Below are 232,237 nucleotides of genomic sequence, written 5' to 3' on the forward strand. Positions count from 1 at the left end.
ATAATATTCCACAGGGTTAGACAGCTGGGTGTGATGGAGGCAGCCCCACACTTTGAAAAGATGGCTTTACAATAACATTTAGATATATTAACATTTTGAACTGGTTTGGGTGTACGGGCTCTTATGAGAGAGGCAGCAGTGGATTAAAAGTGGAATGTGTTGTTCTGATTGGTCGGCCGGCTCCTGGCTAAACCCACTCTCTTTCATCCATAAAAGAAAGGACAGTGAGCCTATGGGAGCGCTCGGCTGTCTCCTCCTACGACATGCACGAAAGTTGGCCACTTAAACTACTTCCAACCAGCCAGCAGACATTACACTGAATCCAAACTACACCAAGGGAAAAAGAATAACACTGCATTTTATCTACTGCAGATACTTTGGGTGCAAATCATCCATTTTTGCAAACTTTCTTTTGTAGAGATTTTTTAAATTTTATTTGATGCTGTCTTTATTCTCTCTCTCTCTCTTTTTGGCATATCTATCGCAGCAGAGGAAAGCATCACTTTTATTTTTTCCCCCGGTGGAAGAAGGGCTAGTCCAGTTTCTCCGCCTGGGATTGGGATTTGACAGCAGCAGAGCATCTTGTTTTCAGCATTTTGATTACATTCCGGGTTTTTATTTTATTTTATTTTATTTTTTATTTTTTTGGCTTGGACTTTCTAAGAGTAGCAGTTTCGAGCAGACCCCGGTTTTGTGTTTGTCTGTGTAGCTACAGGATGGCTACTTTACCAGGAACAGTGCCTCGGATGGTGCGCCCTGCGCCAGGCCAGAACTACCCCCGAACCGGCTTCCCCCTGGAAGGTAAGAAAAATGACCAAACCTGTAAAACATCTGAACTCGAGCTGATAAAGATCGTCGGCTCTTCGCTCTGTCAGCTTTCACCGTGGTAGTGACACAGAGCACAGTTTGTTATCGGCGGCATGCTGGGAATAAAAAGATGGGAGGACAAATACGAGCCTCCAGTCAGTGCTGATGAAAGTTAACCCGAAGTCATGGTCAACGGTACTCCAGCCTCATGTTCCTGCGTCGAGTCACACTGAATTGTGTGTTTTGTATGACACTATATTTATTCTATATTGAATGTATTTTCAGACGTATTATATTTCTTGCTAATGTTGTTTATGGTGGATGTTATAATGACAAATGCATCCGTTTTTCTTTTGTTTTATTTTTTTCACTTACATTAAAATAAAAAATATTCTAAATTTACTATTAAATGTAGAGTTTCTTTTTAATTAAAGCTACTTTATGTTTTTTTTTTGGGGGGGGTAGCATTTATAGTGCTCTAACTTTTATGGCTGCACACACGTACACACACACACACACACACACAAAGCAATCTAATTGGTAATTTATTTATTTTTTTTAACTTCGATGCCCAGCACACTCAAGTCGTCTGAACATATGGCGGGGGAAAGGGAGGGAAGAAACAAAAAAGGAGATCATTTTGTATTTGCATGCATTTATGGAAACAGTTTTCCCCTTACAACCAGTTCGTGCTCAAGTGCTCTGGACTGAAATGTACAAAAACCACGTAGCTCGCAAGTTACTCGAGCTCCGGGATTTGTTCAAGTGTCTGGCTGCTGGAAATGGCAATAATACACACAGCAAAGAGATGGCTCAAAGGATCACATCAATATTTGTACAGCATGACTAGGAATAATCAAGGTGAGAAGTGTCACCCTCTTTAGTGTCTCTTGAATGTGAAATTGGATCCTGAAGTGGCCTTGCAAACATCCTGTCAGCCAGACTGAGGCTGGACGAATCTGGCACGATGCTCTCTTGAAAATATATAATATGATAATGTGTGTAAACTGCGTCCCATTAAAAGTCAGGAACATGACAAATATGCAGCTTTTTGACTATAGTAAAATTTTAGCCTGGTCTACTCTGAAGACAGCAAAAGCTCCACAGGAAACGTGATGTGTTGTTTGTGCTGTTTGTTGAGACTTTTATTGTTTATTGTTGTGGCGCAGTATCCACGCCTCTGGGCCAGGGTAGGGTGAACCAGCTTGGCGGAGTGTTCATCAACGGGAGGCCCCTGCCAAATCACATCCGACACAAGATAGTGGAGATGGCCCACCACGGCATCCGACCTTGCGTAATCTCGCGACAACTGCGAGTTTCTCACGGTTGTGTCTCCAAGATCCTCTGCCGGTACCAAGAGACCGGCTCGATCCGTCCCGGGGCCATAGGAGGCAGCAAGCCCAGGGTGAGTGGGGGTTCACGGTCCAGGAAATGGGTCACAGTAGCACGAGGATAGGAGAAGGGTGGGGAGGGGTGGGGAGGTAGAGTGGCAAAAGGCGCGTGACACCTGAGTGAACTCAAATCTGATGTTTGTGTTGTTATTGCAGATGAAGTGCAATATTATAATAATAATTTTCTTCAAGGTGGGTAACACACCTGTAACATGTTTCTGGGGTTCATGAAGATCTAAAATAAATACAAATATTAATTTTAAAAAGACACAAAATAAAAGCTAAAAAAAATTACTTTTTTATAATGATATAATTATATTATATTGATTAACCACAATATATTTGTGGTATATTTTATACCTTTTTCTTTTCTTATATTTGGTTATTAGCTTTATAAAATTGTGAATAGGGTGACGTAAAAATGTCTCACTGATTAGCCAGTTTTCTGTTTCTTAGCCTACATGAGCCTATATCCCGACTAAAAAAATAATAATACATTTTAAAACGCATAATTTAGAGTTTCGTTTGCCATATTTCGTTCGTATTATCTTTTCGTTGATCTTTCGGGGACTAAAACAAAACTACCATCACATCTCGGTTAAAACTGAAATTCCTTCTTTTTCCCTCTTTTGTCTTCCCCCTCTCCTTTTTACACCTTTTCAAACCTAAAGCAGGTGGCAACGCCTGACGTGGAGAAGCGGATCGAAGAGTACAAGAGAGAAAACCCGGGCATGTTCAGCTGGGAGATCCGGGATAAGCTGCTGAAGGACGGGGTGTGCGACAGAAGCACAGTTCCTTCAGGTGAGGCTTCATCTGGTAAGCTGCACTTTTTTTTCCCTACTACCAGCGAACACTGCAGCATCACTTCTGAATGAACATCACTTTGAATCCCACATGTTTTAAGCCTCAGTTACTGATAATAAAGGGCATACCTTCAGCTGTTTGACCCAGAAAAAAAACTCATCCCGCTGAAATGTGGCTTCAGTGCTCCATAGTGAATTCCCATCATTGTATTACAGTGTAATTTTACTTACCTTTAATACAGAAAAACACATTTAAAATATTTTCCTAGCGCTTCTGCTGCTTCATGTAAAACTTTTTTTTCTTTTTTTTTTTTGCTGTGCTATTTTTGTGTGGTATAGCCTTCTAAAAATGTATGATAGGATTACTATGGTTCTTTTATGGGTTTTAGGGCTAATCACCCGTTTACCTTTTTGTTGCCATTAGTGAGCTCCATCAGCCGCGTTTTGAGGGCCCGATTTGGCAAAAAAGATGACGAGGATGACTGTGATAAGAAGGATGAAGATGGAGAAAAGAAAACAAAGCATAGCATCGATGGCATCCTCGGTGATAAATGTAAGTTAACAGCAGAAAATATATGGCCCTTTTGTATATGTCTGAAATAAGAAATTATTATTATTATTATTATTATTTAGAGTAGATTTCAACCCTGTAATCAGGAAGCAAGTGTTTTAAATAGACTTCCTACTTCACGTCCTCTTGGGAAATTGTCCCACACCCGAGCTGCAGCTAAACGGAGTGAATTTATTCCTGCTTTTAACTCCGAGCCAGCAGTTGTTCATTCACTCAATTATTTATGAGAGCCTTGGCAGAAGGTATTTAACTGCAGAAAATTAATTTGTGTAGCAAATTCCTCCTCATTCATTCACTCATTTAACGACCTCTAAACGACAGCTGACAGTTGACCCATTTCACAATCGATGTCAGTTCACCGACATTTCACCACTTGTCAGTTAAAGTGGAAATCAGTGTTCATATTATTATTTGCTCTGATGCTGCTAGGAGGGGAAATAAAGCGATGCAGGTATTTGCTGTCAGCGTCTTCCGTATTTATGAGGCACTTTGAAGGGTTTTTGGTATATCCTGTTATATAGGATACGTTCGTTTTTGTAGCTTGCTTTATGTATATCATTTATGAAATTGTTAGACCATGGAATCATGGGGAAATTTATTTTAATTTCAGGTATTTTTTTAACACGATCTTCTGATTTTATCACCATATTTGATTTTTTTTTCTATTATTTCTTTGCGCTTGGCTATGATAGGGGGAGAAATGCGGTCTCCAAACCTTATTTAGATGATCAAACGTCTGAATGGGTTTAAATAGATTTTTTTTTTTTATCACAAAAGAAAAAGAAAAAAAGGCACGGCCAAGAAGAATTTTTCAAACTTGAAGATGAACTTTACGAGCAAAAAAACCCCTCCCCTCTATTGATGCGGTTTATAAAGTGAAGGGTCCGATGTACAAAAGCAAATCCTGGAAAGCAGGGCAGCGAAAAGGAGAGTATGGGTCCGTCCATTCTTATTCAAAAACCTGGTTTAAAAAAGGAGAGAGAGAGAGAAAACTTTGGACAAAGGGCAAGAAGAGACATAAAAGGAGATGAATTATTCAGTACGCCCCGCTGGTAGATAGTTTTGTAATTTTATATAATGGTCCGTTGGAGAAGAATCAAGTGATAGCGTGAAAACGGTCTCTTTTTCTTTCACACCACGCGCTAATGTTAGAAAAAAAACGACCGTTTTCTTGCAAAAATGTCCAATGTCCATATAGATGAGCCGCAAACCGTGCAGTCTCAAAATGACCATAATAATAATTTTTATTATCATTATAACGATAATAAAAATTTGCGCACAACTGATGCACACGTTTGCATTTTGAAGTTCTTACCTGCAGAATCCTCGCGTGATTATTGGCTGTTTTTTGTTGTTGTTGTTGTTTTGTTTTGTTTTATTTTTTTTTGATGGTGCAGAATATAGACATAATTCTCCTACTTCTATTTTTTTCTCCTTACCGCTGCTCGTGTTTTAAATTGGGGTTGATTTACGTTGCTATAAAAAGAGACGCACCCTCTGCGTAATGCAGTTTAGACTACCAGCAACCGGATGGCATTTAATAATGTTAATACTTATTAGAGTAAGCACTGGAAACGATGGTTGCTGAATAGGTGGCTGTGTTCGTGCCGGGTGTAATAGCTCGCAGGCATGGTAAGAAATGTATTTATCCCCAATCAGCCCCTCACTCTCCGAGTTTGAAGCACAGCCCTTATGTGGAGAGGGGTTTTAAAGCAGATTAAATAGAGCCTTTTATTTCTTTTCACTTTCATCTCAGAGCGGAGCTCACAGTGGCTCGCCCTGGGCACAAAATTCATGAGATTTTTTTTTATTCGTTTACTTATCCAGATTTTAAGACTTTATTTATTTATCTATTTGTTTATTAGGTCTGCGCATTTGATTTTCTCAGAGGTTACATCACGGATTTATCCCAGCTTTAATCTAGCTGTATTAAACGTGTATTTAAAGTCCTAACCATATTACAATAATGTAGATTTTATTTGCTGCATGAAGACAGCTGTTTGTTTGTTTTCACAAGGTTGTAGTGGAAAATAAACCAAACAAAACTCGGCGTATAACCACCGGAAAAGTCTCACTTTTAGGGCCTTTCTTCGTTGATAGCTGTTTGGAGTGGTGATCCTGCTCCATCCCACAATTTGTGCAGAAACAAGTTTCCAATCCAAGATGCGCACTTCAGTTGTCATGCACGGCTATTAAAATCAGTCCCATGGTTTTAATTGCGCGCAAGAAGGTGTTTAAAGACCGCTGTGTGCAAACGTGGGCATCGTTATGTTTTGCGCCACCCTGGTCAGAAGTAGAAGGCGAATCAGCTGCCTGGCGTCAATCTGCCACACTGATGCATCCAAACTGACCGTTAGATGCGCTGCAGACACGCGATGGACATTTCAGCAAATCGCAGGATTACCTGAGGTCCTCGGTGTAATTAAACAGATGTCAGGAGGGATTATTTCAAGGCAGTGGGGAGGGAAAGTGACAGAGCAGAGGAGAGGTGTGAGGAAGCCAGACCAGCCCAAACAGCCAGGTGGGACTGGGAAAGAGGAGGCTCTATATAACTGTTACTATAGATCCATATTCAGTGAAATACAATTTGGAATCCAGTGAATGTGAGCCGCATACTGCATTACTTCAAAAGTATCTGGATTTTATTGTCTCTTTTCCATTTCAGTTCCACTTCAGTTATCAGTCGGCATGTTTCATTAATTACGACGGAAACATGTTTTCTTCCGGTTTACCCCTCAGTGCCAGGTACCCTGCATGTGATCTGCTACAGAAACAAACAAACAACAAGGGGAAAAAAAGAATAGTTTCTGCCTGCATGGTGATGAAAATGTGAAAAGCTGCCCTCTCTGCGCTTTCCACATCACAAACGCACGTGTGTGCGCGCGGACACGGAAGCGCGCCCTCGTGCACGCACACCCAGTCTCTAAGTGTATGGTAATATAATGTAGCTATATTTCGGGTCTAAAGCCGTGCTGAATGAGAAGGACAGGGGAATGAAGCGAGAGACCACTTCAAACAAATCCATCTGGAACAGTGTGTGAGAGAGATTCAGTGAAAGTATGGGGAAGTTATTTAGCTATTAATAACGTTTTTTCCTCAGGCATTGAGAGTGACTCCATCTGCACTTTCTCGCAGCTATTTGGCTGGGTGGAAATTGAGGGAGACCCAAATGTTGGGCAGAGATAACATACCCATCATAGCCCAGACCCTGCGCTGTGCTTCACTGCATTAAACTCGGATTAACCTCCCCTGTCCCCGCAGCCACTCAAGCCACATTTCACTGGAATTTACATCGGTAGGCCTACATCTCTTATAAAGGGGGCAGGAGCTGAAAGACATGACATCGTCGATATTATTATTTTTATTATTATTATTATTATTATTATTATTATTATTATTATTATTGTTATTATTGTTATTGTTATTATTATTTCCAGTACAAAAATAAAAGCAATGATATATTAAAATGTCAATTTCATTTTTCCCTTTTTTTAGCTTGATAAAAGAAAAGGGAAGAAAACAAATATCATAAAGAGTAATTATTTTGATAATAAGTAACACACGCTGTATCAGTTTTATTGGGTAATATTAACATTTCTTTAGAAAATATACATTGTGAATTGTTTTTAAGATGTCCGGACACCCGAACATCTCTGATTTTTTGTTTTGTTTTGTTTTGGGGGGGTTTTTGCCAAAAAAGAAAATTCAAAAATACACATAAGTACCTTTTTAACCTTTCTTTCGAGACTGCAGTAGTCCAAATAGTGGTAGGTTAACAGGTCTCGTTGACTGTTTATAAACTATAATAATAATAATAATAATAACAATAATAATAATAATAATAATAACAATAATAATATCGACACCTTAGATAGATGAACGATGAGCACATTTAGCCCATAGCTTGGTCATGAGGTAAATCCATTATTGTTAACGATGTCTCGCCGTCATTTTGTCATTAGTGTGACAAATTTCCATTTCGGTATCAGCAATGTGCTAAAATTGTAGATTTAGAAATTAAAATTAACAGCGTACAAAAAAGAGAAACATTTCCGCATTTCCGCCACTATTTCAATGCACTCCCCACCCCTCCCTTCTTCTTTTTTTTAAATTCAGCCTTTTTTCATTCAAAGATTATGGTGTAATTTGTTATTTAATGACATATCGCGAGACTTGATGACAGGCGCTACAAACACTGTTACAAATTGGTCTATTGGTTCCAGCGAGGTAACGTGAGCAAACCGTGCAACATAATAACAGCAAACTGCGCTGCGTATGAGCGGATATTTGAGCGCTGCATCATTTTTTTTTTTTTTTTTTTTTTTTTTTTTAGGGGAGTTCAGTTTAAGCTTGTAGGCCTACCAAACCAGCGAGACATTTCGGTGTCAGGAGCTTTAAGTGTCCAAAGCATTAGGCTGCAAATAAGAAAAAAAAATCGAGTAGGCTTAAATTCATTCTCTGCTGACATTTGACTTTGATCACATGAGAAATATTCATGGAAGCACAAACACTAGCTCTGTCACCATTATCCAAGCTGACAGTGATACCTCTCAAGGCTGTCTATTAATTAAAGTGGCGCTTACCATGTGGGACGACTTCCTATCTGGGTACAAAAATGGTTTTTCCATCTCTTGTGGGGCTCTTGAAAAGGGGCAATCTTTCCTCTCCAGCTTCTTGTGGGAAATTTAAAAGTGTACAGAGGAAGACATGGGGATTTCTAGCTCATTTATAAAGACGAGTTTATAATCCTTTCCTGCTTAATAACTTAAAAGGATTCAATTTCTCCCCTCATTTATGGGGTTATGATCACACATTGTTAGGCGCAGATAGCAGCATTTCAAGGTTAACATTTCCTGCTCGAAAATATCAGAATATAAGCTGTAAGCCCATAGGTGCCCTTTGTTTAGCCCGCAATTTCCCCCGCAAATGCTGATAGGCCCATTTTAGATGTTGTTACTATTAATGTGATAACAACGAGGAAGCCGAGGAAGACCAATTCGATAAGATGCCTCTATGCCACAGAGCTTTTTTTTTTTTAAATGATATGATATTTAATTATAGCATATAATTTCACCATCGAGAATTAAATTCAGTAGGCTTACGCTGACTCTGAGGATTGAATGTCTGGTTGGGGGTCTCGAGCCATACGAGACAAATTAAAGAGGAAGCGTTGCCCTCCAGGTATCCTGTCACAACAGTAGGGTGCTTCAGCGTGTCTCTCATTTCTGTCTGTGTTTTATTCCGCCAATTTTCACTATGGGGCTCCGAGAACCTGCGCAGTGCCCGCGGGGCTGTGGTCCAAAATAAATAGAGTCTCAATTTTTCATCATCTCCTTTTGCTCAAGTTTGCCTCCTTTCTCTTCCTCTCTCTTGTCCTCATTTCCTTTCCTCTCCCCCCACCCCCCTTCTCTCTGTCGCTCTCACACACGTACACACGTGCATCACACGGTCACGTCAACAGGTGGAGGTGTTTAAAAACTCCGAGGAAGAATTTTCATTCATTCATTCCTTCATTCGTACAGCCTCGGGGTTTCTTTTTGATGCACTTGACTTCATCTTTTGATTGTGGTTTAATAATTTTTCTTAGCTCGAACTGATGTAGGTTTAGAGCAGATTTTAAACAACTGTCGTCGTTTTAAAATGTCAATTTGCCCGAAATTTATATAATAATAATGCAGGAGTGATGAATTTCATGACATTTGAGGCGCTTTAGGGTTATGTTGTGGTATTTTCACGGAAACAACTGCAAAAAAGCGCACTTTTTAGAATGTGACAAATTTCACCGACTAGTTATTATTATTATTATTATTATTATTATTATTATTATTATTATTATTATGACATTGAAAGTATCGTTGCTGTCAGCAGCAGCCCGCCTGACATCGCCTCAAAAACATTTACATTTCCACTTTAGGGGCTTGACGTATTCTCCAAATTGCCAGCGCTTTGTTAGCATTAATGTTTAATTGGCTGGAAGAAGATGAATGAGGCTGACAGGAATCAGCTGTCCGCAGAGTCCCCTGTGAGTCTGACTCGGAAATCATAACCTGACCAGCTTTTCCTTCTCTGAAACCAGCTCGTTGAACTTGTCACATCTAATTAGGGTGTTAAAACGCACCGAGATCATCGGTGGGAAACAGTAGGTGGTTGGTCCGGGGCAGCCAATAAGGCCTTTTTGGGTCAGATGGTGGGAGGGGGAGGAGGGTGGGCAGCGTGGTTGGATGGTGATGTTGCTGAATTGGACCGCTGCGGGCTTTTATTTCTAAGCAGCACCCCCTTTTTTCCGCTATTACTTCAATTATGGCCATCCAGCGGGCTAAACAGGCCAGCGTGCATGGACTCTAGCCTTGTTTTAATTAGGTATGAAATTAATTAGAGCAGACATCTATTAAAGACTTTTAAGTTTGGCTAATTTTTTTTCGACAGAGTTTAAAGGTATAACAGTGGATTAATGGCTTACACCCAAAATTACATTTTATTGCATCCCATAATTTCTGTGCTGGCTGTCTAACAGGTGTCAGGCAAATTTAGAGATACTGAAAGTTAATTAATATTTTTTTGATGGAGTTAAATGCGCTGTTTGTAGAAATACGGACGTGCATTTAAAGCTTAAATCGGAGTTTCTCATTTCTTAAAAACAAAAATGTAGCACAATGTTTGCCCTTTCAAGAGCGCACACACATATACTCTTTACATATAACATTTTATCTTATTGTGTTGTTGGAGCTGACTGGCCTCTAGCTCTGTGCAAATGTAAAAATGCAATTGTCTTCCATCTCCATTCTAAGAGACTGCATTTTCTTTCTTTTTAAAAAAAAAAAAATCTTTTTTTTCTTGTATTGGTTAAAAAAAGCTCTGTGATGTCTGACAGCCTACTCTCACCATTGTTAAATGAACAGCCACTAGAAAAGGAAGAGAGAAAGAAGAGGGAGGAGAAAAGGCCCTTCTGTTATTTTCTGTCTTGAGACTTGCTGCATAGGCTATTCAGCCAAGTTGATGAACTCCTCCAAAAAGTTTATTAAGGGGGTGAAAACAATAAGAACTAAAGCCTTTGGGTGCCTGGGCAGACAGTTTATAAACTAGCTGCTATTGTGCCTCAAAGGCAGATGCATGAATACTTTTGAATAGGGGCCTTCAAACTGACACGATCAGGCTGGACAGCAGCAGTTTTAAAGGGAGACAGGGTGCTTCTGCTGCAGCTCAGATCTCTGCCTTTTTTTGCATTAATGTACATCTGCAAAGGAAGGGGGGAGGAGGAGGAGCTGGGCACTGTCTGTCATAGCCAATGGTTTTCTCTGTGTCTTTGTATAATATGTGTGTGTGGGTTTTTTTTTTTAAGAACACACACACACACACATAGATATATATATATATATATATATATATATATATATATATATATATATATATATATATATATATATATATATATATATATGGAGATACCTATTAACATATTCTTAGATTCCCTGAATCCAATTGCAATAGGAACAAAAGTATATTACAAAGCATATCATGTGTATTTATGTTCAAAGAGTACATTTTTTCTTTTACTACTAATGCTGTATTTTTTATGCAGAAAATGCATGAACTGAGACAATTTCAGACAAAAAGCTTCTGACCAACAATGCACTGCAAAAAAAAGGGCACAAAAACGCAAGGCAGAAATCTGTTCAGTGCCTTAGCAGGCTGACGTGGATTCACCGTTGATATATATTTTTTTTGAATGGGGCACAGTGGTTACGCACACTCAAGAAGATACATTATTCCCTTCCTTTTCAGTAAACAATAGACTGTCACTCTTTATCCTTCTTCCCTCCTCTGTCCCTCCCTCCCCAGCTTTCTCTTTTAGCCCTCTTAGTCTCTGGCTCTGTGCCTCACAACATCAGAGGGAGTCCAGTGATTTGTGACCCCAGCAACCCACACTTAATCTCGCTAAAGAGGGGGAGCATCCAGTTTACAGCTTGGCGGGCCCCAAATAGACCAAGCCTGCTCTGGCAGGTGTCAACATTAGCAAACAATTGGTCCCCAGTCCCATGCCCCATACCCCAGTGCAACACTGAACCTAAACTATTTGGGGCTCTCTGAAAGGAGCCACATAATAGCGAATGTGGAGGGGAGGAGAGGAGGGGGAGGACAAGGGAGAGATTACACTCTCAGACAGCTATTAGCAGGGATGAGGCTTTTCTAAACAAACAAACAAAAAAAAGAAGACGATCAATACTGTGTTAGTTTACCAAGTGGAGTCATCTTTGTGGCTTTGGAGTATTTATTTTCTGCTCCATTGTTTTTCTCGACTTCTCAAACGTCTGTGGGCCATATTGGCAATCCAATTAAGTTTGGCAGGGGGTCCCTAGGAGGACTATTTCTTCTCGCGGGCAGTTGTGTGTTTGCAGTGGGCAGCTCATTCAGAGATTTGGTGTTGTAATGAATCCTGAATGGTGAGTATTGCCTTCCATAGTGGACAATGACTGGGCTGTCCGGAGGGAAAACAACACTCAGGGATGACAGAGCTGTGTTTAGCCCTGTGGGATTGCAGTCCCTCTACTTCATTAGACAGGAGTGTCTTTGCGAGGAGAGCAGAGGAAATGGGAAGGGAATGAGTTGACATGTGGACTGCTGCTAGTGTCGAGTGGGTATGTGTCCTGACAAGAGGGCCAATGTTTTTTTTATAAAGGCTATTTATTTATCTTTCAGTGCTGATTCGTAGCCATGCCACAAGGAGAGACAAGTGTTCTCAGCAGGGGAGATTAGTTTCAAAGGTTTTAATGGGAAAACCTATGGTATTTGTTATGGGAGAGAAATCTCATTTAATTGCTTTGAGATGTCCTGTTGGTGTCTTTCCACCTTGCTTCCAGAAAAAAAAAAAAGAAGGAAAAAGAATAAAAACACTGGTTGGTGCAGTTGTTTTTTCTACACATCGCTGGAGAAGCTGGTGTCATTTCAGTACCATAAACAAGGGTAGTGAACAGTAAAGTCACCGTGAGCGTTAATGGCATCTGGACATCACGCCACTTACAGGACAAAAAAAAGCTCCGAACGTCACAAACAAACACCGATGTGACTGTAAATTTCTCCTGCAGGTAAAAAAATGTGTTTTTGTTTTGTCTCGGCAGGGTGACTGCCAAAGGGGACAGATAGTTTATTGTCATTCCAGCTCTAGGCACTATATAATTAACCATGTAATTTCATAAATTGTAGTCAGTTTGCTTAATAAGTTATCTACCAGACAACATAAATGTTGTCACTGGCTCACAGATAATGTCGCAAAATGACAAAAGCCTTTGAAATGGTGGAAGTTTCACCGGTAATTGTGCATTACACTTACGCAGGAAATATCAGTCAGCAGATGGAATGCTTTGCTTAGAGTTTCCTCTTAGATTTGAGCCACTTTAAAAATGAAACTGTTGCCGTTTCTTTTGTGTTAGCTTTTCAAGCCTGAGAAAGCCGTTTTCTGTAGCGTTTTTACAGGTGTTAGACACACACTACAATTATAGTGACATTTTTACATAGCTTTACCTTCATTTTGCCCATTGTGTTTTAGAAAAATTAATTATAACAACTGAATATAATTTAGAAAGCTTAAAAAAATCGTGTTTCCGCAGTATTTGAATTTTATGTTAAGCCCACTTTTCTGTGAGGAACCCAAAACAAAAAACTCTGTTGTCCGCTTGAATTTTCTGCCTGTCTGAAGTAGAAATTTTAAGATGAACGGTGCAATAATAAGCAGGACCTTTGGCAGAAATAGATCTTTGTCCGGGTGATTAAGCCATTGTCATTGTGCTAAACAATGAAGGATCGCAAACATGAGTGTTCAGTACATCAGGACATCTCGGACTTTATTATATCCATGTAAAATTGTGCACTGGATGAGCAGGTCGGAGCCACATAATTTACTGAAAGAAATGTAGTTTCCTCCAATTCACCTTGCCAGCTAAGGTTGTCAAACTCTGACAGCTGGCACGGATCGGGGACAGTGTTTCGCATTATGGCCATCCACTGGTTACCATGGAGCTGCATTAGAAAAGACAAAAAGCATTTCTGGCTAATTTTATTACAATGCAGGAATAGCCCACATAATGTGCAACAGTAATTATGTTTAGCACAGTGCACCCGCGCTCTCCCTCAGTGATGAATGAGAAGCATTGACCATGGTCTGCTAGTTTAAAAATCGCCATTAGCCTATGCTACTTAGGGCCAGAACATTTCACATTTTATGCTCTTGATGTGCTTCGCCACTGAAATATTCATTTGTTTTAATTGTGCATGTTTTTTTTCTCATAACCACACAGACAATAAACATGTTCCCTAAGTGTTGCAAATCAGAAATGTGTTTTTTTCCCCTACTAAGTTAAACTGTGAAAGCAGTTGTCCAAACAGTGGGGTGGAGCTCCTGTCCTAGCCGTCAAAATAACAACTTCAAATGTTGTCCCCTATTTTCAACTAATGGGCTTATTTCTGCATCGTCAGTCATTCTCTCCTTGGGGAATATGTAGTCTCAGTATAAAAAGCTTTTCTACTGTGCACATTACAACCCCTCAATATGGCGGGCTCTCGGAAATTAATGCCAAGCACTGTAATGCTTTACTGTGGCCAGAGAATAAGCTCTCTACAGGAAATATTCATTTAGTTCTTGTATATAACGGAGCTCTTTGGTAATGGTTTGTTTATTTGCAGCCCGCTAAATGTTAGTGGACTATAAATACAGAACAGCACGACTGCCTTTTTAATAATATATTCTCCAAGGTTTTTGGATCAAACAGCTTTTTATTAGTTTTCACTCTAAAATAATATTTAAATTCTACATCAGCAGCCAGACAGGCATCATAAAGCGCAACACAGACATTTGAAATGTAGATGTTCCTGTGGCAATATAACAACTTTTATTTTCTTTTTGAAATATTCTTTGAGCTTTTGTTAAAGTTTCCATCCTCCTCTCTTTCACCAACTCTTCTTTCCTTCCTCATGTCCTCTGTGCCACACAAACTTTTCCGCAATATTTGCTGCCCATCCTTGTCCAGAAAATTAGGAAACTTCCCTTGGGCGCATAAAAATGTCCGCTGTGCATTCCTATACTGTGCCCAGTAATCTCTCTTTGGCTTTGTTGAGAAAATGATTTGTTCCTCCAGGAGACCTCGGCTCATAGCCCTGAGACGTAACTGTTTGATTTCGTGCGTAGGGTTTTTTTCGAGCTTTTTGCTGGGGGAACGGGGCTCTGGCTCTAGTGCCATTTGGCCGAGACCCCCATGGGCTCCTCTTTTTTTACTTTCTTGTGCTCTCGTTTAATTTCATTACTTTCGCTGTGACCTCAATTAGTAAAGACTTGAGATCAGGCGGTGACATTCTGCTCGACAGAAAAGAAAATCTGGTGCAAAGCTCAGTTTTAGTGGGCTAGGGAGAGGTGACAGGAGCCCGGGTTCACATTTTGTCTGCTTAAAGTCTTTAAGGGTCCACGTGGCTCTGTAATCTGACTTTGTTCCTTAAAAGTGACACAGGAGGAAAAATAATGAAAATTTTGAAAATAAGCAAATGCATTTGGATGTGTGAATAAGGAAAACTTACTGTTCGCAGTGTTTAAAGCACAATTTCCCCAAAAACTACACATTAAAAGGGTTACTAAAGAAGAATTTATCTGTTATAAGACATATAGTACTTTTCTGTTGTGGAAACAGAATGTCTTAAAGTCATAAGCAAACATTTATATTGTAGCTAATATCCAAGTTTTAGTCAGCAGTATATTAAAGAAAAAGAATCCCACCCTTCAAGCCCTTCACGCTTTCACACTCAGGCAGCGCAGAGGCATGGGGAGTCAATATGTCAGCGTTTATGGATGCCCTGCAGAGCTGCACAAGGCTGTCAGGCCCCTATTCATGCTCTAATGGCCCCCTGAGGAGCTCGTCTCTCCGGGCTGAAAAGGCCGGGAGGCCCAGTGGACGCCCTGTTGTTGAAGGTGAGCATGCGCTCTCATGGACGCGCTGCGCCTTCATCCATATGACAACAGCCATAAAAGAGCATCGCTCTCGCTGCTTCTCCCTCTCTGTCTCCTCTGCTTTCTCTTTTGCCCCCCCCCTCTCTCTGCCCACCTCTAAAAGAGAGAAGGGGGCTAATTGTTTGTTGTGGGAGCCAAAGATTATAGAGCCTCCATCTTTCTTCCTCCTTTGCCTTTTTCTCCTCTTCTTTTTTTCAAGCGCCTCCTAAAGAGCGTGATTCTGTCAGAGAGACAAGAGGAGAAAGTTTGGGAATTTTCCTGAGGAATGCTGACGTAAGAGAGCCTAAATCTCCTGACAGTGACAGGAGGAGATTTTGCGTTTGGCAGCAACAACGGGACAGTCTTCGGGTTCACTTGAAGTTTTTATAAAGTAATAGATAACTTTATGGAACGTTATAGATCTTAGAGCTCTGTTTCCGGTCTCACTTTGCTATCTTACCACTTGAAAATAGATTTTGGGGCAAGTGCCAATGGGCCTCAGCCACTTGCTAAAAATTAGTAATCGGTATGATATGCATGAGACAAAACAGAAACCGCTGATATCTGTCCATAAAGGTGATCTGAGAATGATTTTCTTTTAGATATCTGGTGGATTTTCATGTCCTTATGTATACTTACACATCTTATCCAGATTCAGTTTTACCTAAATGTCAAAATACTGCCCAGAGATGGTCCTTGCCAACAAGGAGGAAAGTGATAAAGCTTTCTGGCCTATTTCCAGACCAAGTGAGCAGTTAACTTAATTTTGCCACACATGCAGCCTTTTGATAAATTATTTGGTGTGTTGATCTGACTATTTTATTCCTTTACAAACGAGTAAACTCGAGCTGTTCCGAGGTTATGCGTTGCTTTCAGAGTTTTGAATTTGTTTTTCACATGCAAGGAGATAACTACAGGGGAAAAAAAAGATTATTCATAGAGCGTCTGTCTATAAACCATTCTGGTTATCGCTGTCGTCTATCTTGTATTCACACGAGGTTCCTATCTCAGATACATCCTGGGGTAAATGCCTTGAATCATATGCCTCCTTTAACTTGGCAACCCCTTTAGGATGAACAGGCAAGTGCATTAAGCAGAGATGCCGCACCATTCTCCAAAAAATGCAAATTGGGAAGTTGTTAGTTATTTGATGTTGCTGCACGATCCACCCCCCGCCCCCGAAACATCCCTCCACTCCAGTGTTGGTGGTTGAATCGCATGCAGTCCTGAGGACAGGCAGGGCTGTTTATATGCAGGCCTGGAGCAGCAAAGACAGCACAGAGACAGATGCATGTCAGAGATAGCAGATCCCATCTCAGGCAGATGCCTCTTATCACAGGCCTGTTTGCATAATTAGGCCTTTTGATATTCACCCCCTCTGACTGACAAAAAGTATAATTGCAGTATCAAGTACGACAAAAGGTAGGCACAAAATAAACAAGTCAACATAAATAGGGAGAAAAGATGCGGTGTTATTTTTGTCCTGTGGGAAAAAAGAGGGAGGAAAAAACACCATTTTTAACTAAATCTGCTGTCAGTCACAGTCAACTGGTGTGACTCGGTGCTCACAGGCTGGTCCTGTGAATGCCTGCAAAACAGAGAGCGTGAGGCCTGATTGTAATTATGCTGGAACTAATATGCTTTTCAAAATGAGCCATTATGAGCTAATGCTGCACTGCCAAAGCCCTGTCTGTTTTTGTCCCTCTGTCTTGGATAGTTTGCAAAGGTATGGCTGATATTGAGGCCATGGGTTATGATATCAGAGACAGCCTGACTAGGATGAGTGCCACTTTACTTGATGCTAATACTGCTGACAGGTGAGATAGGGGATAAAGCACCTGCACTGCTGCAAAACCATGATTTTTATTTTCCTTTTTTTATGATTCTGAAAGTAAAGTTTTAATCTTCTGGTAAAATGGTCTTTTGTGTTTGCATTGTAATTCCTTCCCCAAAGTATTATTTTATTTATATATTTTACTTCTAAATAAAAGCTCTAAAATAGTTTTATTTATTAGTATCGAGTTATCTTTTTCTTGTGCTTTTTAGCACCAACTAAATGTATCAGATGCACAAATTTGGCCAGGATTTTCAAATGCCGGGCGGGCGTGAAGTTTATTGGTAGGATGATGTATCGTAAACCTGTAACCCTGCAGATCATGTGGTTAATTGTGCGGATTGATTGGACAGCTGTCCGTTTAATCAGGATTACTTCAGTGTCTCGGGGGTAAAGGTGGAGGACCGGAGGAGTCCGAGGGTTTGGAGGGAAAATGCGAGGAGCCCTGGAGGAGTAGGTGGGGAGGGGGTCGACATGAGGACGAGTTTTGAGGAAACGGGGTGATGAGGATCCCATCTGCCTGTGTTCTGTCTGCAAGGTCAGCAGAGGAGCATCAAGCAAGAGAGCAGGCTTTAAACCTCACAGTAACCTTAAAACTATTAACTAGCAGCTCAAGTCCTTCAAGACCAAGAGGAATGTGCTATCTAAAAGGTCTGCTCAGAATTAAAGCATCGCTGACGCAAAGTCACGCTGAGGTGAAAGGATGTGGTTCTTCACATCTGTGAGGTTCACGTGTACTATAGACCCCACCCCCACCCGTCACCGACCTTATTTCACTATACCAACAATAGTTCATATAATAACAGCAAAACTCTACAAAGCAACAAACCCACATTAAAGAGAGAGAAATTAAAGAAAAATTGCTAAATACTAAATATAATAAATATATAATAAATAAGAAAAAAATACATGATAAAATATGTGTTTTTTGATGGATTTTCAAAATAATATCTTAAATAAAATCTGATTAATTTCCTCAGTTGGTAAAATACTAACTGCTAAACAGAATAGTAGGAATAGGTGTAAATAAAATGTATGCAGCAGATCTGCACAGTAGTACGGATGTGTATACTTGTATCATTAACTTTTGCCTTCTTAAACTGATCAGATCCGTCATATTTTGGGACCTTAACTTGTAATATTGTAGATCAGTGTTGTATTATCTTCAAGTCGGTCCTTAAACCCGTCTGTGCAATAAGCATCTCGTTTAACCAGTGCTAATTTGAATCTTTATCAGGTATTTACTTTGACAAAGCAGAGTGCAAACCTGATTAATTCCTGTTTATAATGGGGCACAATTTTAAATCAATATTGAGGCAAAACCTCAGAGGGCCCCTGGAGGAGAGTACACGACACTAATCGTGCCCACTGGATGCCACATAATTAGATTCTAATTGCACAATAAGCAATGAGACAAGGCATGAGTGGTTTATCAATATCCCACGAACATTTGAATGGAAATTACAGCAGTCGTATTATATAAAGGTCTAATCAGAATGTACCTTTTTTGTGCCGAACAGACCATTAAGGAATTGACCTTGACAGCCCTGCAGGGATTTTGTTCAGTCATATTTTGTCTTTGTCTGTTCACCTTGGCAAATAAGTGAGGAGAAAAAGGAGACATGAAATTTTGATTTTAAAGTGTTTTGTACCGAAAACAGCCGGAGACGTGGCTGTTTTCTCTGTATGTACTTGTGTGTGCGTGCATGCGTGCTTGTGTTTAACTGGCATATATTCAGACCACGTTTTAATTCCTCCGCTCTTTGGATAGACTTGTCCTTTATTGTAACTCCGCTGCAATCACTGTCGGGCTCTCTCTCACCCAAATATAGTCAGCATATAGATGAGTTTTACATCCAACCCCATTCCCAGTTGGCTCCATACAGCGTGTGCCGTGTTCCATTTTCCCTTACTCATTACAGGCAGGGCCGCTGACCTCGTGCTTCTGGTTCATGTACGAGAGCAGATGTATTGGCTCTGCGGGGCTTAATGACGAGCAGAAGTACAAGCTATTGTCTGCCGAGGTGCTTAGGAGTCATTTGCCTGCTAATGGGTGCTAAATGCAACAAAGATTGCCACATTGGTTTAGTGACAAAATAAAGTCAGTGAAAAAAAAAACCCCACTTTGAACAAAGGGGAGGACAAGAAAATCGGTTGAGGAGGAGAAGACTTTGGTGTCTTTTTCCGAACCCCTTGAGAATGTGTCGGCTCTGGCCCTGGCGTCTCCCTGTAGGACACAGAGGTGACTTTGGAAAGTGATCCGCAGACCGCTGGGCCGGTCTCAAGTGTCGTCATGGCAAGTTATTGCCCAAATGGATGTACGCATCCTCATGAAAACCAACAAAGGGATATGTGGTGTATGTACATATTCAACTTTGTATGTTCAAGGGTGTTCTGCAGCGGAGTGAGCTTGTGCTTCAAGAATCAATCTTTATTAAAAAGGATAAGACTGAAGAATTGATTTAATGAATGCGGCCTCATGTCCTGCGGACACATGTAATCCGCAGAGAATCATTGAGCATGAGCTCAGGGGGACAAAAAATGTTCGTAGAAGACTCATAGAGTGGCCTGTAATGATAGTCTCCATATAATCCCATAATTCCTTGTTTAATTAAACTCTGGAGCTGGCCTTGAGACTCCGCCAGCTCTGTTGCTCTTTTGTTCTCACAGTTGTTATTTGGAGGCCAGGTCTGAGTATTCTTTTGTCCACTTATGTTGAAAGATTTGACTAGAGTGAGCTACGAGCGGAGATTGGAGTTGTAAAACAACAAATCAGTCGCAGGCGAGACACTCAGGTGAGCAGCATAGTTTTTCATTCGAGCTGAATGGCAAAGGGCCTCTGTCAGAGGCGGAAATCTCTTCATGCACCCTCTTCTTCAATATCTCTCTTTATTTTCCCTCTCCCACACTTTCTGGACTGTGCGTGATGCAATCCAACTAGGCCTGGAGCAACACTGGCACATCACGCAGCCTTGTCAATGTCTCAATGAGGAAATTATGAAAATATGAATTTTATGACATGAAATGAAAAGGGCCATGTAGTTTGAATAGACATGCAGAGGAGGTGAAAATGATGCAATTTTCTAAATTCAGTTATAATGGTAATGTGCAATGGTAATGCATATTTGCTGTCAAAAATTTCCCTGTCGGCCTGGATTGTACAGCTTTGTGCTGTATCTATATTCCTCGAGCAAAAATTCAGCTTAGTTGAATGCCTAAAAAGTAATGTAAAATGTGTTCTAATTCATTTAATGACAGCAGATGGAAACACACGGGACTGAATGGTTTTGGTGTGATATTGTGTTCTATTTTATACATTTTGGCTGCGCTGTGTATGAGCAGTGTGCCCTGGGCCAATGACAGAGAAAAGCAGGGTGAGGAGCAGCAAGGTGGCCTGTGCAGATTAACCCCTCTACCCACCAACACCCCACTCCCCCTCAGCTCTCTGCATTCACAGCCTCTGGGGCCCCTCTCAGAGGCAGGATTGTATATCAGGGGCTCTTCTATATTAAATAAATATCCACAGATTAAGATAATATTCTCCCAGTTGTATACTGAGAGAAAAGTAGCTGTCATTTGAATCCACTGTGTTGCCAGTCCCCCACTCTTGAGACTACAAAAGAGGCTCTTTTAGAATCCATTTAATGCTGAGTTTATGATAAGTTTCAACCCATATTTGCGGCTATTTTCCCCCCTCACCACTCAGTTTATTCACATAAAAGGCTTCTTAGCTTGTTTTCATTTAGTGATGATACATCTGGTTCTCTGTCCTTTCCTTTTCCCCTCAGGTAACCGGACAGATGATGCTTCAGATGTCGATTCGGAGCCCGACTTGCCTCTTAAAAGGAAGCAGAGGCGCAGCCGCACCACCTTCACCGCCGAGCAGCTGGAAGAGCTGGAGAAGGCTTTTGAAAGGACGCATTATCCTGACATCTACACCAGAGAGGAGCTGGCTCAGAGGACGAAACTTACAGAGGCCAGAGTACAGGTTAGACAAGCAGTATTAGTACTCGGACTGATAAACATGTCCACTGTGATGTCTGATTTGTCTGAGACATCAATACAAAGCAAACATTGCTTTCCAGTTAACTCTGAGAACATGCAGCAAACCTTCTTACACTGTGTTTGGTAAAAAAAAAAAAAATGAAAGAGTTCCAGTGATTTTTGATACTGCAAACATCCACCTAAGATGAAATCTTAAAGGTTAATTTACATGAAAAATTAGCAGCAAAGTGTTCAGTAGTTTATTTGTAATTTAGGTGCATTACTCCTTTAGGAAGCACATGTGTAATTGAGGTTTAGCTATGCTTTGTGCAAAAAACCCATCAGTGTTGAAAATCACTGAGGCCTAGCCCAATACAGAAGACTTAAGGGATTCTGTGTTGCACAAATGCTAACATCTAACTAAAGCAACAACTAAAGATACTGCAAAGAGCAATATCTTTTCCCCAAAACCTAACATTTGCCTTCTTTTACCCATGGTACTGGTGTACACATCCATCAGGGCCATATTGCCCCTTTTTGTCATACTTCACTGTGCATGTAAGGAAGCTTGCTGTCTACCATTATCTTTCATGTTCAAGTAGTTTGACAGAGATACTCCCCTCCTTCGCACCTCAGATCCGGGAACCTGTCTTACAGCCTGAGTGCCCTGCAGTTGTGTGTAAGCTTGAAGAAAGATATGTACAGTAGAGTTATAGCAGCAGCTGTTCTACCAAAGATTGAGGGAGAGAGAAAAAAAGGGAGAGGAGAGAAAGGGAATGCATTCCTGATGGATTTCTCATTTCGGCCTTTGGCCAGGATCTCATCCCATCACTTTCAAGCTCGCCGCTGCTTGTAAAACCCTCCACATATCACACAGGGCTCTTCATCCTCTCTGGGGACCCTATGCTCCGACAACAACATTAATCAATCAACTGCTAGTAAAAAAAAAAGGGAGGAAAAAAAAAGTCTGGGGCACCCCTCTCCTCTTACCACAGTCATTCACACTACCCTAACCCCTCCAACTCCTCACTGCATGCTAACTGTGCATCACACTCCAAACATGCAATTGGGTAACTGATTCCACACATGTCTTTGTCCATCTTGAAACCCCCCAACAAGGATGTCCAATATGTCTGAGTGTGTAATGCCTCACTCAGGGAAGGAGAAATGTATCTCACCACTGTTACAAGGCAATATATTTGAGGGGGGTTTCTTTTAAAAGTGTAAGAAGTGAGTCCAGACAAGATAGTTATTTTATTGATTTAAAAATAGCATTCAATTTTGCATTTTGATCGGACAAATATAGCCACACAAACTAAGCAAACCTTTTGACAGAGGTGATATAAATATAAGCATCAAGCGGTCCCTCTTTGGGTTTAAAAGAAAAATTCAAGCGTGAATTAATGTCTATCTCATGTAAACATGAGAGCAGGAGAAAAAAAGAACATGGAGCGACTGCTGCCTCTCTGCTGTTAGATAATAGACTTAAATGATGTCATGTGAAAACCTGAGGAATTTGAGACATGGCTATAATTTGTTAATGCTGTTTTGCTCATAATCTAATTCTTTAAGGCTTTGAAAGTCTCAAAAGGTCAACTTAAACTTAATTTTCTGAGAAGGTTACAAAGAAAGGGACTCTGGTAGCCAAAATATATAAATGCTCAAAGTTTCCCTACAGTGTGACGAGCATGTTTCAAGGATTGTGGTTTTAAGAATTTTCTGATAGTTTTATCTCTGTGTTTCCCCAAATATATCTCGGGGTTTGTTCTTAATGACTACTGGAGATGCCACATAAACATTTCAGCATTTAAACAGTGAGAGAGAGAATAGAAGCTAAACATGAAAGGATGTTGTTTAAATGTAAATTTGCCAGCTTGTGCATGTGAGTGCTATTTGTATCACTTTGTTCGGGAAATTTCCACCAGCTGGGCTTCCATATAGGTGCCCAAATGGCCCATCACAGGGCAGAAGAGAGGAGACCCTTTGGCCTGAGAGAAAAGCCTCTCCAGCACAGCTGCAATGACGTATCTTCCAGATGTCGTTCAGAGACTTAACCGGTGTTTGGGGCTGAGAAACTGTCCGTAGGAAGGGGGGTGTTGGAGGAGGCTCATAGACTCATATTTTAACTCGTATGTGTGTCAGCTGTCACGGCTCGCTGTTATCCATTTGTCATTAAACACAGCGATAATGTGAAAAGCAGTTTTTAGGTTCGGTGCAGAGGTAAAAGCACTCGTGCGGCAAGCACCTCTGCAAACATGGCCGTGCTGGCGCTCGGCAGCCAGAGCTCAAAGCCGTGTTGTAAATTAAACCGCTTGATTCTCGTTGAAGTGATGAGTGTTTGGCTTAGCGCTGACTCACAACCCAAACTCGTAAACAGAGCTAACTCCCTTGTGTCTGCCATCGCCTGCCATTTTAAGACCCCTTCACCATCTATCTTTATCAACCTCGCTGCCCCTTTCAGCAGAGCTACCAGCACTCCTTTACCACCCCGAGCCCTGCAGTGGTTTTATCACCCCAACTGACAAATTGTGGGATATGATCCATATCTCTCAGCAATTAGTTCCAGGTTGTCTCAGTAGGAGGGGACACTGTCAAGTCTACCTTCACTATATCCTCCACTGATGCAGTGTGCTCTGCCACTTTCCATCTGATAACCCCTCAGTTTTAACAGGAGCAGGCAGCAAAGCCATTCTAGGAGAGCAGCGCTTGTGTTTGTTCCCTGTGTTGAGGAGTGGACCGGGATGGGGAGAGCTGCGCAGGCCTCCGTAAATCAGCTCTAGCAAATGAAGCAAATTACATTCCCCTCTATTTAGACTGAAGTTTGCAAAGAGACTGACTCCAGAGTGTCGGCTGAGGCTCATCATCTCAGCTTGCTGCTGCTGCTGGCTAGCTTTCCCGAATCTGTCACATAGGTCCCCTTTCATTACCAATAAACATTCTGCATGTAGCTATTATAGTTAGTGGAATCTAATAAGGTATAAGCATTGCTTTTACGAAGCGTGCAAATCAATTTGGTAAAAAGTTTCTCTCTTTATCTGTGGCTCGCGCTGACCTGTTGGTGCATGCAGCGAGCAACAGGGAAACAGGCCTCGGTGGAGTCTGTGTGCCGGGCCGGCCTCTGTATCTGTACATCACAGAGCAGTGTAGCTGAAGTCAGACTAATGCTGATTCAAGCGTTCCAAATAGCTGGTGAAAATATAATCTTAATGTCAAAAGGTGATACACAGTTCCCTGACTGTTAGGTAGTCATTGAGTTTCAGCAGAAAAGGCACGATGGATCTGGTTATTGTTGCCACAAAATCCAACGGGCAACTGCATTCCCGCCAGTACGGGTTTATTTTTCATAAAGGAATAAATAGGATTTGTGTAGATTGTAAAGGAGAAATTGTTGCAATGCATCAGTGTGAATGTTCTAACAGTTTCTTATTATTAGAATTTAAATGACTTTGGTACAGTGCTTCTGTACTCCTGATACTTATCAAGCTAATCCCACTCTCCTCACAAATTCACACTCCTAGCTACTTTAATTAGCATAGTGCCAGTCTGGAAGGCAGGCAGGGAGGGAATCAGAGAGAGGGGAGTGAGGACGGGGGGGGGGGGGGGGGGGGGTGAAGAAGAAGAAGAGGGGAAGGCGAGAGGAGGGGAGGTGTGAGGGAGGAGGTGAGGGGGGTATTGCGTGGTATGAGACAGAAGAGGATTTGTGTGTTGAAGCTGGTTGCATCACCCCTCTGTGTTTTCTGTGGATATGAAGTCAGCAGCACATTTTGTTTTGTCATTATCTCGGCTCTTGGTATTCATCTACCGAATGGTGCAAATTGGCTCCTGAAAGGCGTCACACATTCAGTACTTGTCTTTGACAAAATAATTCATGGAGGATTGTATAAACGGAGAATCCTGAAATATGAGTGATCCTATTTAAGAGAAACAACACTGACAGGTTTTTACTGCACTGCAGTGTCACGCCTTTACAGTGTTAGTGTGAGTGTGTGCGTGCGTGCGTGTCATCACTGATCGGCGATAAGAAAAAGCCAAATGCCGTTTGATCGCTGGGAGTCGATTCTGCTGGCTGAGGGTGAATGGAAGATTACATGCAGCGAAGAGATGCATGCAGCTAAACACAGACACGAGACTTAAACTGTGCTGCTCCCTGTCGTAGTTGCAGTTTTTTTTGTTTTTTGTTTGAGGTGTTTGAGGTTTGCATCTACAGCCTCTACTCTGGTTGCACTCTAAGACAATCTTCACTCCCAACTGTTCCTCTTTCTTTGTTTCCCAATGTTGAGTTTTAGATCTCCTCTTTTCGCCCTTCCTCCCAAAACTTCCTCCATAAAGATCCAGAGCTACTGTGCAGGCCTGTCCAAGTGCACTAGATGCAAAAAACAGTTTAGTACGTGAAAAACGAAGCACAAGTGAGCCATTGAAATTTAACTGCACACTTGTAGGTAGATAGGGAGTCATGGAGAAGCGCTGCAGCTCTCTGTACTGCAGAGAATTAAACCGGATTGGGGATAGCAGAGGAGAATCTGTGGTCCAAGGTGACTTTGTGATCAGGTTCCAGAGCGCAGCCTCAAATCCTCAGCTTCAGGCTGTGTGTTAGTCAGTGTGAGAGTGGATGTGTGCATGTATAAGACTGTGCAAGTAATGTATGCATGTGTGTGATAGTGTACAGGCTCTTGAATACATGTTTATCCCAGTCTGTGCTAAGAGCCCAGTGATTGCTGGAGAAAGCCATTCAGTCTGTGATACATGCTCATCTTCCGTCCAATATGTTAAACATTGCATCCACTGTTTGTGCATGTTGACAGAGCTGCAGCTTGTATGGTAGTCTGCAAAACTTTCACTGACGAAATTCTCAGAGTACTCCAGATTTCAATAAATCATGGTGATATTCCAGAGTTTTCTCTGTGTGAGACTTTCCAGCAGCTGGAACAAGATGAGAAATGATTGAGCTCAGACCCCTGTGCAGCAGAAATAGCTTTTCCATAGTAGTATGATAGATGAAGTATATATACTGAAGTATTTAACTGAACATTTGCACTAAACTAAATTTGCACAAACTTTGTATGTCAGGTGTTTTCAACAAATGTTAGGACAACAATTAGGACAAAATAGGTTTAATTAAAAAAAACAGTAATTTGAAGTAAAGTATATAAATATATAGGCAAAGTTAACAATAGGAGGCTGTGAGTATGAAGGAAAATGGTGAAAGCAAAAAGTGACTTCAGTGTTTTAAGTGTTTTTGTGGCTACCATGATGGAACAGCTCCTTCCTAAGCTCAGATGACAAAGGGAGAAGGAAGTTAAAGTGAACATAAAAGACGAGTGGGGTGAGTCGATGAGGTCGGAGGTGAAGTGGCACTGCGGGGTGGGGTGAACGGGAGTGTGTGGAAGGAAGGGGTGTACCCCCCCGTGTCCTCCTCCCCTGAGCCTAGGCAGCTGTTTGTCTGGCCCAGTTGGAGCTTAGTTCAGACTTTGGACCACGCTCCACTACATCCCAATAGCAGAAATTTCCCGAAAGCCACACACACCACATTTGTTTTGGAATAGCTGATTGAGGGATTCAGACGTAGTCTTCAGGAGCAATCGGGCTTGAGATAAAGATTTCCTGTTGGTTTTCCACCTGCATAATTGAGGTTTACCCTTTTCTCAAGTGCCGACACAGTCATCGCCTGTTGCATCTTATTTTCTTTCTCCTAAGCACTCGCTACTAAACTGAGTAATAGTCAAAATAAAAGAAAGGAAAAGAAAAGAAAAACACCAGAGGCAGTGAATGTGTTTGAAAAGAAGGACATTCAAATTAAGATCTCCGATGGGCTGAGATCCCTTGTAGCCTCTACGAGTTTATATGTATGTTTGTGTGTACAAAAAAGAGGCAGCCCCCAAAAAGCAGTGAGTATGTCGCTGTGTAAGTCCCCTTGAAAGTGTCCCTCTTTAAGACCTGTTTAAAAGGGACGCCCCCTCTTTGTGTCCACTGTTCTCTGTGGCGTATGGAGAGGCTTTTGTCCCCTTCTTTCATGTGCTCCCACAATAGCCCTGGCCGTTTGAAACACAACAGTAGATGAACTGCGCTGACAGTGTATTAAACTCTGATGAATTGCCTGTGCGAGGCATAGATCAATGTCCTTCAACCCTTAGCACACAGTGAAACCCGGGCCTTGTCTTGGTTAAATGGAACAGGTTGCAGGATCTTTTCAAAAGGGCTTGATTATATTCATGTTTTGTTGAAGCAGAAGCCTTTTTAAAGTGTGTAAATCTTTGCCGTTCCAGAGGGTCCAATTTTTCCCCCCCTTTCATTCAGGGAAGTGACATTGTGTGTCTGCGCTTCAGTAGCGCTGCTCATTTTGCGAGCATTTTTGCTGTTTGTAGCCTTAGAACTTCGCGTCTCGACTCTGAAGTTAAAACATGTTTTTTCCCCTTTAAAAACAACCACACAGTTAAACTGAGACAGAACAATAGCTATAAACAAGTTAACTGTGCTTCCAGAAATGGGAAAAATGGGCCTCCCTCAAAGCATGCAGCAGCTTCGCAAACATACTCGAGGTGTGTGATGCGGAGCCTAGTGACCTACCTCTGACCTTTAAACGACTCCTTCCTTCTGAAGTGGGCTTAGGGCAGCCTGTTTACATAGATCACAGCCTCAACCACTTAAGAAACACAGGGACCACACTACTGAGCTCCCACAGCACCAGCAACAACACTCACGCCAACCAGCAGATTAATTGCAGGTGGCAGGAGCCGGCGGACTCCACTGAGAGTCTGTCGTGGTTAAAAACAGACGACGCTGAAAACAACAGCTGAAAATGAATCAAATCAAATCCCGTGAGCCATTTGGATTCATGCCTTTTACAAGATCCGATTTATTCCCGCAGGTCTGGTTCAGCAACAGGCGGGCTCGGTGGCGCAAACAGGCCGGGGCCAATCAGCTAGCCGCCTTCAACCACCTTCTTCCTGGAGGATTCCCACCCACGGGGATGCCAACTTTACCCACATACCAGCTACCAGAGTCCAGCTACCCCAGCACCACACTATCGCAGGGTGAGGTTGACACAGCATCCAGCCAAAATATACTCTATGTTCTGTTCTCGGAGTTTAATCAAATTTAGCTAAAGATTGCATTAGTCCTGCTTATTTGTGGTATGCCATCCATATTTTTTGTGGTAATAGTGTCATAAATTATGTCTGAATCATGTGCAGCACATAAGAATGATACAGCGAGCAGTTATCTTTACAATCACATCTTTGTCACAGTGGGACAAAAATAAGAGTTGTATTATGAGCAAAGGTCATTTCTGTCCTTTACACTTTTCCTGTGTAAAGCTGCATTTCTACGTGCCAAAGAATACACAGGAAGGACACTTAATGTGTGACTTATGACTGACTGAGCTCAAACTGTGAGGCCTCTATGAGGATTCCCGGTGGGCCTCAGAGCAGATTTTAAGAAAATTTTAAGAAATTTCCCTGATTTGTTCTCACCTGTGCTCATGTGTTGTTGTTTTTTATGTCAGAGGGCAGCAGTACATTGCACAGGCCCCAACCCTTGCCTCCATCCTCCATGCATCAGGGAGGTCTGAGTGCTGACAGCAGCTCTGCTTACGGTCTGTCGTCCAATCGCCACAGCTTCTCCAGCTACTCTGACACATTCATGAGCCCCTCAGCATCCAGCAACCACATGAACCCCGTTGGCAACGGGCTCTCCCCGCAGGTCAGTCCAGCAAACTTTCATCACTTGTCTGCATATTCCCTCATAGGTGGCGTTCGCACTCTTTAGTCTACCAAAGTCTCTCCTCCCCCTCCTCTTCTCACACTTCAGAATGTGTAATTGTATTTGACTGAAAATTAAAATTCAGAAACAGCATGTTCAGCAAAATAACTGCCAGTGTGGGCTTTTATGTTCATGTTCCAAAGCCCTGGATTTATTTTAGCTACTCTAAATTGCTACATTTGTAAAACAATTGGATTAACATCAACAAATTAAAATTCATCTTGATAGCACCGCAAGTACTCAAGCTGCTCCAAACAGCGGTTTCGACTTTCCTGGGACATCTAAATCCTGCACAGCACAGAGAGAGAACACATGCAGATGAAATAATTAGCTAAAGCTTATAAATGTATACCCATAATCTTCTTCACGTAATTGTCTGCAGCTGGAGGACTCCAGTGCTATGTGTGATTTTGTTCATGTCTTTACGACGCAATTTACAAGCATCTCTGAGAAGGGTGGCTTTCCTGTAAGTTCACCTTGCTGCTCACTTTATCTCCTTTTTTAATATTACGGGGACCACCCTGGGTTTCCCTTTGAAATAAAAGAGGATCTGAAAATATCATCCCCACCCATTCGCCTTTTGCCATATTAAAGCATGCGGCTATATGTGCACATTTGTTTGCCTTCTTCTCTCTAAATTGCTGGATTTCAGATGTTTAACCTCTTTGGACTCCTCCATTAATGAGCGTTTAAATAGGACTCTATGGTAAGGGTTGAGCTTTAAGTAGCAGAGAATGAAAAATGATTTGTATTGATGCAAATCGTGTGTACGGAGTGAATTATACACAATTACCCATCAATACTGGCCAGTCTTGCCCACCCTCACCAACAAGATGTGGTTAACAGGCAGAAAATAAGATTGAAATGGTGTGTAAAGAGTTGAAAATGAATTTCAATGCTGCATTTGTCCACAATTACCCCGTCGTTCACACGTGTTTTATTGGGAGTTTTTTTTTTTTTCTTTTTTTTTTCTTCAAATATTTCTCAAAGCAGATTGGAAACATTCTTGGTATTACCCTCTTTCTTCAGAGAAGAAAGAATTAAGGATTTTGTGACAAAAAAGAGATTTTCTCTCCTTCTGGAGCGACGGAGGATAACATGGAGGCTCACAGCGTGTTTGATTGTTAATCGTGGCACAGGGGCTTTAACTGCTAATGCTCTCACTGCAAACCTGCAGAAAAACACCAGGAACATGGAGTCTTTTTTTTTCATTAATGGCTCTCTAATACTGGCGTGGGGTACACTGCCGCTTTCTCTCCTTCTCTTCGTAGACATTCAAGAATGTGTTGGGATATTAAACATTTCCTGTCATAGTGAGGATTAGGACAGGAGCCTTTGGGCAACTCTGCAGCTTGGATTTTCAGTATTCAATTACTCTATCGACAGGGTTTGACAAAAGTCTTTGTATAAAACAACCTAAAATAAACTTTATTTGTTTATTGTCCTTTTTTTTAGATTTATTTAATTATTTTTGAAGTTAAACTGTGGATTGTGCGTCATGTGGGGGGGAGTTTCCATATGTATTTGGTGTGGATGTTTTGGTTGCGCAGTAGTTTGCACCGCACTGAAGTGAACGCATGCAGAATGATGTGTGGCATTCCTATCAGTCTCTCAGCGTGGACATGAATGCTCCCACTGACAGCAGAATCAGAGTTCACTCCCTGGTGCAGCATCCCGCTGTGCTGGGCAGCTCCTATCTGTCCCCCCTCTCACTTCACAAGCTCGTCACAGAAAACTCGCGACACAGAAAATTCACAGAACAAACAATCACTTTAACATCTCAGAGTCGGAGAGGGCTTTGTCTTCTCCTTGCATTTAACTGAATTTCAATCAAATGACGGCTGGGTTTCATCTTTGGAAATTATCGGCACACGTTCCACACCTCGCTGTTTATTTTTCGTGTTATTTTTTTATTCCCCTGTTTTTTCCCCTCCTTTCCTGTAATTGAAAAAAAAAAGCAACACAAAGAGACTCTCTATCGAGATGGAAATGAGAATATGATATTGTAAGTTACACACGGCATCTGTTTGCTCGAGATATGCTTGTGCATTGGAATGTGCAAGCTATTTCTTCAAGTGCCTGGCATTGATGGCCTCGCGGTTGCTGTAAAGATTGACAAAAATTCTCTGATTCGCAGTAAATGGGCTGCGGTGGCGAGGTGCCAAGTCTGTAATGGAATCCTGCAGCGTTCAGCAGTCCCGACAGGAGCTCGCGTCCATCCCAATCCCATAACCTATCCCGACAGCACACATTTTCCCATTACAGGCAGTGGAAAAGCCATCCACACTCAAACTGGTTGCTGTCATTGTGGGATATACAGCGTGTTTGGCTGGTTGAGGGAGGCAGTATATTTAGGGGTCATGGGAGTGAAGCTGTGCATGGCTGGGCAATAGGTATGAAACCAGAAGTGTGTTTTGTTGTTGGTCTTGTTTCATTTAGCGGCACAGCAGGTGTTGGAAAAAGGTACAGGCAAGGGCATGGAGGTTAGGCATTCCAGCCATCCTTACCTGAAGATTTAAGCTTGACGCCTGCTTTTTCTCTCCGGTCTTTTTTCATTTTTTAATATTCCATTTGAAATAGACCCCTTGACCTTTCATCGCCACAATACTTTGTATATTAATTTTGCACATGTAAAAAGGAAACAAACAAGCAAATTGGCTTTCTTTCAGCTGAAGAGGTGCGCTTTAACAGGCAATCATCTCTCAAGCACGCAGCACATTTTCAACAAATCCCAGTAATATGAGGCTGCGAGATACTTTTCAAATGATTCTTTGAAGCAGCGTTCATGGCCATTGCATTTGCGTGAAACCGTTTGGGCTGAATTCCTCATTATTGCATGACAGGGACACCTGCTGGGAGAGGAAAGAAAACAACGGCACTTGCTGAAGCCCAGCGAAAGGAGCTCAGTGGCAGAATTTCTAGAAATATAGAGGAGGAGGGGAAAAAAGGGAACAGGAAGCATTTCTCTTGTTGAATCAAAGTGGGAAATGCATGCAGGGCCTGTTGTAGGGTGTCCTTATGATAAGGAGACGTGATAGGGAAAGTGGGAAGTCTGTGAGCTGGATAGGTATGGTGGATAGAGATTTTATTGCTGTTTTGATGAAGGAAGTTCACAAAGTTTTTTGAGGAACTTTTTTTTCTGTTTTGCAGTTTTATGAAAGTGTTGTGTGTTTTGGAATGACAAGGATGTGTGTCTGTGTGTATCTGAGGAGGGCCTTTGGGCTGTGTGAGTGGGCCGGGCCTCCACACACACGCACACACACACATATACACACACACACATACACGTACACGGGATCAGAGGCAGAGCGGCTCTCACCCCTGCCTCCCTTTGATCTGTGTCCCCAGGCCTGCCTGCCCGCGCGGCGCTGCACCGTACCACGCACGCTGACACCATGCTCACCAGCGACTCCCCACAACTGTCTGAGAGAGATAAGCCAGGGGAGACTCCAAACTGTGCTGCTGCTCTTCCATTAGCTAGCGCAGACGCTTCTTTTAAAAATGGGATGAATTATTTTTAAGAAGCAAGCTCTGCCGTTGCCAAAAAAAAAAAAAAATGGAGAGGGGAAAATGTACGGAACAATCTGGAGCTCTGGCTTCATTCCGCCTCCCTCCCTGACTTCTAACAAGACATTCTGCACCTGAATACCAATGAGAGGGGGAGATTCATGTAGTCCCCCACATTATTAAAACTTGGGCATTAAGCCTCTCACCGGGCACTGTGTCAGCTGGCAGGCTCCACTGACAACAAATCAAAGGGGATGAGCACATAGCCTGCATTCATAGCTCAGCCACTCGCAGAGCAAGTGGGGGAATACATACTGGTTAATTAGAACTCCCATTAAAACAAATACTGTTTCAATTTGGCAAGTATAAAAAAAGATGTAAGAGGCTTTCAGAAAAAAGAGACCTGCTGTCGGCAGTTGCCAAGAAAATCCAGGGACTGTAAATCATATCCACTGGCTATACTGTTTCTGCACAGATTATTAGTGTTTGCTGTTGTTTTGCAACACTTTTGAACTCTGAGGAAAGATTTTCTGTCTGCGACACCGGAGACGTACCTCTGCGTGCGCTGGCCTTCTGCTTTGTGATAATACATCTTGTTTTTGTTTTCGCTGCTTGCAGACGAGTGTGACGTGACTAATAATTTTCTTGCTCAGCTTAAACTTGATGCATTGTGACAAAAAAACTGCTGTATAAGGAGCCACCTTTGCAGCATCCACTGCAAACCTCATTTTTTCCCCCTTTGCAGCAGAGACAGTGCTTTAGCTCTCTAGCCCCTGTTTACCTGAGCCATTTGTTGCTCTCTCCATCTTTCAAAGTCTCTCGAGCAGCCATGTGCTGCCATTTTCTCTTACGTTCCAAAATATCTTTGGTTGGAGCTTGGTGTATTCATAATCTATTTTTCACCTACCAACCTTCCTTCCCTCCGCTTGGCTTTTTGTCATCCAGCGATGCCTTGCCAATAGTGCTTTGCTCTCTCTCTCTCCCTCTCCCTCTCTCTTTCTCTCTCCCCACCTTCCGCTCTTGCTCCAACTCTCTCCCCTGGAGAGGCAGCTCTTCTCCCTACGCCCAGATGAAAGGCTATGGCGGACAATAAAAATGCTATTTAAATGCAAGGGTGTTTGTGTGCGGGTGAGAGATATTTCCTGCTGAAAGTGAGCTGCTGCATCCTGATAAATAGTAAATATAAGGGAATGTGATTTACATTTATCTTGCAGAGGCAGCCAATATGAATTTCAGTAAATCCTAGAAGATGGGGATTTAAGGAGGAAAAATGACTGAGACTGATTCACATGCTGTGTGTCCCACGCAGTTGAAATGCCTATAAGGTGGAGAGCGGCACTGCCTTTATGAAAGTATAGGCACAAATATCGATCCTATCTAAAATACCTATTACACACGGGCGTACGCAGTGTCACATGCTCATCTGGCGGGGATTTCCTTCCTCATACACAGACAATTTGAAGGTTACTTGTATCATCATAATGATAATAATAGTTATAATGACATAATGTAATAATGTCTGCAGTAACAGCCTGCTTCACAGGTGAAGTGTCTGTGAGGCATATGCTGGGTGACCTGTCTCTTCAGGGTGAAGGGTCAGGGTTCAGGGGGTCATGGGATGGCTCGAGAAGAAGGAAGGCTACTTTGCTGTGAACCTGCCCCTCTAGCCAGAGGTTTGGGATGTTGTCTAGCTGCATGTGGTTCCTTTTAGTTCCAGATGCCACTCTGACAGGTGCATGGCTGTGATTAATACTAGCTGACTTTTTTTTTTCCTCTCACCCATTCTGTCCCTCCTTCTTTCTGTTTCTTTCTCCCTGTCCCTCATTGGTTTATTGGCTCTCCCTCTCTCTCACTCTCTCTCTCTGTCCTCTAACCTCCATCGTCGTGGGCTCATTGTCGTGACCCCTTTGCAGAGTTTATACCGTGCTTCCAGCTTTCACAAGGGGGGATCGCAAAGAAAAGGAAAAACTTACTAAAAATAAGCTTCATTGCATGCGCATCTCTGTCTCTCACTCCCTTCTACATCCAGACAATAAGATGAGAATATGGGAGGTTGTTGGGTCCTCAGCTGGTTGTCTCATGCAGCAGCTCGCCCCTTTCAGTCTCCAGCTGAGAGCTATTTCACTATTTATTTACATGTAATTATGGCTATGAGGTGCAGATATTAACACTGTCAAGAACAATTTGACCTGACATTTTTCACTAGACCTGGCCCCTGCTGTTTTCAGCAAACAACCCCCACTCCTCCCCCCTCCTCTTCTTCTTCCTCCCTCTTCGTTTTTCTCCTTACTCCCTCGATCAGCCTTGCTTCTTGCTTCTCTCTCGCTCGCTGTCTCTCACACACACACACACCAGGCCCTGCCTTGCTGAAACCACTCTCCTGGAATCAGAAAATCTGCCGTTTAATTTAGAAGAGGCGTTGGTGCAAGGTGCGGCGAGCTGAAGTCTGTGTGCATGTGTGTGCCCGCTTAGAAGGGGCCTCTCTTGTTCCCAGTGGCTGAATCCATCCCATAGTTACTCAAGCATATCACTAGCAGAGAATAGAGGATTGCTCCCCACACGTTCTCCAATTGCAGCCCAATAGACGGTATATTAACCTCTGGTTAGTGCGGGGCCAAGTTTATAGCTTATGCTGTGGGATGTTTAGGAGGGGAGTGGGGTGGAGTGGGGGTCCTTTTTCCAACTTGAGCAGCTGTGCTTTCTGGAACGCTAAGGCCGCCATGAGCATTTAGCTTAATGGAAATTTGCAGAAACACAGAGGGAGCGTGTCTAGCCTTTAAAATAAATATGAATTTTATTCCACTTCCGCTTATTTAAGCTTCCTTTGGTACGTGTGAACAGCTTCATGGAGCGCAGAGGGGAGAGGCACAGGCGCAGAATGGCTAACATGTTGTGAGGAGTGACAGCTTGTTCCAGTGCCCGCTAATCGTCCTCATCTGTGCCTGACATGTCAATGCCCACATTCTGTCAGTGCCAATCAGCCACTTAATTGAACACAATTAGCACCCCACCACAACCCCCCATTTGCATTACATTCTTCAAAGGCCCATTTCTCTCCCTCCAGCACCAACCCCCCCACCACCACCACCATTCTACCTCTCACTCTGCTTCTGTCTCTTCATCCTGTGGCACTAGTGGAAGACACTTTTCAGTTTTTATTAATGTGCCGCGGCCAATTAACGCAGTGGCATGCAGGCCTGAGCCCGTCATCTGCTGCCTGCCACCATCCTGGCTTTCTGCTGCGGCCCCACACCACCCCTCGCGCCACCTCCACCGTGACCAAAACGCTTTAATTCAATTTATGCAATCACTGTTATTTTTAAATAGTCATTTTGTCTGCTCAGATGAGGGGCCTTACTGCCCGCTGGGCCGGCCTTCTCATGTGAGGGATGGGGGGAAGGGCGGGACGCTGTGTGAGCAGGAGTCGACTGACTTGGAGGGGGGAGTCACTGATATTTTCATTTGTTATTTATTTCCTTCATTTTTTTTGTTTGGTTTCAGGTTATTAAGTGTTTGATTAGGATTTTAAAAGATTTAAATCAAGTTTAAATCTAATGACCTAACATAAGGAGTCTGTCTGTTCTTTGCATCTTTCTATGTATTAAATACACACATTTCTATATAGTTAAGGTTTTATTTCATATTTTGACTGTTTCCAAAGTCAGACACTTTCCAGACTTCTGGGCTACAGAATTAAACACTGTTCTCTTCCTGTAATCACACCCCGAGGACTGGCCTTCAAATATTGATCTGAAATTCAGTGTCATCACTGTGGATCTTTAATCGTTCTCTGCTGGAGCGAGTATCAGCCAGGCAGATCTGCTAAGGTGCACAATGCTATTCTGCACTACTCAGATAACTTACAGACATTTGGAGTGCTCATTTTTCCCTGTCTGCCCCAGTGACCTCTGCCTAACTTAAAGGTACATCTTGGGGGCATTTTGATTTGGGCAGAACGGGGAGGTATCGGTGACAGAGGAACTAATCCAGTATTGCGCAGATTAAGAGTATTTGTGGAGCGGGGTGTGTTGGCGCTGGCGCTGGGAATGGAACAGAAGGGGCTCCTATCAGCTCTCCAGGCAGGCTAGCCCTCAGGCCAGTGCAGTCCTACAGGAGTCTTTGTACTTCCCAAAGCCTCCACTCTCCTCTCACTCACGCTATATCACTCTCTCTGCTGCCCCCCTCGCCTTCTTTCTATAGGCTATCATATTCTCAGCACTCCATTTCCTCACTTTACACTTGTGAATCGGTGTTGTTTTAATCCAGTGCAAGGGTGCATTCTTATTATTATCAGGTGCAGCAGGGACGACTGCTCCTATAAGGAGACACGAATGTGCCGCATTTCACTGCCTTACACAACGTAAAAAAGTAAATAGTCGGAGTGGAATAATGTTGACTTTTATGATCTCGTAATGATTATAATGGCTGAAAGAAAACTCAGCTCTTCCGGCACATTCCCATTCTCTTTCTTTACTGTGTTTCTTTTCTCTCATTGTGTTTTTTTTCTTGTATCACTTGCAGTGTTTCAGCTCCGTCTCTGTCACGTTGTTTTATTCCAGAGTGAAATCCAACAAAGAACAACTCGTCAAACATTCGCACAAACAAAAAAATGTAATTTGGCTGTTGAAGAAATTAGGGGAGGGGAGGGGGGTTTGAAAGGGCCTCTTTTTGTCTCAAGTGTGCTATTTATTTATCTGAAAGGATGCACATTGTATCCATTTACACTTCCCGCACTCACTTTGCCACAGGCTGGAGGGCTCAGAAGTTGAGAGAATTAATTACTTTTTTATTATTATTTATAAAGTAATCTATCTGTAGAGAGAGAGTGGAAAAGGAGGGGGGCGGGTGCGAGGGGAGGGGTGTTGTGCGCAAGAGGCAGGGAACGCCCTGGAGCATTGTCCTTTAAACTGGGTCCTGGCTCACATTATCTCCCAAACCAGCACTCACACAACGTTAAACAACAAACGAACTCTGGGCTGCTGAGGACGCCTTATGCGAGGCGAAACAGGGAGGTGGGGGGGAGGCGGGTGCAGAGAAACAGGGAGAAACTCTGCTCTGCAAGAGCATGCCGTATGTATGGATGATAAATATAATGGCCTTTCCTCAACTCTAAAATTTGACAGGAATCCAAACTCCTTTTCAACTCTTTATTAATACACCCATGTGTTTAGTGACAGCCATCAGCTTCCTGCCTTTCTTTTGTTTGTTTTTTAATTCAAGAAAAAAAGCAGATCCCCCGCTTTCTTAGAGTTCATTCATTGGCTAGAACTTAATATCTGCAGAGGCTGTTTCACGAGCCACGCAGAAACAGAAATATATCAATGTATCCAGCCACAAATGGCATTTACGAGTTTATGTGACAAAGTATCGTTTAACACTTGAACACTTAGGGGGGAAAAAACTTTATGGGAACATCAAAGTAGCAAAACCCACCAATTAAAACTGAACCGTGTATCACATAAAATGCTGTAGGTGTGGGTGGAAGAATCCACTCTGAACATACCTTTCCCCACTAAGAACACTTAAATTATAACTGAAAACTGTGCTTGAGATCCTCACAGATGCCAACACTTGTCAGCCTCTAAAGTGGCTGACCCATCTAAAATATCCTGCTAAAATAGCAATGGCGCAACATGTCGACGATAAGAAGTCATTTCCTTTTGAAGACCTTTTATGAGCGTGAATAATAATCGAGCCAGTTGTTGGCTGTCCTATTTCATAAGGAAGCAATGTAATCAAGCTTCAATTAACCAATAACTAAAATGGGCTCATGCCCTCCAGCTGTCTCTCTCAGGACATTTTACTAGCTCCCCTTTTTTTTTTACTTTAAGAAACCCATCCAGACATAACCCTTCATCTTCCTCACATTGTGCAGTTCATCTCCATATGGGAGGGAGCATCACATGTGTCCAGCATGAAGAGGGCTATGAATCTCCTTCTTATGGATACATGTCACATGCTTTGTTCGCAGATGTGGAGGGGACGGTGGGGGTTTCCTTACTGATAGAATTAACATGTGGAAATGACTAACCAGCCTTTATGTTTCTAATGTGCTTCGAGTGTTTCGTATTTCTGGGGAGGCCCCTTTCTAAAGATATGATTAATTTGCAGAATATAGTTAATTTTCCCTCTGAGGGATAATCCTGGCGTGCAGCATCATTTGTGGACTGTTTTGGCTAGCTCCTGCGTTGGGTGTGTGGTTGTGTGTATGCATGCGTCCGTTTGTGCATGCATGCAAACATATGTCTGCCTGCGTATCACCCCTGTGTAACCACCTCTATGATGGGCTAATTGGTTTAGCAGCCAAGGGGCCAAAGGCCAGTGCAGCATAGCAAAACTCAACATGAACCTGATGTTGAAAGGAAGGCTTCGCTGCTATAGGAGGGAAGCATGTGTGGGACAATTGCCTTTTTTTTACCACACACACACACACACACACACACTCTACACTTAGGCTTTTTCACTTAACGAAACTCACAGCATGAGAAAACAAAATTTTTCACAGCATTCTGGGCCACTGTGCTTCAGACTAGAGGAGCACCAGAAGTAATCTCTTACATTTTAACATATTGTGAGGCCTTCTTCTGACGAATGTCACATGCTATTACATTAATCTAGAATACTGAATTGGAAGCCTTTATGCACTGTGAATAATATACACACTGTAATATTCAGGCAAGCCTCAACCTGCAGTATCAGCGGCCCGCTCAGTATGGTTTGTGGAGCCTACTTTGTGTGGGGATCTGAGGGGATCATTTACCAGTTCCAACTCCATTACTATTCATGAGATGGGTAGGCTAGGGGCGAGGGATTAGGGACTCCCTTGGTGCTTGTTGTGCTGTAGGCTCGGGCTCAGGCCTCAGGCTCTGGGACAGGGGCTGTCTGGCAAGGATGGTGGGTCTATTATCACCCTGGGACCCGTCTGTCCCACAGCAGAACACTTACTGGCAGCGCCAGCTAATGGAAACTGTGTCTCTTGTTCCCTTTCTCCTTTTTTTAACCTCATCGCCCTCCTGGTATCCTCCCTCCCCTCTGCTCTTTAAAAAAAGATGGGGAAGTTTCTCCCCTTTCCTATTTCAAAGTTGAAATGGTGTATTTCTATTGGCATCTTTACCGTGAAGTGCTGGGATGGCACTATACTTGCAAAAAAAAAGTACTTTCCCTCAACTCTGTCAATGCTTTGATCCTCAATTTTCCAAGTTTCTAACATCCTCTTTCCCCCCCTCCCCTCCAGGTGATGAGTATCCTGAGTAACCCCAGTGCTGTACCCTCCCAGCCCCAGCACGACTTTTCCATTTCCCCCCTGCACAGCAGCCTGGAGAGCTCCAACCCCATCTCAGCCAGCTGCAGCCAGCGCTCTGACACCATCAAGAGTGTGGACAGCCTGGCTTCCTCGCAGTCATACTGCCCCCCTACATACAGCGCCACCAGCTACAGCGTGGACCCCGTCACTGCAGGGTACCAGTACAGCCAGTATGGCCAGAGTAAGTAGACCCTGTATGTGTATACTGTTGTTGTTGCATAAGCAAATACTTTCATGTTTTTGTGACAAAAGCTGGTCGTTCTTCTTCGTACCCCTCTTAAGCTGACTAAATTTAAAAAGCCTATGAAGTGATGCCCAGTTCCCAGGCAGGAGAGCCTCCTGACCTTTGCACCCTGGTTGGTGGAGGCAGACACGTGCTCTTGATAAAGACCCCACCACCACCACCACACCACAACCATCCATTTACAGAGCTGCCTTAGTCACACCCCACTCCACTTGGATGGGAAAGAGAAGAGGGCCACTTCAAAGAACGGCACACCCTCAGGGGCCACAGTGTCCTCTTGCCCACCTCTCTTTCCCTCTTTCTCCTATTTTGATCACACACACACACATGCACACACCCTCAGGGCAGGAAAGAGTTTGCTTTATTAGATTAGCATAATTGACTGATGCTGTCACAGCCATTCATAAGAGGTAAAATGAAGCCCACTTCCTGAACAAACCAAGCCAGCATCAGCTAGCTGACATTTGTTTGTATTTATTTTCAGGTTCTGGTGGTGATCTGATGCTTTTGTGCATCTGGTGATTTTCTTTTCCGAAATGTGTTTGTGTTATGCGTGAGTGCGGGCGAGCGCGTGCCAATCTGTCACGTTTTTGTGTGTGCGCACCAGTGTTTTTGTCAGCAGCAAGAAACTGATGGCTGTGCGGATGTGAGCTGATGTGAGGTTAATTAAGATGGTGATTGAGCACAGTGGATGGGTAATGAATGGAAGAGAGAGGAGAGGAGCTGCTGTCTGAGGATGAAAATGATCGGCCATGTGGAGTGTGGAGGGCATGAAATCAGAGATGCCAAGTGTAATGAAGACTGGCACACAGAACACACACGGGGAACTGTCTGAGTGACAGCATGGAGACTTTACCAGGATGCACATGCTCTGTGCCAGCAGCATGCCAACCTCAGACAAGGGACAGGGGAGGGGTTTTTATCTTTCACTCTCTCTGTGTGAATTGTTTTTTATTTGACTCATTCTCTACTGCCACAACTTGTTTCAGCCTTAATCAGAGGAATGAAATGGGAGTGAATAGGACATATGTCCCAGGAATCTACCACCTGTCTAACGTTTGGTTGTTTTTCCTTTCTGTCTTTTTTTGTTTGTTTGTTTGTCTGTCTATAGCTGCTGTAGACTACCTGGCTAAAAATGTGAGCTTGTCCACCCAGAGGAGGATGAAGCTTGGAGACCACTCGGCAGTGCTGGGGCTGCTGCAGGTGGAGACGGGACAGGCTTACTGAAGCCACTCGGGACAAACCCTGCACCTCTCTCTATTTCGCCCTCTGCCACCCTCCTCCATGCTCCATCAAGTCTGGACTGCAACTCCAGCTCGTCTATCTGCAGCTCGGCCATGACATCAGTGAACAGACGCGCGCCTCACTCTGTACCAGAGAAAGTGACGCTTGTGAGAGAGTGAAAAGTCCCTTTTCGGGAATGGAGCTAAACTTTTCATACCACCAGGCGGCTCTGCACCCTTTCTCCCCACCCTTTTGGCGTAATTGCCCGCTCCTTGTACTCATGTCCCAGCCTCAGACCTGTTTATTTTGCTCAGTGGGCCAAAAAGGACCCCCAGATGACCAAAGGATGGTCAACTGCATTGACCCAGATTCCTCTTTGTCATGGCTGCAGTCCAGCACACATTTAGAGCCATCAACAACATGTACTTTTGACCTTGCTGTTCATAGTAGTTAACAAAGCCAATATCATTTGAACGACTCTTCTTCTTGTTCTTTTTTGATATTGTTAAGACTATTGTTGCTGTTATATGATTATGGTTAATGTGATTTCTGTTGTTCTTTGATTCCATTCGTATCTCTTTTCTCCGTTAGATGTCGGTGCGTAAAACACAGAGAATGACTGAGATGATCTGGGAGCGATTGTCTGTTGCATATGCATGTTTGCGTGTCGGCACACAGTCACACAAAAGAGGATGATTGTTTTCCAAGCTGCTGTTCCTCTGCCTGTTCCCTGAGCTCAAATGTTCGTGAGCGATTTGACCTTCCCACTTTCATATTCGTCTTGACATTCCTAAAGAACTTGGCCACACTGTGGGAAGTCTGGCTGGATGGATTCTGCAGGGAATTAAAGCAGCGTTTTGGCGGCCAATAGCTTTCCCCTTGTAACCTCCATCCCATCCTTAGTGGTGGTCCATAGGGAGGAGGGCATTGTTTGCAAAAACAGGATTGGGGAAATTAACGTATTTTGAAATATGGACCTTGCCAAGGAGGGCTAACTCAACCACCCCCTCATGCGAACACACACACACACACACACACACCTCCCCATTCCTCCCAAATCCCATCTGCCAGGGAATCCTGTGTGACTTAAACAGTGTGAAGCAGATTAAATCACACGAATATAATGTCAAAGCTAATTCACAGTGACCCTTCTCATCACTAGCCAGTATTTCATTTTTTTTATAGCATAATTAGCACATGTTGTAAATGCACACTGTGTTGGCTTTCCACTTTTCGACTAAATTCCTTCAGAACATTCCTCAGCCTCCATCTCCAATATACTATAGGCATTCCAGCATTCTCTGTTATGAGATTAAAAAGTAGACAAGCTGTGCCATTCACATGCACTCTGGAAAATCATATAATCCAGTCAGTTGTGAAAGGGCACAGGTAACTCCACTGATTGGCCCCCTTCTCTGGTTTGGACCGGAGCCACGTCTAATCCTCCGCTTTCACATACTCACCCAAATGTACAAAAAAGATGAAAAAAAAGTTTAAATAATAGTGGATATGAGACATTTGTGTAGCACGCATTGTTGACTTGATCCAGGACCAGCTGTTCCCTTGAGATGTATGTGATATTTTTCATTGACATCAGTGTGATTATGATGACGGTTAATGCTCAAGAAAGGATCTGGTCCTTCGTCGCCTTTAAAATCTGAAAAAATGTACAGTAGCTGGAGCAGATTGTGTATTGTTTCTTTATAAAGAGTATGTTTTATACTAAAACAACACTATGTTGAGTGGTAGGTAAGCAAGGGATCTGTGGAAGTAAGTGTTTTGATTTTCCTTTTGTTTTGTTTTTTAATGTATTTAATTGGTTTACTTGTTTCAACCAAAAGTTTTGAGTCTGTTTTTTTTTCTGACCCAGGTAAGAATGGATTTGTATAAATTAGTAAAATATAAATTCCACTGAAAATGTTCCAATTAAAATGACATTTAAGAGGGTAAAACTGAGCTTGAAGGAAAATGAAAGCTTGGTGTCACAGACAGACTCCCCCTGAACCACAGGACCGCTGTATATTTAGAAGGTGGCTGAATTAAACATCTTCAGGGTGTTTTTGACCGCCTGTTTTACAGACTGAGTATAAAAGCAGACCAGCTATCACTGGACCAAGGACCTAACACACCTGAGGCTTCGGTGTGTGACTCTGCCAATGGACCAGCGTGATGATAATGATGATGATAATAATGCCAGAGACAACAGGCTTTCTGCTCTGGGAATTTGTTGGATTTGTGGACCAATAAGACTTCAGGAGAAAACGTCAAAGTAATGCTGACTCCGCACTGAACCGCAGCAGTTGCTGCTCCAACTGCTTCACTTAGACGCCTCACTCATGTGTATATTTTAAAAAGGAAGAGTTTTAGAATTGTCTTTAGTGTATCAAACCCATTTCTAACACTCGCGTCAATAAACATTTGGGTATTTAAGGCATACAACTCCTTCCCTCCCAGCCCTCCCCCCCTCCCTCCTCCCGTCTGTTTGACCCTTAACCTGTTTAGTTGCTTTTTGACATCTGTGCTTTGCTTTACTCCTTTTTCTGTTCCGCATGTGTGTATATTATCATGGTATAATTTATTCTGCTGTATGAAGTATTAGAGTAGTGGGAAACTTGTATTGGTATTTACTACCTTCAGCCTGTTGGTGTGTTTACTGTAACACTGGCGTAACTGTTATCAATTAAAGATCCAAAACAGAGTCGAGCCTTTTGTCTCTTATTTATGTCGTGTGCAGGTTTTTTAACATTTATTATGAGACGAGTCAGTAATGAACATTTTTATTTATCCAGTGCTTCTGTCAGTTTTTACATGTACTACATACGTACATAGTATAGACAATAACCAGTTTATCCAGCCAATCAAATATCTGTTTTTTCCAGCCTTTCTCCCATTTATATAATTTTGGACTGACTGACTGACTGACTTTGATTAGGTAAGACAAGCCATTAAAATGTCACCTTGGGCTCTGGGAAATTGTGGCAAGCCTTTTTAGTATTTTCTAAGATTTAAAAAGGCTAATAAAATAAAAATAAATTGATGGAAAATATATTTCAGACAGATTAATTACAGGCCTGGTGTAAATCTGTGTGCATCTGCAAAATCTTAAATCAGCCACACTTGATCTATCTTTTCCCTAACCGCATGCTTGTAGTCTGAGCATGTAAGTTCAAGCACATTTGCGGGGGTCACCAGTGACTGTTCCAGCGCTGGCGATATGATTAGAGAGTGATGAGAGCTCAAATGTCCCAGACGAGGAGACGCAGACTGAAAGTGTGTCTAGCTGCAGCTGTAGGAAGTAATTCATTCTACCCGCTGACCAGCAGCGCTCGCCTCTCCCTCCGCTTGCCGGGGAATGCAGTCTGCAAATCTCTGCGGTATGGTGTGAATGTAGGGGAACTAACCGGTGTAGTGTGGAAGCATCCGCTGTGCTTTATATTACAGGTCAAAACAGTGGAGCTCATTCACTTGTAGCCATCAGGCACTGCTGGAGGTATGTCAAACCCGCCTTAGGTACGTTCATTCATTCATTTAACAAATCTCAAACATGCTGGATATGTGTGCAGTCGCCGCAGCAAGAAAATCTTCCTACATAGTCTTGTCTAAACTAGTAAATCATGCCAAGCTGCACTGTGAGAGATGTATATTTGCTTTCTGTATGCCACAAAATGACAACAAATACTTTGCTGTTTATTTGCAATTAAATGTGAACTAATTAAAGGCATCACTAATCAAAATTACTAACATCATCACCATCAAATTGTATTAGCAGATAAATCTGAGGCTAAATGAAGTCAGTACTGCTTGTGTTATCAAAGGGTACCTATCATTCCTATTTCATATTTTCATACTCAGTGAGTATAAACTGATACATAACGTTTAGGATTCCCTTCACAGATTCAAATCAGCACTGAAATGCAGCGTTATCGCCACGTTATATCATCAAGGCTCAGTTCAATTTGATGCAAATGTTAATTCTCTTGAATGTCTAATTACAAAACATATATTGTGTAAAAAAAAACAAAAACAGTGTTCTTGGGTGCTGGATTAGCATGCCAATGAGGCAGGTCAATTAGTTAATCAATTTCAAAGCAAGTTTTTGATATGAGTTCATTCTGAGGAGACTGGGGGGCTTTCAATGGATCCTCTGAACATATCAAATATGCATTGTGGCTCTTTGCCTGCTGCGTGTCATCCTTCATATATTCCTCTAAAAGTTTGTGTTCTGGTTGTCCAGATTAGACCTTGGCATGTGCTACGGTTGTCCCCTTTGCTCCAGCTTGTCTCCTGAGGTGCCAGCCTAGGAGTTTTGTCTCCCTCGGGTCTGCTGTCACTCAGACTGGACGAGGTGGCAGCTCAGGCAGTGGTGTGTGGGAGAGCTTTATGACACTTCCCTCATCTCCTGCTTTGATCCCCTAATTGATTGACTACAGGAGCAGAGGATAAACAGAGCCCACAAGAGCCGATTCCACTCGCCTCTCTGGAGTGGTTTAGATAAAGTGTAGAGGCCCGAGCGCTCCATTCCTCCTCTCCCCTCCTCTATATGGACATACGGCCATTGAAGGTGGCTCTATGCCATGGTAGCTTAGCTGTGGGCTGTGTCCTCAGGCCCAGTGCTTGCCTACTGCCCCTGTGCATAAATGGCTGCCGGTAATGGGGTTGTTTAGATCACAGGGATGGAAATGAAACTCCTGAGCCTTGCTGTAGAGACCAGGAGGCCCTATCACTCACGCAGCAGCGATAGAGAATTCACAGCGTCAGCCTGGTCATACTTTCAGAATGAGCCATGGAATAGAGGCTCTGATTCAGATCTTATTTAGGACCCAGCTCCTGAACCTGGCCATGCTGTGATAAATAACCTTCTGCTGAAGACTCAGGAAAGCCGTGAAGAGGAAGAAGAGGAAGAACGCAAACAGCCAGTTAAGAAAAAAACAACAACAAGCCAAAAAGTCTCAATTTTAAAGAAAATGTGTGTTTGAAAACATGACTTTAGAATGATTTAAACCAGATATGATAATTATATTCTAATTTTTCAAATTTGTCTTCAGAAAGAGTTCAGAACCGTGTGCAGGTATGCTAAGAAATGATTAAGAGATGCTCTGGGGTCTTGGTTTTATTCTTTGAGATTATGTGTCATAGGGAGTAAAAAAGCTCCCAGCTGTCGCCATGAAAGCACTTACAGTATAATAATCCCCCAAATCCTGTAATTATGCCAGCATACGCTGTGTACCTGAGCCTCAGCTTTGTGCTCGTCACCTCAAGGATCCCACTGACACAGACACAGACGCACAGCTTGCCATGCACATATCTCCTTCCCAACCATGTATTTTGCATAGGGAGAAAATCTTATTTTCAGAACATTTTAGGTATTTTGAATTTCATGGTTACCCCTCTCAGGTATTATAGATAGATAATCTGTCATGTATAAGTTAAAAAAAAAAAAAGCAGGAGCTCAAATAGGGGATTGTCTGATTTACCAGGAACCAAAATTATAGAATCTTTCACCAGCTATATTACATTTAATCAGCTAAGTAAGATCAATCTTCAATTCATTACATTTTATTTATATAGAACCAATTCAGATTGCAATACTTCAAATGCACATGTGCACATATATGCATATCCATGCACACCTCCCTTAATTCATTTTTTTTAAACAAAGACAAAAAAAAGTCCAAGTAAAATTGTAAATCTAAGAAATCGGAGCTAGATAAAAATCACTGTGAAGCCAAGCTTGATTTACATTTAAAATCTGAGCTGTGTTCTCAAACTAATTAATATTAATAACAAAAATGGAAATGAGTGCAGTGGCAGCCCATAAGTGAAGAACAAACTGGGTGCATTCAGTCAGGAGATTCATATACAAGCCCTTTCTCAGGAGAAGTGGGCTCTAAACAGGCGTGACGGCAGGGCATAGACCGCCATACACAGAGACAATTTTTCTAGATAATAGCCTATCACGCAGGATACAATTTAAATTAAAAAATGCAATTTTCACCTTGAAATGAACAAATGATTACAATTTCTATACAAATTAAGGCATCCAGGCTGTGCCTCAGTACTGTGCCAAGGCCATGAAACCTGACATAATTACCATGAAATACATTTTCAAATATTTGTATTTTGTCCATCGCTTTAAAACATGCCACTCTGCCTTCTGTGGGTTTGTGATCTCACCTTCTGGGGGAAATACATAAAAAAGAGAGAAAATCATCAGAGATGAAAAGCTCTTCAACAGGAGAGATAAAAATGTGGGGGAAAAAAAAAAAAAAAAACAACCTCCCATACACACAGTAAATCAGCGCAACTCGGCACAGCGGCCCCTGGAGCTATCTCTAAAAGCCAAATTACTGCTACTTATCTAAGGAATCATATCTACTAGTTATCTGCTCCTGAGATAGGCTCCTCTCTCTCTCTTGTGCCTTGTGCTCATCGCCAGAAAAGCTATTTATTTGTGATTACAGACACCCTTTGAATAAAAGATGTTTGTGTTTGAGATCCAAAGTTTTCGCAGATTCTGAACTCCTCAGATTCTTCAGAGAGGAGAGTATTGAAGGCAGAACACCTTATTTGGGCAGGGTTGCTGGGGGTGGTCTGCTGCAGAGAGAGGGATGAAAGTGTAGCCGATGGGAAATATGAGACAAGACCTCAAACTTCTCTTACTCTTCATATCACATATGCTTTCAGAGGGGATTCATACTGAGATGAGGTGTTGAATTGACTTTAAATGCAGAACCTTATGCTGGAAACACATGGAGACAGGAAGTTCTGGCAGGTATTTTGTAGAAAGCTGCCAAAAGCTGCTAAGTTTGGAGTTTTGGGGAGTTTCTCTTCTTGCAGATATTAATGCCCTTAACAAGGAAGAATCACAGGAAAGCAAATTTTTAATGCAGTGGTACGGAAATGCAGTTAAAAAGTGTCTAATACTAGCAGTGGTTTATGTGGGGTGTTTTCTCTTTTGTCCCCTACAATCTAAAATAGTCTAATGACAATCTTGTTGGAGGGCTTCTAAACATGTTCACCTCCCCTTAGAAAAATTTAACATGTGCAGTAGGGAGCAAACATTTTAAACTACTACACCAATATATAGGCTCATTCCCTAAGCAAAGCAATGTAAGTACAAGACTCAGAGCTATTATACAGTTTACTAATCTTAAGTGCCTCTTTTTTCCTTCCATTTCTTCCATTCCCTCTTTTACCCTCCATCTGTTGAAGTCCCTCAGCCAGAGAGGCGCACATCAGATTTCAATAGTTGACCTCTTAATGCTGAGGTCAGTGCTGCACCGGCAGCGATTTCACACTCAAGATGAAAGGGAAATGAACACTGAGGATGCTGGGGTGGGGTGGGGGGTGACATGGGGCCCTGACCACTTTGGCCATTGCCACTCTAACCGCTTCACTGCACCGGGCTGGAATCTGAGGTGAGTCCAAGAAGAGGTGCTGAGATTGAGGTTTGCCACCTGTATAACAATAGGCGAAGCCACCGACCTAGACTAGATATGCACCGATTGTTTTTCTTTTTTGTCAGCAGTGATAAAACTTAGTTGCACTGTTGATTTCTGGTGCAACAAAGGAACTAGAGCAGACGACAGAAGAAGACACACATGATGTAACTCCACTAGCATCTCCAGGACTGGACAGATGAGCTCCTATGCATCTGAAACTCCTACGAGAACTCTCTGCTGTCACAGTCGTACGAGCTGCTGAACCCTAACATATTGTTCTTTTCCACCAATGAGCCCGGGCCCCGATGCTTGCCCTGATGTTTCCCGTCAGACTCCCGGCCTGCCCGCCCAGTTACAAGCGCTCATTACCGGTAGATTTCTCAGAAGCCATTATTGAATGAACACTGAGACAAGGCTAGCAGTGAATGGACAGTTTGGTTACACCGCCATGAGGCTTGAGCTCCTCAGAGTAATGTACCGCTTAAGTACCTGTCAGCTTTATAAAGGAGGGAGTAGACTGTGTAAATGTGTGTGTAAATAGAGTGTCAGATCAGGACCCCAGGGAGTGGAGGTGGGGAGCGTGCATGTGTGTCTGTGCATGTGTATGCTCTTTTGTTCGTCGGTGCATGTGTGTGTTAGCGAGTGTGCATGTGAGTGTCACAATAATGATCATTTAACCCTCCTCAGCATTCCCCAGGGCTCCACGTTCCCCTTTCGACTTCATAGTGCTCCAGGCTCTCTCTCTCTCGCTCTCCCTCTCTCTCTCCCTTTGCCTCTTCTGTCTGCTTCTCACGGCTAGGCACAGTTGGGGAGCAGCTCCTTATTCATTCATGAGAGAAGCACCGGATAAATAAAAAGGTTCATTACTGTGCTAAAGTGTTACTAATGACATGTACCTGCCACTGAGCACCTCCGAAAATCTAATGTGACACACTAGAATGGAAAATCTATTCTGCTGCACCAAGGCCTCCAATGGCGCTAGCACATACTCTATGGAAATTTCTCTCCGCTTGCCCTCCAATTGTGTCTCTCTAAAACCAATATTTACAATCCCATAGCCATTATGTCCTACTACGCCCTCTGCGCCTGCTGTTGCGACCTTCATATTAGCTGAAAATTGGACTTTGCAAACTTAGCAGGGGAGAAGAGACTCTTCACATAGATGAGAGGGGGCAGCACCGGGAGACTCAGCATGAGGTGCGGGGTCCTTCTCGACTCCCCTGCTGCCCCAAACCCTAAACTGACAACGGCCAACCAAATGCCAAACAAAAATACAGTGAAATCTCTCCATGATGCATGCCATCATTAAGTCTCCTCCATATAAATGCTGTAATAATAAAAATGCTAATAAAAGACACCCCGAGTGTCTTTTATTCACCTTAAGGTTACACTGTGTTTCACTTGAGACGTGACTTCTCTTTTGACACTCATAATGTGTCACTGGATCACCAGCCCTAGGTTCATAGACTATGCAAATAAGCCTGATGGCAGCATTTAACCAGTAACTAGACAGAATGCTTTTGTATTCATCTGATTAATGTCGGCAAATGCAGACATAAAGCTTGACTGACAGGAGGAGGTCTGGATGAAGAAGCTAAAGCTCCCACAGTAACAAACTGTCTTTGATGACACCTCAGCTCTACTCCTGCAAAAGCAACACCCATTCATTTCCCTGAAATCTTGAGCTTGCCATATTATTTAAAAACAGAATTTTTTAAAAACCATTTTCACCTTTATTATGTTTAAAATATTATGACACTTGTGATAGTTTAAAGAATCAAAATCAAACAGCTGCTGTTTCTGTGATGTAGTACAGTTGGCTCTGCAGGATTCTGCATGCATTCATTAGGAAGACTGTTTTGCACATGTGGAGATAACATTGGGGAAAATAAATAGATTAATTGATGAACGGAGTTCTAAGAAGTTGCAAATACTAAATGCATATAAAAACAAATGTCAGAGTCAATGCTGCTGAGATGCTTGAAAATAAACTGACTCTTCAATTATGGCTCTCATATTTAGAGAGTTAAGAATTCTGTCGTTATTTTTATGATTAAGGACACGTAATCAAAAAAATTATCCTTTCTGCAGGACGAGACAACAGCTGCCCTGGTCCAAACAGATTACATCGTAGCTGGATAGATGTTAACTATGTTGTATGAAAATTTGATGTTACAGATAATTAAAGAGATAAGGTTTTCTTTGTACAGATTTAATGCAGCTCTTTGATGCAGTGCAAATGAGCTACGACTTAATCTTTAGAGATACAAAATGTGAACTGTAAAGGGGGGTTGGGGGGTGTCCACATGCTTTTAATGCACACAGACCAGGCTGACTGACTTTGATGTGTGTCTGACGTCTACTTCACCTGGATTTGCTATATGATAAACCGATCAGTACAAACAATTTCATTATTTCCCAAAGTATTTATTGTTGTATAGAATAACTTAGGACCAGAATACTAATCTCTAACCCATCTTGTTTAAATTTTCAAACTTTTATCATTTCTCATCAATCAAATGCTTTAACCAGCTCTTGGGAGCTTTGCAGAAACACCAGCATCAGTCAGCTGTGGCTCTGTCGTTTCTCCCAAGCTGAAATACTTGTTGCATCTTCAAGAGCTCAGGGTCTAATTGAATCATGACTTCCATCAGTGTCTCAGCAGAGTCTTAAATGACTGTTTGCTCAACATGTCTGCCCATTTCCACTGATTAATTCATACGAAGCCAAACAAAATGTTCTGCCTTGTTTATCATGTTAAATCCAAGCCCTGCAGTGTTCCTGCAGTCAGTCCCTTATCAGAATGAATGTATTTAGGGGGAGAGCAAAAGCAATGGAAAGTCATATACATATATATATATATATATATATATATATATAGATATATATATATATATAAGAGTGATACTTAGATTGCAAGACGTTATGCAGTTTTTCCCCACAAAAATTTTTAATTTTTGAATTATTTGTTCTATTATTAACAATTAAACAATCTAGTATAGTGTCAGGACAATGTATAACAAATATCCCTACATATCCCTACATAATATTTCATGAGGTTTACAGCAGTAGCATCTACATGCTCCACTGTTATATGTGAGGATGCATACCATCAAATTCATTATTTCACACACCCCCGGCTGTAAAATTGTACGGCAAATGAAAAGATGTCAAGAAATGATTTACTAAACAAGACTCGTTACTACTTGCGATGAAAAAGGAAAGAGTAGTGAAACATCAGTGGTGATATCACAAAGCATATTATACACACTTGGGCAGTAAGTAAAGCTATTCTTTTTTGTATTTACATGCAGGACAGGTGCGTCTTGGCTTCAGCCTAGTTTAGATACATAGATAACATACAGATAATGTGCATCAAACTATTAAACTATTAAATTTTAGCATAGATAATTTAAAGGGTCTAGTGGTCAAAGTGGTAAGACAATGTAGACTAACCACACGATTCACCTGCATTTCTGCTACAAGGGAGATGAATCAAGCTCCTAGTGTTAAGTTTGATCAGAGAAACTCAGTCGGAGGATGGATCGGGCATGAACATTTGTGCCGAATGTTCTCTGGATTGGACACAGCTATAACTGTGGCTTCCTGTGAAAACTGACTTATACAACGACAGGCCGGTACAACAGAAACTTCCACTTGAAAGCCGAAGAGATGAAGTGGCAATTTGGTTAATCGTGTTTCTCTTTAAGACTGGACAAACTGTGTCCTTGCACAGCTAAAATATGCCAAGTGCTCTGAGCTGTACTTGCGCTTGACAGAAACATGGCTTGTAATCTGAACATGGGCTCTAATCAGCCTGTAAAGCACGCTCCTAAAAACACCTATCACTGGCTACACGTGTGCCATTGTGGTGTGTGTTTGTGTTGCAAACACAATAGAAACACAGAGATCAATTAGCCTCATGGTAAATCATTGTACGGGTTAAACACTCAGTGGTGTTGTTATATCACAGACCCTGTGACAGCCACCACAATTATCTCCCCTCCCAATGCTTCCCAAGGGTCCTATAAACCACATTAGCCACTCTAGGCTGGCAGATCGCTCAACGAGGACCTCCTCCTCTGAACATCACTACAGCAATCCGCCAAAGTAGCTACATCCAGGATTTGACACAGCTGTAAATATTAAAATATGATGATTTCATTACGATGTGCCCTCGCTGCATGAAATCTGTGGATTACTGGAGTTGGTTGTTTGTCTTTATTTTAAATGTCAGCCACAATCACAAGGCAGAGCTGTCATTTATTTGCTCACGTTCTAGAAATCTAAAATCAGGCCTTAATTGAGCATACATCTGTTATAGTGTTACTTTGAATAGCCAGTTCAGTTCCTCATTCAGCGGGCCTGTTCTCTCAATGATTGACTTTTCCCTCAGCAACCCCGCAGCAGATAAAGGAAGAGAGCTTAAACCTGTTACTGTCAGCTTCTCACCTGGATCATAAGAACTCCTGCTCGGAGCATGCAAACCAATATCCTCCTATTCTTTGCACAGCCGCCCAGGATTCGCAGCAGTAGCTCTTCACAAAGACCAGGGCTGAGCGCCACTCCGTGTTATCTTATTGAGTTACCTGTAGCTAAGCTCTGAGCGAGCACACACAATGGCAGGCAGTTAATGACAGCACAAGGCCTAACCCCTTGTCCCCGGCCTTTCCCTGAGCCTCATTTCCGCGCGGCGGCTGCCATTTCACAGCTGTTAGCCACAGACTCTCTTTGTCATGATTAAGGACAAATTAATAGATGCCTCCTGGTAATCAGCTTTCATTAGGGCTGTCAAACCGTCAGTGGCATTCGCTCAGTGCACTGGACACGGGATGATCACCTCCCAGTTGGGAGACACTACAGCTGACTGTGTGCAGCTGTAGTGCTGCCTCTCAGCTGCTGTATTTGTGTGCTTGGTGTGGCTAAAGTGTGGGTAACCAGTGCATTAGCACGCTCCTTCGTGGCACAAGTGCTTGTAGTTGGTGCATTAACAGTGCTCCGTGTGGAGCTGCAAGATGGAGGTCATCGTGGGAATGACATAAAGAGTAGTCTTTCTGCTGGGTGTAATTGGCCCCAGCATGCTGAAAATGGACTGTGAAATGTAAGGGGGGGTCAAATAATTGATTTTCCCCCGAATGCAGAATCCAGGGCAGGGCTGTTTAGTGAGTAATTTACAAGAGCAGTTCAGCCCGGGCTGACTGGCATATCTGTTGAAAGTTCCCAGGGGCATGGGAATAGATAACACACACCTGAGACCCTGGAGCAGATGGACAGCAGTCACTGTGCTACTCAGAGGGCAGAGAGGATTCACATCAAACTTACTTCCACACATATATGTATGCAGAGGGGTATGAGAGCGCATGCACACACATACTCTGAGGATGATGGACACAGGCTATTGTATATAGAAATAGACTCTCTCCCCTCACTCTGTGCATTTCTCCTTCTCTCTCTCTCTCTCTCTCTGCAGCATTTCTGAAATTGATGAAATAAACTCATCAGACTTCCAGCAAGTTTGGCATTGTGAGAGGGAGCTGAAGTCATTTCAGTATGTAGATTTCAGACTTAAACCCATAACTGTGTTGCGTGGTGCATGACCACCCCCACCTGCTGGAGAGAGAAGGCTGGGGTGTGCATGATGGGATAGGGACGTCTGTAAGACAGGATATAGCCTGGCCCTCTATATGTTTAGTGATTTCTCAACACCACAGCCTAAGGGAATTAAGACAATAGCCTTATGTCAGATAGTATAATCTCATGACAAAATGGCATTTTATTTCCTGTGGGCTCGAATACATGTGTAAGCTAATTGAGGAGAAACAGCGACTTAGCCATCTGCATGGCTAAAATTGGTTTCATCTTCCATTTGGAGAATTTCTCGTTAACTGAAAAAGATGAGTGACGATTGTCAAGATCCATCATCTCAGTAATGTGAATTTATGGGAAAAAACACAATGATTAGCTATTGTTGCATTGTACCGGAGTCATTGCTGTCAAAAATGTAGATGAGCGACGCAGAGCTGGTATATTGAGCTCAACGCAAAATGACATTTGTATGGCACGCAGTCAGTGCTCTGCAATTTTCTTAAGCATCTCGGTAAATTGCACCAAACAATTTTGAAGATCAATTCCAGCGTCAAAAACAATGCACATAAATCCCATTTCTTCAACCCATATTGTGTTGGAGAGGGCCCCTGTGTTTGCATGAAGGTAATTACAGTGGGATTTGATGTTGTGGTGTGCCCAGAATTCTCCAGCTTTAGATCAGGCTCAGGGTGCTCCACCCCATTAATACTCCATATGGGGAACCCAGCTGTGATCAGAATTGGAAGAGCGGGAGGGGAAATCGATTTCATTTGCAGGATTATTGATGTAACCGAGATGCAGTTTGTATGAAACATAAAGTCTCATTTCAGAGGTTATGGATAAAACTGGATTGTGGGGCTGGCTGTTTGTTTTATTCAATGAAACATTACAAAAACAGAGAAGTCAGTATACACAAAGCTGTACAGGCTGCACCCGCATTGCACCACATTAATGCTATAGAACAAGTTTTCTTCTATTCTTCTCTTCTCACATTTACCTGCCTTAACTGAAACAAACTACTAAATATAGGGCACTGATAAAATGTCAGGAAATTATTTTCAAAAGATTGCATTTTAATGGGAGACTGTGGGAAAATTAAGCAGATAAATGTGATTTACTGCATTGCAGGAGGAAAAATAGGGTTCAGCGCAGCACATAATGTTGGCACAAGTGACCTAGCATTCTTTTTCACTCTTTGCCAACTTCCCGCTCCACCTGTTCCCTACATTTTTTAGGGAGGCTTTGTAAGTCAGACTGATGTGAGGTGATCACACATACATTAAAAACAATATCAGACTTTCCCAGGCTTCAGATGGCCCAGCAGCTGGATCTTTCAACTGAATCCATCCCTCTATCCAATTATTCCTCCTCCTTTCTTCATTCTCTGTGTCCAGTGGAGACCACTGTAAGTTCCCACTCGTATAACAGCAGCAGTTGGAGTGATGGCAAACCAGATGGGAAAGTTTTTTTTTTTCTTTCTGTGTTCACAGCACTCAAGCAATACCAGCAGCAGGGTCAAGATAAGGTAAAGTTCTCTATCATACTGTCATCAAATCACAAAGCTTTCCACACACTACTTAATAGATAGATATATGCAGATAGAGAAATAAATTCAAATATGGTTAATTGATGTAACAGGTTTCCACAAGAAAAAGTATAGTAGAAAAAAGTTCCAAAACAGTTGTGAAAGTGTGAGAAAGAGTTTCAGGTCTGGACCTCAGACAGGCCAGGTTTGCACTTACATATTACTGGGTCATGCTGTTTGAATACATGCAGACTGTTGTTTGGCAGTATCTTGGTGAAGTAAGCAAGAGCTTCTTTAAAAGGAATGTGTAAATCTATGTATATTTAGTAGAAATGGTACCCTCACAGATGTGAAAGAATGAGCCCAGGCCCCAAGACTTCTCCAGAGTCTCTGGATCTTGTTTATGTGTTTTGGGTTGTTTTTGTTTTTTTGTTTGTTTTTGTTTTTTATATCTGTACTGGTTGAGTTTGAAGTTTCATTTGTGGACGCAGCGAGAAACTGTTTCCTGAAGTACTCCTGAGCCCATTCATTGATTTAAACTATAGAATTGAGTCTGTTTTCAATGAAGTGCTGCCCGAAGGCCCAGAGAGCTCAGCCAAGCATTGGTTCAGTATGGCCTTTTCATTTGCCTACTGAGGTTTTTCTGAATTCTCTAAATCTTTCTACCAAAACATCCATAAAACCAAACACAATAAATCCTTTGGATTTTTACATTGAGGAACATTGTTTTTAAAGAATTTAACAATACATCTATACATTCACTATTGCCAATGAATTACGTTGCTAATCATTTATTTCACAAAGGACTATGTTTTGTTGCTCCCATCATTTTTTATGTTTTATCTAAATCAAATCAAAGTAAGCAAGTATTTTTCACAATAATCAGATTTTTTACAAACTTTTGCTATTTTCAGTTCAATACAGTATGTATGATTAAAATGTTTTTCAATGCATTGTTGTCTGTTTTTATTTACATTTTACAAAGTTTTGCAAAATTTCTTGGAAAAGTGGTGGTAAACTACCGTCCAATCACATCTGCAGCCTGTAACTTTAGCGTACAAAGTTGGACAAAGTTCTTCCATTGAGAGACTTCACCCCAAAACTTGTCCTTGTTCAGAGCAGATGTTCAGGGCGTTCTTGTGCCAGTGACGGGCAGTGTAAAAGCAGGCTTACACATGTTCATGTCACCATATTGTTACAACTGGAGGAGGAAGTTATGTCATTGAGCCAGCTGGCTCTAATATGCACTGCCGCATTGTGTGAAAAATATAGAGCAGAGGTGGAGCCAAACTCAAACTTGGCTGAGCAGCTTACAATATTTCTTACTTTGGGTTTAGGGTGCTGACAGACATCTACAATGCAGTTGTTGTTTTCTTTTACATAGTTTTTACAACTTTTCATAAATATGTTGCTAATTTAAAAACATATATACATACAGGGACATCGTCAATACTCGTTGTAGTTTTTTCTTTTTCAACAATAATTGTGGGTTTAATTACCAGGAAATGGGCTTGTTGCAGATGATAAAGGAAATTGCTGAATTCCATCACAGACCATTTGTATTTTGACAGGGAGAAAGCTGAGCCAAGTGAAAAAAGAGAACATGCCATATTTGTGGGGCATGTCTGTGAGGGGCCAGTGTTTTGATATGGGCTTGTTTGGAGTGAGAAGGGAAAGTGGGCCCCTGTCTGGGAGAAAGGGCTGGAGCTTTGTTATGGAGTTTAGGTCTCCATCTACCCTAATAAAAAACACTTAAGCCAAACAACCCCCTCTCGCTCTCCCTGTGTCTGATCCTGGGAGCTACCTGCAGGCCCTCCACATTTAATAATGCCCTCCCCCTTCTTCCATACGATGCAGGTTTAGAGTGGCAGCACAGAACTCTGGGAAGGCAGCGTTGTGTCCATATGGCACGAAGGGTGTGGCTGGACTCCCTGCAGCGCCTGTTTCTCAACAATCTATCAGCGCGAAAAGTGTTTTCAATAACGACATTTTCTGGGCATTTTCCAAACTTTCTAGAATTTAAACACACTTTAACTGACACATTTTATGTTTATTTCCCCCCCGCTTCGCTCTGTTTTGCCCAGGCTTTCTAAGGAGCTGCTCTTTGATGGTGTTTATGGAAGCAGTTTGAAGTGGGTTTTTTTCCCTTCGCCAGTGTAATCCCTGGTTTCTGTTGCACACAGACCCTGATTGAATGAACAGGAACATAATAAAAGACTTGTGCTTTTGATGGCGTTAAACCAGAATAAAAAGTGGCATTTTTTATTTGTTTTGCCTCGTGCTTGATTCTTGGTAATGCAGACAATCAACAGGGTAGAGGAGTTAAGTGCATTATAAATTACTGAGAGGGAGCCACCTCGCTCTTGGAGCTCATCCTGATGCTGCTGCTGCCACTTTGGGTTATGTGAGGAGTAAAGTACTTTAGCAAAGACCGTGGAGCTGCTCCACAGCACTCCTTTGCATATCAAATAAACAGCAGGGCATGATGGCACTGCCAACCCAGACAGCTATGTTATATGTGCACACTGCACATGTATATGACTATAAAGCTGCCATTGAAATCTATTGAATTCCTCCTATGATGCAGGTCATGGTGACACAGTGTCTGAGGATGAAGTGGTTTGTATGTGGAGTATATACAGTTCTCGTCAGATGTCTCGAAAAGTGATCTTTACCTACAGGATGTGACACTTTTCATTTAAATAATCACAGGTGAATATGGTAATTAAAACCAACCCGTTCACGGGGAATATAATCGGAAATTTTACACAAAGGCACAAAAGAGATTTCGTATTAACCAAAGTGTGCGCCCAATCTCTGCCTTCATGTTTTAAAATTTCATTGTGTTTATAAATAGATGCATTTGAATAGTGCATGCCTTCACTTACAGTAAAAAAAAAAACACTGGGGGGGAGGGTTCAAGATTTTCATGCTGAAATCCCATGTTTATAGTCCCCTTTTTTGTGTCCTCAATCCACAAGGTAAAGATCCATGACTTTTATTTTCATAACAAAGGTTTCCAGGGTCCAGCAAACAAACTGTTGTATGGATGTACTATTGATTTCACATTCACACGTCCAGACTTAAAGGGACTATGGGATTGCCCATGAATCCCAAATCTGTGTGCTACTCACAGTCTGTCAAGTTGACATCCACTCTCCTCTGTAAACTGGCAAGATTATTCACTCAACAGGATCTCTCTGCCTTTCATCCTGCAAACTACAGGCCAATCCAGCCGCTGACAGCCAAGTGATAGCATACAGATGGAAATGAAGGCGAGCGGGGGAATGGTGCTGTTTGTCAAACACTGGAGAAAGCTTCTGGGTTCAGGGAGTAGATGTCTGTGCCAGACTGGGACCTCAGACTCTGATTTCACTTAGTGTGAGGTTTTAGCGCACAAAGTCTTATACTTAACACAGTTATCACACATGTCGTATGTAGGCTGCATCTGTAATATGATATACGACCTGATTAGATCAAGATATACTGTATGATGCCGAGCCAAGTGCCATAACATATGTCGGTGTTTTTGCAAAGAGCATTTTGAACATTTTTATATTTAACACTTAACGTTACCATGGCAGAAATTTTTGGTCAAACAGTTTTCTGATGCACGAGAATCAGTCTCTCTCTCTCATGTCTCCAACTCCTGCTGTATCCTAAATAGCCTGCTGCAAGCAGAAGAAGGCCACAAGCCGGTGAAGAAAATAAATCACAGTCCGCTGAGGACATGTCATTCATGTCAGTTATTTGTGGAAGTAAATTATGTACAGCCACTGCGTTGATAACAATCATATAACAACTAAACTGGTCTCAAACCTGATACGAGCAATATGCGCTGTGAAATGTATTTCCCTCTCCTTGGGCAACAGATATTATGCATTCTTCCCTGTAGTCCACCAAGCACTACAAAGAATGTATTCTGCCCGTTCAATCATAACGTTGGCTTCTGCTTGGAGATGCTCATTGTGCTCTCTGGATCACAATTCACAGTCACTGGAATGAAACCAATCTGAGCTCCTTTCAAGATAATGCAAATAAATATCAGTCCTGATTTGCCTGTTTTTTTCATGACTTTCCTCTCTTCACTCTCTTATCAACACTCAGAGCATTTCTGCCTTTCTTAAGGGTCGAATGAAAGGTCTCTCTTTTCTTGAGAATCAAGGCGGAGGAGAAGCCTGGTCCAGGACTGATTCATGTCGCACACACTGGTGGGATGTTATGCATGGATAATTGATTGTCGAAGCAGCATGGCCACTGTTGGATCTTGATGGTGCTGCCGAAATGTCACCTTACTGATGTTACAGAGGCGCCGATATTAAAAAGCCTGGTCTCAAAGACTTCCATCTGAGCGCACTCCTCTCCCACTGTGTCTGGGAGAGACAGCACTGTTTGTCAGGCTTCTATTTCAGAGAAACAGATCTTGCATTCGCAACCTTATCTGCACAGGACAGTGCACCCACTTCCAGAAGTGCATTGAACATTTCCAATCATAGGGATATATCATTCTCCTTTTAAAGTGGAAATCAAAAGTGTGGGAATGGTGAGGAAAAAAAACAGACATAATTGAGATCTCATAGGATTTATAGTTTGTCTCCTCCAAAACCCAGAAAAATTACACTGCTTGCTGCAAATATCCCCTTCAATAACAATAAAGAATCCATCATTTTCGTGGGAATGTTTTTATACCAATTCGAAGAACTTTTATAGGAAAATTGTTTGGAAACGTCTCAGACATTAAGTCAAATAATGTGGTATGCATTTATATAAAAGTAGGGGATTAAGTGAGCGGAATCCGGTTAATTTCAGAGTTAGGGTGGTGTACCAAAAGCCGAGCAGGGACTGGTAAACTGTGTTAATCTATAAAGGCTTATGCAGGTAAAAATAGACTACACCTGCATGCTTTTTTAACAGAATAATACTTTGCAGAGGGAGACCATTGAGTATCCAGTTCCATTACCAAGTAATGGAAAAGGGATATTTTACCATCAGTTTTGGCGTCCACACAACATTCAAAGAATGAAGCTTACCGCGGCCATCAATTCAGGGGCCTGAAGAGGAAAAAACTGGACAGAATATGAATTTTTTGGTAAATTTGTTGCACTATGAATTATGCTCAGCTCTAAGTACACCACATATGTATATGAGTAATTCCACATTCGGATATGAGCACAGTAATTGAGCCGTGATAGCGTCCACTGAATTGTGAAAAGTTACAAAATATTCTGAAAATCATATATTTATTTTATAATCTGTTTTGTTCAATTTCTCCCTGTAAAATCAGTCCTGAGCATTTTTTTTATATACATATGTTCTTAAATATTAAACACGTTGTGTTATTTAGGGTTTAAAGGGACAGCCTTTTCCTTATTGTGCCTCTCTGACATACTGGAACAATTCTTAACTCGGGGCTTCCCCCATAATCAAGTGTGAATGAACATGTAAACTTAGCCAAGTATTAACAGAACATGGCCTTTCTTTCATACGCAGCAGTACATACTGCTGTGTGAATCCTGGCTGGCGTGACAGAGGTAAAAGGCAAACAGCTTGAGAAGTGAAGAGGACCCAAAACAGACAGGCGGGAACAGACCATAGTGCTGGGCAGAGGGCTGGAGGAGGAGCATTAATAGACACCATATGTCTGCATATTCGGGGGTCTCCAGCGTAAATTTCATTACCCAACGCACAAAATGGACCATCTAAAAGACGTGTGTAACGTGGCCTGAGACAGCTACCGTGTGAAAAGTGGGCCGTTATGTGTGAGAGCCATGGCCTGATCTGTCACGCTGGGGTTTTTAAGGGAAAAACGGGGGTAGCAGCTGTTTGGTTCACCTGTCCTGTCCTGTACACGGCTCTCCATCAAACCAGAGGCTACCGTCTTTGCCGGCCTGCACCCGCAGACATGCACCTTCACAGTAATGTCAGATGTAACACTCCTATCTAATGTGACAACATTTACAAGACCACAGCCCCTCTGTTTGTCAGACTTGTACAATTATATGGTGTTCCATTTGTATAAGCGCTGGTTATAGTGAAAGAGATATCCATAAACAGAAAGTAGGGCCTTAAGCCTGCATGATCTGTATTAAACCTGGTTTTTCACTGGATGGTGAGCAGTGGACATTTAGGATAAAGTACACGATCATGTGTTGGGTTTTTAACGCCTACTAGTGAGTTGGAACTTTCACTCAATATGGGAAAGAGTTTAGTTAAAAAGATGCTCGCCGTGAATATGTGATTGAATTATATTTAACTGTTTGCACATATGTTCCCTTGTATAAGGGGGAAAAGTTACTACAGCACTGCTTAAGCCGTGGATTATCTTGCTGCGTCCTCTGCTTCTTTAGCATCAACACGAATTCACCCACTCAGAGTCTATCACACATCCACAGAGCTCCCTGAGAGAGCGCGGACCTTAGGGAAGCACAAGCGGGGGGGGGACCTCGACAGCCCAGAGTGGATCTGAGCAGGGTTGTGGTTGCGCCCATGGGCATGGCCCTCTCACTCTCTGGCAACCACTTTGTTAGGCACACAACACTAATCCTCCTTGTGTCTTTATTGCCCTCTGTGCAGAGGAGCAGGCCGGGGCTGAGGCTGGGGGAAGCACCGCTGCAGGGCCAGTATCATCAGCATTCCTGTTTGAAGATAGGCCACACTGTACAGCATTAAGACATCTAATAGAGGCAAGCTGAGAGCAAAACAGACTGGTACTCTCTGAGACAGAGAGTGGAGAATAAAGGAAAAAGGAGAGTCCTCAAATACACCCCCCATCTTTCTCCTCCTCCTTGGATAGGGGCATAATTTGAGGATAGGCAGATTACTGCAACCAGAAATGACTGTGAGGCAATTCTGGTCCATGTTCTTACACACACCCAATAATCTAAACAACACATTAATGTGCTGCCTTAATTTATAATACTGCCTCTGTGGTTCAAAACAGTTTGTCATGCATTGGATTTGGAGGAATCTCATTTTGAATAATTCTAAAGCATTTAACACAAATTGTTTAATGAACGTTGCGACGTATATCCAAATGTATATTTGCTCAGTTTACAACTTTTAATAATTTGACTGCCTTTGTTGCATCCTTACAAACTGAACTTTTTTTTTTTTCATTATATGCTCAGATTGTCACTATTCACACACCAATGTCCGTGCTATTGCATGACCCCACACAAAGTTGAACTCACTCAACTGGCGCCATCTTGTGTCCGTGCTTGGCGGACGACTGCAGACACAGGTGCAAAAAATTCAATGTCACCTTTTCCCCTGGATCTACCCACTGTCCCCCAGCTGTCACCTGAGCGCTCGGGAGCGTAAGGTAATAGCATCAAGATGCAATCAAGATTATATGCTTGTCAATCACTCCGTGCACTCAGTGGCTAAAAATGTGCGAAAGAGATATAAGCCTGTTCACAGATGGGAAGATAAAGTGCGTCTAATATTCATGTGTTTACTGGCAGGGCAGCAATGCAAGCTCTAAGTTTTACCAGTAGATCAGTATGAAGAATAACCAGTTAGCAAAGGTTTGGACCAAAAGAAGCTGAAATGTAATAATTCAAAGAAAAAATAAAGAAAAAAAAACATCTGAAAATGTAAATCTCTTCCCTGTAGAAGCAAATTTTCTGTAACCACTTTGAATTTTGTGGCACTCTCCCTTACTGGTGATCTGAAACAGGGTCTGCTGCTGTATATCTCAACTCAACAGAGCCCCTGCTTGTAAGCTACATCCATATTAGCAGTTTATTTCCATGTTTACACCGTTTCATATTCTTTGCAATAGTAACAGGATTACTTTGCGACAAACGGTAATTTGTGGAATTCCCTCATTTCAGTTTGAGGATTTTCTTTTTTCTCTGTACCCGTCTTATGAAAAAAAAAAGTGTTTCTGTATTCTCGTCTCCCCGGAGGTTTGATTCCAGAAGCCCTTCAGGTTTTCGAGCAGACCTCTGTGAAGGGCCAGATAAAGCAGAGCAGAGCAGGGCCTGGTGATGCAGGCACAAGGGAGCACCAGAGACATAATAACATGCCAAAGAATCCATTGATGAGTCTTGCTTTTAGACCACGGGCCAATTTGATATTTCACAAAAGGCAGAACATAGAAATATACCATACACCGTGAATTATATGCCAAATGTGTGACTCTGTGCATATTTTTTTTATTAATTTCCAGCAAACTATATATGCTTTAACTTACCGCCTCAATTTTTCAGTAGCATCCAAGTATGCATGTTAGCTATGTTAGTTAGTCAAAAAAAAAGTCCAGTGAAAACACCAATTTATTCATTTAGTTTATCTAATAGTTCCCAACTTCCCATAGAAACCTATTAGAGATGATAAAATCAGCTAAAAAGCTGGCTGCTCTAACTTTATTAAAAGTTGGCCATGTTCCCCTTGTTTCTTGTATTGGTATTGGTAGGACAGTGTATAAGCATGTGAAAAAAATAAGCTTATACTATTGAACGTGTCAGCATCACAGTTCAGCTCGTTTTTTAGTTTCTGGTAGTTTTGGATAACAATGCAGGTCAAACAAGCATGACAATAATCTTTATCAGACTACCCAGGCGATCAATAGTTTTGGTATGAATTAATGATTTTAGTAGTTTAAAGTTTGACACCAAGGGAAAGTGGTCAACCTTGCACTATAATCTCATTTTACTCTTTCCTGTGCATTGTTTTCAGTCTTTGGCAGAGACTTAAACCTTGAGTTCCGAAGATTAAAAAAACCGTACAAACAGTTGTATAATTATATGCATCTGTTGTTAGTCAGACCCTTTGTTTTCAGCGTCATACTCACAACTGCGTCACAAGTCACTCTGAAACATTTCCTTGGTGTCATCATGCACTTTATGATTACATGCTGATGGGAATTAGTAAATGTACATAAGTGAATTAATGTATGGAAATTAGCTCGAGTGCCACCGTGGGCCTGGTTCAGTTGATCCCCAGCTGCATATGTTGGTAATCACCGCTGCTTCTTGAATTCACTCACAGGCACGCAATAAACAACCTGCTGCCAGCACCCCCTACGCTTTTGTCTAATCCGCCGTTTCACTGGGCTCTAGTTTGTCTCACAAAAATACGAAAGTGAATCTCAGCAGCAGAATGCACAGAGGCACATTAACTAGGATGTGTGCCTGCACACTAAAGCCCCAGACATTAGGTCTAGGATTTACACTGGAATATGAGTCCATAACTGTCTTAAGAGTTTTGTGCAGAAGTAAGTTCTCAGGCAGATCTTGAAGAACTTTGTGACTTTGGAGACCTAATGCCTGGAGATGTTTTTTAAAACTACATTCATTACTTTAGTTAATTGACCTGTTGAGCTGCTCATTTTAATCTGCAATGAGCCTGACATTAACTGAACTAATGAGACATTTTCTTTAAAAAAAATATATGTTTAGTGTTGCATTGATTCTTTCTCATGCGTTCTTCTAAATCCTTCTTGAATCTTTGGTTAATGCCTCCACCTACTGGAAGAAAGAGTGCATTGCCTGTTATTAAACACCATTAGATACAGCTGCAGTAGAAGACAATGCTGTTTTTGTTAAACAGCCTTGAGATATAAATACTTGTGTTTCAAATCTGGCTTAAATCAGCGTAGTAGAGACCATCAGACCCTGCCAGGGCATAGAAATAGTATAACAAGCAGCTGGAATGATGATTTGTTGGATAAGCTGTGTGATCTTGGCTTACTGTGATCGGATGTTATGAGCCACCGGAAGACATGCTGTAAGCACTGTGAAAGGAAGCATTACTGCACTAAGATAGTAGGGGCAAAGAACAAACACTCGCCAGTGATCTGTTCTCCTGGTCATCATGCTTTCCAAGAGCTCCATCCATCATTGATTTTCAGGTTTCACTGACTTGCCCTGCAAAAGGATGCAACAATAAATAGGGATGAGAAGTGAGATCTATCTTGCTACGGCTACATCTATCACTACAGATGTCTCCCCTCTGCTTGTCCACCACGACTATGTCCGATTGGTTAGCCATCACCAGTTTGTCCATCTGTATCTAGAATTCCCACAGGATCTTAACTTGCTCATTCTCAACCACTCGAGGGGGCGTACACCATTTCGACCTCAGGACTTGCAAGCCATACTGAGCACAGATGTTCCTGTACACTATGCCAGCCACTCTGTTATGTATGCCCTGTCTGTTAGCGTCTTGCACCCTGATGTTATGTGCTGGAGTGGTACAGTGACATGCTTTGCAGGTCCTGTCCTTCCTGTTCTTGCGCACAATATATTTGTTTGCAAAATCCTACTAACTATAAACAATAAAAGAATCTAACTACTTTACTTTTTTAATTCACATACTTGCAGGTGCGAGTAGAATAGGCACGGACCGCAGTCTAGAAAGGGGGATAGTGTCGCGCAGTCTGGCAACCCTCCTGTCAAACTCGCAGCGCGTGCAGGTTGCTTCTAGAAGTTGGAAACAGAAGTTAGCGTCTTTGCACCTAGCAGTACAGAGCTGCAAGCTAACATGGCAGGGAAGAGGGCGTTAGTAATCCTGTCTAAAGGCGCAGAGGAGATGGAAACTGTTATTCCCGTGGACATTATGCGCAGAGCTGGGGTTTGTAACATGCTATATGTTAGCATTTAGCAAATTAGCCTGTTAGCGTCTATAAAAATTAGACCCCGCTTCAGTCGACTCACATCAGTATTGGTGGCAGCATTGTTAAGATATCAGCCTGTCAAGACTGTTATAACAGCCTGATATCTTGATAAGTGTAACATACGCACTTACCTTGTGCTAATGTTAACGCTTGCTAACACTGTCGATCTAACTTAGCAATTTTCCCCTTTGCATATTTTAGGTTATTTTAGCGCATAAGCTAAGTTTTCAGTCAGCTATTTTGGGGTTGTGTCTGCTAATGGTTGACGGACTCATAACCTTACTAGTGAGTGCAGACAGAGGTCAAGTTAAATGTCAAAGTCCGTCGTCGTTGAACATCTCCGCCATTTGATATCTTTCAAAATAAAAGTCTACGTCAGCCATACAGAGTGCAGACAAAATGCCACTTTGAACCATCAGGATAATGATGCACTGTTGTTGTTTTTTTCTTTTACTGCCCAAACATGTAGATAGCAGTGACGGTAGCTGGTCTTACCGGCAAAGAGCCAGTCCAGTGTAGCAGAAACGTTGTAATTTGTCCTGATGCCAGTCTGGAGGAGGCGAGCAAACAGGTGAGGCTCAGCAACTACCTGCTAACATTACATGCAAGAAGAAAAAAAAGCGTTATTTACAATGCTTATATTATATGCTTGTATATTTTTGTTATTGGAAAAATGTTAATGTTGATGGTCCCCTCCCCCCCCCTCTCTAGGGCCCTTATGATGTGGTCCTTCTGCCAGGAGGAATGCCAGGAGCCCAGAATCTAGCAGAGGTGAGATGGGGAGGGGGCCAGTTTTTACAGTAACATTTTTTTTGGAAATGGCTTAAAAAGAAAAACAAGTTAAAATGCTTGAATTTGCCTAAACATTAGGACTAAATAACTGACAGTGAAACCAAAGTGTGAAAAAATTTCTAAAGTTTCTCAAGGTTCATCAGTCTTATGTTTGATTAATATGTCTGAACTGAATCTTCTGTATAGTCTATGGTGTAACCTACACAAATGAGTCTGCTTGTGTGTGGTGCATCATGTGTTTTATTATCTCGTGATTGTGTCCTGGTGTTTTATATGTGGTGCCAGTGACAAAAGAAACAAGTAAAATCTTGTTTTGTTTTGTTGTTGTTATTGTTTTTTTCATAGTCAAACATATTTTCCCATCGGGTTTTTCGAGTTCTTTGTACATTCTTTCAGGTCACTGCGTACTTATGGGATAGATTTAATGCAGAAGTATAAATCCACTGTTAAACGCATACACCCTTTCCGTCACACACTTGGGTCCTCAGTTAATACCACCTTGTCAGATTCAGTTTCAGATTGATATCACCACCTTCGGGGATTTAAGTTCTCTGCTGCTGTGCCAAAATTCCAGTATTGGGACCATTCTCAATTTGTAAATTGATAATTATATCCAAAGAAATGCAGTTGCTTCTTTTTAGCTATATGCGTGTGCAAGTAATGTTATCTTGTTTGCATAGTATCACAATAACATTTTTTACTAAAATTGCAAATATTTGGCAGCGGTAGGACGATTATTTCTGCTGGTTAAATGCCAATTGGGGAACAGGGGAACTAACACACACTGTGTTTAGAATGAGCATACAGCAACCCTAGTACTGACTCACAGTTTGAAGGATATTTAGGATATTATTTAAAAGGTCTACCTGATGTTCACAAGAGGTGGTAACAAAGATGTGTGCAAACAAAACAAGGAAGTGACTCACATGTAGAAAAGTGGCCAGGAATTGTCCTGCCAACTTCTTCTCTCATTCAACACAGAGTAGTGTTCTGTTATACTGCAAATTTTGGTATTGATCTGATACCAAGTAAATGCAGGGCCCGCCACTGCACCACAGTAAATGCAGTGCATCATGTTGTCAGCTTTACTGTATCTTAGCCAGGGAAACTGGTCAAGCTATTCTCTTCGAAATGTATACACTTTCCCCCTTTGACTTTCAGTGGGCTCTGGCTTAGAGTCGCTCATATGTGGCTCATTATCTGATGCCGTCTCCGGACCAGTGTTAGACACAACCTGGGAGGTTGATGGCTCTGTGTCAGAGCACTGGCTATAAATTTTGGACGGATCAGGCCTTAACGAAAAAGTAATCAATCATTCTTTTCATCTTTTCCCATTACTCACAGCTACATCTATTACTTCTGTCAGACCTAGGCTACTCACCTCTCTCTATACGCCTGCACTTTCAAACGTACGCAGGTAGGCCTACAGGAATATCTTTACCATGGCCAATCAGAGAGGTCCCGCCCTTGACTATCTCTGATTGGTTTAGACCACCATATGGGCATGATGTGTATCTGTTGTTGACCACATAGAGACTTTCAGAGTTGCAGAGACGTTTCTTTTTTACTTGAATGGCTGGTTGCACTATTGCGACCTAGGATTTTTTTAGTCGCAGCATTGAGAAATTGGTCGCACTCTAGAGCCCTGCTGTTCCATGCATCTCCATACCAGCATCGAAAATGTCTCCAGAACATGGTAGGGCTGTGCCATATCATATCATCTGCAATAACACTAGTGTAAATTTTATGTGAGTTATGTCAGTGTCAAAGCATGACATCAGTGCTATTAGCCATGCCATGCCTTTATGTTCCATAGCATACACGACAGAAAGGCTAGGCATTTTCTGAGAGCAGGAGCCCCATGTCAGCCGCTTATGAAGATTTAATTCCTAAAAAGGGAGCTTTTTCAAAAAAAAAAAAACCTCACTTCAAAAACTAACCTTCAAAAAAGCGCAATACTTAAATAAATATGCATTTTTGTTCCCACAAAGGTGGAAACAATAACCTTGTTTCACCGCTTAACCACTCCAACGTGGTAGATACCAGGTGATGTTGTGACTCAAAAGTAAATAAATGACTCAACCAAGCATCACTAACTGCGCCTCATATGACAGGAAGAGAAAACGTTGATTGGAATTTACTGATGTGGTTATGTGGTGGAAAAGCAGGGGTTTAAGCAGCTGGTGAAAAAGCCCAGGCAGAAGTATTCTTCAGTTTGATTATGTTACAGTATTGTAGAGCTCTTGAAGAGTTTCATGGCTAAGGTAGTTGTTGTTAAACTGAAGTGTGAAGCAGGCATATTACACTTTATTTAAAATTTCCAGAGAAAACAGTACCGAGGCTACGTTTGTGCTTATAATTGACTCATGGTGTGTTACTGCTGTTGCACTGTAATGTTGCTGCTGCTGGCACCTTGTTTCAGTAGAATCACACTTCAAATTAGGTCACCAGAAAAGGAGGATGGGAAATGCCCTTCAGTTACTTATACTTATAAATGCTGCTGCCTTTGAGCTGTAGGCATCAATAAAATGTTTTTTTTTCTATATCATCAGAAATGTCATTAGTGTCCTTTTTAGTATGTCACTAATGACAAGTAATGTAACTCACAGAGAGTTATATTACTTATGTTTCCTGAACTCTGTTAGAGATTGTTGTCATTCTGTGATGACATCTTATTGGTGATGAAATGGCAATTTTTTCCTTCTGAATACGCATCCGTGTAATACGCTGGCCTTTGTCGATCTTGTATAGTATGAACTGAACCATGTGTGTTTCAGATGTGTTCAGGTTTCATGTCATCCCATCCAGCTGGATGTGGAGAGCATCAGTTGGTGTTTGCATTTATATTGTTATATCAGAAGAATTTGGGTTTTTTGTATCAACTGCTTGTCCAATGTGCCAATGAAATAGATTAAAGAGATCCATATTTTTACTGTTCTTGTAAATACTCAGTGAAGCATATATTACAAGATTTTGTATTTGTATTGTATAAACAATATGGTAAATAACCACATTAGTTGACACTAAATCAAGGATTTTTAATGGACGAGTCTGCTGAATTTATGCTCTGCTTCAGATTTTAGATATCTGTCCAGTGTGTGGTGGGATCAGCTACAGCCTCTCTGTAATCATGAAAAGCAAAAATAGCTATATAGATTGGATAAATGGAAGATGAATAAGCCTTGAGTCAAGATAGGAATTTTTCGCGATCATGTTTTTCTTCTTTTAAGTGATGTTATATTTAAAAAAAAACACACAAACATTTTAGGCTTTAGAAGTGTCAAGTGGTTTTTAAATATTATCAGCTTATCTCAGTGATCATAATAAAGTCAGCATATACTCTGTGGAACCACATAGACGGCAAATGACTCACTGTGCATCTGGTTTTCTCTCTCTCTTGCAGTCTCCTGCTGTGAAGGAGGTGCTGAAAGATCAAGATGGCAGAAAAGGCCTGATTGCGGCCATCTGTGCAGGTACAGTTTGTGGAAACAACAAAGTCATAATTACATAATTACACAGGACCAACCTCGAGTTGAGGTGACTCTCTGTGGGTTAAAGCTTCAACAGGAAATAAGCAAATGTTTTACTTTAGATAATCAATAAAAATTAAAAATTAAAAATATTTTTCAGACTCATGTATTCTTAATACAGCTGTTTATATGGACCGTGTATTTTGGTTAAATTTGCAGCATTTATTTTTCAGCTTGAAAGATTTCTTCCAATTTTCGTGTGTGAATAAACTGATCTGATCAATCAGAACACTGCATTTGTAAACAAATTCAAACATAGCTCAAAATGTCCACTGGTATTGAATACACAATGATATGGAAATAGTGAAATAATACGATTTTACCTCAGACATGCAGCTAAACGCTGCTCTGGGTCAAACCATGAAATTCTCCCTGCTGCTGCCTTGTCTTGAGAAGTGGATGAAACCAGTATCAGTTTCTTCCTTTTAGAAACATCGGGACCAGCTTATCATCACTTGACGCTGACCTCAGTTTTTTCACAGTGTGTTTTTTGAGGATGAAGTATTTGCAAAAATGCAACGCTTTGGTGTGTATTTAAGTTACATGGCAAATTTGCTTCTGAAAAATGTTGAATTTTGTTGTTTTTTTGGCATTGCGCTCATTTTGTAATGGCCTTAACTTTGGCATTTCTACATGGCAAAAAGAAAGTGTTGTTGTCGGAGGAGCCAAAGAAGGTGCAAGAGTGATGGAAACGGATACATACAGACACATAGTGATCGCAGGGTTTGCATTCTTAAAGTAAGATGTTGTGGCCATAAATGTGATCATTGTGCTATGGTGTAGTTGAACAAAAAAATAATAATGCGCACACCTTTCCAAAATATATCAAAACAGTTGACGACAAAAATTAATAAAAATAATTCTCATCTACAAAGATACTCTGGTTTTAGGTTCATCAAGTTATTTTTGTACTGGCAAATGGGATTAGGAAATGATGGAGGTTCGGTAGAATGTTCATTTCTGAACATTTTAGTAAGTGGATTTAGCCTAAAAAGAGCATGCATCTCATCCAGATCTTGAAAAATATACACCAATTATAAATATCATGCTCCATTAATTTATGGAAATTTGCAAACTGCATTCACAAAGGGTGAGGGTTTGATTAAGAAGTGTCCCCCAAGTGCACCCAGAAGAGGTGACATTTTATTTGACAGATGAAAGGACGCAGGAAGGACAATTCGAACGGGAACAGGGGACCAATGCGGCAAAGTGGATTGAAGGGTGTCCTAGAAATGACTGAAATCCTCACAGGAATACACAGTTTAATGAAACTGCCAGTTATTATCCTGACATATGAAAAAAGTTAGTTAATTAATAAAAAATAATAATAAAAAAGACTTGATTGAAAATTGGAGTAATAATGAGCCCCAAACAAGAAAACAGGACAAATTTATCTTATATATACTTCTATTTTAAGCTAATAAGTGACACATGCAAGTAAGAGAGGTCCCCAAATATAAATACACAATTTATAAAACAGCCATCATAATCCTCACACTTTTCTCTGCCTTGCAGTTCCTGACTCTGGGAGAGAGAGACCTTCTGAGACACAGACTGCTGTCCTCTGGGTGGGGACTGTGTGTAACAGGAGTAGCTTGGCTCTAACTGGCAGACTGCTGTTGTGCCAGGGAAAAGTGTAATCTTTAGACTGCATGGGAAGGCAGCCAAGGAGCATAATCAATAACTTTCTATTTATTAACAGTTTTTGGATGAGCTCACTGCAGTGGTAGGGCATTACCAAAGTTAATGCAGCAGCAGTCAATGTCTTCAGCCTCTCCTTTCTTTCTCCCACCTCTCCTCTCAATGTGGCTCAAAGTCTTTGGCGAGAGGCTGAAACCATATACTATATGTAGATATACTTAGAAACAATGGTACAGTTAAGGATACCTTTAGGACACAGTGTTATAATCGGATACTTTGCAAGTCTGTCATTGATTTAGCAACTGAAATCCATAAGGTAAAATGCATCATGTTGTGTATTTGCATTTTCTTCTTGCTGTAAACATTTTCCATTGAGTTTGAAAGGAGCGGTTTGAGTATGCAGCCTTTTGCTTAGTTTACTCTTGACTCAGTCTGAATTCTTTGAACTGCATAAAGATGAAAACGAGGACCGACACAAGCAGCCGAACACGCTCTTTAGTGTCACTTTCTAACAGGAAGCTGTTAAATGAACCTTACACAGCTTTGCCCTTCTGCAGGTCCCACTGCTCTTCTGGCACATGGCATTGGCTTCGGCAGCACAGTGACTACACATCCTGCCATGAAGGAGAAGATGATGGCTGGAGGTAAAAAACAAAAAACCAAAACAACAAAAACAGAAGCCTGTGACTTCATGTACTGCTAGTGGCTTTTGATATTTAGTGCTGAAACTCAGAAGAGAACAGGAGGAGGTGTGTGTATTTGTAAAGGGCAGCAGATGGTGCTATACTAGCTCTTTCTTGCCTATAGAGAATCGTGTCACTCTGCAGTAGGAGAGCACACCACTCAGAGGTGAAAAGCAATGCAGGAATTTGACAGAACATACTAGAAATGGCTGAAATTGTGACCATGTCTACATTCTCATAGTTCACTGCAACATCATGACACGTGTGACTTTCGGTTTGTAGCTCAAAGCTGTCATATTGTCATAATCCTTATGGTGTTGCTCTTTCTTTTTTTAGACCACTATAAATATTCAGAGGCTCGAGTACAGAAGGATGGACATTACATCACCAGCCGTGGGCCAGGAACGAGTTTTGAGTTTGCCCTGACGATTGTAGAGGAACTTATGGGGGCTGAGGTTGCAGCTCAAGTCAAGGCTCCTCTTATTATGAAAGACTGACTGTAGCTATGTTTGCTTGCAACACTGCAAACAACACAGCCCCCCCTATAAAAGTCTGACAGTGCTGAGACTGCTAATCCATTATAGCTGGCATCAAGATTCAGGACTTGCTATTGAGAAAACATTCTGTTGCGAAAGGTTATCGTCTTCCTCTGCCTTTCATAATTTGCCAGTGACACTGAAACAATATGGATAATCATCACTGTTATATTGTAGCTAATTTCCACTAACTGCTTCCCTATTATTTTGACTGCTGTATGGCAATGCCTGTCATTAAAGGACAAGTGTGATGAATCTCTGCTCTTGTTATTCCATTGTTTATTAATACTGGAGGTCACTCTGTAGATTTCACATGCCTGCAGTGCATGTTGACACCTAAATATAGGCTGCGTAATGTAATGTATTGTGAGCACTGGTTAGAACGCGGGAAACGGAATCCGAATTGATTGACAGGCACTCTGGTCAATGAGAAGGCTGGACCTAAATGCAGTTGTGTTTTAAACGGCGAATGGTTTCTCGCCCGCAGCCGATAGGGCGGGGTTTTGATGTAGCGCGTGGTAGCTGTGTCAGAGAGACAAAATCCGGAGGGTCTTCACACAGTCAAAAAGGAAGAGGAGGATTTCGCCTAAGGTAGGAGCGTTTGGGTTTTCTTCCAAGTGTTTTACGGGTTATTGCGACTCCTGTTAACCATAACGTTCTCCGGGAATATGCTTTGTAACTGTAATATTTTATTTAAGAATATAAACGCAGTTTACACCACGTTAACTAGCCACCGCGGGTGTCGAAATTAAGATTTCTCCGGCACGTTAATTACACAGCAGCATACCGGACAAAGGTTACATCATTTAAAGAGTGGGTGTTTGCGACTAGGACTCACTTTGTTAGCCGTGATTAGCCTGCTGAGTGTGGTGAGTGGTGAGCCTCAAGTTCGCGGCGATCTATAAAGCCATAATGGATTGACATCACCGTCTCAAATTGGCCGGGCAGAGTAACGTTTGCCCAAGGTAACTCGTCCACTGCATGCTCACTGTGCAGGGATGCGTTATGAGTTGAATTGAAACCAGAAGAACGACGTATCTTTACACTGTGAGATCGTTCTGCAGATGTGACCTGACATGGAGACGTCAGCTCCAGAAGCCCTCCATCCTCAGCAGCAGCCGCAGTCAAGACTGCTGCATACGCTCACTGTAGCTAATGCAATGCGGCACAGGCCAGGTTGTGCATGACTTGTGATCCAACTAAATATGACTACAGGAAATTTAATGAGCTCTAAATCAAAGTTCCATCGATACTAATGTTGCCACTTATTGGAATGACTATGCAAAGTACAGCATTTTGCAGCATGAGTTGGCTTCACCAGAGATCCTTACTGACAGAGAGGCCCTGTCAGGATTACACATTCATGGTATTTCTTTAAAAAAGTGCGATCCAGAGGTGTCATCTTCATCTTATTCATTTTACATAACCAGGAAATACACAGCAAGTTATAGTCTCATAGACTGTATGCTCAGTTGTAGGGAAACTCCCTTTTACACCACTTTGAAGCAGCAGTAATTCTTAGCGAATCATGCATATCCGCAGCAGAGCAGTCAGAGGTCATCAACATTTAAAAGCAGATCCAATGGCCTTTTATTATACAACCAAACAAAAGTTAGGGTGGCACTGAGGCTTCCTTCTCGGTATTGTGCATCAAGAGAGACAACTGTTAAAATCAAATGAAATAAAATCAACATCATCAAAAAGAGGAGCGTTTGTGTGAGGCTCCCCATGAGAAATGATTTCACTCGCTGACTACTAATGGCATGTTTATCGTAATGATTACTTTAAAATGTTTTTCGGTGACATTAGTTTGAGGCAAAAGAGACAGTGTTAACATTTTTCTGCATTTTTCAGTTATTTTCTGTTAGTCAGCTGTGTTGCTAAGTGGTTAATGTTAGGTTTCTTACATATTTGAGGTCATAAGCTATGTTTGAGGTCTGCAGACCACAGGCTAAAGTTTGGTTTTAGAGCTTATATATCATCTTCTTGGAGCTATTTACCCTACCGAAATAAGCCCACAATTTGGATTTCCTGCCCGGCTGTTGAATAACAACAGGGGCCAACCATGTAAACAATGTCTGTCCATGATTGACTGACCATTGCAACTTCCTGTGGAGTTTGAGGATTTTTTTTCTTTCTTTCTTTTTTTCACTGACTAACATTTATTTAGAGATAATCTCTTGCTGGTTACGGTTTCTAAAAGTCTTTATCATTTTAGATGACTATTCTCATTGTGTTTAGACGTCATCATTCTATTGTCTGCCTGATCGAATTTGTTTTATTTCAGTGTTTCATAATAAACCAATTAATGTTAATTAATCCTTACCACTCCCTGAATGATGAAAGTTGCTGCTTAAATGGCATCTTCCTCATAAACTGTATAGCACATTCTCGTTAATTTTCTGTGTTTTTCAGTGGGGTATTTATGGAACGTTAACATTTTGCGCTCTTGCACAAAACATGTTAGAATTATTCTGCTTGAGCAGTGGTACAGTAAAGAGCTTCAGGCTTGACTCCCTATTTCTGGATGGGGCAGAGGAGGGCAGGATGGGGGTAGGGTGAGGCTGAAGTCTCTGTGACTGAGTCATTGGTTTAGCTAATGATGCAATTAGAGTGCTACACTTTGCATCTCCTGATTAGCTCCGCTGTTCGCACAGACTGAATTTGCTTGCCTGAGTTGTTTTTACAGATGTGTTTCAAAAGGTAATAGGCAATTTTCAAGCAATCATGGTTTCATCAGACAACCACAATTTTTAAGGTCATAAGCAATAAATCGATAGGTCTGGCTCTGACACTTAACCTAATGGGGAATCTAAACAATAGTTGTTTGTAATTGTACAATTTGGGACCAGAACAGGTCAAAGTTTTGAATAAAATGTGCATTTTATATTAAGTTACGGCTACCTAAATGTGCACAAGTCTGCATAAAATTCTATTGCAAAGAAATTTTAAAAAAAAAGCTATATAGTATTCTGCTATTTTGACTTTTTTTTTTCATTATAGTCAAAAGAATATAAGATTGTTTATAGCAACATTTTTGTCCCAGCTGTTTACTCAGCGGGGATTTGTTTGCAACTGTCATGATTTAGAAAATTTACTTAGTTGGTATCTATAAATGTGAAGTACAGGTATGATGTTTGAAGAGGTAATTTCGTTGATAATCCGGACTCTTGAGCTTTTTTTCTTTTTTTTTCTTAATAATCAAAGGTTAATAGAAGACTGAACTCAGAGGTTTAAAATTCAGCTTACGACTCTTATGTAATTAGTGTTTCTTTAAACAAAAGTTTCAGTTCTGAGTAGGGACCAGCATATAAGCTTTAAATCTTAATAAATGTACATGTAAGCTTTTCCAGAATGGCATCAATCCTTGGTGCCTTGTTTTTCTGTTTATCGTTATGTCAGATACAGTTAGCAGAAATAAATGGGCCTGACCCAATGTACAAAAGCGGATTTTGAACTATAACAGGAACATTATTAGTTCACACAGTGTGTTTGGTCAATTAAATATTCCTTTTGTGTGCTGTATCTATGGTGAGCAAACATACGGAAAAGGTCTGATGGTGCAGTCCCATGTTGTCCTGGTAGTTATGCATCAGTTGTGTGTTGTTGCACAGATCCCTCTGTTAACATCACATTATCCATTTGCTGAAAATGCATCCACTTAGGCCCAAACGGAACAGCTGATTTATGTATCTCTGCAGCCCTCACTACATCTTCTGTGCACATGAAGTGTTGCTGATGAGAGCGATAAACCAGGCAGTTTATTCCCCTTTACCAGCAAGAAGACAAGGTAACTGATCCCAGTTGCAGAGGACTGAATGTTTTTTAAACAGCAATCAAAATCCTGATTTAAATTAGGTTAATCTCTATTCAGGGTCATCTACTTATGTGCCTCTGCATCACTTTCAGCTGTGGTGCTATTTTTTAAAATTTCGTCTTGGAAGCCCCACTCAGAACCATTTGTACTTGAACGCCTGCATTTTCTCCACAAATATTAAAGTTGTGTAGCTGCAGTTCATTAAATTCTGTTTCAGACTCTACTTTTGGAGAGGTCCATTTTTTTGCTGCTTGGTGTCCAGCACCTTCAGGTTAGGGGCTCAGTGAGGAGCTTTTTTTATAAAAAGAAATATTTTTGTTTATTTGCTCTTTAATTGTCACAGGGGGTGACACCTTACTAGTAAAACAATAACCACTATCTTGAAATTGAAAAAAAAGTTTCACAGTAAAATAAAAATAACAAACTTATTTAGACGGCACTAGAACACCTCTGATTGGAGTATCCATCCTTCAGTGTCCAAGATGGTCGAAGAAGCAAAATGGTATTGAGCTCCACCACTACAAAAACTTTTCAGTCAGCCAGGCACAGCATGAAAGTTGCTACTATGATATCACCTACTGGTTTCTCAAGTCCCATTTTGAAGCTGAGCATTTCTGTTGTCACTACCTTGATCTTTTGAAAGATAATCTGATAAGAGTAGGGTGTAGTTTGAGTTTCTCTCTGTGAAACTTCACACTGATGGGTTAAAGACTTGTCAGTCATATGTTGTTGGTCAGTGACCGTAACCCACATAATCCTCTTTTCTGAAACTGTTGGCCAGTATTTACAAAATGGACGTAATGTTTTATAAACTGTGAACCAATTTCCCATTGACAGCTGTAGACCAGAAGCTGTATTTTGCAACCAATTTTTGACATCTGGTTGCTTTTAAAAAGAATGCAGGTTTAAGCTTTACATATTGGCCTTACTTACACACAGGAGCTACGGGTGTCTTTTATACTGTCTATGGAGCTAGCCAGTAGAAATAAAACATTAGTGAAGAAGGGCTAGTCCCCAGTAACGGAACTTTCAAAATAAAGACAACGTGGTTGTCAACTGCAGATGGATGTTTAAAAAAAAAAAGAAAGCAGTTGCCAGGTGTTTTTGGATAGATCCCTGAAGTAAACTCTATATATGGTAGTAGTTAATTGACACCCCACCAGACTTTAAAGTCATTTCAACATGTAAATACACTCGGCGTGGTTCAGCTAGAAATGCTAGCAAAAATAGAGGCAAATTATCATTATTTTAAGATAAGATTCATTATTAGCTTGTTTGTCTGACCCCATGCTAAATGTGTGAATAACAACAATTGAACTACAGGCTTCTCTTAAAACGGCTCTTGTCCCAGGTGTTAAATTTCCTAGTATCTGAAATGGACTGTGCTTTATTCACCTTACAGAGTTATTCATTAAAAGAATACCACAATGCCCTTTTAAATTTGCCAGTTAAATGGTTGTTTTTCCATACACCAAGAAACTGTGACACATTCCAGCAGAAAAACAAGATAGAGATTAATGATGCAGTTTATTTTTGTGAAATGAAAATTTGTTGTGCTGTTTTCATTTTTTTTTTTTTCTTCTGTTGTAGCTGAACTATGTGAGTTAACATTTCTTAAACTGCCCAGCTGGTAGTAAGGAGGGCACCTGGCATGATCACAAGAGCATCACCCTTTCCTTATGCAGCTGTCTGGCAAAGCTGCAGAGTTTCTCACAGAGACTTCATGCCGACAGCATTAGGCATATACCCAGCAAAAAGCCAGCCCCTGCAGCACTGAGTATGAACATGAATCTGTATGTACATAATTTTCTACGGTCATGATTAGAGGTGCCTTTGTTGTCTGTGAAACTGTGTAGAATGGTGGTTCAAGGTCATGTGTGTCTCCTCTGTGCTGCCTCCCTTTTTGCAAAATGTTTAATCTAACATGATTTTGATCAATTTCCCAAAGGGTAATTAATGCTTGAGGGATATTATTATTTGAGAGTTACTGAGAGCAGATGAAAATTTATTTAGCTGGCAGATATCCCACCATGCTTGGTGTCATGATTGGAGAGGAGCGAGCCATGAAGCCGTGGTCTGGCTGGAAGCAGAAGCTGGAGATGCCGTGACTAGGCCTGGGCTCAGCGAGAAAGGCCAGGAACAGTGGTGCGCAACAGTGAAGCTGTAGCTGTCCCCTCAGGCTCTGGAGAACACAAACACATACACAGGGCAGAAAATCTATTAACACATATCTAAGGAAGCTGGTCTGAACATCACACTGGTGCCAAACACAAACTAAAGAAGTAGAACACATATAAGAATATGGAATCATTTTAGCAATCACGTGTCCTTGGAATTCAGGTGACACAAACTAAGGTATAGAGTATAAATGTAATTGTAAGTCTTATTATGCACGACATTGTGCAGTTGTAATTTCTTTTTGAACTGTCCACTCTACTATACCTATATTTATTTCTTGTCTTTATTGTTTCTTGTCTAAGCACTAAATCATCTATGTGCTGATACCATACCACTGTATATTTCCCTGTCCTAGGAGTCACAAACACATGATGGGACTTGGGATGTGTTCAACTCAAATGCCGTCATCTCTTAGCCCAACTACCTGCTTAGCCACCTGTTCACTTAACCAGTGCCCAGTGCAAACCCTACAGAAAAAAACCTGAACAATCAGGACTCCACGTATCCTGATTACCCTAGACATTATAATAAATATACACTATTAGCAGCTTAGTCTGCTAACATCTTCCTTTAACCTCACTTCCTGACCCCCACCTACTGTGTCTGGCTCCAGAACTCACTCTTTCTCTCTCTCTTTTTTAGTCAGGTAGATGGCCTCATAATGTTGTTTAAACATCAATAACATTAAGTTAAACTTCCATCCCTGCTTTTTGAAAGCAGTGGTTTTATAGCATTGATTTTATAGCATTGATTTTTGCTAGCATTACTTGCAAATACTATCAGTAAGGTGGGGTCAGTTTCTCAGAAACTGCACTTGTGTACATTACCTTTTAAAATTCTCACTGTGATAAAGGAGCATAGAATAAGGAGCTTGATGCATGCTAAAGTGCACTGGATTTGATTAACAGCAGTATGTGTTATAACACATTGTTGATTCTTAAATGGAAGTGGTGCTCAGAAGTTACCAGTCTGCTCATAAGGGTTAGAGTGCACAGCTGTGAATAAATGGTTTCAAAGCATGCATATTGGGTGGGTGATTGATCCTTGGTTCCAAGGTATAGGCATCTTTACATTCTGTTACTGTAAGACATGATTTACAAGTGGTTTTCTCATAGAACTAGTCAGCTAGTCTTAGCAGTGTTTGTTGTGTGGTTAACTGGAGTTGAGCAGTTCTTACAATTGGAAACCATAGGTCCCTTAGTGCAAGACACTACTGTCTTGTCACCGAATTTAAAATGAACACAAATTTGATTTCTGCTTTCTCTGACCCGCCCATCTTGCATCATTTACAGCTCACTGTTTCACTGAATGCACGCTTAGTCAAATGCTGACAGTGCAAAGGGATTTAGAGTGTGTGTGTGTGTGTGTGTGTGTGTGTGTGTGTGTGTGTGTGTGTGTGTGTGTGTGTGTGGAGGGAGGGAGGGAGGGGCATTTCCTTTAATGCATCTGCTCTGCTCAGTGACTCCAAGCTCTCACATTTATTCTGTCACTTCTCTGTCTCTTTCTTTTTTCTTTAGTCTCTCTTCTCTGTCCCTGTTCTGTCTGTCCTTTGTCACTTTTTTCTGTCTCATGTTCTCATGTCAGACATACGTGCTCATATCACTCAGGCGCATAATCGTGGTCACACAGGATCTCACATTCACCAGTCTTCTATCATTCCTCCTCCCTCTCCTCTCTCAGCTTTTCTGCTCAGTCTCTTGGATTTTTTTGGCTGCTGCTCCTCCATCATTGCTACTGTGCTCTGCATTTACTCCCTGGTTCTGCTCACTGCGTCAGGAATCAGCAACAGACTGAGGTGGGTGTTTTAAGAGCATCGTCGCTAGGTCTGAGGCTATACATCTCTGGTATCTCTCTCTCCCTCTCTCTCTCTTCCTTTCCTCTCACTTTGTTCTGGCAGTGAGAGTCGGGATGATTGCGCTTGTCTGTTCCTACAGGGGAGCAAGTGCTATACTATCTGTATGCAGCAGCATTTAACACTGACACACAATATGCTAGCGAGGTAGCGTATCTACCTTTCCAGATCTTTGTCTGTTTCTGCTTTGTCAATATGGTTGATAATGCTGCTGCTGCATTGAAAACCGTCTTTGCATACCTTATTATACTGGCATGCATCCCCCCCCCCGGACTCTGTCTCGCGTCTGTTTCTACTCCATTACTTTCCTTTGTCTGAATGTCATGCTTTATGCATGCTCTATCCTTTTGAATTTCAGCCAAATACTTGGCCGTGTTCTAAGATTTATATAGAACTACCTTAAAATAGTCAGCGTGAAGGACATGGGTGCAGGCTTGCACTAAAACACACATACACACATGCGCATTCACAAAGGAGGTTCAATTCCTCTTCACCTTACCTGCCCTGCTGCTGCTGCTGTTCCATCTGTTGCCGTCGCCACAGCGAGCAACACCCTGAAGTGAGGCTTTAACTGTTCTTGCAGTGTTGTGATGTGCGTTGCTGAGAGGTTGTGACAGTCATCTGTGCCTGGCCGAATGTGTTACCATGTTATTTAAATGTGTGTTTGTGCGTGGGTGTTCATGCTGTGGCTGATTGTTGTGGGCCAGCATCTCTGCATGCCCGTGTGTGTGAGTTTGCGCTCACATACAGTATGTGTGCTTGCCTGGCTGTGGGCTCCGGTCCAACAAGAAAGCACAGGAGAGGCAGGCTGCAGGGTTTCAGTTTGGTGCAGTAAGCTGTTGAATGCTCTGTAACAAGCAGAAAACGGCAGATTCTTGTGGTGTGTACTTTCACTCGGCAGGTACAGCTGTATTGCAGGAAAACGTTTTTTGTTTTTTTTAACTGAAATATCTGCAGTGCATATGACTGCAATGTGTCTTTGAATTGGCTCTGACAGAGGCAACAAACAGTACCACTAACAATTCTTCAGACAACATCCTTTCAAATAAAACCTGTGTGACATCCAGTGATAAAAGAGTGGACTGATTAATCCGTGTTTTGCAGAATTTCTTTGATTAGATGTCATTCGTAATAGTTGTTAATGTTCGAATAAAAAGGTATCACTGCTTCTCTTATAGTGTTCTGCTGCACCTGCAACCTGCTGATTTCAAAGGCAGATGTTTGGAGTTGTTCTATAAAGAAACAAATTAAAACAGAACAGCATAGATCAATAAACTCCCTTGAGGTTTAAATGTTTTTTAGGCAAACACCTTTCCCTATTATCTACATTAAGTTGTAACTACGTGCCTGTGCAGATTATAGCATCAGAGGTGTTCAGAGAGATTCAGATGTGTAAGATCTTCAGTCACGGGCTTAAGGGCTGACAGTGGTCATTGGCAGAACTCTGACATTTCACTCAGCCTTATCACCAGTGTAGGTCCTGACTCTACAGTTTTCACATCTTGGTCTGCTGGACGCTCCAGTTGGAGTGTTTTGTAAACTGAGCTCAGTAATCATTGTGCAGTTAAGATTTAGCGGCCTGTCTAGCGTCATTAACCCTGTTTTGGAACTCCTGTGGGGTGTCACACTCATGCAGACACAGGAGCTTGGGAAATTTATCATATGTCTTTTTTTTCTTTTTTTTTCTTACCAGGTGTTTTCCTCCTGCCTAGCTCCCATATTTTTTTTAATCCAATTGTGTAGGAAAAGATGTCTCTATTATGTGAACCTTGCTGAGGACTGAACTAGGGATATAAATAATAAAACATTTTCTCAGCTAATAGAACAGCTTTGGGTGTTTCACGTGACTCTGCTGTTTTTGTCATAGTCCTGTTGATGGCGTGATGCGGTGGATTTTGTTTGAAACTGGGTGATATTGATGATATCACACACAAATACTGATTGAGCATTTTATCAAGTGTGTATGTCATTTTGTTTGTTTGTTTGTTTTTTGGTGTGCTTATCTTCAACAACCACTATGGGGCGAAAAAAAAAAAAAAAAAGATTTTGGTACACTCACAATCATATCTAAGAATTTAAAAAAAATAAAATAAAATAAAGTCAGTAATCCCTGCTTGGTGATGAACATTTAATGGAGGCAATTGGAGGCAAAATCTAGTTTTCAGAGACAATAATCAATATCTTCACTGTTTTCCCCTTAAAGATGGCATTTGATGAGCTCCCTGTACTCTTAATGATGAGTTTTGACACCTAAGTATATGTCAATAAAGTTGTGACTTGATGGCCATTAGAATAGTTTCTGTTTTTTTCTGAGGGTAGAGCTTAAAGGGTTATGCCTAACAGGCTTTCAAGGGGTTAATGTGGAAAAATTGTGTATGGAGACAACCCAGTCTCCAATCTCCTTTGCTGCAATAAATAAAACAGTACAAAAAAAATAAATATTAATACATATTAACACAACATAGTATATGTTGTTTTAAAATGGACAAAATATGGAAACCAGGCCAGCATACCAACATTATACTACGTAATGGTATTGATGATAAGGTAGCTTGGGCTCTGGTTAATTGAGGAATTTGTCCTAGATTGATCTGCAGAAGTTAACATAGACCATACAGCATCAGCTCTCCTTTCTGCATTCACTACATTCTTTAGCCACTCAGAGGTATTCTCATCATATGTAACTCCAAATGCTATCACGACTCAACACTGCGACATCATTTAGCAACTGTGCTTGAGTTCACATGAAGGCAGTCTACAAAACTGGCATATTTAAAAATCCCCTTAAAAAACCCACTGATGATAGAACCTTAATGACTGTTGTATATGTGCCTAGCTTAATATAGATTAATTTTTATGGTAGTTTAATTCTAACGGAGACTGATTTGCATGTCACTGAGTAAAATAAGTATTGGATCACCTACAGTTTTAAGATATGTTGGCTATGATTTGTTTAAATAAAGCATTTCTACCACAGCTAAACTGGGGAGGTCTTAAAACTCAAGTGCTAGGCCATTTACTGTTGACCACTTTGCCTACAGCATTAACTGCCTTGTCTATACAAGCCCTGCTCATGGCATCTCAGATAAGACTGATGTGGCTTAGTTCCAGTTGTAGCAGATCACACTAATGCAATTACTGAAGATGATGTAGTCATTGGCTTGTTGGTTTTCAGTTCTTGTAAATGTAACACTTCAGTCTTGCAGTGGAAGTACTTGCCTTTCAAGAAGCAATTTTCCTGGCATTGTGATACATGATCAAATTGCTGTTGATTTGGTTTAGTTTTTTCCCCTCCAGTTTGTCCCAAGATATTTTTAATGGATAGTGACATTAAATCTTGATCCATTAGTGGCCAGTCCTCTTTACTATAGTATGTCCTTGCTCTGTGGCATGCATTGTGTGTCCTTGAAACTTAATAAATCACTATAATGGGAGAAAATTACCCTAGAAACATTTTCCACACAGTGCTCAATAGTGTGTCGACTGGCTAATAAAGAGCTTAATTTAGAGCCACAAGTGTGATTAAAATGGGTATTTGTTGTGAAAGTGCTGCTGCTTAGTGTTGTCAGCATAAGGACAAAAATGGTTTCACAAAAGGAAGTTGGTCACCTGATGGGTTTCCAATTGATAACCTGAGTTTGACTGGGCACTAATTTAATCGTTATTCATCATTTATTTAGTCGCAGTCTGGTAATGGGGTTCACTCTTGTTATGTTTTACTTGTTTTTATTTTTTAAAACCTTTTTTCAAAGCTGTTATTGTTGCTGCTATACTTTGCTATTTTTCTGCATGATGGAAGTGAATTTGACAAAGAGCTGTGCAACTTTTGTTGATGATTGAGTGACAGTTATTTATTTCTATATTCAACATTTACACTCAGTGTAAGATGGTCATTGTTTAGTTTAACATTTTGAAGCATGTGGTTTCTATTCTTAGTCTCATAAACTAAATTTGTCTTCTGAGACCATCTTACTCCACTGCTCTTCACCCACAAGGAAAGTTAAGTAATTTGTGTGACGTTGACATTGTTTATGCTTTTATTGGACACATGTGGAATTGCTTTGTTTGACTACATCAGACCAAAACCTGCAGTGTATTGCAGTCGCTATCATTCATTTCATCAGTTGTGATCAATTTAGCCACTTGTTAACACTCTAAAAATAGTACAAGCCCACTGGATGAACTCAGTAAGTGAAGCTTATTTCCTGTGTAGCTTTTATTTCATAAAAAAGCATCTTCTGGTTTTGAATGAGGTCTACCTCTGCAACGAAGCAAGAAAATCTTTGAAGTGCAAGCTAGAAAGAGCGATCTACTGCCGGCATGTTGATTTCACAGCACAGACCAAAAGACATCTGCACACATTTGTACACGTACAATCTACTTGTGGGTCATGCGTTTCAGTTTCTCTTCTTGATGTTTCTCTGTTGATTCGTGATCTTAGGTCAAGTGCACGCACCGTGAATTATGCTGCCTTGTTTCTTTTTGCAGAAGTTTAGGTAATGTTCATTAGAGATGATTTGTGAGTGTAGATGCATTTGACAAAAACTTGACCGCATTATTCATGATGCTTTGCAACATTGTGTAGACAGTACATGTGAATTATAAAAACACCACTGCAGGTGTGAAGAATGACTTGGCACTGACTGTTGTGGTTGACGTGTGTGGTGACTTATGAGGCACTCTGCTGTTTGTGATAGTTGAGTTATTGAGGTCATGTCTATATTCGCTGCAAATGTGAAAGATTGATTTGAAAATCTCAAACTGAAGTCTGGTATATATTTATTTATTTTGTCCTGATTTTGCTGCATTCATAGACGTCTAGCTTTGTAACACGTGACAGTCTTTCAGACATTAGTGGAAGTGTTAAGTGAGCATTTGCCTTCAGTGGTGTCCTTTGTCTTTAATTTTTCAGTATGAATCCCCCTCACAGGCCTTCTGCTCTAGGGCCTTCCGGTACCTGTGAATTGGTTCAGCTGACTGAAAAAAAGACAGTGACCTATCTTCATCAGTAAGCATTAAAAAAATGTAAATGATTCAGAAAAATGAGCTTAGAGGAATATTAGGTGTGTTAATGATGCTCACACATGACAATGGGTTGGTATAGTAATAAAACAAATGATTCACATGAATAAATTAATTCTCAACCCTCAGTTGCAAGCTTGTTGGTTTTGGTGTTTCTGCACTTTACTAAAAGACAAACGGGGAGGGATGATAAATTGATGAAAATCCAGGCCTGATAAACTGCATTGTTGCTTATTTGTTACTACTTATTAAATGATCTATTGGACGGTAGCCTGCAGGACATCAAGTGGAGCTGATTATACTTTTGGAAAGTCCTTTCAACTTTGACACTTATTCAGTGACTCATGATATGAGTAGTCTGAAAGAGGGGCAGAGTTTATTTCCGAGTGACTAGTGAGCTGCTAGTTAAGGAAACTCTGTCTTTACATGCTAAGAATGCTGCCTGCCTTTCTAAATAACTGACTTTTGAACCCCTACCAGTGCTTTCAACAAACAAGCTTTAAATGGCTGGGTTTTCATAGGATTACTTTTTTATTATCACTGTTTTTAATTTGGTTTACTGGTTAACAAACCTACTTGGTCTTGCTTTAAAAGTTTAGGTGCTACTAAACACCTGGCTTTGGCACATCCCATCCTTATTTTCTTCTTTGCTTTAGAGATTTACTATGTGCTGGAGGGCCATTTTAGCTCAGTGAGGCTGCAGAGAACAATGGCTACTGTCAACAGCAGCAGGATGAGCGACTCAGCAGTGAACAGCTGATTTTATGGTTGAGTTTTGTTGTCACAATGTAAGTAAAGATGAGCTTTATTGTCTTTGTAAGCACAACCATACAACAAAATCGGAGCCATCTGAACTTGGTGTTTAAAGACAAACATTAACAGTCATGCCAATTAAATAAAAGAATAATAAATGTATTTTCTATAAATAACTAGGTAATAATCCTAATGATTGCAGCTTTAGCAAATTGCTGTGCAAATAAAATACTGGTAAAGGAGAAATTTGGGGCACACGCGCGTTACTCCCTGCCACAGAAACAACCTAGATCTGTGGTAAACACTGCCCATGCTATGGGGTTAGTCAGCAGTTGCCATTCCAACAACCCCACTGCAGGGTTAAATTTGCAAGCATAATTATCCCTTATACCTCTGATTTTACCATCTTGCTTTCGTCTGCAGTAAAATCATCGATATACCAGTAAGCTCCATTCACATTTAAACATACCCATTTGTTTTACTTTGCATTTGCAAAATGCAACTTGCTCTTCTGTTTTTGCTGCTTACTGAGGTTTGCATCATGTGGTGAATTCTCTGAGCTTGTGATCAAAAAAGCTTTTTGATGGATAGGCAGGAAACATCCTGAAGAGCATTCGTGACCGTGCTGTTCAGTCATAAACTCATTATAAATCCTACGTCTTATGAATTCTACTTAAAAATTTGGACAGCATAAAAAGAATTGTTTACTTTAAATATCTGAAGAAGCATTAGAATTATTAATATTATTTGCTGACAAGTACTGCAAACAGCATGGCAGGACAGATACCACTTTCACTGGGCTGTAGCTTCGTATCAGTCACTGGGTCAGCTGCAGAAGCCATAGCTACACCCTGGATTTTTAGGTCAGGGTGCTTTCAAACTGAAATTTTCCTGAATTTGGTAATATGGTGACATTTGTGCTAACACAGATCTGCTGAGCATTAGTTTCACAGTGACCACAAATGTTTTACTTCCTTTTTGTTATACTTGATGTTTATATAGTTACTGTAGTAATATTTTATTTGAAAATCAAGGGTAAATTCACTTTGGCCTCTTGTTTGACTGTAGCATGTTAGCATTGCTAAAGCTTTAATGTTGTCACATTGACATAGCAGTCAGCTTCATCCCAGATTTGCTACTTGGGACATGTGGGTACCTGACCTGTAAAATGTCATTTAGCAATTGGTATAAAAACAGCATATTGGAGAGGATGATTTCTTTTTAGAAGTAAAGATGGACATAAGTCCACTAATCTGCAGAAAACAAATTGAGAAATATAATTTTGAACTTGTTCCACAATGTAAAATTGAAAGAAAGATTATGAGATAATCTACAGTATATCATATAATCAAGTAATTTTGAAAATTTGGAGAAATCCCTGTATGCAAGAGTCAAGGCCAAAAATGAAAAGTGAATGCCCATGAGCTTCAGATGCTCAGACAGCACTTGTTTAAAAGCAGTTATTATTCTGTCATGGAAATCACTGCAGAGATCAGTGCCTGTAAACACAGTTTACACAAACAGAAGTTAAAGCTCTGTGATAGAAGGAAGAAGCCATATGTGAGCATGATCCAGAAATACAGCTAAAGTTCATTTAAAGCATGAAAATGTTCTGTAGTCAGCCACATCCTCCAGGTTAAAGAGGAGAAGGACCATCCGGCTTGTTATCACCACTCAGTTGAAAAGCCTGCATGTCCTAATGGTATGGGTGCATTAGTGCCTATGAAATCAGCAGCTTGCACATTTGGAAATGCACCATGAATGCTGAAAGGTATATACAAGTTTTAGAGCAGCATATGCTCCCATCAAGATATCTTTTTCAGGGAAGACCTTGGATATTTCAGCAAGAAAATGTTACTGCCTTCTTTGGAGAAGAGTCTGGTTGCTGTCCTTCTAGAAAGTTGTGCTGTTTTCAACAGCTGAAAATATTTGGCACATCATATTGAGCAGCTAGAATCCGATATCTGACAAGAATGGGAAGCATTTTTTCCTCGAGGTCCAGAAGCTGGTCTCCTTGGTTTCCAGATGTTTACAGACTGCTGTTAAAAGAAGAGATAATGCTACACAGCTATAAACATGGCCTTATCCCTTCTTTCAGATGTGTTGCCAACTAATTAAAATTTTTGGATGGTTTGAATTTCTTGTTTTAAACTTTTGATAGGTTTTCTATGTTATGTTGTGAATTTAAAAAGTGTTTATGTGATTCATTCTGTTAATGCATTCTGTTATTATTTATATTTTACAGTTAATGTTTTTGAGAATTTGATCTGTCTCAGTGGAATACAGCCAGTATCCATTTAATGCTGTCTTACATTTGCCACTTTTAGCAGCCAGAATAATGTGTTCATTGCCAAATTCTTTCTTTGTCATCAACAAGCCACAGCACCACCAGGAAACGGTTGGACAGGTGGAAATTTTTAACACTCCAACCTTGGGTGAAGATTTTGGCTGTCAACATACAGGAACAGGACCCACATGATATTCAGCTGTTGACCTCCAATCTAGTTGTGTTGTATGGTATCTGACATGGAGTGTGATGTGAAATTTCTTTCTTTATTGGCCACCTTGCCAAGAAGCTCTTAAGATTCTTGGTAAGATTTTGTGGATGCGAAATTTGTACAGACAGTTTTTATCTCTTCACTTAGAGTAGTTAGAAATTTAAATATTCACATCCAATTAAGAAAAGCACAACTGTGAATATTTCTTTGACCCCTATATTCCTGCTAGATTTTAGGAATGTTTTCACAAACTACTAGTGTTTGGGCATTTTGTCACACCTTTGATTTAGTACGTTCTCTAGACAGTGATGTCAGATGTTATATTTTAGGGGGGAAAAAGGATGTATTTATTTTCATTGAACTCTCAAGAAGTTAAGCATACTTCATCTATTCAGTCACGCATAAACTGCATAAAACAAGGTACATTTTACATAGGAAATGTTTCAGATGTACAAGAAAGGTATGTTTGCAATGAGTAGTGAGGACAACATTGTAGGAGGCAGAGAGACAGTTTGCTAGAGAGCAAGGGTGACAAAAGCATGAGACTGGATTTCTGTTCCTTGTCATCTCTTTCTGCATAACCTCATCTAAAAGCCATCAAACTACTACCAGGGAAAAACTTGTAGTGTCATGCCAATACAAACCATTATCAGAAATAATGGCTTAATGTCTAACACAAGCCATGTCTGCAAATTGCTTTTCAAATCTGTTAAATAGTGCAATAACTGAGTCAGTGATGGGAAACAAAGTAAAATGGAGGTTCAGTAAGTTTTCCCGTTGTTATTATTATTCACAGCAGGAAAAGGTGGCCATCAAATGCCTGTCAGGCCACATAGACTCGCGTGGAACAGATGTAATAAATAGCAGTGGGTGTACTGATATTAGTCAAATCCCTTAATGAAACCAGTCACACTTGGGATTCCTGCAAACATTTAACAACGGAGAATAATAACAGCTGACCCCAGGCAGACGCGCACAATCATTGTTACAGCAATGCTGTTTGCAGCTTTTCACATCTTCTTGGTAGCTGTTAGCCTCACGTTTTGCCAAGGTTAATGTAAAAGTACAGATGGCACGTTGAGTCACCGTAACACCTGGACACATTGCACTGACACACACGATCAAAACAAGCGCTGTTACAATAATACACACAGAAGCCCTCTCTTCTTAGAGCGAAGCTGCTGCTGCCTCGGGGACTCTGTTAGTAAACAAACATTTGAACTTCTACGATTATTGTCTCTGACACAGACTATGGGCAGGCCAACGGCATTTATATGGACCTGAATAAACAGCATGACGTTAACCCTTTATGCCTGAGGAAACCTGGCAAGTCTTATGGTTGACCGGGCAAACACTAAGGATTTGTGTAGGTAGTCTGATGTAATGTGAGTGTGTTTGTATTTATACAGAAAGAACAAGAAAAACATGGATAATTGGTAACCGCTGTTCTTCCATCTTCCTATAGAAATGTTTGTTTCAACGCAGTAAGATGAATCCATACACTACTATATAGTCATTATGTGGGTACTTGCTTGTAGCCATTAAGGTTGTCCTATTTTTTTTTTTTTTTTTTTTTTCCAGTGGAAGGCACCATGTATTTTATGTGCTTGCTGCACTGCTTCTCATTTGTTGGTACTTGAGTCGGTGTGAAAGCAATTTTCTGCTTTAATAAGAGAAAAACAAATCAGCAGCTAGCTGCTTTAGTTGCATGATTTTTGTGTTTGCAGCATGTCTATTCGGTTTTTCTGCATTTTGACTAACTTTGTTAAGCAATTAGTTTCAGTGCCCTATGGAGTACAAATGCTAGAGTCACAAAGTGAGTGATGCTTCCACTCTGAAGCCACTGTAAGGAGCAGTATGCTGTTATAAAATAGCAGCTGCCTAAGTGTCCTAAGGTGGTGTGTGTGCAGAAAGTGACCCTGCCAAGTCATCCATGATTGTGTCAGATCTGTACACGTGTATGTGATCACAGGGATGGAAGCCTGTGCACTTCATGCTTATATGCGGGAAGAGTGTATCGTTGCATCTGATTCTAGGGTTACAGTGATGGCTGAGGGAGGATGTAATGCTGCAAACTGTCACTGTCTCCCAGCTGATAACCTCTGAAACCTCCCTCAGCTGGCATTTAAAGTCTGTTTGAATCACACATATTATGTCAGACAGGCAGATTGTCTGTGTTGCACAGATCTTCTGGGCTTTACTGCTATGTCAAAGACACAAAATGGAACCCAGCTGGACTTTAATAGTGCTAATTGTCCAGATCTGCTAACTTTTTTTTTTCCATCTTTTTCCTGATATCATGCAAATCTCATTTTAGTTTAATCACTGTGCTACAATCACACTCATTAGGCTTTTCTGTTTTGTTTTTTTCTTTAAAGCAAAGTATCAAAAATCTTGGCTTTTGGGGGCATCTGAGCTCCCGCAAGATTTAATGTGCCTCAAATCAATTTTTAGTTTTGTGATGTAGGGAAAACATTCTTTCATGCCATGCTAAAAGATCACTTTTTAAAAGTGTGCATTTGGCACTCGTTCTTTTCAGTTGGTATATATACATTTAATAGTTTTATTATTTTAAAAATAAAATAGCCCAGTGTTTGAGATCACAGTAATTATTATAGTTATGTATTTTCTAATAAGGTTTTATTTTTATTTTGTCTTCAGTGTAGTATCCAGAGTGGGTTTGCTTATTTCCCGGTAGTGTTTATCCCTGTGGTGTCATCCCTGGCTGTTGTCTTCACCCAGCCAGGCAGGCATGGACACCCAAGTTTGTGAATGTGATAACTCAAGAATGAGGCAACATAGGAGTCAATAGATGCCACAGGTGTATCTACTAAAAATCTCAGATGAGATCGAATCTTAGTGACAACCTCAAGGTCAAGAACAAAGATCTCAAGTTTCTGCAATAACTCAAGAAGGAAGCCATCTAGGATTTTCTAATTGATACCAAAGGTCTCTGACAAGTTACAATCCCAGTCACCTTGATCTCAAGGTCACAGGTCAAGTTTTCTGAAAATAAGGTGATAGGATTTTGAAACTGATACAACAAGTGTGTATATCAGGAGGGTTTTAATTATTATACCATTGAGGGTAAAAAAACAACACAGCCACTGTCAGTCATCGTTCCTCCTCCTGCTGCTGTGGATTCACCACCCTCGGGTATGTTTTCACTAAACACAGACAGAGAGAGGGAGAGAGACCTGTAGCTACATTGAGAAGAATCTGACAAATTTAAAGATGGATATAAACAGCTCTAACAGTTCAAATTAGCCTAACCCATTTACCTGTTTATGTCAAACATGAACAAGATATGAACATTTTGCTCTGATGGACACACATTGTTTTATATACTCTTTTTTTTTTTTTTTTTTTTTTTAAATCTTGTGTCCTCCCATGCCAAAGTAGTAGTAAGGGAAACACTGTGCGCTCTCTTCCTTTGTTTAGAAATACATAAAACTAAACAGGAAATACTGACATTACAGTTTACTGCATGGAATGCGACAATTCGAATACGGGTGTAACGGTGCATTTCTGTCCTAATTTGTTCAGCAGTGTTCAATACAATATAACACTCTTGGGTCAGTATGCCCTCTGACCCCAAAAGTTGCTGACTGAATAATGTAAGCACGTGGAGTGGAAATTCTGTATCTTGTATGATATCTCACTGCCCATTTGGTCTTTTTTTTGGTTGATTTCAGGACAAAGATGAAAATAATCACAGAAATGTGTTTACACAGATATTATTAACACATTTACATGTACATATTAGCCGCCTAGCTTAATCAGTTCTGATGATTAAGGATCCTGGAATGTCCTAATACGTTTTTTTGCTCACTGCCGACTTTGTGGCTTTAAATATACTGTCTTCCCCTGCTGGTAATGCAGTTTCTGTATACAAAATGCAAAGTGTGAAATGGACATGCTGGGCCGGCATGTCTTTTATACGCCTTGTCGTGATACTGGGTTGGTACGAGGCAGTTGACTGACCACCATGCGCAGTTCACACTGAAGTGTTTCCACTGTAGTATCAAAAACATCAAACCACAATGACAAAACTGTTCTAACTTCTAAATTAAAGGTTGTTAATTTGTTTGAACACAGAGCTCATCAGTGTACAGGGAAGAGACAGGAAACCATGCTTGCGACAGTGCATGTACTTGGTCACATTACATGTACAGTAGGATCTGTGTGTGTGTGTCTGAGTGTACTGGTCATCCTTGTCAGTTTTACCACACTGAGTGGGCAAAGTAGCATGGTCTGTGTGAATGAGGAGTGTTGGTGAGTGGGCGGTCATACTGTACGTGTAACTTGCCAGTTTGTCTCAATGCCTCAGGACGATACTGTGATGCACAGTGGACAGAACAGGTGATTTTTGGAATGAAAATAAAACATATTACCAGTATATGATACATTAAAATGAAAGCCTTAAAGTAAAATATATCAGTATCTGCATATGTAAAAGCATCTGTTTTATTTTCAGCAACAAATCATCAGTCTTTTACTGGAAAAATATGCGCATAAATTTAAATCATTTAACCAAAATGGTGTGAAATACGGGAAAAGATGTGACTGCCGTGACCTTTGCAGGCACAGTGACAAACAGTGTTGTGTTACCAGCTCTTCATTCCAGCTTGTGTGTAATGTTGGACCTTTGTTCTGGGAAGTGAGTAACGCTTTTTCATGAGTGTGTGAGAAGTAATGTTAATAGCTCATAGCTGCAGCCACTGTCAAGTGCTTACCAATGGAGGCGATTGAGTTCTAAAATAAACAAGTATGTGCCTAGATGGATGCAAATTTTAAGAATAAGAGTTGTGATTTGGTGTGATGATGATGATGTCTTTCTGCCTCTACCTCCTCTCTGAGACAAGGTGGTGTGGACATGAGGAGGGCTAGAACACCTGTGACCCATGTTTCCATCCATGGGGTCTGTGTGGAGACAGTGAATGACTACATATACTTTGGTGCTCACGTTGATAAAAAATTGGACATACTAAAAACACAGAAGCCCTCTGCAAATAGGCCTATCATCCTTTCTATTTTCTGAAGCTGCTAAAGTCCTTCAAAATATGCCAATGTCTGTGCCATCCTCTATGCTTCAATGTCCTGGAACAGGAGTTTCGTGGTCGCCAATAGACTCGCAGACTGGCATGGAAAGCAAATATGCTACCGCTGCTGCATCACAAATCTAGCTTAAGTCGTCACACCTGGAAATGGGTTTCCCAGACGTTTCAACCCCCAGTGTATTTCAGAGGTTTCACACTGTGGCTCCAATGACAGTAATGACCCACATGTTTTATCACACCTTGGCTCACATGACGGAAAACATTTTCACGAACCTAATACGGACCAGTTAACTTCTTTTTAATCACTTCAGATGAGAGTTTATAGACTGAAGAATGAATATTTACCTAAATGTCATCTCTAAATGCAGAGACATGTCAAAAAACTTTATTTTAAGAGTATTATATTGTGTTTTTGAATGCACAAGATATTTTCATATACTCAGTGTATTTTTTTTAATGTTTGTCTGTTTCTTTTTACTGATTCTTGACAGTTTCCCAATCAGACTTTAAACATATTTGTTACACTCACAGTTTTATTGTATTAAACTCAAAAGCCAACAGAAAACCATATTATAAACTTATTTTGTTTCAAACTTTAAAACTTAACACATGCATGCTGTCAGTGCTCTGTACTTGACAATAGCGAACAGAAGCTAGGCTGTATCACAGTTAAGGGGGAGGCGTGTGGAGGCTCTGCTTCCTGTGCAATGCTCAACCATAACCAGCACAACCTAACACCATGACAGGACTTGACATGAAATGTGTGAAAAATGTATTTAGAGTCGTTTGAAATGTTAAAGTTAATGCAAGATAATATCACAGAACCGTGACCTTCCTCTTACACTTTTTCACTTCTTCTGTGACCATGCACTGCTTAGAGTGATGTAGGGAAGAAAAAGAAAGGCATCTTGTTCCACTAAAGTAGCAGTAACATACTGAACATTTATTGGACAATGGCAGGATGGTGTGCTACCAGTTCAAAATTCGCAGAAATTGGGAGATTAAACACAGCAATGACCCTAAGCATAGAAGAACTACTCCAGTATATCTCCCAACCATAAACTCTGAATAAAAAAATGAATGCAGCCTCCAGATATGAACAGTTAAAATAACTCAAAGTTCTTTTAATGACACATCTGGTTGTGGAAAGGAATAGAAGTCTATGAGAAAATCTTTTCTTTTTCTATAACCTCCATATAACAATTTCCTCATTAGTCTCATTTGCCAGTTTCCGGTCTTGTTTGTGACATGGTCACAATACTGGTCAGTTAAGTTGAGACTTCATAACCAGACTTCACAAATCGATACGTGAAGTCATGGTGGCTACATATATCTTTGTATACAGTCTATGCTACCAACAAAGAAGAGTCTCCATTTGGAGTAGCCCAGTCAGGACCTTAGGCTAGGGTTTCATTTCAGGTTCGTAGTGGCATTGAACATAGGTGCTTCACTTTTACTATATTCAGTTGAACTGGCTGTCTCAGTCTCGAGAGCAGCATGTGATCTATGAAATAAATCATAATAATAAATATTTGTTTTTGTTTTGCTTTGTTTTGTTTTTTTAAACCACGTTATGAAGGAATTGTGTGTTCTGGTAATATATTTTGGGGAAACCTTGGGTAACTGTGCTTGACAGTAGTCACGTTAGTGTAAATCATTACCACGGGAGTCAAATATCTGAGTGGGAAGAGTGATCCATAGCGTTGATGTTTTACAGCAAAGAGTCTCCTTGGAGCGGTCTTTTCTCCGTTGCTCCTCAGCTTTCCCTACAATCTCTACTCAACTGCAGTTTTCGCTTCCTCCTCTCTAATTCCTTATTGTCAGGCAGCGTTTTTCCCTATTCTCTCCTGTTCCCCAGAAGAGAGGTAGGGGGTGTGTGTGTGTGTGTGTGTGTGTGTGTGTGTGGCTTTCTAATCACTGCAGGCCTGCTTCTCCTGGGGCCATTCAGTCTGTTCATAGAGCCGGCAGCCACTTGCTGCATTTGCGCCAGATTTCATTTGGAACTCTGGACCACGCTCACTTTGTTTTCCCTGTCAGTTAGAAAAAGCATCCGTCAGAGTGGTGTGGAAGCTCCCAGAGGGAGACAATTTATTCCTCTGTGGCTGGAAAATACAAAACTAGAGGTATCAGGGGCTTTTATATGTGATGACTAGGGACGAACCTGTATATTGTGTTGGTGTAGATGCTGTTCGCTATGAGAACTTTTTTTTTCTCTCTATAGTTAAGCTAGAAGAAGATTGGTTGGACACTAGGGAAGACATTGAGAAAATGCATAAAAGATTGCCTGAATTATTTAGCAGTTTATTTCAGTTACCATCATAATTGTATAAATGGAAAATTAATAAGCCGAAGATTGATATTGACCAGCTACTCAGTTATCTGCGAAGGCACCAAGCAGATAACTTATATACAACCATTGTTACTATGTCTGCGTTTATACCATAGATGATGTTACCTTGTAACTTCTGAAGATTTCTGATTAGTCGTCTCTCTGGGTTTATATTTGAGGGAATACTGTTGGAGTAAGCCAGTGAATGTCTCTTTTTAGTTTCTAAGACAGAGCTGTGGCTTCAGGCTCTATCTATCATTTATCCATACACCCTAAGACCTGCTCTCTGTTTGGACAGAGCCGATGCAGTGTTTATTAATAGAAATGTTAAGGTGGCTTTCTTTGGCTCCATCAGCAAAAAGCAAGGCCGTTAGGAGTGCCATTGAGTGTGTGCACAGAATATTGTAGTAGTGTGCCTGTGCAGGTATATTCTGTTAAGTTGCATGTATTGTGAAGACTTAATCTTCTGGTGTCATTATGTTATACTTTTAACTGCTGCGTGGTCTTTCCAAATAGCTGCCCAGGTTTAGTATTGATCACCTCCTCCCATTCTGTCCCTCTACCCAGCTATGTTTTTGTGACGACTTAATGTTTTCTGCTCACCTATGCAGAACTAAATATTGAACTGTTCTGTACAGCCTGCCTGTGCCCATGTGTCATTACGCGTGCAGTGATGCAGAAGCACTGATACCGTCTTAGTACTTGAGCAAGGATACAAACCCCCCCCCCCAAACAGGGCAGGCTGTCAGGTTGTACATAGTGAATAGATGTTAAGATCATATTGGAGTCACTTGTCTTCAAAGGCAAGTCAGAAGCATTTGAACCTTCCAGAAAAGCAAGGACACAAGTCATTTCAATGTGTTTGTGCTTTGAAAAGGGTGTGGGTTAGCAGTTTTCCAGCCTGTAGTTCTCCTGCTTGGTCAGGTCTCTTTGGACATTTACGCATCAAATACCAAGTGTTGTGATGTAAAGCAAAGCTGGCACAAAATAGAGGTATTTCCTCACATCACACTGAGCTCTCCAGGCCTGAATTTGATTTGATTTATTTGTCTTTGGTTTCTAGAGGGAGAGCCGGGATGGACTGAGAACAATAAAAATCTAGTTTCATATTTCTACTGCAGTGTTCTTCACTGTGCTCCTGGTTCACTGCAGCATGTTCTCTCCCTGCAGTGCTAACAAATGCTTCATTACAGGTTCACAGGCCCAAGTTAGCTGCGCAGTCCCTTCGCCAACTAGCCTCGCAGTATTGCACTCATTCTTCTCATACTCACAGATGGTCTGTAAACCTGACTTGTGTTTGTAGTGAATAGTATCTCTGTGGGAGCTTATGTAGCACTATGCTTTAATATTGGGGATAGACTACAAGTCAGCACAAAGGAACGGAAATGTTGAGCTGGGACATACAAAGTGCTGATTCATCTTCATGCTGTAAGTGATAAAAGCAGCCTGGCACTATATGTCTCATGCTGTACAATAGCAGATAGTGGCAGGTATATAATTGACTTCATAGAGATAATCCACAGCTAATTTATGTTCAGTTACAGCAATGAAAGCATGATGATCAATCTTATTTTTGCTTTTTGTTGTTTTATAGTTACCTGAGTTTGAGCAAAGCGTTTGCGTTGGCTAATGCCAGAGACATAAAATCTTGTACCTACAAGTTACATAGTATATAAACTACATATAATAATACTAGTGACCAGTGAAAAACAGTAATTGACTTTTGCTGGAAATAAAAACCGAACACCATATATAGTATCAAAAATGAGGTTTGATAGAATTCAAGTCTTAAAGATTATAACTTGAGTGTATAACGCCCTATATTAGACATTTGCCTCTGAACTGTAATCTATTTAGGCCCAGTCACAGCAGCTGATGATGAGCATGGCTTAAAATTTGACCATAATATGTGGGAAATGTCTGCGTTGACAACAGCTGCAGCTGTCCTAGAATTTAATGACTCCTGACAGCAGGGCTCTCAGTTGCTCTTTTAACTTCTTTTAACTGGGGGGAGGAGGATTTGTATCAGAAGTTTGCTGTATAAATAGGCTATTTATGCAAATTGCCTTAGCTATTTTTTCCCCCCTCCCAGTTGGCAGGCAGTGACCTGCACTGTTTCTGTAATCAAGGGCCCTCCACAGCTTAACAGAGAGGAAGCCATTTATTAAATCATAAACTGTCTTTGTGATGATGAGAGTAAAGATGATGCCCTAGCATGGATTCACATCTTTAATATGGGTTTGACTTTCATCCTTTGATGAATGTCGTTGAAGAAGAGGAAATTCCATCTGAATCCTCTTTGTAGCCTGCCGGAGAACAAGGTTAGGTTAGTTTTTCTCTCTCTCTGCCTGACTGATCTCCCATGTAGGATATCCCCGGCAGTTCTCGTCTGTTAGCCTGTCTCCCTCTTCCGCAGCCATCTGCTCGGTTCTGTGTATGTGTGTGTGTTTTTTGCAGCTGTCAACATACTAGACAGGACTATACTGTGCTTTCCAGGCCAGCAATGCCTGCCTGCTTGCCTTGCTCACGTAAGCCCCGTCTCAAGAGGGAATTCACTTAGGCTGGGTGTAGGTGGATTTATGGATGGAAAGCATGAAGAGCTGCCTTTTGTGACTCAATTTTGCATTTTGTTTGGAAAAGACCGCTGTATGAGGCCAGCTTAAGAGAGGCTATGTAGATAGATGTCTGTCACAAGAGGCACCATCTCTCATTTCAGTCTCAAGTCTCTAACCACAACCTCTCTCCATATTTTAGCATTAGCAGATTTTTGTAACCAGTGCTAAAATAAATATTTACCAGTTAAAAAACATTTAACTCTTAATTATTCTAAGCAGAAGAGGATGGATGATTGGACTACTTCATTTCTGTGGAAGTCATTTTGTTGGCCTCTTTTACATCATGTTTGGGCTGAACATAACATAGAAGCTTTACGTCAAGTCTGAGCACTTTTACAAGCAATAATAAAATTATTATCAAATCTATCAATCCGTCAGTTTTCTGCAAAACATAGATTGTGGCGGTAGTTCTGGTTCTACCCAGGGTGGTAGGAGGAACTCAAACGAGTCAAAATAAAATAATTTTTAAACTGCATTGTTGTGTTATCTTAGTAACACATCAATAAATACACATAAAAATGTATAATTTCTTTATATTTTGTGTGTCTGAAAGCAGAAAAATATTGGCTAATATCATCAAATATTGGTATCAGTGATAAAAATCCTGGTTTGGTCAGCCAGTATTTGAAACTAGCTGTGGGACTCACTGAGCAACTCAGAGTAAGATACTATGATGATACTTTGCAACAGCAGTGGTATCACGAGACAGTTATTGTGTGATAGTCAGTACAGGCCCAACAATTATTGTACTACATCACAGTATTTGTTTAAAAAATAAATCAAAAAAGGCAAAAAGTACTAATTATGTATTTATTTGCTGCAGTGTCTGTGTTTGTGTGCGTTACCATTATCTTTCAGCTCTAATATATGAATTCAGTTAATTACCTCTGTGATTAGCTTCCCATGCTGTTTGCTATTTGCCACTGAGAGTTTCTTCTTCACCATGGGTTGCTTAATTTAATTTGATCACCATCAGGGGTTATGAAATATTTCTTCATAATTTTTTTTTTGTTTTGTCAAAATAACAAGGAAATGTGCCTCGAGTCCTTGTTTGTTTAAAAAGAAACATCCATACTGTCACGGCAATGTATTAAATAAATATTGCACAAGGAAACCATGAGACATATTCATGTATCAATAGTCTGTCCCGCCACTGTTGTAAACATGCATTTGGAAAACACATAACTATTGATGCTTCAGGCAGTGTTGAGATCACCTGAAACACTGCATCAGAAAAGCAAGGGGCTGCGTTGGTGTGGGTGTGTTGCTGCTTGCTACAGGGCACCACTGAAAAGATAAAATACAAACTAGGAAGTCTGTTTTGTTTGTTCATAATGCACATTGATTCCTATGTTTCAAATGTACTTGGCATAAGCAGGAATTTTATCTGGAGCGTATTTGAGTTTGAAGGTTGTAGAGAGGACTTGACAGCAATCATAGTAAATACTTCCAGACTTCATCATACCCACAGTTTCTTTCCTTTTCTAATCTCGCATGTTACAACAAGAGCCATCTGGGAAATGGGACAGTTTTTCTGCAATATCACCTCCTTTTTTTTCCTCCTTTAACACTCTTTCCCTGTCTGTAGTTTTAATCTGCAAAGTGCACCTTGGCCCATTAGTGCAGTAAATCTGAGCCCTCTAACTTGAGCCTGGATGAGTCTGTAGTGTACCGCATTGCTGCAGTCAGCAGCAGCATCCTCTCCAACTGCAGCTCTCTACAGGCATCTCTGAGAGACTGGTGCATTGCTCTACAATCTGCTACAGTCGCACAGTAAAAGTATTTTCTTAATGGGTTCGATATATAATAACCAACTACATAAAACTACAAGTAGAACCTCTGTTCCTTATTTCTGCTCCCATATGTTAATTGGACAAAGCAAAGCATAGTAATTTCTGTTCCACTCTTCTATCACATCACTTCACAGATGTTTGTTTTGTGACGTAATGGAGCTTGCAATTGGTTTACATTAAAATTTGGAGGCTTAACCAGACAGTGTTATCCTGATCTAAACTACAATAGCTACCAACTGTCTGAACAACTGTTACACAGCAGGTATGCATGAGTTCTGTGCTATTGTTATGATTGTTACTTTAATTGTGTCTGAGTGGATCAGATCACTGATGTCTTCAGCATGCATTATATCCTGTCCTTCGTGTTAAAGATTTGATTACTGCTGTAATTTCCTGTCTTCTCAGATTGTAATTGACAATGATCACTGTGTTGCGATGTAGCACTTGTCATAGATTTAAAAAATCTGAAATGCTGCATTTATTGTGATGCTTGCTTTAAAGGTTAACTGAATTACGAATGTTTTGCTCTTGTCTTAATGGGCGTTTGCTATTTGCGCTTGTATACAGGTCAGACTCCTAGAATGGAGCATTACTTTCATTAATTTTTGATTGGGTTTGACTGGATTCATTGTTACAGTAAGAGTTATGGCCAGTAAGATATGAATCCTTTGATGATGATGATGTGCCTACATGGAGCTATTGTTCTTTCCCTTTCTAACCATTAAAACAATATGATTTCTCTTTATTATTTCATTTAAACTCCAAACTACCCTTAAAGAATTCTGAGAAGCACATAAGCTGTTTGCTGTAAAGGTTAGAGTGGAAAAACTGAAAAACTCTTACTTCTCCACATAGTGCAACATATAATGTACAATAATATATTCTTAAATAATGTTTTTGTCCTAAGCTTGTCAAATATTGCACAATATAAGACTGCAATAGCATCTGAGTGGCTTTTTACAAATGCTCTTTATCTTCAACCTTGCTGGAAAACTTAAATATTGATGATCATCTTACATGCAACATGTATTTATTGGCTATCAATCCGAGTCAATCAAAATACACCAAATCGTATTTGGAGCAAAATATTTGACTTAGTGGGTTGTGTGCAAAACAATGTGTCCTCTGATCCACATCAGTGAAAGATGATGATCCACAAGGACTTTGCTGTGCTGTTTAGTAAATCTACTGTCATGCGTTTTGCCCATCAGGGTCATGCCGCCACCATCATCATCATCCGATAGCTGGAATGACCTATGATCCATTGTGTCATGATTGAAATGAATGGGCAGGGAGCGTTAAACGCCTCCTTGTGAACATGGGACATGTATTCGCTGCCTGGGAAATTGATGGGAGGAGAAAGTCACCTTCACGTTATCATTACGATGTCCGTTACGAGCCATGAGTCACGTGATTGCAGCCACTGGTGAAATAGGGTAACGTGAGGTTCTCCGCTCACAGCTCTGTCAGGGTGACATAGATGCTTCCTCCTCTATGCCCCTCTTATCCCCCACAGAAAACTGGGTTAAGACATCAGAGTGCTGCTCCTCTTCATCACAGACTATGATGTCAATGTGAAATACTTTCTTGTTTTTAACTTATGGTAATGGCTGTTAATTTCAATATGTGTGTATACATAGCAACCCACCCAGCCTTTGCCCAGCTCGCTTGTTACGGACCTCTTTACAGCAGTAGCCTGCTTTTCCGACAGACATCTGAATTATTCATAGAATCAAGTTGCTCTAAGCAGTGAATCAGCTGTGGTTTGCTGTAGAGAACGCTCAAATGTACAGTACGCAGCAGGTTGATGAACTAAGGAGTTAGTGTGTGCATCTCGTTTTCTCTGCCTTAGTTTTCACTGTATATTATCGAAGGACTAGAAACATTTAATTATCTTGCTGTATGAACTGGTCATTTCCTGATTACTCAAGATCTCTGTTACGATATTCACTTTGTATCACTGAGCTGGAGGAAACTAAAGAGGTTAAATTGGTCTGGTGGTTTATTCATTCAGCTCGTGTCTACAGAATAAGGACATGACTCCATCTAGTGGTGTAGTTGAGAAGAAACCCTGTGAAAATTGGAGAAGGTGTCAGGCTTACCCAGCTACTCTTGTTAAGATTCATGTTTTACTTAATACAGGATGTTTTCTGGGTTTGGTTTCAAAATGTAAGCAAAAGTGGCACATTTACTTGGCATGGGATAGTTGGGGCAAATCGGATCTGGAGAGGTGTTTATTCCTACGTTTTATCTCCGATACACCAACCAGCTTCAGTGTTCAACTGAGGTACTAATTGGATCATTCAAGGTCATTATCCAGTTGTACGTGCTGCTGCTGTTCTGGGAGGGCTTGTGTGCCTTTGTTTAATTAACCTTTTTCCTCCTGATTCTGTCAGGGTTGTGTGGTTTCAGATAAAATCAATTTGACCTCATACAGTCTTTTAATGTGGTTGGTCAAACGAGTGTAATAGGCTCCTCTAGCTGGAAATGTGGCAGTGAATGTGACATGTTGTGGATTATGTGTTTTATTTAGTCTACACAACCCAAGCATGCGATTCTTATATTCAGTTATTCAGGGAAAAATAAAATAAACTGCTGTGTTGCAGTCAGGGATGGTATTCAAGAACCAGTCACAGTTAAAAACTAGCACCAAACTGTATAGTCCATCAGAGTTGTATGCCACAGTGCACATCAGTTCCTTTTATCAATGTTGGCATGTTTCTCTGACAGTGACAGGCAAAACAATAACATCAAAATCACGGCAGTGGAGCTATTGCACATTTGAGTCACATGCAACTCTTTTCTCTTCTGTTTCTTTACTGTGTTCAGACACAGAGATAACAAAAGACTTGTATTGAGGCTGAAAAACTGTCTACGCCATCTTTTTTTGTTCCATATAGATAGTTGGTCTATAAGGGAGCCGGTTAAGAATAAGGCCAGTTACTGGCATTTGTATCTCTAAAAGAGTGCCAGTATTGTAGTTCATTTTCTGATTAGAAAAATTAAGTTTTCTGAATTGTGTGCTTCAAATTAAGCATGTAACGGATATCCGAAACATTTGAATTGCTGAGAATGAAGCCTCAGTCTCAGTCTGATGTAGTGGCTTTACAGTTAAATGAGGATGGGATTTTATTTATTTGTGTTCATTTCTTTCTTTTTTTTAATTACTAGTCTAATGTTGACCAAAAGTATATCAATAACTGATGCACATGCTCGCTCTCTTTCAGAGGCACTGAGAAGTGATAGACCCTGTGGTCCCTGTGAAAGAACTCCACCCCCGGCAGGTTGGCCACATCCCCCCTCCCTCCTGCCTCCATGTATCCTGAATCTACCACAGACTCCCCCGCTCGCCTCTCCCTTCGACAGACTGGCTCACCGGGCATGATCTACAGGTAAGCTGATGGACGCGTACACAGACAGACAGATGCAAACAAATTTTGTTTGCATCTTTTAGGTGTGTGAATTAGTATAGATATTTATAGATATTTGAAATGAAAGATTTACCCGTGGGCATTTATGCTGTCTGAGGGAATATGATTAAAAGATAAACTGTGAAGTCACGTATTAGTTTGTGAGGCCTCAGTATGAGTGGTTTCACTCTTGCATTCTGGCTATTTTAAAATCAGGTGTGATGGAGGGGGGTGAGCTGAGAGTCAAAGTACATGCTCATTCGCAAGTTAACTAAAGCCTGGGTAATTCTTCTTTCTGACACTAAGACTGATCAGCTTGACCAAAATGGACAGTGTTTCGGTTGGTATGACCCAAAATGAGTCACTTCTATAGGACTGGAAATCTTTTTGCAAACACAGACATCGCCTACGGTGGTTATTACAAAAAGGCAGGTTTAAGGCACTTGCACTTTCTTTAAAATCTGTAACCTGTGTTGTTGTAACCGAGAAAGTAAGTACACAAACTGTCCCCCATTTCACATCCATGTACACAGTTACCAGTATTTCCAGTTGTGGTCAGAAGATTACATACACTCATCATGGACATGAATGAGTTTTAATGATTTCTTTGAACTGTTCTCTTCCGAAGGTGGAATGAGTGTACAGCATACATTTTAAATTGACTTTAAAAGGCAAGAGTTAGGTGCAAGTTTGATTTTGATTTTAATTTAATCCACACAGGGTCAAAAGTATAACTACACCTGCACTAATGTTGGGTTATATGTCTCGTAGCAGCCAAACACCTTTGGTAGCCTTCAACAAGCTTCTAGCATATTTCTGGCTCGCTACACTCATCAAGCTAACATTAACCACCTGGAGTGACCTTCACAAAGCCCAGAGCTCAGTCCTATTGAAAATTTGTGGACTACAAATACTACTACTGAGGTGCCTATAGTTCAGGTGGTAGAGCAACTAATCAGAAGATTGGTGTTTCGATCCCTGTCTGCTGCAGTCTGCGTGCCAAAACATCCTTGGGCAAGATAATAAGTTATTAAGTTGCTCTCCGATGCGTTCATAGATACCAAAAATTATCCAGTTGAAGAGCAACTTGCTAAACAGATATTAGTGGGGATGTATTCATGACCCTGTATGTGTATTTTTGACCCCATGTGGATTAAAGAAAATCCAAAATATTTTCAGACTTGTGCACCCACTTCTTTTTTTCTTTTTTTTGAGTCATTAAAAATGTATGCTGAACAGTCTTTAAACCATGGAAAGAGAACAATTCAAAGAAATCATCAAAACCCCAAATTACCAAACATTCACGCCCAGGATGAGTGTATGTAAACTTTTTATGACAACTGTATAATATATGTGTCCATATACATCTTACCTTTTACTGTTCTCTAAAAATGGTTTGTATACCTCAGAGAACAAATGGATTCAGTGTTCGCTATCACTCTCTGCTAAAGTTAAATGGACCCCTAATTTGTGCTATAGGGCAGACACATTTATGACACGCATACACACACTCATACACATAGAACTTATATATATCTGTGTATCTTTTATTTTATCTTTTTATTTTAAAGTAATTTTAATCTAAAAATCTACAAACTGGCAAACTGTCTTTCTTTGGTCTTGTAACAGTGTAACAATAAAGATCTATTCTATACTATTCTATTCTATTTACTCTATTCTACTCTACTCTAATGGACTACGTTGTGCGTTATCATGTACTATGAAAATTCTCCAGCAAGTGGCGCCAAATACTCAACTACTTCATTTGTTCATTTACCTTAATCAGTTCTCTGTGCGAATTTAACATTGCATTCATTATGAACTGACAGGATGCAGGAGCTGTAATATTTTGCGATCTGCACAGCACAGAAATTAAAGAGCACTTTTTGGATTCATGTAATGGAACAGTGGAAGTGGATGACAGGAAATCTTTACCTACCATGTTTGTCTTTACAGAGTTTAACTGTGGTCTCTAACTAGCACAGCTGTGCCTTTGAGCGTTTCACCTGTACTGGCTCACGTGCACAGTTTCACAATCATCAATAAGAGTCACTGCATAAGTATTGCATTTGACTAAACTAATGGCTTAAAATGGAGCAACAACTTCAGCTGCATTATTAGTGTTGCTTTATTTCTAATGATAGATGTAAAGTAATGCCATGGTTACACTGATGAAATATTGATAGCACATCATCTAACTATATATTTTTTACTAAACAGTGTTTATTTTTTATCAGTCTTTAGTACATGTTTAATATGAACTTGCACAACAAAACAAAATGTACGTGGTCTTTCAGCGTTACTTTTAAAGTCATGTAGATGAAGCAAACAAAGCAGGAATGCATAACGAATGCTTCCATATAGCTCCCAACAAACAATGATTTTAAAACTGGTGAAGGGTTACTGTGTAATTACTACTTTGCCTAAATAACTAAATTGTAATATATACTAAGGAAAAATGCTTCTAGTTCAGTCTTTTCATAAAACTATAGTGTGTGTTAGGGTTTTTTTGGTTTGTTTTTTTCCCCTCGTACTTGTTGGGAACAGTTTATTTCAAGGCGTAAGTCATGTTGCCTGGACTCAAAAGAAAATAAAGCATTAAGTATTGTATGTGTACATTGCTACAGTATGAATTTGTTATGATTGTTTTATGTTTTGTCCTTGAACTCGCATAAATGACGTCATCTCAATTTGAGTGTTATACATTATCTGCATACATATTCTCATTGAGCCAACATATAGAACAAACAAGGTATTGGGAAAGCTCCTTATAATGCAGTATTTTATTTTTCTCCCTCATAACTTTTGTGTATTTTGTTCCCTCTCTGGCTAACACTCAACACCATCTTAGTGTCTGCGTCTAACTCTTCGCCACTGCTAACACTACTTTCCTTTCCTGCTTTTATTAACTAAAGCTTTCCTTTTTCCTCCTTTCCCTTGATATCTTCAGCGCTCGTTATGGGAGTCCCAAACGACAGCTGCAGTTCTACAGGTACCTTTCTGTCTCTGACATTATTTTATTCTCTTATGTTTGTAGTGTAAATGGCTTTTTTTTTTTTTCTCAGTTTACTATAATATTAACCTTGCTGCAGAGACTTGCTGTTCTGATATTTAAAACCATACATCCATCCTCTGCAGCATAGATAACACTTATCATCTACTATTTAGCTGGCAGTGCACTATCCAGCTTAAACCTGATAGGGGTGGTGATGGATTTCTTTGCAAGGTTGCACATAAAACCTTTGAATCGACAATACTGGTCTGAGTTTTAATCTTTTTTTCTTTTCTTTTTGTTTTTTTTCTCTCAGCAATGACACCCACAGTCTCACTTCTCAAGCTTCAACATACAATTATGAAGCTTGTTTTACTGCCTTTTTTTTTTTTTTTTTTCAAGACTTTGTGCACAACATAAATAATTTTGCCATCCATACTCTTCGAACTCTTTTGGACCCTTGAGAGCTGAACATGATGCGTCTTAGTCTAAAAAACACATTTCTATTGATGCTATAGATGCAGAGATGATGGTATTTGGTACTCACTCCGTCAGTATTGAGGTTTTAGATGGTCAATCTTTAGGCTGCTTTAGTGTAGGATCATATTTTATGGTCTCATATCAGGCCATATTCTGCTGATCCAGTTATAAAAACCCCTGACTATGTGGATGTGCTTGTAATGAGCTCACTATCGGATTTTTATCTTGGCGCCTTCTACATTTCTGTCCTTTTAAAGTGCAAATGGTCCCTCTAGCTGCTCCCCTGGCCTATGTGAAGGTATTGATTAAGCCCCCCCCCATCTTCATTTGTCGATCACTCTGACAGCCAAACGGCCTTATGCTGGGAAGGAAAGTTTCATTCCTGTCACTAATCTCAACATTGTAGCACACAAACTGCAAGACTGAGACCATGATGACTAGTACATCTTCTACAGTGGTACAGATGTGCTCTGCAACTTTTATTGATGGAACCCAGAATACCCATATTCATAAGGTCACTGAATGGTTTAATGTGACTTTCATAGTCATAGTTAAGATCTCAACCCAGTTGAATACCTATTTGAGATTTTGGACCAATATCTAAGTCTTCACCGCTGTCATCAAAACCTCAAATTAGGTCATATCTTTTGGCACTCCATCCTTTCTGCAGAGCTCCAGAGACTTGAAGAAGCAATGCCAAGGTACATTAAAACTGTTGTGGCGGCATTTGGGACGCCTCACTGAGAAATTTATGCTGGGGGTTCCTTTAATTGTCACGTTTCTGTAGTCATATAGTAACAATTCTGCTACACACAATTGATGCTGTTGATTAATATAGCTGTTAAAAACTTCCTTATATCCACTGGTGCATGACTGCTCTGTTTTAATGTGTCAACAATTTTTTCATTTCAAGCACAAGCTCTACTTTGTGCCTACTGTTTGCATCTACTATATGACTTAGCCAGTCCAGAGCTGGACTATGATTATATACTGAACATGCCTTTTCATTAACGCAGCAAAACTGAAAAAGATCTGTTTTGTTTTAAACCATTTGACAATGTTTAGGGGACTGAGTGCTTTCCTGGTAAAGCTAAAGATGGTTAACTGCTGTTGTCTCTTAAGTGTAGAGCATGGGAAAAGAAAGAAAAACTGTAAATGTATAGCAAATGTTTAATTTGTTTACTTCACGTTTAAAGAAACCAAACACAGTTATACATTAATGCTTGTGTAGTGTTCAGGAGTCCATGCTGTAGTAATCGGTGATCGGTTCCTCATTTGTAGTACTTACTTATGCTACAGTAGTGAATGTATGAAAACTTTTTATATACAGATATGAGCCCCCCCCCCCCCCCCCCCCCCCCCCCAAGGTAAAACTGCTGCCTAGTTTCCAAAGTCATCATCTTCAGTGGTGTCACTCATCTTATCTTTCCAGTCATTATACCAAAGTAGCTCAGCAGATAGATGGGTTCATAGTAGATTTTTCAGTAAAATGATGTGTGAATACACAGTACAGAAAGAATGCATCCAGAGGCATTTGCATATTTTTTCCAGCATATTGATGTGGATTACTTGTTTTTGCCACAAATGTGTGCGTTAAAATTGAATTTAACCTAAAATTTCATGCAGGTAAACAAGATTTTTGTTCCTTTGTTCTTTGTAAGGCAGACACAGATACCCTTGTTTAGTTCTGTGTGCAGGCGGTCATTATAGTCTAGCACCCTCTAATTTTGCCTTTGGACTCAGCACAAGGCTACTGAGATGTAGAGAGATGCTGCAAGGGTCCTTAACTGGTGTGGTTTTCATAAAGCCTTTGTTAGAGAGTACTTGAACATGCCCGGTGGTTTGTTCTTTTCTGTGCATACACATATAGTCTGTGTTTGCTTGACTGTGTGTGTGTGTGTGTGTGTGTGTGTGTGTGAGACACTCAGCCACTCATTACTGTCCAGCTCTTAGTATTCTTTCCTGTGGAACAACAATCAGAGGCTTTTAGTGCAAAAGCTTTGGTGAATAATTCAGGGCTGATATTATTTGCTGCGGTGAGCAGAAACAAGACGGGCCACTAAACGGCATAAATGGATTTCTTCTATGAGATCTCACAGGGAGGGGAAGAGGAGAGGTGTTGGTTGCAGTGATAGACGATGGTCCAAATGGTGAGGGGAGGGATGCACTTGCTTATTCACTAATTGGTTTAGACGTTTCCTAGTAAGACACTCCCAGTTTGGGTGGACCTGCTCCATCGCTGTCTGCAGTGTGTGTTTATAAGAGCAGACTGGCACTCCATAATCTCGCTCATGAGCCGACCTTCAAGAAATCGGGTGAGTTTGAGGAAAGATTTGCACTCATGATCACATGAGGAGTGTGCTTGTTTGCGTGTGTGTTCTGTGTGTGTGAGGGGTTCATGGACTGAAGAGTGTGTGGGTGTGTGGATGCATGCTGCCTAGCCTGAATTGTCTTCCTATATTTATGTCTTCTGTCCTTGTGTGAGGAAACCAGTAGTTTAGGGGAAGAGCCTGAGATATCATAATGGTGTCAACAATTTGACCTAAAAAAACTATATCAAAATCTCACTTATCGTTGATTTTGAGTTTGTCGATGATTAGTTGGTTTTATTGAGTTTGTTGTATATGGTGTGAGATTATTGCTTAAAAATGTTTAATTTTAGAATGAGGTTTTGTTCTTTGCGGCAAAGTGTGTGCAGACGAGGAAGCTACTCTTCAAGTGTATTTGTCAGTAAAATGTGATTTTGTGGGGGTAACAAAGAAAGTACAATGACTTAGACAGAATGTAGTTAAGGATACAGAAAAGATCGGTTTGTGGTGTTGTAGGTTTTATTTAGTGTTTATTTATTTGTCCTATTAAATGTCACTAAATTACTTTTTTTTTTCCTTTTTTTTTTTTTAGCCTTTAAAAAAATAAATAAATCTGTTTTTCAGCACCCATTTATTTACCATGTCGCTGTTTTGTGTATATTTAGTGTTGTGTCCTCCTTTCAGACCTATGTAGCAATAATGTTCATATAAAATTTCAGTCTGACAATGTGATACGTGGCTTTTACTGAGAAAAATGGCTTTGTGGTCATTGCTGACTGGTGCATTTGGCATTAAGTTACATTCTTGTAGTGATAGTGGACTTGATGCAGTGCTGCCCCCTGTTGATTAATTTCAGCATAATATTTTTCTTTAAGATCTGAATGATGCAGCAGTTGAATGGAGGATGAGGAAGGAGGACTGTGTATTTCCAAGAGGAGCAGAGTTGCCTTAAACTAATCTCAAGCACCTTCAATGAATCCCAGCCTTATATTAAGCATCTGTGGCATGTGTATATTCTGCAGTTGTTTCAAGTTATTTTTTACATTTTATTCCAGTCCTGATCTGCTGCTTACACCTATTTGAGGGATGTGCTCAACTTTATTGTGGGCTACTCGGAAAGCCTGGCTCTCCTTAATAGTCTTACAAGAAGTTGGAGAAGGAATGCGCCCCCTCCTGTTGCTTGGTGCATGTTTAAATGCTTCCTCTTTTGCAGAGAGCATGTGCCCTCTTGCGTCCTGCTCCTTAATCACCAGCAAGTCACCTGAATGCTCCCTGTGTAACCCTGCCATTGTAAACCTGTCAGGGGAGGGTGGTGCTGGCTATGTTGTGTGACTCTGATTACAGGATGCATGGCCGTGTGCTGCCCCAAGCAGGAGTTCTGTTTTTTTTATGGGAGCAGGTGCTATTTAAGGAGGTGGCTGTCCCCTGTCGGCCCTTGCCCGCTTCGTCCGTGTCACTACTTTATTCTTCTCTGCACGAGTTGCCTCAGCATCAGAAGGAGGAGGCGAAGGAGGGAGGGGTGGCATGTTTGCGGGAGGGTACGCCGGTGGCCCCCGGGGGGCTCCCGGCAAACGCAAGTCCAGTTACTGTCCTCCTGAAAACCTGCAGATCACCAAACCGCCAGCGGCAGGCAGCGGTGTTCGGAAGAGCAGCAGCAGCGGCAGTGGCAAGATGCTGTCTATGTCATACAGCGAGAGCATCCGGAGCGGGATCAACCGCTACCACTCGGACCAGGGGCTGAATCAGCCACCGGCCAGGCCCACTGACCAGGCCGAGCTGCAGAGACTCCGGGAACAGAGGGTTGCCGCTCAGATTAAGAACATGGAAGACTTCCTGAAGATGAATGGCCTTGCCCTGGAGGAGTGTGTGTCATATCAGACAGGCATGAAGTACAGGTAAGAGAGAAGCAGAGCTTGAGAGGGACTGAAATACTCACCAGACTGGGACAGTGGTGGGTGCTGACAAGCTGCAGGTAAGGGCAGCTTTGCAGCTGGAGTAGACAGATCAAGTGTGTGTGTGTGTGTGTGTGTGAACTTATAGCTGCTTGTGCTTCTGTCACAGTTTTTTTTTTGTTTGTTTTTTTTGTTTTTTTTAACTAGACAAATGAAATTCTGTCACGACAAACGTATATGCCTTTAGAAAGTGTTTATCAGCACAGTGTTGCTGTGTCCTCTGATCAGGCTGCATTCATGCAAAGGTACTGGGGCTCAGGTTTTATTTTAATCATCTAGGTCGGTGGCATATTTGCCCAACTACATGGGAAGGACAGACTGCTCCGTAAGGAGTTACCTGCCCCCTTAAAATCTCGCTCAGACTTCCTTTTTCTTTCCCCTTGATCACATATATTTTGCCTTCTTCTGCTAATCCTTCCTGGTGACTGTAGAGAACTCTGCCTCACAAGCCAAACATAAATAAGTAACTACTTCAAGTGTGTTCAAAGTTACCTGGAGTTGCCAATTCTGCCCTTTTTAATATTTGATTTGACATTGTCTATTTTTTTTTGGCTTGGGTAAAATGTATTAAATTGCAAGTTTAAATGTTTATAGAGTAATAATATTTCCTTAGTCTGTTTCAGTGTGACGTGACAAATGCCTTCTTGGCATGAGGACAACAATATGTGCCTAAATTTGATGATTTCAAATTCAATTTATAATTTCTATGATGTCCCTAATCTAAACAATTTAAACCTTCTGTGGTATATGAAAAATCCATCCTACATCACAAAAGCTTTAAATATTAATATATATGGTACCATGCAAAATATTATCAGATTATCAACAACACTGTATGCAGGCCTTGTAAAACAAATATTGATATTTGTCACTGTTGGTCCACAGCCTGACAAAAGTAGAAGGCCATGAATTAAATTTTAGAAATATTTTTATTTTGTATTTCTAAAGTGTAAGCTTACTTATTTAAGCACTTCTAAAAGCTGTAACAGGAAGACAGAAAAAGAAGTAGAGTTTGAACCATTCGCTCCTTTTGTTCGTGCCGTCTGCAGAGTGACAGAAAATTATTTTCTGGACTGTTGGGCTGACAGCAGCCGGTTTAGCGGCTGTTGTGTTGGCTAATATGGCCTGTTAAGCTGATGTTATTGTCGCAGACACGGATAGGTTTCATCACACTCAGGCATGGCTGCTGTTGTTTTTGACTCTCACCAGTGACTATGGCTGGCTGCTGTTACCGTGCCTGGGGTGAGCAGGTTTTACTGTCGTCTTCAGGTAGTGTTGTATGTCACCATATCTGGCATGTTACCTTGCCTGTAGTTACCTCCGTGTTGTGTAAAACTCAGTCACTGATCCATGACAGGCTTAGCTGCAGCTTTGCGAGGGTGCATGTAGACGGGGAGTTTAGTCATGCAGACGGCGCGTGCAAGTCTTTGAGTATCGGGATTAAAGAACATCGGTTGATTGTAAGTTGTAGCATTACTACATGAGTTGTTGTTTTTATTATTTATATTTTTCTTGTGCAGTCCAGTAGTCTTGAAATAAATCTGTGTGATTTATTTATTTGTGCTGTTGTATTGAATGAATATGAATGGTTAAACAGGATCTCAGTAGACAGAGGAAATCCTGCCAGAATACTGTGTTTCTTGTACTGTGATCTCCTGCAATTCCTGTAATTAGGAGTGTAATTGGGTCAGCAAGTACACACAACCTCTGACTCAAACTCATCATTATTTCAGGTGTGTGGTCAATAAGGCGGGCCAGCATTGCTACTGCATCACAGTTAAACTGTTCTTACTCTTATCTTTCTGACATCTGTTCACACGAACCTCCTTCATGCAGTTGAATGCTAATGAAGGATGGATTGTTTTTCATCACAAGACAAGTGTGGGGTTGTTTTTTCCCAGCTCTAAATTAATTTAACAAATATCTATGGTCTTAATGAATAGTCTATTAATGTTCAAATATCCTTACTGACAGTAATGAACTACTGTTCATCTTGATTATGGGGATTTCCTCAAAGTTGTCAATATCGTGCATTTCAACCTAAGGAAGAGGGTTACTCCATTTCCATTATGTTACCCTTGAAACAAAATACTACCACTCAGCAGGCCCATTTGGACACCGGAAAACTTTCCCTAGTGTTCATGTCCTCGGACTGAGAGCCAGCCAGTGGGTAAAGGAGCCCGCTTGAGTTCAGTGAGGCGAGACAGGAAGCCTGTGTATACTGAGCTTTATGGAGGTTCACTGGATGAGTATAGATTTCTGGAGTGACTTAATACTAATGGACATGGTAATGACATCCACTGGGGGTTCCTACCTGAGAGTAACTGTTTCTTGATGTACAGTAAACCTTTCTGATTTGATATGGAGGATAATTTTTTTTCACCTTTTTTGTTGTGAATCACAACAGTTTGATTGAATTGGTTGGATAAAAATGCTGCACTACATGTTATTTTATTAATGCCGCATTGAACAATTTTTGGCCAGCAGAGGGCAGACTGACATCAAAGCTGATAAAAGTGTATTGCTGACACAGTAAGGTCAAGACCGTATTAAAAAGTAGGCATAGGTAATGCAGGTGATGCCGTATCAGTCACTTCCCTCTGTATAGATTTGGCAGATTTAAAATTTCTTAGCTGAATGTTTGTCTGTAGTTTCTCTTAGGAAAACTGCTTATAAATGCCAAACTTCAGTCTCCCACTTATCTACTACTGTGACCAGTTAGACTAAAGCCACACTAAATCAACCACTTCAGCAGTAATGCAATGCAATTCTAAAATGAAGGGGGAAAAAATGCAGCTTCACTAATGAAGTGTTTGGTTTAAAGATGATTTCTATGCAACTCTTTTAATTTGAGCATTGCAGAAGTTTTTTGAAAGGAAAAAAATGAACAATTTCATTTTTGTGTGTATCAAATTTTTCCCATCGTTGGAAAAAAATTGAAAAGTAGATATCTGTGTAGTCACTGCTGTCCACCTCAGTCATGTAAAAACAGTCTTTTAGATGTTTTGTTAATAACAACAGATACCCACTAGGTGGTGGAGCTGTTCCACTTTCATAGTGAAGTTGAACAGTAGCACAGATGCCTCCCATTGCACTTGATGTTATAATGCAGTCACTGAGCACAGTGAGAGCGTCACTCTTTGCACTCCTACACTGCTGAACATTATGTCCAGCTAATGTCTGTTTAAAAATGTTTAAGCATAGCCTGGTATTAAAACCAGAACAACCGATAACTAAAGCAATTTAAAAAGCCAGCCTGTGATGAGGTATAATGCTGGCAGTGTAGAGAACTGTTTATTTTAATTTCTTTCCTTTTGCCTCACAGCATTATAAACCATTTATTTTTGATATCCAAACATTTGTGTCTCATTCTTAACCCACACACAATCCACCAGTCTTTTCCTCACTCATTTTCCTCTCATGCGCATGCACAAACCTTTTTGGTGATGAAAAGGCAAATCTGCACAGAGGCAGTCTAAACGCTTATTTTTGTTCTCAATTTCAGGGCATTGCGGCATGTGTATCAGCCCGGGCATCTGTGACGTTTTTCTTCAGGCAATCCCCTACTCAAGTTCTAAATTTAGCAACAGGCTCGTATCCACAGCTGCAGCTGGAGGGAGATGAACAGGCTGAAGATTAACCTGTTCATCAACTGTTTTACCTCAAGCACGCTACCTCACAGACTCGATTCTTTGATGAGGGTCGTGCTACAGTCACAGGGATAGATGTTGTTTCAGTACTTGGAGTGATATGGATTTGGTTTCCAGTAGTGACCTCTCCAGTTCCTCTTTGAGCTATCCCCAGCTAGCCTAGTCTGACAGCTTGTCAAAATGTTCTAGTCAGAGATATAGCGTGGGCACAAGAGGTGAGAATGCCGGGGATTACACAATTCTCTTTTGCTTTGATTCGTGTTATATTTTCATTTAATAGTCATTTGTAGCAGCATAACTCAGCTAAAGACCATGACTTGTGACATGTTAGTACATGATGTTTTTTGAATATCTGATATTGAAAGTTCTTCATTTAACAATACCATATTGCAACACAGTAAAGGTCATATGGATTTACAGCATTGCAGCTATCTAGTATGTAGGCTGTCGTAGATAATTATTCTTCTGTCTGCTAATAACTGATTATCAGCTTTATCAGTATAGATCTAACACAGCTAACCAGCTGGTATTCAGAGAGTTTATGTTGTGGCATAAATCACTCAATGAGCCACTTTTATAGAATTACAAGCAGAATAAAAAGTTACCTCTATCAATAAAGGGAACAGCTGTGACCCAGGATATGGACTGTGACCACTGATTGAAAGGTCAGTGGGTCAATCCCCACATGTTCAGTCTGAATGCCAATGCGTCCTCAAAATATTGAAGCCCCTGTTGTCATTTGTTTACGAGTGTGTGGTGTGAGAATAGAAGATAGTCCTGTGTGAATGTGGCTCGCTGTGTAAAGCACTGTAGAATAGCTCTGTATAAAAGCTGTCAGTTTGAACTTTGATGTTTGTCAAGAGCAGCCTTAAATTAAGTAAGTGCAAGCCTTATCATTACCCAGTTGGACAATATTACTTTTATATAGCTTCTCTAGAACATGTTTTTGAATTGTTATTACGAGCAGGATTATTTTGACTGATTGTTTTCTAGTTGAGTACTCTTTCATTCCTAATAACACCGCCCCTGTTACTGTTACTGTTCTGCAATTTAAATGGCAGGAACCACCTGATATCTGTGGCCCATCATACTTAGCTGGAAACCTTGCAAATGTGTTGTTTTTAATATTTAGTGATTCTCTGTTCACTTTGTTCTTTCTCTGCTATTTTGTGTCCTAACTATCTTAGCAAAAGTGTTTTTGCATTTGTGTTAAAGCTGCCAGGGATTAGTAAAAACCCAGTAGTGACAAGAGATAGTCCTCATAGTTTTAGACACTTTAGGAACATGATGTAGTCAATTTGCATCCTTTTAAAAATTAAGAACAATATTTAGCACACATATCCTAAACTATTGGATTTTATATCTAAATAAAATGTTCTCATAGGACCACGACGGTTTCTTCTTGGTAAATCTCTCATTGCACTTCATAATAGGCTGGATCAGAGTTAAATTTCCTTCCGTGATTTGTGGTTCTGTCCTCTTTTTTCATGAATGATTACTCCAGGTCCATAGGCAGCTGGAATAATGATGGATTAAAGACTTAACATTTAGTAAGTGTTACACTCATATTTTTGTGTGCCTCTGTGGTTTGGAAATGCTTAACCAAAAATGTTTTTCATTCAGTCAAAGGGTACCCTATCCTAGTAAAGATTGAAAGTTCACTGAAGCTTTTAATACATTTCTGTGGTTTTGCGGCTGCTGCAACTTTAATGCATGGGGACATTTTCTGTTTCACGCCTGACTGACTTTTCAGAAACGCAGCAAAACTGGATCCTCGTTTGCAGGTGTTGCTGTATTATAAAATGTAAATCTCAGCTTTGACAAAATTGTCAGCTTACTTTGTGTTTAATTAAACCTTCAGAGCACATTTCTTTGTGTTGCTTTATGCTAGGACCCTTCCAGGCCTTTTCCACATATTTGTCATGGTTATAGTAGCTAAAGGTATGTGACTATGCTTTGCTCTGTTGGTTTGTCTTTTGCTTTTTAGAACAGTTATTTAGTTTCTGTATCCACTCTGCCACTCTTATTCAAGCCTATGGATTTGTAGTTTACCTCAAAATCTTGTAATTGTTCTTGTTTTCTGCTGATAATATTTATTGTGTATTGCGAGCTATCATGCACTATATTTGTAGTTTATTTTTATAGACTGAGCTCTCAGGCAGAGAAAGGTTTGGCCTCTCAGGATGTCGAGATTGGGGATTTACTAACAACTGTCTGAAAATATTATACTGCTTTGTTCCTATATGTTCTAGGGATACAGGCCATTCAGGGCCAGCGAATCAGCAGCCAAAAATAAAATACAAACCATCTGTTTCATAAGCTCGGTTTAACTCCTCAGCACTTGTGTGACAGGACCATCAAAAGCTTAACTTTGAGTGGCATTTGCTCGAAAGCGATGGTCTTTGTTGGTCTTAAGATCTGTGGATTTTCAGAGATGTCACAGTGCTTGTAGATAACTTAAAATGGGTCTCCAGTTGCAGTCTGTTTTGAATTTTATATGTCAGTGGATTTTGTGATAGAATTTCAATGCACGTGTTAGATACATAAAATTTGCCAGGCAATTTCATCAGTATAGCTGCCGTTTGGAAGCAGAATGCTAGGATCGAGTAGTACATCCTTCCTTTGAAATGTGTGCAGTAGTGAATATTTCTGCCTAGCAACACTTGGCTATGTGAAGATTTCCTTAGGTATGACAAATGCACACAGGCAGGCGGGAAGATTTCCCATTGAACAGACCAGATTATTCTGCTTCCTCATCTCATCCCCTCTCTCGCTTTCTCTTTCCTACCAGATAGTGTGTAAATCAGCTCTGTTTGGTTTAAGCGCACCTCGTTACTCAAATTATGGTTTTGAAAGCCTCACATGGCTGTGAAATCGGTACTTGGTTTGTTTATTCCACAGTATGCTCCATCAGAAACGTGTTATTTTGTTTTCTAGACAAGTATACAACCCAGTATACACATATGAGCATTGTACGTGAGATGTTAAAGTTACCATGTGCCATATTTAAAATATAATAACGTGTTTTCCTACAGAGAATTTTTTTTATTTGAGCCATTATGACTATATTACATAAGAACAGGGATTTCCTGTCCTCTATTTTTTGATCGTCTTCTGCTCCGTTAGACGTGTCAGCGGGGACAGCTGAAATGACAACTCCTCCTGAGCCCAGCTGTCTGCGGGGAATCTGCCATGTTCACTGGAGAATTAAAAACTGCAGCACTCGTTGCTCGCAGATGTGACCATCACTCTGCTGTTTCCCCAGGAAATCCCAGAATCGCCGAAGAGCTAGACCTAATTTTCTACATTTATTTGTATTTTTGTGATGGCTATTCCAAATCTCCAGTACATCTTTATCACAGTTGAGTTCATTCAGACCATGAAACGGTAGAGAAAGAAAGCAGTCTTGATGCTAATATAACACATAAACAGCAGTATTCCAATTTCTTTAATTACATCCTCATTATAGTGATTCAATTAGAAATGTTCAGACACAGCCTCGGGATGCATTAAGCTGTTAGAAAAGCATCTGTCGATCAACACTGCCAATCTGTCTGACTTCACCTCTCTTTCCATTAACTCTCTTAAGCCCTTTTACACACACACACACACATCATCTTGGGGATGCTATACTTTTCACATGGTTACTCAAATCCTCACAAATGTGTGGAGTTAAACTCCCGGTAAGTGGCACTTAAGCCACCGTTGGATGACTGGCTGACAGTTACATATGATACAGGTGTGGTAATTCTGTGTGGCTGAGATCCCTGAGTAAGCTTTTGTTAATTAGCAGTAAGATACTGAATGTGCACAGAAGTCTGAGAAAGCATGAGATGAAACGCTTAAACTACTTTTGACTTGATATTCTTAAGCTTTATTCTGATTACCCATCTTGAAGAACTGGGTATTCAGAATATAGCTGGATAACAACCCTGTTTAATTGTATGCTTAAAGGGAATCGTTATCTGTGTTGTAGTCCTTATAGATGACTACAAAAAGCCTTTGCTTGCTAAACTAGCTTGGACGGATTAGGTCTACAGACTTGCTAGTTCACGTACCGATCGCAGCTCGACGCAGACGGTCTGCCCCTGAAAGCGAATTAGTGAAAGACTCCGTCTGACACTCACGCCAGTGACAAATGTCAATTTTGGAGGTCCTTTTCCCCTTTCAGCCGCCAAGGGCATTCTTTGTGTTTTGTGCTCAGTGTGTGGAATTGATTCGGAGAGCCAGTGCCTATTTTTAGAGATAAGACTGCGGTTGTGCCGAAGAATCAGTGCTCACAACAGTACCCAAGAGTACTTCTGTGGTCAGAGAAATTTCTGATGCGCCGTTCATTATAGAAGTTGTCTTAGCTGCAGTATATGCGCTGTAGTTTGGAAGAGAGCAGTTGTCTGAGCTCCTGTACGGCCAGAACAGACTCCTGAGGCTTCATTATGGCATAGCAACATCGATGGGCTTAAGCCTCTTTCTGACCAAGGCTGTTGAGTTGAGCAGAACATAGTCAATAATTTTGATTGTGTGTGTGTGAGTTCTGCAGTAGTCTTTTTCCAAGTTTTGCTAATAAAGGATGTAAGACTGGAAGAAGCGGAATACATTTTTATAGCCGTTTGTGTGTATTTACAGCTGTTACATGGCGAATTTGAAACTTAATGTTGTTCTTCAGTCTTTTGTTTTCTTTGTCTTCTCTCGCCTGAAAAAGGGCGCCGTTATTGGTTTTGGCGAATTTTAGTCGACTGCAGTCGTGATCAGGGAAGCACACATGTTCTGCTCTGAACATTCAGCTTATCTCTCCTCTTCCTCCCCCACACACTGAATGAGGTACAGGGCCCTAGCAGTCCTCTGCATTCACTCACTGTGATATTTTAGAAGCTCAGTAGATTTTTTTTGGGATATCCTCAAATCAGTCACTTAATCAAAGTGAGGAGATTAAGGCCCCCACACAAGAAAGGGCACTGTAATAAGATTTGCTCAGTACTGCTAACTAACAACCAACTACTGAGTCCAGATCTAACAGTAGGAACTTAAAAGGTTTACAGGTGTTGTTTGGTTGTTTCCTTTAAGCATTAATCTAAAAATAGCTCTTTATTGCTGCAGAACAGTTTAACACGGTCGGAGCCACCCTGCTGTGTTCCTCCTAAACATATTGTCACTAATTAGCAATTTAACAGCTACACTCTAAGGCATTATGTGAAGATTAGAGTTACTTATTTTTAGTACATCATCGTTACGACTGATTTATCTTGCAACAAACAATGAGTAGAAGTTAATTCATTACAGATGTTCTCTATGATGAATGAATACAAAGCAGCTTAATGCTCAGGCCAGTTTTTGCTCGATTGTGGTCTGATTTCATCAGAAATCCTGGTGAAAGTGTGCATGAAAGACTGCAGGAGATCCTGAATGTGCACACATTTGTTCAAAATGACTTTGACTCCAAGTTCATTACCAAGCCAGTAGGCAGTGTGACCACTGCAGTGCAATTTGATGCGTCATCCAAGTGAAAACTTGAGTAATGAATTAAACGCTGAGGTGGTTTATTAAGTTATGAGTAACTGATGAAGTCTTCCCCTTTGGCATTGTCTTGACTCTGCTGTAGAAGTGTTGCATGTTGAAAAAGTGAAACTAGGAAGTCTTTTCTTTATTTTTCCTGAAGAAAGGAGGGAATAAAAGGTTTTACTTATCAGCTTTTCACTTGACAGCAGTAGGTGTATACTCCTAAAATATCTGTCAGGCATGCTCACAGCAATGCCTGCTAACATTTCTTAAAGAGAACAGTCATGTCATCATGCAGCGATTAGGTGTCAGTCATAGTTAATGATTTCTTTTTCTCTTCTCCTTCTCTCTGGGCTTTTGGTCCTTTTTTTGTTTTCCAGATATAGTCAGAAGGAATAAAATACGTACTGCCAGTCTAAAGAAAGTTGGCAGATGTACCTGTGGCGAATTATTAAATCATAGTAAATGTGACAAGCATGATTTATTGGATTGAACATATTTTTTGTTGGTGTATTTATAGATCCTGTTGTATTTGTTAATTAGAAAGCGTTGGTGTGTGTGGTGTCATTTTTAGTTTAGACATTTTACAGGTCTCTTAAAATGAACATTGACTGTTGCAGTTTAGTGTTGGTGGTGGGAGTTGGACAGTCTGCAGAAAATGGCAGGAGGTGCAGTAAGTTAAATATGATTATAGAGGATTATATTGATTCCTTTACCTTTAAAGAACATGTAGATTTCTAAAATTGAATAAGTAAAGTGTTCCCACTAACTTCCTGTGACTCTGGGAGTTTAGTCAAGGTTCAGTGTAGATGTAAAGGTTGATACTGTATCTGACAGCATGAGCTCGTGTTCCCGGCCTTTCCCAATTCTCAGTACCTTCCACATGTCACGACTCTTGGGGGTCCTGGAGTAGAGCAGCGTGGATTGTGGCATCATGTTTCTACCGCAGCGGTGGCAAATGCATAAACCATACCCTGTGCTAAAGCGGTGTCTTGGTGTATTCAGCTGCTCTGTTAAAAATGAGCTGACATTGATGGTGAAGGGAATGTACCCAAATCTCTTCCCTGTCACCCTGACATTGAGTATGATTAGTATTTTGTCATTATATTTCTCACGGTCTTTGTGGCAGGAAGGAGCATTCAGAAGGTCATTTGTAGCTTGTTTTCTCTGCTTTCTGTCCACAGTGTGAAACTTAAATCAGATTTCAGTTCAATTAGACCACCTTTTCCCCCTCAGGGCTCTATTTAAGTCTAGGAGACCAAAAGGTCGCAAATCTAAGAATAGGGCTGTCAGTTAGCAGCAGCCTGTTTGCTGGATTCCTTTGATGGAGGGTTTCTTCTTTGACTGCTTTACTATACGTGTCTGCTACTGATGGCATCTCTTTTAATTATCTCCTTGGCACACTCACTGATCCACTCAGATAAGCTTCAGTATTATATTACTGAGAGTGTGCTTCTCATCTACTGTCTCATCAAGCTGCAGTCAATGTGGTGTTTACTTTTCAACCTCCAACCATTATCGTGTTTCTACTGTTCACTCTTGCATGTTCCTCCGTTCACCTGAGCGTGCCTGTTACTGTTAATCAGATCCGTTTCTAATACGTGGTGAATATAGATGAAATGATGACGTTTTGTTGTACTTGTTCTTGATCAAGCTTATTTTGCTCGGTTGAAATTGAAAAGATACAGTAGTACACATCTACGCGCATCACATGCCTGTCTTTAATATATATTGTCATAGATAAAGTTGCATAATAAATGTTTCATGGGCAGTTGAACAGACCCACGTGAGAAACCCCTTTTCTGGGGCAATAGGCAATGCAGAGTCTTGAGCATTCATCCTTCCTTTTTTTTCTCCTGACAGAATAACTAAATGAAATCACACTGCAGGGCAACAGACGACAGATAAAGATGAGCACAGAAATGCACCACCCTGTCTTTGTAGAGCTGCTATAAACACACAAGATTTCAGTGCATTGCTCTCTCACGCTGCTCTCTGAATATTCCTCCTCATAGCTTCTCTTCATATCCCTCCCACCACAACCCCCCACCCCCTCGCTCTCTCGTTCTCTCTCTCTCTCTCCCCTCCCCTCTTCCATCCATTCTCTCTCTCCCCTTCCATCTCTCTCCTGTGTGCTCCGTGCTGCTTTATGCTCAGCACAGGGCATACAGATGTAAGTTTAATCCAGGCAACAGTGAGAGGTGAATATGAGGTTGCCCTTTTACTAACATGCAGTAGTATTGAGTCGAATATGCATCAGCCAGCGTAATTGCCGAGGCGGACCTAGAAGGACAGATGAAAACCTCCTGGATCTGTGTGTCGTGTTTTATTCTTTCAATCTCTCTGTGTGGATCTACGCGTTGCCACTCTTAAAGCTTGGCACCAAGAGGTGCAATCTCTAACACTAAGCTCAGTTTTAAAGAGGAAATTCCAAGACTCTGAATCTGCCTGCAAGCTTTTGATTAATAGAAAAAGCAAGAAGAAGACACCCGAGAGAATCGAGGAAAAACTTAGTGGGGAATCAGCGTTTTTCTTTTTTTTTTTTCCTTTTTTCCCCCTAATTTTCTTATTACTTTAAAAGAAATTGTTGCTTTATCCACTGCATTGTGTCAGACTTGAGTTTCATGTCTAAAGTCTGCAGTGACTGCAGGTTTCTATAATGTTTTGCTTGAATTTGGACTGCGTTTGCCAGGACTTTATTTTCACCTGATCAGCAATCCATCACCATTTTCACACATTTCCTCTGCCCTCCCACCCCTTATACCTTTTGTTTTGTTTTTTCTGCAACATTTTGTGCTGGACAGTCACTCTATAGACTGGGCAGTGATTTCTTGCAGAGGCTTAGTGTGAAGCTTGATTCTTGTGAGTGAACAGTCTCACATTCCCGAGAGGATCCTTGGGCTCTGCACCTCTTGGTGTTTTCCTCTCCTTATTCATAAAGAGGAGAGTTTAATTAGGGAATCTGCAGTTGGGACAGTCGGCCAGGAGCCAGAATGCAGGTGTCATTAGTGTGCACGGATCATCGTGGTGGGGTAAGCCGCAACACGGAGGACCGGCTAAATCGACAGAATGCCAACAGCCCCAGCACAGGCACCCGCAGCAAGTTCAGAGCAGTGGCGATGGTGGCTCGGAGTCTTGGACAACTCTCTGTGCAGAGCGTGCCTTCCTCCAGCGAGCAAAGTGTGAAGACTGGCATGAAGTATAGGTAGGGCATGTCTTAACAGATTTGAATCTGGCTAAATACCAAAACTTCAAGACATTCAGCATTTAAATTGCCACATCCAATCAAAGCAGATTTTGAATGATGGTGGCTGTCAAATTCTGTGACTCCACCACGACTACTTCACCAAAAATGGATGTATTGTTTTCCCCTTTGATGTGCTAATTTGATTTTTTTATTCCTTTCCGATTGATGACACCTGCCACGAGTTAGTTATCAAAATCAGTTATTTAAATTTACCTAAAACTTTAACTATTGAGCAATGAAGAAAAACTGTAATTTTAACTGATTTTATTTCTATTTAAGATGCACTGGAATACTCCCTCTGTAGTTAGTTACTAGTAGTTAGATACTAGTACTTTCTCGTATTATTATCTGTAGTGCACTACTTAATACTTAAAACTACTTAAAACAATAATGTGGTAGTACCACAAGTATCACTGCAGATTGCTTTTAACTTGGTGTAACTAAGTTGATTGTATTTCAATTCCCAAACTAAATAAACTGATGGCAGCTGTCAATCATTATGGAAAGAGCATGCTAATGGAAATTGCCATTGAAATCACTGAAAAACATTAACACGTTGCACTTTGGCTTCTGCCTGCAACATTATAAATGTTAATAAAATACTGCATTGAATTTTATTCCACCTCCCCAGACAGCTGGTTACTGATCATGTGCTGGTAAAATAGTTTCTTCTATCACTTAAGGCAAATTATTTAACCCGTGTGGTGGACATGAAGACTGATGACTGTTTGTTATCTAACACAGGACATACTTACCATTTAAGCAAAGGTTTTCCTTTGGAAATGCCTTTAAATTAAAATGCAAATGTGTTCTACATGTGCAGTGAAACGTTCAGATTAGTCCAGCTTTGACACAAGGGCTGAAAAAGCAGCAGAATAATAGTAAATGTGGAATTGCTTTAAATGCATATTGAAGCACTGAGGGTAAAAGAGTGAATGGCAAATTGAGCCGTAGTACAGAACAAAGAACTCTGCATGCATCAGTGAGAAAAAGCAGTTCACCTTTCTTTTCAGCACCGTGAGGTGCAGCACATCATGAACTGCAGCAATCTGGTCATTAATGCAGTGGATCTGCTTTGCATAGGAGAGTTGATTCAGTGTTGTCAGGACTTATTTTTAAATAATGACTCTCTCTGTATATTTTCCCACATGTGACTCAAAGATGATCAAAGGTCGATAAGCTTATTTAAAAGCAAGAAAATTTAAGAGCGGTATGAATATTTAAAGGAACGTTTTATCCATTTAACTAGCAAGTTGCTGTTGTCTGCTATATATAAGCACTGACTAATGTACTTTCTTCATGTAAGATATACTTTCTCTTTTTAAATGTTCTTGTTTTAGGTACAGTGATTAAAAAATTTAGTCAAATATTTTTCTTGACTCAAGCCACGTTTGATACGATACATGGACGTTTGATTTTTGCAGGACAATATAGGAAAGTAAAAAATACCCTATCAAGAACATTTTTTTTTCAATTTTGATCATTTTATTAGTATAATAGCATCTTAAAGCTCAAACCTAAAGGCAAGAAAAACTGAAGGTAATGTCGTGTCAGTCAGTGTACATTTTCATTAAGAAATGTGAAGTGTGATTGTTGACTGACAACATGGAGAGCTGTTTGGAGGCAACACATCCATCCTCAGTACTGTTTTCAGAAGCCACATCACAATCCTTTGCATCTAATTTGCTAGCGGCAGCCTCGTCGTCTTGGCGCACTATCATTATTGAGGCTAATGACAGTGAATGAGTAAAATCATTTCCAGCTCAGGGGGCCAGTGGCTGTTTGTGTTCTTCTCTTCCTCATTGTAGTTCATACTACATAACTGGCTCGGTGTTTGTGAACCAGACCCGTATCTGATGTAAACTGAAGGTAATGCAGGCCTAAATGTAGCATGAGGCTCAAAGAATCATGGACTGAGGCTACGACATAGTGTTTGTGGTTTTGTTTTGAAGAGATGCGACTGAAAGGGAAGGAAGGAAGGAGGAGAGTGAAAGCAAGAAAGGGAGATTGCTAAGGTTAATGCTGGTGTAGGCACTTTGCCCATGAGGAAGTACAGTTGGCTGGAGTGATCTGTGCTCATGTCACTTTGAAACATGCCTCTTGGAGGTGAAGCTTGCAAGCTCTTTAAAATGCGAGGCCATGTTAGTTTTTATCCTTAAGCATTTTCTCCTCTCTGTTAAAGAAAGATTGAATTTTTCATTATGCCGGTTTGACAGCTGAAGAGGTTGGTGGTTTTATAACTGTGGCCCAAAAAGAATACAGTTAAAGCTGCCTTATCCAGCCAACAAAACTTCCCCGAGTATCCTCACTGCAGAATAGCAGTGTGAAATTCACATTAGCTTCATTTGCATGCTGTCCTCCCGTTTCCTTGAATGGCAACCTTGGACCAAGACGGTATTCGTTTGTGGGCAGGGATGCAGGTTGAGGAGTGACCTCTCCCCACAAGGCCAAGAAAATCATCAAAGTGAACGTCTCCTTCCTCCGGGATGGAGGGATTGCAGCGGTTTTATTGTGCTGCCTGTAGTTCTGAAATGAGACACTTTGTCTGGTTAAAATCATCAGGCGGGACTGTGAGAGCCTGCACCTCTTCTAAGGAATGATTAAATGCCTTCAGTCAGGACTGAATTAATGACGCACACAAAATGGCTTGTGATTATGTAAAGTAGTTCTTCTTGAGGAATGGAAGAATATCTGTGAGACTGGGCAGGCAGTGCAGGTGGAGAGTCAATCCCATAAGACCCCTGCCATTCACAGTCCACTATCAGCTCCTCACTCGGCTGACTCGCCTTCAAAAGAGATAGTTTTACATCCCACTATGTTGCAAATAAACTGCTGTAAGAATTCATCTTAAACCGTTGTGCTCTAGAGGGGTATATTTCTAAGCACGCTCTTTGTTCTTTGCCACAGTCCGCATCAGCTACAAAACACTTATGCTGTGTTGCACTCGGTGTCGTTTACTGCAGAGGCCATGTAAATCGGAGCTGACTCATCTCCTCTCCTGGTGTAAATCTACAAGTAATTCGCCTTAGCCCAAACTGTCAGTAGGATTCCTCGCACGTCTGGAGGTCTACTTTTGGTTGTAAAGTTGACAGTGAATCGCAGCCAAAGTGAATAGCTGCTGGCACTGTTGTGTAAGCGAATGGCATTTAAATCCCACCATTGCGTTGTGTGAAATTGTCATTATCGATGATGGAAATAAGAAAAAGCTTGGAGCCTGGAAGCCTGGAGTTGTCTTTGTTTAGTGCACCTTGAAGTTACTTAATGTAGCAGATGGCAGAGATACTGTTAGAAAAAGCGTAATGTGTGTCGAGTGTCAATTTTCCGAGTTCTGAAAATGAAACATTTACACACTAATAATCACCGTACAGCTTTAATGTTATTAGCCGTGACTGTAAGATTGAAGATGCATCCGCGGTGCTCGTTTCTGGCAACATTTTAGTCTGTGTAAGGAATTTTTTTTTAAAAAGAATAATGAGTATGAGTGTTTCTTTTTTCCACTATTTCACTACACAAATACCACATCATGCATCGCTACGGCTCGGGTGACAAAAGCTGTGGGTGTGAGATTTGGGGCGTCGTGAGTGTGGGAGCCTGCTGGGACGTTTTCCTGCCTTCTGAGGGCTCTCGTCATCAGGGAACCAGCTTTCCACAGCCTGCACTCCCCCTTAAAATATGAATCATAAATAAGCCGTGGTGGTTGAACAGAACAAACATGCAGCAGTACAGTTTGGCCACTCTGAAGTAAATACTAAGCATCATCCAGAGTACAGATTCGAGGCCACAGTAGCCACTTAGGTACCATCTTAAATGTGTAGAGAACATTCGCCATCTGTTTGCTCTGGGCATGTGGGGAGAAACTGCCAAAGAGGGGCATGGTTCATTTATTGATGTAGTCTCATGTTTCAGTGTATGTACCAAGGTTTTGACTGTATTGGTGCACAGGAGAGTGAGTAAGCCTGGGCGGTGGGGGGTTTGTTGCAAGATATTTAGCCTATGTATCCATAAGCGTGTCTTCATGTAAGGAACACGCAGCTGCTCTTTATTTGCCTCACTGATAGAGTTTAATTAGAGCCTCTGTGTGCCTGTCCTAGCTCCACTCATTTTTCTCTGCATGTTATTTTCATAAATGCACTAGAAATAGCTTAGATTTATTAATTCTGGTGTACACTGCCAAGAAGAGGTAGTGTGCAACAGAATAGATTAGCATTAAAGTGTGGATGTCTTCTACTGTTTCCTGAAGTATGTTTGCAGTGATTTTTATAACTTCTTTCATTGTATTTTTTTTTTTTTTTTTTTTAGCCTGAAAGGTTAAGCATAACTGTAGGGCATAGTATTATACAGATTTAGTAAAAAGTGTGATATATTCAGTATGTACACAGTGTTTTTAAGATTATAGATTAGCTTCCACAGCTGGCTGTTAGTGTGGATACAGTAAGGAGAGGGTTTATATTTCCAAATTAAAAATCAACGGACTTGCCGTGGCAGTGAAACTGCATTTAATCTTGTGTTCTGGATTAGAAACATTTGAACTGCATCTTATGTAATATGGAAAAAAAAATGGGGGGGGGGGAAAAACCCAAAAAAGAAACAAAAGTAGTCCAAATATGAGGATTCAGTACAGCACAAGGCTAGAGCTGTAGCTTATCCAGCATGATGCTTAGTCATGTGTATTATGAATATTTAACCTCAACATTTTTTTTTAATTAGCCAGATGGTATGTGCTTGCTCCTAATTGACACAGCACCCAGTGTTATCTCCTTCTTATCAGCAACGTCTTTTACCAGCCTGTTTTTAAAACCTCTGATTAGAGTTTGACAGTCATTTGTTTACATTAATGATTCATCTCTTTTGCTTCTGTAAAATGTCAAATTTGTGAAAAATATGTCAGTTTTCCACATTTAAAACCCAAAGGTATTCAGTTTACAGTCATAGACGTCTAAGCTATACAAGTGGAATTTTAAAAATGAGCCATTGTTACAAAGAAAACCATCATATTTATCTTTATATGCTCACTTGAGTCAGATGTCAGTGGCACACTTTAGAAGATTTGTGGCACAGTTTGACTTCCTCTTGTGGTGAAACTGATTAGAACTGCTTGCTAATTTTTGGAATACAGATGTTTATTCTGCTTGTTCAAAAACTTGTTTAAAACTACAAATTATATAATTATTTATGAATTAAGTGGCAAACTTTATTCATGTTTTTACACCCAATTTTGAGTTGACTCACTGGATTTCTCTGAGAAGTCAGAAATGAATCAAGCATAATGTTCAACCTCTAAAATTAATGTTTCTGTTCAGGAATGCAAGGAAATGAATGTAATTTGGCAATTAAAACATAATATTGTTTTTCCTTTTTTTTTTTTTTTTCCTTGCTCTTATGGAAAATAGTAAATGTGAAAATTCTTGGATAACAGCAATAATTATATTTTAGCATTAAAGGTGTAATTTAAAGTTAAAGACCTTGTGCATACTGGTAGATTAACCATTACAGAAACATAAAAAATTATTTTGGTCATTACATTATTGTTAATTGTGTGTTAAATGGGTGGTGGTCTAATAAACTTGTTAAGCACCGTATGTTATAATGTTTGAAAGATTTGCTGTGGGTTACAGGCCAGTCAGCAGGCTGTGTTGTTGAAACACTTATGGCTCCAAAATGTATGTCATTCAGCGTTGTTGGTGCCTTCACAGATGTTCAAGTTAACTATGCCAAATGCATTAATGAACCCCTGTTCATTAATGGTTGCTGTATTTGAACTATGCATTTTAGTTAGAATACATCATTCAAAGCAAAAAATAATAATATTTTGTTCAAATGCTTTCCACCTGTTGAGTTTTAAATTGCATTTGATGACACATTGACAAACTTTGTTCACGGATAATGGTAGTGGTTTCCAATGCAGATTGTCAGTTTTAATGCAGTGCCAGCTGAAGGCCTGGAAATTTGAATTTGCATTTACACATTTCAGCTCCTCGAGAAACAGTGTTGTAGCTGCAACAACAGAATTTAGGCTTTTAATTCTCAAAACGGGACTGATTGTCTGTGAGACATCTTTTAATCATCAATTTATCAGATAATTGTTGTAGGTGTGTTTGTGATTTAATCTTATGTTAAGTTGAGAAGTTATTACTTTTAACAAATGTTAAAATGTTAAAACGTCTTGATGCATTCTCAATCATCCAGAAAAGTAAATCTCCAAAAGAAGTGGAAAAGAGGGCTTTGCCATAGCGGTAGTGGTGGTGTTCCAGGGTAGGTGGTGTTCCTACCCTGGAACACCACCAAGCCATTGGTTCAGATATGTGGATGACACCTGGGTGAAAATCAAATCTCAGGACGTACTACATTTCACAGATCACATTAACTCGGTGGACCAACACATCAAATTCACCAGGGAGGATATGAAAAGTGGCAGGTTAGCCTTCTTAGACTGTGAGATTTCCATCAGTAATGGGGGACATCTAAAAGCTGATGTGTACCGTAAACCTACACATACGGATCAGTATCTAAGGTTTGACTCTCATCATCCACTGGAGCACAAACTGGGTGTCATCAGGACGCTACAACACAGAGCGAACACCATCCCCACTGACACAGCGGCCAGGGAGGCAGAAGGACAGCACATCAAGAAGGCCCTGAGTAAATGTGGTTATCCCAGCTGGACTTTTGTCAAAGCTGGGAAGGCACCTAAAGAAAGCTCCAGCCGATCCAGGAGAGAAGGACAACTGCTGCCCAGGCGAAAACCTGTAGTGATCCCATATGTGTCAGGAGTATCGGAACAGTTGAGACGCATTTTTTCTAAACACCGTGTCTCTGTGGCTTTTAAACCCCAAAACACGCTGCGCCAAAAACTGGTCCACCCCAAGGATCGGGTCCCCCGACACAAACAGAGTAACATAGTGTACGCTGTTAAGTGCCAGGAGGATTGCCAGGATTTATACATCGGGGAAACCAAACAACCTCTAGCGAAGCGGATGGCACAACACAGAAGAGCAACCTCATCAGGCCAGGACTCTGCAGTCTATTTACACCTACAGGCCAGTGGACACTCTTTCAACGATGAGGATGTACACATCCTGGACAGGGAGGAACGCTGGTTTGAGCGCGGAGTCAAGGAGGCCATTTACGTGAAGAGGGAAAGACCATCTCTGAATCGAGGAGGGGGCCTAAGGGTACATCTTTCGCCATCTTACAATGCTGTGATTGCAGCCATTCCCCAACTCTCTGTGAATGGTACTCATGGCCATTGATCAGTGTTCTTTGATCAGTGGGTTTTGGTCAGTGATTGTTGATCAATGGTCATGGGAATTTGCATAATTATGATTAAGGAACTGACCTCACAGCCCATTGTTCCCTCAGTGGGCTGGTTTCAGTCATTATGCAAATGTACTGTTTATAAGGTTTGGGGAAACCTGCAGTCAGCTGAGACTGAAGAAGTCACTTGGATGAGTGACGAAACGTTTCTCCCACAAAACTTTTGGAGAGTTAAAATGTTAAATTTGGGGATCGCTCAAAGGCTGATACTGCTACACTTGAGTATCTGGTGATACCTAATACCATTGTTTCCCCTCTCTTAAACAACGAATCTGTTAATAATGCATTTGTCAATGACTGAGCTCACATATCAGCTGTGAAACCAATCATGGCAACTTTTTCCAAGGATCAGCTGTGATTAAAGAGATTTTTGTTACTCGTCTACACTATGTTGTAATTTAGGATAATGGGTTGTTTTGGATTATGCTTTTTCTTCACTGATATCTAATCCCAGAATCGCAGCTGGTATCAGGCCAAGATTGGTACTGAGTACAGCTTAGTATGATATTAAAAACACAGTATACAGTATGAACCATTGCTTGGATTTGGAATACCCCGCAGGTTCTGCTGAGCTCCCATTTGCTACTCTCCAGCACAAAGCAGAAGAGTTTCCATTCCTGTAGGCACGGGCAGATTTATCCCCAGACAAGAACCTCTGAAAATGCCTGAGTTGGATGAAAACAAATTCAGCCTTGGGAAAACCCTCTGAGCCAACAATCTGTTTAGGACCAAGAAGAAAATAAACTGCCATTGACAGCTGTCTTAAAGTGCTTCACTGCCACTGGCTCTGTGTTTTTGGCTGTTGTGTGTAGATGTTTTCTATGCACAATATTAAATCAAATCAAATCTTCTCAGGCTGCTGACAAGCACGGCACTACAAGCAAACAGAATACAGTGTTAAACAGAATACATTCAACAAAGGAAGTTAACTCCGTAAAAATGGCATAATATAATAAAATTGCAGCTTCAACCTAAAAACACATTGCATTTTTGACAGTTGGAGGAAACCCTGTGTTGGTTTCAGTTAATGTCATAAATCTCCTTTTATTTACTTGAGAACACACTAATTTTGCCTTGGCTCCAATGCATGGATAGTAAATACTCAAGTATTGCAACACTCATTGTACTGTTGATTGAAGACTTAAATTTATATTTAGCTGGGACATCGATCCTGACCTGTTGTATATGTGTTTTGCATGTAGATGGAAGGATATGCTTATGGTAAGGTGGTTATTAAAAGGTTACGTGATAGTGATAGGTCAAGGACTGAGATTCATAACATAGAACTCTACTGTTGTCTGCTTCATCGTGCCTATATTAAAAAAAATGTGCAAGCTTTTAGAAAGCGTGGGGAAATTATTGAGTGCTGTGCTAAGCTTTTTAGCTCCGTTATAAGAGACACCTATGAGAAATGTGATGTTGATTTTCTCATTTTTCTTTTAGATCGAAAATAGATTTAGCATATTTGCTAAAATGTCAGAATACTTCTGTTAATTACCAAAAAAAAAAAAATTCACTCACCTGCAGTCAAAACCCTCACAAATCCATCTTTGGCTTTTATCTGGAGCAACAATATGCTTTTTTGTTTTGTTCCAAGAAAGGTCATCCTGCTAGCAGCAATGAACAAATCCTCAGGGTGTAGGAAGTGCACAACAAAGGGCTCAACATTTTCATGTTTCATACCAGTAAGGTGAATCCTGAGGTAATTTGATAATTAGGCTTAATATGCTGTATACATGTTAAGCTTCAGCTCATACAAAGCGGATAATGGTAGTGTTAATTTTTTGGCAAACCAAAGTCCTCCATCCTGTTCCTCTCTTTGTTTATTACCTGCACGAGCTAGCGAAACCACTGTGGTGCGGTGGTTAACAGTGCTGCATAACAGGTTATGGGTTCTATCCAGGTACTCTAGCTTCCTCCCAAAGATATGGGTTGACTGATGATTCTAAATTGGCCGTATGTATGAGGGTGAATGCTTCTCTCTATCTGTTGGGCCTGCAATGGACTGGCAACCTGTCCAGGGTGTATTCTGACTCTGACCCTGTGACATCTAGGAACCCTGAATTAGATAAGGTTGCTCAGGTTTGCGATAGTTTGCTGTATGTTAGCATCTCTGCATATAACTGACAGTTATGACTTAGATGTTTCTCTTGCACACAAATGTTTCGCTACCTTGCACCACTCCAACTGTATTTGCAGACGACAAGGTTATCGCCACATGTCTCGCCTGGCGGTGAAGTAGATGAGGGAGAGTCATTTTACATGTATAGAAAGGGAAATGAATGAGTTACGGTAAGAATTTTTTTTGTTTGTTTGTTTTTTTGAAAAGGTCCACTTATGGCCAATAATCATGGTAGGTTAAAGCATTTGTTATTCTTTGTTGTTTTTACTGTTACAGTTCATTGGTGTGTCTCTCAGCAGCAGCAGCAGTAATAGTTGGGCACAGACAGTGCATATTATTGAAGGTGGATAGCGCTACCTTAATGAATAGTTGCGAGTGTGAGTCATGCAAATTTACACTAGTAGACTAGTGGAATCCATGAATAAAAATATGCAGTTGCAAATGAGCGTAATGAGTGCCCTTTAAGCCCCCACCCCTCCCTCCCTCCAATTGTCACATAGACTTGAATGGAGGAGAAAACCACCTGCAGCCAGTGCGAGCTGGTGGCATTCAGTGTGTGCTTTCTTTTGAAGTTGAAGCCACAGATGAGGTTGTATTAATAGTTCTGCTCAGTTGGCATAGCTCTCAACACATTCATCTTTGCAGCTCTGTGACCTTGTTTCCTCATTCATCACTCTGTCCTGTCCACTGACTTTAGCGCTCTCAGCTCCACACAGTTTACTCTTTATCACGCAATAAATTGATGAAGATCTAATTTTTCTCTCTCAGTGACTGGATACATGCATTAAATAAGAATTGTGTGTGTTGTACCACATTATCATATTAGTATATTAATAGCTCGTTAACAACTCAAATCTTGAGAATTGTGTTTTTGATCAGTTTCTTTAAAGGCAGTGGAGTTCTCTGCCTTGCTGATTTAATTGGTAAATGGTCTCCTGGCTAACTGGGTTTAGCAGAACTAATCTGGGATCAAGTGTTTCACATAGTTTGACTGCTTTGTGGAGGGCAGATGGGATGCATACGCATACACACATGAAAACAGTGAGCAGTGGAGAGGGCCAAAAATAGCACAGCTTTTTTTCCTTCTTGTTGGTAGGGGGCTGTTTAGCCAACGTAAACAAAAAAAATACTGCAAAGACTCTTAATAAGGCAGAAAAAAAACTAGCTAGCATCATAGCTGTGTGAGAAATCGTTGTGTGTTGAATCTGGAGATTCTGCTGAGATTAATATCTGATATTGGATGCCACCAGCTCTACTTTTTACTCACCCAAGTTTTCCCTTTGATTTCGTTATATAATTTTCCCACCTTAGATCAGCTCTAACAGTGGTGAGCAGTGTGAGCAAATCTATTATTGGGTAAGAGTACAGCTTGTTTTTATAGTATGTTTTGTAATATTCTGTATCTCATGAAGGCGAAACAGTACAGGACTTGGATAAAGACCAAGTCATTAAGGGGCAGAAAACTGACTCGGACCATCTTTTAAACTTCAAGGCTTGTGAGGTGCTTGTGAGTACTGACTATAGTCTGAGCAGAATAACCCATAAACTGGCACCACGGTGTTGCAGGATGTGCTGGAACAAATCAAATCTGTGGCATTTACAAAGCACAACTTACAGGACTTGGTTCTGCATCTGCATCTTGGTTGCCAGATTACACAGAGCACCTGTAGAGGTTTCTGCAGAGCTAGGAGATGTTTTACTACATACAGAGGACGAATAGGCAGGGGGTGGACTTAATGTTTTGTTTCATCAGTGTGTATGGCTGATATGATGTTATCAGATCTGATTTTAAAAGGCCTAAGGGTTGCATGCCCTGCTCAGTATTGCAGGACATCTCTGCCTGTAGTGTCAGCTTAACTCTTAAGCTGATAGATGCCACTGCATAACATGTTAAATAATATTGATGTGTAAAATTGTATTAATTGCTCCAGTGAGACCTCTAGAAAACTTGTGTTCAGGGAAATTAGTAGATGGGACTGTGTTATTTATGGGAAGTTACCCATTTAAGCCTCGGTAGATAGAAAATGTGTGACTCCTTTTGACAAGCAAAGCTACAGTAACGTGACAGATAATTATTTATTTATTTAATTCATGCAATGAACACAAAAAATAGGATGGTGCTATTGGAAGCCATAGTGTCTGCTGCTTTTTATTTGTGATTGAAGATGTTTTTTCCAGCTATATGTTTGTTGTGTTGCTGCGTAGTGAGTCAGTAATCTACTAATCACTATTTAAATAATTAATAACGACAAAAAGAGTCAGGGGTGGTCCAAGAGATTTCTCTGACTTAAAATTGACCTATAAATTGAAAGGAAAAATATCCGCAGTGATTAACATTCATCCATATTTGGTATCACGCTAAAGTGTTGTGTAACACGGGTGTAAACAAACCCTCAACAGACTCCAGGCCCGGTTTAATCACACAAAGTGTGACACAGTGAAAAACCTTCCCCTTTCCACTTGGGCTTTGTGCATACTTCACATCTGTCCGATTCAGTGGGTCCTTTCTGGCTTTGTCCGTGTGGCTACAGTGTTGTTACTGTCCTGTACTGTACCTGTCTCCCTCATTATTGAGGAGGCTGTGAGATGGATGACTTTACTGCTGCGGTTCATGTATGCTGAGGCTCAGCAGGAACTTGACTCCTGCGTACCTGCAGGCCCTGGTGGAGGATTGTTGCCGAAATGCACAATGCAGTATTCAAGGCCACTCCAGTAAAATATTGAAGAGAACAGTGTGCTGACAGAGGTACATCCTAACAATGACAATGGTGGAACAGGTATTCTTTTACTCCTCTCTTTTTGTACATTCACATCCACTGTGCAGTATTCATGTTTTAGCGTGCTCATGTGACAGTTAAGACAGAAAACTTTGCTTTGTAATACGCTTTAATGCACCTGATGAAAGTGTTTACTTTGCATCTCATTTTCTTAATATAGTTGTGAATTCTAAAATCATTAAATACTCTGGAGCAAACATGCTCCACTGACAGTTTCAGTCAGGAAACTGTTCTTGGTGTTGGTTATCTCTGTGATGCTGCACAACAGCGTCCCGAGGGGCAGTTTTACTCATGCAATTAAGAGGCAGTTAATTGTTGATCGGCTCCAGTGGTTTGCCACAGTAGACTTGTACTGCGATGCAGCGTTAGGACACATGGTCTCATTAGATCACGCTCTCTTCTCCCTCATGACAAACTTTGTTTATAAAGCAGGAGGCTCCTATATGTGATGTCATCTTGCTCTCTGACTTAAACTGTAACACGATTGCCAGACTTCACTGACCCAAGCGGATCAGTTTAATGAGGCTCTTTGTAGAAACAAGTGGAACACAAACAGCAAAATACACAAACTGAATTTTCAGTGTTGTTTGATCTCACCGAAACATTTGATGGGTTAGAAAATTGAGCTTTTCTCAGAAACCAAAGAATAGAATTAAATAGACTCCATGAGCATCTATGTTGGTTTACTGACCCAGAAGTCGAGCCAATAATATTGGATGGTAGTCAGCATGAAAAGTAAATCCTTAAGTTCAGTTGTTTTGTTTTTGTTTTTTTGCTACACAAGTGTACAGTAACTGACTTAGATAATGTGTGATGTGATGTGTTGTTAGTTACTGCAGCAATTTTATCAGGGCTTCACAAAACACCCACTCACATGCATGCACAGTCCCACTTGTTACAAGCAGTCATATAAAACGCACATCTACACGCATGCACACCTTTGTCTCCCTCTCTACCCCTTTTTCATTTCAGCTCTTCTATACAGCCAGTCTTATAAAAATATATTAGATAGCCTCCCACATACTCACGTTGACTCCTGCACATGTTACATCATCTCTGCCACATTTCTTTTATCTTTTTTACACTGCCAGATTATCTCGTGAAGGTGGTTGACCAGAAGCAGCACGTTTGGTTTCGTATTTTTAATGATGTCTTAGATCAGAAAACTCTGAAGTAATAAAAATATTGTCGTCGTCAGGTTTTTGCAGACCGGAAGAGACTGTTTGATTTCCTTGTGAAATGATTATATAACGGTGCTCATAACAAGTCTGGTATGATACTGAGGAACCACAGGCATATTAGAAAACTTTAAAAGCTTGCACAAGCCGAAGACCTAACCAAAGCTGTGATTGTCAAGCAGAGGGGTCTGTCTGGACTGTGATTGGCTCAGAGACGCCAGCTTTAGGAGCGAGTTGTTGTGTATAGTCAAGCTTCCGCATTGCTGCAGGGGATTTTAGTCAGATGGCGGCTGAGGGATCCTGGTGTGCTGTGAGAAATTTCAGTGGATGTCATGGTGGGACTGCTTAATACTCACTTCCTGTCTGTGATTTATTTTTTTTATTTTTTTTTCCCTGACATTTTGGTGAACACAAACACCTTCTCATTGTCAGCTCATACATTGATGTGCTTTGTTAGCCATCCCCTCAACATGTGTCAGTGCTGCACTATGTGCAGGCTAGTTACAGATCCATACAAAGTCTTGTTCTTTCCAGCTTCTGTCACTCCACTGCAGCAACAACCTAAAGATGAGAGAACTCTAGTGAAGCTTGATAGGGTTATTTTTTTTATTTTGTTTTTCAAACAGTCATTCCTGAAAGGCTGTGCTGGTCACAGCCACCGCCTGAGGACAAAAGATCATAAATCACTGCCACCTCAGTGCGGCATTAGTTTTAATGTATTTTCCTCTGTTTTGACAGAAACCTCGGGAAGTCAGGCTTGCGGGTATCCTGCCTTGGATTAGGTAAGATCACGAGACAAACTGTTTGTGCATGCTGTAGACTCGGTATGACAGACCAGGGAGGCGAATATAAAACCTGTTCTCTATACAGAGAAAGTGTTATTAAACAGAGTGTGGAAAAAAAAAATGAGTTGAAGTATGTCAGAAGGAACAAAAAGGTTCTTATTCTACTTGCATGTTTGTGTACTATTTCTCTGACCCCACCTCTCTGTCGTTCCCTTTAGGAACATGGGTGACGTTTGGCGGACAGATAACAGATGAGGTGAGAGCAGATGCATTTTGTCAGCTTCTATCCATCAAAGCTTTGGAATGGAAACCCTCCATATGATCTGAGATATCCTAGGTTGCTCAAGAAGCCTATTTTTACTTTTCTGACAGAGTCAACAGGCAGTCTCTAGTCTTGTGTAGCCAGCTTCATAATTAAAATTTACTAACACCTCACATCAGTGGTCTCACCCCATCATTTCCCCTCTCTGTTCCTTCCCCCCTGTTCTCTCAACAGATGGCAGAGCAGCTGATGACTCTGGCCTATGAAAATGGCATCAATCTGTTTGACACAGCGGAGGTCTACGCTGCTGGCAAGTGAGTATATCCTGTGTGGCGAGTCACTTAGGAGTGAGTGGTAGCAGAAAACATTACCAAGCTGCTAATGTGTGATTGATTATGAAGGCAAGCAGAGGTTATGTACTAGCAGACTCCAGTCAGGTGTTTGAGCTATAGTGGTGCACAAATATTCCACATTTAGAAGTGATGTAATACAGAGTCAAGGTGCCAGTGTGTTGTCTTTACTTATGGTAACATACCAGTATCCCAAATATCCATCTCACATTTCCTGAGAGCACTGAATTGTTTGTCTCCTGGAATACATAAAAACTGTAAAACAGAATTTCATGAAATGTGATGTAGAGATGAACAAAAGAAGCCTTAAATGTTTGGTTGGGATCTGAATCACCATCTTTAAAACTTAAAATCTGGACACTCGCCTGAGGATGGGTTCTCTGAGTGACCTTCTTTTTATAGAAGTTCATTTAAATAAAAGACATGACAATGTCAACATTACAATTTAACATCGACATCATTTGCAGAGGCTTGGAGAAGTTCTGCAACAGTCCCAGGGTGGATGAATTTTCTTTTGGCTTTACAGGAAAAAGTGTTTTCTTATTCATCTGTCTTTACGTATATATTCCACTTGTATCTTAATTGTTTTTTTTTATTCATTTATTTTTAACAGCGGACATGCTAGAGCTGTTTTGTGACAAAGTGCATTCTAAACAAACTGACCTTTACCAAATTAATATATGACGATGGAAATAAATGTTTTATTTCCATCATGTTTTCACATGGTTTTACGTTTATTGAGGTTTAACCGATGCTAATAATTACGTCGTCTCATTTTACCCTCAAACAATAATTTAATGGCATTCAGCCTCCGAGTAAGCTCCGCGGTATGTTTATCTCGATGAATCAACTCCTCATTTTCTTGTCTATTATTAAAGGAGGAGAAGAAATTAATGTCTGTCTGCTTTTCACAACGAAAAGTGCCATTTGTCAGGGTTCGGGTATTCGTGGCATAAATTTAGAGGACGGGCAGCGATGATACTTTAACCTCAGAGAATATGTTGCTTTCTTGCTGGATGTAGTGGATGTTTAAATTCCAGTATGGATTAGTCTGGCTTTGTAGTAACCTGGGTGCTGTGAAATAATCTAAGGGATTATCCTTTGCAAATAGTGTCTCTTATTAACGGGAGCAAGTCTCCTGTTTTAAATCCTCCTGAGATTATTCTATTTTTTCCATTATGTTTGGGGAGATGCATCAGAGTCCCCGTGTCTCAGAAAGGGAAATCAAAAGATAACAAAAGAGGAGAAACAAGCTGTAGGTCTCAGTGGTTGTCCTCATTTCGCATCTAATGCCTCAGCAGCTGTGGTCTGATGCACGTCATCACACCACGGTGTTAATGTTTTGGGGAGTTTTCAGCAGTCTTGTTGATTTATTCATGAGAGAGGTTGATCTTTGACACAGAAGTAAAACCAACTCTGTCTTTGATCATCGTGCTGCCATAAACCAGAACCACACTTGAACAGAAAGGACAAGCCTGGCACGTGCAAGTGTTTGTGACAGCGCGTCACACAGCTCGAAATGTGTTGCACAGGTGTTAATCCTGACAGCTTCCACCGCAAAGCAGCACCAAGGAGCTTATATTACACACAAACACACGAGAAGGAGTCGAACAAATCACACAGTTTGCGCGTCATAATGGAAAAAGCTTTCATGTGAAGTCCTCGGTTGTGGTTTAGTGGTGGTGTTGGTGGCTGCACTGTCAGCTGCTGTGATGTCGATTCTGTGTGGTGAGCGTGGACAGTTAAATAAATGAGATTTGTAAGCTGTTTGTTGTAGCTTAGCCCTCAAAAAAAATCACAAAACAAAACACTGAACGCACAAGAATATTCAAATATTGATTGTGATGCTTGATTAGCATATCCATCTGAATACATGAGCTACTGTTTCTGAGAAGTATAAACAAATATGTCTCTTTGCTTAAACAAATGTGTTGTGCTTAACTCGTGTAGCTGCTCTTATCAGCAGGCACACATGGCACCAAAGCTTTTCAAAGTATGGCAGTAATTGGCAGAACAGAATTTCAGTCTTTGTTGTCTCTCAGGCTCAGAGGCATTTTGCTGGAGATCAATACTAAATGTGTGATATGGTGAAAAACAGGTGGCATAAGCCCTGAAGAATGTGAAAGTAATAAAATATAAAGAATCCATGAGTAGTGCCGCATTACATCATTGCTTCTGCCCTAAGTCAGAAAGCAACTCAGCATTGAAATAAAGCAAAGCTTTAATTAATGGGTGGATGAAGAAAGGCAACCTGCTCGAGGCTCAGTGAACCTTATGTTTGGTCACTCAAATTACTCACATTTCAAAGGGGCAATACTAAGAGCCAGAAACACACACACACACACACATATCATTGCTCTCAGGGGAGTGTTCATTGCTCGTTGTTTAAAAAAGATGCAAGTCCAGCTGGCAGAGGCTGAAATCACTTGGAGTAATAATGCAGTGTCTACTGTACTTGGGCAGCTGCTGTTTGGATCAGCAGAATGTACAGAGGCACAAACACACGCGTGGGGAGGTTGAATATTTAATTTAATTTATCTTTTAATAAATGGCAAACAAAAGGTGGTGATAAATGGGACAAAAATGTTATGCAGGATTTAATATTCAATTGAAACAGAGACAAAAGCAAAGCAAACAAACAAATGGCCCCTGAATATTAAAGCTAAAATCATTCATACATCCATGCTTTGCAAGTCGTACACATGAGCAGGACTGGTCATAGCTGTCGAATATTAGGATACAGGGGAAAGGGAAAAGGGTACAGCACTACAAAGTTAATTATGTGCTTATAATCTAAAATTTTTTGAGTTATGATACATAATAACCCATGGTTATCAGTCATTGGTGTATCAAGATAGTTCTGATTTACAGAACTATAGAAATATAATACATAAATATACATGATTTATTTGTAACTGAAGTGCAGATTTTTAGCTGTAATTTAAGAGATTTAAGAAAAAGTAGTACATTAATTGGAATTGCTGACAATTTTATACATTGTTTCCTTTTTTCAGAGGCCTACAGATAATGGGCTAACCTGAAAATTGATCCTGCCAACTTAATTGTTGTTGCTATTATTCTTGAGAGTTCAAACAAATTTAAAAGTAATTCCAGATTTACAAAAGCGTTCTTCCTGTCAAAAATATAGGTAGTTTTCCCATTTATGTTTCATACAGAAATACCAGGATATTCAAGTAATGCATATACATGTGTGATGGCCTCTCTGTTTAGTATAAGCATTTTGTACTTACTGTATTGCTGCCTGTGGAAAAGGTTTCAAAATTATTCTTAAAAAAACAAACAACTTGCACATTATTCGACTTTATACAAACATCGTCGTACCATTCTCTTTGGTATCAGCTTCCACATAGTTGTTTCAAGTTTTTGGCAGGTACATTGGTCCGGTCATCATGAAAGATTTGTCTGTAAATTTGAGCTAGTTTATTATTTTCTGCCAAGTAATCTTGTATTGAAATATTTATGTTAAGAGGCTAGAAATGGTAAATTCTTGTTTTTTTGTTTTTTTGTTTGTTTGTTTGTTTTTTGTGGGTATGCCATTGTGACTCTCACTGCGATTAACATGCGTGGATGATCAATCTGCTGTGTGATCTATGCAAATCTAAAACTTCTAAACTTCTTGATATTGTTGATATTTATAATTGAGCTATTTGTAGATATTAGTTCTATTTCTTACATTTGTAATATCTGTAACATATTGCACTGTTTAAATAGTTTAGTCTGTTACTGTCTTGGAGCAACTGTAACCCACACAGTTTCCTCAGGGATTAATAAACTATTCTGATACCTTAAACTTTTGCACATTACTTAAACTGTTCAGACTGTCACACTGACAGGAGCTGTAATGTGCTGTGCTGTGGGTAAATTGTGGTCCTTGAATTTGTGCACAAATCGGATACTTGCCATAATATTTGAAAACTGCGTCAATTAGAGCTGCTAGCTGCACTCATCGGCAAACGTAAACAAATCTTAGCTGGCACTGCGCTTTTTCTACCTCTACAGCCAATTGGATTTTATGTGAAACTGTGTCACAAGGAGGTGTCTCATTATTTGTCAGAGTGAGGGAGCTGGAGAGACATCCTGCTGACAGGTTTCTGCCCAGCCCTAATGAGCCCCGTGTTGAACGTAATGTCACTCATTAGCACCCCTGTGGCTGCTAATGAGTGACTTGGTGGTGGCTCGACAGCACAGCTGGGACCGGGCTCTGACCTGGCAGCTAGTTCACACCCACCAGTCCTAAACAGGTGCTTCCACTTATATAAACTCACTTTCGTGGTGTATATACTCAGAATTGGACTGCGTTCTTTAATTAACAATTAAATCCTGAGATAGTCGGATATAAATGCTCATATCTCATATCAAGGCTATCTATTTTTTTTTAATGTTTTGGTTTTTTTAATCATGCTCTCTTTCCATCTGTTTCATAGGGCAGAGGTGGTGCTCGGAAACATCATAAAGAAGAAAGGATGGAGGTATGATATGAGGCACACTTTAATTGCATTTTGTAGTTTATTTTTTATTTTTTATTTCCTTCCCAGCCATCCAGCCTAATCTTGTATCATCTCATTCCTCTGCACATATTGGGAGGCTTGTGTGTTGTGAACCGGAACAGTAAGGTGGGGAGATGAAAGATTAATGTGGGCAGCCATGCCATGCCCACACTCCAGTGTCTCCTCCTCAAAGATGATGAATAATGGATGAACTTCTAGTGGCTTGTCTTCTACTTTGTCGGTCCTGGATGGGTATTTGTATAGCTCAGGTTATATCAGATCAGGTTTATGTGCTCGCAGCACTCATTCACTGGCATTGTTTGCGTTCTGGCACAGTCACACTTATTGTAGGATGTGTGCGAGAGTGATGCTGATAGAATAAGGTAGAAACGCATGAATGACCTAAAGATTACAGTTTGTGCATGTGCATAAGCAACTCCAGTGCTTTTTTTGATGTAATTCAGCATGTTTGCTTGGCAGATGTTGTAACAGATGTGTGCTTACTTTTTTTTTTTCTTTCCCCAGACGTTCGAGTTTGGTGATAACAACAAAGATCTTCTGGGGTGGAAAGTAAGTTTCATCCTTAACTCTGCTGATTGCCCAAATGAAAAACTACCCTCGCGTGTAATTTTTCTCGACTTGTTTGATCCTGATGCTCCTGGTAATGGGATCATGTGTCATCCAAACTGATCTGTTGTCAGGTGCTTTCAATAAAGCTGGAAACATCGCTCATATTTCATAAAGGATAAAATGATATTATGTTACCGTCCAGGAGCCGTACCAGTCACATTATAAATAATGGTTTCAAACACACTCTCATTTCTTTTGTATTTGTTTTTATATAGAGCAGAAACTGAAAGAGGTTTATCCCGAAAACACATTATAGAAGGTAAGTAGCAGTGCTGCGTATTATTGGATTAAATGTTGACACTTCAACAACAAAATACTTCCTAATTAATAGCTTTGGGTCAAGGGAATCGAAGCTTCATTTTAATAACTGACACCTCCCCTGGAGTTATTGGAAAAGTTTTGGCTACAGTCAGTAAGCCATTTAAAGTATGCAGTTTGATAATCCTCTGCACTAATTTTCTATACACTTTGATATTTGCAGTCACAGCACTATTGCTGCTCAACTGTGGTTCCTATTTTGCAGGTTTAAAAGCCTCTTTAGAAAGACTGCAGTTAGACTACGTGGATGTGGTTTTCGCGAACAGACCGGACCCTAATACACCAATGGAAGGTAGCAATTCTGTTGTCTCTACCCTTTTCTGCCTATTTATTACCTTTTTATCACTTGTTGTCATACTGTGCTTAAAGAAAAGGCATTCTTTCTGTCTCTATGACGACTGCTACGTGAAGACTCGGATTTACAAATCTCTTGTAACTGAAACATCTATTTTTAAATGCTGCCTGTTGTCCTGGTGCTTCCACCTCCACACTCAGAATGAGGATGGATGCGGATGCTGAAGACCTTTAAATGGCAGAGTGCTAACTGTGCGGGGGCTCAGCTGGTCACACATTATCCATCTGCTCCCGTGTCATAGTTCCTCTTCGGGTTGTAGTCCGGTCAGGGGCCATCTCTCTGCCTTTAGTTTGATAGTTCGCTCAGGCTCTTCCAGAATACTTCAGGATCTTGTTGAGTAGAAGTAGCTGGTGTTGTTCAATGTAAAAGTCGAGGCAATTCTTATGCCCATCTGCCCTTTAGAGATTGCACACAGTTCAAATGGGCAGTTTTGAATATGCGCCTTCCAATCTGTAGTGGTAAAGCCATCTGGTGTATTCTATGCTGGCAGTAGCTGAAGGGGTAAACAGGGTGAAGAGGAAGTGAACAGCTACTCTGTCAGAGTAAACACAGTAAACCCCTTAAGACAAGCACACACTCCCAATATGGGAGGCTTGGTCTGTTCGACTCTTTTATGAGAAACAGTGCATCAGCGTGATGGATTATTGATGGGTGATAGGGCCCGTCTTATTACACACGTGTTCCTTCTCTTGTCTGGGACGCCTCGATCGCTATCTGACATTTTTTATATTTGTTCTGCAGTCGAACAAAACAAGTTATCACTTCGATCGATAAAAAGACGGAAATTACAGTCAGATAACGCAAGATATTGCTCAACAGCACACACACAGGCTAAGCTGGAGCTCTGTGATTTAATTTCTCACACATGTGTTACACACACTGCACATGAAACACTACAGATGATTATCTTCATGCCACCTGGCTTAGCTCACCATTCAGGATAAGCATCTTTCATCAGAACTGCCACTGAAACATGACCAACCCATACAGGCCACCTTGAATGCTTACTAGGGAATCTTGAAGCTTTTTTTCTGAACTGAGTGGTTTCTGTCAGATTTTAGGCCTGCTTATAGAACCAAATAACAACCAAATGATGCACACCACCACTGGGTGTGCATCAGAGGTTAATCTGAAGTCATCTCTGTCTATGCAGCTACCCTTGGAAGAACCCTGAAACTACTGTAATAGTTGTCAAACCACACTGGTCATTATGGGTCTCTTGGAGGTCGTCAAATGTCATCTTTAAGGGGGGAAGCGTTAAAACTGGATGAAGCCTCACCTCACTGGATAACGATTTGTCAATCACAAGTCATTAACATTTGAGCATGTGCTGGATAATGTACCTTTCTGAAACACAGAAAGATGGAAACCATAGACTTCTACAGGGCCCAAAGTCTTTTAGTATCCACAGCTTTCGCCCCCTGATGCCCATTAGAGTGAATTTAGGCTTAGGCTACTCAAGGATCAAGCTTTGCTTTTTAGACCTGGAAGCTACATCTTTTATGCTGTCTGTGGTGAGGAGAGAGAGCCATATCTTTAATTTCAATGCTTAATGTTGCATAAAAACAGCTTATATAAAAGCAACCAAGTCAAACCAAAAACTGCTTTAAAGCTTTGCTGACTTTGCCTAGAACGAGGGTTAAAGGTCTTTTCACCCCTCAACTTAAACTTTGATACTCACAAAAAATACTCATTATTTCTTCCTTCATGGCTCAAGGGCATGAATCATGGATGGCATGATGGTCAAGTGGTTAGCACTGTAGCCTCACAGCAAGTTTATAACTGGCTCGATCCCCACCTATGCCTGTGTGCGTTCTCTCATGCCTTCTCCCACCGTACAAAGACATCCATTAGGTTAACTGGTGATTCTTAATATGCCGTGGGTATTAGGTAATTAAAGTGCTGTATAACTGTATGTTGCTTAATGGGGGTTAAAATGGGACTTGTAGTCATTAAGATTAGAAAAGAACTGTATAAATGGGAGTACATTTCAATATTCATACAACCCAACAAACTACTGAACAAATCTAATCGTAAAGCTTATTTGCATGAATGTAATTTGACTTATCTACATCTTTGTGAAGGTTGCAGATGTACAGTAGAAGCCTGTGATAGACTTCTACTGCGCCAATGCAACATTCCCCATTGATTGGGTGATATATATGCTAGTTTCAGCTGTTGACTGGCTCTTTTATGACAGGAGCTAAACTGCGGATGTGTAATCAGGATTCTTTGAGTGCCATGGCTCTCTTATCATTACCTCTGCTAATGTATGTTTTGATGTTGTAATTACTATTCTTTAGCATAATTATCAGAATCATTTGTTTATTCAAATCTCTCTTATCATACACATAAACATGCACGCTTTAAAAACACATTCCCACCTGACGGCTTTAAATCAAATGCAGTGCTGTGTTGACACAGTAACATGAGATTAATCTCTCTGCAACATCCAGTCATCACATTAAAGGGAAAAATAAATCACCCCTGACATATTTTCTAACCATCTGTGCTTAAAATAAATAAGCGGTAGTCCACTTTGTCAAACCACTGAAGAGGCTTTTTGCACAATTAAAGATCTGAAGTGGTGCAAATACGGCCGTCGTCTCGTATTTATTTCACTGGATTTCCTTTCTGCAGCCCGCTGCAGATCGAAATTGACAGATTCTTAGGATTTTTTTTAACATTAATGTCATTCAAGTGCCTTGTTATGAATAGATGTCATCTTCATCAGGGTGAATTATGCTCCATTCTGATTAACATAATCAGCTTTTCCACTTCTGTCCTGAATGGCCGAGGCCATTTGGATTGCAAATGATAACGAGTGCTTCTTTTAGAAGAAGAAAGAACAAGCAGATGCACATAAATTAGAGTACCAGGACACTGTTTGAGGTATTGTATGCTGCAGAAAACACTACAGGGTGAAACCAGTAATAATGTTTTTTTTCTTTTATAAGGGCGGCTTATTATTTTTCTTTTTAAGCTACATATTTTTATTTTTGGACTCCACTCGAGCAGCTTTGAAGGTTCACAATTTGAGACAAGCTTTGTTTATCTTAAACTACACCTTGATCCAGCATTGAAAGAAGCCATTTAACACCTCTCTAAGACCCACCTCCCTTTGATCTACCATTATTGTTGATTGGCTGCCCTTGCCTAAACAGGTGGGTTGGGCTTTTGTGTTCAGATCCACAGGTTTGACGTTTTGCAGATCTAAAAGTAGCAAAAACCGGATCCACCAGTGGAACAGTGTGTTTATGTATAGATGTTTGTATGTGTAACCAAAAAAGTGGGAAAGTTCTTGGGGGAGTTTTCCTCATCTTTGTTGTGTGTAACTTGCAGAAACGGTTCGAGCAATGACCCATGTGATAAACCAAGGCATGGCCATGTACTGGGGGACATCCCGCTGGAGCCCGATGGAAATAATGGTGAGACTCAGTCCAAAATACATTCCTTCTATCTTCACAAGTTGCAGTTATTTCCAGCTTCACATTATCTATTATTTCTGTTCTTCATGTTCAGTATTGTTCCCAATACAAAATGTTTACATACTCTGCTGTATTATGTAACTCTTTGCATGTTTTTCTTTAGGAAGCGTACTCTGTTGCGAGACAGTTCAACCAGATTCCCCCCATCTGCGAGCAGGCAGAGTACCACATGTTCCAGAGAGAGAAAGTGGAGGTGCAGCTACCTGAGCTGTTCCATAAGATAGGTGAGCAGTGGTGCGTTTGTGCCTCCAGGTGGAGAATTGATCCATGAAAGCATTACAAAACTTATTTTTTACACAAACCCATAGAGCTAGAGGGATTTTTGACACGTGGACACACAAGGTTAAATTGAAGCCAAGTGTGGGATCTCAGGTCTGTGGAAAGAAAGGAAGCATTCCAGAAATGTAACACGAGAACTGGAGATCAGTGCAATTCTGATTATAGCTGGTTAAAGTCTTGTTTGTGTTGCCATATAACTTTATTAGCTTCAATTCAATGCAATTTTATTATACAGAGCCAAATCACAACAACAGTTGCCTTAAGGAGCTTTATATTGTAAGGTAGACCCTACAATAATACATACAGAGAGAAACCCAACAATCATATGACCCCACTTGCACTTTGGCGACAGTGGGAAGGAAAAACCTCCCTTTTAACAGGAAGGAACTGCCAGCAGAACCAGACTCAGGGAGGGGCGGCCATCTGCCGCGACCAGTTTGGGTGAGGGGATGAAGACAGGATAAAAGACATGCCGTGGAAGTGTGTGAACAGTCAGTGTGATTTAAGAGAAGTAGAGAAATGGTCATCATCAACTCAGCAAAGTTCAGCCCTTTTTTAAAATTTATTGATGGCTGATAAAAATTGTTCAGTGGTGATCACATGTTTCTCTTCTCAGGTGTGGGGGCCATGACGTGGTCTCCGCTGGCCTGTGGGATCATCTCAGGGAAATACGATGGCAGGGTCCCTCCCTACTCGCGGGCCTCCCTTAAGGTAGACAAGCCTCGCTCGCTGTGCTCCTTCTTTATCCCACTCTGATCATCTGTGCCGCTGTCACTGTGCTGTGTTTCACTGCTGGTTGCTTATTGTGTGTGTTTGTGTCTTTCAGGTTCTGTTATTCACCACATACTGTAACCTCGTGTGTTTTCAGTGCCATGCCGACGCCATGCACTGCGTACCGCTTCACAAGCAGTGCTGTTACACACTGTTTGTCAGTTGGTGTCAGCTTAATATATTTTACTCCACGCAAATGACCACAAAACACCTACGCTCACAGCAATAATAGTGCGGCACGTGTGCGTGCTGACTTGTGAATTTTTATTTGACACTACAGATACCAACACTTTAAAAATAAAAATGTTTCACTTTATAAATTGGCAGATGAATCGGGAATCAATTCAGTGTGATGTGTCAGGCAGCTCATGAGAAGAAGAAAACAAAACGTCCATTTTAACTAAAAATGATCAAAGAGGAGACGAAGCTTTAGGGATTCAATCCAGTATGTGTGACAGATGAACTCAGCAGCCCTCACTTTCCATCATGTCATGTTGTGATGCTGAAATATATTTTAGCATTCAGCATGCAGACTTTTAAAAATAAGAGAGCCAAGACAGCTCAACACATAAGCTTACACCTGACTTGGTGTTCTGTCCCTCTGTGCTGGAGTGGCATGTTGTGTTTCTGTGGATCGTGTGTCACTGATTGTTGGTTTGAGCTCTGCCGGTTCATGAAGCAAGCTCTCATCTTGGTGTTGTGCAGTACTTTTGGTGATTTATGTTGAATGTGCTGCTTCCCGTCCGGCTCAGTGTTGTCTGTGGATGTTTGTGGTGTTATGGATCGTTGAGTCAGTGAATCCTTGTGGTACTAATCACATCCTCTGTATTGTTAGATCTACCAGCTAGATATCAAAGCTACTGTATAACTCAGCTGGGAAAAAACTAACACTTTTTTAACATATTTAATTTTTGTAATGTTTATAAATCTGCTATAAATGAACTGACTATTATTATTTTTTACAAAAGCATAGAGTGAGCTGTGTTTCCCTGGCTGAGGTGTAGACAGCAGGAGACAGAGTCACGTGTTTAAAAACAGGCCCTGGTGACACAGGAGCTGCGGTGCAGCGGTGTGAGCAGGGCTGTGTTTTTGAGCAGGTGTGCTGTGTTTTCGACAGGGCTACCAGTGGTTGAAGGACAAGATCTTGAGCGAGGAGGGCCGGCGTCAGCAGGCGAAGTTGAAAGAGCTGCAGGCAATCGCGGAGCGGCTGGGCTGCACTCTGCCCCAACTCGCCATCGGTACGCAGATACACTCTGCCGCTCTCTCTCTTTCTGTCTGTCTGTCCGTCCCTCTGCCTCGGACAGGCCGAGGTCAGCACCGCTCTCGCAGCTGTCTGGTTTGACACTTGGTGTGTTGTGTTGTCACATATGTGTCTGTGTTGTAACTGCTGCAGTTTAAAAAAAAAAGAGAAAAAAAAAGAAAGAAAAAAGTATATTTATGAGAAAAAAACCAAGAAAACAGGGACTATTTAAGAAATAAAACAATCAAAAAGGTAAATAGTGCGTCTTAAAGGGACAGGAACACACAGTATCAGAAATACATCCAGGGGATGACTCATATCGATTCACTTGCCGGGCAGTAAATGTGCAAAGCCCAAAGACGCAGAGTCCTGCAAGGGTCGTTAAAGTGGCAGTCGAGAGGGACGCAGCGAATAAATCTCGCAGTCGGTCTCCTATCTCAGCACAGATCACAGCAGATTTTTCACCCACACAGTAATACACTGTCATAGATTTGGTTTCACGGGCCATTAGTGGACACCCTCGGTTCTCCCTCAATTACCATAAATCCTTCCAGCACTCCTGTAGGCAGCACGGGACATTTAAATGCAGTCTTCTAGATCGCTGTGTCACTCCAGCATTAAATAAAAACTATAAAACAATGACAGACTGCTTCTCGCCTTGGGCTTTATCCCGAGACTCCTTGAGCAGGTGGTAAATTCAGGAATCAGTCTGCAAGTGTGAGAACAGAGTAAACAGATGTAGCCTGAGGGAAGGTCTGCACCTGCATCACTCCAGATGAAGATCTTCTTTTTTTGGCCGTATTGTTTATTGAAGATTTGTGTAGAATCATAATCCCACTATTTTTACAGCAGCATTCTTCATTCCTTTATGCTGTAATCTGCTTACCAGTGTATTTTCCTGAATTTCAAGAGCATGCTGTTGTATTGCATAATACAGTTCCCAATTACAATGGCAGACCAAGCAAGGTGGGTGGGGTGTGTGCGTGTGCGTGTGTGTGTGTGTGTGTGTTTGTATGCAATGATCACAAAAAGGCAAGTTTTCTGAACATTATTAGCCGAGAGCTGTTCTGAGATTTATTTAGTTCTTTTACTCATGCTTTGCACCTGAAAATGGTTCTGAAGTATTTGTACATGAGTTTTTTGCAAGTTCCTGCTTCACTACCTGTGCTTTACAAAGGGATGGGAACTTAGTCTTATGAAAAAAAAATTATATATCAGGAAAAACAAATTAAAGATTAGATGAACATCACACAATAAATTACACAGTCAATATTCAACAAACCTAAATCAAGAAGCAGTGTTTGAAAAATGAAGTACACCCTTACTGGTTCTATAGAATTAAGATGGTAAGTCACAGACAGAGGTCGCTTATGAAAGGCACTTGATTAATTGGTCATTAGCAGATGTGGCTGGCTCTATAAAAGCAGAAGTTCTGGCAGTTTCATAACAGTTTGTAATCATCACAGGAGTGAATGTCCCAACAAGTTTACCCCATAGCAGACCATGCAATGCTCAGAAACACTGCAAAAAAACCCCAAGAGCTACATCTTAGACTCCATGGGCCTCGGTTAGCATGTTAGATGTTGAAGTTCATGACAGTACAATCAGAAAAAGACTGAACAAGTGTCTTGTTTGGAAGTGGTGACAGGAAAAAGACTCTTCTTGCTAAAAAGAAAATGACTGCATGGCGTAGGGCTCCAAAGCCACATCTGAGCAAATCACAAGACTTTTGGAACAATGTTCTTTGGACAGATGAGACCAAAAATGGAGATGTCTGTTCATAATACAGAGCGCTACCTTTAGAAAAAAAAAACAGCACAAATATTTCATACCAGACGTCAGGAATGATGTGGAGGGATGATGATTTGAGCTTGTTTTACAGCCACAGAACTACAGCAAGTTGCAGCCATTGAGTTAGCTATGAGCTCCTCTGTATACTAAAGCATTGTGGTGTTAAAGGTGAGGACGTCTTTCTAACGGGTAATGGTTTTGCTGAAATTGGGTCATGCAACAGGAGAATAGATCCAAGCACAGCAGTAAATCTACAACAGAATGGCTGAAAAAAGAGTGAGCATGTTGCAATCCATCAGCGTCCAGACCTGAACATGATTGAAATGCTGTGGGACAACCTTAAGAGAGCTGTGGATAAACAAATGCCTGCAAATGTCAGTGGACTGAAGCAACAATTCAATTAAATTCAATTCAGTTTTATTTATACAGCACCAAATCACAACAACAGTCACCTCAAGGCACTTCATATTGGAAGGCAGACCCTACAGTAATGCATACAAAGAAAAACCCAACAATCATATGACCCCCTATGAGCAAGCACTTTAGCGACAGTGGGAAGAAAAAACTCCCTTTTAACAGGAAGAAACCTCCAGCAGAACCAGGCTCATGGAGGGGCGGGGCCATCTGCTGCGACCGGTTGGGGTGAAAGAAGGAAGACAGGATAAAGACATGCTGTGGAAGAGTCAACATTGTAAAGAAGAGTGGGTCAAAATTCCTCCACACCGATGTGAGAGACTAATGCTCATACAGGTGTTTCTACAATCTGCTGAATCATGGTGTGTACTCAGTTTTTTCACACACTGCTTCTGCATTTGGTTTATTTCATTTCAGCTAAATAATGAAACGGTTCTGATCTGAGATTGTATTTAAACAATTTTAGAACCCAGTAAGCACCAGATGGTTTTTCCATTCAAATCATTTAGTCATGGTGCAACAACGGGACTCAATTTGCCTGCAGTAAGCTATGCAAAGTTACATTTTCAACACGGCATGAGCTAAGGTATAGTACTGAAATTTGATGTAATGTAGGCGGGCATTCAGCAGCATCTGATCAGGAGTCATTTTTATATTGTGGTGTGTGCATGAGTGGGTCGGTTCTTCCATCGCTGATCCAGTGTTAGTGTAACGAGTGTCGAGTTCCTGATGAGTAATGTTGCCGTAGTATAGCAGTTGGTTTATTTTATCAGGGAGTGGCTGTCATTTCATGTGCAAATAGTAATCAGCGTGTGTTTGCGTCTCGGGTATTGCGTGTGTGTATGTGTGTGTGTTTAATCACGGTAGGGGTGTCATCCCTATTTACTGGTCTCCTGCAGCGTGGTGCCTACGGAACGAGGGGGTGAGCTCTGTCCTTTTAGGGGCGTCCAACACCGACCAGCTGATGGAGAACATAGGAGCGATCCAGGTGAGTGTGTTTGTGTGTGTACGCTTTGCTTGTGTTACCGCGAAGCAAATCAGAAGCTTAATTTGTGAAAATGCGACCTGACCTGCTTTGTCGGGCTCGTATTCGTGCCTTACAGTCCGTAACAGCAGCCTCCTCTCCTGGGCACGGCTTGGCCTCCTGGGCAGTTTGCTGCTGCACGCCTGGGTGCTTTACTGTACTGAGTTAATAAGGTCAGAGGAGTATCAGTTGCCAGTGGGACTGGAGATGAGCTCACAGCCGCTTCCTCCTCTCCTGATAAGATGCACTCTTTAATGGGGGTTTCAGACCAGTGAGGGTTTACGTCCTCTCCTCACATTATGTCTGGCCCGAAGTAAAAAGCATCCTGACTCTCCTCTACTCCGATGCTTTGTGTCTGCTCCCGTGTGTGTGTGTGTGTGTGTGTGTGTGTGCACTAAACGTCTCCTCTCCCAGAATGCGTTTGATATTTCGGGTTTGAAATGCTATGCTCACATTTCCCAAGGGCTCTGCAGTTTCCCTTTTGCCAGAATTTTATATCAGAGACGCTGAAATAGAAACGGCCCCTGGTGTGAAAGACTTTTTCTCAGGAAGTTTCAAAAAAATATTATATTTTTCTTTTTATTTAATGTCTGCATTGTCGGAAGAGCAAATACTTTTTTTTTTTTCCAATTATTCTCTGCACGCAAAAAGTTCCTGTTTAATTTTTACTCCCATCTAATCTTTTTTTTATTTTGCTTGTTTTCCAGTTAAATAGACTGAAGATTTTTACTCCTCACTTTGAAATTCAGAGTAAAACAATCTGTATTTTTATAAAATAGTGCAAAATATCTTAATAAATATTTCTTTTTAGTGATGTATTTTCCTACATCTTTGTTTATACAGTCTTTTTGTTGAAAATCATTATTCTTTGAGTCAAGTTTCCTCAGTTATCAAGTTTAAAAGGAACAATATATTCCTCCTCTTTTCATATTTCTGCTCTGCTTAGTGATGCACTACTTTACTATAAATACTTTATGTAGTGTCTGTTTACAAAGCTCCACCCCAGTTCCAAAAATAGTTGAGATGCTGTGTAAAATATAAATAAAAATACAATGCAATGATTTGCAAATCTCAAATATAAAACATTTTATTCACAATAGAACATAAAGAACATTTCATAATGTGTCAAATGTTTTCAGTTGGTGGAAAGTTGGGCCTGTCTGCAGACAGGTCGAGCTTTGCACCAGAAAAGACGCCAGTATTCCTGTTTCATGTTCACATATGGCTTCTTCTTTGCACGATAGAGCTTTAAGCTGCATTTGTGGATGGTATAGTGAACTCTGTTCACAGACAGGGATTTCTGGAAGTCCATCCAATGATTTCCATGACAGAATTGTGCCTGATTTTAGTGCAGTGCTGCCCGAGGACCTGAAGATCATGAGCAGTCAGTACTGATTTTTAGCCTAGTCTCCTGCGCACAGAGATTTCTCCATATTCTTATTCAAAGGTTTCACAATTTTACATTAAAATAACTTTATTTTGAACTTGTTCCACAGTTTTGTTCAGACTGCTGAAACTCTGCCTCTCTAAGACGCTCTGTTTATACAGAGTCACGTTAGACCTGACCTGTTGCCAAAATTCTTCTTCTTCAAAATGAGTTAATATTTTTCATGAAATACTAAAATGTCTGTTTTACCAGCATCCCAACTTTTTTGGAATTTATTAGAACTGAAGCCTTTTTACATATCGCTGTTTCTATAAAGGTACAAACTTGTGCGTAAAGCTAATATATAAAACAACAAAGAAATAAAGTAAAAAATAAACACATGCTACTTCCATTTTTGGATTTTGAGCTGGACTGAAGATTGTAACGTTGGTAGCGATGTGAAACTGCAACACTCCATGGCGACTGCAGTGTGTTCACCTCTTGTCTCTCTGTCGTGTCGTAGGTTCTTCCAAAGTTGTCGTCATCCATCACACACGAGGTGGACAGCATCCTGGGGAACAAGCCGTACAGTAAAAAGGACTACCGCTCCTAACGCGCGGCACGGCCCCGCCCGGCAGGGCTGCTCCCGGCCTGCAGCCGCAGTGCCCCACCTTTGCCTGATCCTCTGTTTGCTTGAGCTTTTACTGAGTGAGACCCTGGCGCATGAGTCTGGCCACACCACGGCCACGCAGGGCACCTCATTTAGAGTTACAGGGATGAGATAAGAAAAGGGGGAAAAAATACAGTCACCTCCACTGGAAATGACAGGATTGACAAAGAAAGACACAAACATGGAAAAAGAGAGGTTAGGGATATGCGCTCATATTTAAATTAGTTATACATTCAATTCAGCTGAACGTATTTTAAAACTATAGAGAAAAATACATTTATTAAAAAAAAATAAGCACACGCTTGCTTGGCAGCCAGATTTTTTTTCCTTTCTTTTTTTTTTCTCTTTTTCTAAAACCGAATACAACTAAAAGGAAGATGAAATTCATGCTGTATGAATACACGAGAACTACTGTTGCACATGTACCATAGCCATGCATTCGTTGTTTGGACGTTCTGTTTACAAACACCTGTGTACTGTACAAATCCGTCAAGATTTCTCTGAAAGTGTTGTCGACATTACCAGAGCCTCCTCACGGGCTTCAATCAGCACTTTAGTACTGTCAGTAAAGGTGTTGGAAGGTAGTTTCAAAGAGGAGAGAGGATGGGTATTACAACAGTCTTATCTCACATCCATTGCACTGTAGAATCACATCGCCTCTTCATAATTCCCTCTCTTCATCCTCTGTATCTTCACTGGCAGTGCGTTTGTCCAGCCTAATCCTCCGATGCTCCTCCTGTGTAAGCGTGGCTCTGAAGTTCTGGAGTCATCAGGACTTCCATCCTTACCAGTGAACCACCCGCCTTGATGGAGCTTAGGAGCCTAGGCTGATGTGTCTGGGCAACTTGCGTGCCACTGAAGAGATGAGCAGTTTATTCATCCCTAACAGCAGGAACTGCAGTTGTGTTATATCAAACACAGCTGCCTGCTTCACTGTGCTTCCCAGCCGCTGTTCTCGCTTTTTTCAGGCTGAGGATTTTGGTTTACAGGGAAAGTTCATATCAGTGTTGGCTCCACATCTCATGGAAACTTCTCCTCAATCAAATTCAGTTCAAGTATTTTGCCTTATTTAGAGTTGCATCAAACTGTGCTTTGGGCTTGTAGACGAGCAGCTCGACAGCTGCCTCTCTGCGCTGGTCATGTGTCCCCGGTATAAAGTGGACCGCTGAGTGGTGGAAGTGGTGTTTGTTGCTCCCTGACTGGGGGGGAGGAGTCGTGTGTCCGGTTAATCAGTGAGTGGCAGCAGCTCAGGGAACAGAGCAGGCAGTTTCAGTCGTGTGTTGGCGTACACAAAGCCAGGAGGTTGTATTTAGTCATCTGTTTTTCTTTCATGTGTGGACACTTTAGCGTGGCTTGAGCCAAAGATCTTCTTCTTCTTCATTTCTTTTAGAAAACAACCCAACGTTTCACTATTACAAGATTATAGAAATCATCTTGACGCATGTGCTGTCCAGCTTGTAATCTATCTATGGTATGGACTTTACTCCATAATATATCTTTACTTGACCGAGCTGTTACACTAGTTAACAAGTATGTCCTTCATATACAGAATGCGTAGTACAACTAAGTGCTTTAGGATCGGTAAGGTTTGTTTCAGGCGGCAGACGCCCCGAGACACGTCAGAAGTATTATTGCAGACATTTTGACAACGCCCTGTATCATTTATTGTCCTTTGGGTGCTCTCTTACTGTGATTAAAGCACAAGTAGAAAGCATGTTACATCCTCTAAGCATGGACCCTCTTCACCCAGCCTACAGTACCTATGGGACAAACAAGGTGATGCTTTTCAAGCTTACTAACACGTGTAGATAACAAGTCTTTACTAACAGCTGATAAACTGTTGATTCTTAGAAGAAAAGGAAAAAACAAGTGCAAATTAACATAACTTATAAAAGTGTGAATGATATGAATGAGGTGAAGCTGCTCAGCTAGAGTGGAGGGGATAAACATCACTGTGTGGGGTTTGTGTGGATGAGGTTTTACAGTCTGCTTGAGTATTACTCCTAAACAACAGCAAAGTTGATCTGACTCATTTCTGTATGTGTGTGTGAGTTCAGGTGTGAGGGATCGGGGGTCAACTGAACTAATCCCATGCTGTTGTATTAGGTGATCCCTGAATACGGCTGATTTGCCGTGTCTCTTGTAAGTCTGAGTAAATAATAACAGGCACAAGCCGATGCTGTTTTCTCAGAATTAAAAAAAAAAAAAAAAAGATAAGCAAAGAACATTTTGTTCGTTTGTCTGTGGAGTTTCTGTGTCTTAATATTTCCATCTGCAGGGAACGGAGAAGAAGTCTGAGATTTAAAGGTTGAGTCTGACATTTTGCTTTTTCTCGCCCAAAATTACAAAAGGTCTGATACTGAACTCATATTAGCTTAACACACAGACTGGAAACCAGAAGAAACTCATTTTCTCTTCTGTACAGAACATATTAGCCATTCATTATTAAGCTTTATAGATAAGGGTAGTCAGAGGGTTTTAGCCTTGTTCATACTGTGTTCACCAAGGACTGTCTGATTGAGATACTGTAAGGATAACTTGTCAGACTCTCAGTTGGGAACCTGGTTTATTTAACACATAATCGGGTGTTTGAGTGTGCAGTCAAGTCTCGTGCTGTGTGTGCACTTTCATCCTGTGCCCTCCGTTTCACCATCTGTGTGGGTGCATCTCTGCTCTGCTGGATAAACGGACACATGGAGCAGAGGAAAGGGAGACAGGTGAAGTGACGGTATCGTTACCTGAGTCGAGGACGGCTCAGTGTTTGTCGCTCCCGTGGCAGCGAGGACCGTGCCGTTTCTCCATCCACGTAACAAATAATTTAAGGCTGCAGTGGCAAGGCGTGACACGCTCATTTTCAGGAATCATTTCTTTTTCTAAATGTGTTATTGTTGATGAGAAAAGCAGTTTGGCTGGTTCCAGTCTCTGTGCTCTAAGGCGACGTCATATTTAGCAGCAAATATGCCGACCTGGCATATTTCCCCCCCTACAGATGTCAGACTTTCCCTTTGAACTTTATCGCTGTGCATTTAGTTTGACCATCAGAGTTGTGTCCCAGCGTGCCGACCCGCTCGACACAGATGCCGTGTCGTAACGAGCTTCACGCGCACAACGTAGAAATAACTGAAACTTTTGAAGCTTGTGTGTATTTGTCTGGTGCCCTCACCCATGTAGGAGAAAATAATGCTTTAAGAGGTCCTAGTTTCATCATATTTGCTGTTCTAACATGTTAATGACTAGTTCACAAATGAAACAGACCCACAGATGAATAGAGCTTATTTTACAGAAGGTTCTAGGTTATACAGAGAATATATTTTTATGTTCTAGCCTTTAATGCAGTAGAGAGAATTAAGAGAACTGTTTTTATTTTTGTCATCATGCTGCATTTTTCCTATCAGTATTGTATTGATTTGAAGACTGACAAAAAGAAGCAATCTTTGTGTTGTGTGTGCATTATGATGCTCAAATGCAACAGTGTATGGAATTCACTCTGAAGACGACGTATTGAGAGCCTGGTATCTCCTGTACATACTCTGACCTTTGTATATATTTCCGGTTGTGATCGCCTTTGCCTTTTTTCATTTTGATTTCATTTTGCAGGCGTTGCTATCTGCACTGTGCTTGAATCTGAGATTTAGACAGGATGTACAGCTTATGATCTTCAATGAAAATGAATTAATGATAAAAATAAGAATGGTTAAAAACCAACTTGTGTCTGTTTTTATTTTGCCATCTTTATTCATAATGTTTGGATTTGTTAGAGCGTCCAAGCCTCTTCTATCCAGTGGAAAACAAAAGATGCATTTATGACTTATTTATGAAATATAAATATGAGGCAATTTATACAAAAAATAAAAATCCTGAAGGAGGTGCAAATGATCTGAAGTGGTTTACATTGAACTTTAAAAACTGTCATTACAGCATATGTAGTCATCAGGAGTATGCTTTACTGTGATATAGCATAAAGCTTGTGAGGATCAATATAATCTCTGTTGCACCGTACAGTAAAGCATCATAGCACCATTTACCCAAGGGTCATACTTCATGTTGTATAGACTGAAAACGACTTCATAGAAATGACATAACTGCATCATATTCAGTAATATCACCAACATCTTTACAAAAGTAGAGTATTTTTCTTATACAGTACCTTCCGCTGTATTTTGAGGGCAAACATATAAAACACAATGTACTGGAAGTGCAGCAAACCTGACCACGACTTCCTGGCGCTGCACTCTGGAAGAAGAAATGCTTATCCTGAAGGTGAGACGGGTTATGTTTGGAAATCACAAGCTGCAAGTGACAGTGTAACCCCAACAGTTCAGAGGAGACTTTGGCACACAAAAAAAAATCATCCAGACGGGTGCAAACATGGAACTGCAGTTCTCATCAGAGCGTCCGTTTCCATGAATCTCCCAGCTGCTACAGTCATGAGCTTTCACTCACTGGAGTCACTTCAGTTTAAAACTCCTGTCCCAGTTGAGATTTCCTGCTGGATGGAGCTGCTATAATGAGTTGTTGTGCTGTGATTGTCTTGAGCTGCTCCCATAGGTGAGGCGCGGAGGTCCACCTGAGGCGACGGACACAGAGAGCTGAGAGTCCAGCTCAGCAAATGCACAGCATTCACATTTGATCAGAATAACAACTAAAAAAAAAAGTGTAAAGTGCAGCCTCTGCAGCTCTGCCCCTCACAGACAATAACTAAACACTGTCAGCACTTACACTTAGTTACTTACTCCCATTTCACCAGGTCAGCAGACATGTCACATCTGTTCTCACTCGAGGGCGAGCGGAGGCCTTCACCTGCCCTCCGTGTGGATATTTTCATGACGTAAGTGTTAACACAACAGGGCGTGTGTGAGTGTGTGTGTGTTAGTCACTGCTGTACCTTCCTGACAGGACGGTCCAATCCAGCTGTGCAGGCAGTTGCAGCGGCCGTTGCGACGGTCGCACTGCGCCCTGTTCTCGCACTCACAGGTCTCTGAGCAGTCAGGCCCGTAACGATTCTCTCTGCAGTCTGACAGCAAACGGTGAAAAGCGAAATGCAAGCAGTTTAATAAAGCTACAAAATGGCGAGGGCACAATTAAAGCGGCAGGCCGACCACAAACACCTCCACCTGTCCAGTGTGCTTTATTGAGATTACTAAAGATTAAACACTCGGCTGAGTACATTTACTTAAATATCGAGCACAAGTATTGTTTACGGGGCAGCTGTGGCTCAGGAGGTAAACTGGGATGCCTACTGATTGAAGGGTCAGGGGTTTGATCCCCAGTTTGCATGTAGACGAGTCCTTGGTCTAGTTTTCCCGGTTGCATCCAGGAAGCATGAGTGTGTGAATGTTAGCCAAAGCTCTTAAGCATAGAAAACTGGATTCAAATTTTAGTAGAAAAGTACTTCAAACAGAAATAAAGTACTGCTGACTTCACGTCATCCTTTTTGTATTGGTTACATTAAGGATTCAAAATTTAATAGGCTTGTACACCGACCCAGCATAATGTTATGACCCGTTGCTGATTCAGTCCTCCCTGGACTATGTTAGATAGATACTGACCAGCGCAGACCATGAACACCTCACAGGAGTTGCAGTTTTAAGAGATGCTCTGAGTCACTCATCAAGCCCTCACAATGTGGCTCCTGTCAAACTCACACCAATCCTTATGCTTCCATCTTTCCTGCTTCTAAAACATAAACTTTGACAACAAAATGTTCACTGGCTCCTACCACATCCCAACCACTGACAGTGTTATGCCTGATCAGCATATCAGCGCTGAGAGTGGAGGGAAACATATTTTTGCTTCATATGTTTTTTTTGAGTCAAAATATAAAAATGTCAAAACTTGTTCACAAATAGCATAAAACAAACACTTTTTTAACACTAATATCAAAAAATATTTAGTGCAACACAAGGAATGCCCAGAATACCATTAATGTATATGTTTTGCAATTTTGGTAATTAATTTAATTCTAAATAATGTCTCTGATTTTGTCTTTTCATATTGTAATCTTGGTTTTCCTCTGTTATTAAATGTAGCTGGGCACTATATATGACAGGAGCCATTTTTAGGCATCAAAGTATTTACTAAAAGTATATTTTACCAACTCTTTACATGCATTTATACAATAATACCTTTACTGGTAAGAAAGCATGTGAAAGCTGTGTGTGTATGTGACGCCTGCAAGCTAGTTCGGGCTAGCCGCTGCAGTGAGTCACACTCGCTCTCTTCAAGTCTTAAACCAAATCAGTTTGGGTTAGGGTCTAAGCTGGAGAATTGGCCAATGCAAGAGTTTCACTCCTTCCACCAGCCCTGCATACACGTGTAGCTTTGGGGTGTTTTTACTACATTCTCCAATTTCTATATCATAATTGCTTTTGCAGCCTTTCATCTCAACCTTAAAAAACCATCACCTAAACAAATTCTTCCACTTATTTCTCTGAAATACTCGTCTCTTCCATCCATATTAAAGGAACAAGCTGATTGTGTATGTGACTGCCATCATCACATGTATGCTGAAGAAAATACAGTGCAGTGCATTCATCATAGCAGCAGTGTATAAATCTCACTTATGTCTCTGTTGCATAACTCATCATCGCTAATGAGTAATGAAGGCACATCAGCTGAAAGTGATGTCACTGATGAAATGCGGTACGCGTTTGATGGCTGTGTATTCTCAAAAATGCGTGAGCGATTACCAATGTCACATCTGGGTCCAGTCTTCCCCGAGGAGCAGAGGCATCTTCCTGACACAGGATCACATTGAGCGTCGTCTTCACAGTCACAGATCTGGACGCAGCCCTGACCGTAGCGACCCCGTTCGCACGCTGAGTGAATGATTGGAAACATGAAATTATTGTTTTTCTTAAGAGAATAAAATAGGCAAAAACACGCCAGTTATTCTTTGATTTCATCTGGGAGAACAGATTGGACCGACCTCTGTGACAGCGGGCTCCGTGAAATCCCGGAGAACAGATACACCGACCCGACACCGGGTGACAGGAGGCGCCATTCATACAGTCACACTGCATCCGACACAGCGGGCCGTGGAAACCAGGGGGGCAGGCTAACGAGTTTGGGGGGAGGGGGATTCACGGGAGGAGAATAAAAGTCGACCTTTGAAGTTTAAATCTTGTGCATTAATTAATAAATGACTGTAAACTTAAGGGCTCAAATCTGACATCTTTAAAGTGGAGCTTTAAGGTTAGAATACAAATGCTGGGCTGATTTGATCGAATTATAAACCTTCTAAGCCTTTTGATGTTCAGCGTGTTCAAAAAATACAAGTTAAATTTATAAAGACTTCTTCTACTGTGACATCTGTGCATCGGCATGAATGATCTCATCAGGACCTTAAAAACTACTGAGGTGCTTCATGTGTACTGCAATCTCTCGCACAGCTTTGACTTCATTCAAAACTTCAGCAACCGTGAACACAAGATATTTAAAAAAAAAATACAACATATACAAAAAGCATTAACAGAGCAGGATGATGTGCAACTACATGACTTACTGATGTGTTTTTAGACAACGATGGAGGTCATTCTTTGTGTTTGTGTGTTGTGTTCAGTTCTCACCGTGTTCACATAGATGCCCATAGTAGCCTGGACCGCACTGACACGTCCCCGTCACTCTGTCACACGTGCCATTATTTTGACAGCTACATTTCAGCTGGCAGTTGGCACCAAATCTTCCCGCCGGACATTCTGGGACAGGAAGAATAAAACAGAGGACATGACTCGCTGTGACACCTGATTATGTTTAGATTCAACATGTTACAACAGATCAAATATGTGGTAATGGACAGATGCAATAAATACAATATTTTGATGATTTTTTTTTAAAGAGTAGGTGATCACCTATGTTGCAGTGTGCACCAGTCCAGCCCAGACCGCAGGTACAGTTGCCGGTCACAGAGTCGCACACTCCTCCATTACTGCAGTTACAGCGTTGAGCACATTCTGCCCCAAACCAGCCTGCAGGGCAGCCTGAGGCCAAACACACACTCCAATTAAACTTAAGAAAATATCCAGGCAAATGTCATAACATGCTGTAGTTCTGAAAGCACAGTTTTCTATTCTTGCTCATTATAAAGGATTACAGGTAAACAGTAATCTGGGGCCTCCTGCTGTATTTTCATCTCATGGTGTTTTCAATGGTGTGGACTGTTTCTTACTGTTCATGCTCCTGTAATAAGTGAAGAATGGAGTTTGTCAGTGTGTTGCTGAAATAAGCAGAGCCTTTGTTGAAAGAGACATCATCCCATGCAATGTGTACTAAAGGCCCCCACATACCCCACACATTAGATGAGGTCCAGCAGAGTGAATGCCAGTGTTGTTCCTGTGCACTGTTTAAAAGTGGTGCCACCTCAGCAGGTAATCTCAGAAGACGACGCCATTCAGTATTAGTTTTCAGACTTGTCTTTTATTTACAGACTTCAAGTTTTCTATTCATTAAATTATGTACTGTAGATGATGAAATACACAAATGTTCGCCTACATGGTCTTTCAGAGTGACTCAGCCTTTCTAGGGTGCCTTTTCTATATAGACAACTTATCCACCCTCTTGTTGTACCTCTATTGTCCTAGTACTATTTACAGCTGGATATATGATATAATACTTACACAGCCCTTATTACATGAATGGAAACATAAAAGAAGAGTTTGAAATCAACAGAGGGCCTGTTTCCAGAGATCTAGCTCACAGGCCATACAACACAAATGTATCAGCAATAATGAAAGCTCACCATTTCCACAGTCCTCTCCTCTGCGTCCAGGGGCGCACACACATCGACCGGTGACCGGGTCATTCTGGGCTCCCTCTCCACACAATGCCACCCGGGCACAGTCGACACCGTAGCGCCCAGCTGGACACGCTGTGACCACAAGGATGCATCACACGCTTTTCCACACCGTAACACTTATTTACTTAGTTAACGTCATCATCAAAGTTTGACTCGGACTCACTGATGTTGCAGCGCGGTCCTATAAATCCTGCTGGACATTCACAGGCTCCAGTGGAAGGAATGCACTTCCCTCCATTCTCGCACTGACACTCACTCTCACAGTTTGGACCATAACGACCCTCTCCGCAGACTAAAAATGAATAATAAAACCTTAAACTTGCTTTATCATGCTCCCTTGGTTTAGTGTTTATGCATGAATATGCTGTTTATGCATACTTTGAGCACATTTGGGGCCGTGGTAACCTGGAGCGCAGTAACATGATCCAGACACCGGGTGGCAGAGCTGATTTGTCTCAGAGCACTGACAGACCTGGTTACAGTTCTGCCCAAAGGTTCCAGGCAGACAAGCTGATAAAAAGGAAAAGTTCATTAATAAACAGTTTGCTTAAAGACATTTTTACTTTCTGAGGCACCAGAAATGTCTCTTTAATTTTGCAGTGTTTATAATTCTTAGGAAGGACTGTGGCATTGAATTTAATTTGTCAGAAAAAGTTAGTCCTGCGGAGCTCACTCTGTTCACAGCCGTTGCCAGTGAATCCGGGAGGACAGCCGCACTCTCCAGAGATGTGGTGGCAGGACGTGCCCTGTGCACAGCTGCAGCGCTGCATGCAGCCCTTTCCATATGTACCCGGCAAACATGCTGAAGGATGTGGAAGGAAAACAGAATCAGACATTTAGTTCTGCATGTCTCTTTTTTTAACTAACAATTAGGAGTAACATACAGTAGGTATGGACGATAAATGGACTGGAATAAAACATGTGTGCCTTATATTTAATAAGAAATGAATTAAAGGTATAAACATGCACAAGTACAGCTCAGAAAAAGATGAAAACTTGCATAAAAAATGCTAAATATGTCAAGGTGCTCTATCGAACTCGTTTCTTTTTTCCCTTATCCTGCCCTTGAATGCAAAAAAATTAAAATATAGAGTTAATCATTGAAACAGTGCAAGTTTTGCCCACTAGAGGTTGCAAGAGCACAAAATTTTCCTTGACTGTGGGCTTGTACCTTTGTCACAGAGCTTCCCTCTCCACCCTGGTGGACACTGGCACTCTCCGGTGACATGGTGGCATGAAGCTCCGTGCAGACACTGGCATCGCTCCCGGCAGCCGATGCCAAACAGTCCAACATCACACGCTGGGCAGAAAAATGTGCAAATGAGAGGCTATAATTAACAAAACCCCACAGAACCGCAATCACAGTGGTAGAGTTTCCACAGCGCAGCACTTCCCCATGACGTCAAAGTTTCTGTAGGTGAGTTAGTTTTTCACTCGTGGTCTCACCTTTCTCACAGCGCTCTCCGATCCAGCCGGCGCTGCAGCTGCACCGTCCGGTCCGTCTGTCACACTGGCCGCCGTTCTCACATTCACACCGCTGCTGGCAGTCCGCCCCGAATCGGCCGGCCACGCATTCTGTGTAAACACAGAGCAGCGTGCACAGCAAGACACACACAAGTGAGACAGAGGAAGAGAAAGAACAGAGACATCTTGATTTCAACAGCGTACAAAAGGGGAAGTTGCTCTGTCACATTTCTGCTGAGGAGTGCAAAAATGGCTTCGTTTTTTCCCCCAACAGTTTATAATTGGACTGAGTATGAAGTTGGCAATCACAGGTAGTGGCCACAGAGTCTGGAAGGGGAAGACATTCCAGCGACAGGATTAGAGGTTTCCTGAGCACAAAGAGGGGGCTGGGCCTGGCACAGCCTGATGGGGAAAGGTTGTAACAGGCACAGAGGGAGGATAGTGTGTGATGTGGAGCTCAGAGGGAGCAGGAGCTGGAATGTCATCGCCAGGTCGACAGAGACTTTTGCAGAGCAGCACGGTCTGTGGTGCAGAAACGCACTCGCTGCCAGCAAATAACCAGACTTCAGGCAAAAACAAATGAGCTAAGGCAGCAAATTAAACTCAGTCTCATGCATTTCCTGAGCAAAGTAAAACAACCACAGGCCACTGTTTTAAATGTTTACTTCAAGGTTCAGGTGATTTTATTCTTCTGCATTTCTGTCGTGACTAACCAACATCACTGCGGCTTCACAAAAATCAGACGTCTCTGTGGCTTCACGGGGTGGTTTGGAACCAGATGAGTCTGAATTACCACATGATAATCTATACAGCTATGTCAAATGATCACATTACAGCTATAGAGAAGTACAGTCTCATAAGGATACTAGTTTGCGGGCTGATCTTCTACTTTAGCTGGAATTAAAAACAGAGGTGTGAATATATACATCCAGATCTGTATGAGATCCTGATGTTGGTAAATCAGTCAATCTTTTAGGGGTTTTGTGTGTTTTGTATAGCTCTGCCCGTCATTCTTATCAGCACAAATAACTAGTATCCAAAAGGAAAATTGCTCCAATCTGGAAATATGGTAACAATGAGAAACACAAGCAAGAAAATGGCCACGCAGACTAAAACAAAGGACAGTCACACCTGTGAGCAGTTTCCCTGCACAGTGACGGATTATTTATAACATTTCAAGCGTGCTCATTTTTCAATTTTACCTTCAAATGAAATTGTTCAGATAAACAGGCTTAACCTCACTGGGTTTACAACTAGTTCATGATTTATTACATCTAGATTGGACTTGTAATTCGTTATTATCAGGCTGTCCAAAAAGCGCCTCGAAAAGGCTTCAGGCTGATCTAAAGTGCTGGAGCGAGAGCGCTGACAGCGACTAGAAAGAGAGCATATTTCTCCCATATTGGCTTCTCTTCATTAGCTCCCTGTTAAATCCAGAATCTAATTTAAAATCCTGCTCCTCACATACAAGGCCTTGAATAATCAGACTGCTGGTTTACTTGTGGTTCCTAGGGTATTTAAAAGTAGAATGGGAGGCATAGCCTTCAGCTTCCAGCTCTGAGTTTGGCTTAAAACCTTCTTTTTGATAAAGCATGTGGTTAGAGCTGGATCAGGTGACCCTGAATCCCCTAACGCTTCAATAGGCCTAGCCTGCTGGACATCATGCAGTAAGTATTTCCTCTTCACAAACCTTTTTCACTCTCTGTGTTTATACATCACCCTGCATTTAATAGTTATTATTAATCTCTGGCTCTTCCACAGTACGTCTTTATCCCGTCTCTCGCCACTCACCCCTGGCCGGTTGCAGCAGGTGGCTGCCCCTCCCTGAGCCTGGTTCTGTTGCAGGTTTCTTCCTATTTAATTGAAGTTTTTCCTTCCCACTGTTGCCAGGTGCTCACTGATAGGGGATCATCTGATTGTCTGGGTTTTCTATGTATTCTCTGTATTATTGTTGGGTCTTTACCTTAATAATATAAAGCACCTTGAGGCAACTGTTGCTGTAATTTTGGTGCTATAAATAAAATCAAATAAATAAAATCAACTGAACTGATTGATGTCAGCATTTTTTAGATTTCAGCATAGTGTTCTTCTTTTTCTATTAGCGACAGCCAAAAGTACCAAAATAAGACTCTAGTTACAATAAATCAGTTTTTTTTCCTGATCCATGTGAGAGTGCTTTAGTGGTAACACATGGAGACTCTTACTCACACCATCCTTCAGCCTTACCCAGTTCACAGGCTGTGCCTGTCCAGCCGCTGGCGCATGCACATTTTCCACTGGTCTTATTACAAGTGGCTCCATTCTGGCACAAGCAACGCTGCTGACAGTCTGCTCCATAAAACCCAGTGGGACACTCTGAGAAAAAAAAACCAACCCAAAAACAAACATCTCGTGACCTGTTCTTTACCTGTTGTACAGGTGATCACTTTTCTCTGTTGTATAAACTCACCTTTTGTGCAGTTGGGTCCGGTCCAGCCCGGCATGCATGCACACTGCCCACTGGCTGGGTGGCAGATGCCATCGTTACGGCAGCTACAGGTTCGGTTACATCCTTCCCCATAGAAACCAGCTGGGCACGCTGCCACGTGAGAGACAAACAATATCATTACCTCCTGTTGAACCCTGCTGATCAAAAGTGGAAATTCCAGTATCTGGTAAATAATACAGGCTTCTGCATGGGTAACATCAGGTTGGTACTTTCTCATGTGTGACGGGGCTGGGCTTTCCCAAATAACTCTGAAACCAAGCGTGCTTTTGTTCTACTGTGATTCAGCGTCTGAAAGGTGTCCTCACTTCATATGAAGCTCCAACAGATACAACGATACAAACAGTCTGAGTCTTTGATTTCACCTTTTTTTTTCGACAACACTGGACCGCATCTGTTAAGTTAAACGATTCTCTGTGGTGCACCTGTTACTCACTCAGGTTGCAGAACGGGCCGATCCAACCAGCGGGGCAGGAACAAACGCCGCTGACATGATCACAGCTCGCGCCGTTTTGACACAAACACTTTTCCTGGCAGTCCAAACCGTAGAAACCCCCAGGACATGCTAGAACGCACACACCGATGTAAAGACTCTCTGTTACTGGCATACATACATGCTAAGTAGGAGAATTTGGCTTCATGATCAAGCAGCTCCTCTTACGCTTTTCACAGAAGGTCCCCGTCCATCCCCTCTGGCAGGTACAAGCTCCGCTCACGTGGTCGCACAATGCGTTGTTTTCACACTGACACCGATGGCGGCACCCGAGACCAAACAGACCTGCTGGGCACTCTGAAGCAATATTACACACAGCACAGTTACAAAATATGATGTAACAGACCACACTGACATATTACACAAAATATACAAGGAGCTTTTAAAAATGTTATTTTGGTGCTTTCTGGAGGTAGCACAAAGCATGATCACTGCACATGTGAGAATAAGTTAACTTAGAGAAGAGTGGGCACCAATCTGAGGATGTACTGTAAGCATTATTTAAATAGTGAGCATAGTGAGAAAGTTACAGTATAATCCCTTAAAAAACCTATAATAACATACTCTGATGGCAGTGAGTTCCAGTGAAACCAGCTTCGCAGTTGCACTGGCCTGTCACAGCGTCACAGCTTCCGTCTCCGTTCCTGCAGTCGCAGGTTTGTGAGCAGTCGGCCCCCCAGTGTCCCGCATCACAAGCTGCAACACAATCATATAAATGAGCTCAGGGTTTTTTGGGGTTTGGTTTTTCCACACATGCATTTGGTTTTTCCACATCAGTTTAGCTCAGCAGCGATTGCTTCCGTGCTTCAGTATGATACCTTTCCTGCAGTTGTGCCCAGTCCAACCAGGAGCACAGGTGCACCGCCCACTCACAGGGTCACAGCGAGCGTTGTTCTCGCAGATGCACTTCATCTGGCATTTTTGACCAAAGCGTCCATTCGGGCACACTGCATGAAAGAAAGAAAAAAAGAACAAGACTAATCTACCACAGCCATCTGCACCAAACTACATGAGAAAAGCACCAAGTTCCATTCGCACTGCCATTCGCCGTGATTGAGCATTGAAGAGCCAGCAGTTAGTGGAAGTGGAGTTATATGAATTCGTAGAAAATTACCCTTCCGACTTCTACCATGTTCCTTCACTTCACATCCAAACTGCATCATTTTAATATTCCACAGTGCTGCCGTCCTTCTCATCCGGCTCACTGTTTAGTGCCTGTTGCTATGGAAACTTTCCCTAAAATGCTGCTACTTACAATTTTGGCAGAGTCTTCCCATGAATCCTGGAGGACAGTTACACGATCCGTTGTCTTTATCACATATGCCGCCATTCTCGCACACCGGGCAGATTTCTCCACAGCCTAGACCCCAGAAACCCTCTGGACACACTGCAAAGATCATAATGAACATTTTTATGATTTTTATCATGTAAATTTTAAGTCAATTGTTTAGTTTTCTTATATATATAAAAAAAATTTAAGCACTCACAGTTTTCACAGTGGCTTCCTGATGTGCCTGCTGGACACTGACACTCTCCCGTTACTTTGTCACATGGTGCGCCGGTGCAGTTACAAGAGTGAACGCAGCCGGGCCCAAATCTTCCCTCTGGACAGACTGACAGAGGACACGCAGGAAGGATTCGTGTCAACACAGGACCATGAAAAACAAACAAATAAGCCTAAAGCATGCAAAAATCAAGCCGTCCACCTTGATCGCAGTTCTCCCCATGAAGACCAGGAGGGCACTTTCGTTGGCACTCTCCGGTCACGTGGTGACACGACACTCCTGATGGACAGGCACACTTCCTCTCACAGCCGGTTCCATAAGTACCTGGCTTGCATTCTAGAGACAATGTGAAAAAGCTGGTGAGGAATCTGGGAATTATCAATACATTACAGTCAGAATGTTAAACATCTTTTATAGTGACAACAGTTGGCTACAGAGTGAGGCCTGATCAGCAAATCACTTTATATATGGACAACGTGGCTTAATGTAAAATTAATTTGAACTATGTATGTTATATTTATCAGATATTTCAGAACTGTGCAAGTGTGGACAATTTTAGCCTGAGAGGACTTTTGCATTACAGTGTTACTGAAACAAATACTGGATTGCAGTAACAAAGACTTAGAACTATATACATTTTTTCTCTTTCTTTTGTGTCAGCTCGACACAAATAACACCAAATGTGAAAATCAGTCAAAACTTTATATTGTCCACAATTTTTTTATGTATCATCTTCAAACTTCACAACAATATACTACGCCATGGGGGACATGAGTACCTGGTTGGTATTTGACCTTGACCTTCATTGTTAGCACCCAAGATCAAAGTGGATCTTGAAATTTTTTTTTAGGAAAACCATATCGAGTAATGTATCATATTAAAGGGCATGGAGCAAGCTGTAAAACACACTATTTATTTTTTTCAATACGACATCCTACGATGTCACAGTGACGCCATAAATTTTTGCTAAAATCACACACTGCATGAATATATCTTGAAATCTCAAGTTTTTACAGCTTTTAAAAGCAAAAGATTTCAGCCAATTCTGCTCCAATCGTATGGGCAAAGATGATACAATACACCATTTTAGTATGTATTGCTTTAAGGTCAAAGGTCATAGGTCAAAACGTAAGGTCACAGAAATTAGGAAAAAGCTCTAGGTTCCCCTGGATCATCTTCAAACTTTCAAGCAAAATATTAGTCATTGGGGGACATAAGCACTCTCCTTGTTTACTACAAAACAGCATTATATGACTTCACAATGATACAAAAAGATTAACATATTGCACTAAATTCCCATATTAACAGAATAAAACATCAAAGTTTCGTTATAGCTCTTGCCCTTCCGGTGGAAGTTGCAGTTTCTGTTGTTGTTTCTGAGTTTTGTATTTGTATAATTGTAATAAAGAACAAGAATACAGACACAAACACAACTTGTGCTTTGTGACTGTGCTCACCTTCCTTGCAGGTGTTACCACGGTAACCAGCTTTACAGACACAGGTGCCGTAGCGGCGGTGACACTCGACAGTGTTCTGCTGGTCACACTGACACTCTTCAGAACAGCCGGGTCCAAAAGTCCACTTGGGACACGCTGAAGGTGAAGATGAAGGAATCATGGATACTTGAAGTCACAGTGAAAGTAGCAGCAGGTCTGACCTTTTGTAATTTGTAGCTCGGCATGAGAAGCTGTTGACGTGCAAGCAGTGGGACTCACTGAGATGACAGAAGCGTCCGTAGAGTCCGGCATCACACAGGCACGCTCCGTAGGTACGGTGGCACCGCCCATTATTGGCACAATTACACTTCTTGTTGCACTGCTTCCCATAGAAGCCTTTAGGACAGCCTGAACCCAAAAAAATACTTCTCTGTAAATGCAAGATATCCAGTGTGCCTTTAAAATAATTCGATTTTATCTTAGCAGGAAAAACTGCTTTAAGTGAAGACATAAAGAGAAGCGTCTCACCGTCCTGGCACAAGTCTCCACTCACACCAGGAGGACAGCGGCAGCTTCCATTGACGGGGTCACAGCTGGCACCATTTTTACACTTGCAGGAGAAGGAGCAGTTTTTGCCAAAATATCCCTCGGCACACGCTGTGGGGATGAAAGATAAAAAAGGATCCATTACAGCTTAAACAGTCAAGGTTGACAGCTTTCCACGGGTGTTTTTGTTGTGATGACCCACTCTACCCTGCCTTCCAGACATTGGAGGATTGGTGTGGCTCGTTTCCCATCAGTGACACTGGCAATACCTGGGCCCAGCATGCCCGTGCTCTATAAAAGCCCTCAAAGCTCAGTTACTGTAAGATACCCTTCTTAGCTTGGTTGGTTCTCTGGCGTGCGGTTGGGTTTTTTTTTTGGCTTTGCACTAAACTTTTTGCATACACCATTTCCTCACCCATGCACTCATTTACACCACTGATCGTATTAACTACACACAACAGTCTTTTAATCAGCATTTGTGTGCATCTCCCTCTTTGTCATGGCTGTGCAGCCCGGCGTGTGACAGTGTGTGTAAGGAGGGCCAGTGTTTGTTTGTGGGCTCAGTCCTCACTCTGGTTGCAGATAATGCCCGTCCACCCGTCAGGGCAATTGCAGCCGTTTTTCCACGGATTACATTTTCCTCCATTAGAACAGTCGTCGCACGTCAAACTGCAGTCGCTGCCGAAAGTGTCATCCAAGCACACTGAAAACACAAGAATCAAACTTTAAGTGTTCAATTTATGCTTACCTCATTTTAATAAAAATATGTTTTTTGTGTTTTCCATGATATTTAACCCTCAGAAACATTTCTATTGGTACACTAACGCCAAACCACAAATGTAATAAATGAAAGCATTGCACTGGGACTGCAACATCATACATTTAAATATTAGCAGGTGTTACTCTTCAGCTTTCAGTTACATTAGACTGCATGTTCAGCATGTTTTTTTTGTCACGTTTGAGCGACAAAAAGCAGAACCTCTGACTTCCTGCTTCAGACTCAGAGCAGCTGCCAGGCTATATAACCCTCAACATGCCTGGCAGAGAAATTGTGGTAGTTTATTAGGATGTACGAACACTCTGGAAGCATGAAGCAAAATAATTAGCCCCCATCGTGTGATGTGTTTCTGCCATCACTAAGTCTGTCAGACAGCTTCACAGAAGCCATATAATCAGATGCAGGTTTACGGTTAATGATAATAAATCAACAGCGGTTTGAGAGGAACCTCACCAAATTTTTCCGCCAGGTTACTCTCAGCCCTCAGCTCCCCTTCGTCATCTTCATAGTCGTCAAAGCGCTCCAGGGGTTGGCTGTAGTCCTGCAGCAAGGTGAGCTGGGGGCGAATGAGTGGCAGCTCGATAGAGCCTCCGCTGGACAGAGCCTCGACTGCATCTTCTAGTGCTACAGTGAGAAAAAAAATCAATTATACAAAATATACCAACATCATGTGTTTTATATCATTGCATTTAAATATATTGTATGTATAAAAAAAGAGATAACTATAAGAATCTTTCATTTTTATTCATGTGGCAACTGAGTAACATTGTACATGATGACATGATTGTATGCTGTGTAAATCGAATGAAGAGGGCAATAGTGATGCAGATTATTCATTGTACACTGATGGCTTTTTAAAGCTACTCTGTGCAGTTTATATTTGAAATAAATGGTCCTATTCTTGTTTGCATTATCCATTATCCAAGCAATCATCCGAAGATGATTACACTGTCGTCACAAAGGGATGCACACGGTCAGCAACAATACTCAGGTAGGCTGTGGAGTTTAAAAGATGCTCATTTGGTACTGAGGAACCCAAAGTGTGCTTTCATGTTGTTGGAATTTTGACTCTACCAGCTGAAAGTTGCAGCAGAAATCAAGATTCATCAAACCACGTCAAGTTTATCCAGTCGTCCAAGTGAATTGTGCCTCAGTTTCCTGTTAGCTGACAAGAATGGCAGCCAGGGTGTTCTTCTGATGCTTCAAAGTTCAACATGTTGTGCATTCACAGATATTCTTCAGTGTACCTGGGTCATAGCAAGTGGTTATTTGAGTTACTGTTGCCTTCCCGACAGCTCAAAGCAGTCTGGCCATTCCCCTCTGATCTTTGGCATTCCCTACATCACCATCACAAGAAAGACAGGATATTTTCTCTTGTGTGGCACTGCAACCGCGTCACATTCAAAGTCACTTAAATCACCTTTGTTACTCATTCTTATTTAAACTTATAAAATCCTCTAGAACCTGTTCAACAATCACTTTAAAAGGTGTGCCTAACAAAGTGGCCGGTGAGCATATTTGGTATTATTCAACTGATTATTCAGCATGCAGAATTGCTCGAGAGGAATAAAATCAGCTGCTGATGAACTTGGACGTACACAATGTAGATGTCAATCTTTTATGAAAGAAAAACTTTGCAAATGTTTTATGACAAAGTAAATGCAATCAGCATGTTTGTCAGGCCACAAGATTACAAAACATAGTCTCTGTTTATAGTTAACTCCACAGGGATCCATTACTGCATATGGAAATAAATCCTTTGACAATTCCAAGTGTGCTTTAGCCAATCTGAGAGTTTACTTGGAGTGAAAGTGGTGGTATGTTAAAAAAGGAAAGGAAAGGAAAAGCTGGAACACTTGGAAGTTGTTTTTTTAGTTTGTCAGTATAATGCTATTAGTATAATGTTATTACTTTAAAAGGTGCTACTTATCACTGGTACAGCTACTATACCATGTGTCTGTAAAACACAACGGTGGTTCAAAGGAACGCTGTTATTTCTGCCTCTGTTCTGAGACCTCGACACACAAACAGCATGAAAAGGAAGAGCTGGGTTCGTGTGGGTTGGAAAATCACTGGTAGAAGTGCAACACTGCAGTCCATATGAGATTTGCCAGTTGGATGCATAGAAGGCTATCAGCTGAGCCATCAGCTGATGAGGGCTGGCAGTGAGATCAGCTGATCTGCCAGGATAGCATCTGAGCTTGATTTGCTTAATTTGGTTTTCTCACACTAAACACTAAATAGGACAATGCTACTGCCGCTCTAATTTTCTGGCAGTACCAGTATCCCACTGATTCTTCCAGTTTTGACATCAAATTTGAGGCTGGCTCATTAATGTTTGTTTAAATACCACATCTATGCCAAATAAAGTTGGATTTCCTTGCATCTCATTGTAGATTACACTAGTCCTAGCTTGACATTTCCATTCTTCATATCCTCTTTTTAAACTTTTTGTCTAAATGACTTAGACTTTACAGCACAACAAGCGTCAGTTCGCCAGGATTTTCCACTGGAATGTTTCTGGTGTGATTCCCGCTCGCCCACGCTCTTACACATGATTGCTGATACTCACGGATGCAAGAATGCCGGTCCTCATCCAAACGGAAACCCCGGCGGCAGTAACACTGGAAGGAACCGGCGCTGTTCTGGCATGTGTGATCGCAACCACCGTTAGCGGCCAGACACTCGTCTACATCTAAACAACACAGACGCACCACAGAATCAAATGCGTCAGAAGGAAAAACTGACAACGGCCACTGTTTGTGCTCACTAAAACAAAGGCAACATTGTGCGTGTCAAACCGAAACTTTCCTTTTAAATTCAGCAGGATTAAACATTGTGTCTCATGTAAATGTAAGTGCCGTGCACGCTTGGACTGAAGGTAAAACATTACCGTCGCAGCTACACCCGTCTGAGTTGAGTCTGTATCCTGCAGAGCAGTAGCATTCATAACCCCCAGGGTAGTTGGTGCAGTCCTGCTCACAAAAGGAGATCTCCTCTCCACACTCGTCAACATCTGCCAAGCACAACAAGCAGCAAGACAAAAATTATGATCCAACTGCAGTGATATGCTTCCCTGCTCCATGAGGGAAAATTTATGAGGTAATTTAAACTGTGTGGGTTTAACAGCCAATTAAGGTTAAAATTACAAGTGAAGGATAATAACAGTGAACTGAAATTTGCTCTTTTCTTTGCAAACTCTGGCTTGAATGAGCAAAGACCTGTTTTCCAAAAATACTCTTCCACCTCCTGACCACAAGGACATTTTTTTTTATTATAGGACTTAAAAAATATATTTTCGAGTTGTATAAAGTGCCTCACTTTCTCTTTTGTTTTCTAGTTTTATTGTATGTGAGCTTCTACGCCGACTGCGCCGTCGTCTCCAGTAAATGTAAAAATGACTATTTACCCTTGTCTGCAATTACAGTTATCACACACCTTCTCCACATCTTCTCTGGTGCAGCAAGCTGACTGGATTAGTCTTAATTCAGTTTAATTCACAGCATTGCCATAAATCACATAAATCACAAAAAGGTCAATTCACATTGTGGTTATGTTGAATGACATGGTTTAAAAATGTATCTCCAAAAAAAATTGAAACTAAAGCTAAACAATGGCCTTCATGCAGTTTGTATATTTTCTAGGATTATTCCATTAGACTTAAAGTTTAACATCACTGCTCAAAATACACAGGAGTATTTGTTGGTTTAGGTCTCAACAGTTTAACAGATAAATGTTTAATAATAAATTAAATATATAAGTTTAATAAAACGGTTGGAATAACAAATTTAGGCCACCTGTCATAAGAACAAAAAAACCCAAACAAACAAACATTTTAGAAATCTGTCAAAATCATGTTTAGAATTATAAATTGTATTCTTATTTATTAGAAACATAAAAAATATTGTTAACTTAAGGAAGTTAACCTACATTGGGTAGTTGTCTAATAAATTCATTAGGCATTTTAATAATTAAACTAAAACTAAAGGACTAACAAATGAGTTCAAGGATTGATGCTCAAAAAGTCCACTTTTGAAAGGTGTGGTGTAATTGATATTTGCACTTTAATTTAATAACAACACAAAAAAATGTCTGCCAAAAACAAGAAAGACTGAACCCCTAAAACAGACGGCACAGAGACACGCACACTGTGAGCAACAAACAAAAATGAGTCACTGTGAAACTGTCAAAATCACCAAAGTGGAACTCCACAGTTTTGTAGTTTCTTTGCTGCTTTGCAAATTCTGATAAGTTGGTAAAACAGGTGTTTTTTTTAAATAAACCAGTTACTAATAAAGGAATAAATTATAACTTACACTAATAATTTCATATATACACTCAATCAGTTATTTTTTAGCTCCCTTAATTTATTAAACAGCTAAGTATTGTTAAGTATATGTGAGTGCATCACACTCTCTTACCAATGCAGGTTTTAAGGTCTTCATCTAGTGTGTAACCATGGTTACAGGTGCACACAGGTCCGCTGGTTGAATGCTGGCAGTGATGCGAACATCCACCATTGTTGTTCTCACAGCTGTTCACAATTTCCATCTCAATTCCTTCAGTACACAATAAAATAATCGACGTGTGTTAATAACAAGACATGTTTTATAAATATAAACAGAAATTAAAGGTGGCGTAATCCACTCGTGTAACAATACGCAGGCATGAGGATTTAAACTGACTGTAACACTGCTTTCCATCAGATCCCAGCTCATAGGCAGCGTTGCAAACACAGACGTAAGAGCCCAGAGTGTTATGGCAGCCGTGAGCACAGTTGGCCTCTTCTGTCTCACACTCATCAATATCTGGAGGAAAATGCATTGAAAAAAGAGAGCAAATTGTTGGAGGAAATACATCTGGGCTGCATCTATACTTCTTATAAATCTATTCCAACTCCGTCAGCGCTTAAAGATTATTCCAGTTATTTTTGCACACTTTAAAGTCATTGTTGCCCAACACTGATGGTATCCAAATTCTGCTTCTTCTGCTCCTCATTTATAAATTCTTAACTGTTGTTCTTTAAAGCCAATTATTTTCTTTTTTTTTAAACTTTTAGAGCTACATGATGTATGATGCTCGACCTTGAAAACATCAGTCGATGGAGCAATTTTACCATCAGGGAACATTTTCCTTGCGAATGTATGTATATTGTTTAGCAAACTAGTTTCACTCGCCACTCAATTTACTAGTTTACTCACTACTGGTCAGTTTACCTTCACAGGTTTTCCCATCAGCAGCAAGGGTGTAGCCAACTTTACAGTCACAGTGGGCCTTGCCACCATCAGCTCGACACTCGTGCATACAGCCTCCGTTCTGATCGGCGCAGGGATCCTGCACTGTAACACAAAAAAGCTCGCGCTCACACACGTAAACTCACACGCTGACAGTAAAGTGAGGAAAGCTTCAAACACAGCAGAGGGGAAAACTGTAAAAACCGACTGTTTTGCATCTTAAAGCAGAGCAGAGCAAGTGGAGAGGGTTTAAATCCACCCAGCACCTCCAACTCTTTGCTCTTCATAGCTGTATGTGTGTGTGTTTAACTTGTGTAAGCCTGTCCAGCAGTTTGGATGAGAACCTTCCTGCAAAAATTAGAGGAAGCTGTTTGCAGCCAACAATTACAAAGTAAAAGCATCTAGAAGACAGCAATTTCAAATACATATATGTATAATTTTTCACCCTCTGAGAAGCGTATTTGACTTAACAGCCTCAGAGATCGGAGTGATTAAAACGAACAAGGTCATCAAAACACAATTTGAGAAACAAAAACACGAAGACTGCTGTGACTCATTCCAATTAAATATCTTATCCCATGAAAGATAGTTAATCATATTCCAGCTCAGACATCCTGTAAGATAATTATAATTGGCAACAGATGCTGAGGCAATGTGTTTTTAATGTTACGATCAAACCTGCAGGATCACACCTTCATAATCATCCAAAGTGCTCAGTTTCATTGGCGTGCTTTCCTACATCATCCATCAAATTATTATTCCTCTAGGGCTTTTCTTTTTTTTGCAGTGTGTCATATGAACATGTGATTTTAGTGCTTCCTACAACAGAGTTCAGAAACAGGGGCACTCACATTTACAATGCTTGCCATCCTCCGACAGCACGTAGTTCGGTTTGCAGCGGCAGCGAAAATGAGCAACAGACTGCTGCACACAGTAGTGTTCGCATCCTCCGTTGCTAACGGCACACGAAAGGACAGCTAAAAAGGCAAGAGAAAAAAAGATGTGATACGATAAAAGGACAACACTGAAAAAAAAATCCAGCATCTTTCAGAAGCTAATCAATCCACCCTGATTTGTCATGTTAGTCTTTGTGACTGATGTTTCACACCAACAGAAATCTTAAATTTCTCAGAGCAGTCACACTACTGACATTCCTACACTCAGAGAACACCTCAGAGAGCTGCTATGCTTTGAGCAATGAGAGATCTATCACAGCAGAAACGCCAAAAAACACAGAGGAACTTGAATGGCAGCGCGCCTGCGGTGGACAGCAAGCATATGGTGAAGAGGCAGAGAGCGGTGTGAGCTCAATGCTCTTCCTTGTCTGAGTCTCCCCTCTGTGTAGCAACAGATCAATCTGGATCTCTTCACAGAAAAAACCCAAAAAAACAGGTTGAAGCCCAAACAGCCCGGTGTTCTCAAAAGGCTGTTTTTCATGCTCACAGACCAGAGTCGAGATCCAACCATCCCAAGCACATGTCAAACCACAGAGTGCTTTCCAGCTCAAATATTATGCAGCTTCACGCTAAGTGTGTGGGATACGTCTAACCTCTGCTGGCTGATCGGATAAGATGAGCAGAGAGAGGGAGACTGACTTGTTGATTGCTATGTGTGGTCCTTTATCCTCCAGTATGTATGTTTTCATGCTGTTTGGCACATAGTTGAAACTGACATAATTGTTTACTCGCTTGTAGTGGACAGCGAAATTTCAGCACCAAATGTATTTTTGAACATGGACACAATTTGCAGTTTTAACTGACGGATATGAAGCATCCCAGAAAAGCAGCATTTGTCTGGAGTCAGTCCACTTGTGAACTGTTGGCGTAATCAGTCATTTCTTAATGCAACAGCTGTCACATAAGAGCCTCTCAGGGACAGATGTGCTCTATAAGAAAATGAAATAACTACTTTATGAAGCCAAAAAACACATAATGATTTTTCCTCTGAATGTCATCCAGGACACTCTGTGTGCATTCCTGACGTAGAAGCCAGCGGCACGTTTATAGTTTTTTGTCTATTAGATTTTTTTTCTTCTAAACCACAAAGCTAGCATATCTGATATTAGAGGAAAAATGCACAGGTACAGTAAACAGTGCACAGGTCATATGACAGTCGCCACACAGGCGGCAGGAATGAAGCTCAGGTGAGCGTTAGGGCAAAAGCTGTATTTACTGCAGGGGAAAAAATGACCCATAATAGCATTCTAACTTATTGTAATCCTGCAACACTCAGTTTTTTTTAAGTACTTGAGGAATATATGGATTCAGGTCTTCTTTATTTTCTCTGACTTTGTCACATCTAAATAACTTTATTTCATTTTTGCATGCCACAAACATAAACACGAACTAGCTGCAAAGAGCAAAAAGTCCATTTAGAGGACCACTTCGATTTGATTCGTTTCCACTTCATCCTCAGCAGTCCAAGTTTGCAGGCGTTCACATTCCCTTTTCTTTCTGAGCACTGAGGCTCTGTAACACATATAAAGAAAGGCAGCCACTTTGGTTAGCTGCTATTACAGTTTAATGCTAAATACTACTGGATGTCCGGAGGAGCTGAAGTAGATCCATATGGTCAATATCAGCAATGTCGGTTACACAGTAAAATGGTAGGATGCACTTATTAGTCACCTTAAGCTATTTTATCCAGTCACGCAAGGCCAGAGCAACAAAATCATTAAAAACACTGAACTGATGCAGCAGGACAGCTGAAGCTCTGCAGGACAAATTCAAACAACTTCTATAAATAGAGCTCTTGTACACAGAAAAGCAGAGAGATGGAGCTACATCATGATACTCAGTTGTGAGAATCTGCTGCTTTTCTTTGTCCTATGTGATTATAGCCTGAATATCTTTTGGGGTTTGGACAAAATGAGATGTTTAATGACTTTTACAAAGAGTTTACAGACCAGACAACTAAATGAGAAGTAAACCAGCACATTAGCCCTCTGCATTGCAGAGATACACAGAATTTAACTGTTTGTTGCCGTAGTTTGAGGTTGATGTTGAGTAGTTTGTGTGGTGGACAAACTCATCTCATTTTCAAACCAAAGCACGTAAAGGTTAACCTTACACTTTAATAGCTTTTACTCACTGAATATGAGAATTGATTTTAAGTGGACATGAATGAATAAAGGCCCAAGAAGTTAAAGAATAATAACAATAGATGCAACCATACTACAAGCTTTCTCCAGGATGGGATGTTGGGTCTGATTCTCTCACAGGAGAGCTTAAAAAATGGCTTTTGTACAAGATATCCAGTTAAGGGAAAAACTTCATGAACTGACTGAATCTGGCTTCACTACCAAATGTTATTTGAACCGCACCACAATGGGGCTTTTTGTCAGAACCAAAGGGGTCGTCTGAAACATAACTAATGTGGTCTAGATGATTAAGTACCCATGTCAAAAAACCATATGTGGCTAAACTTCAATGAAATAATGACCAAAAGAAAAAAAAAATAACACTCAAAGACTCAAAGAAGCTTCCAGTAGCTCAGTTCCTCCAAACCACTGTCTCATTGTTTATGTGAGTATTGAACTACATGAGGTTAGATTACAAAGTGCCTTTGGACGTCTTCATATTCCGTCTCTAATGGGATTAAATAAAGACCTTCCCCATCATCATTATCGTCATGTTACTGTGTCTAAACTTTTATAAATGATGTTTTTAGACCTGTTTGCACTTTCATTGACATACATATTATGATTACAGCACATATATGGTGCTCTGTTATTCATCTGCAGCAAACCTGCAACAAAATCACTCACCGAGGCAGGTGCGGCCATCCACGTGAAGCCGGGAGCCCGGGTGACATTCGCAATAGTAGGAGCCCCTGGTGTTAATGCATCTGTGTTGGCAACCTCCATTGTGGACCTGGCATTCATCAATATCTGCATGGAAGGAGGAATACAAGTGAAATACTGAAGAGGGCAAAAAGAGAGAAATGAGTGCAATTTAAATAAATCTTCTCATTACGGGAGAAAAAAAATGGTTACCAGAATAAAACCAGATGAGATGCCAAGCCGAGAGAGGAACTTAATACGGGTTTTAGGGTAAAGATGTACCCCAGGAGGCAAGGAGGAGGTGATGGATGAGAAGGGAAAGTATTTTACAAGTGCGTTGCAGCTCAAAAAAACAAATCCCCCCATGTGGTAACAACTACTGCACATTTAGAACCAAATTGAAATTCCTGCGCTTCTTGTCAAAGCCCCTCAGGTGGAAAAACATATGGAAAGTTAAAGTGGAGGATGCAAAACATACACATTCCTCTCAGCCAAGCATGTGGATGGTAAGCAAACAAAAGAAGGGGGAAGCAGCGGTGAGAGAAACACGATCCCTCACAGTGTGACCAGATTTCTAATGAAACAAACCACGTTCTTAAACACTTCTTATTTTAGGGGTCACAGACAAATTAATTGTTTGGTGTGTTTCACAGCAGACCCCCCTGTGAGTTCTGAATTATGAGGTCTGTTTGGGGTTCTGCTGGACGCTAAGTCAACCCCCAGGCTGGTGACAAGTCACCCTTTTGCTTTTTTATTACTAGAATCATCACAGTGGAGTTACTGGAAATGTTGTGGACTGCAACAAGTGACGTGACACATTAAGAAGGTGAGTGTGAATGTTTTTTTGGCTGCCGGATGATGCCTGTAAAAACAGCCAACACATCATTAAATACTATTATTCAGTGCCAAGTTAAATGTCTGGTTGAGAAATGTGTTGTTCCGAACAGTCCTGACCTCAGGCGGCCATTCAGCAAGGAAGTATTTCAAGAATTCACTGGAATTCCTTTGAAAAGAGTTTTCTGAAAGTTTTCCTAAACTAGCTGATTATTTTAATTCACTGAACGTAAATATTAGTTTAATTTCATTTATTTCTCATAATTGACTGCCTCGTTTCACAGACCACACATCTGGTCTTCAAGAGACGTTGTAAACAGTTAAATGTAAATAAAATCTAGAAATAACTCATCAACATTCATTGTGGTGCAAACTATCCGTCACATTAAAAACAGACACTTTCATTCCCTAGGTGAAAAGAAAAATGTGGACATTGATGCATAAATGCAGACGCCTCTATATGTGGGTTTGCTTTGCAGTGACTCCCACAGTTGTTAGATGTGCCAAATAGGGTAATGTGCAAAGTTTAAAATGGCCTTTGATGTCAACATAAGCAGAATATAAGCACGAACCCTTTGATGGACTGGGAAGCTGTTTAAGTTGCAACTTCTTTCATGGGAAATGTAAATGGGGCAAGAATTATGCATCGGGTGGATGGAAGAATAAAAATGAGATAATAGACTGAAAAAAATGAGATGATGGATGAAGATTAATTATTCTTCAAGTGCACTTAAACTAAAAGAAGGATCTGAATATAAACTCATGTATACAGTGACACAATTATGGTCCTGCTACATCATTAATTTTTAAGTTGAAATGCCAGACTTACGTCTGACTTGGATTAGTAGAGGATGGATGGGCGAACAGCGGATGGGCGGATAACAAATTTGGTTAGATTTAGGACACAGTAGTACTTGGTTAGAGGAAAAGATGATGGTTTTGGGTTAAAAAGAGCGTTTATTTTAGGTCATCTGGTGAATTCAAGTTCAATATTCACTCTGTGTTGTGTTTTGGTTCTCACATACTCCTAAGGGATATCTGTAAATGCTAAATGCTTCAATATGTTCCCCATTTACAACTACTGTGGGTTTATCAGAGCTTTTTCTTTCTTTCTTTGTTTCTTTTCGTCTTCTTTTTTTTTTTACCAAAAACAGCTGGCTGTTGCATCTGAAAACGAATATTGCGGGCCAAAAAAACAAAACAGCTGTAGCTAAAAGCTGACAGAACTACAGCTTTTAATAGACCTGAGGGGATGTGCTGAGCTGGGTTATGAATCTCTGAGATTGTGTGTGCCAGTAAACCATTTCACAATAGACGTGCACAAAGTCTTTTAGTACAATATGTAAAAATATTGATCATGGCAGCTGAGATAGTACATCTTGTGGTCTGTGAAAAGATGTACGGATATCAATGTCTAAATCAAAATTTGGTCTCCATGTGCTCGTGTCACACTGTGTGGGATACAGGCAGTGTGGCACCCTCACAATCCAAATCTGAGCTTCACGCAAACACTGTATTCAAGTTTCCACAGTATAGACTCGTGACACATAAATCAGAACCCAAAGTCTGTCACCCTGACGTTATAGCACACGATGGTTGAAAACTGTGTTGTAAATTATGAAATCTCAGTGGTTATTATGATAACAAAAAAGGATAATAAAAAGAAGCACATGATTAGAATAAGGACATAAATGAAGGATATGAGCATAAAGGGACTAAGATCTACATGCTTAATGGCTCTTATGAAAACCAGCCCAAGAAGCTGAATTATAGCAATATCCTTCAGCTGAACTTATCCACTCTCCATAATATCCCGCAACATCCTCGGTTATAGTGCCCGGAGCTGAAAAATGGTTCTCAAGTTTCGTTTTCTTGCTCTCTGCTGCCCACTTTAGCTTCATTTTACTCAGAAAAGCTGGCAGAGCCCCTCCTTTCATTTTTCCGTCCGTGCTGCATGTCGTCCTCTGGTTTGGTTTTGCATAAAACGGGACCAACATTGTGGAACTGCTGTTCCTGTGCCGACTGCAGCACACAGTCAGCGGATCAACTCCAGCCTGCTTTCCACATCCAGAACATAATCCTCCTCGATCTCCAGCCAAAGCCTCAACAGCACTTGGCTTCTAAACAGGGTGTATTAATTCTCTGCCTGTAGCTACCTACAGCACAGTGCTGTCTTCACGGAAAATTACTTAGGATCTATTTAGGATAGGTGATTTTTTTTTTAATTTGGACATTAGAACAAATATTTTTGAACAATCTTGACTCACCACCAAGAATTACATAAGGGACCATAGGGATTATTCCTCACCGCAATAGTCAATAAAGCTCATTTTTTCATGTGCTGATAAAAGTGATGCATTTATCAGAGAGAAAAATTAGCTGAACGCTGCCAGACAGAGCAGACACATTATCAGTCAGATGGATTAACTCCTCCTGCTACTGTAAACTCCCTACATGTTCATTTAGCCCTCTGTAAAAAGAAATGTGCTTAAAGTTTTAAAAGAGAAATGCAAATTGTTGAATTTTCTGTAATATGATAGAAATGTACATATTGTAAAATAACACAAAGGTGTGCAATTTAAATATCAGCGCTGCTAAATAAGTAACTTTCGCATTTCTTTACAATTTTATTCCAAAATCAGCATTAGAGCTGCTGCCACTGCTTCATTTGCATTTTGGCTCAGAAATGATCACTTACCTGCAGCCAGGTAGCCAAAGTCGTAGCCGCGGTATCCATGGTAACAGTGTGGCCTATAGCAAATCCTTCTATAGTAACTGTATGGATAGTTTGCAGCAGAAGTCAAAGACACCACTGCTACAATGACCACCAAAAACAAACTCCAGCATCCTGGTGACAAAGCCATCACTGGGGTTTAATAAATCAAAAACCATTTAAAACAAAAGGAAAAAAAAGATTTTAGAAATGCCCAAAGATCTGTTGCAAAAGATCTACTGTCAACATTTTTGTTAAGGCTAATAAGTATGTTTTATTAAAATAAATGACCATGCTCCGGTAAAGACTGGTCTGAAATAACATGGTTAGTACTTCTTTTTCACTCTGTCTCCTGAATTTTCTTTCCCCCTCCCTCCCTCCATCTCCCTCTCTCTACTTCACCCTCCCAAAGCTCGATGTCCATCACATCATAGATCCTCCTCTCCCTCCTTTTTCTCTTTCCCACTTGTCCCCACATTTCCCTTTCTACCCCAACCTATATGCAGCACATCCAGTACTGCATTAACTACAAAAAAAATCTGTATTTCACAAGCCAGGAGTGATTGATTTCTTTCCCTCATTTTGCTCACTCAGCCACTGTGTTTTCACATTTCTTCAAAGAATATTATGTGTGTAAAAAGTGAGGATTTATGAGTGGTCATAAGTCAGGTGTTGCAGAAGGAATGTGAATCGTCTAGAGGATGTGCTGACTAATATATTTTTCTTTTGATACTGACATGTATCAAAAAAGTCTGTCACCAAAGGAACGTCCAATTTGACGAGTGCCAGAAGTCAAATTCGGTATTTTCAATCCAAACATCTGAGAAAGGAATGCATCTCACGGTCTATTCAATAGCAGATCCATTGTGCTCTCTCTCATCTGATGCCAACACATACAAACACCGCAGCACGACCCCAACAGTGCTGTAAAGAAAAAGTGCAAAATCATCTTTATGATCAGCATCCCATCACCCATTGGAAGAGAAATGATACAAAGAGGCTTCTTTTATGACTTTTATAACTCCTCTTTTTAATAATTTATCCTTACTTAAAGTCTTTGTGCAAGCATCTAAGAAGTTTGCAACATTGTATATTTATGCTAAACAAATATTAGACTCATTGGGACAATGAAGCCAGCCAGAAGAAGAAAATAAGCCTGATTAAGTAAGGAATATGCATAATAAGCCCAAAAGCCTGTGAAAACAACTCACCAGAGTAAAAAGGAAATATGGACCGAGTACCAGCAAAGAGAAACTTGGCAACACCAAGGTGTTTTCCCTTAAAAATATTCTTTACAGTAAGCGCTCTGTTCTCTGGGTTAGCGTGGGCATCTAGTACCTGCTGATTTTAGTTTGGGATTATTCTGGCGTGTGCCAAGTATTACTCCCATCTTCCAGTTTGTAATGGTCCAAGCTAAAAAGTTAATTTGACATGACGGCTAACGTGTTGACACTACGGCTCAACACTCAACATGACAACTGTTACTGTTGGCTCTCTCAGCACCATTTGTATCAGTCCTGCAGAGTCCTAACAAATAAATAAAAAGAAATTTGAGCATATTGCTAACTGTTTAAAACGAGGTTCCCCAATGCACTGGCTGGTTTACAATCCCACCCAGAGTGATTTATTCTTGAGGGCCATAGATTGTAAATAACAGATAGACATTGATACTCTGATGCCATCCACTGCTTCAACTTTGCATTTTGGCAGCAACCATCTTGTTCTGTTAAAAAACAGACTTCGTGAGTGGGTGTTGGATTTGCTGGAGAAACAAATAATCCTGCATGCTTATATCTGGGTTATGAATCATACCCTGGTTTATTATCTATTTTTGTCTACTATAATTTATTAAATGATATCCTAGTATATTAAATGAGACTTGAGAGTACAGATTGAAAACATAAACTCATTAGAAAAGTGCTTAATGAGGGTTTTAAATTAACTGGACAGCAGGATCATTTTCACACCTTCTTCAATCAGAGGACTCACCCCCTTTAGGCCATTAGAAAGAAAACAGCCTTAAGGCAAGTCTGTTCCTACCAACAAGTTATGTCCCTGTTTTAAATACAGTGCATGTGAAAAGCTAACTGAATTGATTTGTCTCTCATCTGGACTCCTGCGCCTCTGCAGCCCTCTGAGCTTCGGGCTGTCATCGAAATGAAAAGCAGATCACTTTCCAGAGACAGGGCGAGACAAACACAACTCTAGCTTTAACCTCTAAAGCATCAAACATTGAAAGCTAGCCAGTTTCTTTTACCTCTGTTAATACTCCTGTCAGTTACAGACAATTAGGGCATTAATGCTGAGGGTAGCTGTTTTTCTCCAGTACACACCAGTGGCAAAGACAGACAGCTATGAAAGCCAGCTGTGACAACGTTCACATCAGCTCTCCTAATAACCGTGACCTGGATCAGATCTCTCACTGGTTCCTCCTGCAGCCGTACCACAGAGCACTCCGGCGTCTCTTCTCTGGGCTTGGCTGGTACACACAGGATTCATTATTCTGATTAAAGCCCTTGCAGAGATTTCCTAACCAGAAACATCAAACTATGATGAAGTAAAAACAAATCTCATGGGAAAATATCAGTTTTGATGAAATACAGGGCAGAGATACTGGGCTTCATGATAGATAGCTACAGTTTTCTATTTACCAGACACCGAGTCATGATGTCAAGATAATTTTATTATCTATGATGTGCAATGCAAAAATAGCTGGTACTGTGGTTCACTCAAATTGACAATCAGATTGTTTTGGCATGAGGTGACATTTCCAAGTAGCATTAAACTAATAAATGGCAATGAATGTTCCCTTTACAAGGGATCATTTGTAGTGTCGGAGTAACTTGTGCTTTTAGGAGTTATCTACACAGACAACAGAAATATGCACAACTGCAAGTTAAAAAAAGAAAAAAACAGCTACAACAGCTGATTATTTTGAGAATATTTGTATCAGAAAACCAACCATATGACAATCAGAACCTCAATGTTTCCATCATAAATAATCTAATTTTTTATTTTCATATTTTTTATAATGTTTCTTTATGAGATGAAGTGTTACTGAGAGCACAGCTCTTTTCTGAACCCGATTCTGTTAGAAGTTCCTTCCTCCCCATCGTTGCCAACTTCTTGCTAATAGTGCCTTGAGGCAACTGTTGTTGTGATTTGGCGCTATATAAATAAATAACTTCCAGGGTTAAAAAGCTTGCTCAAGGGCATCCCAATGGAAGAAATTCATTACTTCTTCTATCCTCCTGCCTGGAGCTAAAACCACCAACCTTTAGGTCACAAGACCAATTGTACCCCATACAGACATTAAAGAGAAAGTCTTTGTCACCTGTCACCAGCAGTTGATTGCTAGTGGACATTCTGGGGTACAAGCTGCCTAGGAGGTAACTTTGCAGTAGTATCCTTCACTGTCATTGGTATTTAGTTCAATCAGCTGCCTTGACGTTTAACTTCAAATCATCTAACTTTCCCACTTTGAGTCAGCAGCAGTCATTTCCCTTGCCTGATGTCCCTGAATGTAACTGACTTCTTGTGGCCTCTGGTCATTCCCTTACTTCTCAGATTTTAGGACTCTCTCTCCAGACCCACAGAGGACATCATACAACTGTTTTAAGAGACTGAATCTGTTAAGGGGCATCCACACATTGTTACATATCGCTTTATTGCTGACATTTGGATACTAGTGTACTTTCCAGGCTACAGTTGCCTAGGTAACCTTCTAACAAATTTACAACTCTGTCTGCAAATCATTTCCTGTGTGGATGCCCTGTAATTATGATAATTTATGTGTCATTAATGCACTTGTAAAATGTGTAAAATTCCCAGAGAGCCGTTTTGAAATTAAACACCACACTGACCTTGACATGTTTTTCCATCTTCGTTCAGTTTCTGTCCAGGAGGACACCTGCAGTAGAAACTTCCAATGGTGTTACAGCAGAGAGCTTCACAGCCTCCATTGGTCTCTTCACATTCATTCACATCTGACAGGGGAAAAATACGACAAAGCACTGATGAAATGTTTATTCCTCACTTTTAATCTCCTTATTATTATTTACATGTGAACTAAAGTTAAACTTCTGAGAAGAAGAATAAAGGATAGATCATGCTAAATGAAAAGGATGTACTGAAATACTGTCTAAGATAAAACAGGGTTATGCTTCTTTGAGCATGAGAGACTCTCACTTCCTTTTCATGTTGTTCTATTGTGTTTTAAATGTCGTGCGTGAATAAACTTGGATGTGTCAAAAGTACTGAAGGGCCTGGAACTACAAGAAAATTGCTGTGGTACGCTTGGTGCCCTTTTTCCGTCCTTCAGTTTGTTTCTTGGTACCAACTTGAAGGAAAATAGGGAAAAAAAAGAAGAAAAAAAGGAAAAAAAAGGTATAATATATCCAGAAGAGAATCAAACTATAAACAGTGATTAATTAAGAGGAACAAATGGAAATATGAGGCAGTAACATGTTGCCCTCGTTCACTCGTACCTGTAAACCTACACCAACATGAACCAGAGCAAGGATTTGTCCTGTTCATGCAAAACATCCTGAACACTTCCACATAAGCTCACAGCTTTCCATTTCATTCCCAATCATTAAACGTGCTGCCAAATCTGTCATCAACAACACAAGATAAAATCTTTCCCTGCAGTTCCCAAACTACCCATAATGACCAGGGTCAGATACAGGCGCTGACCGTCCAGCCTATCATAACTGAAGCGGCAGAGATTCCACATAATGAGGAGATGTTAAAATTGAGACTAAAGGGAATAATGTGTAACAGATTATTCAGTTTACACCACAGTTTAAGGACACGGATGCGGATTCACTGCATTACTATTAAATTTAGTTCATATGGAACATTGTCAGCAGAGATCATGCTCGGAGCAAAGTTTTATACCTGATGACACTGGGTGTTTTACTTGCCATGCCAGCAGAAGGAATCTTGGACTGAAAAACTGAAGGCTATGGAAAAATTTAAGGAGGAACATTCACTTGGCACTCGGCACCTTGTAAACTTTCTCCACGTTCATAAAACGAGGAGAGTTACTGTACCGACCGAAGAGTACGAACGCAGAGAAAATTGCTTTATTAGAGCTTTTTTCCCCTTTACTAGCAAAGCTTGCTCACGTTGCAGTGCCAGCGTCTAACCAGCCAATTAAACGATTTCCCTCTCAGTTTACAACATCTGGAAATGTTCGGACTGAAAACAGCGAACTCTCTTTTGGCAATGGGATGTCACCTTTAACATTAATACAATTTTATTACGCAGTGAAACATAACTTATAATCAGTTTACTACACCGATCCTTTTTAGAAGCAGTACAGCTAGAGACCTTATTTGTGATCCTTACCAATTTTTATATGCGACCTACATCACAAGCTTAAATTAATGGGTCTGGGTCCTGGGGTAAGAGAGAGTGCCCACCTTTTGCTACAGTTCATTTAGCTTGTAATATATGGACCGTGGAAAATGGCAGTCTCGATGCAGAAAAACAACCAGGCAATGTGACCTGAAGTCAAGGTCAGAACTGAGCACTGACGATCCCCCTCCATCCCCAGGCCACACACCTGTGGCAGCTTGAGCAGGGGTTTGAGCAGGGTCACTGTCACGCTCATCATTCTCTAAGTCTTTCTGCCCAATAAGAGAGCAGGAATGTGGACCTGCAATGGGTCAGGAAGAGAATACACAAAGCAGCAGTGGAATACTGAATGTCTCCCCTGGCTCAGTAACATACCATATAGTCCTTATTTCTCCATCAGGATGGGAGTTTTAATGAGCAGGACTTTGCACAGGCTGCACACAGAGATGGAGCTTTAATTAGATTTTAGGTATATAAATATTAAGCACTGTATATATTTTCCTTTTCCAATGGAGAGTATTTGAAAAAACAGTAGTTACAAAACTCCAAAATCTCTGTGATAGTGTTCATACTAAAATAAGCTTAATCCAAAACTGCCACAAAAACCAGCCACAAAAGTTATCTCAGATTTTTAAACCTAATGACCGCTGAGCTGAATATGGTGGTTGAAACAGAGGTTACAAACCTACTTTAACCTAGAGAGGGGGGGTTGGTGATATTTTTTTCCATTGCACTCTAACCCATCTATCAAACCGTCACCAGACTGAACCTCCAGCAGAGGTACCAGACACTGAAACAAGAGCTTTTAAGTAGGGAAGCGTTTAAAGATCAGCGCCTTCCCGTGAACATCAGATCACAGAGGTTTCTTCTGCGCCTCTGTGGTGGGGATGAGTGTGTGTGTCTTTTCCAATGAGATCAGATGCCTGGAACATAGCGGTGTGTCTGCAGCCCAACTTCTGCCCTCAGTCAAAGGGCAGCGCTCAGGGTTGAACCCATGCCGTCTCTCATGAGACCATTTCACCATATGGTAGATACCTAGCTATGTCAGTTATGCAGCACACACTTCTCTTAGAGATAAACCAATTATATGTCAATTTTAACATCACTGAATTTACACCAGAAATGAGAAAATATGATTAAATAAAAATCATTGAGTTGACGGTTATAAAATCTCATCTTTGGATGTATTCAAGGAGTTAGATGAGACAGTCACTTAGCTCAGTGTTGCACAGCAAAAGATAATAGCAGCCTATGTCAATCATATCCTGTTCTTTGTTTAAAAAAATATATGCCTTTAATTGTTTTAACCATAAAATGTTAAAAATGCCAATCACAATATGCTAAAGTGGTGAGTTGAATATATAAAAAAGGAAAAGGCACTGAATGAGCTGCAAAGACACATCTAATATGCTTGATTTTTATTTCCTTTTCATCAAATTTGGAAGAGTTAAATTGAGAATTTTTACCACCAAGTTCTCCCCTCTTGCTGGTAGGACATAGGCAAAGCACCTCATGCCCAAGTCACCCAGAGGACACCCTAGTCAGTTGCCCGGGTCACCTCAACTAGACCTTTCAATATGGAGAAATGACGGCTCTACTCTGAGCCCCTCACAAAAGACCAACCTCCTCATCCTGCCTCAAACGGAGAGTCCAGACACATTTCTGCCATTTTGACCAAAGTACAAATACTTGTTTTGCCAGAGGTTTTTCAAATGTCCCTCAGCATTTCACCCAATCCTCTTGCCCAAGGCTTTTCTTACAGTTGTGGAGCTGTTACTGAGTAAAATTTGAGATATTCATTGGTGGAAAATTAAACAACGTACATCCTGAAAACAAAATATATAGAGGTATAATATATATATTTGGTATATAATTTACTATGGCTTACTTTCATATCAGCCCGGCAGCAGAGTCACTGTGTTTAGTTTTATTTAGGCCTCTAACAAAGACGTGCTGATACAACTGCATGCTAATTTTGGAGGCTGTAGTTAGTGGTTCGGTATTTTATTGCAGTGTACTGAGAGCTTCCTGATGTTTATAGAAGAAGAGGGGCCACATTCCCCAAAACCAAGACCATCTCCTCTAACACCATGAAATAAAAAGTTCATAAATTGTTACATTACCATTAAGGAGACGAGAGAAGAGACACTATTTTATCAAATACTTATTTTTAACTTATGTACTCCATCATGGACTAACTACACTGACACCCCGAGCATAGGAATGACCAATAACATCATTAAAATTAATTTTAAGCAAACCCTGGAAATGTTTCTTACCTTCTAACCTCTTCAAGTATAAATAAAGGTGGAGTTTCTTCTCATTGTTCTCTATGAACAATGAGAAGAAACTCCACCTTTATGAAAGACAAACTGAGCTGTTATGTCTTCTTGAATTCTAATAAAAACACATCTTTGGAAATGTATAAAAACTATGCGTTTCCTCACAGTGTACACTCTGTGCTAAAGCAACCTGTAAATAGTAAGAAAATAATGAAAGCTCCCCTAAAACTTTTTTTAACGCCTCTTCAGAAGGACATGCCTCTTATATGAAAGTTCAGCTGCAGCAGATCTTCGAGTTTACATTTTTGTGCTGTATTGTGTGACTTCCTCAGATAAGGATGACCACTGCTCCCAGTAGGTTGAGGCTCATGTCTTGCTGGGCTAGCTGTGCCAAAGAAAACCACCAGGCCTATGATATTATCTCGAGGGGGTCACGGGCTGGAAAAATTGCAGCATTCACTGAAGATCGGGGGGGGGACACTGTGGATATCACTAAGCTTTTTCCTTTTAGGGCCCTGATCTAAAACCCTGCTGGTGTAGAAATGTGCTTTGCTAGTGTTCATTCTTCACTGTACCCCTACAGTCCAAACAGCTGCTTTCATTTACCAGGTGCTGCAAAGATGGGATTGGCTCGAGGTTGCATGAGATGCATTTGAGTCAGAAGTATCACTGAGACTTCTCTGCTGCTGACCTGCGCACGCGGCAAAAGGTGAATCACAGTTTACAACTGAGAAACTCACTGCCTATGAACTCACTGACCACTTCACACTCTTCAAACTCATCCTCTCCTTTGACCTCCAGTTTAACCAATCGATAAAATGTTTATTGTAAAAAGGCTAATTCAGAAAGGCAGGAGCACAAACCTGAACTGGTGAAATACGCTCACCAAAGCTCACAAAAATATTATCAAAGTTCGCATTTTATAAACACAGTAATTCCTTGTAATGCTTTCCTGCCAAAAAGCAATCCTTGCACTGTGTCACATGTACAGGTAATCTACAAGTAAACAACAGCAGGGGTTAGGAAGCTGGCTCACTTTTCATGCTTTTCATGCCAAGTTTAATCTCAAGAAGCAAGCAGTGTCATTCTGATGTTTAGTCCTTCAGTTCAGGTCTAAATAAATCAGTTAATAGATTTATAAAAGTCTGATATTTCATGCATATTTATAAATATTGCTGAGAAGCTCTTCAGATGAGTCCTGCTGCCCAGATTTAATATAAAGCACGTTTAATATAAAAAATATCAGAAGTAAAAATAAAGAAACTGCAAATACTTATGTATCTTTCTTTCCTTCACCTCTGCAAGTCATCAGCTCAAGTTCAATACCGCCCCCTACTGGTAGCCTTCTGCTACATCAGTAGCATCCAGGTGTGAAGCCATTTCTTAAGCTGACACGCTGTGATCCAGCTCTGCTCCTATTCATCCTGTAACTAAAACACAGCTGCTACAATTCACAGTCCAAGAAAACCACACGCATCAAAGTGCCTGTTCTGATAAAACATCTTTCACTTTGGCGTGCCACACTGGCTTTTACCAGAAAAAAAAGTGCATGCCCTATTAAACATCTTATAATTTCCACCCTTAGTCATATTTAATGCATTCTTAGTGCCAGTTTGAGGCACGGGTTTCTTCCCAAAGCCCTGTAATTGTGGCCAACGTGCTGCTGAGTGCTTTGTTAAGTGGCACTGGCAATAGGACGTGGTGTGGCTTTCCTTAAACCAGAGTTAAAAAAAAACACACCCTTTAATGAAAACCACACAACGACCTCTATGATGTGTATTTACTTCTATTGACAAACCGCTAACGTTTCCATGAAGTCATTTACAATCTGAATCAGGCCTTGAGTAGAAAGTTGTATCATGGAGGAAGGTGTAGTTAAAACCTTTTAAAATACTTCTAAAATCTAAAAAGAAAAAAAAAATCCTTGTAACCAGGCAAGAACTACGTTTGCTTCAAGATGAATCATTCAACTTGCGGATTTAACAGAGACTCTGTCCACTCTCTCTGGGCCCAAGCACAAAAAACCTCTGAAAGTCGCTGTCATGAATAAATGCACCACCAACACTGACCCTCCAGAGTAATACAGCACTTGGTTCCCAGTCAGTTCGCTATGGACACCGAGGAAAGAAAAGTTGCTAACTACTGTAAGAAAGATGTATAAATGTTTATTAGTTGAAATAATTCTTGGTACCAGCTTAAAAAGAAATGCCTTTTGTTGTTTTTACGTCTTTAAACAGCTCATAAAGTCAACAGTGGTGTTTTTCTGTGATTACAGAGTTCTCGTGTGAAAACAGATGATCAGAATGTAAATTCACTGCTTATCTGTCGACTCCAACAGTTGTGTTTTGTTGTTGTTCAGTTCTTGTCCAAAGGCATGTGTTGACAAGAGGAAGAGACAAGCAGCAGATAGTTACACTGACAGAATCACTGAGAGGCTGTCTGACTCTCAGGTCAAAAAACTAATCAAATGACTGTAGTAGTCTGCAGTAGTCTGTGTGCACCTTATCATAGCATCTGACTGCTGAGACCTGTTTTCTTTTCTCTTTTTTTAAATTCTTGCACATTTGACCACAAGAGAATTATAACCGATATCAAAAGAGACTAAATCCAGTGTTTACGTTTGTTTAGTGAACATTCTGCACTACTGAGTCCTAAACTCCTCTAATCCCCCTTTTGATGATCCATTTCACTGCACTGATAGGCAAGCTTTTAAATGTTTGTGCATATAAATGTGCAAAGGTTTGAGTCAAGTGTTCCTAGTGTGTATTTATGTGACAAGGGATGACTGAACTGCTTTGTTCCCAGACATAAACAGTTGAAGTGACATTAGTAAAAATCACAAAATTATGCAATAGCCAGTCACCCCAAACTGAAGTGTTGCAACCTGATTTACACAAAGATGTTAATTAAAGGTTTCTGGCATCTGTCACTCAGTCTTACTTTCAGTAAAAGTTACAGATAAAAGCAGAAGACTGCAGCTGCATGAACCCACGCATGTCTCTGGATAACATTTTATGATGTACACAGCTGAACAAGAGGACCCTTGAGGGATTGCCGTCTGACCCTTATGCACGTGCTCTCTCACTGCTCTACCTGTTAGGACCTGTCTTCTCAAGCTTTGACCCAGGAGTTTAGAGCGCCTGGGAAAGCACACTGAGGTCTGCAGGAATCCAAAAATTACTTGTTGTGGTTTCCAGCCTGTCTCCGTCTTGGCTGCACACACTACAAAGGTATGCACAGGGCATGAGTCCAGGGAAAGTCGCCCAGAGCCAAGTGCTTTCAGGGCAAAAGATGGCAGGTACGTGACAGGCTACCATGGTCAAGAGAAGGAATAAACACTGAAAACATTGAAGTTTGGATCGATTGATACACAGCTGTGACATTCTGCATAGGACCTCTTGGTTGATTAATATGTGAGTCGACCAGCAAGCTGAGTAACGCTAATCTAAAATGACATGCATTGCATATAGAGTCTTTTTAATGAAATGACGGAATAATGTTTAAGAACAGCTCAAAACCTTTTTCATTAAGATCAGTGATTCACAGCCCTTTTTGGTTTTGTGATTATTTAAAATTGAAATTGAAAATAGAAAAAAATGATAACATAAACAGGATCCATCCTTAGAGTCTGTGGGCGGTTTTAAAGAAGGTCAGGTTCTGAGTCAGCTCACTCCGATCAGGTCTGAGGGCGACTCAGCTGTACGACCAGTCCAAACATTAAAATGATGCCACCCATGCTAATAAATTAAACAGAGAACTGGGTAAATCGTTCTCTCTCACGTATATTTTATACATCTTTCTAGTGACTCTTCTTATTTTGTGATTCCTATCGCTTTTTTTAAGCTTCCAGTTAGATAAAGAGAATCAAACTACAGTCTGATTTTTTTAAATACAGCCTTTGTATATGAAAGGGGCTTTTCTTTACATTTAACATGTGCTTTTCACACCTCAAGTAACATCAGCATGAATGGCAGCGCACTGAACGATAACACTGTTGGGTGAATGCTCGCTGAAGCTAAATGGCTTCCATATGAACACAGCAGTGGAAATAATGTCACAGATGGAGGAAAAAAACAGAGATTTGGTTCGAAATGTTGAATAAACAAGGAGCTGATAAGGAGCAGATCAGGAGAATCGGGGCACCACTGGCAGGTGAAAGGATCAGTCCACACTGATTACGCCTTTAACTCTGTTTTGCAAACTCTTGTCACTTCTGATTTACACAAACTAGATGCAGTCGGCCCCTGAGAGACCAGGAGCGACCTTTTATCAGGAATGCTGTAAAGACCCTAATGAGATGGGGTGGGAGCCCAGAATCTTGGACAATTATGGGAGATTAGGGTGCCGTGCAGGATGCAATGGCAGGTAGGTAGGCAAAGATGGCCCCTCCTCCTGACTGCACTCCCTCTCATTAGACGTGTCTTTCAGGACTTCACAGGAACAGCGCTGTTCTCTCTCAGGGCTGAACATAAATTTTTGTTTTTCAGTGTGGAACAGAAGACAGGACGTCCTTTTGTGTGAAAGAGAGACCAAACAACTGTTCTAACAGAAAAAAGAGCCGCCCTCTACTTTCAATATCATTGTTTTAATCTGCTTTGAGTCAGCTGCACTGTGCCTTTCTTATGTTGTTTCTTATTTTGTTGTTTTGGTTTTATTTTTTATTTTTTTATTCCTGTTTCAACACACAGTCTGGTTGTCATAAGTGGTTCTTAAAATGGCAAGAATTTTCCGGTAAACGAAGTCCAGGCTAATCACAAAAATGCATCATGTGTGTCTGTGAGGACAAAAATGTTTGAGAAAGTTTTCTTCTTTAATTTGATAAATTCTGTATTGTTTACATCAGTATTTATTACTGGACTTCTTTACCCGGTACTGTTGCCAACTGTGAGAAACCACATGTGTTCATCTTTGCTATGCCTTTAAGTTATTTCTAAAAAGAAAAAGCCAAACATTTGCTGGTTTTATTTTCTTAAACGTGCCAATATGTTTTTCTCATCTATATATAATTTAACCTTCAATAAAATTTGGTTTTGATTGTTAGGAAGACACAAAAGAAATGGATGAAGGTTAAGAAACATGGCGACCATGCAGACCAAAGACTTAGCCATTATTTAACTTTAGCTACAGCTTCTAGAATAGATGCTTCTTAGGCAGAAGATACAACTGAGTTTGAGCTTGTGAGAGAAAAAGGTTAGAGAGGGGAAACGAGATGGATGTAAAGAAATAAAAGAACAAAGAGGTGAAAAATGTGTGAGGAAAATGCAAACTTCTGCTGCTGTTTTCTTGAGCCTGTATTGCACAGCATCCCTCATTTGAGCCCATCTAGATTTCTCGCTATGTTGGTTGCTAACAATGCTACAAGAACAGGATTAAACCTTCAAATGCTAAAAAACAGAAAACATGCCAGTGACTCTTACTGGTACATTTAAACTGCACTTTAGAGAGAAAGTGTTTCGTAAAAATAAAAAAAGCAATAATAGCAAGATTATGCCACCACCTGACCTTGTTCAGTGTTTTTAAAACAGATCCGATTAACTTGTTTTAACTTTACATTTGTGTTTTTGAGAAAAGAATGAAAGACATCACAATTCTCTCCAAGCAAAGTGAAAAAACAGACTTCAGCTCGTTCGGTCCTTTCAGCTGCAGCCTGTTAAACCCATCACAGAACAAAAGGGAAACCCTGCGAATGATTTAAACTGTCAGAGATTCCCTAGACTTTTACAACGCCATTGTCAGCTGTTTGACTTTTACAGCTTTTTTTTCATCCAACTTAACTAAAACGGTTAGATTATAAGCAGATAAAACAAATGTTATGAGTCACTATATGACAGTTATATAACTCAAGGCTTTTGACCTCGTTTTGGAGGATGGACACACCAATCATGAGTGACAAAGCGCTACAGCTGGTCATCTCGCTACTTTATCTTCTGGTGGATTTACAGTCTTTCACGGTCACACTGACCAAAATGAAGGATAATCGTGTGAGTTATGGGCCATTGTTAAAGTGTTCCAACCGATCCATTCGTTCCCAGTTGTGATGCCGTTTGAGAGCAAGGGAACAAAAAATTAAGGTGCAATATTCCAGGAATCCCTTCTGTGATGAATTCGCCAAAAGTGAAAGAGGATTTTGCACCAGTCATAACAATAGTGTACTCAAAATGTAGTATTAAAGCATAGCAAATTGTCAAAATGGCAGTACTACACCAGCCAGTCTTTAGAGCTTTACTGTGAAATCTTACATTCTTCCTAAACTACCATGAACACTCTCTTCCTTTTCCTCCTGGACAATTTACCAGCTCACTGCACATCAAAAACATCTCCTGGGCCCAATCTATATTATGGCTAGTCAAACAATGGGATTATGTACTAAGTCGGTGTTCGAGCATTTAAGCTATCTTATATCCAGACCATGGTGCACACATGACTTTCATTTTGCAGCACTTTGTCGCTTAAGCACTTAGCTAGCTCAGCATGGAGGTTTTGCAAATATTTTTCTTGATCCCAAGTAAAAACCATTCAATCATACCCACCATTCAGGGATTTATTTTTACAATGGGAAAGGTCTGAAGGCCTGCATACCGACAGCAGTGATCTCGTTACATTCCACAGTGCTCCTAAACATGAAGGGAAAAGATCAACTCTACACAGAGACTTCTAGCACAAGAAAACGACCAGTCAGCAAAAGGTGTGATAATGAACGGTGACAAACGGTTAGCCAACATTTTCAGGTATGGTGAGATACCGCGCAGCACTCCTGCTGTGAGTCCAGCCATGGACGTCTAGCTCAAGTTTAAAAGGGCACAAACTGCATCCACATGCTGGCTCGACCTTGGCTCTCTCTGCTCCCTTGCAGTCTCCAGCATAGAAGGACACCATAAAAGTCAGTGGTGTCACATAACTCAGATTAGCTAAAGACACAGTTATACTAATGATACTCTTCAACTTTGCACATCAATGCCTTGCTGCATTCTAATGTAAAAACAAAACAAAACACGTGGTCAGTGACTAAAGCCCAGAAACAATTATAGACCTTCAACCAAACAGCCACTAATGTAGTTACTCACATCTGGGAGCCCTGAATAACAATCATTTAATCTCACTAAAGAGAAATACATCTTGGGTTTTTGAGAAAGAGATGCACTTTTAGCAAAATTCAACAGACATGAACCAGGAATAGAATTCCCCACATGGCCTCCTTTGTAGAAAAACGACATTTTTGTGCAGCAAGGGGAGGAGAACAAAACAGGCAACTGGACTGTTGCCTATCTGGTTACAGTCTCTAAGGAAAGACCAGTAACAAAGTAGAATGGCTATGAGAAGAGGAACAAAAGTACTGCAAAAAGAGCCACATTTAAAATCTACATTTGATGATGGCACAGATATAAGTGGACGGTCATCTCAAGATAAATTGTAGCTTATACTTCACATGAAAACCAGATTCATGAATCCCTCTGAAGAGCTTCAACTTAACATAAGGATGTCAAACTCATTTTACATCGTGGACCACATGCAGCCCACTCTGATCTTAAGTGGGCCAGCCCAGTGAAACTCATTTAGTCTTAATATGAGGAAAAGAATTGCAATTTCAACAGTACATTTGATGTTTTCTATATGATAAATGTGTAAAATTACAGAAAAAGCTATGATAGCCCAACGCATAGACATATTTTCAGTAGATCTTTCTATAGTAGGTAGTGAAAACAGGAACTTTTCTGTTATTTAATTGTTTATCTATTACTTTACTTTGTTTAGTATAATATGAATGGAAATTGGCAAGGTCTTTATAACTAGGAAAAGCAGTGAAACTTTCCAAACTACACTTAAATGTTAAAAATCTATGAACTCCTTCACATTTTCCAAAGGCTTTCAGTGGGCCAGACTGAAAGTTTTGCTGAGCCTGTTCTGGCCCCCGGGCCTTATGTTTTACACTCCTGACTTGACAAAAAGACAGTGAGAGATGGTCAGAAGCAGCAAGAAAGACATGATCAGATAAACTGTATGGAGACCATATAACTTGTTAAACAAAAGCCTGTATGTGATATGGTCTGAAGGTTTCTCTCCTTCTATGATTTAAAGTTTCCACTCACCATCACATCCCTCTGAACTGCCAAGGTATCATGACTTATACAGTAAAAATGAAAAATATGACATTTTGGTTACCTTGTTATGTTTCTATTGTTCTTTCTTTTAATGCCAGAAGACAATTAAGACATTTTCTGCTTATAGCCCCTTGACCAGATGGCTTTAGTTCAAGTCTGTGTTCATCACCGGCTGTGTGGAATTCAACAAGTGACCTTTAACAAGACTATAAATTCCCACACTAGCTCCAGGGTTGCTGCTCCGACCATGAAACATGCGACCAAAAAACTTCACAAAGCCAGAACAAGATTAAAGGAACAGTAAAGGTAAGAAGACTTCTGCACTAAAATAAATGAGGAGTTGACCCATTTGGTGTCCTCTCTGAAGTAAATGTCCTGCATTTAATGTAATACTGAGGGAAAGTATTATCAGAAAAATTCAACTTTTAGTACATAAAAAGTACTGAGCATCAAATACAGACACAGATATAAAACACAGCTTTATAGTAGGTAGATAATTCTAACGATTTATTTACTGCCAAAACATATAATAACAACTAAAAAAAGCTTCATGTTTTGCTATGTAGTTTGACTGTGTAAAGTATTAAAATTGTACTCAATTACAGTACAGTTGTTACTTTTCACCCCAGTTTATTATACAATCATGACCCATGTGATATGACATCACAAAATATCTCAGTGAAAGATTGAGAAAACTTATGAAAAGCATGCTCAGTGGAGAAATAATCAATTATATCAGATAAGCTGATTAGAGTGAGCTTCTCATTGTGTCCCCGTTGTATTTCAGCACCACAGCCACTAGACTGTGGAGGACGCGTCATGCACCAAAAGTCCCCACAGAAATAACTGACCTCATTATTTAGAGCTTTAATCAACTGTGTATAAGCCACAGTAAAACCTAGGCGAGCTCTTTGACTGAAACAGACTCTGTTAGCAGTATTAGGGTGTATGTACAAAATCTCCTTGTTCTAACTGATCCCTTTGCTGTTCTGTTAAAAGGAGAAAATAATTGTTATTTAACTTTACCCCGATCTGGATGAATTACTCTAAGAAACTTGGAATGATTGACTGAAGGCATTTGGATTGACTGAAAGCTCAACATGGCAGTGGCTGAGAAAAGCATGCCTTAGAGCCTTAGAGAATAATGTTGACGATGATAGCTATCAGTACAGTACAGTTCTTCTTGAGTGATGTCTAGAACAAGCTGGTGCTTCTGGCATCGCCGTGACCACAAACTGAGCCAAGATATGAGCTTATGGCTCAGAAATAATAAAAAAGAACAAATGAAACTCATACTGTAACACAGAAAGAGCTATTTCAGCTCTTCTTTGGACTCAGCAAAGAAGTCTACCGCACACAGCATTATGCACATTGTGGGAATTGAGCAAACACCATCAAATCTGGAAAACCTTTTACTTTGCTTTCAACGGTTTTACTTTAATATCACAGACTCCTCATATTTGTGTCAAATAACTCTAAAACAAGTTATCACATGATCCATTGGTTCAGTGATAACTGCATCACCTTTCACCAGATGGATCTGATACAAAAAGCATCTTTAAAAGACATTTAAAGCTTCTTCAACATAGTAAAGTTTCATGTTACAGTGTTTGTCAGCCTCTCTGTCTATCTGTCTGTCTCTAGCTGAGCCAGATGTCAGCTGGTATGAAGACATCTGCCTTGCCAGGGGTCTGAAAGCCTGGGACGCCGCTGATCCCAGAGGATACCACTTGCCTACTGATGACAGGTGGGATATAAAGTACATCAGGAACCAAGTGACTAAATCCCTTTGGATACAGACAAGAAGAGTAGAAGAGCTGTTTGGTTTTTTGGTTTTTTTAAAAAGGACCTTAGCACATACAAAAAAGGCCCAAACAAGGTACGCTATGTTTCCACTTCACTGTTGAATTTATTACAAAATATCAGGTTGAAATCGCTGAAAAGCTCCAACATTTTCATACATGTTATTGACATGAAATGAAAGTGATACCATGCTTTTATAAGGTGTTATAGGTGGACACATTACATCATTTGGATCACTTTACCCTGTTGGAAGGTTGGCTGCTAGGGAACATATGATGTCCTAATATCAGATATAAATAGCAACCTTCGGAGTCCTAAGATGTACCCGTGTGCCAATTTGGTTGCTGTCTTGTGGACAAAGACAGAGATTTATATTATAGCAAGTAGTTTTTATTTGCATTATAGACCTCATTCTACTTTAATTGGGAACTGTGTTGTATTTATGAGTAAATAAACAGTCTAAGTAAACAGAAGATTTACTCATAAATTAGCTGAATGATGTGGCCGTAAGCAGTGTAAGTAAACATAAATACAGCCTTATAAATCAGCTGCTTCATCAGAACTGCTGTCAAATTTTGATTGGTTCTCAGAAATATTTAACGCAAACAAACAAACCACAAAATTACAGGACATGGATTTGCAAGGGAATATCACTGGTCTCCATCAGTCATATCAAATTATGCAACTATTAAACATCACACTGTATCCACTCTGTTTTGTAAGTGGAGGCTGACCCTTTCAAAAATGTGATTTACTATCTATCAAAGGACTAGAAAGGCCTCTAGGCACCAGTTCCTGCTTTACCGCATAGTTGAGGCACAAACACAAAAAAATAGTAATTATTGTCTTACACACAACCAGGGCACAATGCTGTCCTAAAAGCAAAACAGATGACGGCTACAGACAACTATTGAGAGCGGAGGACTAATTGGCCCCTTTGAAGACATAAACACAATCCAATTGCTATACACAAACATGGACAAACCACATCAGAAGTTCTCCAAGGGGGGATCACCACGTGCAGCTGCAGAGGAATGCTGTTGAGAGCTGTCTGAAACGATGAGTGAATCTTTGAGTGAAGTGTGGCTACACACATTCATCCTTGGCCGCATCCTCCACTGTGGCTTCAGGTTGTTGTTTTTTTTCTTTACATGAACATCTTAACAGAGAGCAAACAGGGGCTGACAGCTGTGAGAAGCTTGATGACCGCAGTAATGAGTGCACTATAATGGCAACTTGTGTGAGCAGCACGCTCACATCTTTACAAGGGTTATTCGTCCAGAGCTCAGGAACGTGACAACATTACGACAAAAGGCTATGTGTTTGACCACCGCAGGAATGCTCGGAAAGACTGATCAATATATCAGAGCTGTCACTCAGTGAACAGACTCATTCATTAAAGCGATCCTATTAATGAGCCACCAATCTCCAATGAGCCACCTTGTACTCTAAAGTTATTGTCTTTGCCCTTTGGACTTTTTGACCTGACCTGTATTTGGCACATTTAGTACCAGAAAAAGCGCCTGTGTCCACCTCCCACCAACTTAAGCATTGCCCCTGGACAGGAGGAGTCAATTGACAGCCCCACACCCTTCATCCAGCAGTCCATTCAGGGCCAATCACCAAGAAATATAGCTGCCTGAGTGCTTACAGGCTCATAATCTCTAAATAGCTACCCACCAGCAAAGGCCCCCTAGGTGTCCACTGATGACAGTTATCATTCACAATGAAAAACAACAGTGGCATATCAGAGTGTGTGGAAATGGAAAGAAACAGGCTGGATGGAAAACAGGATGGGCCTTAAAAGTGACTTTTAGGTTATGTGGAGAATTGATTGGTCCAAACAAAACATCCAACATTATTACTATGACTGTGTGTCTGTGTGTGCCTGTGTGTAAAAGCCACAACAATCATTTCTATTTAGCATTTTACGTCATACATGAATGAGTGTGTTTGGGGAAAAATGACAGGGATAAAATATGTCTGTCTTAAAATAAGGAACTGAAGGTAATCTCTGAAGGTTTCTTCCCCTCTTTATGCACCTTGCTAGAAGGTGAAGGACTGCCAGAGCCCCCATATTGGAAACATAAGAGAATACTCGAGTGTCAGATTAATGTTTTTTTAAATCCCATATTTATGTTTTATTTCATAACTTAAAATGAGTCGATAAATCAGTTTTAAAATGTAGCAACAGGAGGGGTGAGACTGTGAGTGCTGTATATTTTCAAAAGCCAAATAGTGCAGTGAACAGGTTTTTTTAATTGATTACATTTTTTGTTCTGATCACTTACTGATCCACTGAGCACTTATTTAGACATCAGCTGTGTTTTTCATGATAAAGTCTTGCTGATTGCCACTATCATTCCCACAACTTCATACTATTTGTTATAGTGAGGAACAAACGTGTGCATGGCACCATGCTGTGCGCACTGACCATCACTTCAACACCCCATATCTGTGATTTATCATTGTGTGTTACTAAAAAACACGCTACTGCTCTGTTCAGAATGACTGATGAGCTTCTACTATGGAGACAAAAGAGGGCGGGCATCCTATCCTCCATAAACATAACATAAAAGAAGCCAAATACATGTCATTCAGATACATTATTTCATCCACAGAGAATGCAGAGCTATAAAACAGAGTCAGCTGGTTTCTAGTTGTTTATGCTGAGACGATCATGCCTCTGAATATGTTTATATGCTCCATTTTAGGCAAACCTATACTTTTTTTTTGCATGAACACTGATGAACATCATCCTAAGCAGATGGTTTCAATCTTCTTAAAGCCCTCCTCTTTAAGGCACCGAGTGGTCCTAAGCTTTGCTGGACAGGATCTCAGTGGGCATGTGTATTTATGGATCCCTTTGTCTTATTGGTTAATCTTTCATTCAAGTATGAAGTAATCAGAATTAAGCCAGGTCAGCTTAGCTGCCACCGAAACCTTTGATTCCTCAATGGCTAATCATGAGCCACAGCCGAGAAGGCTGTGAAACTACACGTTCCACCAGTGAAGTCTTGAGAAAATCACGTGTTGATTAAGAAGTTGGTAAGTTTGAGATGAAGGTGAAGGATTCTGGATCCTGCCCAGAGTGTGTAAAATCAGATTAGACCTAACAAAAGCGTGATGTTTACTCGGCCTCTGCATTGAGAACTTGTGCAACAAAGTCTGTAACATTTGGGAGGGTCTGAATCGAGGGCGACACGGACAATTCTGACAAAAAGTTGACACCGAAAAGGAATTTCCTGCCGTGTGGTGTTATCCGAAAAATAACAGAATCTTCCACTGTGTTACTTCAACAGCTCAAATTTAACAATGGAGATGCTGATAAAATACTTAGGTTTCTGGTAAGTAAGCCAAGTGCTGATGTGAGGAGATTCCCTATTCACTCCACAGAAAGGCTATCACTTCAACAGAGTTCAGGGGGAGGCCTGGCAGTCTGACTGAAGTGGATCAGAACTGTAGGCTACAGAAAATAGTCAAGGGGTTTTTTTTTTTTAATTAAATAGTGACCTACTGATCAATTTCAATCTGTCTGTTAAGTGTTTTCTTGATTCCTGCCATTACTGTAGTTACTTTCCAACCCCCAACCTCCATCCAATGAGAGCTGAGAATGGGTTCTTTAACTCTACATGTTGTTTTATTACCAAACTCTGAAAAAATGGAACAAATGTAAGAAACACGACAACAAAGAATGGGCAATAAAACAAGCATAAAAGAAAGAGAAGAAAAGAGAAGATTCTGAATATGAAACACTGCTAGGATGTCTCTACTCACCGTACTGGCAGCTGGGGCCGCTGAACCCTGCGGGACAATCACAGAGCTGAGTGGATCCTTCCCGACACTGGCCCCCGTTGAAGCAAACACCGTAGCTACACACCGCTGCATGTGGAAAGACAAGAGGAAAGAACAAATAGATGAGAGAAGCAGAGACACCTGGCTGTTCTCAGGACACGTCAGCATCTGCGATTTCTTAAACTGACCTCTTTCTATCAAAAACTTATCACCAGCCTATTAACTTCTGTCTAAAGAGGAACCTGAATTCTCCTCCATTCACACTAACAAATGTAAGTGGAATCTGTCTCTTGGCTTTGAGAAGACAAACAAGGTTTTTTCGCCAAGAAATTTCTAAACAGTAGTTTCCATGACTTTTAAATATGATTGATCACAACAGCTTGTACGACTTTCACGGGAAACTGCCCTCTTCCTCACGCAGTCAGAGAACATCACCTGGAAATTTCATCGATCGCAGAGCTGAACCTTTGTTTATTGTCGTAAACTGTGACTGTACAGATGTGCCATGGTGAGTTACGATTGAAATTCACAGAGGCACAGGTCAGGCTCATCCATCTCTTTGACAAGCGACCAGGAGTCCTTAAATCCCCGTGAGTCAAACTGTTAAGATGAGAAATTTAAGGAATCCCAGAACTTATAAACAGTGGGAGCCACTAGGTAGCTTAGAGCACGTGAATTCACCTCAAAGGTAAACGATCACATTCCATAAACTCACACAACACTCACATTAATCATGACAGCCCTCCAGCTCGAACTGTGCCTGTACTCATGTAGTACATGGGTGCTGCAGTGTACCTGTCTACGTGTATGCTCACGTGTGTGGAGAGTAATATCTATGTAAATCACACACAGCTGTTTAAGCCAGACGTGCACTGTCCTGAGCAGAATACAGTACTTAGTGATGACGGGTTCAAAGGACTGATGCCTATCATTGCTGTTCCTGCAACATGTGGACACTGGGAGTCAACAAAACACAGTCGAGCCAGTTAATCATCCAAGGAATCCAAATGGCAATCCTTCATAAGATGATTGCAAATAGGTCAGCCAGTTTAACTTAGCATCTTCTGCCACATGTGCATTTTTGTCTGTTTAATCCAACCAGAAACAGCATGTCCAATCATCATCAGGCTGGTGGTTCCGATGCCCTTTACTAGCCATATACGGTCATAGTGAGGGTCTCAGCATGCCCGGTACAGCTTAAACAGAAACATCAGTATGATTTCTAAAAAAATAAAAAATTAAACTGACAACTCGCATTTGACTTGTATTATGCACTTTACTTTCATACTGTGTTCTACATTTCAACTAAAAAATGTAACACTTAAAAAATTTAATAGTCAGAACACCAAAAGATTCACTCTTTTGTTTTCTGTTTAACAGACAGCCAGGCAGAAATATCAAATGAAGACGTGAGGTCTGTACTAAAAAACAGGATTTAGGTGATGGTGAGGTAACTTTGGATTTAATCTCGGTTCTTTAGTGTCATGACATTGGTTCACTTCTTACTGTGTGGGCAACAAGCAGTAAGACGTGCTACACACTTAACCTGTTCTTGAGTAAGTTAGTGAGATAACAGACATATATCAGTACCTCCTACTCACGAATCAAATGGCATCACCAGTTGTAGAAGATCTAATGGAGTTTGGCAGCCAGAATGTGAGATGTCTCTTAGGAACGCAAGACTATTCAGAGCCTGTCTGAATACTTTGGCTTTCTCTGAGATCTACATTCTCAGCAAAGTGCTTATCTTTGATTAAAGCAGAGACTGACCTAATAACATTTGCAAGAAAGCCAACTTACCGGTTTCAATTACCCTTTTATTTTTGTTCTTTACTTACTTGATTCTCTGAAACTGTGTTTGTCATTTTCCAGTATTTCCAAATATTATTGGACTAAATTACTCACTCATTTTTTTTTTAAAGAAAATAATCATTAAATGATTAATCAATCATTTAGAACGCCAGTAGTTGTACCCTTAATCAATAACATTCATAACATTTACTAACTTTCAACAGATGTACAATAAAAAGACAGAAGATCAGCTTAGGCAAGGGAGAGATGCCTCGGGGTGTGAAAATATAAGATGGCTTAAGTATATCTGCAATCAGGCTTTAGCTGCACTTTGGGGAGTAACATAACTTTTCCAGACAAAGGAGATGGATGTCAAGAAGCAGTTTCTCCAATAAACACAGATGAGCCGGAACAATTTCATGTATGTCTCTCAGCAGATTCAGAAGGCTCTGTGGAGACCGGCACTCAGCCTAAACATCCGCTTGTCATCTGGCTACGTTCGCAGACACCTGCTTAAAAGTTGGATCATCCAGATCACTTGCACCACACATCCCATACATATATACCAGAAACACATCAATGAGTCTTTCTTGCTTATATCACAAAATGCACCAGCACTCTAAATGCATCTATGTTGTGGTCATCATCTTATAATTCAACAGTATCTGCTAATCCTGATAACTTCCAGGTCCTGAAGATTGTGTGACTAATGAAGCTGAAGCTGAACATACCTTCATCTGTACCTCTGTTATTATATAATGTGCAGGAACTCTGATGTGGTGAAAATAACAGGTGACAGACAAGCAGTAACATTTTTTGGACATTGATATTAGCACCAGCTGTGAGAGATCAAATTATTTTGATATCCCACATTCCTTATTACAGTAGGGGGAAAAAGTGTTAAATGTACAAAATCACCAAGCACAAATGAAAAGGTCAGGTCTCTCAGAGAGACTTCAGACTAAGCGACGACAAGGAGAATGTACATTCCCTCTTCAGAGGTTGCTGGCAGCTAACCAGGGCATTTTTGGGCAGCCCCCTTCCTGAGCCCCTTACGGTGCTTAATCTTCCCTGAAATAATTCCTTAATGTGGCATGCAGTGTGGCATAAAGCCCAATCTCATCTTTTTTGCTGTGAAAGCCTCCACTCTTTTACACAGACACCTTCCCAGAGAGAATTAGCAGCTTCCACAAAAAAAGGAGAGACAGAAAGAGCGGGAGGTCAGCAACTCGCACGGAGGAGCTGAAAACCAACAAGCAGGTGTTACCCTTACAGCTCCTGGAAGGGATGAGTGAATCAAGATGGAGGCTCAGCTATGTTTGTTTAGACTCTGTCGATCTGTTTGACCCCAAGAGCGCACCCCAGAGGGAAGCCGGAGTCAGGGCAATTCATGGACACAAAGGCCTGTGCATAAGCCTGAGTTTGGGGCCATAAATGGTACACGTATTCTGAGGCTACAAATCCCATTTTGCTATTCAGTGAGATGTGTCATTTCAAGGAGCTCTTGTTAAAAACAGGGCTATGCCAGATATTCTCTGACAGGTTTCTTTGAAAAACTTTAAATACCATTATTATTACATTGTAAGTACTGTGTTTAAACTTAGTCAAGGAGGAGAAGTCAGCAGGCAATCTGTGCAGCATCATACAATTCGGCTCTCTCTCGCTTTGTTTGGGAGCACCATCCCACTTTTTCATGTAAGACACAATAGTGAGTACGAAAAGAATCACCTGTGATGAATCATAATGCCCATTTGAGCTGGAAACCAGGTCAGTTTGACAATAAACAATAAAAATGCAGTAATCAGAATATATGGGCTGTGTGACAATAAAACACATAGACAGACATAATGTTTAGTGTCCATAATTACTGGTAGGTAGAGGAGAAATATGTCATTCAGTCCCATTATGGGTGAAAAGATCCCATGGGAAGCATGGGAAGTATTTGGCCAATTCAAACTTACTTTCACTTTGCACTGTGCAGCACAGCAGTTGTGCGATAATAACATGCGTGTCACTAAGACTAAACAGGAAATATTGCATATACATACAGAGCACCATATGTCTGCATTCTTCCCCATACTAATTTGAATAGTTAGCTATACTATGAGCTTATTGCAGTTTTACTTATTGCTGATGATTTCCACTGAAAAACAATGTTATGGAACATAACTAATTTTTTACAGCCTGACTATTAAATACTGTACCAATTCTAACCTCATAGAAAGACTTAACTATATGCAACTTAACCAATAAAATGATTTTAAGGAATGATGGCTTTGGTGAAGTCAGTCTTCCAACACTGGCCACATGTTACTGATTAGATCAAAAGGAATGTTGGGGTAACCAAAGGCAGCGTTTCAATGAACCAAAGAATCTGAACAACACTGTGGTTTTGTTGTGTATTACACCAAGTAATGTCTCCCTTAATTTTGGTCTATTTCTCTGCATGTGTGCGGGTCTGTGACTGTTTGTGTTCAGATATGCAAAAAGTAGTTCCACAAAAAGACCACCCATGGGTAGACAGAAGACCATTTTGACTTTTTCTGGCCACTGAGTTTTTTTCACTTGTAGCTACTTTGGCCAGTGCGGCCACAAAAGAGGCCAGTTCCTATTCAGCAGTTAACGAGGACGACAAACTGGAGAAGCCATTGTCCCTGCTCCTCAGCCCCTTTCACAAAGCCTGCTTGTTGCCGTCAATCAACATAGCTGCTCGTTTCCACTGCTGGATAACCCTGTCCATCCTCAACCCTCCTGTAGCTACTTGTTAAAGTGGAGCAGTTTAATTTACTGACTGAGTGGCTCTCTAAACACGTAAGTAGAGGAAGTTACCATCACTGAGTTAAGAGGGCTTCAGATCACAGTAGAACCAAATACTCATTTGGAAAACTGGAGCCTTTTCAGAACATACAGACGTCAGCCAGGCACAATAATCTGTACCTTTGTTATTAAACAATGCAGATCAAACAGCACGTTCTGCCTCCACACGCCACCTGCCTGACTTTTGGTAGAGAACGGTCATGAAATGCATTAAGAAAAAAACAGACAAGGGGGCTCTAAGATCTCAGACAGAGGGGCATAAAGTGAAAAGAGTGGCTTTAAAAAAAGGTTTAGTCTTTCAGTTTGACTCTCTCCTGTGAGCACTCTTTGTGCCATAATAGTTGAAAACACCAGAACTTGGAGAGACTTGGAAAGCAAAAATGCAAAATCTCAGGTATTTGCAAACTGCACAAGAACTATGAATCAATGCTATTATGTGAATGGAAAACACATAAACCCATCATAATTAGATGATAATAGCCTGAAACTAAAAGATATGGAAAACAAGAGGGAGGGAGTCAAACTGGAAGAACAAAACGTAAAAGCAATCAAACGTTTTCTGTGCTGTGGTATACTCGTTCTCCAAATATGTAATTCTGTTAAGTGAAGAATGCTGGAGCGCAGAACAGCTGAGACCATGGGCTGCAAAAGTGTGCAAGGGATGGATATAAATAATGGGACAGAATAAACACAGGTGAATTTTAATGAAAAGCCAAGAGGGGGACTCAACTTACAAATGTGTCAACTTAGAACGTAGAACCAGACCCTTAACTGTCTGACAATAAAGTGAGGTCATTAGCATAATTACCTTACAACGACTGACTGGCTGATTTTTATTGGGGAACACACACAGAGAAAAGACAGACAACAAAGGACATTTTTTTAAAAACCCTCAAAAGCAGCAGGCAGTAAATCACTATCTGAACTCAAAGCATTCCCATCTTCCACTCATTTGGGGTTTTCAGAGGATTTGCTAAAGCTGTACATTTCGCAAAGCAGATTTTCCCTTTTGGATGTCGGAGGTGCTGTTGAAAACAGACACACAGATTGCACTGTGCTGACTGAGGTACAGTACAGATAGCACATAGCAAAGTGTGCAGGAGTGGGAGGATTGTGGCCTGAGCTTCCTTTTATCCCAGTTCAATGGCTCAGAGAATAGGGTGATTAGTTTGTCCCATCTCAAAGTGCTGCCTCGTCTTTGGTTACCGAGATAAAAGCCCTCCCTCATGTTGAAGAGACCGGCCATTGTCACGCGAAACAGAGAAACAACCCCCTCCCTGTCTAACTTAAGTGAGGGGAGACACTGTGCAGTCGTGAGGAATGTCTCTTTAAGACATTTCGTTTGGAGTGTTTTAAAACAAACCAGGCTCATTTAGGAGCGACTGTGCAATGCCTCCTAATAAAATTTAATAATGTAACATTCTCCCTGGAAACAAAGAGGCTCTTTGAAAAGGACATAGAGACCATAATAAGGCACTGATGACAGGATATCTTCTCCAACTCCCAGTCCCATCCACTTCCCATCAGACGACTATCCCACAGAGTAATCTGCCTGTGCTGTGGGTGTAAGGGGCTGGGCATTAAGCACATGGTTCAGTTCCAGGCAGGGAAGGATGACAGGAAAGTGGGAACTTTCTTGTCAGTCTACCTGACGGGGACAAACTGTTTACAGGAAGGCTTTACCAAGGGTCTCTGTGTGGTATGCAGGCTATGCGATCAGGATCACTGGCTGTAAAATCCCATCAAAGGAGACTGCTTGGTCTCAGTGTGTGAAGCTAAGCTTAACCAGGAGGAGATGAGCTGTTGGCAGTCTCAATGTGACCAGAGGAACTACTTTTCCATACATGGATTTGGTGGTGGGAACATTCATTTGTTTTCTTTGTTCTTCTTGTGCAAATCAGAAGGTGGTCTCTCTAATCTTCGGGAGGCCTTAAATGTGACAGGTATCAGGTGCTTGTCATTTTCATATTCATAATGCGGTCTTTTGACCTGCACTACCATGTCACACATCTAATTGAGAAAAGAGGTGATGTCTACAACAATAGCTCTGTGGATGTGAGCCAAGAATTAAATGTAGGGTAACAGCTAGACCAGGTGGAGCTTAACTAGGCTGTAGTAAATATCCAGCTGAGAAAGAGTGGACTCCCAGACAGGCTATCTATCATAAACTAAAGTAGCACTGTAGAGCCATGTCCTCATTGAGACTGTAAATGTCTTTTGCCGAGTGCAACCACTACAATGGAAGTCCCAGTATCCACATTTGAACCTAGCTGGAGTACTGCAGTGAGTCCATGACACTGACCGATAACATCTGCTCAAAAGTGGGTGGGCAAAGAACCTCTAGACCTTTTTGACCTTTCCTTGAACCCTTTTCATTGAGAAGTCTGGGCCAGAGGTGAGGCGATGTTTAAAGCTCCCTTCCTCCTGCTGAGTCAGGAAAGAGATATTGTCTTTTCTACCTGCCTGTCTGCAGACGCTGTGTTTCACACAAGAAGGTCAAAGTCAATGTAAAAAAAACTGATAAAGGATAGAAAAACTGATCACACTTACGATAAAGACAGCCCGCCTCTCCGTTTAGTTGGGACCATCCAGGGCAACACTTGTACACAGTCTGGTAATCCTGTTTGTACACTTGTCTGTATGCCGTGTAGTAGGCTGTCCTGTTAACACGACAAACTTCATGTTAAAAAACGTTCAATCACATTCAGTCTGAATTGCAGCCACGAGCGATGCTGAAACTAACATGTCATTACACAACAGCAGAGCGTTGCTTTGTGTGTGTACAAACGAACAGGAGTATCTCGCCAAATATTTATGAGGGTAATCTTTAATTTTTTTCGCGTGGCACACTGATCAAACAGCTCAGGGCCTTTGAAGTAGCATGTCTTATAATGTTCAGCACAAATCCGCTTCAAGGCGCTGTTTTAAAGTGTGAGAATGGCAGACTGTACTTCAGAGAACAGTGCCTCTCCCTGTACTTTGGGACCCTTGTCATTGCTCCACAGTTATTATGCATTGTGAAAACGTTTTGTTTACAGCGGGTAATTGTGGGCTTAGCGGCCTTTAAAGCAGCCTTTGAATTTGTAACGCAGCAGCTAATGTGGGGAAAGCAAGCGTGAGCAACACAGCAGAAGACTCCCAGAGAAGGGCGAAAATGTTAGGATTGGGTCTCTCGCTTAAAGGAATGTTTGCTGCCAAGACGTCCGTATGTTAAGTAGCTGCTGATGTGGGGCTACACCTTGCACTTAACTCTATAACAGGTTGAAAAGCTGTGATTACAGAACAGGGGTGAGAGAGATGAAGAGGGAAGTGGAGGCTGGATCTCATGTTTGGAGATGGAGTTTAAACGAAGAATCCTGGCCTCTCCGATACATTCTTTCGGTTGCATGAGTCATAGAGACTACTTCAAAACAAGTAATTAATGCTTTGCTCTAGCCAGAGCTTAATCAGCAAAGCACTACATCCCCTGCAGGTGAGGTCAGGAGTGCTCGCAGAAGAGGAGAATCAGAGGCTTTGAGTACAGAAAGGGGGGAGCAGACAGATGAGAAATAACAAGTCTTACTTACCTTCTCTCATAGCCCATGCACCACGACTGCCCCACACAGCCTTGCTTCCAAACTTTAACCATGCGTGTGAAGGCCTGCACACATGGCTGCCTTTGGGCGACCAGCGTCACCTCCTTCTCCGCACACACATTGGGCCTGGAAAAAAAAAAGATTGGTAAAAAAAATACTTAACATGTCAAAATGTTGAGCAGTGTTTTCACAGATGTACAGACGACAGGAGAGCAATTTATGAGCACTTAAAGAAATGTTGCGGGGGAAAAAAACTTGCTTGAGGCGTTTTCTAGTTGTCAACAATGCAGTTCCTGTGAGGGCATTACCTGTGCTAAGGTGTGTGATGACCAGGTTTTGGTATTTCTAAAGACTTAAGGGGAATTCCTCGTGCATCACCTTTCAGGACGATAAGCTACAAAGCAAATCTGCTCTGACTTAAACTCGATATTCAGTGGAACTGTTAAAGTGTTTACACAGCAGCATCGCTCCAAGACAGAAAGAAAGAAAGAACACTAAACAGATCTCAACACAAACTTAAGTTAAGTGTTTCAAGGCTCACCTTAATTTACCTAAGTTAACTGCACCATTCACTGCACCTCACAGGGCCTTCTTAAAATAAAGTCCAAAATGATCTTTGATGCATTTACTTTCTCCATAACTCTCCAAGGATAGAAAGAAAGCCTCAGCACATGGAGATCAGCGGGAATCCTAAGACAACATCCAGCTGCTCGTCTCATAAATAACAGTGATCACTATCACCTTCAGCTGTACACATAATTTAATGTGAAAGACCTTATTGTTAGTGGCAGGGGGCAGCACAGAAACCGCTGTCACACAATTCCAGCTCCGCATGTATTATTTTAGGGTTTAAAATAGCTGTTATACTTCACTGGCTCATCACTGTGAAACAAACAGTCATGGACAGAGTTAGGAATGCTTTGCATGCCACACAGAGCCACATGGAGTCAGTGCATTCATATAAAATACACTGGCAGCATTCCTGCAAACCACTAAAGACCGTGATGAAAGTGCACGGCAGCAAAATTAATTGGATTGATGAAGCACCGATACATGATGAGCCAAATAATCAGTAGTGGCTGACACTGTTAACTGATTGGTCTGTGTGCAAATTAGCTTATATTTACAGAACAGTGGGTGATATTTATCTATTGCTTCACACTGAGTGTGCACTAAATAAATGTCAGTGATAAATAGCTAAAAGAAATAGCCTGATATTTCTTTATAATATAGTTTTATTTCCCTGGATCACTAGTGGGAGTAAAAAATAACATAACATACAAATAACAAATAAAAACAAAAGGAAAAATATTGTGCTGCACTTTATAATAATGTTACACTATTAAGCATTACTTAAGTAGTAATAAGGTATTAGCAAGTTTTTAATTTATCATTCATATAGCATTGCTCCCCTTAGTATGCTATTTATAAACATAGATATATTTTTATAACAATGATAATGACTATGATTATCACTAGCAGTGATTTAGTAGCAGTGATAGCTGTACATGGTGTTATAGTAACAGATGGATAAATATATCTGTATTTATAAATAGTATACTAAAGAGGAGTAATGACATATAAATGATGAATTAAGCATTGGCTAATACCATACTAACCTGACTAATGCTTAATAGTTTAACATTATTATAAAATGCTACCAAATATTGTTATTGTGCCAGAATTTCACAATCTCATCACTTTAAATAATAATAATAACAATAATAACTTCTTAAGCCTTTGCTTTCTACCTCTGGTTAAGTCTCGGACACAGATTTATGGATGTGCAGGTGAACCGGCAGTTATGTCGAAGTTCAAAGGAAATGTGAGTCTGTAAAAAAGTACCTGCAGCTGGATACAGTGAGCGCCACCCTAAATGGATACCTGTGATTAAATAAATATATAAGGATACAGGAAAATGACAAAACTTTACTTACATAAAAGGCTGGAGGTTGTTGGCAAAGCCGTAACGGAATGCGTGCGCCTCTATAATAAATACAATGACAAAGGAGAAAATAACACTGTCCATTTTCCTCTGTTTAGGTCACTCTACAGTTTCAAAGCTGTAAACTCATTCATGTGTATCCCATCACTACCCAGAACAAAAAAAAGAGAACAATCTAAAATAAAAAAAAATCCCAACGTGTCAACTTGAAGAAACTTAACATGCGCTTAAAAGATCTTCCGCGTGAAAATGCCCAACACAGTCCAAAAATGACACAGCCATCCCACGCGTGTGGCGTCTCCGTCGCAGCCGCTATCTGACTCAGAAAATTCCTGCGCACCTACAACAGGTCGCTGCAGATGTTGGACTGACGCGCAAAAAAAAAAAAAAACTCGTGGAGCCAGAGCGCATTCTGCCTCCCTCCATTGACTTGGTAATGATGGCAGGGATTTGGGCTGGGTATGGGGGGGCTCACAGGGAGCCATCTATTATTCAAAGCGTCAGCAGCCCCTGCAAGACACCCTGCAGCCACCGGCACAGTGAGCTCATGGCAAGAGCTTTTCTCTCTCATGACTGACAGCTTTCAAACTTTGTCTGGACAGTGTCACCATGTCTCCACGGGACTTGTGATGTGTGCTTTAAAGTGTTATGATGATAGGTGGTTAAATGCCTTAAAGACAAAATGCTGACATGACCCAGGTGCACAGAAAATGGTTTTATTATACGTACAATATTTGCAGATTGAGCGAGCAGGAGCGCATTTGCACCACATAAGATGCGCGTTCATTACAGCCACGGACATGACTGAAAACGAAGTCACATAGCCTACCATCACGTAGAGGATGTTGAAGGTTGGGGCGGTAAGGGAAGCAGCTAGCGGTCACACTGCAGGGCAAACAGCTGATGGGGCGGTCAAAGGGTCAGCAGCCAGGCCTGCTGCTTTCTAAACAAAGCTTTCATAGCATGCATGTGTTCATGACCCGAAAGAGTCCGGGGTCAGAGCGGTCCGTGCAGCCTCTGGGGCTACAAGCTATATAAAAACATGCTGTTTGAATTAGGCAGAGCTCATCTATGAAGTCTGTCAAAACCGGGACGGACTAAAATACTGAAAGCGGCAGCTAATGTGATCTGGAGACACTGTGCACATCCTGCATATCCTAATGTGCGTTTATCTAATTACACCACAGCAAGTGGTGTTTCAGTAATTGTAGTTTCTTTTGAGAATGGGGGAAAATAGTCTGGGTAATTTTGAGTATGTCAGAGTCCTAGGCCAAGATGCGGGTCAAGCCAGTGCTGAAGTGGCACATTTGGAAAACAAATATATATAAAGATGCACCGAAAAACCAAAAACTACACTCATTATATCTAATTGTATCTGACTGTTTATATCTGCTCATCTGAGTGACACAAACGAATGGACGGTAATTTGCTGACACCTTGTGGTCTAAGGTAAAAATTACACAGTATGACAAGTCCTCTGCTTATTATGCAACGAATAGATCTGAACAAATATTAACCAAAAAAACAAAACAAAACAACAGGAAGTAGTTAGAAAAGGTGAACTTTGCACTGCCTGAACTACAGCCAACAAAAGCGGCCGAATAAAAGCGGTACTAATTGATCATTTAAACAGCACGCTCCGCTTTAAACGGTTTGAGGAACTTTACGACGCTCCCTTAAGATACGACCTTTGCCCTCTGTCGCCTGCTCGCAGTGCTATAGTAGCATGCTCTGGGTAATAACACGACCTCTGTGCACACTCCGACAGAGTAAGGCTATCAAAGAAGTGCTTGTACATTTGCCGAAGTGTGTGGCTCGCAGAAACATGTCGTCTCCAGCTAAAAAGCCGGTGTCCTTACTGGGAACTATGGGCTTCGGGGGGCGAGCAGACGCCGAGCAGAGCCTGGAAATGGTGAAGGCTTTCCTGGACAGAGGACACAACCAGCTGGACACAGCCTTCATGTACGTCGATGGGAAGTCAGAGACCATCATTGGAGGCATGAATCTCCCTAAAACAGGTATTTCATAAGCACACAGTAATGTTGCATGCTCCTAGCGTGCTAACAACTACCGGGTAACCAACCAACGTACCTGTTGGTTACCCCACCTTGAATTGTGGGTGACCAACTTTGTTTATAAAGCATACAACAAACATCGACCAGGGTGCTGCACAACATCAAACATATGTTAATAAAACCATTAAAACATGTTTTTAAAAAGTGTTTTTTTTTTTTGTTTTGTTTTTTTAACCCACTTCTGAATGTCTCAAAACTAAAATGAAGGTTTTGGAGCTGCCTAGTCAAGGTCCAAAGCCTTGATTTGTATATCAAATTGAAATACTTTGGTGTGACCTCATTCTTGGTCTCCTTAAAGTTTTGGGTTGTTTTTGTTTTTGTAAATGAAGCCATACAGCTTTGATGTCACTGAAACAATCTAGTAATAATGAATCCAAAGTGTAAGTGCTGCAATTAAAGCCTGGCTAGCTTTCAGTGTCAGTCTGTCTCACAGACTGTGAAGGAGCTGTGCTGTTTTAACCTGACTACTTCTCGCTCATTCACAGTAAGCATAGCCACCAAGGCCAATCCCTGGGATGGAAAGACGCTGAAGCCAGAGAGCGTGCGCTCCCAGCTGGAAACCTCCCTTCAGAGGCTGCGGACAGACTGTGTGGACCTTTTCTACCTCCATGCCCCTGACCACCAAAACCCCATCGAGGATACTCTCAAAGCCTGCAATGACCTCCACAAAGAGGTTAGCAGACCAGGGAATATATAAACATATAGTTAAATAACTTGCTTTAACAGAACACACAGAAAAAAATTACTTATTTGTCCATCTGCAGTCCTGATATGTTTTAATATTAAATGGAAAGTATCAACTCCCCAGGGAAAATTCAAGGAGCTCGGCCTTTCAAACTATGCATCCTGGGAAGTGGCTGAAATAGTATGCATCTGCAGGCACAACAACTGGATAGTTCCCACTGTTTATCAGGTAATATATCCTGTTCTAAGGATATTTAACTTTCATCTAAATTCAGTAGCCTGATCCTATAATAATTTACCTGTTTGGCATATATCTCTGTGCATAGACTCCGTATGAATCACCCTGTTATGAATATCCTGATTTTTATGTAAACGTGCTCGTAGCTGTATGAGAAATTCCTGTGTTGGCAGAATGAGAGGAAACTTTTACACCTCTTCATCTCTGAGATTTCTGTTCAGAAAATCACTGAAGATTTAAGCTTTTATTAGGTGTCATAGGCCTAACATTTATGTCTGCTATACTGTTACTTGTTTTTCACGTGTTACTAATTCAGATTCTTCCAATCTTTCACAGGGAATGTACAATGCCACAACAAGACAGGTGGAAACAGAGTTGCTGCCATGTCTGAGATACTATGGAATGAGATTCTATGCATACAATCCTCTTGCAGGTACTTTATATCAGTCTTTTATGGTGCACCTTGCAGTTCCGTTTTAAAAAGGTTTATTCAAAAGGAAGCACTCGTGATTGTGATGATCCCCAAAATGAATGCCTTGTTAACGTTACCTGTGAGCTAAAATGTGCCCTGGGTGAGTTACAGCATTAAGTACGTACTATACTGAGTTCTGACATTAGTCCTCCTCTGCCAGGTGGCCTTCTGACAGGGAAGTATCACTATGAAGATAAAGATGGCTCCCAGCCTGCAGGACGATTCTTTGGCAACAGCTGGGCTGGAGCATACAGAGACAGGTGACGATCAGCTGACTGCTATTGAAATATTTGCCAACAAATTGTTTTATGTTGTTGAATGAGATTTTTGTTAACCATAACCTTGATTGTGCTCCTGCTCTGTGGAAGATACTGGAAGAAAAGTCATTTCCAGGCCATAGAGGTGGTTCTGCAGGCTTTGGAAACAGCGTACGGGTCAGAGAAACCCTCGCTGACTTCTGCTGCTATGCGTTGGATGTATCATCACTCTCAGCTTAAGGTACCCACATGGACAGCTGCAGTGACAAAAAATGTTATGCTCATGGTAATTTATATATTTACCGAGTAAAGATTAGCCCTACGGTTAAACTAATAAATAGAACATTTCAAATTGCTAGTATTGGAAACCTGAAAATTAAGAACTATGAGTTACCACTGAAACACTGTGCTTTGTGGTATATTGGTAAGCCTGAAATGAAGCATTTGATTTTTTTCGGTGCTATCCCAAGAGTCAGTAGTTACACAGCCTTTGAGGTTGACGTCTTTGGAAGACGTCAAAAGGGGGAATTGTGGAATTACAGGGATTATTTTACATAACCATTATCTTATCATTGCAGGAATTATCATTTCATCAAAGTGTTTATTGAAGTTGCTGGCATTATGTTATAATTTATATTATAGGGGTTATCATAATCAAATATTAACATTTTTATTACAGGTGCAGTTATAACTACTTTAAAATGATTGAGTTAAATATATATGTATCATAACTCATATGCTGAGTATATTGGTATAGTAAAAAAGTAGCTGAGCAAAGGCCTGAATGTATTCAGCTTCTTGTTGCATTTGAGTTTGCTTAGTTACAGGTGACGGAAGGATGTCCAGTCCATGGTGACCTCAAAGGCCTTAGATCATCACCATATTTGGAAGAGTATGCCACAAGGAGGAACCTCTATGTTGCATTTAATTCTTAAAATACATGAATGTTCTGTACATGCAAATTATGTGCTTGTAAACGCAAGAAGGGGCGTTACAATACCCTGATGTTATAAAAGCAATCTAGAGTGTATTTTGGGTAGAGATGTACAACTGTTTGGCAGTTTACACCTCTCCACGCTGCGTGCATTCATTAAAAATCAATTGTTTGATTGACCTCTTCTGGACCATCATTGTTTTACTCTCATCCTCAATTTCGAACCCGTAACAAGGTTTTTCACTGAAAGATTTTAAGGTCTATTTTTTTTCCTTTAATTATGTTTTAGTGCAGTGGAAATGCCCCCAAACTTTCAGCATGTGCAAAACCAGAGGTAGAACAAAGCACAACAATGTTTTTCATGTTGTTTACAGGTTTGTTATATATGAAAGGGATTCTTTTAGAAAAGAAGTACCCCAAAAGTGATTAACTTGACAGGTATTGTGATATATCCCCCCCCCAAAAAGCCAAATTCTCTACTCACCCAGATTTTTTTTTTTTCTTCTTCTTTTTTAATGTAACAAATCCTCCACAAATACAAATCTAAAGACATTTACAGAACTCCAGCTGTGTAATTCCTGTTTTGAGTAATTTTCTCCAACTCATGTGTCCAGGGTGATCTTGGAGATGGAGTCATTATTGGCATGTCGAGCATGGAGCAGCTTCAGCAAAACATGGCCGCTGCGGAAGAGGGTCCTCTGGATCAGAGAGTGGTCGACGCCTTCAAAGAAGCCTGGAATCTCGTAGTCCACGAGTGTCCAAACTACTTCAGATGAGGACCTTCTTGATCATCACTTTATATGTAATTTAATTTAGCAGAAATTCAGAAATTTCTCCTAATTACACTTAATTAGGGTTTTTGAATTGTCCCCTGAAATGTAAATTTTTCCTTCTTTGTATTTTTATCAAAGAACACATCATTGTTAATGTAAAATAAATAAATTGATTAATAGTGTTTCATGGAAAAATAACTTCTTCAAGAGTTTGCATTAAATTTTGTCAAATCAAAAAAACATTTTCCCATACATGTGTATTATTCATCAGTGGTTTAGCATGAACAGTGATGTAGGTGTTTGAAAAGAAAGGGATAAAAAGACCAGAGAGACTACAGACTGCAGCACTGGCTGTTACGATTAAATGGCCAAAATTTAATGTCTGGCAAAAGTTTTTAAATGGTCCTGAATTGCAGAGGTTTCATTCTACATTGTCATCCCTGTCTATATCATCATCTTCCACATCCTGCACAGGTGCTTCCTTGTATTTTTCTTCTAGTTATTATTCCCACTATTGAGTCAGGGAAACAAAACTATATTTGAAAGAAATGAGTAGCCTATTTTAAAGCATTTTAGCTCTTTATCACCCAATATTTGAACATTTAGTCAGTGCAAAATCAGTGCGAAGCAACAGGTGAATATCACCCACTGCTGATAGATCAATATCAGTTAACAGTATCAGTCACTACTAATTATTTGGCTCATCAGATATTGGTGTTTTATTAGTTGACTTCATTTAGCTGCTGTGCACTCTCATCATGGTCTTTGATGGTTTGTGCTGTCAGTGTAATTTTAATGAATATATTGGTGCCATGTGGATCTGTGTGACATGAAATGCATTCCTAACTATATCAGCAACTGTTTCTTTCACAGTGATGAGCCAGTGAAGTACAACAGCTGTTTAAAATAATACATATGTAAAGAACTGGGATAATGGCCGTTTATCAATACGCGAGTACGTACTCGCGTTCTCGGTGAGTACGTACTCGCCGAGAACGCGAGCACGGACTCGCGATATGTACAATTGGAACACCTGCGTACGTGATGATGTCACAGGTCCGGAGTTTTTACAGCCGTCCCCTCCTAATTTAACTGTGAGTAACATGTTATGAAGCTTAACTGTAATCACAGCCAAACCGGTTTACTCAGGAACAAATAAAACACTGAAATAAACCAAACATTAACATTTAGAAGTGATCTAAGTGACTTATTAGAGCTGGGCGATAAAACGATAACGATATGTATTGCGAAATAACTTTTTCTCGATAGAAAAATTAAACTATTGCGATAGGCCTCATCTCTCTTGTCCTCTTAAAAAAAAAAGAAAAGAACCGCCAATCCAAATTAAGTAGCGCAGAGCCGAACCAATCACAGCCGCAGCGTCACATCACGTGACTTGTTACGTACAGCACAAGCGCCAAAGCGCACTTGTGTATTTGTTTTTGCAGCCGTGCAGCCCGGGTAATGAAGGAAAGGAGTTTGCCGACTAGAGAAAAATCAACCGAGAGCGTGAGCGAAGGTTACCGAAGAAAGAACAGATGATGGTTCCAATGCCGGAGAGATTGTCGAACGGAAGGGCCACAGAAGTTCCGTAGTGTGAAGGTATTTCGGCTATTTCAAGTCTGACAAAAAACAGAGTAGCGCGCACTGTAAATTGTGCCGAAAGCAAGTCTGGAAATACAATAAAGCGGTGCATGCTCAATCTCTGACTGAAAGCGCTAATTCGTCATTCGGCTTTTGTCAGACTAAAGTAACTGTTAAAACTGTTTGAAAAGCTAAGCTATACAACAAGGAGAGATTAAGAATTTCCTTTTAGTTCTCAGTTTATTTGATATTGACAAAAGTTAGTCAATTTTGTCTGTTCTTCTGTAAAACGACCTAAGATTTATTTTTAGAATTAATATTTTCTTTCTAAGTGGAATTGACAATTTAGTGGTCTGTTTTGTTTGTTCTATTTTGAAACTTAAACGCTTTAGCGGCTGCCTTTTGTGTAGTTTGCAATATTTGCCTTTATTTATCTGAAACTGAAGTCTCATGTTCCTTAAGTACATCTGCCCTGTTGAACTTATTATGGGAAATAAATATTTAAATTAAAACAAGCTGCTGATTATTTCACATTTTAATTGTGAGCAACGGCACATTTAAATCTTACAAATATAGTTATTTGGCTTATATCGTGATATATATCGTTATCGCCTGAAATGAAAAAAACATATCGTGATATGAAAAAATCTTATATCGCCCAGCTCTATGACTTATATATCATTTTTAACCTCAGTAGTGAAACCTCTATTAATAAAAATTGTACATACGTGTACATACCTTAATAAAAACAAGCAGGTGAGATGTTAGAACGCTTTTATTTCTATTCTAGTGGACACTCAATACTATAGACAGCTGCTGGAGTTTCTTTAACCTGAGTAGTGAGAAGTCCGCGAGCGGGGGGGGGGGTTGAAAACGATGTGCCGGGAGTCCGCTGTTGAGTTTTGGACGAAATGCATTCTGGGATATATAGCTGTCCCAAGTCCACTCCGATGCATGCTCGATAAAACGGGCGGATCGAGAACACATACGGGACTTTTTCGCGTTCTCGGCTTGATGCGTACTTCGAATTGGAACAGTACTTGGTCTCCGACTGATGACGTATCACGAGTACACGAGAACGCAAGTACGCACAAGTACGCATATTGATAAACGCCCTATGTGTCAGTGGTTTCTAATATCCATCCCTTGCACAGTATTGCAGCCCATTGTCTCGGCTGTTCTTTGCGCCAGTGTTCTTAACTTAACATAATTATATATTTGGTGAACAAATATACAACAGAACAGCAAACGTTTGGTTGCCTTTACATATTGTTCCAGTTTGACTCCATCCTTCTTGTTTCCGATATCTTTTAGTTTCAGGCTACTAACATCTGTTATGATCCAATGTTGTCATTGTTTGTTTTATGTGTGACTCCTCCCACCAGAGGATGGCTGTGGGTTTTTTCCCCTTTCTCTCTTAGGAGGTGGACACCTGGGCGTGCCTGCTGAGTAGCTGGGTGGAGTCTCTTCCTGTCCTCGGATTGGATAATTGGTTAATCACCTCCAGTATTTAACTACCAGATTACAGCCACCTGGCCCCCTCTCTCCTAGCCTCTACCATCCAACAAAGAGCATGTGTTTTTGAGTCGTTGTTTCATAGAGTTATTTTGCCCATTGATTTGCAAGTATAACTGTGTGTGTGTGTGTGTGTGTGTGTGTGTGTGTGTGTTAGTACCTTAATTTTGTAAATAGCTGTAAATAGATTTGTAAAATAGCGATTGTGTATTTTGTTCAGCTTGTATATATTCTTCACTGCAGCAGCCTAGTAGGCGTGAGAAGCCATTTTTGTTGATTAAGCTTTCTCCTGTTTTTCATTTAGAAAGTTAGGTAAGTGAATTGTCTTTGTTATTTTTGGCACTGCTCACTGCTGAAGCAAATAAATGGCTGCTTAGCACTTTAAAAGATACTACTGTTTGTGTTCTTGCTTGGGTGGTGCGGGGAGTGGGCCAATTTCTTGTTCCTAGACTAAGAACGTAACACATCTAATTATGATGGGTTTATGTTTTCCAATTTATTATTTATTGTTTTCACAATACTCAGGATGTGGAGCATAGAGGCAGAATGTGGGGTTTGATCTTCAACCTGAGTGACTTTTGTATGTTCTGAAAATGTTTTCCAGTTTTCCAAAGGAGTTTTTGGTTCCACTGCAAACTGAAGCCCTCTTACCTCAGTGATGGTGATTTCCTCTGCTTACATGTTTGGAGAGTCACTCAGTCAAGAAAAAGTCTAAATGGTCTTACGTCTATCCATGGGTGGTCTTTTGTGTTGGTCAGTGGAACTACCAACACTATCTTCTTCTACTACTACTATTTATATGCACTTTGTGTGCATATCTGAACACAAACAGTCACAGACCCGCACACATGCAGAGAAATAGACCAAAATTAAGGGAGACATTACTTGGTGCAATACACAACAAAACCACAGTGTTGTTCAGATTCTTTGGTTCATTGAAACGCTGCCTTTGGTTACCCCAACATTCCTTTTGATCTAATCAGTAACATGTGGCCAGTGTTGGAAGACTGACTTCACCAAAGCCATCATTCCTTAAAATCATTTTATTGGTTAAGTTGCATATAGTTAAGTCTTGCTATGAGGTTAGAATTGGTACAGTATTTAATAGTCAGGCTGTAAAAAATTAGTTATGTTCCATAACATTGTTTTTCAGTGGAAATCATCAGCAATAAGTAAAACTGCAATAAGCTCACAGTATAGCTAACTATTCAAAGTAGTATGGGGAAGAATGCAGACATATGGTGCTCTGTAAGTATATGCAATATTTCCTGTTTAGTCTTAGTGACACGCATGTTATTATCACACAACTCCCATGTGCTGCAAAGTGAAAGTAAGAAACACTCCCCCCCCCCCCCCCCCCCCCCCCCCCCAACTGTAACAAGGAATGTGGGATATCAAAATAATTTGATCTCTCACAGCTAGTGCTAATATCAGTGTCCAAAAAATGTTACTGTTTGTCTGTCACCTGTTATTTTTTACCACATCAGAGTTCCTGCACATATGATAACAAATGCACAGACAAAGGTATGTTCAGCTTCAGCTTCATTAGTCACACAATCTTTGATTGTTTGAGAGTTTCTTTAAACTTTGGCATGTGTTGCTTTTTGAGGTCTCTTGGGCTACTTTACTTTGTCAGACAGGTTCTCTTTAACTGATGTCATGATTCAACAGATCTGGCAGTAATCAAGCTTGGGTGTGCTTAATCAGTTATTTCATGATTTAACAGGAGAATTACTGTTTCACTGAGAGCCAAGTATGGCTGTATAGCTTTCCCTCTGCTTAATTAAAAATAAAAATGCATTTTATATTTCATTTGTTCATCTTTATCTAACATTGAAGTTTTTTTTAATGACTTAAAACATGTAAAACGTAACAAATATGCAAAAAAAAAAAAAAAGGTCATTGCTTAGGTTTATGCATTTTTGCCATCCTGTTTGTGTGGGCATTTGTGTGTGTTTGTCTGTCACCAACTATACTTTTAATAATGTTGCCTGTGAAATGAATGTTCATTTCTCTGCCATAAGTCGTCTTCAAAGGCGTTTTAGAGAATTTGGTTGTACATCCAACCGGCCTCACAATCGCAGACCACGTGTAACCACACCAGCCCAGGACGTCCACATCAGCATGTTCACCTCCAGGATGGTCGACCAGGTGGAGACCAGCCACCCAGACAGCTGCAGCAACAATCGGTTTGCATAACCAAAGAATTTCTGCAAAAACTGTCAGAAACCGTGTCAGGGAGGCTCATTTGCATGCTCATCATCCTACTCGGGGTCTGAACCTGACTGCAGTTCGTCATCGTAACCAACTTGAGTGGGCAAATGCTCACATTCGATGGTGTCTGGCACGTTGGAGAGGTGTTCTGTTGACAGATGTTTTTGCTGTTCAGGGCAGATGGCAGACAGCTTGTGTGGCGTCGTGTGGGTGAGCGGTTTGCTGATGTCAGCGTTGTGAATTGAGTGGCCCATGGGGGCGGTGGGGTTATGGACACGAGTGCATTTTATTGTTGGCATTTTGAATGCACAGAGATACCGTGTTGAGATCCTGAGGACCATTGTTGTGCCATTTATCCATGACCACAACCTCATGTTCCAGCATGATAATGCATGGCCCCATATTGCAAGGATCTGTACACCTGGAAGCTGAAAACATCCCAGTTCTTGCACGGCTAGCATACTCACCAGACACGTCACCCATTGAGCATGTTTGGGACGCTCGGCTTGCCGTATATGACAGCGTGTTCCAGTTCCTGCCAATATTCAGCAACTTTGCACAGCTATTGAAGAGGAGTGGACCAACATTCCACAACCCACAATCAACAACCTGATCAGCTCTATGCATTGGAGATGTGTTGCACTGCATGAGGCAAATGGTGGCCACACCAGATACTGACTGGTTTTGCGACATGTGTAGCATTGTGCTGTGTGATCAAACTGCATATTTCAGAGTGGCCTTTTATTGTGGGCAGTCTAAGGCACACCTGTGCAATATTCATGCTGTCTAATCAGCACCTTGACATGCCACACCTGTGAGGTGGGATGGATTATCTCGGCAAAAGAGAAGTTCTCACTAACACAGGGACCAAGACTACAGAAGGCTATATGCATTTTAACAGATATTCTCAGCAAAAAAAAATAACATAATAATGCAACACACTTCTTAGTTATAAAGGTTCCGTGTAACTCTGCTTATGTTAACTAACCCTAACTCCGCGGGATCCCAAACTGCAGCCCTTAGGGCTGGGCCATATTATACTGTTCACGGTAATACCGGTATAACGTTCGGCAACGATAAGAAAATGAAATATCGCGATAGAATATGGGTAAAATGCGCATGCGCAGTGCCTTTGTTTTCATACGCTCATACGCACAAGGCAGAAAAAGTATGGCAGCAATGGAGAATGACACGGACGAAAGCGCATCTTTGAATGAAGCAGAGAATGATCCAACGGCTGCTGGAACAAGAAAAAGCTATAACACAGGTTTTAGCTGCTGATAAAACCACAAGGCACCTCATGTTGACATGGCAAGACATTGAAGTGCTTGACTCAGTCAGAACTGCATTGAGTCCACTCCTAGAGTTTACAGATGCTTTCTCTGCTGAAGAGTATGTAACCATTTCATGTGTTAAGCCTGTTCTTCAGATGTTTAACAATGACATGATAAAAGTAAAAGAAGGTGACACTGAGCTGACCAATGACATCAAAACAGCAATACTTGACTACATAAACAAAAGCTACAAAGACAGTGTCACAGAGAGGCTTGTTAACATGGCTTCTTTCCTTGATCCACGTTTTCATACAGAATATTTCAGTGAGAGTGAAAGCGAAGCCATCAAAGTTCAAGTCGTGAGTGAACTAGAGCATGTTGTGTCACACCAGGGTAGCACAGCCACAGGTTTTTCAGAAACACCTCATACATCTACTGGAGACCAAACAAGTCAGGGAGCTGTTAAAAAGCCAAAGAAGAGTCTCGGGAGTTTTTTGAAGGGACCAGTTAGTGGCAAGATAGAGGTAACTGCAGAGAGGTTATCATCTGAACTGAGCAGTTATGTGAATAGTCCACCAGCTGACAGTGAGTGTGATCCTCTTTCGTGGTGGAAAGTTCACACAGTAAACTTTCCCCACATCAGCAGATTAGCTAGGAAATACCTCTGCATTCCAGCAACTAGCTCTGCATCTGAAAGGTTGTTCAGCACAGGTGGAAATGTTGTAACTTGTCAAAGGTCCTTCCTTAAGCCCGCATCTGTGAACATGTTAGTGTTTCTGACAAAGAATTTTAAAACTTGAAATGTAGAAAACTTCCAGGAGCAGTAGCATAATTTATCTATGTTTTTGTCTGTTTTGTTTTTACTCAAGAGTTTGTGCAATATTATTATTTGACTTATTGATTTTGCACACTGCACTTTTGTTGCAAAGCACCTCTTAAGTTTTGTGGATATACATGGTTATGGATAACCATGTATATAACAGGTTAACCACTGTTAAATTTTGTGTAGCTGTAATACACATTAAAAAAACAGCTGCTTGTTTAAACAAAAAGAAACTGATGGGGTTTTTTTCCACTAATAAAGTTGTGGAGTTGTATTTTGTTTCGCGTCAATTATATCGTCAGTTATATTAGTGATGGTAAATTTGATTCTTTTTACTGAATCGAGTTTTAATGAGTCACTCACCAAAGTGAATCGGGTTTTTTGAGTCATTTGATTCACTGAGTCAGTTGACCAGAGAGTGCAAAAAATGTACATTTTCACTCAAACTTAATTTGTTTCTCTTTTCATGTATATCCTACTGCTAAGATGAGTGATTCTAAAAGAAAACAACTATTTTATAGAGCAAAAAAATTTCTAAAGGGAACATTTATTTTGTTTATTTTTATTTTATTAGTATTTTCCTTAAATGTGTCAAATATATATTTTCTCATCTAAATGTCCACTGAGCTGTGAGCCAGGGGGCGGTAATGCGCCTTAACATTGGTTGCCAACCAAGAAGAAGAAGAAGCTGTGAGCCAGGAGGGAGGGGGTGAGTGATTCGTTCGCTCTATGATTCAGCACAGGAGGGAGGGGGTGAGCGAGTCCTGAGTGATTCGCTTACGCCACATGTGTCAAAGTCAAGGCCCGCGGGCCACATCCGGCCCAGCGTACATTTATATCCGGCCCGCGAGATCATTTTATATAGATGTACTATTATTGTTATGCATGGCCCGGCGATATGAGGCACTAATAATATACAAACTACAGATCCCATAATGCAGCGCTGCAGCCTCCTTGCTGAACGCTAGGTTACCTGGGAACATTCCCGCGTCAGTCAAGTCAAACTTCTGTTATTGCGAAG

The 232,237-nt window shown here is 40.8% G+C and overlaps 5 protein-coding genes and 3 long non-coding RNA genes across 17 annotated transcripts; 5 read left to right on the forward strand and 3 right to left on the reverse strand.

The window, feature by feature from the left end:
- The first annotated feature begins 240 nt into the window (after positions 1-240).
- pax7a (paired box 7a) lies at positions 241-44,092 on the forward strand. Of its 3 annotated transcripts, none has more exons than XM_005459001.4 (9): positions 243-801; positions 1,977-2,212; positions 2,870-3,014; positions 3,426-3,554; positions 21,163-21,362; positions 28,224-28,389; positions 28,860-29,056; positions 39,858-40,107; positions 41,282-44,092. In XM_005459001.4, the coding sequence occupies exons 1-9, from the start codon at positions 717-719 to the stop codon at positions 41,395-41,397; spliced, it is 1,524 nt and encodes a 507-aa protein (XP_005459058.1). In that variant the 5' UTR covers positions 243-716; the 3' UTR covers positions 41,398-44,092. The 3 variants fall into 3 exon arrangements, with proteins under 3 accessions (XP_025763203.1, XP_005459058.1, XP_025763202.1); XM_025907417.1 differs by having other exon boundaries at positions 2,870-2,999; XM_025907418.1 differs by lacking the exon at positions 3,426-3,554 and having other exon boundaries at positions 241-801; positions 2,870-2,999.
- A 19,371-nt stretch (positions 44,093-63,463) lies between these two features.
- LOC102083018 (uncharacterized) lies at positions 63,464-66,374 on the reverse strand. The gene is made up of 3 exons (XR_267032.4): positions 66,270-66,374; positions 65,644-65,819; positions 63,464-65,420 (listed from the first exon to the last, which is right to left on the reverse strand). It is a non-coding gene; the product is annotated as an uncharacterized LOC102083018 (long non-coding RNA).
- park7 (parkinson protein 7) lies at positions 66,329-74,005 on the forward strand. The gene is made up of 6 exons (XM_003454528.4): positions 66,329-66,525; positions 67,038-67,139; positions 67,280-67,339; positions 70,764-70,833; positions 73,089-73,175; positions 73,551-74,005. Exons 1-6 carry the CDS (start codon positions 66,436-66,438, stop codon positions 73,709-73,711), a joined length of 570 nt encoding a protein of 189 aa, XP_003454576.1. The 5' UTR covers positions 66,329-66,435; the 3' UTR covers positions 73,712-74,005.
- A 214-nt stretch (positions 74,006-74,219) lies between these two features.
- On the forward strand, positions 74,220-159,054 carry kcnab2a (potassium voltage-gated channel subfamily A regulatory beta subunit 2a). Of its 6 annotated transcripts, none has more exons than XM_003454532.5 (16): positions 74,220-74,341; positions 104,895-105,059; positions 108,028-108,069; positions 139,330-139,373; positions 139,595-139,632; positions 139,873-139,952; positions 144,434-144,478; positions 145,022-145,066; positions 145,342-145,385; positions 145,650-145,736; positions 149,142-149,227; positions 149,391-149,511; positions 150,183-150,277; positions 151,455-151,575; positions 154,682-154,770; positions 156,696-159,054. In XM_003454532.5, exons 2-16 carry the CDS (start codon positions 104,983-104,985, stop codon positions 156,783-156,785), a joined length of 1,104 nt encoding a protein of 367 aa, XP_003454580.1. In that variant the 5' UTR covers positions 74,220-74,341; positions 104,895-104,982; the 3' UTR covers positions 156,786-159,054. The 6 variants fall into 6 exon arrangements, with proteins under 6 accessions (XP_003454580.1, XP_005459063.1, XP_025763030.1 ...); XM_005459006.4 differs by lacking the exon at positions 74,220-74,341 and adding an exon at positions 81,218-81,540; XM_025907244.1 differs by lacking the exon at positions 74,220-74,341 and adding an exon at positions 82,134-82,156.
- LOC106098932 (uncharacterized) lies at positions 79,076-82,378 on the reverse strand. The gene is made up of 2 exons (XR_001225250.3): positions 82,097-82,378; positions 79,076-79,749 (listed from the first exon to the last, which is right to left on the reverse strand). It is a non-coding gene; the product is annotated as an uncharacterized LOC106098932 (long non-coding RNA).
- A 1,499-nt stretch (positions 159,055-160,553) lies between the features above and the next one.
- Positions 160,554-219,293, reverse strand: megf6b (multiple EGF-like-domains 6b). 3 transcript variants are annotated; one of them, XM_005459004.4, is made up of 39 exons: positions 219,203-219,293; positions 218,366-218,414; positions 216,420-216,554; positions 215,404-215,513; positions 208,228-208,332; positions 190,769-190,891; positions 183,344-183,466; positions 180,429-180,554; positions 179,560-179,682; positions 179,029-179,151; positions 178,765-178,902; positions 177,237-177,359; positions 176,916-177,038; positions 174,797-174,967; positions 174,137-174,268; positions 173,548-173,676; positions 173,299-173,427; positions 173,041-173,175; positions 171,785-171,919; positions 171,566-171,691; positions 171,334-171,465; positions 170,897-171,025; positions 170,643-170,774; positions 170,247-170,375; positions 170,022-170,150; positions 169,550-169,678; positions 169,327-169,455; positions 167,083-167,211; positions 166,808-166,936; positions 166,310-166,438; positions 166,015-166,146; positions 165,800-165,928; positions 165,580-165,708; positions 164,693-164,821; positions 164,411-164,539; positions 163,771-163,899; positions 163,532-163,660; positions 161,728-161,856; positions 160,554-161,409 (listed from the first exon to the last, which is right to left on the reverse strand). In XM_005459004.4, coding segments are annotated over exons 2-39 (4,707 nt in total). In that variant the 5' UTR covers positions 218,368-218,414; positions 219,203-219,293; the 3' UTR covers positions 160,554-161,344. The 3 variants fall into 3 exon arrangements, with proteins under 3 accessions (XP_005459061.2, XP_019214842.1, XP_005459062.1); XM_019359297.2 differs by lacking the exon at positions 219,203-219,293 and having other exon boundaries at positions 218,366-218,801; XM_005459005.4 differs by lacking the exons at positions 190,769-190,891; positions 208,228-208,332; positions 215,404-215,513; ... (1 more) ...; positions 218,366-218,414; positions 219,203-219,293 and adding an exon at positions 186,891-187,270.
- Positions 219,294-219,910: 617 nt separating this feature from the next.
- Positions 219,911-224,046, forward strand: akr7a3 (aldo-keto reductase family 7, member A3 (aflatoxin aldehyde reductase)). The gene is made up of 7 exons (XM_003454534.5): positions 219,911-220,391; positions 220,934-221,121; positions 221,257-221,361; positions 221,707-221,803; positions 222,003-222,102; positions 222,211-222,340; positions 223,648-224,046. The coding sequence occupies exons 1-7, from the start codon at positions 220,100-220,102 to the stop codon at positions 223,807-223,809; spliced, it is 1,074 nt and encodes a 357-aa protein (XP_003454582.1). The 5' UTR covers positions 219,911-220,099; the 3' UTR covers positions 223,810-224,046.
- On the forward strand, positions 222,347-223,634 carry LOC112846908 (uncharacterized). Its single transcript, XR_003220124.1, has 2 exons — positions 222,347-222,594; positions 223,269-223,634. It is a non-coding gene; the product is annotated as an uncharacterized LOC112846908 (long non-coding RNA).
- Positions 224,047-232,237: the final 8,191 nt, after the last annotated feature.

Source organism: Oreochromis niloticus, linkage group LG5 (assembly GCF_001858045.2).
Source record: "Oreochromis niloticus isolate F11D_XX linkage group LG5, O_niloticus_UMD_NMBU, whole genome shotgun sequence".
NCBI lineage: Eukaryota > Metazoa > Chordata > Actinopteri > Cichliformes > Cichlidae > Oreochromis > Oreochromis niloticus.

Coding starts and splice junctions, on each gene's coding strand:
- pax7a (XM_005459001.4), top strand. CDS start 717: ATGGCTACTTTACCAGGAACAGTGCCTCGGATGGTGCGCCCTGCGCCA. Junction 802..1,976: donor AACCGGCTTCCCCCTGGAAG/GTAAGAAAAATG, acceptor GTTGTGGCGCAG/TATCCACGCCTCTGGGCCAG. Junction 3,015..3,425: donor TTCAGGTGAGGCTTCATCTG/GTAAGCTGCACT, acceptor TGTTGCCATTAG/TGAGCTCCATCAGCCGCGTT.
- park7 (XM_003454528.4), top strand. CDS start 66,436: ATGGCAGGGAAGAGGGCGTTAGTAATCCTGTCTAAAGGCGCAGAGGAG. Junction 70,834..73,088: donor GATTGCGGCCATCTGTGCAG/GTACAGTTTGTG, acceptor GCCCTTCTGCAG/GTCCCACTGCTCTTCTGGCA. Junction 73,176..73,550: donor GGAGAAGATGATGGCTGGAG/GTAAAAAACAAA, acceptor TTCTTTTTTTAG/ACCACTATAAATATTCAGAG.
- kcnab2a (XM_003454530.5), top strand. CDS start 124,947: ATGCAGGTGTCATTAGTGTGCACGGATCATCGTGGTGGGGTAAGCCGC. Junction 125,159..139,329: donor AAGACTGGCATGAAGTATAG/GTAGGGCATGTC, acceptor CTGTTTTGACAG/AAACCTCGGGAAGTCAGGCT. Junction 149,228..149,390: donor GGAGCCCGATGGAAATAATG/GTGAGACTCAGT, acceptor GTTTTTCTTTAG/GAAGCGTACTCTGTTGCGAG.
- megf6b (XM_019359297.2), bottom strand. CDS start 218,457: ATGGACAGTGTTATTTTCTCCTTTGTCATTGTATTTATTATAGAGGCG. Junction 216,555..218,365: donor AACAACCTCCAGCCTTTTAT/GTAAGTAAAGTT, acceptor TTTTTTTTCCAG/GCCCAATGTGTGTGCGGAGA. Junction 170,151..170,246: donor GGGGACCTTCTGTGAAAAGC/GTAAGAGGAGCT, acceptor TGTGCGTTCTAG/CATGTCCTGGGGGTTTCTAC.
- akr7a3 (XM_003454534.5), top strand. CDS start 220,100: ATGCTCTGGGTAATAACACGACCTCTGTGCACACTCCGACAGAGTAAG. Junction 220,392..220,933: donor CATGAATCTCCCTAAAACAG/GTATTTCATAAG, acceptor GCTCATTCACAG/TAAGCATAGCCACCAAGGCC. Junction 222,341..223,647: donor ATCATCACTCTCAGCTTAAG/GTACCCACATGG, acceptor TCATGTGTCCAG/GGTGATCTTGGAGATGGAGT.